The following is a 288358-nucleotide window of genomic DNA, read 5'->3' on the forward strand; positions in this document are numbered from 1 at the left end:
TGGTAGCTGGCTCTTTCATTAGTAATTTGTCTTATTTTACTTGAACTTCAGGATTCATAAGAGATCCTATGAAAATAGGTATCATGCATCAAGTCTCTGCTATATGACAGTTGCTGCCAGAGGTGATTTATCTATACATCTCTAATATTCACATCAACTCATAAATCAAAGATTATTGTACCCCTTTTAAAGATAAAGACACTGAGGTGAAGACGATTTGCTCTAGTTCACAAAAGGATAAGGGCAGAATTTTAAACCAGAATCTTTATTTTTTCCACTATCCCAAACTAATTATTTTTAATATCTTTTTCACTCAAAGAAACAAGATATACCATATAAAATTTCAACCTATAGTTTTACAATCCTACATACATATTTATTAGTCAGACATTGTTTTAGGGAAAATTTTCCTATCTTTTGCAAATACAATAAGTATATAATATAGGGTATAATACAACACAGTTCTTTTGAGTCTGAATTAACATGAAAAGGATTTTAACAAAATATACAAGTAATGTTCATGGAAATCCTCCATTTAAGCATAAATTTGGCATATATTATCTCCCCTTTCATTTTACTCTGGACCATGACTTAATTAAATTGCTTTAGTAGAAACCAAAATTGAAAGTAGAAAATTCATTGGAACTAAATTTATCACAGCATATTTACTGTCAAAACCACAAAACACTGACTCATCATCAGACACTAAGCACTGTCACACAGTAAAATTATGGAAAGGTGTACCTTGAGTCATGCTAAGCCATTCTAAGAAGGTAGTCATTGAGATAGGAATAGCAAATCTATCACAGAATTCTACCCCTTTCCTCACTATACATCCACACTTTCTACACCCACAACACAATTAATTGATTTATTATAAAGAAACAATTCATTTGGATGCCAGGCAATCTAAAACCAGAAATGCTTCAAAAAAGAAAAAAAAAATCAGATTTGAATCACCCACAATTCCTTTTCTAGGTAACCAAATATACCCTAAATGGTAAACAATGAATATTGGTTAGCTTAGGTTCAAGTAAGATATTTGATACCTTGAGAAAAATAAGCAGGAGAGTGAATAAAGCAGTAGTCACACTGCTGAAGAATGAAATCAGTAGATTGCAAGTGACAGGTTCAATTACTGGTCCACGGACCACTGACACATCTGCCTTAAACTCTGAGAAATGGGCAGTGGGAAAAGGTTGAATAACTCTTAAGATTTAGAGAAAATATGTAACCACTCAGGCAGAAAATTAGCAATTACATTTTGCGCCATCAGTAATAACTATTTCAACAAAGATCTTAGGTTAACGTCAGACTCTGTGACAGTGTATCAACCATTACACCTGTGTTCAATCAGCAACCACATCCCTCAATGTGATTCTGAGCTGTTTAGTTCAAATGTGGATTGTTCAGTGATAAGCAAAATGGCTGACATCTGGTACAGAAGTATTCAAAAGTAATTTACTTCACAGTTTTGATGCTGCCTGTTGAAAAGAGAAACATTCTGTAAAATTTAGACAGTTGTGATTTGTCTATTCAGGTTTTCTTTTGATTTTTTCTCCTCAGTAATAAATAAAATTATAATTTTTATTGAAGATAGAACTCCCAATTATATCAGTCAGATCTTTTTTTTTATATTGGAATTCTTCAGCTTTACAGTTATATATATTATCTTTAATAAAAAATAAAATTCAAGATATTGTTTATGTGTTCCTAAGTAAAAGAGTAAAATGATCTATGACAAATTTAAAATAGGAACAAAAGAACATGAACCTATAATTGATATATTATCTTCTCTATGTTCTTAATTTAAATCTGACCTGACATGATAGACCTAACCATTAAGCTTTGTTTTTAATTTACATACTTATTGGAAAAATAAGATGAGGATAATTGATTTCTCTCACCAGTAGATAAATATAATTAATTCACTCATGAGGCCAATTATCTTCTACATTTACCTGGAGAATAAGCTGAATAAATAAAAATAATATAAAAAGTCAAAAACAAAATGTAAAGAGAAGTAAAGAACACTAATAATCAAACAATGGCTGTTTAGAAGATTATAACATAAAAAAATCTATAATATTGCTTAGCTAAGTTAATAAGTGACCATACTTTATCCAAAAATGTATTTAAAAATAGGCTTCAGAGGAGTAGTAGATTGGGGGTGGGTTATCACTTTGTGAGGGGTGTAAATGTCTAACTATTATGTTGTTTTGTACACATGAAACTAAAAAAAATAAAAAATACATATAACAAGACTGAGATAAGATCTTACTCATGAGAATTCAAGTACACACGCCAGATATTGTATATTGCCATCCTAATAGTCACACTAGTTATAAATTTTTAAAAGTGTTTGTGGGTGAAAATGAACAAAAAAATGGAATGTCCTCAGATTAAATTGATAGATGAGTTTTATAATGAACTTTATTATAATACCAAATTCATGTTATTGAAGCCTCAGACCTAAATAAATTTCTTAACAATAGATAAAACTGTTCTCATATAATGTGTACTCATTTTAATTAGTTATGAATGGTATCAACTCAGTAATGTATGTGTTCATAGGTAATATATGAGGTCTGACAATTAAGTTCACAAACTCGTTGCAATGACCTTGCTAACCTTTCTTGATAGCAGAGGGATTATTCATTATGAATTTGCACCTACTGGACAAACAGTTAACCAGGTTTACTATTTAGAAGTGCTGAAAAGGCTGTGTGAAAAAGTTAGACAACCTGAACTTTTCAACAACTATTCATGGCTCTTGCATCACGACAATGCACCAGCTCACACAGCACTGTCTGTGAGGGAGTTTTTAGCTAGTGAACAAATAACTTTATTGGGACACTCTCCCTACTCATCTCATCTGGTCCCCAATGACTTTCCTGTACCTGAAGACAGCTTTGATGGCCGTTCCAAAAAGAGTTCCAAAGTTGCTTTGAAAGGTGGACTACTTGCTGGCGTCAGTGCATAGTTGCACAAGGGGAGTACTTTGAAGGTGACTATAGTGATTTTCAGCAATGAGGTATGTAGCACTTTTTCTAGGATGAGCTCATGAACTTAATTGTCCTACTTCATATGTTATATAAATTCACATATAACATATGCAACGTATAATAGCGTGTTTCCCTGAAAATAAGACCTAGCCGGACAGTCAGCTCTAATGAATCTTTTGGAGCAAAAATTAATATAAGACTGGTCTTATTTTACTATAAGACTGGGTCTTTAATATAATATACTATAACATAACATAACATAACATAACATAACATAACATAACATAACATAACATAACATAACATAACGTAACATAATATAATAGCAGGTCTTATATTAATTTTTGCTCCAAAAAACGCATTAGAGCTGATTATCTGGCTAGGTCTTATTTTCGGGGAAACATGGTATGAACATACAATATATCTGATCAAAATATAATATAATCATTTTGGTATGCCTTTTGAGATTGTGTAAGAAAAATAACAGATTATCATGAAAGAGGAAAGCTGAGTCTTCTTAAAGGAACTTCATGGGGTGATATGTCAGCATCCTTCAGCAGGACTTTGACCTGCAGGCAAGAAAGAGGACAGAGAGAATCCAATTGTTTTTCCCTCCAATACAAGTACACCACTGAAAGGCTTTAAAACAGCAGTCTTTTCTTGAGTTTAGCACACTGCCTTCAATGATTGTTTGGCAACTGCAATTCAAACTCTTTGTAACATTGTAAATTGTGTTATTTGTTCAGCATTCTCTCATTTCCCTTTTATTTTTTCTTACTCCCTACCACTGGTTCCCAAAGTGCTTCTGTCTCATCTCCAGCCTATCGTATCAATGCTCAATTTAAAATAGATTACTGTAATATTGGAAGGGTTTGAGTGATTATGTCTCATTAAAGTATAAATGATTGATCAATTCTTGCACTGTCTTTTCCGGGGCATTTACATATTAATAGGGGATAATTCTTTCATTCATGGAGAATGAGTTCTATAATAGTATCATTTCAAACTATAGTAATAGGACAGTGTGAGGGAACTTGAATTTGGGAAATCTTCCTTGCTCATTTTTATCAAAGTCGTATCCAATTTCTCATTACTTTTAAAATTTTTTAAATTAAATTTATTGGAGTGACATTAGCTAGTAAAATCATGTAGGGTTCAAGTGTACCATTCTATAATTTAACATCTATTTATTGCATTGAGTGTTCACCACCCAGACTCAGTTCTCATTTTGACCCCTTTCTCCCTCTTCTTCCTCCCCCTCTTCCTCCTTACCAGCTGGTAAACACTAATCTGTGTCTGTGTCTGTGAGTTTTTGCTTGTTTGTCTAATTTATTTGTTGCTTTCAGTTTTATATCCCACATATGAGTTAAATCATTGGGTTCTGAACTCATTTATTTTGTTTAGCTTGATAATCTCAAGATCCATCCATGTTGTTGCAAATGGCAGTATTTCATCTTTTCTTATTGTCAAGTAATAGTCCATTGTATATATGTACCACATCTTTATTCAATCATCTATAGAAGGACACTTCAGTTGTTTCCCTGCACTGGCCACCGTGGAAAATACTGTAATGAACATAGGGATATATATAATCTTTATGGATAAATGTTTTCAGATTTTTTTTGGTAGGGACCCAGAAGAGAGATTGCTGAGTTGTAATTTTATTCTTAATTTTTTTCAGAATCTCCATACTTTTTTCCCTAGTGCCTGTACCAGTTTACATTCTCACCAGCAGTGTAGGAGAGTTCTTTTTTTCCCCACAACCTCTTTAACACTTATTATTACTAGTCTTGTTGATAACAGCCATTCTAACAGGTGTGAGGAGGTATCTCATTGCGACTTTCACTTGCATTCCTTAATAGCTAGCGAAGTTGAGCATTTTTGTGTTTGTCTGTTGGTTGTACATCTTTTTGGAAAGTGTCTGTCCAAGTCCTCTGCCCATTTTTTTTTTTTTCTTTGAGCTGTGTGAGTTCTTTATATATTTTGGACATTAGCCTCCTATTGGAGGTATTGTTTACAAATATCTTTTCCCATTTGGTTAGTTGCTTCTTTTTTTCTTGATGGTTTATTTTGTTTTGCAGAAGCTTTTTGGACTCATTTCTTTTTAAGAGTTCAAAAATTTACCGCATATCTTGGGTTCTAGTGCCTCCAAAGTTGGGTTTATGCTAATAAAGCTGAAGTTATTTTCTGGAAGTAATTTAAACATGGATACAATCATATTAACTCTTTCATATCACTAAAGTAACCTTGAGTGCACAGCAGTCGTAATATGGAAAGCCTCTGAAGTAGGTGGTATCAAAACCCAAAATAAGCAAACAAAAATTAGCAACAAACACAAATACATAAATGCAGAGACAGTGCAGTGAGACAACCTAATCAGCCATCCTAGCAGTAATATTTATATACCTCTAGCTCCGTAGTAAATAGTGTTTTATGCACATACACTATTCCTTCAGCTGCAAGGAGACATGAGATCTCTAAGTACCCTCTTGCTATATAACCTACTAAATAAAATGTACAGTACTCCTATAACTATCCCAGAGTCATGGAGATCACATTGCAGGCGTTCTTAGTCTCTCTTAAACATTTTTTATGAATTATAAATTACACATAATTCTGGGAAAGGGAAACACACATAAATTATTGACAACATTTTTTCTACATCACAAAGGACTAAATTTTAAATTATATTATCTCTTGTCACTATATCTTTATCATTTCATTTACTGTAAAACCACAATAGTCTCAGTAGTTTTTTAAAAAAATTGAATAAAATATTATAAGTTGGCTGAGTCTCTGTATATTATCGAATTGTATTGAGATAGAAAATGCTTGTCAGCCAAATAAGGCTCCCTAATATCTACCCAGACCTTCCAAAACTTAAGCAATTTCACCAAGTTTAAGGAAACATTGGTAAAAAAGTATTAGGTTGGTGCAAAAGCAATTGTGGTAAAAGGTAAAAAAAAAAATTGCAAACAACCGCAATTACTTTTGCACCATCCTAATAACACTAAGTAGAGTTGTTCATACAGCTCATGGTGCATGAAAAGCCAATTCACATAATTAAATTCAATGTAAATTAAATGAACTCACAAACATTTTGTAAGTATTCTATCTAAAACATAGTCTAAAATAGGTACAGTATTTCAGTTATCTGGCACCATTTAAAAAATATTGATATTCTAGACAACAGACATTTTAATGTTACATGATCTTTTATAAACATTTATTATTAATATTTAGTGTTGTAAATATAATTTAAAATTCTATGGTGGACTAGAGTTTAGGATTATAAACAACAATTTTTTAAGTCCTTCGAGTTCACTTTAGTGATTTGGAATTATTTACCTATAAATGAAGAATGCCAAATGTTTGTAATGGCTATACCATTTCACGTAAGTTTTCTAATGAAACCTGACAGTGAATTTGCTTCTCTGTGAGAGTTTGCTTGTATTTCTGGCTATTGTTTGAAAACAGAATGTCAAATATGATACTTAAAAAAACATATTTTCAAATATCTTGGTTACAAAAATCTGCCCCTTGAAAAATGGGTATATCACTTTACTAGATGGATACATATGCAGATGGATAGGTAGGTAGATAGATCGATCGATCGATTGATTTTTTTTTTAAATTTCAGTTGCAATAATTTATAGGCTCACTTAAATTATGACTTTTAGTTGAGATAAAATCTTCACTTTCAGAACAAATTAACTGCCTTAAGATTTCTTGGGAATACTATGTGTACATCTTTAGGAAAAACAGAAACATTATACTGCCAATTACTTCTTTGTGTCTTTATCCATATCCTATGGTTATAACAATTTCTAACCTAATGATAAAACACAATTTGTGCAATTCTCTTTAAAGAAATGTCACAAGAAACTCTCTGCAGCATGATTGTCTGAAGGATGAGTAAGGGAGAGAGGAAATTAAAACAAAACAAAAATTTCTCACTTTGGCTGAAGAAATGTTATTTAGAGAATATCAGAGAACGATTTTTCCCTAATGCACAACATATTTTCAGTAGCATATTGAATTCAAATGTCATTTGAATTAAAATTCCATTAATGAGAAAAATAGTTGACTTGTTAACTAAAAGAAACTGCCACACAGAGGTTAATCAAGGTATATCTGCCTCAATTCAGCATAACAATTGACAAAAATAAGTTTTCTCTTCCAAGTGTTCAATTCAATTATGTTTTTCAGAAAATGTAAGAATGTGATCATTGTACAAAGCTTCATGTAAATATAAGAAACAGGTTGTACTTAATATTCATCAAAGTTTTCATAATCTACTCAAGATATTATTCTGGTGAAGTTTTGAACTATAAACTTTTTCTTTGAAAATTAAGATTTTAAAAACAGTCTGCTGAACTTATTCTTATTTACAACAAGTTAGTGTCAAACCTTTATTATTCTAAACTGAAATTTATATTCTCTAATTAAAGAAAATAAATATAATTAAAGATCAAAATTTTTTTATTATATTGGTTTAATACAATTTTGCTTTAAATAATGACCTATTAAAAATATTTCCAGATCTCTTTTTCCTTAAATGATTGATTGCTAGAGAAAAACCAGAACTATAAAAGACTATATTTTTCAATTGGGTTGTTTGTTTTTTTGTTGTTGAGTTGCATGAGTTCCTTGTATATTCTGGATACTAGCCCCTTATCAGAGGCACTGTTTGCAAAAATCTTCTCCCATTCAGTTGGTGGCCTCTTTATTTTGTCAATGGTTTCTTTTGCTGTGCAGAAGCTTTTAAGTTTCATATAGTCCCATTCGTTTATTTTAGCTTTTACTTCCATTGCCTTTGGAGTCAAGTTCATAAAATGCTCTTTGAACCCAAGGTCCATAAGTTTAGTACCTATGTTTTCTTCTATACAGTTTATTGTGTCAGGTCTTATGCTTAAGTCTTTGATCCATTTTGAATTAACTTTGGTACATGGTGACAAATAGCAGTCCAGTTTCATTCTTTTGCACGAGGGTAAGGGGGATCGAATATATGGTGATGGAAGAACTGACTCTGGGTGATGAACACACAATGGGATTTATAGATAATGTAACACAGAATTGTACACCTGAAATCTATGTAATTTTACTAACAATTGTCACCCCAATAAATTTAATAAAATTAAAAAAAAAAAAAAAGACTATAGAAGTTAGGATTTCAAGACTCAGCACAATTATAAAACACACCAGTTTTGATTCAGGTGACCAGCCAGTATTATTTTATTGATTCTAAACATATGACTTATTTTGTTTTCCTTTCTTCTATGGTTTGACAAATTCTGAAAATAAAATTGAGACAATTATGTCTCTTTCATTACTTTTTTTCTTTGCCTTTGAAATTGCAACAGTTGGTCAACCAGAAGTTTTCTAAAGAAAAGAACTTCTGGCAGCATGAGATAGTGTTGGGCTCTGTACTCAGCCTATCCTCAGAATTATGATTCCTTTTTCTAACAGTTATCTCTGTGGCTTTAGGGTAATTACTTCAGCTTTCCAAACCTCAGTATTCTCATCTGCACAATGGTGATAATAATAGCATCTACCTAGACAAGATTCCAGTCTAGGGTTAAAAGACCAATTGCATGACATATGTTTAGAAAAGGGACTGGCATGTTTTATAGGCACTCAAAAAATTTTCATTTTATGTCTTTATTCAAGGTAATCAAGATTAATAATAAAGTTATAAATAATAGGGTTAGTTTTATTATAATCAGAAGTAGAGTCTTAATTCCTTCCTCTCTCTCATTTACTCTAACTTTTAAAATTATAATTATATAACTTCTTTACTCACCTGCATCATTGTCTCCACTACGGACAGATCTATTAGGCTACTAACAGAGGTTCTCTCAGAGAAATCCTGAGGTCTCTTTGCTCAAATATTACCTCATCACCAACGCCTTGCCTGCCTTTTCTCCTTCATCTCAACACTCTTACCCTGTTTAATTTTTCCTCTTATCACGTATCACCATCTACCATATTCCATGTTTTCTTTCTCCTCTTTTTAGAGTGTTTGCTACATGAAAACGAAGAATTATCTTCCTTGTTCATTGTGCCTAGAACACATAATACATGGTAAGCCCACAGCAGGTACTAGTTAAATGTCTGTTGAATGAATGAATGAATTTATATTTGGAAATCAATGACTAGAAAATGTTAGAAATCTATTATTATGCAAAATTTCAATATCTAAGTAGCATTTTATAGAATGGGTACATTTGAAAGCCTTTGGTAGTAAAGTTTACTTGGTACTTACCATCCCTTCCCTAATAACTACTGATAAGAGAGACATTCTTAAAATTGGAAGAGTGATTGTATCTGCTTAAAGCTCAACAATGTTTCATGTCTATTGTACATAAGATCCGCTAGGGTCTACAACTTGTCCTTTAATATGATTGATCAGAAGTAGTGCCTACATTCAATTTCATTCTGCTTCATATCTCCCTATCTTAGCTTGAGTTTCTTACAAAGCAGAACCTAAGGGCATGATTATATGATAGCAGATTATTAAGGAGTGCTTTCCCAGAGAAGGGGAGTATAGGAAAAGGAAAGTAATGAAGAGAAGAAGGGAGAACAAGTATAAGGAAGTATATTACCAAGCTAGCTAGAGCATCATGGCAGGCTGACTGCTAAGGTTTCAATGGAGACTTTTATGGAGGGTTTGTGAAACTACTATGGCATGTATAAAAAAAATCATCGCTGAGGAGAAGATAGGGAAAATAAGTTATCTATAGACTTTTATTTCCAATGGCTGAAGTTTGCCTCAAGGGTTTCATATCCTTCCACTTTCTTGGTTGTATATGCTTGGGTTCTGAGCAGGATCTTGCAGATTTTCAGAATTCAGTAGCAACTGGGAAGCATTAGATCAGAAGAGCATCCTGCCCACAGAACTCAAGCAAGGGATTGTTTTTAGGCTCATAGATGATGTAAAGGCTAGGAACTGTCACCACAGGTTACCCCTGTGTCTGTAACAGAATCAGCAGTAGGTAAGAGTGACCTGGCTCCATGACAACGATGGGGACATATGCATGTTGTTGTTAGTGAAGTCTCAGTTGGAAAGCCAGGCAAGAGTCCTGATCTGGGGTAATGAATACACTGAGTCCTACACACACCCTCATCTTTCAATGCATATGCTCTGGAAAAATGTTCTGGGCCTGTCCCACCAACCTTCCTAGATTCAAGGTGTTCAATCCCAAAAACTCTTAATGTAAATTAAAACATACATAGCTTTTAAAAGTTCCTGACTCTTCCATTAAATGAAATATAAAACTAAACTTAAATAACTTCTGTGTTAAAAAACTCATCTGAACTAGAACACTGTGCAGTGTAAGGTTAAAACCTGAATAAAAATGTAATTCATAATAATGTTGTAATTATAAACATTACGAATTATCTAGCTAACAATATAAATGCTTTGTATTAAATTTTAGTAAGAAATTATAACAGTAGAAATAGTCAATCACGCATGAACTAGGAGATAGCATTATATGCAGCTCTGCTTCTTAAACACACACACACACACACACACACACACACACACACACACACTCCTCTGATAAGAACCAATAATATTAGGCATAAAGAAGGCATAGAAAAAACTGATGTTTTTCTGGGGCCCAATTTTGCTCAAAGATTTTAAAAAATACCTTGAATCTTGATTTCCTGTGTGAGACAATCTAATGTGAGAAGAGACATATATTTTTGTTTGACGTATATTATTTAAAAGTGTCTTCCCTCCATGTAAACAGGAAAACCATTCATTATAGAGAATGGACTACTTGCTGAGGAAAAAGTTAATTATACTAATGCCACTGACCTGCATAGCTTTTGTAAGAAGCATTTAGATTCAGAAAATGAGAGGTAAACATTAACAATCAATCTAAAACTTGCATAGCATACATATACTTATTGTAAATATAAATGTTAGAGTTGTGGATATGTACCTAAGCCTAAAGATAGATTGTTGTTTGTTTCTTTTTTTCCTTTTTCTTAGAATAGCTTGGGAAATTAATACCCCTCTGGAAGTGACTAATGGACATTTTATATTTTATGCATCTTAACAGAGACAAGTCTTGGTTTAAAGAGAAAAATACAATTATATATATATATATAAAATTCATTTCTGTGTGTAATATATATATATATATATAATTGTATATATATATATATATGTATATATATATATATATATATATATAAATATTACACACAGAAATGAATTTTCAATTCCTTTTTAATTGTATCTAGGCTTTCTTTATATGGTGAAGATCTTGGAGATGGAGGTAATTTGATGGATTCTAACTCATGTGGCAGAATACATTTTGGTTCCAAGAGAGGCAAATAATTTTACCAAAAAATGTCCTCTTTCAGGCATCCTCAACTAAAGAATTTTAATATATTCAAAGGATACTCTGGAAAAAGTGAGAGAAAGACTTAGTCATAGACAATTGTTTAACTTAGAATTGGATAAAATCATGGACATATTTCCTTGACCATTTTCTTAATTCTTGTTTAATATTTGTACAATGAAGATAGTGCATGAAGACATAATAATTTGCAAATTGCTAACAGCCAAAATAAATGTTGAAGAAATTCTCAACCAGTATTTAAAAGTAAAATACCAAGTGTGGTTATATGCATGTCTTAGCCAACTCAAAGACAGTTAAAACTGCTTTGGAAAGACCATTTTGTACAATGAATATAACAGTAGCCAACAATTCCTTTATCAAGGACACTGCATTTAAAGTTTCGTTTGTCATTTTCTCAGTGTATTAAACTGGTAAAATATGAAGTTATATTTGAAAATATCATTTTGAATCTTTATCCAATGCAATGTGTATCAATTTTCTTAAAATATCATGGGCTTTGGCCAGGTATCTCTTTCTCTAGATATCTAAAGATGAGATAAAAACATATATATGGGGTATGGCATGAAATTTTCAAATATTGAAAATTCAGAAATAACTTACAAATATCATACTAGGAAAATTATACCTTAAAATAAAATACACCTATAAGGTGAAATAGCATAAGACTAAGTTATGTTTAACAGTATATTGCATGCCACGATGAGTTAGTCTGCTCAGGATGCCATAATAATATACAATAGGCTGTGTGGCTTCAACAAGAAAAATTGATTTTCATAGCTCTGAAGTCTGAGAAGTACAAAATCAAGGTGATGGCAAGATAGATTTGATTCTACAGCCTCTTCTCTTGGCTTATAGAGGCAGTCACCATATCGCTGTGTTCTCACATGCCCTCTTCTTTGTGCATTCTGGTGAGAGTGAAAGAGAGCCTCTGGTATCTCTTCTTATAAGAACACTATTCCTATCAGATCAGAGTTGCACCCTTATTTAACCTAACCTAAATTACTCATTTAACCTTAATTACTTCCTCAGAGGTCGAAGCTCCTAATATAGTCAAACTGGGGGTTGAGGCTTCAGTATATGAATTTGGGGAGGACACACACTTTTAGCCATAATATGTGAAAACACTTCCTATATAACATGATGGGAAAATTTATTATAACACTTTAAACACTATATTATCTTGATTTTATAAATATTAAATTATTCTTATGAGAAGGCAAATTTTAAGATGAAGGGAAATACATGACAAAAGAAAGACACAAAACAGCAAGTAAAAATATTCACTAGAAAACTGTTACTATAGATGAAAATTGTGCTATCATGCCAACTGCTTTTTAAAATCTTATTCAAGTAATTATTTCTACCAAGTGAAATCTAAAATACAATTGGAGATACAAGATCTCAGTAAAGAGATGGTAAGATAGGAGAGAAAATGTGAGCTGGCAAAGCTCAATTTAAAAAAAAAATGAAGAAAAAATACAAAATAATCACATAACATGATAACAAAATTTAAAGAAACACACAGGAACATCCACAGGAAAATAACTACAGAGCAATAAATGATAAAGTGAATTACATAAAACAGATACAAGAAAATAATTTTAAATAATCAAAGGTAAAATAGTAAATCTCTGGAAATAAAGTGGAATCCAAAGCATGGTATATTGTTGAAAGCAATATTATAGAAATTGACAAGTATTAGGTTATGTATGTTACTCTGAGAAATAAGTTAATTGTGTAATGTAGATTATAATATGTAAAGTTATGACCATTACATTCCATTTCTGATTGAATATGTTTTATTGACCCAATATTTATTAAATACTAAAACCACTGTCATGTGCTAGACTTTTGATGTAAGAGTTTCTTAAGAATTTCTAGTCGAAGGCAGTACAATCAGAAATTTATATAGAATTCCTACATTTTACTTTGGGGAAGTTATTAAGGTTTAAGATGAACATGTATTCAGATTTTGTGAAAGCTACGTGTGTATTTTAAAACAAAGAGAGTTCTTTATTTTAAAATTCACTATCAATCTATATGTATTATTTATGTAACATATTATTTAAATATGCTATATTTTCATTAGTACTCTATAACTTCATTTGTCATAATGAGATAATGAGAATAAATTAAAATCTACTACTAATATGTTTCTATTTACTTCACTATGTATATTTTTAATGAATGCTTTTGTTATGCTTTTAAAACTAAAGGGTATAATCCACATTGGATGCATAAAGAAACACATTCTCTAATTTTAAAAGCCCTATGTTTCTAAATTAATGTTTTGTCATGAATTACAGCTATGATTAACTAGAATTCAGCTAGCCCTCCTAAAATAAACAATAAAACTGAATAATATATATTAGGCAACTGATATCAGGATTTGACACCAAGCAATGCTATAACTGAGAAAAGGGTAACTCATAAAGTAAGCCCCATAATTGCCCAGTTCTCTTCCTGGGGACAATTTTCTAAGCAAAAAGAGGCATGCTGGAGCACAAGTAGAGAGCAGTGGTCACTAAAGAGAGCTGTGGAGAGGGAAGGATGGAAGGAGGGAGAAAGTGAGGGGGGGGAGAGAGAGAGAGAGAGAGAGAGAGAGAGAGAGAGAGAGAGAGAGAGAGAGAGAGAGAGAGGTGCCTAAATCAGAATTCGGTGTTTGAGTCCCACCAATAGAGCGGGTTTAGAAATCTCCTGAACTTATAAGCACTACTTTACAAAAGCATATAACGAAGCCTGAACATATTCAAACGTGATCAACCTGCAATCGAGTGCATTCTGGAATAAAAAATAACTCTTTAGAGAAATATAACAAAATCAAGATACTCTCCAATGTATTACTCATGATGTCCTATTATAAGACATGAAAATAAACAGGTAAATTTTGACACAAGGAAGGCCATGCAAAAGAAGCTGAACATACAATTATCCAAATTTTAGATTCAGCCAGCCAAAATTTGAAAGCGGATATTATATAAATATACCCCAAGATTTAAAAGAATACATGTAAAGGAAATTGTGATTGCAAATAATAGGAGAATTTTAGCAGAGAAATGGAAGCTATAAGGGAATAAACCACAATTTATAAAAAAGAAAAGTAAGATGTCTGCAATTTTAAATATTATTTGATAACCTTAAAAGCAATTTGGGGATAACAGAAACAAAATCAGTAATCTTTACAATAGACCATTAAAAAGCACTAACTTGAAGCAGCAAGTAAAAAGAATGAAGATAAAAATAATAGAGACTCAGGAGTCTAAGAAAAATTACATTATATGATCTAGGAAGAAAAATTAGACTTTTCAAATATGTCTTTTAAAAGATTATCACTATATAATACCCAGAACTCAAAGAAATCCAGGAAAGATAAATACAAAAAGTCACGTTATTATGCTAAGTAAAACAAGTCAGATAGAAAATGTAGAAAAACATATGACTTCACTGATACGTGGAATATAAAACTGAAGGCAACACAGGAACAAGACAAGCAAATTAAAAACTCATAGACAGACAACAATTTAGTGGTGACCAGAAGGTAAGGGGAGGGTGGTAGAAGAGTGTAAAGGGGGTCAAATATATGGTGACAGAAGAACTGACTCTGGGTGTTTAACACATAATGCAATACATAGATGATATATTATAGAATTGTACACTTAAAACCTATGTAATTTTGTTGGCCATTGTCATGCCAATAAATTTTAATAAAGAAAAGTCACATTTAGGTACACTGGAATTTAACTGCTAAAAACTGAAGACAAAAAAGTGAAAATTTTGAATTCAGTGAGAGATGAAACATGCTTTATATAAAGTGGTGTGGTAAAATACATTATGACTGACTTTTTGTAAGAAACACTACAGAACAAAAAACAATGGAATGGAATTTTTGAAGTGCAAATATTAACCTGTAATTCTACATACAGTGACAATTTTCTTCACAAATGAGAGGGAAATAAAGACATCTTAGGATAAAGTAAAGCTGCAGGAATTTGTCTTAGCAAATCTCCACAGGAAATATCAAAAGATTTCTTTCTGGCTGAATGGAAAAAAACATGAGATGAAAATGCTAATCTGTAGGAAAAAAGTACAAGCACAAGAAATGTCTTCTGTGTGTACGTGTGTGTGTAAAATATAACAATAGTTCAAAACATGTCAGGATACATGTAAGTGGAAGTTTTATATGTTTAATGGCTATTGCATTGTGACTAGACATAAAAATTTTGATGCTGGAATTTTGAAGAATGAACTGTAATGTGAAAATGGAATTTGTTGCTATGAAGTAAGAAGTATCAAGTGTGAGAGTAAATGTATGGGTGTCATTTGTGTATTGTAAAGTATGACATGTGAGGGGTACCATATTGAATCAAAATAGACTTAGATACATTAAGGATGTTGTGAGTTTCAGGGAAATAAATTATTGTAAAGAAACCAATAAACTGGTATGCTTTGTTGACAGACTACTAAGTTTGAAAAGTCAACCGAGACAATGTGGTAATATCTAGCAATAAACAAAAGTTTGTATGTTCTTTGATCCTCTGATATACTCACTAGATGTAAGATAGTTAGTATATAGATGTCAGATAGTTTGACACAGGGTCAAAACAAGTTGTGTTCAAAATTATTCATCAAATATTACTTTAATTAGTAAATGTTGGGAAATGATAAATGTTCATCAATAAAGAAGTGATGCAATATATTACAGTTCTGCATAAATTTGTTCAGCCATTGAAAATAATTAAGGTCGTGAATTAACTACTGATATAAACAACATTAAATATATATTATTAAGTGATAAAAGCAAGTTTCAGAATAGTGTTTATGACATGATACTACTTATATAAAAGGAAAACAGTGCATGCAAGCATGTGTGTGTGTACTTTACACAAACACTCATTTTGTAAGCATAATTAATGTCTTAAATAAAAATGTTTAAAAACATTAAGTTTTGATGAGGATGTAAACTGTCTTAGAAATTATAAAATATAATAGTAAGATATGAAACATTAAATCTTTTAGAAAATATGGCTGTCCTTTTATATTCATTTACTTAGAAGACCTAACACAAAATTTTAACGAAAGCTTACAAAGTGAGTAAAAATGCACACATTTTCTTTTGTGTGATTCTTTCTTTTTTGTTTTAGGTTGAAAAAAATAACTTCATTTAAAGATTTTATAGTATTATTAGACCATGTTAAACAATAAACGATTTACTTTATTTGAGTAAATCCTTTAGGCAATCACTGACATAGATGGAGCAACCAGATAAATAAGCATTTTAATGGCTAAAATGTCAAAGAGAAGAAACATAAGAAAAACACAAGTAACAAATAGTCCATAACTAAGAACCAAAATAAAATATTATTATAAAGATAGCAATTAATATACAAAATCTGAATCACTTCACAATCCAAGGAGCTTGACTCTAAATTAACTCCCATTTAGACAGAAAATGGATAATGAGTTAAAGAAATATAAAGGTCAAGGCACTGGAAGAAAATACCTGACTGACAACTATGCAAGGCTGATAGGGTGATAGAAAGAGGATGTTTAGCAAAATAATATATTAGACTCAGTTTTTAGTTGCCCATTACATTACATATATGGTATCTCTAAAGTAGAATATATAAACTAGAAAGTAAAAACTGAACTCACACAATGGCCTGTATAAACCATTCCAAAGTAACAGATGATTCAGGAAAGCAATTTCTCTTTTCAAATGTTTTTGAAAGAGGAAGTCAGAAAGTAACAACAGTAATAACAAAGAGTAAAATGAAAGTCACACACACACAAGTACACACATGTAGTAATATTTTAAACATATTAAATCCAATACACTACTTTCAAATAAATCCCAGTGGCCACCCAAGAATTTTAAGCATACTTTAAGTAAAACTGTACTATTAAAATAATGGTATTAGGCTGGAGAATTACAGAGCCCCTAGAGTAATTTCCAGCCATAGGGATAATTTGAGAGAAGAGGTTAGCAGTTACATCCAGTTTTATCCCTGGTTATATTGCTAGAGTATAGAATAGAATAAATGACTTCTTAATTAAACTTGAGCCACTAGTAGAAAGCTTGCATTTTTTTTAAAAAAATAGTTCTTTTTACTTTAATTAAAGTTTATTGGGGTGACAATTGTTAGTAAAGTCACATAGTCTTCTGGTGTACAATTCTGTAATACATCATCTACATATCATATTGTTTGTTCACCATCCAGAGCCTGTTCTCTTTCCATCACCATATATTTGATCCCTTCATCTACTACCCCTCTCCCCCCTTACCCTCTGGTAACTACTAAACTGTTTGTTTCCAAAAGTCATATTTGGTGAATATGGCTTCAGAAATTGTATATATTTAAAAAAAGAGACTCTTTAATATATAATATAATCCCATTACACACACACACACACACACACACACACACACACACACACACACACATATACATATATATATATATATATATATAGAGAGAGAGAGAGAGAGAGAGAGAGAGAGAGAGAGCGAGAGAGAGAGAGAGAGAGAGAGAGAATAGGACACATGACCTGGATTTATTTTTGAAAGGTCGAGGAAGTCATTAAACAAGAAGATAGTGTTTAAACTGAGACCTCCATGAAGCCAAAGAGGAGTCAGCCAGTGGAAGTTCTGTCCAAATCGAGGGGACAGAATATTCTATAATATAGGACTTAGCACTCCAAGAGTCTCTAAAATTGATGTTTTAGTAGGTGACTCATAATTTTCCCTTCAGCAGAGTGAAAAACAAAATATAGACTGTTAAATAAAATAAATTACTTCGCTATATTAGTATAATTCTGAACACTTTATTATGCTTAAGAAAATATATTCCAAAAGTATTATTTTGGGAGTCAGAAAATTCTGAAACAATGATCAGTTCTATCACATATTGGTATGTACATTTGGATGTATACTTAAGGAGATTTAGATTATCTAATAATCGTTTTCTCCTCTCTAAAATAAAGATAATAAATATCAGATGATTATGAAAAAAATGAAGAAGATAACTTGTAATAAAATTTAATTTAAATAAATTTAAGTATATCAAAGATCTATGTGAAAATATCAAATTTTGTGCCAAGATACTGATTTTAAATAACAGATCAGCTAATAATATTAATACTTTTAATTTTATTTTTGAAAAAAAAGGAAATGTATATATAGATTTTTTAAATTATTTCAGAAACACATTTGAAGCACAACATTAGAAGCACAGTGAGTGGATTAAATTTAGAACCACCATACATGAGGGATAACAAATATTTCTTTCCTTGGTTATTTCTTATTCAGTGTCTTTTTAAATCACTTGGTAAAAGAGCAGTGCTTACGTATCTGAGGTATACACAGAGACAGAAACATACATCATATGTTTGTTAGCAGAAAGCTGCCTTAAAATATGTTAAAATGTTATTGGAATGGACTTGAGTCAACAATGACATATTTCAATTTCAAAAAGGTAATTGTAAAGATCTAGTCCTTGCAGAGAGGAAAAAAAGCAAATTTAAAGCAAAACTTTAGTATATGATAACCTATGGAGCAAATGCAAAATAAATATTTAAAGATAGTCAATGATATTTCTTTTTATTTTTTGGCTTTCATAAAAATATCAGCATATATCAAGCTGTAATAACATAAGTATAGTTATTTAGAACTGCATAGCTCTTAGAATAGATTCATTTCAAAGAAAACGATGAGACAAGGACTTGGATGTCATTGTTGGCAGTTCATCCAAGAAATCAGTAGTAAGAAAATGGAGAAATTGAGAATGAGGTAGGGAAAACTCTCCAATCAAACTTTGATAATGAGCTTGTTACAGTAATGGGAAGCTAGAGGAACCTTATAATTTTTCCATCAGAGAAAGGGGAGGACAGAACATAGATCCATTATCAACTCTCCCTTCTCATTGTTTAACACCTCTGAACTGCTGGGTTGCACTTGCATGCAGCTGAGTGGCCTGGAGCCTCAGAGAAAGCAGAACAGAGAGCCCCCGTTATATTCAGTTAGTGTGGGATACTGAAAAGCGTAAATGATTTTCTACCACAGCTGTACTAAATCAAGTAGGCTGAGGAGGATATGACTGTTGCATCACAAGTGCCTACTACATTGCCCTGTACTAATTTTCCCACTGCCCTGCACGACTTGGTCAACACACGATTACCATCTTAAGGGACCACAGTTTATTAATAGGAATTCAGTCAAAGTAGAACTCATTCAATAAAAGTGACCTGGGTATGGAAGATCATGGACACAATTCTTAAATGAGATGGTTGAAGAAAGTGCAAACGTTATGCCTAGATATAAGAATACCCAGGGGAAATATGATAGATGTCTTCAAATATTTGAAAGTTCTCATGTGGAAGATAGAATGCATTTTTCGTTACAGCTGAAACCATAGAGTTGAGGCAAATATGTGGACATTAAATGGAGACAGATTAAGCTTGAAATAGAAAAGACTGCACTATGAAATCTGTATAATAATGGACTGGGCTACAGCCAAGGTTAATACATGCCCAATCACAGAAGACGTTCAAACAGAGACTAGTTGGATTGCATAGTTGTTAGAGATGTATTAGAGCAGAACTGACCATCATATAGGTGGTTAGCTAGACCTCTGATACAAATCCCTTGCAAACATAATATATAATTCTATAAATGTAAGGAAGAATTTAGGCCCATTTACCATTTTTTTTCATTCAAAAATATTTATTGAGGGTTATAATAGACATCAAATGTCCAAATGATAAAAACTTGTTGAATGGTAGTAAGGAGATATTCAATATATAATAAGTATACGTATTATAAGTTTTATGAAGGAAAATAACAGACAGCAGAGTGAAATAAAAACAAGACAGATGGCCTGGATTCATTGTTAAAGTATTGTGGAAGTCCTTAGATAAGATAGTATTTAAACTGAGGTCTCCAGAAAACCAAGAAAGAGTCAGCCATTAGAAGAGTTGTTCAATTTTAGAGGACAAAATATCCTATAATTTAGGGTTTAGCATTCCAGGTGTCTCTATAGTCATATTCATATATATACATACATACACACACACACACATACACACATATATATATATATATATATATATATATATATATATATATATATATGTGTGTATGTGTGTGTGTGTGTATGTATGTATATATATGGCATATACTTTACATTTCAGTGTGACACTGTACAGAGACTTTAAATTTAATAGTAATAGGACATGTTTTGCATAAAGTATAATGAATGGGTTAAAGCAGTAAAAATGTCCTGTGGAAGATTTAGACATTGTCAAGGAAAACTATGGATTAATTCACTATTGTGTATTTTTATTTGAATCAAGTATCTTCAAATAGCATTATATCCACATATTGTAAAGCATTTAATAACAGGTATCTTTAGAATTATAAAAACAACAACAGAAAAACAAACAAAATAACACCTTTAAAAATAAATTCTCCTGAGAAGTTATTTGCATCATTAGTGCAATTTATTTATTTCTTTACTCATTTCAATTTTCCATGTTGTTATTCAGTACTAACACATTAAAAAGACTTCATTTCTAAGGGGCTTGTACTGTTACTAGATTAACCTTTGGTCCTGGCAATAAGAATTTTGCCATATAATGGGCAAAATGGGTTGCATTTTGCAGTAAAAAATTAGTCCACAAAAGCTAATTTTGGAAACAATATTTTCAAAAGATACATATGATCTACCCAAGAATGTAATACATATTGTCTTAGGGAACAATCTTCCAGCATGATAAAACTGGTAATTTCTTGATAATATATAATATAAAAAGATACAGATCAGTCTCAGGAAATAAGTTCATTATTAGCATGTACTTTGTACCATATATTCACTTTCCTACTGCGTAACAAAATCCTCTTTTTGTCTTTCATACTTGAAAATGGAGTATGAACATTCTATGGAAAAGCAGAGTCACTGCTGAGTACTTCTTATGAAACTTTTATGGGTTTATTAAGAATTGATGTAACAGTATATTTTTCTCATTCTTACGGAAATCGGAAAAGCTGAATCAGTTACTCATTAGGCAAAGTGACTGTTATTTTCAACTGCATAACAAACATACAAATAAATATTAAAAATTCACAAATAAATTTTGGTTTTCTTTGGACAATGTTTGTTCCGCGCTATGAATCACTTTTCTTTCAATTTTTATTAACTCCTGATAATTACTAATGTATGAGCTCTGTAGTATTTCATAGAAACATTTTACTTTGAAATACATTATATTATAGAAAAATATAATTATAGAGTATTGTGAGAAGTTTTCAGATTTAGTATTAACTAACAAGTTAGACGCAGAATTTTATTTATGAAACTGACATTTTAAGAAATAATTGTGAAAATAGCATAAATCAAGTTCTAAGAAGTATTTTTAGAAAAGGTTATTTATGTTTTCTGGAATACCTTCGCAATGTTCTATTAATTTAAATCCGTTGAATCTCCTTTTTGACAGGGAAGTCGATACCATCAACAAACAGTCTTTAGTCTGATTTCTAAAACACTATGCTCATTTTTCAATTATCTCCTGGAATGTTTCTATTACTATGCTATTTACACTCCACACAAAATACATTTAAAGCAAATTTCAAATTTCTCTTTCCATCTTATAGGAACTAACCAACTCAGAATTATAATTGTCAAATATTTATTCACATGTTCCTCTATCCTTTACTTTCATTACTAATGTATCTCATTTTAAACTTCCAGAGAGATAATTTTTGACTTGTACGCTATCGTCAATTTATTGCCTAACCTTAGGCAGATCACTGAAATCTGCTATAGTTTTCCCATGTGTAAAATGGAAAAGTTTCTAGACTATATTTGAATACACTAAAACATATGTTTAAAACACTCTGCTCATGTTATGCTTACTTTTCTATTATAAAGATAAATGGCAATCCTTGTCTTGATAAAACATAATTATGTAATTTATCCCAATTTTTAGAAGCTAAAACCACACTAAAAATTTATTTCAAACTAACAGAAGGTATCACAAATGCCAACCAACCTTGTGAACGCCCTAAAGTGGCATAATTCCATGCTAGCACGTAAGAATAGAACTTAAATCCTCCTTGAAAATGTATAAAAGGGGTGAATGTTAAACTCAGAGCTAAGATTATGTTTTGAAAGGAAATCAAGGTAAACAGATTTATACAATTTACATAGCTTTTTTTTTTTTTTTTTTTTTTTTAACATTTGTAACTTCAGCATCTATAGGCACCGTTAAATGTTTCCTTAATGTTTCCGGTGTATATTTATTATTTTAAAGATATACTAAAGTTAGCATCCCTTAAGACTTTGAAAACAAATTATTGCTAATTTTGACAAGGTGGGTTTTTGCAAAGCTGAATCATTAGCTTTTTAAATTAGCAGTCAAGTATGCTATTGGCAAAATACAAGATTACATTTATATTTAATTTTACACAGGTTTATCTAAAATTAAACCAAATTATATCTTTAAAAAACACTGACATTAACCTCATCTTAAAAACCTTCATAGATCTGGAATATCCATGTAATACCATTAGAAAAGCTTTATTTGTACACATTTTTAATGTTTTCATAATTATATTTCAATTGTCCTGAGATAGGTTTGTTCTTGTGTCATGATTTTTTTAAATTATGAGAGTCCAAATGCTACTCTATCTACTCCTTTTTCTCAGTTTCCTAAGAAATTAAAGAACAATAAATCAAATTTTCAGGTTTGGTTTCACTGGGGAATTGGAAACATATAATATACTAGCACTTTTCTGTTGGGACTATTTGGCTTTTTATGATTCATTGTAAGACCAAGCTTAAAAGCCTTTTGACACAGGCATGGTAAAAATATGAAGTTAAAAATACCATCTGCAGAAAGCCACTCACGGTTTTCCAGCTATAAAGAAAGTTGATAATTTCACAGATTTTTGTTTCCAACATCATTATTGTCTGGTTTTACAAAAGGTGGGTAGATATTTATTTGACTTAGATATAATATGGCAAGAGCAATTCAGCCTTTTCCCCATGCAAATGCAATATTGGAACTAGAACTCAATCATAACAGTGAATATAAAGGCCTAATTGTCTACAGAGATAAATTTACCAACGACTATTCACAGTTTCAGGTTCTTAATAAAAATTCAGTAATATTTTGCAGCAAGATGAAAGAAAGAAAACACATGCATCACACACACACACGCACACACACACACTCCTCCCTTGCCCTGCATAGGAATACACTAAGATTTAATATCATTTGCACTAATTCACCTTTCAGTTTAATTCTTTCTATTTCTTTTGAATTTATTTGTTTCTAAAAACATACCTTAAGGATCTGTATTCCTTTAGCAAACCTATCTCTTACATTCCTATCAATTTTTCACTTACTCATCTGCATGCAGTACATATTTGTTTTATTCAATGTAGAATCTAATTGATGTCAATTTGTATTGTGTAGATTTTCAAATTTAAAATTTACATATCTACATATTTGCATTTAATGTGGATTTAAATGGCATCTTCAAATTGTATTTTAAAATTAATATAAGCTTCAATTTCATTTTTGTTTAGACATAGCTTAAGGACCTCAATTGAGTATGTACATAAAAAAAAGAATCATGGACTTTACATACCATACTTACGCTAGTTTTGTTTTACATTTGATATTTAAAAAATACAGAAATTTTGAAGAATAAAATAACAATGAGAAATATTCCAAATGCTAGAAATTGATTGCTGTATTTATTTCAGTTTTTAACAAGTATATAATTTCAAAAAACTACACACAGTACTAATTGATGTCCTTTAAGTATAACTTTGAAAATAAAATTACAGTCTCCTTTAATCATTCTATCTCACTCTTTAGAAATAAAGAACATAATTTTCTAATGTATAATTTTCCAGTATACCATATTTTTTTGTACAAATATGTTTTACAGTGACTTTTTTGTTGTTGTAATTTTCAAATGTATTTAATTGGCATCATACAGAAAAAAGGAATTCTATAGCATTTTTATCAAAATCATGTTATTTTCTCATGGATTGTACATAATAATATAGATGTATCTAATTTATCCCCAATTATTTTCTCAATGTTTGATATTTTTCTTACTTCCTTTTAAAATGATTTTAAAATAAGAGAAAAATCATTGTTTTATTTCCTTGTAAGTTATAAAATCTTTCAATGTGTCATTTTCTTGTATTAAACAGAAGCAATTGTGTTATTCACTGTAACAGGAAACTGCTCAGGAATATTCTACATTCACATCCTAAATAACCACATCATATATTTATAACGAAAATGTATAGTACTTCTCCCTTTTGTTCATTAATATGGGATTTTAAAAATATGTAGTATATTATGCTAATGGCCATTGTGAAAGGGGTTACTAGGAAAAATATTGACGAAAATTAACACTTAGTAAACAAAGCCAAATATTTATACTATTTGGGACTTTTTTTTCTCCATGAGGAAAGGAGAGGCAAAAAGATACATGCATTTCTCTAAATTACAGATTTGCAAACAGTTATCAATAAGATAATGAAAGTGAGTCCACCTCAAAAAGTTAATATATTTTAAAAGAACAGCAAAACACAAGGCCATTTTTTTAGCTCAAAAAAAATGTTAAAAAGGGAACATTTAAGGAATATGACAACAGAGATTTGGAGGCTTTCAAAAATGATCATACAAAGTATAAAAATACCCTGAAACCATGGAAAGAACTCCATATATGAACTAGATTTAATTAGACAAACGAAAAAATAATTTATTTATAAAGACTATGCTTTTGACCAACCCTAAAAGAAAGAATGAGAGCTGCAAACCAACTGATCATATTATTAATGTTATTTAATCAAAGTATCTATGAATAACTTCAGATATGGCATAAAAACAAACAAAAACCCTGCTGTGGTAGAATTAAAGAAAGGTCCTTAATGTGAACAGTTAAAATCCGGTTGATAATGAGGCCTGAGAGAAAAGAGTACAGGACACTAATGAAAGCAGCTCTCAAAAAGCCAGCAAACATCAAAAATAGATCAGAGGAAACAATGAACTGTAATACTAGGCAGCATATTACTTTAAGTGTATTTATTGAGGTTATTGCTAAAAATAAAATAATAAAAATAAAAACAAAATATTCAGTTGGAAACTTGGTCAGTTCCTTAATATAATTCCATTTTTTTCCATATGGGATGGGTGGAATTAAAAAAAATAAAACCATCATAAAACTATGGTACAAAATGTTTTAATTAATTATTATATGACATTATCATAAGAATACATAAAGAATGCAGTGCATACTGGTATTTTTAAAAGAGAGAGCTGCCCAAATAACATGGCAAGGACTACAGCCCTGCCATTACTTATGCCCCACCCTCTGTCCATTCACCCTGGGGAAGGTGTGGTGGTTAGGAAGTGAAAGAGGTGATTAGCAGTAATATTGTTGGATATCGAATTAATTGAAGAGGACTTTAGGATATAATGCACAATAGGGAAGAATCTAGAGTCTCCTTTACAGTAATAAAGACAAGAAATTTAGGGCCACGCGGGGGTGGTCTGGGTAAGGATCAATCTCATGTATACAACATATGGGAATCCTTGGTAATTTGGCCAGAAATGTCTCAAAATTTCATGACACCAAAGAGCATAGTCAACTAAATGAGGGGAAATAAAGCTTACTGGCTATGAGCGTGGGTCTTTGTGTGAGAGTCTATGTGTCTTCCTTTCAACTTTTCTTCTTCCATATAATCTAGATACGGTGATCAAAAACTGAAGAGCTTCTTTTTAGGTTTTCATGTATGCTTCGTATGCAGGAAATAATAGTCAAGCAGGAACCAGAAGAGGGAAAAGTAGAATTTCTTTTGATCAAAGGCAGATTTGAGTGTGGGAAACAGGTAACATGTTGAGGTTATCAAAATACAGTGATATTAAGATTGATTTGCCTCACATTTTAACACCCCTCTATCACCATCTACCCAGAGGAGAGATACCACATAAAGGAGCCAAACTGCTCAAATTACAGACACAATAACATCTTTGCTAGTTAGTGGAAAGATGGTATGTATGTTAGATGATACTTTATCTTCATTACATATATTAATTTTCTGGGATTATCAAAGAAATTTGAATTTGTGTAGTTGTAAGCAATCTGGATCATTAATAAAACACACATTTTCTGATAGAGTGCAATATAGAATGTGGATGTTATGTCAAAGGACTTCAGATAGTAAGCTATGAACAGGATAATGTTTTTTTCTGTATCAAGGTCCCACGCAATCCATGTCAATGACATGCAAAGACATCAACTATAGTGTGTTTTTATAATTTAAGGCACTCAAAATCACTGCTCATAAGTAAGAACAGATTTCTAGGATAGGATAAAGGATATGCAAATGCATACAATTCAAATAATAGTACACAGAGAAAATTTAAGAAACTGACATTAAAAAAAAAATCTGCTAGTGATTCTCTGATTTACTGGAATTTAAGTACCCAAGTTCTTCTGGGAAAATTCTACATATTTTGGTAGTTCTTTAATCAAATTCTATTTTTTTTTTTAGAGTAGTGATGGCAAAGGAGCTCCAAAATAACGAAGTGAGATGCTAGGTTATGATGTAGTGTATCATTTTAGGAAACTGAGGAAATCTTTCCAAATGTGTATAAAATCATGCCAATGTGACATAATTCCAATCTTGATAATCCTGCCCTAGTTGTTTTTTTTAAAACTCCACTTCAGGAATTTTCTTCAGAACTTTCCAAATATTTTGGCTTGTTTTAAATTGGGAAACCCTTTTAGATTTTATGTATAGATTCTTGAAATAGCCATATCGTATTTGGAACAATGTTTAGTGAATAAATATATCAAACTATGTAATACCTTTTGAGGTAAAAATAAGACAAGTTGATCAAGTACTGAAAAGAGTTTCCTCAATATAGTCATAACTTGGTTCTGAAAAAAGAAACAAACAAAAAGCAAAACAAAAAACAGAACAAAAAAAAGCATTACTGAACTGTTTAGAATATATTGTGAAAATGGTATTAATGGAAAGAGTAAATATCCTTTCACTTAACTTCTTCAAAGGAAAATATTCATTATTATTGTTATTTTAATCACATTAATGTTTCTTTCCTTAGGGACTAAGGAATGCAGGTACCTCATGAATGGGCACCCCTGTTTTTTTTTTTTAATTATTTTTTTCCTTATTCCTTTTTAGTAAATAGGCTTTAAGGATCATTAGGCATTTGAAGCAGCTATAAATTTTAAAACAGATCTATTTTTTTAATCCTATATCTATATTAGACCCTATGCTATTTATTCTTAAATAACTCCTTCCCTATAATGGTTGCTCCATCTAATCCAGGCAGATTTATTACATCTTCTTTGGTCATCTCTCTAAATATGGTAAACACACCAGTTGAAGGACATAACATGATTTTATAATGTTTTACATATCTCCTCTCCTTATAAATTACATTATGTGCATAAATTATAATTTATTCAACTTTGTATTTCTAGATCTTACTTTACGTTGGGTACATAGTCAACTTTGTATTCTAATGTCTTAATGATGGGTACATAGTAGGTAGTTTTACTTTTGAGGGGTTCAATTTACATGAATTATAATATAATAGAACAGACAAAAGTGAGGTAATTTCCTTCATAGAAATCTAGAACTAATAGGTTTAAAACACGAGGTCTTTGCAGCTTAAGATTTAGAAGTGATGATAGAGAAAATATGAAAATGTATAAAATGTTTGAAAATGAAGAAAACAGGAAATATAAAAGAAAAAAATACTCTGGAATCCAACATTAGGAATAAAAAATAAATAAACAAAACTGTTAAATTACTCTGGCTCTTATAAGCAACATAGCACAGTGTGAACGGAGAGAGGCAAACTATGTACAAATGTATACCAATGTATAAGGAAAATACCAGTGAGTTGAAACTAAGATGTTTATTTCAAAGAAGTGAGTCATATAGCAAGTATACTTTAGGTAGTGGACTCAACTGCCACCTTACCAAATAGGCTGAAAGAACTTCCACTATTTGCAAATGGAAAAGCGTTTCCTTTAAACTGGGTATCAATTCTATGCCAATAAGCATGGTTGAATGATTTGAAATTTTTTGATTGGGGAAAAAATGAGAGAAAATATGGAAAGCAGCTTGAACTTTATTACTGTGGTTTGCAGGTAGTTAAAAAAAAAGTAAAAAAATGTGAAGTATTATTAAAATAGGTTTATTCTAAAGGATTTTAAAATCCATGCTGGCATGAACAAAATCTATAATAGATGTGAAGACTGGATGAGTTCAGTTCAGGACTCTGCTTGGTCTCTTCAACTGTATTTGGGGGAAATGATTGGTTCATCACAATCAGGATACACAGTACCTCATTGCTATGATAAATATCAAGGGACTCTGTACATATTCATAGGGCATACTAAAATTTAATAAATGAGTGGGAGTTGAATATGATCTATTATCATTCACAAAAAATGTTATAATATTTTTAATTGCATGAAGAATAAATTCTTGAGAAGGGAATAAAAAATGAAAACCAACAAAAAGGGAATATAATAAAGGAAAACTGAAGAATTATAAAACACAAATGTGGAAAACACCTTTTCCATAAATAAAAGAAAACACCTTTAATGCATCTGGTTCATTTTCACATTCAAGTCCTGAGATACCTTTCCTGAGCCAATCAGTTTCTGGGTCAAACAGACAAGTGTGAACTCAGACTCTCCTGGAAAATTGAAGAAGAAAGCTAGTGCAGTATTAATTTCCTCTGTCAGATGTGAATCAGTGATCCCATGGCTGACAGTCCTATGTTGAGGATCACAACAAGGTGGATTTTGGGGTCAGATTTGTGGACTCCTGGGGAGAAGGGCATAATGAAGATTCCTAAACACATTCAGTTGAAATGGAATCAGACATTGGTTGAATTCTTTCCAAATTTGCAGTTAGAAAAATATAGAGAGACTGAAAACAGAAGACTTTTTCTCTGACAGAAAACTGCCATCCCACCAAATATAAGAATGGACTGTTCTTTTGAGATGTCTGCATCACCAATGCTCTTAACAACACAGAGGATGATGACATCATGTGGGAAAACGTAAAGAATCCATGGTTTAAAATCATTACAGCAATTGACTTAGAAAATGAAGTACCTTATTAAACTATGCATGTACAATATTTGGTATAAAAAAGTGACATATTATAATATCTTTATCCAAATTGTCCTAAAAAATGTTATTTTAGTGTTTATAAATTAAAACAAATCTAGGGGAGACGTCATCAAAATGGAGGCATGAGGTGAGCCTCTGGAAATCTCCCCTAGAATTTACAACAAACCAAACAACAATAACTCCACAAAGGACTCCCTGCACAGCAGACAGGCAAGACAAAGAAGCTCACTACTGAATTCACCTAAAGGTGGAAAAATTGCTCAAGCAGAGAGGAGGAAAGGGAGAAGTGCGGAGACTGAGACGCACAGGCGAAGGACGTAGACCTAGCTCAGTGCTCCAAGCTCCCTGCATCCCACAACTACCGCAGCTGCGGGACAGGGAAGAACTAGGACTGATAGGGCTCCGTTTATGGCCCACAGGGCTGAGGGGACAGCATATAACACAGCTGAACCCAACGCTCACAGCAGAGACCTCGGAGCAAAAACTGAGGGAAGAAGGCTGAAAACAGTGGTTTAAACCCTCAAACAGTGGTTTGAGCAGAGAATGGAAGCTGTAGGCATTGAGACTAGCTGCACCCTCCCTACCTACCCAGAGCTCACCCCGCCCCCACCTGCCTAGTGCTAGAAGCAGAACAGTAGCAGTGTCAGATCAAAAGAACAGAATACTTGCAGTTCTGAGAACTATGGTCCACAGACACAGATTTGCAGCCCAACTAGTTCTGGCAAAGGGGAGGTAGCTGTGGAAGCAGGACTGGCTGTGTTGATGGTTGCTACCATTGCTCTGGGCCACCTCTCACAACTGACCCCAGCCATGTCCCCACCTATCTGGGCGGATGGATGCAGGAGTAAACAGAACTGCTGAAACACACGGACTCTGTATATGGTGCAGGAAGAGCTTTGGAACTTCAAAAGTTCTCTGCATCCCCACAGGGACATGGTGCCCTATGACCCAGGTGAACTGTTAACAAGGAGAAGCCTGCCTTTCAGGGAATACCCCCATTATGTGAGAAGTTGGAATAGTGCAGAGAAAACATAACACTACAGTGTGAAAGAGGAAAAAGGGCTGCAGTCGGAGAGAAAATAAAACATTCTACCAACACGTATTGGAAAACAAAAGAAAGACCTCTTCCTATCAACCTGTTACAGAACCCATTCCTGTAGATGTCTAGGAAGAGAAATAATAAATCATTAACTGCCATGGCTAACCAAGGCAACATGACAGCTCAGAAAGAAAGTGAAAAGTCTCCAGAAAATGAAGTTAAATATATGGAAATATGTGACTTAAATGACAGAGAATTCAAGATTGCAGTTCTGAAAAAACTCAACGAGATGCAAGAATATACAGAAAGGCAGTTTAACGAACTCAGAAAAACAATCAAAGAACAACACGAGCATTTTACCAAAGAGATTAAAATGTCAAAAAGAACCAAATAGAATTTCTGGAGATTAGGAACTCAATAGAACAAATTAAGAATGAAATAGCCAGCTTAGGAAGTAGAGTTGACCTGATGGAGGAAAGAATCAGTGACATCGAAGATAGAAACCTAGAAATTATATGGATGGAAGAAGAAAGATACTTGAGACTTAAAAGAACTGAAACAACTCTACAAGAACTTTCTGACTCCATCAGAAGGAGCAATATAAGAATAATGGGCATACCAGAAGGAGAAGAAAGAGAGAAGGGAACAGAGTATATATTCAAATAAATAGTTGATAAGAACTTCCCAAACTTGTGGAAAGAACTGAATCCTCGATTCCCAGAAGGAAATAGAAAACCTAATTACCTCAACCCTAGCAGGCCTTCTCCAAGGCATATTGTATTGAAGCTGTCTAAAATCAACGACAAAAAAGAATCCTCAAGGCATCCACGGAAAAGAAGACGGTAACCTACAAAAGAAAGCCTGTTAGATTATCATCAGATTTCTCAGCAGAAACTCTACAAGCCAAGATGGTGTGGAACCAAATATTCAAACAATTGAAAGAGAGAAATTATGAGCCAGGAATAATATACCCAGCAAAGATATCCTTTAGATATAAAGGAGAAACAAAGACATTTCCAGATATACAGAAGCTGAGGGAATTTTCTAATACATGACCTGCACTACAAGAAATACTAAAGGAGGCTATTCGACCAACATCAACAGGGACAATTTGTAGCAATCTAAACAAAAAAAGGGGGAGAGTAAAGGCCTGAACCAGAATATGGGAATGGAGAAAGTAAGCATGCTGAAGAAAATGGAATACTCTAAATATCAATCTTTCTTTTACATAAAATGAATGGTAACCACTCAAAAAACATTCCAGAACTGAAATATATACTGTAATAAAAGAAGAAACAGAGGGAAACATCACAGAATACCACCACACAGAAATTATAGACAACAACAAAAAGGCAAAGAAATCTTGGAGACGCAATCTTACCAGAAAACTATAGATAGAATGATAGGAAACCCTCACATATCAATAATCACTGTAAATGTAAATGGACTGAACTCACCAATAAAAAGTCACAGAGTAGCAAACTGGATCAAAAAACTAAACCCAACCATATGCTGTCTTCAAGAGACATATCTCAGCTACAAGGACAAGCATAGACTCAAAGTAAAAGGGTGGAAATTGACACTCCAAGCAAATGGTACCCAGAGAAAATCAGGTGTAGCCATAATGATATCAGATGAAACAAACTTCAGGGTGAAAAAGGAAACAAGAGACAAAGATGGACATTTCATAATGGTAAAGGGGACTATACAACAAGAAGACATAACAGTCATCAATATTGATGTCCCCAATCAGGGAGCACCGAAATACACCAAGCAACTACTAACAGAACTAAAGGGAGAAATTTACCAAAACACAGTTATACTAGGGGACCTAAATACATCATTGACAGCTATGGATAGATCATGCAAACAGAAAATAAATAAGGAAATAGCAGCCCTAAATGATAAATTAGATGAAATGGACATAATTGACATTTATAGAGCACTTCATCCTAAAACATCAGACTATACATTTTTTTCTAGTGTACATGGAGAATTCTCAAGGATAGACCATATATTGAGACATAAAACTAACTTCAGCAAATTTAAAAAGATTGAATTCATAACAAGCATATTCTCTGATCACAAGGCTTTGAAATTGTTTATGAACTGCAAAAAGAAAGTAGGAAAAAACACAAATACATGGAGATTAAACAATATACTTTTAAAGAATGATTGAGTCAAAGAAGAAATTAGAGGAGAGATCAAAAGATACATAGAAACAAATGACAATGAAAATACAGCCTACCAAAATTTTTGGGATGCAGCAAAAGCAGTTTTAAGAGGGAAATTTATAACAAAACAGGCCTATTTCAAGAGACAAGAAAAATCCCAAATGAATAACCTCACGTTACACATTAAAGACCTAGAAAAAGACCAAATGAAACCCAATGTCAGCAGAAGAAAGAAAATTATAAAAATCAGAGCAGAACTAAATGAAATAGAGAACAAAAAGACTATAGAAAAAATTAATGTGACAAAGATCTGGTTGTTTGAAAAGATAATAAAATTGAAAAACCCGTGGCTAGACTCACTAAGATGAAAAGAGAGAAGACACTAATAAACAAAATCAGAAATGAAAAAGGGGAAGTTATAATGGATGCCACAGAAACACAAAGGATCATCCAAGTCGTGCTCAAACTCTTCCAAAAAATTGAAGAAGAAACAATACTCCCTAACTTATTTTATGAGGCCAACATTACCCTGATACCAAAACTTGGTAAGGACAACACAAAAAAAGAAAACTACAGACCAATATCTCTGATGAATACAGATGCAAAAATCCTAAACAAAATTCTAGCAGATGGAATGTAACAATGCATTAAAAAGATTATTCATCATGACCAAGTGGGGTTCATTCCGGGGGTACAAGGATGGTTCAATATACTCAAATCCATCAATGTGATACATCACAAAATAAAGGACAAAAATCATATGATTACATCAATTGATGCAGAAAAAACATTTGACAAGATGCAACATCCTTTTATGATTAACACACTTAATAAAATAGGTATAGCAGGAAAATACCTTAACATCATACAGGCCATATATGACAAGCGCTCAGCTAATCTCATAATTAATGGTGAAAAACTGAAGCCCTTTGCTCTATGTTCAAGAACACGACACGGCTGTCCCCTATCACCTCTGCTTTTCAACATATTGTTGGAAGTCCTCGCCAGAGCAATCATGCAAGAGAAAGAAATAAAAGGTATACAAATTGGGAATGAAGTAGTTAAATTGTCACTCTTTGCAGATGGCATGATACTGTATATAGAAAACCCTAAAGATTTCACCAAAAAGCTATTAGAAACAATCAACGAATACAGTAAAGTTGCCGGCTACAAAATCAACGTACAAAATTCCATTGCATTTCTATATACTAACAATGAATTCTCAGAAAAAGAATAAAAAAAAAAAGTATTTTTGCAATTGCAGCAAAAAGAATAAAATAACTAGGAATAAACTTAACCAAGGATGTGACAGACCTATATGCTGAAAACTATAAGACATTCTTAAAAGAAATTAAAGAAGACACACAAAGAAATGGAAAGACATTCTGTGCTCATGGATTGGAAGAATCAACATAGTTAAAATGGCCATATTACCTAAAGCAATATACAAATTTAATGCAATCCCCATCAAAATCCCAGTGGCATTTTTTAAAGAAATAGAACAAAATATCATTAGATTTGTTTGGAACCACAAAAGACCCCGAATAGCCAAAGCAATCCTAAGGAAAGAAAAAAAAAAATGCTGGAGGTATCACACTCCCTGACTTTAGCTTGTACTACAAGACAATAATAATCAAAACAGCATGGTATTGGCAGAAAAACAGACACACATAGACCAATGGAATAGAATTGAGAACCCAGAAATAAAACCACATAAATATGGACAGATAATTTTTGACAAAGAAGCAAAACATACAATGGAAAAAAGACAGCCTCTTCAATAAATGGTGTTGGCAGAATTGGAAAGCCACGTGCAAAAGAATTAAACTGGACTGTTATCTGTCACCATGTACCAAAATTAATTCAAAATGGATCAAAGACCTAAACATAAGACCTGAAACAGTAAACTGCATAGAAGGAAACATAGGTACTAAACTTATGGACTTTGGGTTCAAAGAACATTTCATGAATTTGACTCCAAATGCGAGGGAAGTAAAAGCTAAAATAAATGAATGGGACTATATGAAACTTAAAAGCTTTTGCACAGCAAAAGAAACCATTGACAAAATAAAGAGACAACCAACTGAATGGGAAAATATTTTTGCAAACAGTGCCTCTGATAAAGGGCTGATATCCAAAATATACAAGGAACTCATGCAACTCAACAACAAAAATACAAACAAACCAATTGAAAAATGGGCACAGGACCTGAAGAGTCATTTCTTCAAAGAGGACATACAAATGGCAAATAGACATATGAAAAAATGCTCAACATCACTAATCATCAGAGAAATGCAAATAAAAACCACAATGAAATATCACCTCACCCCAGTCAGAATGGTTATCATCAACAAGACAAATAGTAACAAATGTTGGAGAGGCTGTGGAGAAAAAGGAACCCTCATACACTGTTGGTGAGAATGCAGACTGGTGCAGCTGCTATGGAAGGCAGTGTGGAGGTTCCTCAAAACTTACGAATAGAATTACCACATGTCCCAGTAATCCCTCTCCTGGGTATCTACCCAAAAATCTAAAAACATTTATCCATCAAGACACGTGTGCTCCAATGTTCATTGTAGCTTTATTTACCGTGGTGAAGACATGGAAACAACCAAAATGTCCTTCGATAGATGAATGGATAAAGAAGTTGTGGTATATACACACAATGGAATACTTTCCGGTGTAAAAAAAGATGAAATAGGACCATTTGTGACAACATGGATGGATCTTGAGAGTATAATGCTAAGCGAAATAAGTCAGACATAAAGCAGAGGACCATATGATTTCACTGATACGTGGTATATAAACCAAAAAGAACAAAAGAACAAGACAAACAAATGAGAAACAAAAACTCATAGACACAGACAATATTTTAGCAGTTACCAGAGGGTAAAGGGGGTGGGGGGCGGGAGATGAGGGTAAAAGGAATCAAATATATGGTGATGGAAAGAGAACTGACTCTGGTTGGTGAACACACATGTGATTTATAGATGGTGTAATACAGGATTATACACCTGAAATCTATGTAACTTTACTAATGATTGTTACCTCAATAAACTGTAATTAAAAAAAATAAAATAAAACAAATCTAATGAATGAGAGCATTGTGCTATAATTTTATGAGAGGTGTTTTATTATTTTCTAGAGTACTTAAAATAAGTCTTACAATCGATAATACAACAATTGATAATACAACAAAATGTCATATGCCAATAGATAATGAGATAGCATGGTGATGTGTTACATAAGTATTTCATAAGTATATTGAAATAGAAGAGTAATGATATAAGGACAATTCTAATAATATTTTGGAAATAAAGTACTTATTTATATTAGTAAACACAAGAAATGGTATAGATGGAGGAAGAATAAGGGAAAAAATTTCCAAAAATTACATTTGCTGATGTGGGAGAAAAAAATAGTTGGAAATTTTAAGTATCCAAATGTCTCATTGTATTTGAGAGAGATAAGAAAACAGAAGTAGTTAGAGCAACTTGATTGAGACAAAATACTTCCCATTTTTGTACAATAAGAAATTTTGTTTTCTCAGGAGTCCTGAAACAGGGGAGACAATTAACTGAATGCATAAATGAAATAGGTAACTCAAGTTTAGGATTAAGATATCAAAATGACATTTTGTTCACACTAGCAAAATAAAAGAACAAAAAATGATGAAATAACACAGCAAAATAAATAATAAGCAATAATAAACATTGAAAGAATAAAGTCAATTATATTAGTTACTACAATTAAGAATAGTGCACATTCTTTAAAGATGGCAGGAGTAAGATTACGTTAAAAACATACATTCCCAGAAGTATGCAAAGGTCTCAATCCCCACTCTCCCATTCCACTAGAAATACCAATGTAATACATTACATGTTTGTCCTTCCAGAAATCATTTATGCACATACAAATATATGCATGGATATTTTTGAAGATGTGTTCTTATTATACAAATGGGATAGCAATCTAAATTATTTCCTGAATCCTGTTTCTTCTACCAAAATGTATGTTATTCTTTTATCCATAATGCATATAGATTTACCCAATTAAAACTCTTACTACTGATTGGTCCATTATATGGATTATAGATAATTTATTTAATCAATGCCCTGTTTTTTAATGTTTATTAAGAAGATGCCTTTCAGATTTATTACTGCATAAAGTATAATTGGCTGACGGCCAGAGAGACTGCACTCAGAAATCCTTCACTACATTTGTACCAAGACCATGCTCTCCATGAACTGTTCCCATCCAATGACCGAGTGTGGCAAGAACACTAGGGCAAGCCCACACTGGGGATAAGGAACCCTCCGATGTTCAACTTTGGCTTGAGTTCTCCCTGACAGTCTTGTTGAACATTTCTCAGATTTACACTAGGGTTTACAATGTTTCTACATAACCTCTCTTTCTTCCTCTCTTTCCTTCATTCTAGGTCATACTCGTACCTGAAAGCCCTCCTTGCCTCAACTGGCTCCTTCCAGTTTCTCTCATAAGCATGTCTCCTAATAAATTTCTTGAACATTTATTCTCATCTCACTGTCTGCTCCTCAGAGGACCCAGACAAACACATTTATTTTTTTCTATCAACTATTTAGTAATGTACAGAAAGCATTCTTGAATGAAAAACTCAGCATATTTTTAAAGAAATCATGTCTTAAGGTATACCAGTGTTTTCATGAATTATGCTCAGATCTCTTACATCCAGGTAGAGTGGGATGAGACGTGACAGAAAGATTTCATTGCCCTAATTCAATATGGCTCGTTAAAACTATGTTTGTTTTTAAGAGTTGTTTGTTTTCAATTTCCCAAAGCTATGCCAGTTAACATGATTTATTAATATAGAGGACAGAACCACTCATTATTAATTATATTCTGAACAATAACACTTCATCAGCAGTTTATTTAGTGCCAGTACCAGCTTAATGGGAGAAAATACTAGATCAAACTGTCTTATTTTCATTTCAACCATTTTCTCCCTCCTTAATCACAAATCACAATACTTTGTGATATTTTACATTGAATCTCAAATATTTTAACATTTTTCTCATGTGAATTTATAAAACAATTAAAGTTCCATTGGATTAGAAAAATATTATTTGAGTAGTTTAGTATATATTTTCTTATTCATTATAGTTGGAATAGAACAAAATGATAGTGTTACATAAAGAAGGTTGTTTGAGTAAATTAACCTTATGCAATAGTGTACAGCTCATACAAAAAAGTCTATAGAATGTCATTACAAGTCAGACTAGTTATTGTCACAGGTATTAAAAGAAAATCTCAAACACCGAAAGGGTAAATTGTCACACTTTTGTATTTGAAATTGCTATGGGAAGAAGAAATAAAATAAACAATTGTTGCCAGTTATACTTCATGTAATTGAACATTAGTCTTCATTTAACCCAATGGTCTCTGGGTTGAGCATTCACCTTGACTAGACAAGGTGCCAGTGTTTATTCAGCAATTATTTTTAATAACATTTTTAATATTTATTAAATATTTATTTAAATATTTAGTGAACGAGATATTTTAAAAGACACTATATAATTTGGCCTTAAGTAAACCAGTTTTTAGGAAGTATGTTTTCCTTTATTAATCAAAGTTAGCAAAATTCCTCAATAGTCAAATGATTAAGCTAAATAGATCACTGTGTAAACTGAGATTTAGTCTTGACTGCGAAAGAAGATTTGAGTGAGGTGATGTCATGTGGCCCTGGTGCATAGCAGGGATAAACAAATTGAGCTTACAAGCCACAACATGCCAAGTAAATACCACAGGAGCAAGCCAAATGAACTGGCAAAACAATCTGATAACGTAAGAAACATTAGAAATGTGTAGGAGCAAATACTCAATATTGATCATAACAGTCTCACCCACTTGCTATTCAACAATTTACTTAACAAACCCATGATTTGTATCTAGGAAAGGTCCCAGCTTTATTTGAGCTTCTAGACACATATTCTTTATATTAGCTGTTATATTTATAACATAAAGGCTCTCCTGGAATTAGTCTTTGTCTTAAATTGGTAACAAGAATCATAACAAACTTATTCTATTGCTACTATCACAATTCTAAAAAGTCAAAACTCTTATGTCTTAGCTTAGTAAAAACAGACAAAATTGGACTACATCAAAATTTTAAACTTCTGTGCATCAAGGGACACAATCAACAGAGTGAAAATTCAATCTATTGACTGAGAGAAATTGGCAAGTCATACAACTGATAAGGATAATATTAAAAATATATACAGAACTACTGTAATTAACAACAACAAATTAGCCTGACTAAAAAAATGGGCAAAGGACTTGAATATACATTTCTTCAAAGAAAATATAATAATAGTTAACAAACACATGAAAAGATGTTCAACATCATTAATTATTAGGGAAATCAAAATCAAAATTACAATGAGATGCCACCTCATCCCCATTAAGCTAGTTAATGTACAACATAAGCACACACACCACCACCACCACCACCACCACCACAAACAACAATACAATCTAGAAAATAACAAGGGTTGGTAAGAATATGGGGGAAATTAGAACTCTTATGCACTGTTGGCAAAGCATAAAATGGTACAGCCATTGTAGGAAGCAGTATGGTAGTTTCTCAAAAAGTTAAAAAGAAAATTACCATAAGATCCAGCAATTCCACTTCAGGGTAGATACCCAAAAGAATTGAAAGTAGGATCTTGAAGAGATGCTTGTACACCCTTGTTCATAGCTTTATTATTTACAACAGCCAAAAGATAGAAGCTACCCAAGTACCCAATGATGGATTAATGGATAAACAAAATAAAATGGAATGTTACTCAGCCTCAACAATGAAGGACATTTTTTAAAAATTATTAGCTCTAGTTGTACAAAACAATGTAATAGTTAGACATTTATATCCTTCACAAAGTGATAACCACCTCCCCCAAATCTACTACCCCTCTGACATTGCACTCAGCCATTACATTTCCACTGTCTCTATTCCTTATGCTGTACTACACTTCCTGTGACCATACATACATATATATATATATATATATATATATATATATATATATATATATTAAATTATAGTTCATATTCACTATTATTCACCTTCAGCAAAAATGAAGGAAATTTTGACACACATTTTCTGACGCATGCTACAACATAGATGAATCTTGAGGATATTATGCTAAGCGAAAATTAGCCAGTCACACACACATACACACACACACACACACACACACACACACATACACAAACACAAATATAAACACACATACGATACTGTATCATACCACTTGATATCTTAAATATAGGAACTCTTGATACCTAGATATAGGTACATAGAGCAGTCAAATTCATAGAGACAGAAAGTACAATGGTGATTACCAGTGACCGGAGGAAAAGGTGAATGAAGATTTGATGAATGGGTATAGATTTTCAGTTATGCAAGATGAAAAGAGGTCTTTATTAATTGTAGCAAGATAACTAATTGGTCGTACAACAATATGAATGTATTTTACACTGCTGAACTGTACTGAACAATAGATGTGGATTTTACCACAATTAAAATTTTTTAAATTTAATTGAAAATGTTCTATTATAGGCAATAAGAAAAGTGACAAACAAGTAGGGAAAGGTTCTTTTTTAAATTTTGTTATTTATATGAAAACATTCAATATTTTTCTTGGAACACAGAAAGGACTAAAATTGATAACCACCTTGATTTTTAAGCATATATATATTTTTTTCTTTTCTTTTCTTTATTTGTACCTTATGAGGAACAGGTGTTAATTTTTCAGCAGGAACTCAAAAATGCTTATTTTAATAGGGTTTTTATTTTACAATAGAATACAGTTTTACCTAGGATGGCACCTAGTAAAATGGATTTAAATCATAAGAGCTTCCTCAAAGCTCCATTATTCCTACTTTCTGACCCCTCAAACTCTGAGGTTTAAATCCTCCAATTCTATACATTACCTCAGGCAGTATCCTTCCTCATGAAATCTTATTATTTAAGTCCCTTCAACGGTACAAAATACATGAATGATGCAGCTAAAGAGAGGGGCAAATAAACCAAAATGAAGGGCAAACGAAATGCATGACAGAATTGAAATAATGCTTACTGAAAGATTTGGTAAAAAATCTCATTTTAAAGATTAGTAATCTGTGACCAAGGTGGAAATGTGATTTGCCACAAACTACAGAACTAATTGGAAGCAAATCAGGTAGAAGAGCCAGGAGTTCCAGTGTCTTTCTTTTATCATAATAAAGCTAATTTGCATGCATCCTGATTTAAGTAATTGTTCTCCAACTCATTACACATATGAACATGGAGATGCAAGAAAACTTTATCTTTTTTGTGGTGAATATTTTTACTTTTCCAATTTTACTTTAAGGCCATTTTACCTCCCACTAATAGTAAAAACATTGTAATCAGGATTTTCAATTTATTTACAAAACATTTTCTCAAGTTAGCCAAGTTAATTTTCTTTAATTTATAGACATTTATAAACAGCATGGTAAAAACATGTCTTTTTTTTCATGTTCCTATTTATATCACTATAATTTCTTAATAAGGATCATTTTTATTATAAATTTCACAATGAAGATCTCTATAATTGTTCAAATACTTGTCCACTTCAAATTTCAGTAATTAGAATTACTGCGAACAATCATGGTCATTATTTCTACCAATATTCCCGATTCTAATTTTGCAGTTTTCAAAAAGTTACCAACAAAATGCAATCCTTTGTATATAATTTTGGCAATTATTTTTATAAGTACCAGTATAAAAATCATGTGAACTAGGTAAAAGCATGAGTGTTAGCATTTATTTCTTATCTAATCTGTGGAAAAATGTGAGCAATTTCTTTCAGGTGTTCTAGACTTGCTCTAGTGATAAAAATACTTCCAAATACCCCACCACTAAGTAATAATAAAAGAAAATAACCTGTTCACACAAACCAGGTCAAAATCTTCTGCTTTCATCACAACTCAAGAATTCTCCTTCAAAGGATGTTTCACCAACATCTGAGTACCACCTGAGGCAAGATGTAGAGTAAGGATGTTGCCCTTTATTGGTTAAGATGAGCCTGTGAGGGGTGTTTGAAGCTCCTTTTATAAAGAGCCCATGCTGATCACATGACAGGGTTTTCTAGTCATTTTAGGGAAATTGCAAACACATGTAGAGCAGGAAGCCTGCAGAAGCAATGACTGAGAAAGAGGGTTTTAATAGGACGTACAGTTTCCTGATGGAGCTGCTTTGGCCTGAAACTGAGAAGTAGTACCTGCAACTTTCAAGTTGTGGAGGTGGAAAGTGACAAAGAAAAAGGATGTTGGGTCAGCCCTTAGTGTGAAAAATGACTTTCACTGGGGAAAACATTGTCATGAGTATCGGCAACAGAAAAACTTTTATTAAATCCACTAGTGTACTTATAAGCTCAGTAAAATGATTTCGAACATCTCTGTTTCTTGGAGAGGAAAAAAAAAAAGTATCTGTTCACTCTCTTTGAAGAAATTTGAAAGAAACAGTAACTACTCCATTATATTTCTAATTTCTAGGAAGGCAAGATTAAAGTCAACTAATATTTGATATTATTTGTAGCAAGATAACTAATAATTTCATGTAAAGATTTTGATTCAATAAAGTTGTACTTTAAATGCTGTGTGTGTAGCTTATTTCTGGTTGAATTTATTTCTGGTTGAATATATTAATTCTCCCTGCTTTTACCATTTAAAATATAAGCATAGTAATTGCTGTGGTCTGAATGTTAATGTTACCCCCAAAATCGTATGTTGAAATACTAACCCTCCAAATGATGGTATTAGGAGGGGGAGTCTTTGGGTGGCACCATCATTAATGGGATTTGTGCCCTTGTAAAAAACATCCCATAGAGCTCCCTGGCCCTTTCTGTCCTGTGAGTCCACAGTGAGATGGTGCCAGCTATATACCAGGAAGAGGACCCACACCAAACATTACCATCTTCGCTCCTCAGTCTTGAACTTCCCAGCCTCCAAAACTATAATCACTAAGTTTCTGTTTCTTATATGCTACATAGTCTGTGGTATCTTGTTACAGCAGCTCCAATAAACTAAGACAGTAATTAAATTAAGACACCTTTAAAGGCAGCAATCAATGAAGTAATGGAATGTGATTTTAATTTGAAATTTGAAAAAGGAAACAGAGAATTCAGCCTGGGTACACAATTAATTCTCAGAAGAGCTGTTTCAGATAACAAAATTTAATTCATAAAATTCTGTAAATTAAAACAAATATTCTAAACTATAAACACAGCATGTAGAACAGAAGACTTGGCAGGCCAATGATTCAAAAAATCTTTTGTAGTAGATGTTCCTACGACAGGATATGAGCATTTTAGCACAGGGAAGAAAAATCACTTTTTCATTTCTCATATAGTGAATTGAGCTGAATTTTTGAACTGCAATACCATAAGCATCCATAGGAAGATAATATAATCAATATGGCTGATTGAACAACACACATGATATTTGACACAATTTCAGAAGAGGAAAGCGGGAAGCACTAATAGTTTGCTAAGATTGCCAATACAAAGAACCACAGACTAGTGGCTTAAACAACAGACATTTTTCTCACAGTCAGGATGCTAGAGTTTGAGATCAAGGTTAGTTTCTTCTAAGGTCTGCCTGTTTGGCTAATAGATGGTCATCTTCTCCCTGTGTCTTCACATGGTCTTCCTCTCTATACAGAGATGGCACCAGTCATGTTGCATAAGGGTACACCCTAGTGAGTTCATTTTAACCTAATTTCCTCTTTAAGAACCCCATCTTCAAATACAGTATCATTCTGAGTTATGGGGATTAGGACTTTAACATTAAAATTCTGGGGTAGGGCATATAATTCAGCCCATAACATCACTATTCAATTCTGCAAGAAAGGACAACACAAAATACTTGATCATCATTTTTCTTCCTTTAGCCTTGTTTCTTCACAGCAGCATAATATACATAACACAATACCCCATACTCAAACTGTTGCTTAGAGAGTAAAGAATTCTCAGTTTACCTGGGAAGAATGTCACGTAGGATACATGACACCGTTAGGCATGAGATGGCAACTTATTTATCTATTACTTCTTCCTATCTCTTATTTCTTATTGGTCAAAGTCCACTCTATAGAACATTATCTCTCTTGACCAATCAAGTTGGCTCTTGACTCCACCAGAGAGCCCCTGGTAAAGCAAAATTATCTGTGGGTATAGTCCAGCAAGGGCCTGCTCTTGGTTTCTCCTATCAGTAGATGACAAGGATAGCATTCTTTGGTCTGTGATAGAAGAAATATCAGCAACACAGATTGGTACCTTAATACCATAAAATTGTTGCAAAATGCTGACCAGGAAGCAGGGCAAGCAGCCAGGCTAAGGGCAGGAATAGCAGGAAGATCCAATACAGCTGGAGTGGTACATATTTAGGCATGGTATGGTTCACTGTTTGTACCACTGAGAGCCACTCACATCATTTTACAATGTCCATATCTTATATGAGACGAAGATCCTCTCACTTCTCTGAAAAGGGAGATGCACATCCAGTCTTTCAAGATAAGGGGTAGTTGCGATCTCCAAAAAAAAGAGAGAGAGATTAGATAAGCACTGTTAGTGAACAAGTACTGTCATCTGCAGGTGATTCTGGGCCAAAATTGATATTTTTCATTTTCTATCTCCATCTCCCATTCTAGGTTTTCATCACACTTGGCCAGATTTTCAGATGTTCTGAGTTGCTTAACTGGTAAGTTGTTCCAGAGTTTCTTCCCTAAGTGTTCTAAAACTTTGATTGCTTTATCTCTGTTAATCCAGTTTTTGTAATTTCCCCTTTAGATCTATCACCGGCCATTTTCTAGTAAATCCACTGGATGCTACGCACATTCTTTTCTGATGGATTTGTCAGTGACAACCAGCTTTTCAAGATAATCAGGGTTGATTTCCCTAGGAAGTACCGGTATTCTGTCATTGTCTGATAATTCAATAGAATGACATATTCATAAGCGACCGATTAGCTATGAAAGTTTCCAATTACTGGAATGCTTACAGTGTGTGTTAGCAGGCATACACTCCTCCACCTGTGAACTAGGTCTTCCAATTCAGAAGAGCATATTTTTCAAGAAAGAGAAGCACCAAGTAAAGGGAATGATGATAAGAAGCAGCAATCCTATTTCTACTTCTTGATTCTCAAACTAGTGTATTTTAGCTCCTGAGGACACATCACCACGCACTTGCTATTGATTAGTGCATAAATCACAGCCTATAAGACCCTACTGTGCAAGGTATTGCCTAAGATTGGTACCTTTGCTTTACCATCAATATGCTATTTCACCATTTTATTTTAGTCCAGCACTTTCTGGGTTTTGGGGTAAAATTATAAAATCAGTAAATTCCATGATCATAAGTCAATTGCTATGCCCTTTTTGTCATGAACAATTCCTTTGATCTTAATCAGTGCTCTGTAAGATATAATATAGATGTGTCTGTCATTCTGTATGTCCTGACTGGTCGTGATGCTCAAGGTTTCAAAGTCAGGGAATGAAAGCCTAAATCTGAAGTATAAATTGATTCCGATAAAAATGCATTGGAATTAGAGTGGAAGGAATTCAAAGTAACTGCCATGACCTGAGATGGGTATCTACAGCTGTTTTTTCTGAGAAACCATCAAGGATGCAAAATCAGCTTCTGACACTAGAAATCTGAGTATTCATCAATGGAAGCAAGTAACTCCATCTTGCTAAAAGAGGGCTCTATTGGTGTCAATGCATACTCTTTTCCTTGTTTGGCCAAGGAGGGAGGATGTTTGATATTAATAGGATGGGCCATCTTGTCCATCTGTTTGTAGTAAATGATCTCTGGTGGTCACTAAAGTGACACAAATATATCTGTACATCTATTCCCCATTCCAAGTCCATTCACATGCATGGGCTCCAGAGAGCATTTCCTGATCTGTTAATGTTGTTTTCCTAGGTTTTGTCCAAATTGTGTAGCACAGCTGAGGACTCAGTCCTTATCTCTACCTCAGGTCACTTCTCTCTCCCTATTAAATGGACAATTGAGTGTACCACTAAGTGTCTGCAATCTGAACAATTTCCTCTCATTACTACCCCTCATGGCAATCCATAAGCAGAGCTATAACACAGCAGCAGTCTACTTTCTGGCTAGTGCTGACTTCACATCTATTTACTTGTGAGCCTGAGCTAAATCCTTTCCTCCTCTGTTTGATCATAGACAGCATTCTAGGAGGACTATGTGTGTTCAGGGAGCAATATAAGTAAGTGACAAAAGAATCCAGACCAATAATTTATCTTATTTTTTTTCATGCCTTCTGAAAACACTTGAGCTTGATCCCTCATCTAACATTTCTACTTTCCAATGCATTATTGCAGTTTTTACTCCTGCATAATAGGTGACTCGATTGAACAACCAGGTCATCTTTGGCTGCTCTTCCCCAAAGCCACTTGATATCTCATGTTCAGTTACTCAGACTCTGTTAGGGCCCAGTTGCCCAAGAGCAAAGTCAGCTCTGAGACTGAAGGAAAATGTGAGTCTCCTTTAAAATTGCCATAGGAGCCCTCATGCTTTCACTATCTGCCTTTAAGTTGATAATCAACTGCCATTCATCTGTCAGTCTTTTCCAGACTTTTACTGCCGTCAGAAACAGTCAAGCCACACTAATATCTTTGAGGTTATAACAGCACTAGACCAGTTAGTCATGTGTAGCAGCCACTTGATATCCCATTACATGTTTTTGAACTCTACACCATCATGATGTCACCGCATATTATTACCACCCCTTCACCAACAGCAATGTGGTTTCTATTGCCTTCAGATTGGAAGTAATTCAACTCCCAAATACAGCCCCAAGGGTCTGCTTTGTAGTGTCATTCATGGTACCAATCGTACCAGTTTCCAATTCCGTAGAAAACAAAGATGAGAAAAAAGTATAGGTGCTAACACTTAAAGGATGCAATTTCAGAGAAGTAGGCACGAGAGAAACAGGGAAGTAAGGCAATGAAAGAGAAACAGTGATTACTAGGTGCTCCGTTATTGAACTTGGCAAAGTTTCACAAATGTTTTTTTGGCCTCACTGGCCACCTCCAGACTATGCAAATTTCCCGTATCTTGAAATGGTCTTTGATGGAAGAAAGACAGGGAGGAAAGACAAATTACCATTTGCTTCTTCCCTCATTATCAAATGTTCCTGTGTCTCATTATCAAAGTGAATCCAATGAACCTTAACTCTACCTAATTGCCAGGTTGTATCACCTAACCACCAGGCAGCATACAATCAGTGTCTATGTGGTCCAATTTGGCTAGGGAGCAGGTGTAGTGGCCCCCGATCCCTTAAGTCTACGGTGACATCAGTGTCCATGATCATTTGCTGAAGCAGGTCACAAAACATGACAAAAAGCTGAAGCCTAAGAAAGAGGAGATGAAAAGTTCTGGGATGTTCTATAACCTGGGTCTTGTACAGATATGCAACTTGCTTTCAAATGGCTCAGAAAAAAATAACAGGTGGATAAAGCAAAATGGCAAAATAGTAACAATTGTAGAAGCTAGAGGATGCATACATATATGAACATACACATTCAGATTTTCTATGTTTGAAAATTTTCATAAATCAAAATTGAAAAATTAGTAAAGCATGATTACTGAGAAAGAAAAATGATGAAAGTGACATTTAAAGAAATTTCACAAAAGAAAGAACTGAAAAAAATTAAATATTCTTGGATGTCTTTTTAGTGTGTTTATTAAAATTCAAAGATGCTACAATTTTTAATAAAAATTATTTTCCTTTAATTCTATCTATATATATGAATAAATTGACATAACACAGAATTTTCCTACCTAATTTCAGTTGAATCATGGAAGCAATAGATACTACTACATTCCAGAATGAATGCTGAAACTGTCCAAGTGACAACTTTCAGGTGGTCATAAATTTGTTAAAGGCTCACGAACATGAAGAGAATATAGGGATAGGATTTTTGAGAGACTGGGGAGCTTTTGGGTTTTGAGGAGAATTTGTTTGGAAAGTCTTGTGGATTACTTTGGGGGAAGAAGGGAGTCACCTACCCTTCACCTCAAGTCAGCTGAGTGGGGCTTCTATAGGAACGTGTTATATGTTCTCTGCAGTAAGTGGACACACTATTCTAGGGTGTGACTACATTTAAGCAAACTAAAAGAGGAGAGACTAGCTAAAACATCAGGGCAGCAAAAAGGAGAGGCTCATCCAGGAAACAGCTGCACACCTCTCTGATGATGTGCAAGTATGGATGGCTTGTGGAATAAGATATGGAACCCACAAAAGGACTTTGGCCTGGGGTCATTTAAAAGTGAAATTATTCTGATCAGAAAGCTTCTGCAAGAGAGATTTCAGCCAACATTTAGCCTATCTGAGAAAGACAAGTTGTTTTAACATTAAACTAGTTTAAAATTTTGATTATTCTATGACATTACGCATTTTTATTGAATTGGGATGATTTTGTTTCTTAAAGTGTCCATAGGAATTTATATTATGTTAGAATGAGAAGAGCCTAGGGTCTTAGATATGTTATTATTTAAGATAAAGGATGCATTTAACATGTAGCATTTTAAAGGGTAATGTGTAACTAAGATATTATTTTACTATTATATCTTATGATTCTTATTTTGTTCAACAAATCTTTTCCATAAACATAGATAAAGATGGCAATTTTCATTCCAATATTTTTGCTGATTTCTCTTAATTCTGTGTACTGAATTTTCAAGTAATTGCATATATAGGACAATTTAAAAAAATAAATAAATAAATAAATAAACGTTTTCAAGTATTTAATTTTATTTTGGGTCGTTAAAGTAAATGTGACTATATGCATATTTTTCTGAACTTGACTCATTAACATTTAAAATTATTATGGACCTTTAGTTTCCTTTATGATATTGTATTAAAATCTTATGATTTGTATCAAAATCTCAAGGAAAATGATTTTAACTGTAACAGCCTTCCTTTGGAAAACTATAATCCACCTTTGAGACTTTATAATTCTAGTAATGAGATGAAGGGGCTGCCTGCTGCCTGTGTTTCTATAGAAGCTAAAGGAATTGACAAAGCTCAGAAGGAAGCAATGGGAAGAGAGGAAGTTTTGGTGGCAAGGCAGGGACAGTCTGATACTCAAGCACTTTTTTTTTTTTTTTTTTTAAGGAGTTACACAAATCTTTGCAATTAAACAGAGATGGAAACTCCTGGCTTATCTCTGCGCCTTGAGAAACACCACAATTGGGAAGAATCAGCTCCAGTTACAGGGCTACTTAACAGATAGGCTTGTTTTTTTTCTTTACAAAAAATTCTGACCAGGTCTTTCCCTTCAGATGAGAGACAGATTTTCCATTTGTTTTCTCATTTCCCCCAAAGTGCCACTGATTTCTATCTGGATAGAAATGTTCACAGGCAAATATCAGAGACTGAATTCAAGTCTTAAGGCAGTTTTCTCTGGTCTCTTCTTATAAACACACACACACACACACACACACACACACACACACACGGTTACTAATCATGTTGTATAATAGTGGGCAAGGTATTTAATTTTGTTAACTGCAATTTCTTTATGCAATAGGAATAACTACATTGGCTCTAAAATCTGTAAAATGTTTTTTGGGGGTAATTTTGCCAGTTATGTGATTTTACTGTCATAATAAGATTAATACCACCTTTAAAATCTCTTACACAAGCAGGTAGAAATTTAAAAATTATATATATTTATATATATATAATTTTTAAATTATTATAAATATATGTATAATTTTTAAATTATATATACATATATATTCAACATTAAACAAGGTTTTAGGCATCATTACAATTTAATATTGATAATATTTTAATGACATAAATATGATGTATTATACATCTCTATTTTTGGTCATCTTTATTTAGAAATTTGTAGTTTATTAATTTATGAGCCTTATTTAATATAAATATATTTCACTATATTTTAATGACTGTCATAACTGAAAAGTGTATCATGAAAGATATATAGATCTACAAGGCCATCAGTTGGTGCAGTGACTTTATGCTGATCAGCATATTTCACCCAAACTAAAATCTGTAAAATATATATAGCTTGGAAACAACCAAAATGTCCTTCGATAGATGAATGGATAAAGAAGTTGTGGTATATATACACAATGGAATACTATTCAGCGGTAAGAAAAGATAATATAGGAACATTTGAGACAACATAGATGGATCTTGATAGTGTAATGCTGAGCAAAATAAGTCAGACAGAAATAGCAGAGAACCATATGATTTCACTGATATGTGGTATATAAACCAAAAACAACAAAAGAACAAGACAAACAAATGAGAAACAGAAACTCATAGACACAGACAATAGTTTAGTGGTTACCAGAGGGTTAGGGGGGTGCGGGGGTGGGAGATGAGGGTAAGGGAGATGAAACATATGGTGATGGAAGGAGAACTGACTCTGGGTGGTGAACACACAATGGGATTTATAGATGGTATAATACAGAATTGTACACCTGAAATTTATGTAATGTTATTAACAATTGTCACCCCAATAACTTTAAAAAATAAATTAAAAATATATATATATAGCAAATGAGATTGTAGATAATAGTGCTCTCAAACAATAAGATTTGTACATGATTTTACTAGTAGTAATACCGCAAATATTAAAAGTGAGCAGCTTATCACTAGAACTTTAAATTACATTAATTTAGAAAATTATCTTAAGCCAAGAGTAACTTTTAATTTTTTTAAATGGTGGTTGAATCTAGTTCAGTGCACATAGGAGATTCTATAGGATATTGTTTTAAATTTTCTGCAGTAAAAAGGATATAACAAATTATGATGCTAAAAGCACTACAATGAAATCCTTTTAGTGAATTCTGTGGGTATAAAGAGACAGAAAAAATGTTATTTAAAACTAAGTAGCATCTACCCATTTGTAGTTATAATGACTTCACAGCATTGAACTATCATGTTATAGCCCTTCTCAGCAAAGGACTGATGAGTCTGTCGTATACACTAAACATTCAGAGAAAATTGACTGATTTTTATCTCAACTTTTATGAATTTTGACCTCAGAAAACTTGTGATAAAATGCTACTGTACCTCAAGATTTTTGGCTCTTCATTTTTGAAATGTAATTAAGCTTCAGCCCTATTATTCCCCGACAATGGAAACGCCATTGATTTTGCTGCTTTTGAAATCCTGTATCACACTAGGCACTTTCTAATAATGATGCCCTTGGCTTAAGAAGAAAAAAATTGACTCGACCTAATTAAAAACTCTCAAGATCCTCTCTATTATTTTTTCACAAAACTTATTTGGACCATATGCCAATCAAAGAATGAACATTTAAAAAAATCTTCTGTCAAGAGGAGTGAAAATAAAATGATATATGTTAAAGTAAATCAGATTATAAGAAGTAAGATTTGTCAGACTCTATAAAATTTCTAAGCAGAGTGCACATCGTTGAATTTTCAAAATGGGAGCACAGTCATCGCTGTTAGGCTCAAGTGCCTTAGATCCAAGAAAGGGACAGAGCTTTGCCAAGAAAGGTGATTCTGTAGTATAAAAGCATTTCTCTTCAAAAATAATTACTATAAAATTCAGTGAATAATGAAGAATCTCTTATTATCTCGGTGCCATCTTTCTATCTTCTTCAATTTTCTCTTACAATGAGATCGCCCCCATTATTATTTCTGAGTGAATCCAGAGCCGGGAAACTGTAGACAGCTTGGAAATTTTTCAACTTACAGTTTTCATTCTAATTCCAAACTACTTGAATTCAGACAATGAACAAGTCAAAATATGAAATGAAGTTCAGTCTCCTGGTACACCTTCAAAAACTTAAGTAGACTCACTATTGTTTAACATGTCAAAATCTATTTTTATAAAATCTCTGACATCTATCTTTTGCTCTTTTTGTCTGTTACATATTTAGAACTGTCTGTTTCTCCTCTGTACTCTGTTGTTCCCAACCACATTGTATAAATGGTCAGACAGCTGATGTTTTCTTGGTTTTGTGCGTAATATTTTATGACAATGCATTTTTTTCTTCTGTTATTAGTTATTGGCCATGCACATACATTATTTCTGGTATTTGTTTTGACTCAGAACATTGCCTCATGTTTATTTAGGTATGACTTCATACAAGCAATTATATATAAATACTTGACATTTTATGTCATCATACAAAATCGTATTTTAATATAAACTTACTAAATACATAAAATTGTACAATATTTTATAAATATAATTCAAAATTTTCATTGGCTTCCAAATGACCAGATAAAAATTAAAATGTTGCCAGCCTTACATAAAACATTTTCTGCAATATGCCCCAAACTAACCTTCTAGCTAGTTTCCAATGGAAATTTTGGTCTTACTCTAAACTTTGACCTAAATGAATTTTCCCTATGTCTGGGACCTCAACTCTGCAGGTCTGCCTTAAATATCTTTGTAGTATTCTCTTTTATCTGGTCTTTGCGGCTCTTGAAATACCAAATAGTCAACCTTCAAAATCAATTGTTAATGGAGCTTTTATAGTTTAACTTTTCCTATCTGCTCCTACTAGGGACAAATTATAATTTTTTGTATTCCTCCAAAACCCCCAAACAGTTTATTGGTACCCCTTTCACGATACAGCCCTAGTCTCCATAATTCTTTGCATGTATTAGATCTTTGAGTGTTAGCTGTCCATTGGATTTATACATTTTAATTGAAATAGCATCATTGTTTCATATGAACCATCCATATGTTATAGTTGTGATCTGCACATCTGTGAAAGGAAACTTGGCTTCTGTAAAGGAAAATATGGCTGAGTAGTCTACTAGATTCAAGAGGGCTAGATATATGGAGAAAAACTTCTACAGCAAGGTTAGTTAGCTTACTAAAATTAAATCACCAAGTCACTGGGAAAGAAAGGAGATTGGGAAGGGTATTATTATGAAGAGATGACTGGCTTAAATAGATGAATAAATAAATAATGATGATGATGATGATGATGATGATAGAAAAAAGGGTCATATCTTATACATAAGAAACAAAAGAAACTTCCCAAACATAATAGTTGATGGGGTATTTCTGGAAAAGATTATACAATTGTTGGTACATACACATAGAATTATATATACACGATACTGAAAAAACAGTGCGACAGATAAAATTTTGAAGTATAACTTTAATGTGATAGTTCACCTAGCGTGTGTAGCTACATAAGTACAAGTGCCCAATATGGCAATAAGCAGATGTATATCTGATTATGATATAATTTTGCATTTAATAAATTCATTTATGCGTCTCTTTTTCATTAGTTTGTACATGCCCAGTGTCCAGCTACGAATGCCCAGTGTCCAGAACCCAGGTAACAGTTGCTCTTTAAAAGTTTGATAAATCAGTGAGTACATGAATGAATCAATCACTTGAAAGTTGTACGGTATATAACATATTCAAGATAGAACAAAAAATAGGAGTAATACTCTTGAAACAAACGTGAATGGAAATACTATTTTTTTTTTTTTTTGGAAAAATTTTTTAATGAGAATGTTAGTCTTCAGGAACAGTAGGTTTACAATCACTATAGCATACGAATTTGACAATCTAAACTGAGGCTGACTATAAACAACTCAACAAACAGAATGACTGTGTATCAGCAGATTATCAGTTCACTCGAAATCAGGAAGGAAATGCACTCTCAGTGTGTGCCAAGAATCAAAATGATCTTTTCACATAATTGTTAGTTACATGGCTTAGTATACTTGGAGCCTTGGCTAATAATTCCAAAGCACATGGTTAGACTCCAAGGTAGTTAACTGAGTTATCTTAAGCTCCATGATAACAGACTAAGTATCTCTACAACCTTGTTCAGTATTCTAAAAATACTCACTTTTCACCACAGTGGTTAACAAGTAGAAGTGAGTAGGTGGTTGCCAGAGGGTAAGGGGGGTGGGGGGTGGGGGGTGGGAGATGAGGGTAAGGGGGATCGAATATATGGTGATGGAAGGAGAACTGACTCTGGGTGATGAACACACAATGGGATTTATAGATGATGTAATACAGAATTGTACACCTGAAATCTATGTAATTTTACTAACAATTGTCACCCCAATAAATTTAATAAAATTAAAAAAAATAATAAAATAAAATAAAATAAAAAGAAGTGAGTAGACCAATCACTTTAAATCTATTAAAAATCTGAATTAAAAAAAATGAACCCCCATTCAAAGTTACTTGTCTCATAATTACTTGTAAAGTAGAAGAATTTTTAAGTTGCTTTAAAGTTCTATAATTCAAAATATATTACATAATCATTATGATTTTTCAGAAAATACTGACAAGTGGGAAAACTATATTTTGTAAAACCTTATTTGTGTACAAAACACAAATGAAGAATAATACTCATATATGAATGTGGCAATATTGCTTAAGCAAATTTTTCACTGCTCTGGGTAAAATTTATACAAGCATGTCACAGGTTATATATTTTAGGTTACATAAACAAAATCCAGTAAACCAATAAAAAGCACTTCAAAGTTTAGTTTTGTTTAAATATCGAGAACCATGGACATATACAAATGTATACACATATCAAGTTGCTGTATTATAACGAAAAGAAACAGGTGTAATTTTTTTTAGATTATCATGAATTATTTGTCAAGATATGCTAAAGGACAAAATATATATAATCTTAGAGTGAATTCAGTTGTTCTACTTACAATTTGAGAAGTTTAGTTCATAAAAAAATATAAATGTATATGTGGTATATCTGTTTTTAGATTGTTCTATTCTAGTATGTCATATTAAATAATTGTATCATATTACATATGACAGCTAAACTATACATGTTTTTCTAACCTATGCAAACCAACTCTATGTTGGTTGTTGTGTTTTATTTTGTTTTTCATTTTCTCACATATGTGTTTATGTACAAATGAACTAGAATTTCTAGTATATAGGATATATATATAGAATTTCATTGAATCTCCTTACATTTCCATTCATGGTTCAGGTTTCTCATTTGAGGCACAGGGTAGTGATTCAATGATACAAATCCTTAATAAAATAATTAAGCCCCAATTGGGGGAGTTAAAAACTTTAAAAGTGACTTCAAAATACAGTAAGTCATAATTTGAAACATATTAAACAGATTCAACCCCACAATTTTACTTAACATGCACTTTCAGAGACCAGAATCACAGGAAAAATTTCATAATGCAGATGAGCACTTGTGAATAACTCATAAAATAAATGCTATTTAGTCTTAAAAGCCTTGCAATTTGGGAGCCAATCTACTAGATAGATGCCAAATTAACTGATAATTGTCCTAGGCTGAAACTAGCCCTACTGTCTGGTACTGATAAGGACTTGGAAAACATTTTCATAATTTCATGAATCTCTATTAAGTGAAAAAAAAAACCATAAAAATCCTAGAAACATCAAAAACCAAACATAAACATATTGCTAATGCAAATTACTCTTTTGTTAGAGAATAATCTCTTTTTTTAACATTGCTTAAAGCAATTCAATTGAAAAGCTAAATCCACAATTATAGTGCATGCTATACTTGGATAATGTCTCCATCCACATCACCCATACTTTGCACTCTCATGGATACTAAATTCTGGCAGTGTGAGTGGGTAAAGGAGTTTACAAGATATATCATTGTTAATTCTTGGCATCCAGAAAAATGATTGGTTTTGCCAAGCATCAGAGTAAAATAATTTGCAGTGGTTTCTGCCCTTCCTACTACTGAAGATCATGACTTCCTCAGAATACTTGTACAGTCAAATCCCATACAGCCTTTCTATCATATACTTGGTTCTTATAACTATGAAAAAGTTTGTAGACATAATTCTATTGCCTTCAGTGCCTGGGAGATTTCTCAGAAATATTAACTTGTCACTTTAGTCAATTATTAGTCACCTATAGAAAATATTACAGGTATATACTTGCAAATTCAAGGAGCAAAAATGAAACATAGGCTTTTACAGTTTAGAAAAATGTTTATTCATAATTTTTACTACCATATTGCTGTATTTTTCTTAGTCAGCTTCATTGTTCAATGCCAGTACCTAACCGTTTGTATAACTTTCTCTTGTCAAATAATTTATTTTAAATTGAAAAGAATAAATACAAGTTAACTTGTTTAAATGTAACACAAGTTAGCTATATGCATGTAGATGAAACTTGTTTATAGGAGGTACTATTTTACATGTCCAAGAGCATATGATTGGGGCAGGGGTAATGCAGAAATTTCCCTTGTTTGGACAGAGCCAAAGATACTTAAACTGAGTGTTTTATTAACATAAGAAATCAAATTAGTTTGAAACTTTGATAACAAAAATAATATTAAGGTACATTATCTCTATGGCAGTAAAATAAATACTTTGTATGATGCAACAATAATGGAATTGTACACACTCTAACAGTGAATTTCAGATTTGAGTTCAGTTATTATCAGAGTAAAGAGAAACAGTGACATTCCCTGATGAGTTCTTTATGGTTATTTGAGCCTAAAGAACCTAAACCACAATTTTCAATGTCTTCAACTCGGTAAGAGTCATAGTATTAGAAAATACTTCTTGTTCTCCATTTCACCACTTTTACTTTTCCATGAGATAAGTCTACTATCCCACATCTAATAACCTAATATATGACATTGACTCACGCATTTCAGTAAGTCTTCAAAAATGAAAGACATCCATTGAATAACAGAATATATTTAGAATTATAACCCAGTTCAGTTTCCACATTATCCAAGCAGTTAGAAGTTAACCTCTTATAGTTTTTTTTAATGCTCTTACCTACTGATATCTATGAAAAGTTATTGACAGAAAGATGGGGAGTATGAAAAAGATGGGGTGGGACCGAAGGTTTTCAACTTTCTGTGAGTCTAAGAGACTTAGTTATTTTGTTATCATTGAATAGTTAGTAAGCATTTCTATTCCAATGATTCCTCCACAGAGGTAATTCACTGGGAAGTATTAAAAAGGGAAGGGACACAAAGAGAATCACCTGTCAACCTTTTAATATATTTATATCTATGTGTCTGCCCAATTACTAAAACAAGATCCTCTGAATGTGAGAGCATGTACTCATATCTCCTTTCATGATTACGCATTAAGTCTTTATAATCTCTATTTAGTTCTGTGAAAATTTGCTTTTTGTACTTTGAAGATATGTTATTAAACACATACAAACACACGCACACACACACGTTTTAAATAATCCTAGATGATTGCCCATTTATCATTGTGTATATCCCTCTTTATTTTTTGCTTTAAATTTTATCTTCTCCGATTTGACTGTATTTACACCAGCTTTCTTTTGGTTTGAAGTTTGTATGATGCTGTGTTTCCCCAAAAATAAAACCTAGCCAGACAATCAGCTCTAATGCATCTTTTGGAGCAAAAAGTAATGTAAGACCCTGTCTTATTTTACTATAAGACCCGGTCTTACATAATAGTAAAATAAGACTGGGTCTTATATAATATAATGCAATATAACATAACATAACATAACATAACATAACATAACATAACATAACATAACATAACATAACATAACATAATATCGGGTGTTATATTAATTTTTCCTTAATATATTAAGCAAAAGACTCATTAGAGCTAATTGTCTGGCTAGGTCTTATTTTCGGGAAAATGCGGTCGATCTATTTCCAAATTTCCAACTTTTTATTTTTAACAATTCTTCATCTGCCAATACCATGCTGTTTGATTATTGTTGCCCTGTAGTACAAGGTAAAGTCAGGGAGTGTGATACCTCCAGCAATGCTCTTTTTTCTTAATATTGCTATGACTATTCAGGGGTCTTTTGTGGTTCCAAACAAATCTGATGATTTTTGGTTCTATTTATTAAAAAAATAAAATGCCATTGGGATTTTGATGGGGATTGCATTAAATCTGTATATTGTTTTGGATAATGTGACCATTTTAACTATGTTGATTCTTCCAATCCATGAACACAGAATGTCTTTCCATTTCTTTTTGTCTTCTTCAATTTCTTTTTAAAATGTCTTGTAGTTTTCAGCATATAGGTCTTTCACATCCTTGGTTAAGTTTATTCTTAGTTATTTTATTCTTTTTGCTGCAATTGCAAAAGAAATTTTTTTATTTTATTTATTTTTCTGAGATTTCGTTGTTAGTGTATAGGAATGCAATGGACTTTTGCACGTTGATTTTGTAACCGGCAACTTTACTGTATTTGTTGATTGTTTCTAATAGTTTTTTGGTGGAGTCTTTAGGGTTTTCTATCTAAAGCATCGTGTCATCTGCAAAGAATGATAATTTAACTTCTTCATTCCAAACATAACATTGTGTGTGTGTGTGAATGCAGGTGTGTTGCATGTGTGTGTGTGTTGCGTGTGTGTGTTTGTGTGTGTGTGTATGTGTGTGTGTGTGTGAAGGTGTGTGTGTATATCCCTCTCATTATCTCACATACCATGTCTCACATACTGAGGTTTTCCCATGTGTAAGAAATTATGCTAACAACTGCAGATACATCAAACCATGGTAAAACAAAAGGTCAGAAAGAAGAAGGCCTTTTTTCAGAGTCTTGATATCCAACCATAATTTCAGCATTAAAACTGTTGAAATAAGTGCTTTACTTAAACGTTGTAATATCATCATTGAGTAACACAAATGATACACTTGAATTGCTCTTTAAAAGGATTTGCAGAAGAAAAGATTCCAAATTTTAAAGTGTTAATTTTACTTTTCAAAACTCAGTTTCTTTGTTGCAGATTAAAACATCTAACATTTTTACTTTAAAAACTATACTAGTTTAGTTTAAAGCCAACATAAACTCTTACTGTCTCTCTGATATTTTTAGCTTCTTGTCGGTGTTATCTTCCGTTATTCAGATTGATCAACTGAAAAAGTATAAATATTCCTCCAATTAAAACAGATGAAATGCTAAATATGGAAAGCATGTGATCCTATCCTGTTTGGGTTATTTTAAAAGCAATATATAGAAATATAAATATTGAAGTAAAGAACTGAAAAATTACTGTAATTTCTTTGATTTGGAGGACTCCGATTGATATTCATCAGAGACATTGCTCTGGGTTTTTCTTTTCTTTTTTTTTTTTTTTTTTTGGTTGTCTTTGCCAGGCTTTGGTATCAAGGTAATGTTGGCCTCATAAAATGCATTAGAAAGTACTGCCTCTTTTTCAATTTTTGGAAAAGTTTGAGGACAGGTATTAAATCTTTGAATGTTTGGTGGAATTTACTGGTGAAGCCATCTGGTCCTGGACTTTTACTTTTGGGGAGGTTTTTGATGACTATTTCAATTTACTTATCGTTACTTGGTCTATTTAGATTTTCCAGTTCTTCAAGATTCAGCCTAGGAAGCTTATATATTTCTAAGAACTTGTTCATTTCTTCCACATTATTGAATTTGGTTGTATATAGCCTTTCATAGTATTCTTATATAGTCCTTTACATTTCTGTGGTGTTCATTGTAACTTCTCTTTTATTTCTGATTTTGTTTATTTGAATCTTTCTCATTTTTCCTTAATGAGTCTAGCCAGAAGTTTGTCAATTGTATTAATCTTTTCAAAGAACCAGCTCTTTGTTGCTTTAGTTTTTCTATTGTCTTTTTGTTCTCTATTTCATATAATTCTGCTCTAATTATTTCCTTCCATCTGTTGACTGTGGGCTTCATTTTTTCTTCCTTTTCTAGTTCTTTAAGATGCAACGTTAGGTTTTTTTTATTTAAGATTGTTTCTGGTTTCTTGAGGTAGGTCTGTAATGATAGAAATTTCCCTCTTATTACTACTTTTGCTATATCCACAAAATGTTTATATATTGTATTGTCATTCTCATTTGTCTCGATGTATCTTCTGACCTCTACTTTTATTTCTTTTTTGACCCACTTGTTGTTTAGTGGTATGTTGTTTAATCTCCATTTATGATAAAAACACTCAATAAAATGGGTATAGAAGGAAAGTACCTCAACATAATAAAGGCCATAATATGACAAACCGTCAATTAATACACTCAATGTTGAAACTCTGAAAGCTTTTCCATTAAGATCAGGAATGAGACACTATCAACACTGTTATGCAACACAGTAGTGGGAGTCTTAGCTACTAAAAAAAAAACTGTTAGAAACAATAAATACAATCAAGTCAAAGTATACAAAAATCAATGTATAAAAATCTTTTGCATTCCTATATACTAAAAATGAAATTTCAGGAAAATAAATTTAAAAATTCCATTTGCAATTACAAAAAAAAAAAAAGAAAAAATACAATACCCAGGAATAAACTTAACAAAGGATGTGAAGGACCTACACACTGAAAAATACAAACTTATACACTTAAAAAAATCATTAAAAGAAATTGAAGAAGACACAAAGAAATGAAAAGATAGTCCGTGTTCATGTACTGGAAGAATCAACATATGTAAAATGGCCACAATACCTAAAGTGATATATAGATTTAAAGTAATCCCCATCAAACTCCCAGTGCAATTTTTCACAGAACTAGAATAAAAAAATCTTCAGATTTGTATGGAACCACAAAAGACCCCAAATAACCAAAGCAATCCTGAGAAAAAAGAACAAAGCTGGAGATATCACACTCCCTGACTTCAATTTATACTACAAAGCAACAATCATCAAAATGGCATGGTATTGGGAGAAAAACATATGTGCAGACAAATGAAACAGAATTAAGAGGCTAGAAATAAACCCCCATATCTATGGGTAAATATTTTTTGACAAAAGAGGCAAAACTAAACAATGGAGAAAAGAAAGCCTATTTAATAAAAGGATGCTGGTAAAATCAGAAAGTCACTTGTGAAACAATGAAATTAGACTGCTATCTGTTACTGTGTACCAAAATTAACTCAAAATGGATCACAGACCTGAAACAATAAACTGCATAGAATAAAACATAGGTACTAAACTTATGGACTTTGATCTTAGTATTTTATGAATTTGACCCTAAAGGCAAGGGAAATACAAGCAAAAACAAATGAATGGGACTATATCAAACTAAAAACTTCTGCACAGCAAAATAAACCATCAACAAAACAAAAAAGCAACCAACTGAATGGAAGATGATATTTGCAAACAATACCTCCTACAAGGGGATGATATCGAAAATATATTAAAAAACTCATATAACTCAACAACAAAAAACAAATAATCCAATTAAAAATGGGCACAGGATCTGCACAGGCATTTTTCCCAAGAAGACATACAAATGGCCAACAGATACATGAAAAGATGCTCAACTTCACTAGGTATTAGGGAAATGCAAATCAAAACTACAATACAATACCACCTCACACCTGTTAGAATGGCTATCATCAACAAACCATTGGAGAGGCTATGGAGAAAAAGGAACCCTCATATATTGCTGGTGGGAATGTAAATTAGTACAGCCACTATGAAAAACAGTGTGGCGATCACTCAAAAGATTGAGAATAGAGTTACCATGTGACCCAGCAATCCATTTTCTGGGTATCAACCCCCAAAATTAAAAATACTTATTCATAAAGATATATGTACCCCATGTTTATTGCAGAACTATTCATTGTAGTCAAGACATGGAAATGACTGAAGTGTACTTTGATAGATGATTGGATAGAGAAAATGTGGTACATATGTACAGTGGACTACTACTCAGCCGTAAGAAAGATGAAATATTACCATTTGCAACAACATGGATGGATCTTGAGAATATCATGCTAAGCAAAATAAGTCAGATGGAAAATATCAAGAACCATAATATTTCCCTGATATGTGAGATATAAACCGGAAAACAAAAATGAGCAACAAGACAAACAAACAAAAGCTCATAGACACAGACAAAAATTTAGTGGTTAGCAGAAGGTAAGGGTGAACGGAGGGAGGTAGAAGAATATAAAGGGCGTCAACTATATGTTGATGGTAGGAGACTTGACTTTGGGTGTTGAACACACAATGCAATATACAGATGATGTATTCTAGAATTGTACACTTGAAACTTAACACATTAGATATTTATATTAACCAATGTCATCCCAATAAATTTAATATTATTGTTTTTTTTTTAAATGCTCCTCTCTTAAATATTATTTGTGTACTGGAGGATTATATTTGAAAAATAATTCCCTTATGTTTAAATCTTTATTGATTTTGTCTTTCATTCAGTAACTCAGTGACATAATGTTAATGGAGGTAAAGACTGATCATCTGAATTTGCACAAGAGTACATACATATACACATATTTATTACTGCATATTTATAGTCATTCATTTCTTAATCTATTTTGCATCTCTGAATATATGAGTGGATACTTGGATGGTTTTAATATTTAATTCTATTTTTTAATTCAATTACTCAGAAACGCCGACAGCAATTTTAGAAAATACAAATGCTGTGCTAAAGCTTCCAGTACTTTCCTATGAAAGCAAATGGGAAGCCCTAGATCATGAATTTTTTTCTCTGTTATTCACAACTTCAGGACAGCTTCTTCAGTCCTCACACAAGAGTTTTTTCTGTTTATATACATATCTTACTATGTCAAGTACTAATTGAGAATGCTAACCTGGGAGAAAGTCTAGGTGAAATCCAGATATAACCAGATTTCTTTCTCATCTTCATCCAAGAAACAAACATCTTAAAATTGGAAAAAATTAATTATTTGTCACTTCAATTGATTCCAATTACTGACATGGCTTAGAATTTCATGGATTTATTATTTCCAATACAAAAAACAACAAAGATAGATTGAATTTTAATCCAAATTAAAATTAATTCTGCCATATGTCTAAATCTCAATCTCATAGATTTAGTAAAGACAATGATTCTGAGTTTAAAGTGTACATACAACATATTATTTTATCATTAACTCAATACAAAAATACGTGGTGCAATATTATTAATTTTTTTCTGGGAATAAAAATATTGAGGCTCAAAATGAATATCCCAGATTCACATCACTGGTCAGAGGAACAGTCTGAATTCTAACCCAAGTTTCTTTTAAGACCAACTTTATGCTCTCAGTGATGCACTACATAACATCCATAAAAAGAATACATATTTGGGTAGAAAAAAAAAATCTTAATTAAATACATGCATAGTAGGCATTTTAAACTGGTTTCGTTTTCACAACTTTTCTTGAACTGTTCTTATTACCACCTTCTAGGTGGGAATTATGAATCTGGGAGAGGTTAAAGAATTTGTCCAGCAAAATTTCATAGAACTATGTAATGAACACAGACATTGAACACAGGCTTCTAGCTACAAGGTCTTTACGTTTTCCAATATGCTGTGCTTCATTTCATCTGTCCTATTTATAACATGGAGAATCTATGTCAAGTACTAATTGAGTACTAAATTAGAGAGAAACCAGGTAAGTGGCACTTTCAAAGAAGATTTCATATACTTTTTTTAAATCGACATTCTACCCTCTCCCCCAATAATATTGGTATCATAGCATGTGAGGGAAAGGTCTTTGGAGTGGAAGAGATAAGACTTAGTAGATGTGTCAGATTGTTTAATCATTCATTTATTGTAAGATATTTTGTCTCCAGTTTAGTGCTATTATAAATAAATCTGCTATCCTGAATGATTGGGCACAGGTTTTTGAGTGTACAGAAGCTTTCATTTCTATGAGGTAAAAGCCCAGGAGAGAGCTATCTGTGGCATATGGTTAGCATACATTTAGTTGTTAAGAAATGGTCAAACCATTTTCCAGTGACTGTACCAGTTTACAACCCCACTAGCAATGTATGAGTCTACTTTCCCTGAATTCTCACTAACTTTTGATGTTGTCACTATTTTTATTTTAAGCTGTTCTAATAGATGTGTAATGGTATCTCATAGCCTTAATTTGCATTTTCCTCATGGCTAGTGATGTTGAATATCTTTTGTATGTGTATTTGCCATCATATATCCTAGTTAGTGAAATGTCTGTTTATGCTTTTTGCTCATTTTCTAATTGAATTTTTTAGGAATTTTTACTGTTGAATTTTAAGAAATTCTTATATATTCTAGATAATAGTCATATATGTGGTTTGCAAATATTTTCTCCAAGTCTGTATTTTGTCTATATCCTCATAACAGAGTCTTTCACAGAGCAATTAAAAAAAATAATGAAGTCCAAATTATTGATTTTTTTTTTCTTAAATGAATTTTGCCTTATTTCATGACTAAAAATATCTCACCAAGCCCTAGGCACTAAAGATCATCTATATTTTCTTCTATGAGTTATATAGTTGTATATTTTACATTAGCTCTATACGCTACTTTGGGTTACTTTTTGTAGATGGTATGAGATTTAGGTGAAGGTCCGTGAATGCCCAGATGCTTTTTCTATATATTATTTTGTCTTTTTTCTCTATATGTTTAGTTTTAAATAATTTTTATTAGTTTGTCTTTAAGTTCACTAATCTTTGCACCTGTAATATGTATTCTATCAGTAAACCCATCTATTGTATCAGTAAACCCATCTAGCTTTGTAATTTTCATCTCTAGAAGTTTGATTTGTATCATTTTCACATCTTTTATGTCACTACTTAACATGTTCAATCTTTCTTCTAGCTTCTTGAACATATGGGATATTAGAATAACTTTTAATGTGCTTGTCTAATAATTATATAATCTGTTTGAAGTCTAGACTTTTTAGATTGATTGATTTTGCTTCTCATTATCAGTGGGGATTTTCTGCCTCTTTGTATGACTGGTACATTACTATAGTTTATTCTAGGAGACCTGGAAACAATCTTCTAAGCTGTTCAAAGAGATGTATTGCCCTGATAGTAATTCCTGAATGAAGCTTGAAATGTACTAATGATGTTGTTTTATAACTCAGAAATGGACTTCAGTTGCAGATGTGTTTTATGTTTATTTATTTGTATGTCTTTTAACCAGCTTAGCAGCATTGTTTGCTGATAAAATTATCGCTGATGGTTTGTACGTGCTTTTGGCAAGATCTTCAGAGTTTTAAAGCTGGTCACATCAGAAGCATTTGGCCAGCAGGGTATATGAAGTCTGGGCTAATACTCTATTTTGGACTCCTTGGATCTGAGGTGTCCAGGTGTTTGTTCCTACTGAGACAGAAAACACATCCTATATGTCCCTGTAGAGGGACAACAAATGGATCCTCCTTCTGCAAAACCCTGCTGGGAACCAGTTTTAGCTGTGATGCACATTCTTGCTTTAACACTATTGTATTCAAAATGTTTCTTGCAACATACTTAAAATGTGTAACCATTGTTATTTTGGGTCCTATGAATCTCCGTTCATAATTGAAGTCTGATTTACCACCACCACAGTTAGTGCACCTGGTAATTTATTATCAGATGCCAGACATTAAAATTTTACCTTGCTGGGTGCTGAATATTTTTGTGCTCCTATAAATAGAGTTTTGTTCAAGAATGCAGACATGTTACCAAAAACAATTTTATTCTTTGGTTCATGCTGTAAGCTTTTTTTTTCTTTTTTTTTTTCTTTTTATAAATTAAAGTTTATTGGGGTGACAATTGTTAGTAAATTTACACAGATTTCAGGTGTACAATTCTGTAATACATCATCTATATCTCACATTGTGTGTTCAGCACCCAGAGTCAGTTCTCTTTCCATCACCATATATTAGACCCCGTTTACCCTCTTCTAGAGTCCCTGTCCCCTCTTACCCTCCAGTAACCCCTAAACTATTGTCTATATCTATGAGTTTTTGTTTCTTTATTTGTTTGTCTTGTTTTTTGTTGTTTTCAGTTTTACATACCACATATCAGCGAAATTATATGGTTCTCTACTTCTTCTGTCTGACTTATTTTGCTTAGCATTATAATCTGAAGATTCATCCATGTTGTCACAAATGGTCCTATTTCATTTTTTCATACCACCAATGGACGTAAGCTTTTTTAAGTCAGGACCAAAGCAGTGTTTACTCTAGGGCTAAGTTTGATCACTATTGAAGGAAATCTATTCAGAATACTCTATCTGATGGTTTATGAGGTGTGATAAAAAATACAGTGAATGTTTAAACTAAAAAAAAAAATACAGTAAAAGACATATTGTCATTAATCCCACTCAAAAAACTCCCCCTCACTTCAAACATACTTAATTCATTGTTCTAGCCACTTTCTGAAACAGTTCTGGAAATCCTCTTTCATGAGTATCTTTAGTTGCACTGTCCAGACTGCCTTGATGCCCTGAGTTGATTCAAAATGTTTACCAGATGTGATGTGTGACACAGAGCCATTCACATTGTGATCAAAGAATAAGGTGAATGTTGCTGCCAAGTGCCATCCAATGGAAAAGGAGGGATCTTCAATATGGGAAGCGGTGCACTGAACCTTAGTAACAGTATGTGACAAGTTTCAACTTGTTCAGTGCAGTCAGTTGGGTGTGAGCTACGGTTGAGAGAAGGTGTGGTTTAAAGTGTGTCACAAATCATCCTCCATCGTGACAATACTCCATGTCACACATCACTTCTGGCATGGCAATTTGTGTCAAATAAAAACATTATAGTGTGTCCTCATCCACCTTATTCACCAGATCTGTCTCCATGCAACTTTTGCCTCTTCCCCAATGTCAAATGATTCAGAACATTGAGGCAGCCACGACAGCATAATTAAAGGCCCTCATGAAAGAGAACTTCCAGAACTGCTTCAGAAATTGGCAAGAATGATGGGACAAGTATGTTCAAATTGAGTGGGAGTATTTTGAGGGGGATTAATGGCAATGTGTCTTTTACTGTAATTTTTTTTATTTAAACATTCACCATATTGTTTCATCACACCTCATAGAAATTATGAGTAGTTTTTCATTTCAGCTGTTCCAAAGACACACTCTACCTTGATTTTTATGAGATTGAAGATTGTTCTCTCTAATTCTTTCAGGTGATTGTTTCTCCAGTCTCAGGTATTTTCCTCATATGTATGTCCTGATCAGTAGTTGTTAATCCAAAGGCCTGAAGGCTTGAGAGAAGAGACCATCCTCAGACTTTGAATATCTCCTCCTCCCTTTTTTCTTCTCTTCCTCCCTCCCTTCTTTCCTCCCCCTGCCCCAGCTCTCTCTGTCTCTCTCTCCTCCCAGCTCTTTTCTCTCCAATATTGTGTCCTGACTATTATAGACATCTTGGCCTCCCCATATTTCTAGATCTATCCCCTCAATTCAAGCATATCTTGTCTGAATTCCCTCTCTATATACCATAGGCTAGAAATTCTCCACAGACAGTAAGATGGGACAATTATAAGGATTCTCTTCATCTGTTTCACATCTTTCAGAGATCACTGTATTTTTGTTGCCTGGTGTCTGATAAAATATGCTGTTTTTGCATGATTCTTTTTTTATAGGTTTTTTCGTCCCCCCACCCCTGACAAAAAAGTAAATCTGGTTCTGTTACTCGATCTTGGCTGGAAGCAAAAGTCTCTAAAGAATATTTCATGTAATTTAATGAAACAATCATTAAGCATAAATTAAATCCTTCATATATATTAAGGTTCTTTACTAAAGGGTTATATGATAAATTTCTTTCAGAATTCCATAATAGAAAAATATTATTATGATAAACAATTTCGCCTTCTTTTTTTAATTCCTTAACAATAATTTGGGAAGCCATTCTTTTTCTCCCATTTTAGCTTGGACTGCAAAGAATCACAACGTGAATTTTATGATGAAATGCCAAGGCTACAACTTGAGTTCTGTTTTAACTGTAACTATCTCTGGTTGTTCCCTATTTGTTATTAGTGCCAGGTATATATTAAGTTTGCTTCAATAGCTCTGTTGTATCTATCCTTTTTGTTAAGGCACTTAATTTATTTTTAAATGTAGTATTTGTATAGAATTCAACCAATATCTTACCTCTGTTTATTGCACTCTATATACCAGCTCCTATGTGTCATCTGAGTTATCTGTGTATCTAAGTAGCTCTTACTATGAACTACCTTCCTGGAGAAAACCTCTCATTACAATTTCTAATTTTTGGCAAATACTTACATACAATAGCTGTTGAATAAATATCTGTTGGATTAGTGAATTCATTAATCGATTCAATTAGAAATTATAGCCCCATATAAAAATCACAGGATGGCACATCTTATTATATAAAAGTTAGTATGGCAAATTCTATTCTTGTTATGGATTTTAGAAATCAAGAAATACCCATAAAGAACAATTTGTCACTGATTTTCCTCAAAAAGAGAAAGGAACTGTAGAGAGTTGACCTATGGATTTACATACCACAAAATTCTCCAGTTTTATTTATATAACAAAGTTTTTAAGTTTTGTTAGTAATACCAAGGATCTCACAATCCTTCCTTGTGTGTGTGTGTGTGTGTGTGTGTGTGTGTGTAGGAAAGAGAAAGGCCAGAGAGACAATGAGACAGAGAGCTCGAGGTAGAAAGGAATAATAGAAGTAGATATTATACCTGGTCAGGAGGTTGGTAAATTCCTTAGAGCTCTTTATCAGGGGGGAAAAAAAAACTACCAGTGGGCCTCTCAGCATGTCAGACCATTGGGTTGCTTCCAAAGCAATTAATTCTTAGTGGGGTGCAAGTGAATTCATTAAAATAGAGAACTGTATTGCCTCTGAGGGTTTGTGGGAAGGTTCAGATCTTTTTAAAAGAGTAACAGCTGAATGAGCAAGTAAAGCCAATTGTAAATTTTCCAGTTTTTCAGTTATAATTCAGGTTGATTCAGGGTGAGATATAATTATGGTAAAGGGTATCTTTACACCTGAGTATAATCACTATAGCTTATATGTATATTTGTACCAACCTTTCATTGGATTGAATTCATAGATTAAATCTAAAAGACAAATGAAATAGATCAATTTTTTTTAATAAGGAAAGTCTGAAGCAGGAAATTAGTTTATCATAAGTTGCCTCTGAACCCTAGTAGTTTTGTGATTCACTCTAAATAGGAGTCTGTGTGTGTACCTCAGGAACTGCGGGCATGTGTACTAGGGGGTGGATGGGTTAAAATGGCACAGTCAGCTTCTAGAAAAGTTGAACATGTTTCTGTCACTTATGCTTTCCAGCACCAGTCTTAATCTTCAGTGACAAAGATGAACATAAAAACGTATGTGTCATTGGAGGATCTGATTCTAATGACGTATTGACCTCTCCTTTCAGACCATTAAAACATTACCAGAAAAAAGTTAAGAACCATATGACTTCACTCTTATGTGGGATATAAAACTGAAAGCAACAAAGAAACAAGACAAACAAAGAAACAAAAACTCACAGACACAGACAATAGTTTAGTGGTTATCAGAGGGTAAGTGGGGAGGGGGATGGTATATGACGGTAAATGGGATCAAACATATGGTGGATAGAAGGAGAACTGACCCTGGGTGGTGAACACACAATCTGATATATAGATGATGTATTATAGAAATGTACACTTGAAACCTATGTAATTTTGCTAACCATTGTCACCCCAATAAATTTGATAAACATAAAACACATTACCAGAAAATGTCCTCATTCATTCATATGTGTTATTTGACTTAATTTTTAATTTAAATATAATTAGTTTTATTCTATAAGTAAAATTTTAATGGTTATGTGATAGCAAAATTACATTTAATCCAGAAATTACTTATATTTTATCACTGTTAACATCATAGGTACTATGAAATATTTAATACTTTATCTTACATGTTTACATTATATACCTGCACAGATACACTCAAAATTATAAAGAGAAACACATCTTACTTAGGATTTCAAAGAGTTAAATAGTTTCATGATAAAAGTGGATACATGTGAGCACTGAATTTCTCCATTTTCTATAGTAATATAGGACTAAGGTACTGTGTGTGTGTGTGTGTGTGTGTGTGTGTTCCAAGAAACACAAATGTGGTTCTAGATAAAATTACTATAGCCCTACTGATGATATTGTAGTTACAATTAAAAAAAAAAAAATCAGATAAACGCATATTGAAGAGGTCTTGCCTCAGTATTCCAGGTAGAGATTGGTTAACCTTTTTGTCACTTTCACTAAAATAATCATCTGGTCCTAAAGGGCCTGCTAGTCCAGCTAGCTGTCTCATGGCGAAATGGCTGTGTGAGTGCAGAATTTATTTTCAGTCTTCACTTATCCTTTCTCCTCCATTCAGTTATCTCCTGCAGGCACTCAGTGATTCAGTGATCTTTTGCTGCTGTCCGCACCTGTCACTCTGGAGGAAAATGACAACTCACTTTTCTTAAGGAAAGGCCTCAGGGATGTAGTGCACTTAAATGTGTGACTCCTCCCAGATATATTTGCCTTCCAAAGAAGAATTGCCAGAGGTCTTTTGCTTCATTCATTCAAAGATTTCAATAGAAGTCTTCCTTAAATAATGGCATGCCTTTTTAAAAAGCCAATCCAATTTCTAACTGCAAGCTTTTATAGTTCCAGTAGGCTTTGGAAAAAGACCAACACATTACTTAAAACATGGCTTTTTTATTTTGAAATTCACTGTTGAATTGCTGCCCATTCCACCTAACTTTTTCATGGACACATGCCTCATTCCCACCACTGTGTGGATAGACATTTTCTCCTCTGTTTACGTAGTCATTTTCCCAGTATCTAGCACAGTAGGGATGTGACAAAAAGTTGATGAGGCTACACTATATCACAATATCTGACCTAAGATGTCACTTATGGTTCTCCAGACACTGCTGTTTAATTGCTTTCAATTATTTTAGTAGGTGTCTACCCAAGCAAAATGAAGGGGTGAGTCAAGCAATTGTCTTGTGAATGTGATCAATATAGAAATTCAATAGGGATAATTGAGGCACCCCCTCACCAACACACTTTTACCTTAGTAACAAGCTTTCTTTTTGCCAGAAGTGTTCATATAATTGCCTCAACTATCCATTTTACTTCGCATTAAAGCCACAGGTCTGTAACTAGCCTAATGGACCATAGAAAAACTGGTTATTGCAGTTAAAAGATAGATTACTGCCTAGTTCACTCATTGGTGGTGCTTCTGGATAAAGCAGGCTGGCAGGCCTTAGATCACTGCATTGATTAGCTCCACCTTTTCATGGAAGATATAGGCTAGGTAGGGCACAGAGATATGGTCCTGGCTTCCTTTTTTCTGAAGGTCCAGCAATTGGTAACATATACCAAAGGAAAGGTATGACAAGTAACTGGTTCATTTGGATTGAGCAAGTAGCCAACAGAAACATTTTGAATCTCAAATGGGTACTGTTTGTAATATGGTAACAAAAGTAAAAGACAAACTTGTTTAATGTCATCAGACTGCTAAAGAAACAAGTTCAGTTTCATAAGGGAAATAATATTCTTTTCCAGAAAACATTTCACCTTAATTATTGAAGTAAACTTGTGCACATAGCATAAATTTACAAAAATATACATAGAGTGCTTTAACCCCAACTGTTTGATAAATGCCCCCAAATTTGACTGTATCTATATCTTCTTTCTAAAATTATGAGCTAAATATATAGCAAGTTCTGTGGGCCATGTGATTGTAGTTTTATTTTTATTTAGAGCTTTCTGTTGCTCCTAACCAAATTAGTTACATGGCATATTGTTTTAGAAAGGAAAGAAAAGAGGCATTTAAAAAAAAAAAAAAAAAAAACAATTTAAGAAGAGGTACTTAAAGAATAGAGAAAATGAAAAACAGCTGGAAAGAATAAAATAAAATATATAATAAAATGTCTGAGCAGATTGAATGAAGCTTTTTTTTTATTTTTGAAACTATCCAAATATTTTGGAATTACATTTGTTTACACTTGGCCACTGAAACCTTTTTGTTTCTACGGAAAAAGTTTACACACTTTTTGGCTATCTACTGGCCTTTGCAATAGCATACTTTGAGGGCATGTTTATAGAAGAATTAGAAACACATGCAAAAATTTCCCTCTTACAATACTGATGGGCTTAGATTTCAGGGAAAACACCCTTCGAAAAGCAGATTAATTTTAAATGAATTCAGACACATTAAACTTAGTTTTAGAGAATCATTGTACTTTCTCAAAACCTGGCAGTTTCTTCTTACATAACCAAGGCAAAGATTTGTGAAAGAAGGAAAGGGGGAGTAAGTTTATCACAGTAAATGCCAACCTTTGGACTTTTAAAATATCATTTCCCATCTTAAATTTTTGAGCTTTTAAATAATTCCTCTCCTCATCTCAGTTCACTCCAAAAGTCCTAAGTTTACATTTTGCTTCCATACAGACAAATGAACAGTGTTAAAAAATTTCCATTCAATGAAAAAAAATAATAATAATTCCTCATAATTCAGCCCTAAAGTGATTTGTTTTTCACTTGCCAATTAATTTGCCTGCAAATTCCCAGAGAATTGCTTCAACATGTACTTTATTTTGCTTATGTATGCCCAGACAGAATTGGATTTCCTGTGAAGTTGATGATTATCGAAGTACATTTAATACAAGGCAAGGACCATCCTGGCATAAGCCAGATCATTTCTGTCATAAATAGAAATGCCTTCCTTATTGACTGCTTTAAATAGAAGTCACTTTGTCTGTAAACAAACCTTTGCCAAAATGAAATCATTAAACAAAAGAGCATTTTATTATTGCATTATTCTGGCTCCTTACAACTGTCAGACAATTTGGTACTCCAAATCATTACTGAACTGTTGAACAACAATGTATAAGATAGTAAACCTTACATAGTATGCTGAAAATTAAAAAGAAGTGCTAATGCTTATTTATATATAACAAAGTTTCATTTATCATAAACCTATAAATCCACTAATATTGGCCTAACTCTGTTTGGTTTGCTGTGTTTAGTAACCAACTGTGTTTTTGAAGCAAGCAGCCCATTAAAAACAATTATGGGCCTAAACAACCTACACACCCTGAATATCAAAGCATGCTTATTATGTCATTCTAGGAAAACCACAGAGACCAGCTGGGTAGGATTACAACCTTTAGCAAAACTCAGTCAGTGGTATGTTAAAGATTGAAAAATGCAGAAGAATAAGCTAATTAGAATTTTCATCAGCGAACTAAGGTAACACTTCAAATGTTGTCAAGTCCATGAAAAAAGTCTGAAATAGTCAAGTAGGATTTTAAAGATGGGATTTTGATGATCTTATAGATAGCCTAACTTTTGCATTCTATCTGTAAGGTAGAAATATTTGTTCAGTGATGTCCCAATGGCATCTTGAAATCGGCCACATTGAGTGGATTTTATGATGGGAATAAGCAAATGCTACAATCAGGGTTTCATTTATTGTTTTTTGAATATCCATGAAAAGATGGAGAAAATGTTAATTCTGATTGCACATGAAAATCTGCCAATTAAATAGCTATTACATTGTAACTGGAATAATAAATTGAGGTAATATTCTTCCAGTACTCAAAAATCATTCTCTGATTCAGCAAAAATGTCTCATGTCATTGAAAACTAAATGAAGTTGGAACAGATAACATAATTGTTGAATTTTCTTCTTACATATTATTGGAAACAAAATATCAACCGTTATTCATGTTAGAACTACACCCATTAATCACTGTAATCATGTTTCATATGTTTACAAAAATTGGAAAAAATCAGTGAATGCATTATTTGAGAATCAACTGGCTATATGGAATTTACAACAAAGAATATATTTTACAATTATATCTTAATTATGTGTTACATATACAATACATAAGTAGAAGTCCCAATAAACTTTGTTGCACACTTTCATGCATATATTTTGGGAAAGTCCATTGTTTCCCAAACATTTGCTAGCATACCACTAAGTAAACAATCAAACAAACAAAAAAGTATGAATCTTGAGTTTGATACTCAGAAGCATGAGACCCTGTCCTGGAATCATTAGAATGGTAGAGAAATTCATTGCCAACACTAACTCCCCATTCAGACCTTGGCCCTATTTTCAAAAAGGGGGATAGACATAATGGAATTTGAAGAATGAGGCCATACATGTCTGCATGTTTTAAAATATTAATGGCTTTCAAATACAACTGACTGCATTATTTTTCAAACTAAAGCATGATATCATTAAATGATATAATTTAACTAAAACTTTTTTTCTTTGGGATCTGAATTGATGGCGGGTACAAATGCTGGGGTTGTAAGTAATTACTCCTGGGGTTACTCAAAGGCAATGATTGCAACAACCATTGCAGGGGAACCAGCTCTTGCTCAGACATGGGTAGGCAGTGGGAAGTTAAATGGGTAAAGCACTGCTCAAAAGTCCATTTTTGCAAACTGCTAACATAACTGCAAGACCAAATCTTTTACATTTACTCTGACTTTACTGTGTAAAAGTCTGTCTATATATAAATTTCAGAAGGTGTTGAAGTAGATTTATGGAATTATTTTGATGAAATAATTTTAAAAAAATTAATATTCTTTTATAATATTGTGTATAGAGATGGACACATTGAATGCATTCAAAATACTTTTTTAATTGCTTTGATGCTTGATATATAAACATATATTTGTTTTTTTATTAACAACAATCTGAAAATGGCCATTGAATCCCATGTAGAAATATTAGTATTAATATTTACCTCAATAGGTAGAAAATTAAATTTTCTTATAGAATGAGTCAAATGTTAAATCATACAAGATAATTTATATAATTTTTGAATCATAAAAAGTCTATATTTCTAAAATAATTGGAGATTGTTAGTTAAAAACTATTATTGTTGTTTCCAATTATTTAATCTCTGTTTTAAATTTAAATGCCCCGGCTATTCACATTCAAAGCTTAAACACATGATAAAATTTGTCCCTGGAGTTATTGCCAAATATTGATGACACCATCTAATTGAAATAAATTGTAGAATAAAATTTCAGATGATACCCATATACTATTTAAATTCGTCATGAATAAATAGTTATCTATAAAAATAATTTATAACTACCAGAGCAATTCATAAGAGCAAAAAAGAAAAATAAATGAAATGGTTGTAAAAGTTTACTCCCTTTTAGATTATTGTTCTCATTCTTGCAGATACACTAATAAGGAGTGAAGCAGACAAAAAGCAAGGAATTGAACAGTAACAGCAAATTCAAGTAATTGGCAATTACTTGGTATGGATAAGCTGGCCTAGAAGAAAACTGAAATGATTATGGTCTATGAAGTTTACCTAGAAAATGAGAGCAGATGTATTCTTTAAAGAATATCCAGATAGATCAAATATGAATATAGGTTAGGAGTAACAGAATTGAATTTATTTATTCAACACTGAACAAATATTTATTAACTACCTTCTATAAGTCTTACACTACCCATGGTACTTGTAATATATCAAAAAGTTAAACAACAGTGCTTTCTATCTTGGGTGAAACTTACATTCCAGTGAGTGGAAGCAGACAGTGAATAATAAACGAGCAAACATAGTAAGAAAACAAATTACATAATATTTTAAAATATGTTAGGTACTACACAAAATGTATAGTAGGTTAATGGTGAGTAGAAGTCTGAATGTGTATAACATTTCAAGTAGTGGGATGCAGGTAACTCCTTGAGAAGATGAGATTTAAGCAAAGATTATGAGGTGGAGAGGGAATTAATCATAGCTAAAGAGCATAAGGTAATAGTTTTATAGAGAGGCCAGCATAACTGGAACAAAATAAGTGAGGGACAGAATAGTAGGTGAGATCATCAAAGAGGTTATTGGGTGGGAAAGGTAACACATGGCCATGTAGGCCAAGGTAAGGTCTTTGGTACATTTCTCTAAGTGAAAGTGGGAGCCTTCAGAAAGGGATGCAAAAGAGTGACTTGATATTACTTAATATTTTTTCTTTTTTTTTTTATTGTAGTAAAATACATGTAACATAAAATTCACCATTTTAAACATTTTTAAGTATACAGTTCTTAAACTGTATACATTCACATTATTGTGCAACAGTTACTACCATGCATCTCCAGACCTTTTTTTATCTTCCCTAACTGAAACTCTGTTTGCATTAAACAATAAGCCCCCATTCTCTTCTCCTTCAAGCCCCTAGCAATCACCATTTTACTTTCCATCTCTATGAATTTGACTATTGTATGTACTTCATGTAAGTGGAATCATAGAGTATTTGAGTTTTTGTTACTGGCTAACTTCACTTAGCATAATGTCTTCAAGATTCATCCATGTTGCAGCATGTGTCATAATTCCCTTTTTTGTTCTTTAGGCTGAATAACAGTGTTGTCTATCATTTTAAAAGAATCTCTCAGGCTAGTGTGTTCAGAATAAACTCTTGGGGTGCCAATAAGAAGCAAGGAGACTTACTTATAATGAATATATTACCATAATTCAGGAAAGAGATGATGTTGGGTTGGATGTTAGCAGTAAAGGTAGAGAGAATGGCCAGATATTGGTATATTTTGTAGAGAAGGAAAACAACAACTTGCTGATAGATTGGATGTGAGTTTGAAAAAGTATGGATGGGAACATGGTGGGGACACGGATGGTGTGGGCATGTGTCATTTCTTGGCTCAAACATTTAATAGCTCTTTTTCTAAATAGAAAAAAAGTTGCTCTATCAGCCATGGTTACTAAGAAAGGGCTTAGCGGAGAGGAGACTCCAGGCAACCTGGCATGGATTTGTAGAATGAATGAAAGACATGGATGATTTTTAATGCGATGTCTGACAATCTGACAATTAGATTTATGAATTCATCCTAGAAAAAGTGCTACATACCTCCTTGTTGAATATCACTATGGTCACCTTCAAAATACTACCCTAGGGAAGCTACACACTAATGTCAGTGCCTAGTCCACCCTATGAGAAATTTTGGAACTCTTTTTCTGGAATGGCCATCAGAGCTGTCGTCGTATTACCCTTGATGTCCTGAATGTCATCAAAATGTTTTACTTTCGATGTTTTCTTTATCTCCAGGTAAAGAAAGACGTCATGGGGGGCCAGATCAGAGGGGAGGGTGTTCCAATACAGTTATTTGTTACTGGCTAAAAACTCCCTCACAGTCAGTGCCATGTAAGCTGGTGCATTGTCATGATGCAAGAGCCATGAATGGTTGGCAAAAAGCTCAGGTCATCCAACTTTTTCATGCAGCCTTTACAGCACTTCCAAATAGTAAACTTGGTTAACTGTTTGTCCAGTTGGTACAAATTCATAATGAAGAATTCCTCTGACATCAAAAAAGGTTACCAACATCATTTTGACTCTTAATATGGACTGATGGAAATTTTTTTGTGGTGGACAATTGGCTGACTTCCATTGTGAACTTTGTCACTTTGTTCAGGGTCATATTGGTTCACCCATGTTTCATCACCATTGATAATATGGCCCAAAACATCATCTTACCTCTCCAAAATTTCTTGGCAAACTTTGACTCTCCTTTGCTTTTGTTCATCAGGACCATTTTTGCACACACCTTTCTCATGCCAAGATTTTCCTAACTGTTTCTCTATCGGTGTTTACATGGTCTACTATGCTTCTCACAATCAGCAGATGATGTTGACACACAATTCGATGAATTTTTGCAATGTTTTCATCAGTCCTGCTCATTACTGACCACCTGACCTCTCTTTATCAGTGGCATGTTCGCTCCCCTCAGAAAAATGTTTAATCCATTTGTACAGTGCCGTTTTCTTCATGGCATTATCCCCATAAACTTGGACTAACATGTCCCTGAGTTCACTTCCACTATTGCCAAATTGAATGAGAAATTCAATGTTTGTTCGCTGCTCTAGTTCAATCTCAGACATTCTCATGATGGCACACAAAATCATGCAACAATAATGAATGCCACTCAGCAATACACTGCCACATATCGACAGGAACACAGCTGTGAGACCCTGATATACCAAGGTTATGGAACCTTACTTAGCTGTTTGTATAGTGCTGCCAATGTAAATGCAAGGTGGCAAGTTCTCAAACTTAATTGTCAGACCATGTACAGTAAGGCTTGGGGATTGGTTTTTACTTTTGCATCCCCCAGCCTATTCTGATTGATAAATACATTAAGGAGACAGAAGTAACCTACTGTATAAAAATCTGCTGATGGTTTCAGAAAGATAAAAATTGTATAATGGCTAAAGGATTTAGCAATGTGGCAGTGTTTGGTGATGTCGATATGAGTGGCATGTTTTGGAGAAGGCTCTTTGGAATAAATATATATTTGTTGTTAAGAGAGAATGGGAAGAAAATAATTGAAACTACTGGAATAAACAACTCTCTGAGGAAATATGTTGCAAATAAAAGCAAAGAAATAGAGCGTTAACTGGAAGGGGAAATGGGATCAATGCAAAGTTTTGATTTTGCATAGAAAGCAATAATGGCATGATGCACTAAAGAGGAATCATCATGCACTACATGATTCAGTAGAGAGGAAATAATTAAATGATATATGATGGAGAGGGTAGAATTATGTAGTGATTGCTTTGTGCTATCAAAAATGGTAAGTACTCAAATATATGGTGATGGAAGGAAAACTGACTCTGGGTGGTGAACACACAATGGGATTTATAGATGATGTATTACAGAACTGTACACCTGAAATCTATGTAATTTTACTAGCAATTGTCACCCCAATAAATTTAAACAATAAATTTTTTAAAAAGTGGTAAGTACCAACACAACTGAAAGTGTTGTCTCTGGGCACACGAGTGGGTAGGAATGTGTACCTGCAGATGCTTGTAGAACATTAGATGGGGGGGGGACTCTTGATTGTTCTAATTGTCTCAATAAAGTGGAAAGCAAGATCATCAGCTGAAAGTGAGGAGAGTAGGGTGATATTGGGAGATTGAGGAGATAGCAAAATATATGAATCATGCAGTCTACTAAGACACCATGAGTTCAGGAGTTGGGCCTTACATGAATCCTGAAACCTCTATTTTCCAGCACTATTGCTTAAGAGGTCAAGGCATTGCTGACAACTACTTTGAAAGAAATGGAGGAAGCTTCAATTCACTTTTTGATTGGGACACAACTACTGTTTGATCATATATGTTAACTACTAATGGTGTTATAAAGAAGCAGATTTAGGAGCCAGAGAACTTATAGTCAAGAAGAGTCTAAACTCCTCATAGGCTTCTGAAAATGGACAAATCAACTCTTGAGACCTTTTTTTCATAGTCTTGAACATTCAGAGGTTTCAACTAGTTTGGTATTTTTTTATTTATATAATTTCTGGAAACAAAATCCCTGGAATTAGATGATACTAAAGATCAATTCACATTAGTATTAATAACTATAAAAACATATAAGTAGTGATTCTCTTCTTTTAAGTACCATTTATATTTATTTTAAGACTATGAAGATTATATGTACACAACGATCACTTTTTTTTTTTTTAATTCCAAGGCTTTCTGTCTATTGTTTCTCTCACTCCTAGTCATTTTTAGATTATCAGATTTGCACTTTGGGTTTTCTAAATAGATGTCATAGTGTTAAGTTTTGGTAACTCCTTTTTATTTCAGCCAGTAACTTCTCAGAATTTGCAGCTGCAGTTTAGTTCACGATTAAAGTCAACTATATCATAAAAGACCACTGGAAACATTCCTGGGTGGACACAGAAAGAGCTGTGTTACAGCTATAGTTTTGCTAGTAATTCATTTTACAGTATAAGAACAACATCTTATATCTTTTGTTAATAACTCCATTTTCTACAGAGGAAACAACACCTACTCTATCTGAAACTCAAAAGTTGACTGGAACAAAATCCATTTGTCCCTAATTTCCTCTGAGGAAGTTTGTGTAGCAAAAGACATCATTATACGGTTGATTTTACAATGGCCCTAAATTAAGGGTGCTTTTTTATTTTGGGTTAAAACATTATTTTAATTCCAATTTAAGGCAAATTTCAGGACACCAAAAGACAAGGCTATCATAGGGTTCACTTTCACTTTAAAGTCTTATTAAAAGAAATATTTGCAATATGCTTAGCTAGTACGTGCCTAAAGGTCAAAAATATTGAGTGTCCAATGGGTTCTAAATGCCAGCTGACTTTGCTCATTCATGTAGGAGGCTTATGAAAAGATGAGTGTCTGTAATTTCTAGGCAAATTGTCCATTTCACCCAGCAATGGGGGATTTACTGATTTGGACAAATAACATTTTTGGGATCTGAAAGGGCAGGGTTGTGACATGATGAAAAAAATTGCTTTTATTTCTCTTCAGTAAATACTTAAGAGTCAAAAGGTTGGTTTATATAGTATGTGTACATTTAACGTCATTATAAACAGCCAAACTGATATCCAAAAGGACTGAACAATTTTACATTCCCATTTGCCATGTCCTAAGCATTTCTGTTGCTCCAGACTCATAGTAACACTTTAGCTATTTTGAAATAGAGTATGATTTTGACCACTTTTTCCCACAGTTACAATTTACCAATTCCGGAAAATTGGGGTTAGAAGGCAGCAAGCTAGCCCATGAGAAAAAAAAAAAAAAAAGAAAAAAAAAGAACTACTCTATGTTTCTAACATGACATGTTGCAAGATCCAACATAATCAGGGAGATCTGAAAGATAATAGCAGAAAGAAGTGGAACATTTAAGAAAAAGAGCAATCTAGTCAAATAGACATAAAATTGAGATTCTTCCATTAATAATTGCATTACTATGGTAAATTATAAGACGAGTTTTGCTGGAATAAATAATTTCATGCAACTGAAAGAATAAGTTGGGTAAATAGATACATAGAAATATTTTTGGGAATAAGACAGAGCAAGTGGTAACCAAAAACATTCAGGTCTGGGGGAAGCTCTGAGGAGTGGAAGACCTTGGTGAGCCAGGAGACCGGACAACATGATACAAAGAACCAAAGACAGATTTTAGTCTCTGGAGAAATACAGAGCTCAATCCTTTAGTTTCTTAGTAGAAGAAAAATTCTGTCTAAAAAGGCAGATTAGTTTTGAAGTTTACAGTAACGAGACTAGCAGTTCAAATTCAACAAATTTAGAAATTTAAGGTTTTGTTGCAACTGTGTCACTAAAATTGAGTCAGGATTAGTTTGAGGCTCCCTAATCCTATACTCAGGATACTGAGTGAAAACGCTGGGAACAAATGTTTCCTTTTGGCTTTTACTTAAAATAATCTAAATTGGCCAAGAAAAAACAAAACAAAAACAAAAAAACAAAAATTGTTTTGAATACCTAAGTGGCAAAAAGAACACCTAGAAGGTAACCAATGCTGAGCAAAAACTGGGCTCAGTGGGGTGTAGACTGCTCTTTATGCTCTTATTCATTTATTTTTCCAGCTACCAGATAGAAAGGGGGAACTCAGTGACACAGCAACAAGAGGTCATTTTCTGCCCAGAGAACGTCCTCATTAAGTTTCAATTATTTTGCTAGTTTGTAGAGCTGCATGGTTTTTCTGTGTTTCTTACATTCCTGCCACACATAGGTGGTTAATGTCTCTTCACATGTGTTTCCCAGCAAGATCTGAACTATTAGAATGCTTTCAGCTAAAGTTCTCTTTCAATAGAGCATGTAAAAGTAATAACCCCTGATGGTCCTGTTTCTTCAGACATGATAATTATCACTGATTCAACCACTGCACCAAGCAAGGAGAACAGTAGTAGTAGTGCAAGAATTCTTCATTAAGGTTTCATTGGCAGTGGATACCAAATAAACCGCACATAATACTCCTGATATGTGCTGTGTTTACTTGACTAACCCAGACAGGGAGAGGGGGAGAGTGAGGGGGAGGGGAAAGGAAGAGAGAGAGGAAGAGGGAGAGGGAGAGGAAGAGGGATCACGCAATTGCCTTTTAGATGTTTAGTGCCGTAAAACAATCAGTGAGCAGCCCTAAATAGTATCTAGATCACTTCTATAATATTTACTCATGGGAATGAGCTGGACATGTGTTTAGTGAAATTAGCCTCAGTAAACTTTCTAGTTTATTGGATTTCCTCTTTAACTGACTTGCACTAACACACCTGAAACTTCATTCATCCTAATTTTTAATAGGAAAAACACACAAAACTATATATGTGTAAGGGGAATCGAACCAATAAAAGTTTGTAAATCTTATTTGTATACATTTTAGTATAATTGGGCCAAAGTCACATAAAACAGGATACTCCCAAATATTTAACAAAAACTGTATTTTTACATTTTATATTTCTATGTATCCTTACTTATGGTCTCATTTGATTCTCTCAAGAATACTGCTGAAGGTAAAGAAAGATAGTCAAATGCTTATTTTGCAAATAGGGAAATTGAGGTTTAGGTTACCAACAAGATTATACAGTCAGGAAATAGTTCAGTCTTGCATTTTATCCACTATAACTTTGACACAATGATATATCATGCCATAAAGTTTGTTCACAGAATGGTGGAGAGGATACTTTTACTACTTTCCTCCTGAAAACTGCCCTTCCAATAACCAGGCAAATTCTAACTTACCCAAGAGTTCAGACACACATTTCACACCTCCTGCTAAACGTTAATTGTTTAATGAAAAAGGAAAATTTTTGAGGACTGTGATTTTACCAGTTAGTATCCCCACAGGAAACGGATGGCAAACTTAATGCAGTATAATTACAATTCTAGGAGGCTTTTTTTTTTTTTTTTTTTTTTTTACAATGAACTGTAAAGATGTGGGATAAGGAGAAACGAGGGGTGGTGCAGTGACCAGGAGTTTACCACCCTAGTGCCCTAAGGATGCGGGTGAGGGATGTGTAACCAGAACCTCGGATCAGAAAAAAATAGGATACGTTCCCCTGTCTTGAGAGAAAAGTGACCTTTGGCAAACCAAGGGAATCTTGCAGGGAGGGTATGGGGATGAGTACCCTGAATTCACTATCTTCTTTATGATCTCCTGCCAGGGCCACCCTATTGTCTGCACTGGATATATTACAGTGGGCAGGACAGGGTGGCCTCCGGTAACAGAGAGAAACACAGAGAAGGATGGAGAGCAGATTTAGAAGAGGGAAAGAAATAACAGAAAATACTTCAATTTAAGCCTTATTAGGATAAATAGACCACTTAGAATACTCTAATGGTAGGAAATTCTGTCCCTTCTCTCCCTCCCTCCTCTTGGTAGTGTTTTAGCTCATAGTATTTCTAAAACTGAGCATAACTTGTACCTGTGCACATACATAGCATCTGATTCCAAGATTGTAGGAAGAGGAAGGTTCTAGGCAATTAGTCCATGACTTTACCTGTCATGCAAATGTAAGTAACTTTATATGTGACTGTACATGGTAGACATTCCATGATAGTTCCCAGGTATACGTATAATAAAAAAGTTCAGAGACTGTAAGATCCAGGCAAATATCATGAATGAGTGAATTATGCCAGGCTTAAGGAAACATACATTTTACTCACCATTTATTCAAAATGGTGACTTTTACTTTTTCTCTGTTATTTGATAGAGATACGGCTATAATTGTATTTCCTTCTTTCATTACTATCTGAAAAGAAGAAAATAAAAACAACAACAAAAACAAACTAACAAATAAAACCTCAGCAATCCAGTCATAATCAGTTCATATTCAAGGGAACTGTAGTACCTCTTGGCCACCTGCAATTTTCAGGAGGACCTTTTTCCCTCCTCAGATTAGAGAAACACTTCTGTTAGTGAGTCTTAGGGTTCTAGCAGATTTGTGTAGGCAGAAAGATCTAGTTTTTGCTTAATCAAACTACTCTGAGGACGTGACTAAAGGGTACATCCTTTTGAAGCTGTAAAAAGTTTATCTCGTTGGCCACAGTGTGAGTACATCAGTTAGTTACTGACTGAGTAATATTGTCTTACATACCACCCACCACCCAGAGGCATACAGCAATGAAGATTTAAGTCTGTCATGTCCTATGGCTTTTGCTGATCTGGACATGGCTTGGCTGTGACTATTCAAGTTTCTGTGCAGTAGTTTGCTCTTTATAAAGTATCTGCCAATTGACTCTCCTAATCTTGACATGACTTGCTCACATACCTGGGGCTTGACTAGTTATCTGCTCGTCTAAAAGGGTCTCAGCTGCTTTAACTGGGGCAGGTCAGCTCTGCTTCACATCTCTTATATTCTAACAGATTGCTATGGGCAGGTTCTCCTGGTAAAGGCAAGGGCAAGAGTTAAGAGCCAGCCTTTCTTTTCATGTTTCTACTTATGTCACATTCTCTATCATCTTGTGGGCTAAAACAGCACTAAGGTTTTTTTTTGTTTTGTTTTTTTTCTTTTTCCTTTCTTTTCTTTAATCTTTTTGGATTCGGTAGCAATCTTTTTGCACAAAGCAATCTAGTTAATGAAATTTTCTGGATTCCGGAGGGAAGTGGGGAGAAAGAATGAAATAATATAAAGCACTTGAAAAAATTCAAGAGCCATTTGTGGAAGGAAGAAGAAATTTAAGGGAATAGAAAGAAATGTGTTTTTTTCTCTTTTCAACCAAGAAAATACTTTTAAGTTGGTCAACTTCCCATCTATTTCAGAAAGATGATAGAAAACCAGCCCACAAAGCCTTACAGCCAGCCTGAAGCAGCAGTTATGTATTCTCAACATTTACTTTAGAAAGAAACATTGGGTCTGTCAGAGTTGATAGTCTGGGATTTATCTGACTGACTTCATGATCTGACTCTGGGGAATGACTGCACCTTTGAATCCCCTCTGTTTTCTTAAATCCTAATCATTCTTACTGTTCACTCAGTTCATTTCCTCCCCTCACTCACTCATGTTGTTATTGCACACTGCTCCACCTCTTTTCCCCATTTCTGAAATCACAATGTATATTTAAAAATTCAAACCATAAATTTATTTTTCAAAAACTACTGTTTGTAAAACAAAAAGACAACCTACTGAATGGGAGAAGGTATTTGCTAATGATACAGCAGATAAGGGGTTAACATCCAAAATATATAAGAAACTCATATGACTTAACATCAAAAAACAAATAATCCAATTAAAAAATAGGCAGAGAACCTGAATAAACATTTCCCCAAAGAAGACATATGGTTGACCAGCAGACATATGAAAAGATGCTCAACATCACTAATCATTAGGGAAATGCAAATTAAAATCACAATGAATTATCACCTCAAAACTGTCAGAAAGCTATTATCAACAAGTCAACAAACAACGAACGTTGGTAAGGATGTGGAGAGAAGGAAACTCTTGTGCATCACTGGTGAAATTTAAGTTGGTACAGCCACTATGAAATGCAATATGGAGATTCCTCAAATAATTAAAAATAGAACTGCCATATGACCCAGCAATTTCACTTCTGGGTATTTATCCAAAGAAATCCAAAACACTAATTCAAAAAGATATGTGCACCCATATGTTCATCGCAGCATTATTTACAATAGCCAAGACATGGAAGCAACCTAAGTGTCCATCTATAATAAATGGATAAAGAAGTGGTGTATATATATACCATGGAATATTACTCAGCCATAAAATGTTGCCATTCACGACAACAGGGATGAGGGTATTGTTATGCTAAGTGAAATAAGTCAGATGGAGAAAGACAAATGCCATATGATTTCACTTATATGTGGATTCTAAAAATCAAATGAATGAACAACAACAACAAAGAAACAATTGCATAGATAGATGCAGAGAACAAATTAATGACTGACAGATGAAAGGGGTGGGGTGGGGCAATGAGTGAAAAAAGTGAAGGGATTAATAAGTACAAATTGCTAGTTACAAAATAGTCATGGGGATGTAAAGCACAGCGTAGGGAATATAGTCAATAATATTGTAATAACTATCGTGTTTCCCCCAAAATAAGACCTAGCCTGACCATCATCTCTAATGAGTCTTTTGGAGCAAAATTTAATATAAGACCCGTTCTTATATTGTATAAGACCCGGTCTTGTATTATATTAAAATAAGACCAGGTATTATATTATATTACATTACATTATATGATATTATACTACATTATATTAATTATATAATAAAAACCTAGTCTTATATTAAAATAAGACCGGGTCTTATATTAATTTTTGCTCCAAAAGACGCATTAGAGCTGATGGTCTGGCTAGGTCTTATTTTCGGGGCAACACGGTATGTATGATGTCAGATGGGTACTAGACTTACCGAGGTGATCACTTTATAAGGTATATAAATGCCTAATCATTATGTTGTACACCTGAAACTAATATAATATTGTATGTCAATTGTTATTGACAAATTAAAAAATTTTTAAAAATAGATGTGCAATTATATTTAGTTTTTTTCTCTAGATTTAGTTGTTGTGTGTGTGTGTGTGTGTGTTTATTGCAAAAGAAGTGCAAAATGTATGTAGTTTCTGTACACAGCCCTAAAACTTGCAGTTCTGAAAAATCATCTGCAGGAATTTGTCTAAGAATTAAAAGGACGGGAGCTGTCTAAAAAAGGAGGTTCCTATTCAAGTAATAGAGATAATAAAGCTACTTTTTTCTATATGATATTTATTCTTTCTAAAGACACAATAAAGTTTGATTTCTTAAATTTGGGAATCTCCTTTGGATAAGTGCAATATTGTAGTGCACTTGAGAGTGGGTAGGACTTTGGAGGACGATGTTTCCTTGTAGATCTATGACATATAAAAGATATTACATATAAAAGATTTTTGTTAAATTAAATAGGTCCTGTGCTACCTCAGTAAACTGTCTAATATTATTTTCTTGTTTAAAGGGTATAGCGTACATGATACTAATTATTTTGAATTTTGGCATCATTTGATAGTTCAGACTTTATTATACAGGCAATGAGAGTTTAACTTCCCACCTGTGTGAATATCTAAAACAAATAGGGCTTACATTACCCTGCATCTTAAAAAAAACACGAAGATATACAAATTTACATTAGGATTCAATACAATACAAAGCATTTTGAAAAACGTAATTTTAATTGCACAAATTTAAGACACCTAATGTCCAAATTATAGCTCTATAGAGAAATGGATAGGTAGACATTTTTAATTTTTAAAAATAATTATTTATTTAAAAAATAATAAGCTCATGAAACATAGAATATTATCTTCCACTGCTTTTCTGCTACCCATGGTGCTTCATATGTGGCCAGACACAGAAAAATTTAGGATTTATACGGAGAGTAGTTGAGTATAATTGGATCAAAGATGGATCTGATTGTCCAATTTCATCATTTCTTTTGTTCCCCTTTAAATGTAGAGATGAATTTTCTCTCACTTCTTTTAAACTCTCTACTTAAAGCAGGACAATTCAGAGATACAGATCAAATCTACAAATATATAAAGCAATTGATTTTCTTTTCATTCATTCAAATACTTTTCTGTAGTGCCTTCAGTGCACCAAGACACATGATAAGTATTGAAGATATAAAGATGAATTACCTCTGCCTCCTGGGACCACAATGTTGTTTAAATTTCATGAATCATGGCAATGAGGATTATAGAAAATTTTCATTTAAATTTTCTTTTAATTCTCTGAATTTTTGCAAAAAGCTATGAGATTCAGCACCACTATTCCATGACATAAAGTGTGATTCAAACTAGAAAATCTCTATTTTAAAAAAAATAAATAACAGAAAAATTTTTTATCTTTCATTGTGAGACTTAAGAGTTGCTAAAAAGTTTAGAGATCATTAAAATTCAACTTCTTGGAGCTATAAAATAAAATTACAGCTTTTTCACTATGTGAAAGGGTGCGTATACTGAGAATGCCAAAAAAATGTATACAAGTGGACACTGGTCAACGTTGCTCAAGCAGTAGTTCGCCATAATCAGAAGTGTCTGGACACTGAGAGTAACCACTTTGAGCAGAAGTTCTCTTATAATTGCAGAAGTCAAACGTGATTGTATATATATTTTGATATCAGTATATATTGAGTATTACAATTTTAATTCAGTATTTTTCTTTCTTAAAATGTGTAAACATTTTTCTGCCACCCTCTGTATTATTTAAACTACTGCTAATTGTGCACCACATTGAAATAAATGCTTTGGAGTCCATAAGAGCATTTGTTGAGGAATCAAGGTATCTTTGCTTAAATAGGTTTAAATTTAATCTTAAAAATTAACCTGATTTTTTTCATTTGATTAGATGCTTGTTTAAATTATAACCAGATAATGCAAATAATATTTTCATATATTTACTGATAGACTAGAATTCTAAATTATTATAACATTGAAACAGGCTTCTTTAGAGTATATATTTTCACCTACTTCTAATCACTATACCCGTTATAAACATAAAACAGAGCAAGTAGAGTTAAAATATGAGAGAATGGAAGAGTGAAATAGTGAATTTAAAAATAATATTCCAAATAAATGACATTACTTCATCACAAACTATGCAAGCAGAGAATATTATTATTTCAAGATAACATTATAATACACACTTTATTGAAAAATACCTCGTTATTGAAGTATAGTTAAGTAAAAGATAATGAATTAGAAAATATAATGAACTTTGTGGTAATGAATTAATGTCACACATGGAAATTAAATAACCAACTGTATTATATTAAGATAACAGGAGAACGGACACTGCGTGGTGAACACACAATCTGATATATAGATGATGTATTAAAGAATTGTGCACTTGAAACCTATGTAATCTTACTGATCATTGCCACGCCTATAAATTTCAATTAAAAAAAGATAATTGGAATTTTCTGAAGTACATACTAAAAACATATTAAAATTAAAAATTGACCTGCAATTTGACAAAAATTGCTTATATCTCTGTCATATTATCTATGTATATAAAATTTATATTATTTTAGATTAGTCAATAATAAATGGTTTTATAAAAATCAATGATACACAGGCGTTTTCCTCTCGATATAGGAATATACGGCAGTAATTTGATAACTACAGAGCTTTTATACGTTAAAAACTGTTAGGAAGCAAATTTTTTTTTCTACTCTCCACTGTGTGTACTGTATTGCTAAGAATAGAGAAAGATTCAAGATTTACCTGGAATGTATATAAATATCCCAATAGATAGATCTGATGTCCCAATGACAAACTATTAATGATAATAATACCTTACTTTATACCAATCACTTGTTCTAAACACTTTATTATGTTAACTTGTTTAATATTTACAGCAACCTTATTAGATACATACTATTATTATATTGATTTTATAGTTGGAAAAACTGAATCCCAGATATAGGTGAAGTTTCTTTTGACCACATGTTCCAGTCATATTTCATGTACCCTTATGTCAAAAGCAACCCCTAACGTGAGTTTGATGTATATTCATCTAGTCCATTTTTAATTCTTATACTCAAATGTCTATCCGTAAACAATATGTAATATTGTGTTGTGTGTTTTAAATGTATATAGATGGGGACAGACTATATGTGCTGTTTTGAAAATTATACTTTCAAATTTAGACATGTTTAAATGTTTTGTTTATTATTTTTAATTGTTGCATTTTAGTCCATCCATTTTAATTTTACAACTACAGAAATGAAAGGTGAGCTAAGTTATTTTATTACATAAGGCTAATTTAGTGAATTAACATAGTTTCTTTTTCTGTCAGGCCAGTACCTCTTCCACAACATAGCAGCCACCACTATTTACATCCTGTGGGATCTTGCATAATACACAATTCTGGATTTCAGCTTTCTCATTAGTAGACATGGTAAATGATGATACAGCTAATTAAACAATCTCTACTCAAAAGTTTAGACTCAAAAGTCTAAAACCCATGATTTTGAAAACTGGTTTCATAAGGATTATTTTATTTCCTCATGACTGTATTGACTTCCTGGTATTACCTTTTCTGTGCTCTCCTGACATCTCTCATAGTTCTGGGCACATAAATAGTTTGGGAAGAATCAAGATTTGTGAAACTTATCTGACTACTTCCATGCACTGACCTATCCATAATGTCCGCTGAATAGCCTTCCCAGAAAAGTGCCTCTTCTGTGTACTCTGCTTATTCTCTTTATTTTGCCTTAGGGATTAATTTAGTGAAATCAAAAGAAATAATAGGATTAAAACCTTTTAAATCATCTTTCCTTTTGCCATAGCTATTAATGCTGATCTTTACACTTAATCTTTGTGTGTGTGTGTGTGTGTGTGTGTGTATGTGTGTGTGCAAGCAGTTTCTTGAGCTTTAAAAACATTTAAGAGAAATCTACTAAATGATAGTTTCTACAATCTGTTTATTATAAATGACTGAAGGCTCACATTTCCACTTTAATTCCAAATATATGCTTTCCAAATGACTTTGTGTAACATGAAAAAATCTTTGAGTTCAAGAAGTACAAGGATTTTCTTTATTCTCTGAGTATATTTCTAGTCTTCAATGTCCTTACAGTCTCTAGTCTCTGATAAATAGCCAGAGGATTAATGTTTTAGTGAAAGCTAGCTTGTCACCTTCAAAAGGAAACCTCTTCAAATCAAAGTCTCTTATATGCCTTGACTACAAAGTGAATTTTAAATAAACACTGTGAAAAGAAAAAGAAATAATCTTTCTGACCATTTTTTTGTTTGTACCAATTTGTACCTATGCTATACACACACATAAATAAATGTAACTGTATATAGTTGCTTGCCTAGATCTTTATATATACCAACATTCTTATACTCATAAAATAAGTATCTCTTAAGTAACACTACCAATGAAAGTATTAATAAATGATACACATTGTTCTTTTCCAGTAGTTTAACAATCAATTATAGTTCATATGTCTTAAGCGAATGAGTCCAAAAACATACTGTGAACAGATCAAAAAATCATTCTCCAATTCTTTTTTAAGGCTGATAAATCCTAATGTTAAAATTTGATTTATCTAGTGCAATAAATCGGTATATCCAAAACTTGATTAGGTCTCCTGGATGCTAGAAACAGAGCAATCTAAATATCAAGCAAACATGATGAAACTGTTTCATGTTAATAAAGCACTGAAATAATTTGGAAATATGTTACCAAATCTATTATTATTATTATTATTATTATTATTTTCCTCTTTTCCCCCAGTTGCTGATTCATTACCTTCCTACCAAGGTCCAATGTGACAAGTAAAATGATACAGTAAACAGATGCTGAAAGACAGGATTTCTAAAACAATAAATAAATCAAAACATTTTTAAAAGCCTATCCTGAATCTACTCATCTGAACTGATTTATTGGGGAAAATATGGTGATTTTATAACCTTATAGTTTTAATTATTTACCATTTATTGCATTATGGTGAGGCCCTCTTGGTTTCCTCTTTTCCTAAGTTTTATGGTAGTTAATGGTGATTCAGTTTCCTTTATTTTAGAAATCCTGATTTAGAAATTATCAATTCTCCACAGCTTTAATAGCTTAGAAACTGTTGCATTTGTCATTATAAAATCATGCTACGTAATGTGTTATTTAATAACATATCATATATATATATATATATATATATATATATATATATATATATATATATATATATATTTAATACTGGTTCATTTTAACTACTTTTCATAGCATCCAGGGAGGTAACTTGAATGTTTACAAATCCATTTTAGGCAAGCTTCTTCTGGGAAGTGTTCATGCTGTTTGCTAATCTCATCCCTAGTGATTTAATTATTACTTAACTGTAAAAAGTATTATTTTCCTGATATTTGCCTGTTTCACCTCTTTCTCTAATTCTCAGTGCCAATCCTTACAATGAACCTACTGGGAGATATAAAGCCTTCCGTAGAGTGAACTCAAGTAGAACATGGGGTACTATAGCATGTTTGAGTTTAAAAAGAAATCATGACCAATTTATGCAACAGATAAATCGTTTTCAATTCCATTTTACCACTTCTTTTATATGCCTGATTTAAATCCTTCACAGCGTAGAGTGCTCACTTAAGGATTTTCTAAAATATAATGAAAATATTATTTTAAAATGTATTTGTAGTCTCATATTTCAAGAACTGTTCTTGTACTAATAATATGTTATAATTTTAGCTTCATGACTTAACAAAAGTATTAGGCATAATGAATAAGGACACACTAAAAAGTACATTTGACCTAAAGAACTGTCTTAAAAAATGAGTTCCACAAAAATGTATATGAAAAGAATAGTATATGACAGGATAATATGGGAAGTATTTAACAGATGCCAATTCTGTTCATTTCCTTCCTAATTTCTATATTAACTGTGTTATTTCCTTATTTTGGCTTATGAGATATGAATCTGGCATTGCCTGACAGTGGGGAGGGGTCCCAGGGTAACTACTGAACCAAAATGCCAAATTCACAACTTTATGTTGGAAAAATATACTTTCCCAAAAAGATATAGCTCAAGTAAAATAAAAATGAAATTTGCAGGAGAAGACAAGTTCTGCCATAGACAGTCACCCCACAACTTCTTACCACCACCACTACTCTTTAAAGAAGAGATTTTAAAATGATGCAACAACAGTGTTAGATGGGCCTGTACTGTTCTTGGTCCTCTGTTCCGAATCTGAAGTTGAGACTATATATGGAATCTCCGAATAAAGTTAAGACTTTAGCAGAAAAGACTTGGATTCACTTTTTGTGTGGAATTCTGGGAGCTGACAATGTTAAAATGATCCCTCTCTCACAACAGAGTGAGAACAATAGAGTAGAAATGGTTGTGTGGGGGTGATAGAAACAGATTGAACCTGGTGATAGACTTAGATAAGCAAAGAAAGCAGCTGAACCTCCTCAGACACAAGAAGGCTGTAAAACTGTGCTGCAGCTTCAGGACAGCCTGTGACCTGTAGGGTTTTTGCTGCTGTAACGAGAGACTGGGGCCATGGTTCAGAAGGTCATAAATGTATATCTGGAAGTGAATATATTACATTTTCTGACAGTGATGAAATATTACTTGCTACAGCATTGCAGAAATGTTACTCATAGTGAGGAGAAAATTGATCTATAATTAAAGCAAACAATATCAATAATCACAAACAAAAAGGATTTCTCCTGACAATGGCATTATAAAATACATCATCGAGAAGAACATTAAATATCTACATATATGAGTTTTCCATATAGCTAATGCATAAAATCATTACTGAAAATGTCCATGTTTTAGTGGCTAATACCCGTTTTTTAATTAACCGGGGATAATAATTGTTTTGGCAAAATATTATAGTCAATTTCAAACTGTTAAAGTAGTAAAAGTTTGGATGATTAAATTCAATCACTAATCTGATTTCTGTTCCTATGATTTGCTTTCTGTAGAAAGTCATGTAGCTATACAGTGTGTACACTTTTGTGTCTAACTTATTTCACTTAGTTTGTTTTTGATATTTAGCTTTGTTGTTGCTTGTGTCGGAGATTTGTTATTGTATTTTATTTCTGACTTGTAATAGGTATGAGTGGACTGCAAAATTTTATAACCAATACAAAATTGTTGAACATTTGAGTTGTTTTCAGTCTAGGATTTTCACATACATTCGTTGTATGAACATGTTTTCCTTTCTCTTGGGTAAATGACTAGAAGTAGGACTTCAGGATCTTATAGTATTTACAAATTAATAAGAACCTACTATGTTCTTTTCCAGAATGGTTGTACAACTTGGGTTCCCAACAGCAATGTATAACATTTCTAGCTGCTCTGTATTCTTGCCAGCTTTCTAAACTTTGGGTTTGTTTTTTTGCATATTAGCCATTCTAGTAGGTATATCTACATATCTCACAGTGGTTTTAGTATGCATTTCCCAAATAATCAATGATGTGAACAGCTTTTCATATTCTTATTTGCCAATTGTCTCTTCTTTGATGTGATGTTTATTCAAATCTACTACTTCACTTTTAATTGGATTTATTTTAATTAAATTATAAATGTTCTACATACATTCTAAATAAAAGTTCTTTATCAAAAATGTGTCTGACTATTATTTTCTCCCAGTCTATGACTTGCCTTTTCATTTTCTTAATGATGTTTTTAGAAGAGCAGAAGTTTTAAATATTGACACAGTCTAATTAACTAGTTTATTTCTTTTATTTTTCATGCTTTTTTCTCATATGGAAGAAAGCATATTTTAATCCAATGTGACAAAGATTTTCTCTCATGTTTTCTTAAAAAACTTTTATAGTTTTAATTTTATGGTTAGGCATATTATCCATCTAAAATTAAATTTTATATATGGTACAAGATATAAAACAAGGTTCATCTTCTACATGAATATTTCATTGATCCAGCACTATGTGTTTTAAAAACGACTTTTTCCCAGTAAATTACCCTAGCACCTTTCTCTTTGTAAAAATCAATTGAGTATATATGTGTGGATCTATTCCTGGACACTGTAGTCTGTTTTATTGATCTATATATCTATCTCTTTGCCAATTCTGTACTTTCATGATTATTGTACTTTATAATAAGTTCAAGTTGTTTGATTAATGTAGGTCCCCTATATTTCCATATAAAATTTCAAATTAGCTTATCAATGTCGACAAAACCCTGCTGATATTTTAATTGTGATTGCATTTAATCTTTATATCAATTGCCCACTTAACAATATTGAATTCTCTAGTTCATAAACTCAATACATATCTCGCTATTCATTTGGGTCTACTTTAATTAATTTCATAAATATTTTGTAGTTTTAAGCACGCATTTCTTTCACATATTTTCTTTAGACTTATGGCTAAGTATATTTTATTAGTGCTATTATGAATGATATTGCTTTTCTACTATTTTTTATTATTATTGCTAATATCTAGATATGCATTTGACTTTTTGTATTGACCCTTTATCCTGCAACCTGCATAAACTCACTTATTAGTATAAGTATTAGTATTAGTATAAGTGAGTTGGGATATTTACTGCCCCTACTCCCAACATGACCTGCATAACAAGGCATCTAAACTATGTATCCTCTTTCTGGCAGTTTTTAGGCAGAAGAGGATTTCTTGCTCTGCTCCTAACTGTAGAAGACCTGTTTTCCTGTAGTATATTTAGTAGGAGAAGGTTCACTGTCCCACCACTAGGGACAGTGACCGTCTACTCTTCCTCCAGAAGCATTGAATCTGAGTTTGTGTCCTGAAGGCAGAAACAGGCTTTCTTACCCACCTATCCCAGAGGATACAGATTTTGCTTCTACCTCTCCCTTAGCTGTTCTGAGGGCAAGCGGCTTAGTTGTCCCTCCCATCGTGGCTTAAAGCTTTTCCTTCATCTGAGAGGTGAGTCTGGCAATAGTGAACAGTATTTCCTACCTGTCAACAGTGGCCATCGATTACCTCCTGTAGACTTTGGCACAACTGTGGGGGGCTTTATCTGGTTTCCTGCCCTGTGCTTCCAATCTAACATATGAATAACCAGTGACTGCCCTTGGGAAAAAAAACTTGTGAGTGAGTGCAAAGTCCCCTTATCTCTGGGGTTTTCATTTATTCAAAAATCAATGGTTCTCAATATGGGACAACTGTCCCCTTATTCCAGGTAAATTTGGCAAGGTCTGCAGACATTTTTATTTGTCACAACTTGGGGGTTGCTATTAGTACCTAATAGATAGAGGGCAAAGAAGTTGATAAACACATTACAATTTATAGGACAGCCCCCGCCCCCGCCCCCAATAGAATTATCCAGTGTAAAATGTCAATAGTACTTAGGTTGAAAAGCCCTATTCTAAACTCAGATGCTATTCAACATCTGGCCTACAGTCATTCATTTAAATTTTAGCTGATTTCTTGTGATTAGCTTTTAGAGCAGCCACCTCTTCTTGCCATACTGTGCTAAAGACGAAACCATCCATATACACCATCTCTCTTCAGAGAAGCTTATCACTCTTTGGATATCAGATTCCTTGGTTGCTTTGCAATGTCAGCTCTGACAGGAAAATTTATGATTTTGTAGGTGATTTAATTTTTCTCATTATTAGAATCTGAGAGACATTCTCCCCCAAGTTTGTACATCCTAAGTGGAGAAAGAATCCTATTCATTTATTTATTTTTCCCCTTCCTTGGTGCTTTGAATTTTTCTGGGAGTAAAATATCTATAAGTAAATACAACGAAAATTTCTCCAATGTAAAAGCTTTTTGCCCTCTATTTTAAATATAAATATTCCCTTTTATATGAAGGCATGTTTCACAAAGGTATAAAATATGGATTTGCATTTCTCATCTATGTATAATCCTCAACCCTTAAAACGTTAAAAATCATGGAATGCCCCTCTGCTTAAATATTGCAATGTGCTTATCCACCTTCTGCTGTCCATAATTCATTGAGGAAAACATGCTGTGTGCAACAGAGGCATAGAATTTGAATTGGGAATATAAGGAAGCTGAAATTCCCATTGCTAGTGCAGTGGTACAATGTCCTGGATATTAACTGGAGGCATGTGTTTGCTTATGTGCGTGTGAGGATGACAGTGTATGTTTGGAGCACAGAGAAAAATGAAAGGATGTGCTGAATTTAATAGCTCACTAGCTTAGTCATTAACTAACTATATGTGCTAACCAAGTTAAACTATTTGAAACTCTATTTCTTTACCTTAAAAATTTTTAAATTAAGAGATTACACTAGAGCAGTGGTTTTCAAATTGGTTATTTGTTAAATTATCAGACTTGTGGCTCTAACCTCAAATATGTTCATTCACTAGCTCAATGGTTGAGCCAAAGTATCTTCATTTTTATTGAACTACTTTGATAATACTAATGCAGGTGCTTGAAGATTATATTGTGAAAAATTATGATTCCTCACTGGACTATAGCCTCTGGGGAATAGAACTTTACTGAAATTTAACTTTGCTGCCTAGCAGCTAGAAATATACACACACACATATATATATATATATTTATATATATATAGTACATCCATGTATATATAGTAAAACCATAATACATAAACGTTGAGTTGATCCAAAATGCTATACAAGGTCTCCGTCAGATCTAACGGTCTCCAAGTTGGGTGTTAACATAGCAAATGAGAGAACAGGATTTCTGGACTTCCTGAGTTAATACTGAGACTTTATTCTTATGATTATCATATCTGTTTTGTGATCATTAATATGTCAATTATCTACTGCATGGGACAAAAGTGGAAAGAGATGAGAAAGCAAGAGAGATACATATTACACTATGGACTCTGTATAGAGAACTATGTATTTTTGTGAATTAGACACTTAATTTGTTTTATTCACTAAAAACTACTTTACTTTTTCAGAGTACATTTAGGTAAAAACTGAGCTATCATGGCTATTTCTATATTATAAATTATAGATAAGAAAGGATTTAATAATTTTAATAACTATTCAAGAAAGCTGTAGACATACGGACACCACCAGGTTTGTAGGAGTTAAGATAGCTTGTAAACTTATTTGAATAATTGCACTGAAAGTAATCATTTTATTTTACAAATATCAAAATCATATTAAAGTTACAATCCTCATCCTAATTGGATTAAGAAAATATATGATTTAAGGATGGTACAAGTACATCATTTGAAATACATAAGGCTTAAAAATATTTTATAAAAAACAACAACAACAAAAAAAACCAGCACCGTTGTGTCTTTGAACTGCAAATGGCCAATCTCAATGATCACCCACTGTGCCAGAAGAAAATTAAATTGAATTTAGTTTTGCTTCAATTTATTTGCTACTGAGAGGACAAACCCTGTGCACACTCATAACATTTTATCTTTGAACCAATAACTAAAAAGTCTAAGTTGTTAAGGCATCTTGTAAAAGTTGAAAGGTCAGTGAGGGTTTGAACCTGAATAACACAGCACTCTTTCAATCTTTTAGTTCAAAACAAACATAGAAGACACAGTAAGCTCACTGATAGAAAAGCTGTTTTATTTCTCTGGAGTAGATAATTCACATGACCTGTTTGGTTCACCTCTCTCTTTTTATATAAATAGCGTACTCCCTTCACCTTTAGATCCTTCTGTGCAGATGACCTATAAGATTGTCTTTTCTCTTTTTGCCCTATCACACTGCTTGTAGTTTGGGAGTTTCTTCTACTGTAATTCCCAATGATTTCTTTATTACTGCTATTCTACATGTACCCTTGTAGAGGAGACAAAAACACATTTGTCTACAGTGTGCCTTGACAAACCCATGATTATAATACAATTATTAAATGAATTTATTGAGAACCTACCATGTATCAGTCAATATTCTAGGCAATGGGTATACGGTGGGACACACACACACAACCCATGAGAGATCTAACAACATCAGAAGAAAAGATCTTAGCGGCTTCCAACAAAATTTATCCATTACAAACTGAGTTTAATGTTTGGAGTTAGCAAAGTTATATGTGTATGTGAGTGAGTATGTGTGCACACTTACAGTCACTTAGCTTTTGGAAAGTGAAATGACATTATAAATATTACATTTTCTACTGCTTAACATTAGAAAATGTAGCATGTATTCATTTTTCCTACTTCAAATGTCATTCAAATTGAACTATAGGAAAGGTACCATACTCCATTATACTGCATCACTATATTTCATTCACCCCATAGAATTATTTTAAAAACATATTTACCTTCTGAACTTTATAAATAATTTTCTGTTCCCTTAGGATACAAAGATGCTGTGGTTTTTGATCATACTAAAAGTTGATGAATGGGAAATCTTTGGGATAACACAATTTAAAATGCAAGTGCCTGATACAGTCTCAATCAAGTATGATCTTATGGCAAGTCATTAAATTAGTTTTGGGGAATAACTTCTTTTAATCTTAATATTAAAATGTAAAACTCTACATTGGTCCAAGATGGAGTATTAGGTAAACACTATACCTACTACATCCCAGGATCACACCAAAATTACAAGTAAATTATAGAACAATCAACCTCAAGAATCATCTGAAGACTAGCTGAATAGAGCCTCTATAATGAAGGCTATAAAGAAGAGGCCACATTGAGACTGGTAGGAGGGGCAGAGATGTGAAATGGGCTGACCCCAAACTCACAGATAGTGGTTGAACAATGGGAGGGACACTAAGGTGGCAGAGGTCTCCCTAGAAGAGGGAAAGATCCCAGTCCCACACAGGGCTTCCCTGCCAAAGGGTCCTGTGCCAGGAAGAGTTACTCTGACAACGTCTAGCAGTGAAAATCAGTGAGAACTCTGTCTGTCCATCATGGTAAGACAGAAGGCAGCTAAAAACCCAGAAACCCTCTTAAAGGGCCCCACACAGACTTATTTGCTTACAAACACTCATTTGGTCTCCAGTGGCAGGGAAACAACTCGAGAGGCACCAGAGACATATGGGGAAAGACTGATTTGTGTGGCCTCAAGGTGAGGGTAGGAGGGACAGCCTGCCTCATGGGTATCCTACAGGAGGGCTCCATCTTTTCTATGTCGAATCCTCTCACAAAGAGTCAAATCTGAGACGATATTGATCTGGTAAAATCCATGAATATGCACCACCTTGGTGACATCCTGGGTGTCTACTGTGCACTGCTAGTGCTGCTGTTGAGTGATCGGTCCCGCCAAACAAGCTGTGGAAGACTTTACAGCAGTGGAAGGCCTGCACCAGCCTGAAGTTTTGGTGGTGGACAGTGAGCCACAACCTTGGGGGCTCTCAGGAACCTATGGGCCTAAGGCGAGGAGTGGCTGACTGTGAGTTCTCAGAGTGTTTCTGTGAAGTTGTCATGTGCCCAGCACTGGTGCAAGAACCAAAACTGCATTAACTTTTTAAAAATCACTGCCCACAACCTGTGACTTCCTAGAACCCCACTCATCTACCTAGAACTGCATTGCCAGAGACATTCTTGGCACCTGGGCCACCAGCCCCACCGCACAAGCTGCGAAAACCTTTTACAGCAGCAGTTTCCCTGTGGCTGCCTAGAGAACTTTTGGTGGTAGGCTGTGAGCCACAACCTGTGCCACAGCCTCTCTTGGGTAGTTCTAGAGAATCTATGAGTCCAAGGCAAGCAGTGGCTGGCTGTGGTGTTCTCAGGGTATTTTGCAAAATGGTCACAGGCCAGGCACAGTTGCAAGAACTGACTCTACATTAACCTTGTAAAACCACCAGCAATGCCTCATGATTCCCTGTGACCCTTCCCTGCCCAGCTAGGGCTGCATTGCTGAGGTCACATTCGACACCAGGACAGCCAGCTCAGCCCCTGCACCTATGGAGTCTCTTTCAACTCCTGAGCCTTACAGGCAGCCAGCAAGTGACAACCTGGACCTTTTGTTAAGCTGCCCCATACCCTGTACTGGTGGCAATGCCACCCTGGCACTCCTCTAGGTCAAGTTCAGTCACCTGTCAACCACATAGAACTTTGTAGCTACTACTGTTCCGCCATAGGCCAGTCACAGGCAAGGTTAAGACTGGCCTACACAGGAGCTCCTCCCAAGAGACACCAGATACAATACAACCTGAGGCCCACTTCAGACCACAGAAGAGTACTACCCTGTTAGCCCCCAATGTGGCACACCCAAAGGGTGGTATCAACAAGCACAAGACCCTCCAGGGGCGAATCTCCCTCTGAGGGGTCAGCCTCCACACAGCAGGTCATATGCTGTGGATGTAGCCAATCCTCAGAGTCAATCAGCCTGGGAGTCAATCCCACCTACTACGTGCCAAAAACAATTGAGGCTGAACTACAACAGGAGAACACACACAAAATATTTAAAGAACACTCCTGGGACACATGCAGAGGAAATCAGGGAGACTATGCCATCGGAGCACAAAGGACACTACTACCTAAGGCCACTCAACAAAGACTGAGAGACATAGGAGATCTACCTAATACATAGAAGAAAATACAGAGAGGCAGCCAGATACAGAAACAAGAACATGTCCTAAATAAAACAAGAGGAGAAACCTCCAGATGTAGAACTGAAATGAAATGGAAGCAACTAACCTACTGGAGACAGTGTAAATCACTGGTTATAAGAACATTTAAGCAATTTACTGGGAATTTCAATAGAGATAATAAGCATAGAGAGGGACATAGAAACTGTAAAAAAGAACCAGTCAAAAATAAAGAATACTATAAGTGAAATGAACAATACCTAGAAGGAATCAATAGCAGATTAGATGAAGCAGTGGACTGAATCAGTGATTAGAAGACAAGACAGCAGAAAACACCCAGTCATAACAAAAAAAAAGAATTTAAAAGAATTAAAAACAAAACAAAACAACAACAACAACAAAACAAAACATGAAGATAGTTTAAGGGACCTGTGAGAAAACATCAAGTGTTACAACATCATAGGAGTACCAGAAGGAGAAGAGAGGTAGCAAGAGATTGAGAACCTATTTGAAGAAATAATGACTAAAAACCTCCCTATCCTGGTGAAGGAAATAGACATACAAGCCCAGCAAGCACAGAAAGTACCAAACAAGACGAACCCAAACAAGTCCACACCAAGACACATCATAATTACAATGGCAAATAAAGACAAAGAGAGAATCCTAAAAGCAGCAGTAGAAAGACAACTTGTTTCTTACAAAGGAGCTCCCATAAGATTATCAGTATATTTCTCAACAGAAACTTTGCAGGCCAGACGGGAATAGCAAGAAATGTTCAAAGTATTGAAAAACAAAGGCCTCCAACCAAAAGTACTCTACCCAGCAAGGCTATCATTTAAGGTTGAAAGAAAGACAAAGAACTCAAACAAGAAAAATCTAAAGGAATTCATTACCACCAAGCCAGTATTACAAGAAATGTTAAAAGGACTGTTTTAAGCAGAAGAAAGGGAAAAAAAACAAATGAACAAAGATAGAAAGTATGAATTATAAAATGGCAATAATTGTGTACATATCAATAATCACTCCAAATGGAAATGCATTAAATGCTCCAATCAAAAGACATAGGGGAGGTGAATGGATAAGAAAACAAGACCCATGCATATGTTCTCTACAAGAGGTCCAACTCAGATTGGAAAACACACATAGACTGAAACTAAAGGGATGGAAGTATATTTCACACAAATGGAAATAAGAAAAAGCTGGGGTAGCAATGCTTATGTTGAACAAAATAAACTTTAAAACAAAAACTATGCAAAGAGACAAAGAAGGACATTACATAATGATAAATAATCAGTCCAACAAGAGGACATCACCCTAGTAAACAATTACGCACCCAACATAGGAGCACCTAAATATATAAAACAAAAATTGACTGACATAAAGCCAGAGATTGACAGTAACACAGTCATATTAGGGGATTTTAAAATCTCATTGACACCAAGGAACAGATCTTCCGGACAGAAAATCAACAAGGAAACAGCGGCCTTAAGTGACACACTAGAACAATGGATTTAATTGGTATTTTTAGAACATTTTACCCCAAAGTTGCAGAATATACACTCTTTTCAAGTGCACATGGAACATTTTCCAAGATTGACTACGTGTTAGGCCACAAAACAAGACTCAATAAATTTAAGAAGAATTATATCGAGCATCTTCTCTGACCACAATGATATGAAACTAGAAATCAATTACAAGAAAAACAAAAACAAAAACAAAACAAAACAAACAAACAAACACAAAACCCTGAAAAACACAAAAACACATGGAAGCTAAATAAAATGCTACAAATAATGAATGGGTCAATAATGAGATCAAGGAAGAAATCAAAAGATACCTTGAGACAAACGAAAATGAAAACACAACCCAAAATCTATAGGACATAATGACAGCAGTCCTATGAGCAAAATGCATAGTAATGGAGACCTACTCAAGAAACAAGAAAAAATTCAAATAAACAGTATAACCTTATACCTAAGGGAAATGGAAAAAGAAGAGAGAAGAAAGCCCAAAGCAAGTAAAAGAAAGGAAATAATAAAGATCAGAGCAGAAATAAATGAAATAGAGACCAGAAAAACAAACAAAAAAAAGATCAATGAAACCACGAGCTGGCTCTTTGAAAAGATAGACAAAATTGACAAACCTGTAACCAAACTCATCAAGAAAAAAAAAGAAACCAAATAAATAAAATCACAAATGAAGGAGGAGCGGTGACAAGAGACCCCAAAGAAATATAAAAAAATAAATCAAAAAAGTATTACTAGCAACTATATGCGAACATATTGGACAATCTGGAAGAAATGGATACATTCGTAGAAGCACACAATCTTCCAAGGCTGAATCAAGAACAAAGAGAAAATCTGAGCAGACTGATTACTACAAATGAAATTGAATCAGTAATCAACAAGCTCCCAACAATAGAAAGTCCTGGACCAAATGGATTCACAGGTAATTTTACCAAATACTCAAAAAAGAATTAACACCTATTCTCCTCGAACTATTCCAAAAAATTCAAGAAAAAGGAATGTCCCCAAACTCATTTTATGAGGACACCATTACCCTGATTCCAAAACCAGACAAGACATTACAAAAATGAACAAACAAATAAACAAACAAACAAAAACTATAAGCCGAGATCCCTGATGAATAGAGATGCAGAAATCCTCAACAAAATATTAGTAAACTGAATTCAATGATACATTAAAAAGAGCATACACCACAATCAAGTGGGATTCATTCGTCGATATGTAAGGTTGGTTCAATATCTGAAAAGCAATTAATGTGACACAGCACATAAACACAATGAAAGATAAAAATCATATAGTCATATCAATAGATGCAGAAAAAGTATTTAACAAAATCCATCATCCATTTATGATAAAAAACTCTCAGCAAAGGGGGAATAGAGGGACATATATCTATACAATAAAAGCCTATATGAAAAAACAAAAAAACAACTAATATCATACTCGATGGGGACAAGTGAAAAGCACTCTCCTTAAAATCAGGAACTAGGCAAGGATGTTAACTTTCACCACTTTTATTCAACATAGTACTGGAAGTCCAAGCCACAACAATCAGACAAGAAAATAAAATAAAGGAATCCAAATGGGAAATGAAGAAATAAAACTGTCATTATTTACAGATGACATGATACTACATAAAAGCAACAACAACAACAACAACAAAAAATAAATAAATTAGAATTCATAAATGAATTTAGTAAAATAGCAGGATATAAAATGAATATTCAGAAATTGGTTGCATATTTATACACCAACAACGAACTACCAGAAAGAGAAATTAAGAAAACAATTTCATTTACAACTGGAAAAAATAATGAACACACACACACACACACAAAGCTTAGAAATATATTTATCCAAGGAAGTATAAGACCTGTACACAGAAAATTATAAGACACTAAAGAGAGAAATTAAAGAAGATACAAATACCATGCTCATGGATAAGAACAATTAATATCATTCAAATATCCATACTACCCAAAGCAATCTATAGATTCAATGAAATCCCTATCTTAATACCAATGACATTTTTCACAGACTATAATAAATAATCCTAAAATTTATATGAAACCATAAAAGACCCCAAATAACCATGATGATCCTGAGAAAGAATAACGCTGGAGGTACCTGATATCAAATTTTACTACAAGGCTATAGTAATCAAAACAGCATGGTATTTGCATTAAAAAAAAACAGACACAAAGATCAAAAGAACAGAATAGAGAGCCTGGAAATAAATAAATCCATGTCTATAGGATTATTTAATCTATGATAAAGGAAGCAAGAATTTGCATTGGGCTAAAGACAGTCTATTCAGTAAATGGTGCTGGAAAACCTGGAGATAAATGCAAAAATAAAATAAAATAAAATAATAAAATAAAATAAAATAAAATAAAATAAAATTAAAATAAAATAAAATAAAATGGACCACCTTCTTACACCATACATGAGAATAAATTCAAAATGGATTAAAGACTTAAATGTAAGACCAGATACCATAAAACTCCTAGAAGAAAATATGGGAAGTAAACTCTCAGACATTAACCTTGATGTTATTTTTAATATTAAGTCTTTGAGCACGGGAAACAAAAGAAAAAGTAAACTAATGGAACTACATCAAACTAAAATAAAATTTCACAACAAAGGAAACCATCAACAAAACAAAAAGACATCCTATTGAATGGGAGAAGATATTTGACAATGATACATCTGATGAGGGTTTAATATCCAAAATCTATAAAAAACTCATATACTCAACACACACACACACACACACACACACACACAAATCCAATTAAAAATGGGCAGAGGACATGAATAGACATTCTCCAAAAGACATAGAGATGACCAACAGACATGAAAAGATGTTCAACATCACTAATCATCAGAGAAATGCAAACAAGAACCACAATGAAATACCAACTTACTCCCATCAGAATGGTTTTATCAATAAATCAACAAACAGCATGTGTTGGTGAGAATGTGGAGAAAAGGGAACACTTGTGCGCTGTTGGTGGGATTGCAAATTGGTGCAGCCACTATGGAAAACAGTATGGAGTTTCCTCAAGAAATTAAAAATAGACCTATCTTATAACCCAGCAATTCTACTCCTGGTATTTATCCAAAGAAATCCAAAACACTCATTCGAAAAAATATATGCACCCCTATGTTTACTGGAGTGCTATTCGCAATAGCCAAGACATGGAAACAACTGAAACACCCCTCAATAGACAATAGGATAAAATAATTGTGGTACATTTATACAATGGAGTATTACTCAGCCATATAAAAGAATGAAATCTTATCATTTGCAACAACATGTATGTACCTAGAGGATATTACTCGCATGCTGAGTGAAATAAGTCAAACTGAGAAAGACAATGATCCCACTTATATGTGGAATCTAAAGAACAGAATAAACAAACAAACAAAACAGAAATAGACTCACAGAAACAGAGAACAAACTGATGGATGCTAGATGGGAAGGGGTTTGGGAATGTGTGAGAAAGGTGAAAGTATTAGGAAGTACAAATTGGTAGTCACAAAATATTCACAGGAATATAAATACAATATAGGGAATATAGTCGATAATTTGTAAAAACTGTATATGGTGTTAGATGGGTACTAGACTTATCAAGGGGATCACTTCATAAATTACTTAAATGCATGACCAATGTGCTATATATCTGAAACTAATACAAAATAATGTTGAATGTCAAATGTAATTGAAATACATATATAGAAGTTCTCAAAAAATGTATACACGTTTTAAGAAATGAAAACAAAAACTTTATTAAAATTGTAATACTCAATATATACCAATAACAAAATATGAATACAAGTCATGTGCATACATTTATTGGCACCTCCGGTATATGTATTCACAGGATGTAAAGTACGGCAGAGAGAATATAGTGAGTGGTACTGTAATAGCCATCAGAGGAGTAGTAGACTTGTTGGGGTTATCAATTTGTCATGTGTGTAAATGACTAATCATTATGTTGCTTTGTATACTTGAAAATAATAATAATTATAATAATAATGATATATATTGCAAGGTGAAAAAATATAATATTCCAAAAAATTAATGTAAGCACCAATTAAAGTCAGTGCTAAAATATTTCCATTAATTATCCCATTATGTATTACTGGATTAAAAAAATCATTCTTGTAGTTAACAGTGTAAACGAACAGAAGATATTATAGTTTATGGGGAAAATATGGCCAGCAGATTTGTTTTGGTTGAATCACATAATTTAAATTATTTGCCCACATTTAAACATCAGACATTGCATATAAAAATTTAGATTTATGGATTCCTCAGAAAACTGCAGACCTGCAACACAGGTTCCCTTTTTTCCTTTTTTTTTAAATTCAAGTTTATTGGTGTGACAACTGTTCACTTTCTTAAATGGCAAAATTCAATTGATTTAGTAATAGCTGCTTATTTTTGATGAAGCACGCTTTCTGTAGCTCAACAAAGCCCATTACACCCTTATTGTTTCACACTCTTTTTATCCAACTCATTTATAGTATGTTTCTGTTCACTGTAGACTTTATAATTTGCTAGATGATCTCTTAACCTACTGCCACTATTCACTAAAATAAAACTACTGACATAATCATTAGTTTTACTTTTGTAATTTAGTTGCTTGTATTTTTAAGTTGTAGAATAACTTAAGATTTCTAACAGATAATTTAAAAACTTAAAAATGTAACAATAATTCATTGTTTAGAATTTCACAATTTGAACTTGGTGTGAACCTGTAGCTCAGAGAAATTAATGACTCAACAACTTGCATAATCACTTACTAGCATCACTGAGACTAAAATCACTTACTAACGTCACTGAGACTAAAATAGCTTAGAAAATATTTGTGAAATATTTTTGATCCTCAGGCAATAACTTGCAAATCAAATGTAAATATTTATATGAGCATTATATTCCCTATAGAACAAAATAATCCATACGCACTCTTTAAATTCTCCAGTAGTCTGAGACTTTTTATAATATAGTACCATTTCAGATTTTAAAATCTTACTTAAAATATATTCCACAATTTTATACTATTAAAATTGTTAATGAAAACTAAAATTTTCCTACCTCTCAAAAATACAAGTAGGCTTATATTGCATAAAAATGCTGACTATAGCATACTGACATCCTATTAATAACACTAAAATAATATGTGGTTAATTTTAATTGCTTAAAATATATGGTTCACATTTGTTCTGTTTAAAAAACAACATTTCTGATACTAAATATTACCAATGAGTGAATAATAAAAATGTATAAGATTATTAGTATTTGAGTACATCAAATTGTTTTTCTTGAATGACTAACATTTTTAGTTAAATTTAGATATAGAAATAGTCTTCACCTTGACTCCAAATATGTTATTTTAAATTATCTTTCAATCCTGAATGACTTTCTAACAGAATGCAGAGTGGGATTTCATTCAGTTAGTAAACAATTCACTAAGTTTGCACTTCAGTTGTTTTGTTCCTAATAACTATGGTACTTTGTGAACTATTTTACTATATTTGAAATATTATATGTGAACTATTTGACTGTATTTGAAAGACTCCCAATTGTCAGGCTATTTTTGTAGCAATATATTATTTGAATATAGTTTGAAATGGTCATATGTTTTATACTTTTAATTAGTCTTGGTGAAACATTGTAACAGGTTAGGGACTGTCTTAGTAACAACTTTAAGTCTGAGCTAGTAATTAAACATTTTTTTAATGGATAACTCATAACCTAACCTAAATTATTAATATATAAACACGATTTACAAAATAAAAGAATATAAGGGAAAAGTAATTTGCCCATTCCCCAGCTCTATCTTATTGACAGTACTTTTTATTTTCTTGTTGGCTAACTCTGTATCTCTAAATATTACACTATGCTTTCCTCGCCCCTTAATTTATGAAGTTTAAACATTACCTGTTAAAGGCAGACTATAGCAAAAGAGAATCTGTCCCAATTACACATGTGAACAGTCCTTTATCTTCATATAGTTTTATCATTCTATTTAGTTCCATAGATCAAATTTGTAACTTGAAATAATATTTTTTTTTAATTTCCTTTCCTATCAACTATAGACAATGCTTCTTGACTCCTCTCTGTGTAAAATGAGAATATTTGTACATCTGTTGTTCCCCTAAGTTAGTTCTGTCAAATAAACTTTTACATTTTAACAGCTGATACACTTTACATTCTGTGCTTTAATTATAATCAAATTTGTTGTACAAACTTAATATATCCAGACACATACTAGCTTAACATATTATTGAACAAAATTTATATGGATTCATTCTAAATGTGAAAAAAATCAATACATTTATTGTTTTAGTTATTATGATTCTAACTTTTTTTTCATAGCACAGCCTGGTCATTCACAATGATTAAAATTTCTTCTTTAAGATACTATTAGCTCAATCACACCTGTGCTATGTAAAACAAATTTTTATGTTCATTAATTAAGTTGTAAAAATATCTAAATTACTTTCTGAGTTTACAGTTTCAACTTTGATGTTACTGCTTAAATTAACCAATCCAGGTATGTGATGATTATACTTCAAACTTTTTTACCCTAGATCAAATATCTCCCACTTCATTTCCTGCCTACTCATGATATAAAAAAAGAGGTGAACAAAAAAGAAAGTTTGATTTTATTTATAGTGATCACAGTGTTTTTGTTTTGTTTTGTTTTTTTAATTACTTGGATTTATTTTCTACAAACACAATATGGCATGTTTCTAAGTTGTATTAAATTTATCTGCTTAGACTATTTAGAGTTTGTTTTGGTTTTCTCTATTTGTTTTTCATCAAAGTTGATTCATGCAGCTTATGGTTTTGAAATTAACTCCTCAAAGTTCCTGTGTAAACAAGGATAAGGTAAACATCTTTCACAAAATGCACCTTTTAAGCTGTGTCATATTTGGCTTGTGGAATCAATGTACTCTTGTGATCAAGTGATTAAGCTATTTACTGCTCTTGCACAGAAGCTATTAAAAAGATCGTAAGTGCAACATTATGGAGTCGGTGTCAGGATCTCTAAATTCTCACCTGTTAGTTGGGTGACCTTGAACAAGTCACTTAATCTTTTTGACCTAAACATCTTTACATACATATCAAGGGCAGCAATTATATCTGCTTGCAAAGCTCTATCATTTTACCCTACAATTATCTTTGGAATGGATTTAGCATGAGGAAGGAACGCTTCATTGCAATGATTATGCAAATAATCTCATATGAATTATGGAGTTAATTTAATAAGCTTCTTAGCTTTGGGGGGTAATTTTCTGAAAAAGTAAATATTCATTTAAGAAGACATATACTAAAGATTACTTCTTAGCAGAAAAACTGTAATATGTTTCCGCTTATAACTAAGTATTTCTGGTATCTGCTTATCAGTCATGAGTTTCAAACAGTTTGTAACTGTGACTCAGAAAGTTCCACTTCACTGGTACTAATAGTTTAAAATTTTAGTAATAAAACCTATAGCAGTATAAATTTGTTCTAATCTCTCAAATTTTCTTTATGTAATTTCTTACTAATAAATTAATATATATGAAATGTATTTCTAAGAAAAAAGTACATTGTTGATATGTAAATATTTTTGTACAATGTGGGAAAAAAAGGCAGTCACAATACATAAGGTTTTATCCTTATTTGGCTGCTTTGAGTTGCTGGGTGGCCCTAAGGCAAGCAGATCAAGTTACTATTTTGCAAAGCTTGCCAAATATTGTCAAGGCTTTGGAGAAGGTAATGAAACCATAAGTGTAAAATACTCTACAAATAGAAAGGTCAAAGATCAGCATATGTGAAACACATTTTCATTCTTAATGAGCAGTTGGACACTTAGTAAGGAATGCTAAAACATCTAATTTTTAAGCACCACTTGATTTTGTAGCAATTCATTGAGAAGTGGCAACATTTATTAAGTAAGCTTGTTACATCATTATTTCAAAACATCAGCATTTACAAGCATACTATAGCAGTAATGTTCAGAGTATTACCGATGCTAATAATAATAATAAATACTATTAATGATGTATTAGACAAAGCAGAAACTGACATTTTGGATATAGGTATGGTCAAATTACAAAGTTATTACTTATTGACTGTGGGTCAAGCTTTTCTGCCCTTCTTACCTTTTGACAGCATTTGATGGAATTGTTTTAAAATAATTTTCTAAGAGGAAGCATGGCCTTGCTGGCACCTCAGTTCAGGGCAAACTGAGAAGGAGTTCTCGTCAAGCACAAGTTATCATTAGCCTATGAACCTCCCTCAAAAAATCTTTACTATTCTCCCACTGTGGTTGTAACACATCTTTTTTTGTGAGAATCTTCTCAATTGGCAATGTTAGACATTGGCAAATGAGGTATTTGACAGAGTAAAACCCCATGCTTGATATAGTTCAAGAGTTACCTAAAATCTAGCTGAATGGATTTTGTTTATTCTAAAATATCCCTATATGTAACAACATTGCATTCTACTATACTCCCTTCTCTCACCCTCAAGTTTTCTCTAAAATTTTTGTACTTGTCATGAATTACAGTTGTACATAAATTATCCATCTTATATTGAATGACTATTGATATATATATATATATATAGATAGATAGATAGATAGATAGATAGATAGATATTCATTTATAAACAAACAAAACAAAGCATCATAAAAAAACACAAAAAGAAAACCCTAACAAAAGCCCTATAAAACTCATATAAAGTGATTTGTTAAACATGTTATCAAATGTTAAAAAGATTTTTTCTCTTTAATTTTTATTATATTTATTGGGGTGACATTGGTTACTAAAATTATATAGGTTTCAAGTGTACAATTCTCTAATACATGCTCTGCATATTGTATTGTGTGTTCACCACACAGAGTCAGTTCTCCTTCCATCACCATAATGAAGACCTTAGGGAGAAAATTTCTATTGACTTGCCCTATGAGCAGTTGAATTTCTGGGAGCAATATTCTTCCCATTTAGACACAATGAATTGCAGTGGGTAAATTTTTCTTCTTTATAATTTTTAAGGCAAATTTGTGACTCCCCCTAATTATATAGGTGAAGCTCATCATGATATGAATTTTATCTTAATTCCAAGTCACATCACTTTTCCCTCACTCTATTTTTTATATTTTCTTTCAGATAACTTTGTTTTTATTGTATAATTTTGTAATTTTTTTAAATGTTTAAATAAGTAACCTGATAATCCTCCTGGAAAAAAAAAGTAGGGTATAAATCAATCAATCAATTAATTAATTATATGATATTGGGGGAGTCAATATATTTTTTATTCATATAATGCCACCAATTTGGGCTAAACTAACACTCTAAAACCTATAAACATAAGGAAGTAGCCTATTGTTACTGGTAGTGCTAATTGTTTCTTTCTTAGCTCTCGCCAGCTTTTGATGAGAGCAAACTAAATACAGAGGGCAAACAAACTTTTGAAGAATTTAATACAGGTAAGACTTAGGGGACAAAGAGTAAAGTGTGAAAAGTAGATCTGGAAGTTTAATTATAAGGTATGAGGACAGAGGAAGTTTTAGAAAAAAGGTCATTATTCACTCTTCCTTTTTAAAGAAATGATTTAACATAGCACATCACAGAGCCTCTTCAAAATGTATCAGTGTTATTTACAATCCAATTTTAGCTGCATATAGTATATTGAAAGACATGTCATCTAATTAACAAATATTTTAATTGTAGATCAGTTTATTAATCATCTACCATCTGCAACATACTGAATGATAAATTGAACTGGATGGATTTGACTCAGTCACTTCCTAAATGCAAACATAATTGAAGTCAGTCACTGTTCTCAAACACCATTTCTAATAGAAGAGGTATACAAACTAGTAATGTCAGAAGAACATGATATTATAATTCATATATTTAGTTGTCAGTCTCCTCAACAAACCATAAGCTCTTCAATATTAGGTATGTCAAAGTATTGTTTTCAAAAATGTTTAAAAATATGAATTGCATATGTACATAGAATTAACATGTAACAAAGTTTTATTTACTACATTAATAAGAGAAAAGTCAGGATGATAAAGTTAGTTCAAAGGAGATCTTGAGAAAGTGAGGGTATATGGGCTCTGTAAGATGGAATGCTGTTACAAGATGACTAGGTCAACTATCAAACTAGTTACTCTCCTGTAGGAGAATTATGACATAGAAATTTTTATAAGACAGAAATTATTTTCATTTCTACAAGGAAACATCTGCAAGTTAATATAACACTTCATTGGGTCTGGGTTTTCTTCAAGTGTAAGTAGAAAGTCAAATGAAGGCACTTTCCTGTAGATAATTAAATAACCCTTGGTTGTTCCCATTAAATAATATTACAGTATGGCATGGAAAGGATAGTCAATCATACTTTTATTTATAAGTGTTAGATGATTTTTCTTCAATGTGGGACATACTGTTTTTCTGTAAGTGAAAATATGTGTGGGTGGGTATGGATGTACGTTTTGTGCATCTGCATGACATGTGCATAAGCATAAATCTGGCCCCTGGTTGACATACAAGCAGATATACACAGAGAATCAAATTGTCAAATAAGACTTATGAATTGAAGATATCACCCATAAAAAAAAAGAAGATAAGAGCTAAATGCCTGCAACCTCCCAATTATTTCTCCAGATCAGTGTTGCCAGTTAAAATATGGCACACTCAGTTAAATTTAAATTGCAGAGATATGACACATTTATTTTTAGTATAAGTAAACCCCACATATTGCATGGGCTATACTTACACACACATTTCATTGTTGCTCTCCAATTCAAATTTAACTGGGCATCTCTACTTTTACTGGCTAAATATGGCAACCCCATTAGATTCTTCCTTTGAATATCAGCCACATACTCTCTCACCCATAATAATAGAGGAGGCTTCCAAATGAGGGTTTGTGGTTTTACCTAACACAGCAGGAAGCATTTAAGTTATATAACATCTCTATTTTTATACCCACAGAGTTGTATGGCTTACATGACATTCTCCAGGCAGCCATGCCTCATAAATCCAGCAATGGCAATTTCATTTACTGTAAATAATCCTTTAGCCAGGGACACCCTGCTAAGGGGTTCTACAGATAAGGTCTCCTCCTAGAAAATATCATTAGTTTATTTATTCAGAGGTCCAGTTGACAAGAAGATAAGGCCAGGCCACTGGCCCTCTTTTCTGAGATTATATCCTTGTAAAGGAAATGAATGGAACATCAGTCAAATAACTTAACTCCTACTTTGCCAAATACACTCATGACTTTAACATTCCATTTATACCAGAAATAAAATTGAAGGTAGATTTAAAATATGTAAATATTCCATATTTATGTTAGATACTTAATATCCTTCAACTGGGGAAAAGTTTTTTGTTTTTGTTTTTTAAATCACAAACTTGACCCTTTATAAAAATTCTGCTGTATCCCATATCTAAAACTTTGAGTACCAAGTGAAGAAGTTAGAGTAGTTATTTGAGAGGAAATATTTAATGAGGCTCTCTTAGTTCCATCAAATGGATCTTCTATTTCTCCAAATTCATGTTTAATCAATTATATGACATCTAGTACATATCTCAGAGGAGTATGCAAGAATAAAAAAAATAATTTAATGACTAGCAGGTTATGGAGACCAAGGTATTATCCTCAAACCAATGAATATAGATGTAATAGGTTCTAAAAACTCTGACAGTTTGAAAATCTGAGATTTGACTTGGGCTACATAATTTTTGTATGAAAGAAAAAAAATAGAAGACTCCTACATGTGCACAATTAGAAATATAGCAATTCAATCAGAGATGCAAAGTCTTTTACAATAGTACAGAACTGGAAAACTTACATTAGAAGTCCTAAATCTCTTCTTGTAAAAGTTCCTTTTCATTTCCCATTCACATGTTCAATGAGTGGGTAAAGAAGTAGTCTGTAGAGTCCTTGAAGGGAAAACTATGCAACTATAATCATTACTATGGAGGATCCTAGAAATCTTAGTAAATGGGGAGAGAGAAATTGATGGCAAGAGAGAGAAAACGGGTGTCACAAGGAGACTGATATATAGATAGGTACAAAACATGTGGTTCAAGCACAGATCTTTGAAAAATGTAAAATGATAATATTTTTATAAATTAGTAAGGAGAGAATGGTGAAATTTTTAAGAAACGGTAGAGGAACAACATGTGTACCCTTCTCTGTGTTGATATAAAACAAAACATCAAAAGTTTGGAAATAATGAAACCTCTCCTTTTTCACTCATCCCAAACCTGTTTTCTTTGTCCAAGATTAAAGGGGAACGGGCAAATAATCTGAAATTTGTGAGAGAGGAAGAAAAGTTTTCTTTATTTGGGGGTGGGGGAGAGCCTCTTATTAATATATGAGAAAGAATTTATTATGCTGATAAACAAATGTCTCCAAGACAAAATTTGAAAAGCACTTTGTTAATAAAATGAAAAAAGTATGATGCCTTGATCAGGAAATACTGAATGATAATTGAAAGATATAGCTAAATATCCAGACATTTCTAGTGGATGTTGTCAATATTCACTTTGTATGAGTCACCTTTACCAAAAGCACTTGTTTCATTTTATCTAAAATGTTTTACAATTTATTCACATTAAAAGTCTGGTAGAGAACCATATGATTTCACTGGTATGTGGTATATAAACCAAAAACAACAAAAGAGCAAGACAAGCAAATGAGAAACAAAAACTCATAGACACAGACAATAGTTTAGTGGTTACTAGAGGGTAAGGGAGGATGGGGGTGGTAAATGAGGATAAAGGGGATCAAATATATGGTGATAGAAGGAGAACTGACTCTGGGTGGTGAACACAATGTGATTTATAGATGTAATACAGAATTGTATACCTGAAATTTATGTAACTTTACTAACAATTGTCACCCCAATAAACTTTAATTAAAAAAAAGGGCTGGTAAATTGAGTAAGCCATTTTAAGAGTTAAGCAAACTATAATATAGTTGTTGTTTTTGTTTGTTTTTCCAAAAAGCATGCGCTTAGCTTGGACAATTGTTAGGTAGAATATCAAAATAATAGTACCCTTTCTATTCTAGTAAAACAGTATAATAACACAATTCATTACATTTCTCAACTATTTTAGATAGATAAATGATAGACATAGACACACACAACACACACACACACACACACACACACACACACACACACACACAAAACAGATGTCAGGAGACAGGAGTACTCCACAAGTTCCAGAAAGAGAAAAAGTTTCTGAAACCAGAGAGGTACCGACCAATTCAAGAGTGTCACCTATCAACATATTCATAGTCCAGAGTGCACAGGACTTCAATAGAGAGAAAATACAATATTACTTGCGATTATTTGTCTTGTTGATGATAGCCATTTTAATTCGGGTGAGGTGATATCTCATTTGTGGTTTTTATTTGCATTTCTCTGATGATTAGTGATGTTAAGCATCTTTTCATATGCCTATTGGCCATCTGTATGTCCTCTTTGAAGAAATGTCTATTCAGGTCTTCTGCTTAGTTTTTAATTGGATTTTTTGTTTTTTTGTTGTTGTTGAGTTGTGTGAGTTCCTTATATGGTTTGGATATTAGCCCCTTATCAGAGGCTTTATTTGCAAAAATCTTCTCCCATTCAGTTGGTTGTCTCTTTATTTTGTCAATGGTTTCTTTTGCTGTGTTTAAGCTTTTTAGTTTCATATAGTCCCATTAATTTATTTTAGCTTTTACTTCCCTTGCCTTTGAGGTCAAATTCATAAAATGTTCTTTGAACCCAAGGTCCGTGAGTTTAGTACCTATGTTATGTTCTATGCAGTTTATTTCAGGTCTTATATTTTGGTCTTTGATTCATTTGAGTTAATTTTGGTACATAGTGACAGATAGCAGTCTAGATTCATTCTTTTGCATTTGGCTTTCCAATTCTCCCAGCACCATTTACTGAAGAGGCTGTCTTTTCTCCATTGTATGTTTTTGGCTCCTTTGTCAAAAATTATCTGTCCATATTTATGTGGGTTTATTTCTGGGTTCTCAATGGTATTCCATTGGTCTGTGTGTCTGTTTTTCTGCCAATACCATACTCTTTTGATTATTGTTGCTCTGTAATACAAGCTCAACTCAGGAGAGGCTGTGGAAAAAATGGAACCCTCATACACTGTTGGTGAGAATGCAGATTGGTGGTGCAGCCACTATGGAAGGCTGTGTGGAGCGTTCTCAAAAAAATTAAGAACAGAATTACCCTATGACTCAGCAAACCCTCTCCTGAGTATATACCCTAAAAATATGAAAACATTTATCCACAAAGATATATGTGCTCTGATGCTCATTGCAGCTTTATTTACGGTAGCCAAGACATAGAAACCAAAGTGCCCTTCGATAGATGATTGAATAAAGAAGATGTGGTATATATACACAATGGAATACTACTCTGTCATAAGAAAAGATGAAATAGTGCCATTTGTGACAACATAAATGGACTGGATATAAAACTGAAAACAACAAAGGAACAAGACAAACAAACACAGAAACAAAAAATCACAGACATAGACAATAGTTTAGTGGTTACCAGAGGGTAAGGGGGAAGGGGTTTTAGACGAGAGTAAACGGGATCACATATATGGTGATGGAAGGAGAACTGACTCTGGGTGGGTTATATAACACACAATGTGATATATAGATGATGTATTACAGAATTGTACATTTTAAACTTTTGTAACTTTACTAACCATTGTTGCCCCAATAAACTTTAATTTAAAGGAAGGAAGGAAGGAAGGAAGGAAGGAAGGAAGGAAGGAAGGAAGGAAGGAAGGAAGAAAAGAAATATTGGAAATCCAAGAAGAGTGTTACTTTGAGGGAAAGTCAACAGATGTAGCAAAATGGCTCACTGACACTATTTAAAAAATAGATTTTGAAAATATATATATTTTAATTACTTAAGGCATAAAATCAGGAAGATCAACCATATTGAAGCAACAGAGCTGTATAAATAAACCAACAAGCATGTTGGATAAAAAAGAGCCAATTGAATTTCTACCAAAATTTTTTAAAAAAGGCAAGAACATAGATCTACATGTAATTTTGTGCTCTTTGAGAATTTCTTTTACATATAAAACTTGATTTGATAATATGTTTGTACCTATGTACATACCAGTATTTTGAATTTAACTTTTGTTTTTTTTGTGATGTTCTTTATGCGTATGAAATCAAGATTATTCAGGCCTTAAAAAGCAAAATGGAAAATGTTCCGTTCTTTTATATTGAAAAGAGTTTAGGATGGGGGTTATTATTATTACATTTTAGGAAGCTTTCATCTAGAATGTTATTGTGTCTAGTTTTCTTTATAGAAATATTTCTTTTTTATTTTAGTAATAAATGCAGTTTCTTTAACAGATTTAGAACTATCCAGCTTTTCAATTTCTGCTTTTCACAGCTTCCGTTTGTTGTATTTTTCAAAAAAAATTGTCAGTTTTATATAAAATCTATTTTAAACAGAATGATAAGCAAATAAATACAGATGTGTATATGCATGTGTATATTTATTTGTGTGTGCATGTACTTAATGGATCTGTCCACTGAGATGTAATGATATCAGTGGCCTACAAAAAAAAAAAAAAAAAAAAAAGAAAAGAAAAAATAAAGAATATCTAAATATCTAGCATCTAGATCTTAGTTCTAAATATATTTCTTCACTAAAAGTAACTAAGTCTCCTTAATCATTCTCTCATTAATCATGAGAGAATAGTAGGTCAACCCAATTAGAGGAATAGTCTACAAAATAAGGTACTCCTCACAAATGTCAAGTTGAGGGGGAAAATAATACAGATTGTAGACACCTCTAGCTTAAAGAAAATGGAAGAAATGGAACAACTCAATACACCATGTAATACTGGGCTAGAAAAAAAAAAGTTTTGATTTAAATGACATTTTGTTACAAGTAAAAATTTTGAATAAATCTTTATTTTGATAATTGTACTAAGGTTATTATGTTTTTAGAAAATATATGTTGAATTATATAGGGGTACATGGTATCCTTTTATCAATTTATTCTCAAAGGGTTTAGAATAAATATATAGAGAAAAAAAGGTAAAACTAGTATCACTTAGTAAAATGTTTATATTTGGGGAATCTGGGTGAAGGTAAATAGGAATTATTTTTATTATTTTTGTAACTTTTCTGTAAGTTAAAAATTATTTTAAAACAAATTTAAAAAGAATCTTTACCACACAATCCCATATTTCTTCCTTTAGAGGCAGCAGAACTATTTTTACTTTCTCTGTACCTATAAGAGTATATGAATTATGGGTAGGTTTGAAAGCAGCTTTCTGAAATGAGCACTTAAATCAGTAAGTATTTTGAAATCTCATGGACATTACATATTTGCTACATTTATTGTAAATTGCATGCAGGAATTGGGAGTATATACTTTCTGGACTGCCAAGACATTCAGGCAGAAGCATCAAGAAGCTTAGAAGCAAGATAAAAAGAGAAAAACAGATATATATGTTCCTCCATCTTCAAATATACATTTTAAGTATTTTGGTTTCAAAAGTAAAATGAGCAAAGGGGATTTGAACTAACAAAAGTAAAAGACTTAAGGAGTCAGGGAAGTGATTAGAACTCTTCCATGAAGATTAGAAGTTAAATCAATTGAGATAATGAAATACAGTGCGTGTACTTTAATGTGTGTAGAAAAAGAATTGTGTTTATGTAAGTTGAAAGAACCCATGAATTGTAAAAATCAATCAAAATGCCTATAGGACATGGAAATAAGCTATCAGTTGAAGCCAATTTAGTACAGTTATTATTCAAAATAGAGCTATATCTTGCAAATACACACACATCTATTCAATTCAGCAAAATAAAATAAACCAGTCCAGTAAAGAAACAAACAAATAAAAAAACAATTCCTTGCTACATTGTCATCTAGACAAAACAACTAATTGAGTAACAATGTAAAGGTATACAGTCAACATTCTCTTACTGAGTGATTCCTAATGCATCCTACCTGGTGCTAAATTAAAACCCAAAACAAACATGTTGCTGCCTTTACATACATGCTTTCTTACTTGAGAAGGTAGGCATAGAGATATGTTAAAGTATAGTGGTAATACACAAGAGGGAGTGGTCAACAATGCATAAGTGATAGGAAAGGCCTCTGAAAGTACCGTTTCCCCAAAAATAAAACCTAGCCGCACCATCAGCTCTAATGCGTCTTTTGGAGCAAAAATTAATTTAAGATCCAGTATATTATATTATATTATATTATATTATATTATATTATATTATATTATATTATATTATATTATATTATATTATATTATATTATATTATATTATATTATAATATTATAAAAACCTGGTCTCGTTTTACTATAAGACCGGGTCTTATATTAATTTTTGCTCCTAAAGACACATTAGAGCTGATTATCTGGCTAGGTCTTATTTTGAGGGAAATACAGTGGTACATACATTAGAGCTGATTCTCGGGTTTCACTCATTTATGGAACTAATTAGAGATAAATAGAATCTCTACTATCCAACAATTTTTTTTTTCAGTTTCAAATTTTATTTCATTAACTTAAAGATGAACAAAATGTGTATTTCAAATCATATTAAACTAATTTATCTGAAACATGTTTACATAGAGGACAGATATAGGATTTCACATAACTAGTGGTATAGTCCCTTGTCCTGTATAATGGACTGAGATAGTTCTCAAACACTATGCATCATGCTGGCTGATGAAACTACAGATATCTCGAAAACTGCTTCACAGAGCACAGAAAATACTGAAGCCAAAGACCTTCATGTCTAAATTTGAGGGAAAAGAATTTCAAAAAGATCTAAATTTTAAATATATCAAGCAGTGTAACTTTAATTCATTTTGTTCTATAATTACTAATAATGTGCTTGTCATTCTTGGCTGATCAAAATATAGCCAAGTCAAATATCCACTATTTTGTAAGCCATCCTAAAAAGTTTAAATTAATGATTATCTATGATTTTCAAGATTCCCATGTTAATTATTTTCTATATTTTTTGTCAGTTAAATTCATAAGTCTTCTGGGATCTACTGAAGTTATGTTTTCAAGTTTATGTTTAAAATAATATTATTTGTAACTTTAAACATTTACATCAGGTTTCTCCAACTTTACATTAAGCTCCAGGGAGTAGAAATAGTAGTTTGAATTTCTTTCTTTCCCACATAATCCTAGAAATTATGATTTTTGGTTGCTATTGAATCAATGCTTACTTATTGGTTAGTTTAAATGAAATGTCCGAGTGAAAGTGGCAAAGGGGTATACTAACTCAATGGCCATGAAAAAATAAAGTAGGGGTTCTACTTAAGAGGAATGTAGAAAGGAGAATTGGTCAGCCTTGATGGTGGATTACTTCCTGGAAGACTTAGAGACAAGATATGGCTGACAAGAATTCAGTATTTGCAGCTTGAAAAACTGAATAGAGATGGCTATATTTAACATAGATAGGAAACACAAAAGGAGAATGCCTTGTTTGGGGGAGGAGATACATGTTTTCTCAGTGCATATTAAAAGCCAGGCATAGTCAAGCAATTTGCAATCTCATGATAAACATGATATCATTATTTACTCTTGAAAGTTGGCAAAAATGAGACTCGGGATCCAAAATAACTGAGTTAAGTGACTAAGATTCCAATCCTGATGATTTGACTTCAGAGCCCCTACTCTTCATTGTTACTTTCCCTCAGTTGCTTCTTTAATACTTTGCAAATTAAATACAAGTACAACACTTCAATATGATCTCCTCTAAATATTTTCTAAACATTACATTTTGTAATGGTTGTGAACAACTGAGATTAAAAAAAAAAAATTAGAAACTCTTGAACTACTTAATGCACTATAGTACTGTGGACCTGTTTCACTTTATCACTTTCATCTTCTTTCCTCTTCAAGACATACATCTGCATGATACAGACTTAAATGCCCAATGCTTAGCATAATGGTTGGCACATAGTAAACACTCTAATCATTTTTAACAAATGATGAACGAATGAATGAATGAATGAATGCATAAAAGTGACATAGAAGGAGTGCATAGAAAGGGCTATCACTTAACTACCTTATGTTTCAGTCCCCCTCTCCCAAATAAATGGAAATAGCACTTATAACAGATATTTGTTAAAGTAATTAAATAAAATGGTTATATATAATTAGTGATCTGCTTATAATAATTCACACGTATGGATTAGTATTGTTATTATAAAAATGGGGGTTAAGCTAGTGCGCTGCTTTTAATGAATATATTAGATTATAAACTTGAAGATATAAAAACACATTGGATTAAGGATGATAGATTTCCCCATGAAATGGTTTCTTTTTACTCTTATGATTTCATCATTAACTATAGGAGAGCTATGAATCCTAAGATATAATACAATTATTATATGCTAATTTAAACCAGAGCACTTGTGACTGTATGCATGTGTATTTGTCTAAATGCAAGATTTTACAATAAATTGCTTTTTTATAGTGTATATTCCCCAAAGAAAATTCCAACTTTAATTATACTAAATTTAAAATTTGTATTTCAATTTTTGGAGAAGAATATATAACAAAAATAAATTTTATTTCTTATCAAGTAGTACATGATTGCTATGGTCTCCAAAGACAAAATAATAAAAAAAAAGGAAAATCCACAGTAACTTTCAAATGAAATCGATACACAATGATAAATTTAATGTATTACTAATTACGAGATGCATCACGGCGACGGGGGTGTTTTGGATCTGTTGCCCCCACTAAATCCTCTATTATGTATTTTTGAAAAGAGTATCAGCAAAGGTCACTTAAAGATAATGAAGACGAAAGGGAGGCCTAATACATAATCACTTTTAACAAGTGTATGTTCTTTACTGTGGGTATGGTTAGAAAATTACCACCACAACAAAGGAGAGTAAAATGGTAAAGGTTTATTTTACATTCAAAACTGGCATTTACTTGATGATACTGGAAGTCTTGAAGGGCAATCATTTTAGCGTTAACTTTTTTTCTTTTTTCTTTTTTTTTTTTTGTTCCAACTGGAATACACCAAAAATCAGTCCAATGCTTAAAAAAATAAACTAATTTTAAAAACTCATGCATTTCCACATTCAACTTTTTGTATCCCTCTTTAAAGTTAGCAGTTTAACTTTTATAACTGACAATTCAACTTTTTTGCCACACCATAGAGCAGGTTTTTTGTATACTTATGCCATTAAAAGTCTAATGAGTAATTGTCTTCATTTTTTTAAGGCGGAGCCTCTAGAACTATATGGTGAATGGTACCATCTGAGCTCTGACATAACAGAAATAAATATATCTGGGTCACTCACAGGAGATGAAGGTGGTAGGTCATGTGTGTTACATTTGACGCTTTCTTCCAATTGTTAAGCCTATGCCTAACTTTGATCAAAAGAAGGCATAATGGAGACTTTTGAAAAAGGAATTCTTGCTTGCTTGATTTGCAATGTACGATATAAAACCCATTTTCAAATAGGAATAAGTTGTGTCACAGTTCCAACACCTTTTGAATAATAAACTTACTTCAGGTTAGACCTGAGAAATTTTCAAAACTGTTTTGTGGTTAGGTGTGAAAACTAAATGAATCTCTGTGGTTTGGGTTAGAATCACAATAAAACTAAATTATTGCTATAGATAGATGTCTGGATTTTATTTGGCTCCAAGCTTGAAGAAAATTTTGTTATATAAATCAACAGACATATAAAAAATTTAAATTATCTTTTATTGTAATGTATAATATTATAGCTAAGAAACTTAATTTCATGTTAAGTTTTACTCCTTTTTATAATTAAAATATATGCATTTTTTGACATTTCAATAGATTAGCCTATGGCAATCAACTTACTTTTAATGTGTCTAGAACTAAGCTTTTTTTGGTTGTAATGAGGAAAGACTGAAACTGCAGTAAGATTTATTAGCTTCCAGGAAGATATTTAAGATGATTTTTTTAAATTGAGGTATATTTGGCATACGATACTATATTAGTGTCAGGTGTATATTATACTGATTCCATATTTGTATGTATTATGAAATAATCACGACAATAAGTCTACTTACTATTTGTCTCTATACAAAGTTAATACAATATTATTGATTGTTCAGGTATTCCTGCTATCTGAAAGTTTGAGTTAGGCCACTTCGTTTTTAAAAAAGACCTACATTAGTATGGCAATGGCTTTTTTTGGTAAAAATAAAAATCCTCTTCAGGTTTCTTTTGATTTAGATTTTAAATTGTAAGCACTCTATACAAGCTGCATAAAATTACTCATTTACTTTACTTTAACCTGACGCCAAAACAGTTATAATTTCCAAATGTCTAAAATAGGAATTATTTTCACATTTTTTCCTCAAGTATATTGTTTGGCCTCCTCTGCTACTATACCGAGAATTTTACTTGAAAAGTTTCAAATTATTTTCAATCATGTAATAAGGACACTAAATCATTCATAATTTACTCTCTGTTTTTTCTAATTACTTTTGCACATCAGTATGCAAATAATAATTACAAAATATATGAATACCATTGACTGATGTTCTGAATTGATTCATGACAGTGTGGTTGTCAGTAAATTATTTTGAATTTCACATATTGTATTATTTTATGGTATGTTCAATATTTTGTATATTGACATATAAAGATTGTATGATTTCAGTTTAATAAGCAGTGCTTTAAATTAATTAAATGAATAAGTAAATTTAATTTTATTTTATATTTGAATAAAAATCTGGAATTAGATTTAACCATATATAGCTGACCACCCACAAACTATATATATATATATATATATATATATATATATATATATATATACATACACATATATATAGTGATATAAATGAATAATGAATAATCCCTCTGATATCAAAAAAGGTTAGCAACATCTGTGCAACAAATTTGTGAACTTAATTATCAGACCTCATATCCATATTATTTTGATGTCAATAAATGTAAACAAAAAATATGCATATCATATTATGTCCATATATGCTAAACCTTCAAAAACAATTTAATAGCCATTTGGATAATAGGATAGAAATTAAGTGGTAATTTTTTACTATGAATATATAAATACAAGTATAAATATATTATGTAAATATATTTGTTATATATATGAAATTTATACATACACACATATTTAATCTCCCAAGGTGTAATAGGAAATAGGAGATATGTCTACTAAGGTCAAGGAAACAATGAAAGATTGTACACTAATATTGTACTAGAGCTATTGGCAAATCTAATTCAATAAGGGGAATCAATTTAAGGCCTACAAATTGGTACCATAGAAGTAAATCTATCTGCATTTACACACGATATATGTACCTAGAAATATATAGAATACCAGTAAATTAACAGAATTAACTCAATCAATAAAATAATTCAGTAAAGTAGCAAGATATAAAGTCAATATATAAAACCAAATAGCTTTATTAAACTATAAAGTTTTTATAAAGTATTAATCAGTCAGAGTATATAGATATATACAAATACCAAAATAATACTAAACAAAATAAATTCTTAACTTTTAAAAGAAATGTGTAAAACCTATGTGGGGAAACTTTAAAATACTCTTAAATGTAAGAGCAAAAACAAAACAAAAACAGAACAAAAGCCTTGGACAAATAAAAGACATTTTGTGTTTTTACAAAGGATAAGTCAACATTATAAATATGCCAGTTCTTCTTAAGTTAATATAAATTTAGTGCCATCTAATAAAGATACCACCAACCTTTCTTATGGAGTTTGATATACTGATTATAAAATTCGTATAGTAGACAAATGTGTAAGAACGCGCAAGGAATTACTGGGGGTAAAATGAGGGGTGGGGGAACCAAACAACTAAAGAAAGACTAGCCCTGCCAGATTTTGAAACATACGAAGCTTCTGTCATTAAAACAGTGTCATATTGGCACATGAATTGTCAAAAGAAGAGTCGGAATAAAATAGATAGTTCAGAAATAGATCCAAGTACATATTGTCAGAAAATATGCAAACCAGAAGATAATGGAGAAACTTACTTAAAACAAATATTAAAATATCTGTTACCTGAAAAGTACTTGAAAAGTAAAAATACAGAATAAAAATATATAATACAAATACTAATCCAAAAAATGTTGGAGTAACTTTTAATAAAAGACAATATAAAAGTCAAAAAAATAAATAAATATCACCAGGATAAAGAATGAATTTCATAAGAACAATTATTTCAATTAGAGAACATAGCAATCTTAAATATTTTGGGGAATAAAACAATATCAACATGCATGAAGCACAATGTGACAGAAATAAGAGAGACAAATCTATAGTTATACTTGGATCTTGCTGCACTGCAATCTCAGTAATTATTAAAACAAATAGAAAATGAGTAAGGATATAGAAGACTGGAAGAACATTATCAAATAACTTGATCAAACTGATAGTTATGGAACACTAATATGAAAATAATATATAATAAAAACAATGTGCATTCTTTTAAATGTCACTTAGATCATTCTCTAAAACAAACAATACCTTACACCATAAAAAAGGCTCAATTAATTCAAAGATTTGGTAAATCCCTTCTATTACGTAGTCACAATAGAATTAAACTGAAAATCAATTACAAAAAGATACCTGAAAATTGTCCATATATTTGGAAATAAGCTATACATTTAAAAAAAAAAACAAAAACAAACTATGAGTCAAAGAGATATCACAAGAAAAAATTAAATGAACTGAAAAATGAAAATACAATTATGTCAAAATTTGGGAAATGCCATTAAAGTAATGCTTAAAGTAAAATAAAATGTTCATGTTAGAAAGAAATAAAAGAATTCAAATAAACACTAAACATTCCATTTAAAGAAACTAGAAATGAAGACTAATATTAAACTTTACAAAGTAAAAAAAAAATAAAATAAATAAAAAGGGGGGGGGACATTAAAATAGAATAATCTCAAGAAAATAAAAATAGAGAAAAACAATAAACCCAACAGAGTTTCTTTAAGAGGACAAATAAAATTAATAAATTCTATTAGGACAATTGATAAAGAAAACAGAGAAAGAAAAAACCTATCAATTTCAAAAAAGAATGAAAGGAATTTATAAAATCCACAGACATTGTAACAATAAGTCAATATTATGAACAATATATGTAAATGTATTTGACATCTTAGAAGAAAAACATAAACTGCCAAAGCTCGTTAAAGAAGTAATTGACAATCAGAATAGGCCTGTATCTATCTACAAAAGGAAACTGAAACTTCGATGTCATTGATTCTTTCCTCCATCTGGTCAACCAAAATGTCCTTTGATAGATGAATGGATAAAGAAGTTGTGGTATACATACACAATGGAATACTATTCGGCGGTAAGAAAAGATTGTATAGGAACATTTGTGACAACATGGATGGATCTTGAGAGTGCAATGCTGAGCGAAATAAGTCAGACAGAAAAAGCAGAGAACCATGTGATTTCACTGATATGTGGTAGATAAACCAAAAACAACAAAAGAACAAGACAAACAAATGAGAATATTTGAATATTACTCAGCCATAAATTTATGGCTGAATATTACTCAGCCATAAAAAAGAATGAAATCTTACCATTTGTCATAACAAGAATGGATCTAGAGGGTATTATGCTATGTGAAATAAGTCAGATTGAGAAAGACAAATACCATATGATCTCACTATATGTGGAATATAAAGAACAAAACAAACAAGAGAGAAACAGATTCATACAGAGAACAAACTGATGGTTGCCAGAGGGGAGAGTGGTTAGGGAGTTGGGTGCAAAAGTTGAAGGGATTAAGAAATGCAAATTGGTAGTTACAAAATAGTCATGGGGATGTAAAGCATGCATAGAATATATAGTCAATAACATTGCAACAACTGTATAGAGTTCCAGGTGGGTACTAGACTAATCGGGGGATCACTGCATAAATTATATACATGTCTAACCACTATGCTGTACACTTGAAACTAATCTAAAATAATACTGAATGTCAACTGTAACTGAAAAAAGTAAATATATAACTAAAAAAACCAAAACGCTGTGTGTCAATTTATCTTGATAGAAGTTTATCAAACATTTAAGAAAGAAATTATGGCAATTTTATGCAAACTCCACCGTTGAATAAAAGAGGAGAGATCACTAAAAAATACTTCGATGTCGTCAGCATTATCCTGACAACAAAACTTTTCAAGGACAGTATAAGAAAATATAACCATAGACTAATATACCTCAGAGACACAGATGCAAATGTTCTTGCCAAAATTTTAACAAATGCAAGTCTGAAATACATTAAAGAGATAATATCCTATGACCAAGTAGGGTTCATCCTAGGAATGAAAAGTTGTCTGGGCCATTGTGGTGACTGGAGTAGTCAGCCGAGCTGGTCACTGTACCAGAGTTAGTAAGAGTATGGTTTAGATGAAATGTAAAAAAAAAATGAAAAAAAAAGTAAGTGAATAAATAACACTTCAGTAAATGACACTGAATTTTTGCTTTTTCAAGGAAAGGAAACCACATACACAAAAACTTACCCTCTAGATTTAGGGATGCCTGGCCACAACTAGACATGTTAGTATATAGTAGAGAGAGTATTGGGGATACTCAATTGGCAGTGTATTCATATATCAATATGTTACTATGCTTACTATGATAGATACACATATATACCTTATCCTTTGCTATGTTTATTTAAATCAAGCATTTGAAGAAAGAAATGAAGGAATAGATGGCTTTCCAAATATAGCATCATTGTGATAATTCTCCCTTGCTTCTTTATTTTCTGTATACTCATTCATCCTGTGGTTAGGCATATGAATATGTGTCATTTCTAGTTAATTAAAATTACTGGATTTGTGTACTCTGTATTGAATTTATTAAAATTTTTTTCTAGTTTGTGGCCATTTCATTTTCTTTTTCATAATTCCTCCATTGTGCTTCCATTTTGTCAACTTCTTTGTGTATAAAAATTGAATAGATATTAAGGCTTATATATTTAATTATTTTTCTTTTTTGCTTTGAGAGTGAGATAAGGTTAATAAACATACAAACACATGCATAAAGACAAAATTATTTAGATCAGCTCTGAGGGGTTTAGAAATTTTAGAGGACAGGACTTTGGAATTCATTTAGAATTGTTTCTCCTCTCATCTTAATACAATTATTTTCTTTTGTGGATTAAGCAAAGATGGGAAGAAAACTTAATAGTTCTAAATCTATTCTCATCTCCCCAACCAATTTGTAAGATGATTTTAAGCCTGGTCTTGTATGCATTGTGTTTCTGTGTGTTGGCAATTACACTCTTTAGCTGATACTGCTTTGAAGAATGTGTTAGTTTAAAATATATTTATATTCAAAACTCCAACACTTCCACTCAGAAATCAGAAAAGGCTAGAAGATTTGTTTGAAAATCCACAGGGATGATAATCAAGACTTGAAGTAATTTTGGAATGGACAAGTGGGAAAAAAACAAAACAAAACAAAAATCATTCTAAGGTTAATCTAAACCAATCAAATAACATTTAAGGAAGATTATGGTCCTGATGGTGTTTCAACAAAAATAATTCTGATGCTGTTTACAGTAAACATAAATGCATTCAGTAATTACACACAAAATGAAGCCCGTTAGGGAAATAAATCTGCTTTATTTTTGGTGCAATTGGATGGGGAAATTTTTATAACAGTAAGTTGCTGTTTACAAAAACAAAACAACTCAATTCATCCACTTGCAGAGGAAAACATTATCTATCCAAAAGTGGCAAGAGGGTTTTGCTGACCTACCTGCGTATTCTTGCCTGATTGTGAAGTTGGTAGCTTTAACATGTATGTGTGTTCCCAAAGGGGGTGAGGGGGAACCAGAAGAACACCCCCCACAAAAAAACAAACAAACAGACAAACACAGTCTAGTTATTATTAAAAGTTCAATAGGGTAAAAAACATTTGGGAATCTGTGAAGGAAAATCTACTTTTCTAAATACTTCTGAAGTACAATTAATTAAACAAAGAATTTGAAACTTGAAGAGAGTGAATTCCTATAACAGAATTATAATGCTTGAATAAAACTAAAGTATTAAACCAGGGACAAGGCAAAAATAGGACACACTTGTAAAATCAAAATGTCAAAACACAGTATAGTAGTCCACCCTTATCCACCAGGATAAGTTCCAAGACCACCAGTGGATGCTTGAAACCACAATTAGTACCCAACCCTATATACTCATATACCACGTTTTTTTACTATAGACACATTTTTTTTTTCTGTTTATTAAGTGGAGACTTTCACCTTTTCACTTAAAGGAAGTACTTTATAGCTTCTCTCTGGCATATCCAAATTGCCAGCATCACTACTCTTGAGCTTTGGCTCCATTACCGTGTTTCCTTGAAAATAAGACCTAGCTGGACAATCAGTTCTAATGTTACTATAAGACTCGGTAGTATAGTATAGTATAGTATAGTATAGTATAGTATAGTATAGTATAGTATAGTATAGTATAGTATAGTATAGTAAAGACCGAGCCTTGTAAAATAAGACCAGGTCTTATATAAATTTTTGCTCCAAAAGAGGCATTAGAGCTGATTGTCCAGCTAGGTCTTATTTTCGGGGAAATATAGTATTAAAAAAAATAAGTGTTACTTGAACACAAGCACTGTGATACTATGACAGTTGATCTGATAACAGGGAAAGCTATTAAGTGACTACTAATGGGCAGGTAGTGTCTACTGTGTGGAGACCTTAGACAAAGGGATGATTTTGTTCCCAGCCTGATGGAGTAGGAAAGTGCAAAATTTCATCATGCTACTCAGAACAGCCCATTCAACATGAACATGAATATACAAAGTAAATTTGTTTGTAATATCAAAAAAAACAAACAAACAAAAACTGTAGATAATGAAATGTATATTGATAATGGACTAATGGACAAGTAGATAATATGCAGAAATAAAAATGAAGGCCCTACAACATGATCATCTCAGAAACATGATTGAGCTAAAATAGTTTTCAGAAGAATGATGTAATATTATTTAAGTATGTTTTTAAAATGTAAAAACTACCTTACCATTGAAGGATAGGAAAACAAGTAGAACAATACCAGGTGTGATCAAAAGATATGGTGAATGTTTAAATTAAAAAAAAAAATTACAGTAAAAGGCACATTGCCATTAATCCCCTTCAAAATACTACCCCTCTCTTTGAACACACTTATCCCACCATTCTTGCCACTTTCTGCAGCAGTTCTGGAAGTCCTCTTTCATGAGTGTCTTTACTTCATCCTCCATCATGACAATGATCCGTGTCACACATCGCTTCTGGTACAGCAATTTCTGTCAAATAAAAACATTACGGTGTGTCCTCATCCACCTTATTCACTAGATCTGGCACCATGTGACTTCTGGCTCTTCCCCAAAGTCAAAATGATTCAGGACATGGAGGCAGGCAGCCACGGCAGTTCAACTAAAGACACAAAGAGGGCTTCCAGAACTGCTTCACAAAGTGGCAAGAATGATGGGATAAGTGTGTTAGAAGCAAGGGGGAGTATTTTGAGGGGGATTAATGGCAATGCGTTTTTTACTGTAATTTTTTAAAATTTAAACATTCATCGTATTTTTTGATCATATCTTGTATATACATAATAAAATTATATATACTACTTCAGACTATGCTGACTGTACATATGCATTTGTACTAGTATACATGTGTATATCTATCCATAAAACTATAAAACAATGCATTTGGACAAAGATTATCAAATTGTAATTAGTTAAACGCCAGTTCAAAGGGAGGAGAATGAAATCAGGTAAGTGCTCTCCTACAGACTGATTTTTTGTGTCCCCTTCAATATCCGTATATTGAAACCAAATCTCCAATGTGATGGTACTGGGAGGAGGGGTCCTTTGGGAGGTGACTGGTCATAAGGTCTGAGCTCTCAATGAATGGGATTGGTTACCTTATGAAAGAGACCCCCGAGAGGGCCCTTGCCCCTTCCACCATGTGAAAAAACAGGAGAAAGACCTCCCTCTTATGAACCTAGAAGCACACGCTTATCAGATACTGAATCTTGATATTGTACTTCCCAGGACCAGAAGTGTGAGAAGTAAATGTGTGTCATTTATAAGCCACCCGTCTATGGTGTTTTGTTATAGCTGCCTGAAAGGACGAAGACAAGCTCCTATATTCTTCAGCTGTATTAACTTTTTGTTTTTCAGAGACCAGAAAGATACAGGTGTTTGTTGTATCATTCACTATATGTTCTTCAATAGAGGAAAGCAAGGGTTGAGGAATGTTTAAGTGGGGTAAAAAGACAGACTAGCATCAAAGTGAGAATTTTTCATTCAAGTATCGTAAGGAATTATTAAATAGGGACCAACTTTCTCAGTATGTGATTTACTGTTATCAACTGCTGTTGCCATGTAACAGCTAAAATCATCTTGAGGATTGTAACCATTCAATATCCCCTTAATTTTGGAAACAATAGTGTAGATACAAGACTCAAAAGACCTAGATCATCTGCTCAATTCCATAATTTACTAGATTTGTGATATTGAGGCAAATCCTTTCTTTACTCTGTCTCATTTTTTTTTTTCCATCTATAACATGAACTCTTTATGGGCCCTTAACACTCTATAATAATAGAACTTTCTGGTGTTGAATTAACACTATTTTTAGCTTTCAGAAATTACCCTTTAAAAAAACTCTTTTTAATGGAAAAAATATATATACAGGTTTTGTGGAAAGGTGTGGACATGGGGCTTGACTTCTCATCTTTGACTCCTCTTGTAGGGCTTACTCTGCTCCTCTTGTCCAGAATGAGAGAAAGAGAGAGGAGAGATAAACTGAGGCCTTAAGGAAGAGAGGCAGTGAAGAGCAACAAAGAGAAGCCCAGCAGGTCAGGTATAGGTAGTGGGGTGGTACTAGTGGAGTACAGGTTCTGGTATCAGCAAAGCTGAGTTTGAATCCTGGTTCTCTATACACATAATTGCATGGTCTTGTGCAAGCTACTTAGTCCTCAAAGCACCAATTTTCTCATTCAGTCAGATGACATTTTAAAACTTAGTACATAAAATTGTTTGAAGATTAAGTGAATGATAACATAAACCAGGTTGGAGAAGGCACATTTGATTCCTGTAGGGGGAATATATATTGGGATGCCCCAAATCAAGGATTTTGACCTCTTTTGTACTACCAGCCTCAGTAACTTAATTCTTCCATCTCATTTCTTGTGATGACCAGCCTTAGAATGGGCATTGTAGAAGACATTGATCTTATCAATATTGTTATTTTTAAGAACAGAGAAACATAAGAGTGATACCAATTAATGAGGTGTGAACAGAAAAATAAAGTCTAGAATATAGTGAGTTCTGTGGAGTAAAGCAAATATTGAAAGAAAAAAATCAGGCTTTTAAATATCAAAAGAAAGAAGATTTTAAAAAGAGGAGTAGATTGGACTGGTGCATTAAACCAATGTTATAATATTAAATGATATGAATTTAATATTATTAAATGGTATAAAATAATCAGCTGTAAAACAGCATATTATCTAAATCATGTGTTTCTTTAGATGTTTAAATGAGATAATATATAATAAAGTTTTAAAAAGAGTTTTAACATTCATGTTAACTTCATTGATAAAAGATAATCTAAAAATTCTCCATGAATCCCAAGAATCACAAGTGATTTCATTGTAAAAGTTAGGATAACTGTAGTTATCCTAATCATGAGGTTGTCTTGAGAATGAGTGATATATGACAATTACTGGGACTAGCAGTGACACAAGAAGAACGTATTTGGTGTTATTTATTGGTGCTTTCACATTTGCTTTATGAATTATTATGCATAATTTCTGAGGAATCATGAAATAGGTGAGGTATTTCATGTTAGAATGTGGGTTAACATGATTTTTTAAGACAAAAAAATAAATTTATTCAAAATACACCAATGAATCTGATGTTGATATCCAGGACATATTATAAAAATGTTCATGTAAATAACGATTTGTCAACTTTATATAATTGATGTAAACCATCAATTTTCACTAGGTTTTCATTAGCCCATGGAAAGCATGACACAGTTGTTTATTTCAGTACAGAGTTCATGTAAAACTTCTGAAGTCAGACTATGTAGATCAAATCCTTGCTCCCCACTTTCTAAAAGAATTACCTCCAGTAAACAATGAAACTCTTAGTGCCTCAGTTTTATCATCTGTAATGTGAAATATTAAAGGTACTTAGTACTTTTTTGGTGAGTTTTAGAATAGTGCCTAGCATATAATAAGTACCTAGTATTAGCTTTTATTATTACTTTTCAGAACTATTATAAAATATTTTAATCCAGTTTCTCTAGATTTCAGTGGATGGATTGGGTGTGGTGCTCACTTATTTCATTTTAATATTCTTAATTCCAATCTTTTGCTTCTAATTAATTGTACATTACTCTGAGGTAGAGCTGTTATTTTCCTTCCTGTCCAATTAAATACATAATGTGTATATATACATAATGTGTGTGTGTGTGTATATATATATATATATATATATATATATATACACACATATATATATATGAGTATATATATATATATATATATATACTGAGTATATATATACTCAGTATATCTGAGTGTATATATATGTGTGTATATATGTGTATATATATATACTGAGTATATATATATATACTGAGTATATATATGTGTATATATATATATAATCTGAGTGTATATATATATATATATATATATATATATACACATACATATATATACTCAGATCTTTGAACACCTAGTTTTAAACAGGCATGATCATGTAGTTAGGAAAAGTAATCAGACAGTTCATGTCGAAGACAAATTGTATTTCATTTATTATCCACTTAAATTTACACTTAGATCAAAACTTTAATTATTCTACTAGAGTCACAGAACTTCAGAGTCCTAAATACAATTTGGAAAACCGTCTTTATCAAATCCAAGTTTAAATCATATTTTATATGATTTAAATTTGATGATATTTGATCCCAGTATACCACTGGAAAAACTTATCTTGAATTAAGAGACACCAGCCCAGCTGCAAGTTGTGGAAGCTATTAACTGAGTTGCTGCTAAGAACAGTTTCTAGTAGGTAAGATGACGATATAAATTATCACCCAAACTGGATAACTTGGAGACTGGGAACATTACACTCAGATAACATATGTAAACTGGGGCTATCTCAAAAAAAGTAGGAGATGTGCTAACCCTAATGCGATGTATTAAACAATAACAATGACACCTACCACGTTTCCCCGAAAATGAGACCTAGCTGAACAATCAGCTCTAATGCACCTTGTGGAGCAAAAATTAATATAAGAACAGGTATTATATATTATATTATAGTATATCATACCATACCATACCATATCATATCATATCATATCATATCATATCATATCATATCATATCATATCATATCATCATACCTGGTTTGATATTATAGTAAAATAAGACTGAGTCTTATATTAATTTTTGCTCCAAAAGACACATTAGAGCTGATTGTCTGGTGAGGTCTTATTTTCAGGGAAACACGGTAATAGTCTATGATAGAATTGTTTAAGAAGCCCAGAGGTAGTGTCTGCTTTCAGATTTATCCATACAATTATGATAACCTCCAAAATAAAATACTTTTATATTTTCCCAACTTTATATTTATTTATTGGCAGGCGGTTGGGTGTCTAAATCAAGAACCTTGTCTCAGAAACAAATAAAAATTGTTATGTGTATTTTTAATTTTCCAAAGTCAAAGCTTAGAAGAACCAATAAAAATACAATCAATTTTAATTTAAATTGAAACCCACTGTTGTATTTACTGTAGATGGCCTTGCAGGGAATTGAATGTAATATAATTTCTTCACTTACCTAATCATATTAAAGGGATGTTACAAGGAGGATTGTAATGAAATAGGAAGAGATGATGTTCTGTTTTATGATGTTTCTTATTGTTCTGTTATTCTTTGATTGTGAGAAGCAGGGATTCATTTGGATTAAACATGTCAGCATATGTAATGACCGCTGTTCATAGTACAAGAAAATCCTGACTTAGTGGCTATGAATGAATCCACAGAAAATTCAGGAAGAGCTATTACATAGGCATATACATGTAGTATATTGTCCAACTCTTGGGGACATCATCACATAAAACATAATGTGAAGTCCCACCCCAGTATGCTACTCAGTGTCTCTATGCCCAGGCTTTAACAAACTATTTCAGAAGGAAACCAGAAAAAATTATGTATTCTTTTTTTGCCTGTTTGATTTCAGTTTGTCCTAGAGCCTTTCAGGAATAAAGTGCTATAGCTGGGGATAAAAGAGGGAATTGATCCCCAAACTTCTAAATCTTTGAAACTTTTCTAATGGAATGAATGTGTAACCTACTGTTTAGAAAAAAAAAATGATAGAAATGATAGATAGATAGATAGATAGATAGATAGATAGATAGATAGATAGATAGATAGATAGATGATAGACAGACAGACAGACAGACAGATAGATAGATAATCTAGGGTAAGTGATGATGGTTTTCAGTGCCTACCATCAGTGCTCACTAGACATACAGCAGGATTGAAAGTGCACACCTAAATGACTAAATATAAAATCAGTCATAATTCTGTTTCCTTCCGTGATTTGCTATGTAATTGTCCACAGATCACTTAACTTGTAAATTTGATCATTTTCTCACTCAGACTGACCAATGATATGTATAAAATGGTTTTCTAAAAAAAAGTTATATTCATAAAATGTTTCAAACATTTATTTGAACATTTATTCTATCTGTGCACTTTGCACTTTTATACAAGAGCTAAATTCTATGGACACTTTAACTTCTTTGAAAAATAAACTTTCTTTAATTTTATATATAGGGATATTGAGTTTCAATTTGCAACAGGCAGACAACTCAAGCTGCCTATTGATCTAGGCTAACTTGTCTTACTCCTTAAAAAAATAATCTGGACCACTAAACACAAGTTTGATTCAGAATTGTGTGAAGAGCCATCTCAGGGGATTCTACTCTGTCTCTGAAACTCACCAGACATTTTCTGGTATTTCCACTTAACTTTGCCACAGTTTTAATATTCTTTATTAGAGTTCTGTCTCAGAACTAAGGAATTCCTTAGTTGGCGGTTGAGTGTATGGAGGTTGAGTTCTGCAGCCGGGAGGCCAGACCTAGAGAGGACACTAAGGAAAAAGAGGGTTTGGGAAGGGAAAAAGTCAGGGAAGGCTGGGGTGGATGAGGACTTGTGTTCTGAATAGTTTCCCTAGAAGTTTATTGTATTGCAGGTGCACTTTATCTTCTATTTGATATATTCCTCTGAATGTTTTACTTTCTGGCAGGGATGGATTTAAGAACAGTATTTCAGGAAATCTCTTTCACGCTATTCCCTTCTCCAAGTCCCATTAGGAAACTGGTTTCTAGGTGGGGTAGAGTTGAGAAGTGGAAACTGGGGATTTTTTGTTGTTTTTTTTTGCCAGAGAATATGTGAGGTGAGAAAAAATAGACATTGTGATTCTTCTTCTGTTATGCTATGTACTTTTGTAGATAATCATGAAAAATGGCTTTGTAGCAGACACACTACTTCCTTTTTCCCCCTCTGTGCTGTAAGATGATGGGGAGGTTGTGAGAATAGGAAGGTATTCTAAAAGAGTTTCTGAATACATGTTACAACATGGGTAAATCTCCAAATAATTAAATTGCATTTATTTAAAAGGTAAAAAAAAAAAAAAGTTTACGTACTGTGTGATTCCATTTACATAACGTTAGAGCAGATACCATCTAACATACAGTGTCAGAAAGCAGATCTGTGGTTTCCTGGGGATAGGGAGGAGTGTTAGGGAAGGCAAGAGGAAAGGATTACCAAGCGGCAGGTTAAACTTCAGGGGATGATGAATATGGTCATTATAGTGACTGTTTTGCCAATTTCACAGGCACATATATGTATCAAAACTAATTGAATTGTATACTTTAATACATAGTTTATTGTATGTAATTTTAACTCAATCAATCTATTACAATAATAGATATTAATAACAAGGGATTAAAATAAATTAAATTGATAGTAGAATAATTATAACATACACTAGGTATGTCTGAGATTTGAGATCTATGAAGCAACTCAAACCAGAAAACAAAATGGTTTCTCCTCTATTATTCAAACATTGTTTCAAGAACTTGCAGCCATTTCCCCAATGCCTCCCAAATTTTACTTCACAAATTATCATCAAAATACAGGTTGTTTAATACCAAAATAATATTTAAGTTAATATTATGAACATCATGATTATGTTTTTAAAACAGTTTCTATTTTTCATCTGAACAGTTTAATAGCTGGTTTTAACTAGTTTAAATTTCTTAGATATAATGAATAACTGTGGATCTCTTATTATTCCAGGAGTTTGCCTTTACTTTTCTAACTTGTTAGCCTCCAACATATACTCATTTTACTTTACTCTTTTACCTTAGAATGTTTTCTGTCTGACTTTCGCCAATCAGATCTAAAAACTATTTATAACTGGATTATCAGTCAAATTCTGATAACTCGAAAAATAAAAGTGACTTTAACTAGAAAATCAAACTTGCCTTGGTATCATTTCAAGTTAGGCTATTAGTTTAAATTTACCTTCCATTGTTGTGCATTTGCTTTCTTTTGTATAGTTTTGAAGTAATGTTTTGGAATGTTACAGATAAATCTTCCTTTATTTCAACCTATGTTATATCAGAAATACATTATAAGTCAAATCAAAACTCATCCTAATATATAAACTTTTCATAGATGAAGAGTGTGTGTGTGTTTGCGTGTGTGTGCGTGTGTGTGTGTGTGTGTGTGTGTGTGTGTGTAACTTAAAATTTTGGACTCTTGGATTTTGAATTTGTGAGTAATTGATAGGTGGTATTGTCTGTCCCATGGTTGCCATCGTGCCTCAAGGAGCATTCAAATAATATTCTAAAAAATACGACAGATATTGACTTAGAAATGTAGGACTCGTTAATGTCAAATTCTCATTGTTTAGAGCAGTTCAATCCCTCGACCAGTAACTCTAGCATTACCTGGAAACTTAGAAATGCAAATTCTTGGGCTGTACCCCAGACCCTGCTGATACAAAATCTCTGTGTTTTAACCAGCCAGCCAAGTGATTCTGATTTGCAATTTGAGACATTCATCTATTCTAGAGGAACACCTTCACTGTCAAAATAATTTCTTTTTTTACAAAAAATCAGACAAGAAAATTGTAGCAATCTGTTGCAATAATTAAGACTAATCTAAATGGAGGATGCATGCACATGCATGTGTGCACACACCCACATAGGTCTTCACAGTTACTGAATACAAAGTAAGGATCCTTTCATGTTTGTTGCCAAGTGAAGGGTCAATTAGTTTCTCATTCAGGATTTGAACTTAATCATTTTCTGCCTTTGACATTTTTATAGATTAAACTTGAATCAGAATCTCTAGGCAGCCATTCCAAGAGCTCAAATTAACAGAATTAATCTCACTGGGAATATATCTAAGCAACAGAAAGTTTGTCTCAGGTGAAATATGCAAAAAAGCAAACTTCTACCCCTTCAAATTTGGACAGTTCCTTTTCAACAAAGCATGGTAAAAATGCAGAACACGGAGGTGAAACAATTGAAACTTATATCAGAAGAGATCAGCATGTTGCAGAGACTGAGAAAATGCTACAAGCTCCCAGCTGGGAAAACTTGTAATTGCAACCAGCCAGAACATTGATATAGAGATAGCAAAATTACTAACAAGGGAAAAAGAAAATTTAGGAGACAAACAGAGGAAGTGTTTTGCTATGTATGACAAGAACCCTAGTAAATATGACAAAGTGCTCATCAAGAGCAGACTGTTGAACTGGCGTGAAGAAAATATAAAATTGATTACTACAATGACAAGCCACATAAAATGCCATAATAACAGCACAGGCACTCATTTCAAATAAAAGTGAAATAAAAACATTCTCCCAAATTAAGGGGGAAAATGTGAACAAAACTAAACTTCTTGCTTTGGGCAATTCTGCAACTATCCTCAAAAGCAATCAAGACTAATGGTAACATTATCATAACAGAAGAATACATATGGCTCTAGGGATTTCTTCAAATATATACAGCTATAGCCCCAGCTCCTGTGACATCAGGAAAGCAGCAATCTAGGAGCTAATGCCCCATTACAGTAGAATTTGAACAAAGCTATACCATATATTCATTTCTAAGCCAAGAATTATCTCTTCCTAGACTTGGGCATACCAAAAATACAGGGAGGCAGAAATATACTTCAGTTAAGGTATTCAGGAATTGCAACTATATATAGTTGCAAAAATTTATTATTACAGCTGGTTATCATTAATGAAGTTTGTTCTAAAGTCAGAGAATTAAAGGGATCAGAAAGCCTCAAAATCTCATTTGCAATGATTATCGCAGAAAAGTTGTTCAGCTGCAAAAAATGGCAAGTGTTCTAAGTATAATAACTGCTAACTAAATAAATGTCTGGTGAGTAAGAAGACTAACGTTGTCCGTAGAACTGCTTACTCTTAACCAGTCAGATTCCATTGGATAAGAAGATCTATGTTAGACGTCAACCATAGTACAGTTTATCCACAATCGATATATAAGGCACTTTCAAAGTTACTAAAAGAGATGCATAGAATAATACTCACCTGTATCAGGTGAGATTTCCCTGCTTGTTGTAGGGAATTCTGGGTTCTCCTGGGTTTCAAAATTCTCCATGACGTAGAACCAACAAGTTGAGCAGTAGCTCAGAAAGGAGTAAACAAAGCTGGGTGGGATCCAGGCAGCTCTGTAGAGAGAAAGCCTCTGTGAATTAAATGATACTCTCTGCTCCCTTACCTTTTACACAGTTATTCATGCTGCCCTTCACCCAATGTCTCTCACACATGTAGTGCTTGGCTTCTTTTGCTTTGTTTTATTGTGATTATTTTGTCCACCTTCCACAAGCAAAAAAAAATAAAAATAAAAAATTCCACCACAAATGGCTAGGCTTTAAAGATACAAAATTCTAAATACAGGCTTCTCCACAGGCAGTTGGATATTGTGAGGGTGAAAAAAATCATCCTGTTATTGCTCATTATGTATCATTTTATATCAAGGCAAAAGTCATTTATAAAAAAGGGAAGGGGAATAATTACATGAATAGAAGGAAGGTATTTCTACTACTACAGGTGTCAGCAAACTAAGGAATTTCTATAGATGCAGATAAGCTAACATACTGATACTGATTCTAAAGAATGTCTTTTAATTTTCAGCCCGGTAGTCATCATATTTCCTTTCCTGTTAGCTTGGCAAGCAGTTGTTTGGAATACAATGCTGCTTTAGGTCCAGTCCAGAGGTTATTTTGCCCAATTTTAACATTTCAAAGGTTTGAGAAGTAAGACTTACAAGGCGTTCCTCTGGGATGGCAGCTCTGACTCTATTTTGAAGTGGCTCTGTTTACATTATTTTTTACATGATCCAAAAATCTCTTTGATAAAGAAAACTCAAAAAATATTTTTTGATAAAAAGCTTACAATAAAAACAAAACAAATATACAGTAAAATATGTTTTCAAAATAATTTTATTAAAACTATATATGTTTATATATATACATATATATATATATATATATATATATATATATATATTTGCAATAATGTGTTCTGTATGATTAAATACATTTTCATTCCTCACTAATACTTTTGACTCTCCATCTTTACCTCAAAAATGAAGATATTTAGATATTTTAGAAGATAATACAAATGCCATAGACTTTTTCCCCCAGTGCTGAGGACACTTTTGTTTTTCTGGATTGTCATCTATTCTTTCCATATATCATCATTTTCCTAAACAGAAAAAGTAAGCTCTATATGAATAGCATGGCTGTATTCCATTTCTCTCCCTTATAATTTCATGCCTTCAGAAAAGCTCAGTTCTTTCCCTCTTGACATACATATGGATAGAGTACCAGTGTTTTGGAATACATTTCTTTAGTGTCTTCATGTATCCTGATATTGTATGGCAATGATCTATTGCTCCCTCTTCTATCCAGTTTAACTGCTTTGTGTATTTTCCAAAGTGAGGCCCTGTAAAGTGGTAATGATAGCAGATCTTTTGAGTCAGGCATGGGACCTAATCCCAATTATGGCAAATATAACCAGTGTTCACTACAGAAAGTTCAAAATATGTGAGTCCCAGTTACCCATCCAGATACAATAGTTAATAATACCACTTTGTGAGTATTAGAGATGTTTCCTTCCACACAGAGAAAATAAAGAAATGCATTATTTAAAAATGTTTGTGGAATGTTACAAAAACTTACAGCATTTAAGTTCAATGATGCTTCAATATTTAAAAAAGGAATACTACAAATAGACATTATCTGACTACAATGCAATTATGTTAGTATTAATATAAAGGGATAAACAAACCAAGGATGTCTTTGAAAACGTCCCATTTAATTGCTTGGGTCAAGGAAGAATGAAATGGTATTTAAAAAACTATTTAGAAAATGGTGAAAATAAGAATATTACCTATGAAGCTAATAAAATAGGGGGAATTTTAATTGTCGGGAAATTTTATAACTAAAGTATTTTCATTGAATTAGCAAAGTTAAAAAGATAAAGTAATACATTGGAGAAAAAGCTATAAAATTGATAAAATAAATTTAAAATGAATAAAATACAAGAAATAATTACAATGAATTTAGGATATGCTCTATCAGAAAACAAAGAGTGTGTTTACAGATGACTATAGATGTTTACAGATGACTATAGAGAAAAGTATAGAATAACTCTCCAAAGATTCACTGAGACTCCCAACAGGCATAATCTATTAAACACTAACGCCTCGGGATACTACATCCTCTTTCACGGATGAACAATATTCTGAATCTTCAGTTTCAGTCTCTTGGGGGAAAGTACAGCCTGATTCAAGAACAGTCCTGAGGTACCTCTGTGAAATCAGAACAGCAATTAGCTTCTGTCATATCTCTAAGAGAATGTCAACTGGCAAGCCACCAGCAAGCTACAGAGTTTATCTGTATAAACTCTAAATCTATAGAGTATATTTATATAGAGTTTAATCTAAGTCCACCAGCTAGCTGTAGAGTTTATCCCATAAAATACTCATATATAGCTGGTATATTGAAAAAATATTTACGCAAATAAGGAGAGAAAACACACAAATCCACAAGAGTAAGGAAAAGAAAACAAAAAATAAATCCAAAAATACAGAGAAAACAACTTTGTTCAAACTGCGCTCAAAAAATTATAAAGGCATACTTAATAAAATCATAAATTCAAACAATAAAATATATAGAAGAAAAAACAATGCATACATTCCCCTTCACCCAGCCACATCCCCACTCCAAATCTAGAAATTCATTCCAATGAAATAATTATGAGGATGTTCAAAAATAAATCAAAAGAACCATAGTACCATATACAATAGAGAGCATACATACACAATTTTACTACATATCTTTATTATAACCATATATAAAATGTATATAAGCCACATATATAAAACTATATATACAACTATATACATAACTATGTATATGTATGTGTATATAAAGGTAGAACTGTACGAAGATCAGTTTGCAAAGCCAGAGACTCAATGGCATTGTCCTCCATGTAGAAATGAAAACTTCCTTGTCCTTCAAAGTTGCTAGAGATGTCCTGCTGCATCTGACACCTTCATTCAGATTCTTTCAAAAAGCACTGATGGTGGATGGGGTCTAGGGGAGTAGTGGGAAATGGTTCATATTCATCACAATATTCTGGAGTCTCTGAATATGTTTTTGCAAGCCCATTGCCTTAAGTAAGTAGTTACAAAACCAATACATTCCTGAGTGCTTATCTGAGGATAAAGGACAGTTTCTTAGGGGAAGTCTCCCTGGTGCTCCAGCTGATAAGAACTCTGAAGTACAGTATATTCCTGCGCTTGCTAATTGTCTAATATCTAGGGATTTATAATAACTGATGAAGATTTCATACAATGAAATTCCACACAGATACAAACATTATATTACAAAGTAATCTATAAGTCAAACAAAATACAAAAATATAGAAATTACAACACAGTTTTTGAAAATCAAGAAGGATCATATAATTTCCTCTAAATCATAAAAAATATCATTTTTACTCACCTTTATGTATGTTGTACTTATCATCTCTAATTCCAGCCAGTATCCAAATTTAGTTCTCAGCTATGCTAAAAATTTATTAGTGAGTCCCAGAATTTGTAATCCAATCATATTTTGGATTAGTGGTATTTTTATCCATATTATTTCACTTTTCACTTTATTTCCAGGAAGTGTGATAAAAATTCAACGCTAATCTTTGTGATTAAATTTATACAATGATATTTTTCTTGCATCAGTGAAGGAGGTACATTTTACCAAAAGGGAATTGCACTATTTAGGTGTGTGTATATATGTGTGTGTGTGTGTGTGTGTGTGTGTGTGTATAAATTGTATATACTTTTATTATACTAAAAATATATACTTTTATTTATCTGACCACACAGACATTTGAGGAAAAAGTTCTGCAATTTAAGTCAGTTTCTACGTATGCTTCAGCCATTAATTAAAACTTCTCTAAATTTTGTGAGTGTCTGAAAAAAAGATTTCTTAAATATGTATAACTAAACTGGAGCAATGATTTTTTATGTGGTTTTCAATGTATCATTAACCTTCACATTAAGCATCCATGAAGTGTAAGATACTGTGTTTCATGTCATGAGTGATATAATGTGCTCTTTATCCCCAAGGAGCTTAGAGTGTAGTAGAATTGAGGAAAGGTACAAACATGTCTATAATACAAAACAGAATGAGCTAAGTATTCGGAGAGCTTTACAAATTGCTATTACAGCATAGACTGTGCCCTTTGCCAATTACTTCCAGCTGGGAGGATTAGGGAATGCTTTAAGGAAAAAAAAAAAAAAAAAGTACCGGAACTTGAAAGTGGAGAATGCTTTGGGCAAGTGATAATAAGTAAAGGAAGTCTTCTCTTGGGCAGAGGAAAGACACCAAATCAAGATGTTTAAAATATGGTGTAGGAGCAGAAATTACTTACATGTATCTGCCTTTAAAAAGTAAGGGATTGAAGAAGGAATTCTGGGAAACCGTGTTGAAAATGAAGTTGAGATATGATTGAAAAGACGCTCTCTTAGTCTTGAAAGATTGTTTCAGAAAACACTTCGTATCTCAGTCTTTTGTTATTTGAAGTGTATTAAATTTATACAATGATATTTTTGTATCAAAAAACATTTCTGGGTTTAGGTTTCATTTATATCAACAGGGTTGCATTGTCTTAGTTATGTACTGAGGAATATATTCTAGATAAGGAATATTAAAATAAGATTCTCAACTCTAAACTGAAGAATTATGGTTAGATTGATTAGTCAGACCTTCCAGCTAATTTTAAAATTATTCTCTATTTGCCAGCTTTTTTCAGACTAGTTCTGATAAAAATGTTCCTTGTGTGGACTTCTGAACTTAATGTCACCCAGTATTTTATTTACTAATTCCTTTTATGAAAACACAGTTTCAGAACTGAACTACTAATCTAGTTGATGCATCAATACTATCATGGGAGGTGTTTCACATTATTTTGTTAATGTGGTACAGTATCATTGAAGATGCTAACAGGCCAGGTAAATAACGTGTATTCATAGCATTATGTAGTATAATCTATCAATACATTTACCAGTTTCAAATTATTTGTGTCACTTTCAATTCTGCAGTACACCAAAGTACTTTAGAATTTCGGAAAAACCATGAATGCTGTGGTACTTCTTCTTTAAAGTGAGGCTTAAAACATATCAATAATAAATCTCATGTTATTTAATGCTTTTATTTATAATATATTTTTTTATCTTGGTAGACATATTAAGCATTGTTATGGTCTGTTTTCAAATATCTTCTTAAGGTCTTATTTATACATTTAAAAGAAAAAAATTAAAATAGAAACCAGATGGTTTTGTTATTGTCCTGCCCTCCAAAACAAAATCAAACAAAACTATTGAGACAAACAAAATTAAAGAAAAAGCGTATAATATCAACCTTCCCAACCCATACATTCTAGATAGCCTAGTTTTGCCAGAGGTTTCTAACAACGTAGCAGACCCTGAGAAAGTGCTTTCGGGGGGAGGCCAACAATACCCACCCACCATCCCCTGTCAGTGGCTCTAACACATACACACAAGCCCTTTCGTGTATTCTTCACATATGCTTTCTGGTTTGTTCAGTGCACAAGCACCAAATCACTGGAGATTTTATGCCCAGTGACTTCGCACCAGGCAGATTCTAATTTGGCAATGCTTCTAGGGTTCGCCTGGTGAGAAAGCTGCTTCTGGCAGAAGCCCCCTCACTAATGGAGGGAGGCGTTTCCGCCCAGGGCTCTGTTCTCCTTAGACCAGGCCTGAGATCACATCTGTTCCTAGGGCTCCAGGCCCAAGGGACCTCTGTGCAAAGAATTGCCACAGAGAACTCTGCATTTTCTGGTTAAATGCAATCCTTTCCCCTACGTCAGAATGAATGCTCCTCATTGCCTAATGACCCTGACATTTTATTTTTCCTGGCGTGAAATTTTACCTGAGAGGTATAAAATGACATTGTATATAGGAGAAAGCAGTATAAGTTAGACTGTGGCATTTCATGCCATGTGGAATACGATGTAGGCATAGTTTTCCTGGGGTAATGTAACTACAAAATCACCGACAAGATGAGGTGTTTTAGAAACAAAGACAATATCAACAACAACAACAAAAAATGAAGAGTGAATAAAAAAGTTTGCATTGTCTTTTAAAAAGTTGTTCTCTGTATGAAAAATTGTTTTAATCGTGAAAATATTCTTAAGTAAACTATGAAAATTGGAATGTGAGAAATGATTTCTTATGAGTGTTGACAATTCTGCTGATACTAACCCTGCCAAAGTACCCTCTATTTATACCTGTACACGTTGAGAACTCAGTAGAAAGTTATGACTTCATTTGAACAAAAATATTTGGAAAGTAACATCTTTGTTACAAGTTAAATCAACCTATAATTTTTAGAAATGTGCCAACAAAAATGGAAAAGTAAAAAGACAAGGCACATTTTTCTTTCTTTCTTTTTTTTTTGCAAACTGTTAGGATAAATAGTTGATATCACATACTATTCCTAATCAAATTATTGCAAATATTTCCATATTCTATTCACCGTTGTATGTTAGATTAGTAAATATTCCTTTCATTTTACTCCATTAAAAATACTTTGAATTTTCACAATACCAGTTACTGAGAACTAAGCCTTTCCTTTGAGACCTTGACATAAATTAGTAACCACTTGAAACATACGCTTTTCAAAGACAGAGACAATAGTGTATGTCATCTCTTTGCATGCTTCATTTAAATAGTTTTGTATGAGTGTGAAAGAAAGATAGAAATATTTCTAAGAGAAATGGTAAAGACTCTTCTGTGTAGTATGTGTGCTGCCGGTGGCTATTTTACAAGGAAATCTACCAGCTCTCAACAACGTGAAAATCTTCTTGAGAGGCGCTGTGGCACAGCAAGTCACTGAACCAGAGAAATTCAATTTGCCTACTGAAAAGTATGTTTTGTCTATCTCAGAAAGCTCTAACTCAATCCAAAATTACTTTCTAGAAGCAGTGACTCTGGCCAAGGAAGGGTGTTCAGGGTCTGGATTAGGACAGAATACACTGGGCTAAAATAGTCAAAAAGTATACAATGCTTTTTCTCACTCTTGGGATGTGAACCACCAGATCACTGATCTCTCTATGTTTTAGATCTAGGTATTTTTGTGATTGAATAACCCTTAGGTAACTTTTTTGTGTGATTGCATAACCCTTAGGTAACTTTTTTTTGTGATTGAATAACCCTTAGGTAACTTTTTTTTGTGATTGAATAACCCTTAGGTAACTTCTGATCTTCATTTACTCTAATAGTTCCAAGAGAGAAATTAGAAAGAGAGAAGATAGTTAGGTTAATAATATGTGGATGTGTAAGGAAATATATTTCTGCTTGAATTCTATGAATCATACATTATATACTGTTGGCTTTGAACATGCCTGGAGTGTTTTGAAACAGTACTTGAACACATGTCTTTGTGGTGTATCATTGGGTAAATAAATTAATGGTTCATATAAACTAACTCAAAACTTAACTTTTCCCCTAAATTACATAGTTAAATTCATGTCATCAAAACTTGGAAGATTTTGTCAAATATCATATCTTACCCCTGCTTTATCTAGAAATCAGGATACTAACTCAGATATGGCAATTTTATTAATTTAATCGTACTCTCTAATAGGAATTATGGGACCTTCACAACTTTTGATTTATTAATATTAAGCAAATATGTCACACTTCCTGAAAAAAGAGTTTAATATGATTGTTGGGTCCCATATACAAACTCTTAAGTAACAAGGAATCTAAAAATTATCTAAGGACTATATATAAGAATATAGAGATAAGGGGTTGGCAAATATCTTTAATACTTTGGTAATTTTCGTTTTGAAACTAAGGTTGCTTTCACATTTCCATATTTGTAGTCAAACGTGAGAAATAGTTCAATAATTATTTTAAATATTTACTAATAAAATGTAACAATATTGTAGTTTTCATTGTGGTTTACAAACTTTAGTATGTAAAAGAATTCCCTGGACATCTTGTTTAAAAAATGCAAGTATGGGACCCACCCTCGAAGATTCTAGTTCACTGGATTGGAAGCAGACCTTGGCACCACCAGTTTAACAAGCAAGCAAGTAGTTATGATTCAGGAGATTATTTGAGTATATTTGGAGGGGAAACAAAATCCTATCATACAGACATATAAAAACTATCCACAAACTACTTTTTTTAATGCCTAAAATAGATGCACTATGAGAATATTCTAGTTATGTTGATATATTTTAAAGTGATGTGAAATATTTTATAATTTGCTTTTGGGAAGATGAGAATAGTCAAAGAAGACAAAGGCTACAGCTTAAAAAAAAGAAAACCTATATCCTTAAAACAAAGAATTTATTCTTTTCCAACAGAGGTTAATTCCTTTGCCTTTTTAATAGGGAAATAGTAGTATAGACAATTCTTGTTATAGAGACCCAACTGCACAATTTATTTATCTGCAACCAAAATCTCAACATAATCAATAACTTTGATCCATCATTAGTGAATAATATGTTTCAGCACTCAGAGGAAAATTCTTGATTCTAATAGTTTCAGAATTGAGCAGCATGAAACTGTCAAGTATTCTTTTTAAAGTAGGTAGCCTTTATTTTGCTCAGCTATCAATTGTGAAATGAGCCAACGTATCTAAGGAGAAAAATATTTTTTTAAGTTTTTACTTATTCTAAAAATGAAAAGAAAGTATATGTACTAGAAAATTATTAGCATAACTGTGTATACTTTCCTGACAAAAATCAGACAAGATGAGTTCATTGGTATTTGCTCATTCTTTTGTTCAAAGTAATTACTGCTTTAAACACTTTATAATGTTGAAAACATGTGAGAGCTAAAAAAGCAATTTAGGCTCTCTGGTATCTAATAGGGCATTACAAAATGAGTAAGTTTGAGAATACCAATACCTTTAATATTTTAAAAAGAATACTTCCATTAAGGGGTTAAGGACTATGAAACAATATGGTAAAATATACTCATTATTCATTGTTTTTGTTTGTTTGTTTGTTTGTTTGTTTGTTTTTTGCCAAGGGACAAAATAATCAGCTAAATAAAGGTGGATTTACTGGGAAATCCATGAAAATTAAATTGTTTGCACTATTCCTTTTATGAACACTCTCTAAGGCTCCCATTTCACATTATAAATAAATATTCTCAGTATGCAATTACATACTCTTAATTTTGTCTACTTTTTCTAAAACAGGGTTGCCAAATTGCATGACTTTCAGAATCTGAAACTTAGATTTGTCCTTGCCTTTAGAGATATATTTTTATAATTTAAAGAAACAAAGTAAATACATACCTCTTCTGTTTGCATTTTGATAGCTCTTATTCTATAGAAGCCATTAAAACTTAACATTTTTCAAAATGAAATACAAAGTATGCATATACATAGTATGTGTATACATATGCATACAAGGTGTGATTAAAAAAATAAAGTGGATGCTGCTGCTGAGTGCCATCCAACGGAAAGGCAGGTATCTTCAATATGGGAAATGGTGCATTGAAATTTACTAACAGTGTGTGACAAGTTTCAGCTTGTTTAGTGCAGTCAGTTGGGTGTGAGCTATGGGTGAGAGATGGTGTGTTTTAAAGTGTGCCGTAAATCATCTTCCATCATGACAATACTCCGTGTCACACATCGCTTCTGGTATACAGTAACTTTGTCAAATAAAAACATTACGGTGTATCCTCATCCACCTTACTTACTGGATCTGACACCATGTGACTTCTGGCTCTTCCCCAAAGTCAAAATGACTATGAAAGGTAAATATTTTGAGTAGATTCAGGACATTGAGGCAGCCATTAAAGCGCAACTAAAGACACTCATGAAAGAGGACTTCCAGAACTGCTTCAGAAAGTGTCAAGAACGATGGGATAAGTGTATTTGAAATGAGGGGAAATATTTTGAGGGGGATTAATGGCAATGTGTCTTTTACTGTAATGATTTTTTTTTTAATTTAAACATTCACCATATAGTTTGATCACACCTTGTACATGCCAGAAGAAGATGGAGAAGAAGAGGGAGAAATTCTCTTTAAAAAAGTGATCAATTTGTTGTTATTTTCATCATATACCATTTTTTCAGCATGCAAAGTTGAGAATATAGAAGCTGATATTACTGAGAGTTAAAGTAGAGAGTTCAGCTGGCTGAGGTGCCATGAGATGCTCACCTATGTGGGATACCTGTTGTGCTTCTTCAAGTTCTACTAGAGCCATTCGGAGATAACACATCATATGCATTTTTTCAACCTATTTCTAAAGGATGGTTAGCAACTGTGCAAAGATATTACTTGCTTTCAGGGTCTCTATGGTAACAATAGGATTTGGGAATGGAGAAGGTATCAGTTATACACTTATTAAGTCACACTGAAACCCATTCTGGCAAATTTCTCTTTAGCTCCGGTCCTGATCACTGATCATATTTTCAATCTTAGAAAAAGATTGAAAACACCAAAATTGAAGCACAGTAAAAAAATCTACCTATGAGAAAAAAGAGAAAAAAAACAAAAACAAACAAACAAACAAAAACTAGCTAACATCAAAGTGATCTACTTAGCAGTAACAAACAAACAAACATGCAAACAAAAAACTGCTGAAAATAAAAATAGGTAAAATGCTTTTAATTTAGTTTTTTTGTTTGTTTGTTTTTTAAACAGGAAAATAGCCACTATAAAAATTTCTCTAGAAGGAAGGTATGAAGGAAAAAGTTTAGTTTTTGGATTAGAAGATTTTTGTATTTTATTTTAAATTAAAGTTTATTAGGGTGACAATTGTTTGTAAAGTTACATAGGTTTCAGGTGTACAATTCTGTAGCACATCATCTATATACCACATTGTGTGTTCACCACTCAGAGTCATCACCATATATTTGATCCCTTTTACCCTCATCTACCACTCCCCTGGATTATATTTTTAAAGTTGTCTAAAACATAAAGTTGATCAAGTTCAGAAAATATCTTCATCCCAATCTGTATTTATAATATATGTGATTATTGAAAGTGAACTGCTTGAAGCTTAAAGAGAAACAAAATTTGCCTGATCATATAAATATTTTGCTTCTATAATTAGTGGGAGTTCAGAATGAGCTCCAACCCCACCCCAAGATGTGACTCAGAGTCATGGGGATATTTTAAGCTAATGGCAACAGAGACCCTTCAGGCTCAAGAGAAACTTCTGCTCCCACCTTAAATATCGAGAAGAATTTAAATTAGGAGACTCGGCCACTGTAAGATTTATCACCAGAAATGATTTTTTACCTATCTATACGGCAGGGCGAACTAATAATTACTGAACATGTGCTCTTCCTGCAATGACCTTGAGAAGCCCCAAAGTGCATTACTTCATCCCTAGCTCAGAATGTCTCATATGCCTCCCTTTGTCTCTGACTCTCATGTATGTGGGGTTCCTATACATATGTATTATATTTGGTTATTTTCTCTTGTTAATTTGTCTCATGTCTATTTGATTATTAGATCAGCCAAAGGAACCTTGAGGGTAGAGGAAAGTTTCTTCCTCCCCCATAATTCCAAAAGGTTTAAAATGTGATTTCAATTACATAGATATTTGATTTTTTTTATGTGTAGCCACATAAACAAATGCTAGAATATTTAAATACACGGTTAGTTAGCAGAATTTGTTATTCAAATAGCCTATTATAGACTTAACCAATTATTATTTGCTTCTTCATAAAGAGACTTGACTTTTAGAGGTGAATCTTTGAGGCACTAGGACTTAGTTTAAGACTGAGAAAATCACTTATATCTTTGGAGCCTCTCTTTTCTCATCTATAAAATGAAGGACTTTGTTATTTTCTAATACTCCTTCCAGTTTTAAAAATATATATTTTTGTGAGTTTTTGAAATACCAGTGGGGGGAAATCTTTGAAGTCTAGAGAGCATAGAAAAGCAACTATTTAGTACTAGGGGAAAAAATGATCTCTACAGTGGCAATTTTTGGTCATCGACCTTTTCCTAGTGAATTTACTCTTCAATTTTTCATCACTTCATACGTCCCTTCTCTGTATACTTTGCCTCTCTGCGTGGAAAAGAAGGAGGAAAATAAGGAGATAAGGAAGGAGAATGAATAGGAAAAAAATAAACATGAAGAGTAAATGGAGGAAAAAGGGAGACAAAAATTCTAGCCATTTAAATAATTAATAGCTTAAAAATACAATTTATTATTGTTCAATTCAACCTGAGTGTAAGTCTAGAATTAGAAAAAAGACTCTAGGTTGAGAAATCAAACAACACAATTTTGATGTGGAACTTATGAAATCATTGAAAAAATATAAAATCATCCAATGGCAATGATGTTTTGATTTATGGAGAAGTAGTTCCTAGAATTGATTTTAATAATAGAGAACACATTTTCACTTTTCTCCTACTGGTCTTGCTGAAACTCCAGTTTAGATGAGAAAATTAGCATTCAATCAAATTGATTTAAAGTAATCCTTTTCATATTATAAGTAACATTCCAAGAGGAATGCAGATAGTTATCAGTGTTTATTCTCCTATGTTCCCTCTTTCTTATAAATACATGACTATAGTTACCATAGTAATTGTCAACTAGAAATAAAAGTTTTCTGTCTTTCCCGATGGATGACAGATTTTGAAAATAAGAGAACATATTTTCCAGTGTTGTGGCTAGTAAGCAGAATTTGTTTTTAATGATTATTAAATAACTGAATAATAGACTAATACCCATTTTGATATACCGATACAAATTGCTAGAATTCAATTCAGATTATTAGGTAAGTGAGATTAACAAAGGTGTATGTTTGGTAAATATACCCTTCTCCATTTGAAATTATTTTACTCTTCCACAAACTAGTTGGTGGAAGTGAAATATGTTTGGAGTGTTACATAATTTGTTAGAGTCATTTATAAAAGGAAATTAGTATACTTAATTATTACAATTCTTATGAAAAAATGTTAAGATGGTATCCCCAACTCTGTAGAGAAAGCTAAAGATCTGAGAAAATGTATACAAGTAGAACATGATTTCCTTATAGTTTTGTAATCAATTCTTAAATAAAAAGTACAGAAAAGCATCTTTTGAAAAGACTCTTATCCCCAGAATAGGAGAAAATTAGTTTACAATGTGTGCATGAATTTAGGATTGTATAAAATCAGAATTTACATACTCATAGGTCACCACACAAGATCCTTTGTTCTTTATTGTGTCAATACCCCTTATTGTTTCAGAGTGTACCAAAGGCAACTTTTTTACATGACAGAGAGTGAGAGATGTTGAGAAAACAGCAAATCTAATAGCTAAAATGGAAATTAAATTACTAAGAAGCTTTGTTCCATTACATCTCTTGTTCCTTCAAGTGAATACAGCCAATGATTATAGTAAAGAAATGCTCTTTACTCTGTGAAATGGAGTGTTATTTATGAGACCTTGATTCAGCACTGACTAGAAACTGCAGTGTCTTATTTTTAATAGACTAAGGGACGTTTCTTTTTTATTTCTCCAGTCATTTAAATTCATCTTATTTTTACTTTTTTTTATCATTCACTAATTTTCCTTTTTAAATTCTGTAACCAGATAATAAAATCTCTGCCTATAGTTTCTTTTGAAATAAAATTATGACCTCAGATTCTAAATGTGTGTTGTCTACTAACTTTTATTATGCCTTCAGTAGAATCTGTTCTAGATTTCTAAGACAGCTGGTCATACATTTGCATTAACTAAGTTAGAGTCCAACATACTCATTTTCTTATTGAACCATTCATTATAAGAAAGTAAACCGGTAAAATTTTATTACAGCTTTCAACTTAAGTAGATCTCACTCTTTTATTCTCTTCTACTACTTCTCTCCCTAGCAATTAAAATATATATATATATATATATATATATATATATATATATATATATATATATATTTAAAAAGGCATCACACCTTCAAAGACAAACAAAAAATATAATACTAATGATCTGAAGCCTTCATTTAAAGCCTTCATTCATGGTATGTTACTTTTCTTCCGGTGGTTAATAGAGGCCTACTGAAATGCCAAACTATATGATCTTCGTTTTCTCAAAAAGCAAACGATCACGATACTTTGTCATGTAGGTTTGAAAAAAAAAGTTCAGGAGCTTTTTTAGACATTTTAGTATTTTTTTATTTTTTTTTATAGTACAAGAAAGCATAGAATTCATATTCTAGCTGTAACTGGTACCTCAAAGAAGGTTAATTAACATTATGATTGAATGAATAAAACATCAAATAAATTCCCCACTATGCTTATGCCTGCTATTTAAAATACTGTACAATATAAAGTCCTCAAAAGATGGACTCTTTAAAAATATTCCTTTCACTGTACTTGAGACTGTTGGTTTTAATCTATTTCCTTTCCAGAGAAAATACTCTGAATTTGGAGCCCTTCATAACAAGTGAGGTGATTTGCAATGCATCATTCCTATTGCTTATTTGGCTCCTTCAAGTAGTAGGTATGTGAAAAGCAGTAAAAAGGGGGAAAAGTCCCCTTGATATCCTGTCTGTAAAAACTAGGGCTATTCTTATGTCTCTACAGGAAAGACTCTAGAGGAGAGGTGTCTAATTATCAATCAGGTCAATACAGTACGTACACAATTTTCATCATTATACTGAGAAGAAATGATATTTTTTCTGGCAAGTGTGACATACACTCTTTTGCTTGTAAACTCATACTAGTTTATACGTATCCATTCAATAGGAAACGATAGTAAGAAAAGATTTAAAAGAAAAGATACAAAGTAAGAATACTTACTTGCTTGAAATATTGAGGCACTTCACTAAAGATGGAATTCCATTTATTAGTATCAATGATGTAATTTTTGGTGGTTTCTCCATATTGCTATACACTGATTTGAATGACAATGGAAGTCCTCCTCTCTGAGATGATCTCTCACCTGCCCCACAGTTTCTCAGGTAGATTTACATTGCCCTTGTTTTATGTAAGGACCAAGCTTAAGCAGTTATTCCTCACAAAGTACTTCCTACTTGTTAGAACATGGTTTGTTGCTGCATTGTCACTGGAAGCCTAGATATTATGTTATATTTTCCTAAGTAAATATTCCAATCTAAGGTCAAGGCCAGAAGCATTCTTCACAGAAAGAAACATTTGGACCTTCAGAAAAATTTAGACATGTTATCTAACACTATTATCCCCTCTCTTTCAATGATCCTCAAGACGTTATTTTCTAACATCTTTATTCCTGGGGTTGCACTCAATAATCTCATCAAGACATTTTTTCTTTTTAAAATTTGTTTGTTAGGCACTTGACAGGTCATTTTAATCTAAAAATAATAATAATAACAATGTCCTTTATTGGGGTATTTCCTCTTTACCATTTTCTTTTGTTAGATTTTCTCCCCTATTCTCTCATTCTAGAAATACTGTAGTGAATATTGAATTTTGTAAATTGACTATCATTATATTTATTTTCTACGTTGTGAAAATTTTATTTCATTGTACTTTCCAAATTTTGATTGATATTTATCAAACTCAACTATATTATTTTAAATTTCCATGAGCTTCTTATTTCTTTCAAGTTGTCAATTGTTAAAAATAACACACATCTATACTGTCATGGATATAGAATTTTTTTTTTAATCTCTATGAGGGTATAATTGTAGTTTTTAAATTATCTTTATTTCATCTGATTTCCTTTCTTAATGTCTGTCTTGCATTAAGTTTTTATTCAAATGACTAAAGATTCTTGGAGGCCTATTTATTTTTTAATTAATACACTATTTTTAGAATGGTTTTAGATTCATAGCAAAACTGAATAGAATGTAGAGTTCCCATATGCTCCCTGTCCTCATACATGCCAAACCTCCCTTACTATCAGCAACCTGCACCAGAATGATACATTTGTTAAAACATGCGTCTATTTTTTAAGTAAAGTTCTAAAATGTTAGAAGGAATGTGTATGTATACAGACTGGTGGTTTTAATGTATAATAATCCGTTGAATAGCTGGGTATTTCACCAGAGACACCAAAATGGTATTTATATATGTCTTCTCTATAGAGTTCAGTTTCTTCAGAAAAGTATCCTTTCTGGGTACAAGCTTAAGCAGTTGTGTTTTATAATCGTGTTGGGAAAGAGTCTCTGCCTGGGGGTTCTCGTCATTTGTTATGTAGACAAACGGAGCATACTTGGAAGTAATAAATCCAGTGTCTGCCTAACCCAGACAAACCCAGATGGAATTAGCTGAAACATAGTAGCTGAGATTTTAGTTTTGTTGTGCAGCATAACTGATGAATCAGTTATTGCAATAACTGATGAATATAATTGTACATGATAGATGGAATAATGGCTTCCAAAGATATCAGATACTGATCACTAAAGATCTGCAAAAATTGTCCAGTAGTGTCCTGATCAGTTCGTGTATGTGAAGAAACTAAGGCTTGGGGAAGACCATCAAATGGGTTAGACAGATTATACCTGATGGTATTCTATAGCCAGAATAGAAAATTCATAATTTAAGATGGATTACTCAGAAGCATTTTGCAGCAGTAGGGAGAATGCTACCTTGTCTCCACTAAACAAAGATAAAATAAAAAACCAAGAGTATCACTGCTTCAAAGTAACTTTACTGTGTACCTTAAGAAAGCTGAAGAGTTTTTGTAAGAATACAAATATATCTAAGGGCCAGCAAGGTAAAATTCATAATGCTTTTCTGTCAACAAAATATTACTAGGCATATGATGAATCAGGAAAATCTGACCTATTACCAGGAGAAAAATCAATAAATTGCAGTGGATCTGAAATTAGAACAGATGTTAGAATTAGAAATTAAGTACATTATAAATGTAATGAATATGTTTGCACAATTAAGGAGAGATAAGGAAAATATAGAAAAGATCCAAACTGAACTTTTAAAAACAAAAATTAAATGTTTGATGTGAAACATATATTGAATAGCACTAATAGCAGATTAGATATGGCATAAGAAAGAAACTTGAACACATAGTAGTATAAACTACCTAATATAAAACAGGCGGGAGAAAGGATAAAAGAATAAAACAGGAAAAGAGCATCAGTGAACAGTCCAATATACTTGTAACTGGAGTTCCCAAAGGTGAAGAGAAAAAGATGTGAGAAAGAAAAATATTAAAAAAGTAATGGTCAAAATCTGTCAAATTTTCTGGGGGGAAAAAAAAGAACAGATTTGAGAAGGTCAATAAACCCAGCACAAGAAACATAACAACACTAAGCGCTAAACCAAAGCATACCAAAATTAGAACTAAGGACTCAAAAATATGCAGAAGGAGGGAAAAGTTGTACATACTATCAAAGATAATGATGACAGAAGATTTTTCAGATAACAAAAAACTATCAACTTAGAATTCTGTACCAAACTTAAATAGTATTCAAAAAAGAAGGAAGCCAGATTTTGGGGATATATACCTAGATGAGGGATTGCTGGGTCATATAGTAATTCTATTCTTAAATTTTGGAATGACCACACTGCCTTCCATAGCAGCTGCACCAGTCTGCGTTCCCACCAAAAAATGTATGAGGGTTCTTTTTCGCCACAGCCTCTCCAACAGTTGTTACCATTTGTCTTCTTGATGATAGCCATTCTAACTTGTGTGAAGTGATATCTCATTGTGATTTTTGTTTGCATTTATCTGATGATTAGTGAAGTTGAGCATCTTTTCATATGTTTACTGGCCAGCTGTATGTTCTCTTTGGAGAAATGTCTTTTCAGGTTTTTTGCCCAACTTTAATTGTATTGTCTTTTTGTTGATTGCTGAGTTGTATCAGTTCCTTATATATTTTGGATATTAGCCTCTTATTGGAGGTGTTATTTGCAAATATTTTCTCCCATTCATTTGGTTGCCTCTATTTTTGTCAATGGTTTCTTTTGCTGTGCAGAAGCTTTTTAGTGTGAAAACATTTATCTGTAAAGATATATGTTCTCTGATCATTGCAGATTTATTTACGGTGGCCAAGACATGGAAATACCAAAGTGTCCTTCGACAGATGATTGGATAAAGAACATATGGTATATATACACAATGGGATACTACTCTGTCATAAGAAAAGGTGTAGTAGTGCCATTTGTGACAACATGGATGGATCTTGAGATTATTATGCTAAGCGAAATAAGTTAGACAGAAAATGTTGAGAACCATGTGACCTCACTGATATGCAGGATATAAAAGTGAAAGCAACAAAGGAACAAGAGAAACAAATAAAGCAACAAAAAGTCATAGACACAGACAATAGTTTAGTGGTTACCAGAAGTTAAGGAAGAAGGGGGATGGTAGAAGAGGATAAATGCGGTCAAATATATGGTGATGGAAGGAGAATTGACTCTGGGTGGTGAACACACAATGCGATATACAGATGATTTATCACAGAATTATACATTTGAAATCTATGTAATTTTACTAACCCCAATATTAATTTTAATTAAAAAAAAATAATATATAAAAGAAAGCCAGATAAAAATAGTAGAATACAAGAAAACTTCAGGCTGTATCTCCCATGAACTTAGATATAATAAAAATCTCAACAGAATATTAGTGAATGAAATCCAAGAATTTATAAAAATAATTTCATAACAATGGCAAGTGAAATTTACTCCACATATGCAAGACTGGTTCAACATTTGGAAATTAATATACAATATCAATGTAATCCACAATAGCCATAAGCTAAAAAGAAAATTATCAATTGATATAATATCAACTGACACAAAAGTATTTGACAAAATTTAATACCGTTTAAGATAAAAATCTCTTAGCACACTGGGAATAGATAATCTCTCCAATCTAATAAGAACATTTCCAAAAAATCTCTATAACTAGCATGCTACTTAATGGTAAAAGTCTGAATGTTTTCTCTGATGATTGGGAATAAGGCTAAGGTGTCCCCTATTACCTCTCTTTTTCCAACATAGTACTGAAATTTCTAATTTGAACATAAGGCAAGAAAAATAAAAGGCACCTGGGCATCCATACAGGACAGGAAAATGACATAATTTGCATTTGTCTGTATAGAAAATCCCTGGGGGGGGGAGTATATATACATACATAGATATATATATATATACATATATATATATATATATATGTATATATATATATACACACACACACACACACACACATATATATACATACACACACATATATACATATCTATATATATGTGTGTGTTTCAGAATAAAGAATATTATAATACAAGTGATAAAGAAGTTCACATCATAGAGACAAGGGTATCGATTTATCAATATGGTGTACATTTGCATAATTATGTATATAACATTAGGGTTTCAAAATACATTAAACAAAAACTGATAGAGTTACAAGAAGAATAGACAAATCTGTAATTATACCTGGATAATTCAAAGCCTCTATCTTACCAATTGACAGAAAATGTATCCAGAAACCATTAAGGATATAGAAGACTTGAGCAATGCTATGAATCAACTAGACCTAACTGATATTTATAAAACACCCCACACAACAATAGCAGAATAGACATTCTTTCAAGCGCACATGGAACATTTATGAATGTAGACCATATTCCACAGCATATCATATTTGGATTTACCGCTAGATTAGTAGTTAGGAGGACTACTATATCAACAAATGCCTTTATTAGAAATCAACTCAGCTCTTATATTAAGAAGCTATTAATAGAAAAGTAACAAGAAAATTAAATTAAAAATAATTGAGGAAAGAAAACATGAAAGATCAAAGTCAATATTAGTAGAGTAGAAGAGAGAGAAATGACTGAGAAAAATCAATGAACTAAAAAGTTGGTGCTTTGAAAAAATCAACCGATTGATAAAAGTTGAAACTCCCAGTTGGCAAATATTGTCTAAGTACCAAATTTGGGCTGTGGCCTGTCTTTGTATGGCCTATGCATATGTACTATGAATTTTCAAAAAAAGGTTGTTAAAAAACAACAACAACAGCATTTCTTTCTTTTTAAAGGCTAAATAATATTCCATGTGGTATATGTGCCACAATTTAACAATGTATCCCTTGATAGACGTTTAGGTTGCTCCAACCTCTTAGATATTGTGAACAGCTACAATGATCATAGGCCTGCCAATATCTCTTAGAGACACTGCTTTCAATTTTTTGGATAAAGACCAAAATGTGGGATTGCTGAATCACGTGGTAGTTTTATTTTCTAAAGAAACCTCTGTACCATTGTCCATAATGACTTCAATTTCTCCACATCCTGGCCCGCATTTGTTATTTTCTAGTTTTTTGAAAATGGCAATCTTAACAAGAGTAAGGTGCTATCTCATTGTGGATTTGATTTGCATTTCCCTGATAATTAGTGATGTTGAGCTTCTTTTCTTATACCTTTTGGGCATTTGTAGTTCTTCTTTGCAGAAATGTCTATTCAAGTCCCTTTCCTATTTTTTCCCCCATTGGGTTTCTTTTTCTTATTAATAATTTCCCAATATTAAAATAAACTATTTACAGAAAGGGTCCTACTGCATGATTCCACTTATATGAAGTATCTAACATAGTCAAACTCATACTAGAAGCAAAAAATGAAATGATGGTTTGCAGGAGCAAGAAGTAGGAGAAATGGAGACTTGCTATTCAAGGGGCATAGTGTTTTAGTCACAAAAAATGGGGGGAAAAGTACTAGATATCTGCTGAACAACAATGTGCATATATAATAAAACTGTACCATCAGTTTAAAAGTTTTTAAGAGGGCATGTTTTATATTAGGTGTTATTTTCACCACAATTAAAAAAGAGGAAGAACATGCAATAGAGACCTGATATGGGCCTAAAATATTTACTATGTGCATCCCCACAGAAAAACATTTGCCAAACATTGCTCTAGTCAGATTTATCAGCAAAAAGTGAGAGAGGAGAAATACTAACAAAATCAGGAATGGAAGTGTTGACATTCCTATACAAATACAGATTAAATGAATAATAACGGAATATTATGAACAACTTTAGTATCACAAATTTGATAACTTAGATGAAAACGGGCAAAAATCCTTGAAATAAACTATTGAAACTCACTCAGCAATATACAGATAACCTGAACAGCACTGTTTAATTTAAATAAGTTAAACTTGTAGTTAGAAACTATCCCATAAAAAGAACCATAGGCTCAAATAGATACACCGACCATTTCTAACAAACGGTTAAAAATATATATAATACCAATTGTGTGTAAGCTCTTTCTGAAAATTGAAGAATACTCTGAAGCCAACATCATACTGATATTAAAATCATGCAAAGACATATGGAAGCAGCAAATAAATAACAACAACTAAACTAGTAGAAATCAGTATTCCTCATGAACTTTGATGAAAACATCCTAAACAAATGTTAGGATCTCAAATCAAACAATATATAACAAGGATAAAGAATCACGACCTAGTGGAATTTATTACAGGATTTTAAGGTTGGTTTAACATTAGAAAAATAATGTAATTCAACATATTGATAAACAAAAACATAAAATACAAAAAAAATTATGAGCTCCTCAATAGACACAGAAAAATCATTTGACAAATCCAGTAATATTTCCTGATAAAATTCTCAGCAAACTAGGAATAGACAAAAACTTTGTTAACCAGATAAAGTACTCTACAAAAACTTAACAGCTAATATTTTATTTAATCATGGAACACTGAATGCTTTTCCTTTAAAATCAGGAATAAGACATAAGCACCCACTTTCAGCACTTCTAATTTAACATTATCCAAGGAGTTCGAGACAGCAAAAATTTAAAAGGAAAATAAATAAAAGGCATGCATATTGGAAAGGAAAAAGTGAAACTGTCTTTATAAACAGATGGTATGAATATCTGCAAGTATGCAGAAAATCTGATAGATTCTACAAAATAGCTACCAGAACTGAATTTAGTGAGGTTTCAGGATATAAAATTTTATTTCCATATACTAGTAAAGTAAAATTAGATATATCTTTTTAAAAAATCAATACTGTTTGTAATAACAAAAGTATGAAACACTTAGCAACAGATCTGACAAAAGCTGTATAAAACCTGTTTACAGAAAACTATAAAACATTGCTGAGGAATCAAAGAACTAAATAAAAGGAAACACATACCTGGTTGATGAGTCTGAAGACTCAATACTTTTAAGATATCAAGTAAAAATTCACACAGTAATGCAAAAGACCAACAAAAGATAAAGCACTTTAAAAATGAGAATTGGGAGGACTAATAAAATCCGACTTTAAGTATAAGCATGAAGCTACATTATAAAGCTTCATTTATTATATAGTTTATTCTAAATTATTATATTGGTATAAAAATAGTCAAATTATATGCATGTACTTCAATGTAGACTCCCGCAATAAACCCATGCATATATGACACATATTGACAATTGTCAGAATATGATTTTTGAGAAATCATTGCAAATATAATTCAGTGGAGAATGAATAATCTTTCAACAAATTGTACTGGAACAATTAAATATCCACATGCAAATAATGAATTTAAATAGATTCTGTCACCATATACAATACAAGCATTTACTCAAAATGAACCAAAGACATACATATAACCCTAAATCTATACTATTCTAGAAGTTTGGGTTAGGAAAATTCTTCTTAGTTATGATTCTAAAGCCAATATCCATAAAAAATGATAAATTGTCATGATTCAAAATATAAAAAATTCTTTAAAAGACCCTGTTAGATGAATGAAAAGCCAAGTCATAAACTGAGAGAAACATATTTGATAAGCATGTATTTGATAATGGCTTTACATCTAGAATATGTAATGTTAAAACCTAATAAGAACATTAGCAATCTAATAAGAAATGGGCAGAAGATTGGAACAGACTCTTCAGGAAAGAAGATATTCAGATGTTGCACTTCACTAGACCCTAGGGAAATGTACATTAATACCACGACGGAATACCATTACATATGTTAGAATGACAATAATGAAATAGCTGACAGTACAATTGTTGGCAAGGATGTGGAGAAACCGGAATTCTCATACTTTTCTGGTGAGAATGTAAAATACTATAACCACTTTGGAAAACAGTTTAACAATTTCTAAAATAGTTAAGCATATGTCTACTATATAACCCAGAAACTTTAATCCTAAATACCGTGTTTCCCCGAAAATAACTCTGGGTCTTGTATTTCAGGTTTGCTCCAAAAGATGCATTAGGGCTTATCTTCAGGGGATCTCATCCTGAAAAATCATGCTAGCGCTTATTTTCTGGTTAGGGCTTATTTTTGGGGAAACACGGTATTTAATCAACATTTTTTTTTTTTTTTAGTCTGTTTTGGAGAAGCTTGAACAAGAATGACCTTTCGCTGTAATATAGCTAAAAACCTGAAACAACCCAAATGTTTATCAGCAGGGAAAGAGATAAAGTAATTGGGGCATAATCACCCAATGGAATCCTATTCAGCAATAAAAAGGAATAAACAATCCACAACATAATATGATTTTTTTAAAAAAATAATTATACTTAGTGAAAGAAGGAAGAGGGCTCCACAATATGTATATTTGTATCTTTTGTATGTCGTTTTTATTTGTTTAATTTCACTTATAAAAATTTTCAGGAAATACAAACTAATCTATGGTAAGAGAAAGCAGATCGACGGTTGCCTGGGACAATGGGAATGAGGCAGAGGAGGGCAGAGGAAGTGAATTACAAAGCAACATAGGGAAACTTTTGGGTGTCATGAATACGTTCACTGAGTTGTTTGTGATAGATTAATAGGTGTCTAAACATGTCAAAGTTTGAGAAACTACACACTAAACATGAGCAGTTATTTTGTCAATTATATATCAATACAAACATTAAATTAGGGCTCAACAGTTGCTCCTCCCCCAAGTCCCACAAGGGTAAACAAAAATAAAGGATATCACAATTGTGTATTGTAACTCTTAATTTTTTAACCACTGGATTATGTCACTATACTAGACTACAGTCATGGAAAAAAAAAAATCTAATAAGTACTTTTTGGCCATCCTTTAAGCCATGATTTCCTAGCAAATCACTCTTGAAAGGCAGAAACCTCAAATCTGAAGAGAACACTTGCTTCTCACAGCCCTTTTCATTTATCACTGTCCACTCACACAAGGCAGTGCAGGGGATGGGGACAGCAATATGTTGATGGCTACAAGTATTTTCTCCTCAAAACACATCCCTATAGTTCTGTGACTGGAACAAAGATGAAAAGGCAATTGCTGTGACACTTATTTTTCTCTCTCAGGATAGCCAGACAAGAAAACAGGTTCTGTCCATCTTGGAGATTGTGTAGACATACTTGTACTGCAGTTCACTCTAAAGGTAAAAAATATATAGAGAGAAGTTTCATGTTTGTCATTGTTTCTACTGCTTCCAAGATTTCAGTAAGTCAATTGGTCAGCCTGCAAGCTTGTGCGATTTATTTAAGTAAGGAGTACATGGCATTATCTGTCCTTTGAACCTCTAATGAGGAGATTTTAGCAGATGGGATCTAATTTATAACAAGGACCTACCCTTGATAATGAAAAACAGCCTATTAAGAACTTACATAAACAAGGGCTATAATGCAATGCCAAAACAAATCATTTTGACATGTTTTAAAAATACAAGGGGCTTCTTCAAATATTATCAGGAGTAAGTCATTTGGCGTTTCAGGTTCATACATCAAATGCAGTTGCTGTCACTATGAAAAATTGGACTTCTTGTTTACTTAAAATTTGAAATGCCATGATTTGGTACTTGAAAAATGAGGCGGGAAAAATGAATGTTCTCCTGTTTGTGAAAAATGGGGATTTTATTAGAGTAAAGTAGGGAGGAGGAGAGAGAGTGCTCATCTGCAGTGGTAGAACAGTGTTTACACAGGAAGAAATATAACAATGGGCAGGTCGCTAGGGACATGGGCAGCAGAATCACTTAGGGAGCTGATGACAACAGGAGCCAAGATTACAGACTGGGTCCAGAGCTGAACCTCTTGGTCCCAATACACATGTAATGAATACATGCATCTTGAAGTAAGACTCATATTTCATAGCAGCATGAGACTCCCCAGTTAGAATGCATCTGTTAATAATAAAAATTTCCCTTCTGGAATGAGAGTTTAATAGTTCTTGTTCATGCTTTAAATAGGAGATCACAGCAATAAGTCAGCATTATGATTTCAGTAAGTAGTAACATGTGAAATATAATATATTGTTTCTGGCATTTAATTTGGTCAAAATTAAGTTAAAATATTCACCCAAACGGACAGATTGATAAAGTAATAATTATAAGCATACAATCCTAAGAAATTTTGTACTTTGTGCATTCTGAATGTACCATTCAATTTAACATACATATTATCTTTATTGTCATAATGAGAACATGTTGAATTATTTTATTCAACTTTAGAAGCCAAGTGTTTGTTTCCAATAAAATAGATCGAAATAAGGTTTATACACGTACTGTATTTTACAATGTTTTCATTTATTCCTTTAATGAATTTCATTGGTTAAAAACATATGAGAATAATTATTCAGTGAAATTTTTAAAGATAAACACTTACATTTATGATTTTAGACAGGTCATTTTAATATTAGATTTGTATGTGAATTCAGTTAAATTATTTCCACTGCTTCTCCCAGCTACCTACCTACACACACACACACACACAATGACAAACATACATACATATGAATGAGTATTAAAAATATCACAGACAATTCACCTGGTAAAAACGCATATAAGTACAGATAATGTAGACATCAGTATGTATTTCTGAAACAAATATATAGGTAAGATAATTTTAAAAGCTGTTAGAAAGCAAGTTCTATATCTGACTTATCTTTTATCTGCACCCAGGCTTGATGGAATATATTGCAAAAAGGAGGTTTTCAATAAGTAGTCCATGAATTAATGAGAATAAATTAGGGAAAAAATTAATAACATAACTGGGCACTATTAGAGATAATGTTGACAGACAGCCTGATATGCCAGGTTTCTAACTCCTATTGACTTTTCCGGGTCAGCACATATAGAACACCTTCCTTTCAGAGAATAATACACAATTTATAACCCGAGACACAGATTATGTATACATAATTCCATGCTTCCTTGTTAACTTTAGGTTTCTGAGCAGAACATTCTAGTAGGCTGAGAAATTGTATTTATATTCTGATATTATAGTTTGTTTTTAACATTAATGGCTTTGGAATTTTACCAAATGCTTTGTAGAACATACAGTGATGCTTCATGGCATTTTCCACTAATCAGTTTAACTAGTGAATTACATTAACAGTTTATTTGCTGAGGAGCTATTACACCCTCTGATGTATACTCCTTGTTCATAGTAAACTATCTGCTCACTACATGTTTATTAGTTTACTAACTTGTTTTGTGGATTTGGATTTGATTACTTTATAAGGAGAATGCTTGCTCAATCAAAACACATATAGTTTTATAAAACTGTCCCTAGACAAATATTTAATACAGATAAAGTACCAAAGTAAGTATTTTCTCATTTGCTAAAATCAATATACATAAACTTTTAGGAAAAGGTGAGTCATATCATGGGTTTAATGGTCTGTGCCAGTCAAATTTACATGCTATTACTTATGAAATAGTAATATAGTTCATTGTGATTAAATAAATGCTACATTAGAAATTCCTATGGTTTTATTATATGTTTTACTATATGGTGGTGTAAGACCCCCAGCTTTGTCCTTTATCTTAAAGATTCCCTTGGCTATCTGGAGTCTTTGTATGGCTATGTGAACTCTAATATCTGATAAACAATTACTGTAAAATAAACAGAGATTACGTTTAAATCACATATTATTTATAGTATACTAATGCAAGGAGAACTGTCATCTTTATAATGTGGAGTGTGACAATTCATGAACATGATATAGACCTCCATTTATTCAGGTCTTCTTTAATTTCCCTCAGCAATGCTACTTTTGACTTTTGAGGTTTTCTTATTTTCTTATCCAGGCAAGAATTCATTTTAATTTATGTTTTTAATATTTTTAGAAGAGTTTTCTCAGTGTGTGTAACTGGCCATAATGACAGAAGAAAAAGTGGAACTTAATCATTTCAGCAAAATATGAATCTAAGTTGGAAGAGTCCGTGTCATATGCTCACATAATAACCACAAGGAAAACTGGAGAAGTGAGTTTCTGGATTTTCCTCATAAATTTGCCACTTATAAGGTGAAACGTTTCTGAGCAATAGGAAGGGTAAACAGATAATGTTCTTCTAAGCCATATATTTTAGATGGATTACAAATTGTCAAGTCATGAGAAAAATATGGTTTAATTTTAACATAAAATTTTGTTACTTTAGCTTTTAATACGTTCACATTATGAAGAAACTGGATTATACTTTGTCATTGAAAAAAGAAACTTGCTCCATCTGTAGGCCAAAATCCTGTATGTGGTCTTTCAGGCTTATCTACAGGCAATTACAAGGTTTTGCCTGGCAGGCGTCATGGAGGCAAGCTGCCCTCACCTCACCACTCTTGGTGTATGGCCAATGTATGCAGTTTTCCAGAGGGAACTGCAGTCAGTACTCCCCACTCCTAGGCCACACTCAGGTGCACATTGATTTCCTAGCACTCACACCTCCTATGGGAAGCCTCCCTATTGTATGAAACTTTGCAGAGACCTCTTTATTGGGGACTGGCCTTGAATGAAGCATCCCCCCACCCTCTCCACCATCCCCATCCCCAATCTGTACTGCATGCCATCTGATCATTGGCATGTACTTTTCCATGAGGGACAATGGAAAACCAGGAGACTGGCTGCTTTCTCTTCTGCCTCTTGCCTGCACTCTTACAGTAAGTAAATAACTCCTTGATTGTCATTGTCATTTAGTTGGGTTCATTGTGCTAATTGATCACCTATACAACAGGTAGCTCTACAGTTTTGTTTACACATATCTTTATTGAACTATTGTAAATGCATTTCTTATCATAATATGGTTTAATCATGCTTAATTTGTTTACAACCAATCAGTATTTAATATACATTCTTCAGCAGAATGTTACACAAAACATTAAATGTCTTATTTAAATGAGCCAATGATGTTGTATACCTAATATATCATATTCTACCTTTATCATGCAGAATGTTACTGAAAGAATGAATTTGGGCACAGGCATGAATAAAAATAATATTTATAAGCCAAACATGGTCTAAGTCAGGATCAGCAATTCTTAACATTGGTAATATATTGATGCATTACTCTTGAAACTGCTGAACAAGGTAACTGAGCAATTGTTAAGAAAAAAGGATAGAATAATTATTCATTTTTTCCCATTGTTGAGGAAGTGGCAGAGATACAATATAGAGTGTTTATACAGCTTTTTTATGCATTATTTACTATTCTAGTGCTGTATCTTTTAGTATTCAATAAAATTTTTAATTAATCAAATACAGTCTTTAGTAATATATGAAGTGCAAAATAGTGCATCATAATATTAGTGAGAATATAAATTTAAGCACATATTTAAGAAGGGCATCGCATTTTGAAAATAAATTCAAAAAGCCAGATTCCTAGCAAAGGATTAAATGTCTTTGACTCCAATACTGATTCAACAAGATTCATTTCCCAACTATGAGAAATGTGATTGTGTTAGAGATGGTAATTAAGGACAAATGCCCAATGGTTATATTTTGGGTGTGAGAAATCATAGCGCTAGTAGAAAATTCTCGATCTCTTTTTATTCAAATTGAAGAGCAGTTAAATCATTTAAATGTTGAACATCTTTGTTTTTCATCTACTATTATGACACGTGAAATGTGCCAAATATGCTGAAAACTTTTTGTGTGAGGTGACAGCATTACTGTAAATTATCATTTTATTTTAACTATACTTTTTGTGTAGTTGCAGAGTCCCTCTCTGGAAATATTATGTGGTATTCTTTTGTTCTAGCAAGTTGCATTACCCTAGGGCTTATGTCATTGGTTTCCTTGTTAACTTATTTTGTATTGCAAATATCAGGTTATCTGTGAATCCAGGTACATTTCCCCCCTGAAGCACTGTAAGCTTTTTAAAATGAGTTATAATTTAGATTGCTTAATATATTTTGAATGCTTTCAACTTTAGAGTTTCTACAGACCCAGAAATACATTTCATTTGTTTACACTCATTTTAAGAAAACAAATAAGCCTGTAGCCTTTATATAGCATTCTTAAATTTAGACAATTTGTCAACAGAACTTGTATTATTACTGTCAGTAAAATAGGGCTGTGTTTAGAAAAGATGTCTTTCTCAACTGTCAAATAATGCCCGAACTAAAGTATCCTCTCCGTTCCAGTTCTAAATAGCTATACTTTCAGATTAAAACAAGGTGTGATTCATTTGGGTTTTATCAGAGATTCTTGTTTATTCCTTTAGCACATTGGAAACTAAGCATTTGGGAACTTACTAATACAGCAGCATTCAACTGCTTGAATTTGGGGGGATTTTATTTTGCTTGCTTTTTCGAACAGAGGGAATTTGAAATCTTCAGTTTAAAATAAAGCTGTAACCAAATTGGAGACAAGAATCAAATAAGCAGTATCATTTCCTTTAATTGTTATTCTCTTTGGGAACTTGAGTTTGGAAGCTTTTGTTCTATAAAATATACAGATTGACGGTTGGTCTTTATCTTCATAGAGAATTTGTCTATTTCTTATAATATTTAATCAAAAGGACACTTCATGGCACGTTTGAAAAGTACATTAAACCATGTCACAGCTGAGGGGATCTTATATAAAATCAAAAACAATTTAATAAATAAATTTTATCAGTTTGATGAGTTATTACATTTTATTAATATTAAATGTTTTTAAGGTTATGTGAATGACCTGAAGTTGGAAAGATTCTTACAGAGCAAATTGATGGCCTGGCTTTAAGTAATCTAAAATAATCTGAAATAATATTTAGAAATTTAATATAGACAGACTATTAGATTTAGTATTTTTCCTAAAGTTCAAATAAACTTATTTGTATAGAGTTTACTTACACAAGTATTAAAATACATGTGAATACAGTTATGTTTTTTCTTTAAGATTTCATAAATCTAAATGAACTAGTGACATCAATTAACATCCAGAAAGCCATTAATTTGTGCTGTTTTATAGAGATTTGACCTAAATTTGACATCTTAGTTTTTCTAACCTGCTTATATTGAGAATTTTAAATTATCTAAATTATTTATTAATGTTGATATTTAACATGTTTAAATTCCTTTTTCTGATGTTTGGAAAATTTTTGCACGGTATTTTACCAAATAAGTGTTTTCCTTTAATATTGTGTTTGATCTGTTTGCTTGAGCTTTGACATTATTTAGCAGAAATCTGCATGGCCAGATATATTTCTTTTAAGAAAAATAAATTTGGTCATCAGTGAGATCTTAGAAAATGTGACGCTGGCTAGAAAAATTTAGTAAACAAGAAAAGGGTTTAAAATACTAGAAGACTGTCATGTAATTCTCTCATTTGTCTGATTTACTCTCTATGTTCTAAGTTCCAGTTTTCATCAAGAAAAGTAGGGAAGTCCAATTAGGATCCCTAAATATGCCCTTTCCAAATTTAAATATAAATATTATATACAAATACAAATAATATTACATAAAGTATACACATATAAATATGAATTAAACTATAAATAATCACTATTGAGAAATTTGCAGAAAATTTTAAGTTGTGGAGAAAGTCAAAATAAAATAGAAATATTATTTATTATTATGTCAATGATACGGCTATGCCAATTTGAAAATTTAGATAATTAGTTGGCATGTGAAATGAAAACTAAGAAGTAAATACACTTACTTAATTTACTTACTCTCTACTGTTTTTCACTCTCATTGTCTCCGGAAAAAAAAAAAAAAAAATTACCATATAAACTAAGCTTTATTTCAGATTTTATAAATAACTATTCCTTATCCATAGATTTAATTGTGCATCAATAGTATGAAGGTGTAAGTATCATTTTGAACAAAACTATCTTTTTTCCTAGAAAATAAAAAAAACTAACATTTTTAAAAAGTACAGTTGAAAGATTATCTTAAATTTCAAAGTGATTTCAAATATCTATAACATTAAGTTTCTTATGAAATCTAAGCTTACTCCAATCTTAAAGTGTCAAATAGCTCAGAAATATTTTATTAGTCAAGTACTATACAAGGAGTCTTCAAGGTAGATAAGTGTCTTCACTAGTTAAGTAAATATTAGCACCATAAAGAAAATAAAGAAACAATGTGGATAAATGTAAGGCGTTCACTCAGATATTTTTGCTACATGTATCCATACTGCCACACTTTTCATTAGATGTGCCTGTTAATTAATCGACCCTAAGTTGTAAATTTTAATTTAAGTATGAATAAAGACATCTGATTTTATTTCCACCTCTTTTATGCCATTTTGGTTTCTCTTGGCCTCATCTCCAACTTCGGCCACTTTTTCTGGTTAAGAAACTGCGGTAATGAGCAACTCTACATGGACTTCTAACTTCAGGTAGTCACAACATAATGAAGCGTTGCCTGGGTGCCAGGATGTGCCCCTCTATGGAGTCATGTCCCAAAGCTTACTTTTTGGCACAGAAGTTTGTGACTTTTCTGGACATGGCTGGAGCCCGTGTATGTGGGGGAAAAAAAACAACTCTATGAAGTTAATACCCTTTTGGGTCAAACATCCTCCTGTTTAGATCAGGGCAGTGGGTGGATGAATGCTTTTCCTTCCATCCTCCCGTGCCTCACCATGGACTTCCTTGGACTCAGGAATTCTGTATCCTTCAGAGGAGTCTCCTGAGAGCATACAATCATTTGCACTTGGTTTCAAGAGGTAGCAAATTAGTACTACATCCTCTTATTGACTTCCTTCTTTCTTGCTTTACTCCTCTCTTATTTCTGCTTTCCTGGTATTGCACTTCTTAACAAAGTAACAGAACCTAAATGTATGCCTCAGTTCTCATTTCTGGCAGCACCAGATAAATTAAGTTTTCAAAGTCCTTTTTCTGTTCTAACATTCTCTCTTTAGGAACAATATTCCCAGGGTAGAATATTTAAAGTTCAAAGGTTTGCCATGATGTTTCATCTTTTAAGTAACATCAGTGCTATATAACAGACATAACCACTATCTTAGAATTGATTATTGTTGAAAATTCAGAATTTAATTGTAAACAGGTCTCTCTATATAATTCTATATAATTCTGAGGAGTATTCACTTTGGTATCACTCTAATGCTAGACATTTAATTACATATTTGGAACAAAAATTCATTTTGGTCCACTTCATCAAACAGAAGAATTAAATATTTTCAAACAATAATTGTATGAAATCTTCAATAGAAAATAAAATTACTGAGAAATCAAAATTTTGAAATGAAATAAGTTTAAAGAGGCTTCTCAGAACTAAATTTTAAGTAGACTCAGCATTATAATACATAATGATATTTAATCTTTAAAATTGATACTTGGGGAAGCAAACTTAAAAAATAGTGTTAGCTATTATTGGTAAATTTTGTAATAAATTACTTGTATATAAGATATTCAGCATATGTTCGGCTGTGCAAACTGGCAACTGCTCAAAGTAAAAATTGCCAAATATTTTAGGGTTGTTTCCTTTAATTAATAGTTAAATTGATATTTGATGTTTGTGTATGCCTGAAAACTTGCAGAAATAAGTGCAAACTCATTTCATTTCAAAGAAATGTCCTGTTGTCTCTGTGGAATTTTTGAATTTAAATGCAAATTTCTGAGGTTAAACAACTATGTTTCCCATTATAGAGCTTTACCATGTCATGTGTGCGTGCACATTTAAAAAAAAAAAAAATCAATATAAAGCTCTTTGTTGTCAAATAAGAAACAGTAAATTAATTTTGCCTTTGAATTATGTGGACTTGAATTATACAAGAAAATCTTGGCAATGTTCCTTTTTTTAATTAATGTTTTGTCAGATCATCAATCTTACTTTCTCCCTGTGTGTTAATACTCAATTTGTTTAGTATTTACTTAAGCCCACATCTCTTTCCTAAAGAAGAATTCTTATCTAGTTAGTTAAGATGTCTCTAAGCAGCATAACAAAAGCCGTGGGGATAATTTCCCACCATATTAACAAGAAAATGAAGTGCCCAGTTCTCCATACTGAAGTCCAGAGTGCATTTTTAATGAAGTAGGTTAGAAGTCTACACACAAGTTTTGCAGGTAAATATAATCTGTAGCACAATAAAGCCAGTTGTTTGAAAGAATAATAATCTTAATATGATAAAAGTGTTAAATTGCAGCTTTATACCTCTGAGATGATATTATTTTTCCTTCAGAAATACAGAGAGATATGATTATTTCTCAATTTGATCACAAAAATTGAAAAGATCAAGGTGTTTTACCCTCTATTCATTGGCTTTGCCCATTTCAGAAGTTTTATGCTGAAGATATTAGAAGGTGCAATTACCTCATGGATCAGTGACTGCTAAGCTGATATGCCATTGATTTTCCACATCATGAGGTTAAGGCAAAACACAGCTGAAGTGGATCAAAATCTCTCAGCCCTGTTAGGTCTTTTTCCCATGTGTTTGCTTCATCTATTCAGGGAAGAATCAATTTGGTAGGAAAGATTTTGGTAATATTTGGTGTAGAATACCAAACAGAGATAAGAAATAATTTCATTTTTATGAGTGAATTTTTATATAACACTGAATTATAATTTGCTGTGTTCAGTTGTCTAGATCATTAGTAAATGATATTTACAAAGATTTAGTATGAGCTTGGCTGCAAATAATAATGAATGAAATCAGTAGAAAATATATTCTTAGTCTCTTAATTAAAAATCAGCAATTCAGTGATTCAAACATCATAAATTCCAACTGACTTAGTATTTGGATAGTCACATTTTATACACTACTCTTTAGAAGGGATCTAATCCATTAATTTTAAATGCTAACATTAACACACACACACACACACACACATACACACACACACACACAAAAAGAGAGCAAAATGCAGATAACTCAGAAGAGAAATAAATTTAAGTTGATCTTTAAATAGATCAGGATAAAAGTAAGAAATATGGCCAATGTTGTGGAAAGAATCACCAATATGGGCTCAATCCAGAACCTGACAAACTCTTCAGGTTTCATCTTTCAGACAAACTGAAATAATTTCCTTCTTTTCTGGCTTTGAGAGTTCATTGATAAATCACTCCGAATTTTACATCAGCTGCATACATAAAAACCCTTTGGAGGCATCCAGTGGTAATAAGTGTAACAAATGACTATATCATTGACACATTTTATTTTTTCCTATATTAATGTAATTTGTAGAATATCACAAAGATAGGTAAAAACCAAAATAAAGCAAAGCTTATCTGAAGAAGCAAAAAAAGGGAAAGAAAAAATAAAAGAGAAAGAAGGAAGGAAAGAAGGAAGGGAGGAAGATGGGTAAAAAGAAGGACTATCATAAATATATATATCCATATTGATCTCAAGAAAATAGTTCTTTGGGGAAATTTTTTCTCCCAAAGATTGTAATTATTGAAGAAATCCTTCACAATGTCAGCACAGTACATCTAACCTTTTTAGCACTTTTAATAAAAGCAACGGAATTAATTTAAGGTCGTCTCTCCTTAGGAGGAGAAAAGGGTAACATTTGATTAAATATTTGAAAAGCGGTGTCACATTGGGAAAAAGACTAGAGCTGGACCACGTGGGTTTGAATACCAGTTCAACCACTTGCTAACCACGTGACCTTTGCAACTTGCTCAGTCTTTCTGTGTATCTTTTTTTTCTCCATAGAATAGGGGAATATCATTATAATTATAGTATTATTTATCTATAGTTACATATAGGAATATATGGTTATATATAGGAATACAATTATCTATAGAATTGCTGTGAGAGTTGTAGTGTTCTTAGAACAATGTTTGGGTGTGGAACAGGGACTATATAAGTATTAGCAAATATCATTTTTATTTGTTTTAATGAAATAACACAATAACACAAATAGAAACTCTATGAACTAGATAGTGTTGATTTGAAAACATTCTTCTTTCTTAAGATTCTGAGACACAAGTAAATCTTCTTTTTTCTTATTATCATCCTGTGTTTGTCTTCATCCTCATATGACCATTTCCCCTTCCCCAGCCCTCCCCTAAACCTACCTGTAATCTGCCTCTTGGTTTTGGCCATTTCGGTGCTTACCTCCTCTCTGTCACAAACCCGTTACCTTCATAGGCCCTCAGTGCACCTTATGGCATGAGTGATGTCTGTCTAGTTTTTGTCCACCACTCTCTCTGGCATCATATGCTTCGGCTGATAGCCTCACATATGATGGCCTTTACTAAACTGAAGAGTTTACTGCTTGCTTGAACGCAGCCAGCAAAGGCATTTTCCTCCAGCTGTGCAAGCTTCTTGATAGACTGGTGTTGCTTCAAATCATCTTAGAACCATAAGTCTGGACTCTATACTTAGGGCTGGGAAAACTCCCTGCTTCACCTCCTATCCTTCCAGGGAAAGTGCCTGCCACATAGTAGGTACTAAATAAACACCTTTAAATAAATTAGGGGGTATAAGGTTGAGATTATGTTTTATATTCTATCTTGAATTAGTGAGATATTTAGGTAAGACTATTTTAGGATGATTTCAATTCAAAATTATAAACATTAAAATTTTAAGTAACAAAATATGTGATTAACTGTCTCAAAAATTTGGCTTTCTAAATAATAGATTCTTCAAGTATTTTAAGTAACCAAACATAATAGGTTATTATACCTTATGTTATAATTATTTCTGGTTTAGAAAAGTATTATTTCTGTATTTCTTGACACATGATTGCAACTGAAACTTAATTGACAAATTGAGTTTCTTAACATTTTTTCTTAAGCTTTTGAGACTATCAGGAACTATTTCTTTTTTATGGTATAGTTGAATGATCAGTGAATTATCTTCTATTGTTTCATTGGTTTTAAGAGATAAAATTGTCAATGCTGCTTAAAACATATTGCAGTACAAAAATAATAGAGCAAATTATTATCAGACAAAACAACAAAGTCATTATTTCTATATATAATTGGTCACTAATTCCTACTATCTCATCTTATGTTTGAGAATCTATACCTTTCTCCCACTACATTCATTTTATTGTTATTAGCCTTGTCTATGAGAGAACTGCAATTTCAACCAAATACAAATATGGCTGCAAACTAGATTTCCATGCTACTGCATTACAAGAAGGTAAAATAAATGTTTTATAAGGACACTGTGAGAATGGGAAATTTTCACAAATCTATGTGTGCTCGAAAAAAAAATGTCAATGACTGTTATTTTTAAGAAACTGATATAAAATTTAGCTTTCATAAGCAATATGAGAATTTTCAATAAAAGTTATCAGTATCTATCAAATTATTAGTATATAATACATAAACATATGCATCCACTTTATTTTTAATGTAATAATTCCATTTCCTTGCATTTTCATTTATTCTGTAAATGTGCAATACATTATTCACACACTTTATAAGATAGCCTTTATAATGTAATGGTAAGTCGCTGAAGTCATTCAATATGCAATTATAATAATGACAATAATTGTACATCTATACTGTCTTGTGCTTGAGAGTCTAAAGATATAGTCATTTGTCCAGAATTTTCCATGGAGTGAGAATAACAGTTCACTTAAATTCTTCAGGGATATCAGTTCTAGTTTGGTGGCTAAATCCGCATGCACAGAGGAATCACGCAATGAGGTAATCGAGGCCCATTTTCCTCTCTTTGCTGGAAAATGTATAGGGAAGAAATTGCACTTACATCAAAATGTTGGACATATAGAAATACAATTTGTTCTATTTGAAACTCTAGCCCTCAAAATAGAGTACATTATAGGAAAACAACAAAACAATAAAAAATTATTTTCCTCCACATTTAATGAGTGTTTTGTGATCGTTTTGAAGTCATAATAGCAAAAGTAAATTAACTGCACTCACCTGATAAAATATTTTATTAAGAGTGGTTTAAGAATGTGTACTTTTGTTTCTCATTGGAGTAAGGGTTAAAAGTCTGAAACTCTGTTAAGTATATACTGAGGTTGAATAAATAAGCAAGCATATCTTAGATCATGAGAGATTTCTTATGGTTAGAGAAAGAGTGACAAACGTGGAAAGGAGTAAGGCTAGAATGAATTCTGTAATGTTGCATTTAACAGAGGTATCAATGTGAACTTATAATTTTAAAATATATACACAGATGGGTTAGTATACATACATATACTTCCAAGTTCTATTCACTGAGAGGGCCTATATATAATGACACCACAGTAACAATGGGCACACCCAGAACAAAGATGGTTTCTTAATACCATCCTCAAATAAAGGGAACTGGGGTCATTGGAGAAATTATTCATACCAAGACTAGAATAAAGGAAATATATGATATGATAGAGAATCTTATCATACCAGAAAGCAGGAAAGTGCTCAACAAAGGATAGGTTCAGGTCAAAAGTGCACAGTAACTATTGTGAAAGAGCTCCTAATAACCAAAGTTGAAAAACTTAATCAACAAAATAACAACAGGTTATTAGTCAGGTTATACCTGACTATAACCCATAGGGAAAAAAAAAAAAAAATCCCTGAATCCATACTGATATAAATACATTCTTGAAAGAATGAAAAATTAAATGGGAAGAAAAATAGTTTTTTCTTACAAAGAAGTGCAATTAATAAATGTAGAAGAAATGAAGGAAATAGAAAATAATCATTAGAACACCATGATAATAATTGTTGCAGGGAAGAACCACTGCTGGATACTGACACTAGTGAATAAAATAGGATATTGGCATAGTCTCAAAGTATCCCCCCAGCACACTTCTTAATGACGGAGGGTGGACAGAGTAACTTTCCAGTGGAGTATCCAGCAGGTACCACCTTAACCAAATGATCAAGGTTACAATTATCAGTAATAAGATATAGTAACACCATATACTCCCAGAAATAATGCAATGAGAAAGGTATATCACTTCTACCATATTTCCCTGAAAATAAGACCGAACCAGAAAATAAACCCTAGCATGATTTTTCAGGATGCTCATAATATAAGCCCTGCCCCCAAAATAAGCCCCAGTTAAGATCGTCAGCCAGATGGACGCATTTATTACGTCCGTTGCACACAAGATAGACATATTGAATTATAAAATAATGTTGATATATAATTAAATACAAACAATATTATTGACATTAATACTTAAAATAAATGAAAATATAAATTATAATTAAGTATTTGTAAACACCTAAGCGGGCAATTTTGGACGAAAGGTAAATGCCTACGTAAACAGATGAACTTGAGACTTATTGCTGAATGACCAATCTGAGTACAGAAACAACGCATGAATAACATGCACACTTGATAAGGAACAGACTTGGTTGTGTCTAATATGAATCTTCATAAATGAATACATTATGTGTTGTGATGGATGTATTTAATGCAGTCGTGTGAAAAAAAGAAACATTTTCTGAATTTTAGTGCCTGCAATCTTTCATTGCTTTCGTGTGGATCATCATTCTTAACTGTCATCATTTTTGTTGCCACTTCTGTCTCGTAAGTCTTTAATTAACACTTAATTTAATGATAGATTTAGATGGAATCATATTTTGACCCCCAGACAAGATGAGTACAAAAAGAAAGAGCTATTCTGTCGAGTACAAGAAAGGAATTGTGGAGGACTCTCGGGGCAAGAGTCGTACAGCTTTCTGCAAAGAGAAGAAGTTGGACCTCCAGATGCTCTGAAAATGGCGAGCAGAGTACGATAACCTCAGTCAAAAGGTGGATGAGGGAAATGTGAAGAAGCGCAAGTGTGGATCAGGTCAGCAACCATTATTTCCTGAGCAGGAAAACATCTTCTGTGAGGGGATCGCTGACAGGAGAGCAAAGGCTTTGGTTGTGCACAAGGCGGATATTCAAGCATTTGCCCTTGCAATGGCACCGCCTTTAGAAATATCCCCGGAGGGCTTCCTTCAGTGATATGAACTGTCTCTAAGATCGACAACATTGTTCAATCTGGAAGATAGAGAAGTTATTAAATGTGCACTTGCATTCAAGTCCTTTGTTGATGGCATCGACTTTTCTAAATACCAACTCTCCAACATGATTGCTATGGATGAAACTGCAGTGTTGATGGGCCAAGGATCACAAATGACAGTTGATCAGAGGAGTGCCTCATCAATCTACATTCCCTCCACTGGTTACAAAAGTGCACATGTTACCTGTATTTTGGCAATTTGTCTGGATGGAAAGAAAACTCCACCTTTAATCATCACTAAAGGCAAAAAAGATAAGGTTGAACATGTTTCAGGCATTTATGTTCTTGAAAACGAAAAAGCCAGGTGCACACAAGTAGTTATGAGGAAGTTAGTCGATTTAATGCTGCCACTTGTTTTGTGAGGTGGCCAAAGAGGTCTGCTAGTCTGGGATTCAGCCAGCACTCACCGCACTAAAGATATGAAGAACTTCCTTGCAGAGAGAAGAATAGATCAAATGACGATTCATGCAGGAATGACTGCCTATCTCCAGATGCTTGATATTGCAATAAACAAGCCATTCAAGGACCATTTGCACATGGAAATCAATGACTACATTGAAAATAGAATGGAGAGAATCAGCGTGGAAACTTCGTGAAGCCTATCCTGAAAGAGGTCGAGATTTGGGTGAAGAATTCTTGGGATAAAATCACTGACAGCTGTATTGCTAATGGACTATGAGCAGGCTACATGGACAAGAAGTGCTCATTTAAGGAGAGCTCTGTTGATGGACATGAGCGAATGGGGCCAATGGTTCTATAGGAAATGTAGTTGCAAGAAATTCAAGCTGGAATTTAGTGTTTGGAGAGTTACGACAATGTTCCAGAACACAATGATATGACTGTATTTGAATAAATGCAGAGTTTTGTACATCAATAAATGAATAAATGTAGATTGTTGTACATGAATAAATATATATTGTTATACGTGAAAAAATAAGACATCCCCAGAAAATAAGCCCTAATGTGTCTCTTGGAGCAAAAATTAATATAAGACCCAGTCTTATTTTTGAGGAAATACAGTATGGCAGTCTTGCCAAATAATACATATTCTTAATCCAATCATTAGAAGAAATTAGACAACTCTACAACTCCCCCACTCCACCAACTCCTTGTCACCATCACTTTACTCTCTGTTTCTACAAATTTGGCTTTTTAGGATTCCATGTATAAATAATATCATACAGTATTTGTCTTTCTCTGTTAGATGAATAAATTATAAAGTTCTAATGCACAACATTTGGATTATTGTCAATAATATAGTGTTATATACCTCAAAGTCACGAAGAAACTAGATCTTAAATGTTCTCACCATACAAAAGTAATGATAGTGATGCCATAGATGTGTTTGCAAATTCTACATTGGTAATCATATTATAATATATAACTGCATTAAATAAACACTGTAAGCTTATATAATGCGGTATGTCAATTATATTTCAATAAAAAAGAAAATGTTAGACAAATCCAATTTACGGATATTCTAGAAAAGCATTGACCAATACTAATCCATAATGTCAAGGTCATTAAAGAGAAAAGGGAAAAGACTGAGAAACTGTCACAGATTGGAGGAGACTAAGGATAGCATCTAGGTGGACTGTGGGCTCATGGAATGAATCCTGAAACAACAACCAAAGGACATTTAACGATATATCTGGAGAAATCCTAATTAAGTCTTTAATTTAGATAATAGGATTGTATGAACTTTATTTTCCTTTTTTGGATAATTGTAGTATGGTTTTGTCACAAGCTAACATAAGAGGAATGTGGTTAAGTGAATATGGGAACACTAATATAGGTGCAAGTTTTTGGTAAGTATAAAATTATATTAAGATTAAAAATAGAGACAAAAATAGTGGAGGTTGATTTTAAGACCAATAAGTCTTCAACATTTATTACCTTATTAATATCAAACTTGACTATAATAACCTTAAAGGATAATCTGAGACCTCATTTGCAGAGATTCATTTTGATTTATGAAAGAGCCCAATTTTGGTGTTTCACAGGATAACTCTATAATAAAAGGTGAATGAGAAAGATCAAGGGAGGAGAGATTCAAAAAGGGAGGATTTGTTTTTCTTTTTACATCTTACCACTGAAGGAAGGGAACTCTGAATATATAATATATAATTATACATTATTTGTAGGGTTAAGGGTTTAAGCACTTAGACTATAACAAATAATTCAGGCTTTGTTGCTGTAAGAAACAATTTGAAAACTTGCTATCTCTCTTGAATAACATTTAATTTTTACTAAATAGATTTATTATGAATTGTGATTGAGATTTTTATAGCAAATTCAAGCATTCTTGATAACCTTATTGAAAGTAAATGAATATTACTTAGAATTTATGTATCATTCTTCACACAAAATCTTTCTAATCATGAAATTATTTATATATACATTACTAAAGAGCAAAAGTTACACTAAGGAAGAAATCTTAAATTATCTGTGCAAAGTCATAGAAAAGATTGTGCTCTAAGACAATAAAATTTCTAATTGCCCTTCAGCTCTTTCTACTTTCTCTCTACCATGTTATTTTTCAATAGAGGCTCATGTGATGACATATATTTCATCACTGTATTCCCATTATTTTGAAATATTGATAATTAACAATAATTATTTCCATAAAGTAGACAATTCTTTAATGACAGGTCTAATGCAATATGTCTACGAAATGTGGAATTACAACCAAATTATTTTCTTCAGGTATGCATTTTTATATATGAAGGCATGGAGATTTAATTATGAAAAAAATGAATGTAAAACATTTCATCTCCTTAACTTTCACATTAAATTACGGTAGTTCTCTACTAAAAGCCTTTTTTATTCATAATGAAAGTAAAAGTGGGCCAATATAATATTCAAATAAGATTAATGACTACGTGATTTTAAAGTACTTTGAAAATATAAATTGCTCTTGAAATATCAAATAATAACATATATTATACTTTTCTCCAGGTAAAATTTTATAACAAAAATGTGCTAATATTTATATAGATCAGGAAAAATTGTTTTAATGTCCAGGGGTCTAATAGTGAAAATGATGAGAGTGGGAGCTAGAAAAACAAAATAGTAATTTGCATACAAAGTAGTATTCATTTAACATTAGATTTACATAATGAAAAAAATAACCCAAGTTTAACATTAAATTTACATTGAAGTTCATTATGTTTAAGAAAATTCTGAAAATTATTTGGTTAAAGTTAGGAATTTTAGACCTATTTGCAAGTGTAATAAAATATCCAGATTTGCAGGAAAGTATATAGAAGTAGCATGGTGTGGCACATCCTTTGGGAAAATTCACTCAGTATCCATTCAACCCCATGTTCTGGATGTCTTCTACTACCTCCCAATCAGCATTTCAGTTAGAAATGCTCATGCAATGTAAACTATGGCATAAGTGGAAAAGAGCTGGTGTTCGAGTCTCCTTCCTTCTTCCTACCTTGGAAAGAGGTTATGATAACTAGATATTTAGCAGCTATCTTATGAACATGAGGGTGAAGACCATATCTAAAGAGAATACAACAGACTATAGGAGGAATTTGAGTCCTTAAAAGCATCATTAAGCTACCGCAAACCCTAGACCCCCATTACTGATGTAGGCGAGGGGGAAAACAAAAAACAAACAAAAAAACTCCTTTATTGTTTAAGTCAACAGAATATGTTTTCAACTCCTTGCACCTGATTGTCAATCTGGATATTCATGGCCTTGGGGGAGAGAGAGCCTGTGTCTGATTCATCTTTGCTTCACAGTTGCCGGCACAGAGAAGATGTGCAGGCATTGCTAAATGACTGGCAATGCAGGATGTTGGTAACAGAGAGCCAATGGGATTTCATAATGTAGAAGATCAATAGAAAAACAGGGTATGTGAGAAAACTGCTATTCAGGCAGCAGATATTAGGAAAGTTTACGAATAATTGAAAATGCACCAAATACTTCTCTGAGATTCCAAGGCAAGACACCAATCATTAATAGAACAGGATGTTATAGTATAGGGCCCTTCCAGAGGGAAACAGAGTACTAGGTATTTTATGCAGTTAGAATTTAAACACAGCACTAAATCAGGGATTCATTTATTCCTTCACTCACTCAACATTGATTTGGCGCTACATATTATTAGCATCATGCTACAGCAAGGGTCAGCAAAATAAAGTCAGCAAGCCTATTGTAGTAAGTAAAGTTTTACTGGAACACAGCCATGTTCATTCATTTTCTTCTTACCTATGACTTCTTTGATGTTACAACCACAGAGCTGAGTAACTGTGATAGAACTTGTGTGGTCCTCAAAGCCTGAAATGTGTATTATCTGTTCTTCTAGTAACACAGGTTGCCCATCAGTGAACTAGGTGATGGAAGAAGAAGGAGAAGGAGAAGGAGGAGGAGAAGGAAGAAAGAGGAGGAGGAGGAGGAGGAGGAGGAGGAGGAGGAGGAGGAGGAGGAGGAGGAGGAGGAGGAGGAGGAAGGAGAAAGAAAAGGAGGAGGAGAAAGAGGAGGACGAGGAGGAAGAGGAGGAAGAGAGTGTTGGGGAGGAAGAAATAAGGATTCCAGCTTTCAAGAAGCTTAAGTATAGAGTGGTAAGCAGAAACATGAATAGTCAATTTCTATATAGTTGTTACTTCTAAGATAGATAAATGCACATATGCTATGAGAGCACACACAAAACCCATACTGCCTGAATCTCACATTTAACAAAGGGTACCTGGAAGAGAAGTCTCTTCACCTGAGAGGACAATAATAACACTAAAAAAGATGGAAACTGAGTTTCTTGGGGAGAGAGAACATGAGCAGAGAGACAGAAAACATGACAAAGTGAAATTATGAGTATTTTGCGTTTTAGCATGGAAATTATTTTTCTATAAGTTTTTTTATCAATAAGCATAAAATATAAGTGAATGGAAATGGAGACATAAACAGGGGCTGTGCCCTCAAGAACACTATATATTCATGGCTAGAAACTTGGAATTTATCCTGAAAGTAATCTGAACCAGTCAAAAATTGACAACAATTTTGGCTGCAGAGTGGATTTTTTTGTTTGTGTGTTTGTTTTTTTTGAGGGGAGGGGATCAGAGTCAAGATAGGAAATAGGGAAAGGAACTGTGGAAGTGGAATAGTTTATGACTGAATTTTGTTTCTTGTTTAGCTTCTCATTCACCCTCTTACTCAACTTTGTATTCCAGACACTCAATGCTGCATTGCACATAGTAGAGACACAATAATTTTGTTTAATTGAATTAATAAAGAAACAAAGAAATAAAGTTACTATGTAAAATAGGAAGCATGGAGAAAAGCAGCTTTGTTAAAAAGAGAGTAATCTGAATTAAGAAAATAGTGTGGGACTCTAAGTGTCAGAAAGATATAAAGTTCAACTTTTAAGCATCATTCTTGGTAACAGTGGACATTAGACTACTCATAGGTGGTACTTTTCTACCAGAGTCTGAAAATGTAATGTGATAATTGCTGTGAAACCCCTGCAAAGAAATTTATTGTTCGCAAAGTATCAAAAGATATACTGATACAACATGAAGGGAGTTTTGTTTTTATTTTATTTTATTTTTCCAAGTAACATATTTAGAAGTGGGAACCAGGAATACAAACTCTATATTTGTTACTTTAAATATCTGAAATGTGTATTTATTATTTAGTGAAGCAATTCGGATTGTAAAGAAGAATCAGCTAAAATAATACATCCCTGGAAGATTTACACTTGGCATAAAACAGATATAATGAAAATGGAAAGAAAAAAGCAGCAGCTTTTCCCAGCATCACTTACTGAAGAGTCTGTCTTTTCCCCATTGTGTTTTCTCAGCAATTTTTTCAAATACCAATTGACCATAAATATGTGGATTTATTTCTGAGCTCACTATTCTGTCTCATTACTCTTTAAGTCCATTTTTATGCCAATTTTATTACTTTAGCTGTGTAGAATATTTTGAAATCAGGTAGTGTGGTGTCTCAAACTTCATTTTTATTTTCCTTCAAGATTGCTTTGACTGTTTGGGATCTTTTGTGGTTTCACAGAGATTAGAATTGTTTTTTTTCTATTTCTGTGAAAAATGTCATTGGATCTCTATCAAAATAAAAATGGCATTTTTCACAGAACAAGAATAAATAATTCTAAAATTTACAGGGAACCAAAAAGGACCCTTGAGAAATAAGAACAAAGTTGGAAGTATCATGCTACCTGATATCAAACTGTACTACCAAACTGTAGTAATCAAAACAGCATGGTACTGGCATAAAACAGACACAAAGATCAATGGAACAGAGAACTAGAAATAAAGGTCAATTAATCTGACAAGGAAAGCAAGAATATACAATGGGGTAAAGATAGTCTCTTCAGTAAACAGTGCTGGAAAAACTGGACAGACACTTCCAAAAAATGAAATTGGATCATTTTCTTACACCATAAACTCAAAATAGATCAAAGATTTAAATGTTAGACCCCAAATCATAAAACTCCTAGAAGAAAACATCGTCAAGTTTTTGACGTCACTCTTAGCAATATATTTTTGGATAATCTCCTTGGATGAGGAAAACAAAATAAAAAATAAGCAAAAGGGATTACATCAAACTAAAGAGTTTTTCCACAGTGAAGGAAACCATCAACAAAACGAAAAGACAACCTACCAAATGGGAGAAGATATTCACCAGTGATACAGCAGATAAGAGGTTAATGCCCAAAATAAATAAGGATCTCATATAACTTAATACCAAAAGAAACCCACAAACAATCTGATGAAAAACTGCACAGAGGACCTGAATAGTCATTTATCCAAGGAGGACATACAGATGGCCAACAGACACATTTAATGATGCTCAACATCACCAATTATCAGAGAAATGCAAATTTAACCATAGTGAGTCATCACCTCACACTAGGAAGAAAAATTATTGTCAACAAGTCAACAAATAAGGTGTTGGCAAGGATGTGGAGAAAAGAAAACCCTCATGCATTTTTAGTGGGATTGTAAATTAGTGCAGCCGCTATGGAAAACAGCCAAGCCATGTTGGAAAAGTGATCAGCATCACGAATCATAAGTGCAATGCAAATCAAAACCAAAATAAGACACCACATTACACATGATAAAATGGTTGTTTTCAAAAAGAGAAAAGATAACAAGATTTGGCTAAGATGTGGGGAACAGAGAACACTGTACACTGTTGGTGGCAATGTCAACTGGTGCAACCATTATGGAAAACACAACGGGAATTTCTTTAAAAAATCAGTAATAAAACTACCATATGATCCAGCAACGCCATTTCTGGGAATATATGAAAATAAAATGAAAACAGGATATCAAAGAGGTATCTGCACTCCCATGTTCACTACAGCATCATTCACAATAGCCAAGATACGGGAAAAATCTACGTCTGTGGATGACAAATGCATAAAGATGACCACACACACACCACATACACACACGCGGTCTGAAAATTAAGCTCGAGAACTCATTGCAACCATGTTGCTAATTGTTTTTGATATCAGAGGGATTATTCATTATGAATTTGTACCAACTGGACAAACCGTTAGCCAAGTTTACTATTTGGAAGTGCGGAAAAGGCTGTGTGAAAAAGTTAGATGACGTGAAATTTTCACCAACAATTCATGGTTCTTGCATCAGGACAATGCACCAGCTCACAGCACTGTCTGTGAGGGAGTTTTTAGCCAGTAAACAGATAACTGTATTAGAACACCCTCCCTACTCACCTGATCTGGCCCCCAATGACTTCTTTCTTTACCCAAAGATAAAGGAAATATTGAAAGGAAGACATTTTGATGACATTCGGGACATCAAGGGTAATATGATGACAGCTCTGGTGGCTATTCCAGAAAAAGAGTTCCAAAATTGCTTTGAAGGGTGGACTAGGTGCTGGCTTCAGTGCATAGCTTCCCACGAGGAGTACTTCGAATATGACCGCAGTGATGTTCAGCAATGAGGTATGTAGCTCTTTTTCTAGGATGAGTTTGTGAACTTAATTGTTTGAAGTTATATATATATATACATATACATATACACATGTATGTATGTATGTATATATATATATTCACTGGAATACTATTCAGCCATAAGAAATAAAAATAAAACCTTGCCTGTGACAACATGGATGAACCTAGAGGACATTATGCTAAATGAAATACTTAAGACAGAAATACTTAATACATATACTGTATGATCTCACATATATGTGGAATCTAAAAAAGTGAAGTTAATATAAGCAGACAAAACAATGATTATCTGGGACTTGGATCATGGAGAAAATGGATATATGTTGGTCAAAGGGGACAAATTTGCAGTTATAAAGAATGAATAAGTCTAGAGATGTAATGTACAGGCACGATTACTGTACTTAATAATACTATATTGAACATTGGAAATATTCTAAGAAAGTAATTTTCAGGTGCACTCAGCGCAAAAAAATGTGAGGAGATGATGTATTAATTAGCTTGACTGCAGTAATCATTTATAATAACTATACATGTATATTAAATCAATATTATATATATATATAAATTTTATTTAAAATGAATTAAAAAAACAAGGAGCTCTTCTAATTGAAAATGAACGCATTGCACTTGGAAATGTCCGATGTATTTGCCTTAAGTCCTGATTCCACCCTACTGAAGAAAATGAATGAGCAAATGATAAACCTGAAGTTGAAGATTTGTCATAAGCTAGCAAAACTGTTTTCAGATACTAAAGTTTTTCTATGCCATTGATTTTTAAATAAATGCACATTTTTTAAGCATAAAATACTGGAGTGATGAAGGAGGAGGTTCTAACAGGAAAGAGTGTGTTCTGTTTTTAGAGACAGCTTAGTATTATCTGCAATATGTAGGAGGAAAAAAATTAAACAATGAAAGAGTATTAAAGCAAAAGTTACAAGTGCAAATATATGTGTCAAGTTCTGAGGAAATTGACACTATAAAATCACTATCCAAATGTAAACTAAAAGAATGATCATTTATTCACATTTCCAAAAGTCGGTTTCCTAGGGTGGAAGAGCTATTGACAACATTTCTATTCTCCTACTCATTTATAAGTCCTTTGATCAAAACGGAATATTTATTTTGGTTACTGTATTAATACTGCCATACAGTAGCTAACGAAATGGAAAATTATGTTGAACTAGATAAATAATTGAGAATCTCTGCACAAAACATTATTTAATAATAATCTTAATAAAAGACTTGTGTAAAATTACTCAAATTTCAAAATTAGTTATTGGGATAGCATGAAAGTGATATATACAACTGATCCAAAAGGCACAATGTATTTGAGGTGTGGAATTAGAATTCTACATATGGATCTCTTCAAGTCTATGAGGCTTTGTTAATCTCGATAAAGATCGCAGGAGTCTGGGCATCAGAAAAATATACTTTTACAAATATGACTTCGCATCCTACTTTCATAAAACAGAGCCCAGTTGAGTTAATAGTGAGAATTAAATACAGACAAGAATCTAGGTAATGGATGTTTTATAGCTGCATTTGTGGACATTCAGTACAATTATTCTCATAATTTGTCAAGATATATATTCTCACTATATGTTGGGAAATAAGGAGTATTGTGTGGTGTCCTGAAACTGTCCTAGCACATTTACAACTCACACCCATTGAGATGAATATATTTTAATGATTATTATTATTTGCTCTTTTTATTTGCTTTTTTTTTTTGTAGTTTATCATATTACTTTTCTTTTTGTAGATGTACCTACACCCATCTTAAAAATACTAAAAGCCTGAAACTAAATGGCCAGAAAAAATTGGGAGACAAAATCCAGGTAGGGGAACAGGGGAGGAGAACCCAGACAAAATGTACATCTAGTTGTGTCTTACCCAGACCTCCATTTATATCCTAAGTCTGGGCCCTTGCTCCCTCCAATTCATGCTATATGCTTCTGCCATTCTACTGCTTGTTAAGCTCCTCTGTAATAAAAGGTATCTTGCCTAGTAATAATATTCCAAGAACTATGCAAAAATTGAGAACTATTATTCACTGGAGAATAATCCTTTTAAAATTATATGTAATACCGGGAAGGAAGGTGGAAGGAGGGAAATTGGAAGGAAACAAAGAAGGAAGGGAGGGAGGGAGGGAGGGAGGGAGGGAGGGAGGAAGGAAGGAAAGAAGGAAAGAAAGAAGGAGGAAAAGAAGGAAAAAATTATGTTATAGAGGAAATGAGGGAGAGAGGGAGATAGATGAAGGGAAGACTTTAAAAAGAATGGATAAAGAAGTTGTGGTATATATACACAATGGAATACTATTCGGCGGTAAGAAAAGATGATATAGGAACATTTGTGAGAACATGGATGGATCTTGAGAGCATAATGCTAAGTGAAATAAGTCAGACAGGAAAAGCAGAGAACCATATGATTTCACTGATATGTGGTATATAAACCAAAAACAGTAAAAGATCAAGACAAACAAATTAGAAACAAAAACTCATAGACACAGACAATAATTTAGTGGTTACCAGAGGGTAAGGGGGGTGGGTGGTGGGAGATGAGGGTAAGGGGGATCAAATATATGGTGATGGAAGGAGAACTGACTCTGGGTGGTGAACACACAATGGGATTTATAGATGATTTAATACAGAATTGTACACCTCAAATCTATGTAATTTTACTAACAATTGTCACCCCAATAAATTAATTAAATAAATAAATAAATAAATAAATAAATAAATAAATATGTTGTTGCTTTGAGCCAGAAAAAAAAAAAAGAAAAGATATTTATCAAGTTGTTAACTCTGGGAAACTTAAACATTATATCAATGTTGGTATAATGTATGTACTGTATAGTATGGTGCTATCAGGCAACTCACAACTGTTTTCGAAAGAAAACTAATCATTTCAAAAATATTTAGTTACATATGAACATTTTCACAACATAAATCACACACAAAATGTGATCCCAAATTTATAAATAGATAAAAAATAAAATGCTATTAGGAAGTAATACCTATTAATGTGAACATGGCTATTTATTTCTGTGAATGGCTATTTATTTCTGATGTGACTAAGAATAATTTTCATATTACTATTTACATTTTCTATAATTTCATACAATTAATATGCATATTAGTTATTTTCACAATAAAATTCAAATGCAAATAAAAGGCCTTTTTAAAATCTGACACTCTTCCACAGATCTTCCAGTCCCTCCAGACTTCTACCCTTTCTACAACGTAATTCATACTAAAAGTTATCTGGCAACACACCATGATTATTCCTTCATCTACATCTTTGAAGAAGTGGAATCCACAGAATTCCACTTCTGAAAAAAATATTACCCACTTATGTGTTTCATCCGTCGTTATGGTGATTTCATTGACTACTACAGCCTTTCTTCATTTCTCTGCCCTCTGCTGTCAATATTGATATTAGACTCCATAAAATTTCTAAATTCTTTCCAACTACTTTAAGCCAAGATAAAGATTAGAATATTTATTTCAGTTTTCCTCTAGTGCTAGAAAAATATATAAATACATAGTAGACACTAAACATTTTATTAATTTGCTATTTAATTTCCCTCTTTCTTTCTTGAGAACTGAATGATTCTCCATTACCGGTCCTCATGACATTCAATGATTTAAGTACCAATAATCACCTATTGAGGGCTTAGGTTTGTAATTATTAAACAAAACAAAACAAAACAAACAAACAAACAAAAAAACCTGCCATCTTGTGTTTTCTTCATTCTTCATGCTTCTTTTTATGCAAGTAATTTTCTCTTACAATCAGGTACAATTAGTCATTTAAGACCAAGATCTTAAATAGAACACTGATGCAGTCATATAATACCCAAGGCAAATTTGTACTTTTGGAAATTAAAAGAAGTAAACCTTATGTTTATAAATCTCACTAAAGTCTGTATTTTTCACACCACTTATTGTTGATTGGCCTATCACATGATTGTTTCACAAGTTAGAAGACCACTATTTTGTTTGAATATCTTACTGCTGGGTCTTAAATACTCAAAGATAAAACTGCCAGTCCAAGTGCTTTACTTTTACTTATGACTTCACAGTAGACTCCCAAAGGTGTCTGAAATAATTAGCTCATCTATATGCAAATATATGGCCCATCTTCCTAGTCTATTACAATACAGAAAGCAACTGAAATGACACAAACTGATTTTACTCATTCAAAACTTGGGTTTACAAGAAAAAGGCATTGATTTTTTTTTTTAATATAAAAATCTTAATACTTTTTGAGTCTGAGTCTAATGAAGATTTATAAACACCAAGGGTGAATTAGCAGTCAGTTTATGTAAAATGAATAACATATAAGTACATTATATCATTCAATAACCAAATATGTTTTTTTTTTTTTCATCAAGATCAACTTCATTTGCTATTAGCTCTAAAGATTTATTATATCTTTAATACTTTTGTTCTTGCTGTGGCACTGAAGTCTCACTAAAAATTATCAACACACAAAGAGCCAACAAATACTGGTTGCAAATGTATTCAGGTACCACTGTGTTATGTTCTGTTTGAAAGAGAGATTAAGTTAAAGATGAGTCTGATACTAAACTAAGTAGTCTCTGCAATATAGGTAGCCACTCTTTAATAATAATGTTTTCATGTTCTGACTTCTATATAGAGTTGCTAGTCAGAAGATGCTGTTCATCCAAGGACTGTGTTTTCCAGACCTACCTCATTCCCATTTCCTTTAAATGCAGGTAGTTCTCTTGAAAAGCATGAGAGGGGAAGTGATAATGCAGTAGCACTAAAGCATGCTGTCAGTTAAAAGGAGTTCCTAATGAATGATACAAGCATTTGGTGCAAGGATACTGGATACCTAATTCACCATGTGGAGAAAAACTGCCTACTGAACAAGGAAAATCATATTGGACTACTGCAAGAGTAAAAGATAAACCTCTATTGTATACATCAACTGAAACATTGGGGTTCATTTTATGTAAGCGTTACCACATTAAAAACAAAAATTCACATACACATTTATACCACTGCACTTTCCATAAAGTTCAAAAAAACACAAAAATTAATTTAAAATATTTTGAAATCACATTAAATAAATTCCTGCACAGAGTACTAATAAACTGAGAAAACAAGTATGTCCATTTTAAATTAACAACTAAATAAGGAACCATTGAGGCATTCAAATAATCACCAAGCAGTGTAATTAATATTATCTCAACATTTTATAACATTATTTTGAAAATACAGACAAGTTAGTAATAAGGAAATAGAATTATGACATTCAATAATTATAAGGAGACAGGCATATAATTTTATGTTGGTGATGCAATTGAAGAATAATTAAAATGATTGAATTACAAAGATAACAAGCTACATTGAATGTTCAACAGATTGACCATAAGCAACAAATATTAAAAAGTTAATAATATTAATATTCAAAAATAATAAATACCAACAATAAAACAATATTGGTTTATGGAATATTATTAATAATGAATATAGACAACCTATGTGAAAATAATCATAAAATTACACCTAATGTTTTGAAAAGTATCCTGAAAGTCACAAGCTCACATTAGAGACACAAGATTTGAGACAAATGAATAAAAATGTCCAATAGTGTTTAATCATAATTTATATATTTGTTGTATTTTAATTTATAGATTTAATATATTCATTTAATTTATGAGTTAATACTTTTTCTTATATAAATATAGCAATCACTATGTAAATTATCGGGTAGTATATACTTTTGAAATATTTTTTTGCATCTGTCTGTATGTCAGATTTGCTTATATTTATTTTCTATGTTAGAAGTCTATATCAAATTTAATATCAGTATTAAATGTCTTTCATAAAATAGTGTACCTAATTACACATAATTTAAAATAATATAATAATAAAATATCATTTAAGGTTTAAAATAATTCACTAATTTATATGTATCTGAATGTTCTTTGAGATCACTTTTCTTGTTTTATTTATTTTTTCTTAAATAATTGGCTAATGACAAGTTAGAACTGAGTAAATTTTTTTCATTTATGTTTTGAAGATATTTCACGATCTATAAGACTGTATAAGTATAAAATTCTCTTGTATTAACCTGTACATTATTGTTATTTCTCTATATAACTGGTGTTTTGAGGCATACTGAGTTCAAAACTGTGATGACTATGTGCACTTCTTGCTATATTAATTATTTTTTACCCAAATTCTATTTTATCTGATGTATTACCAATAAAACTTTTTTATATATTACACAAAATGTTAATATCGTCTTCATTTATAACTTGTTCTAACATTTTGTTTGGAATTAATGTTATTTTCATCAGTAATTTTTGTTATTGAAGTGAAATTTACAAAACATACAATTAACTATTTAAAAGTGTGAAATCCAGTGGCATTTATTGTATTCAAAATGTTGTGGAACAACTATCTCTCTCTAGTTTCAAAACTTTTCATCACTCCAGAGAAACACCCTGTACCCATTAAAAAATCACTTTTCATTTATCTTTCTGCCCATCCCCAGTAATCTCTAACCTACTTTCAATCACTACAGATTTGCGTTTTCTGGCTTTATCACATAAAAGAATAATACAGCTTCCTGGATTTCTGATAAAGATGAAGGAGTAGGTAAATGCTGCATTTGCCTCCTCTAATGACCATAACAAAATTACAACTAAACTATAGAATGACCATTATTGAGAATTGCCTGAAGTCTAGCTGAACCAAAGTCTTACTATTAAGGACACACACAAGAAGCCACCTCGAGATTGGTGGCGGGGGGAGAGAATCAGAATGGGGTGACCTCATACCCATGTCGTACTGTTAAAAATCAGGAGGGATATGTTGGCTGTGAAGGTCACCCCCTGAGGAGCGAGGGGTCACAATCCCACACAAGGATCCTCAGTTCAGGATCCCAGTGATGGGGAGTGAAGTCCCTACAACATCTTGTTGTAAAAACCAGTGGAGATTGTGGCTGAGTGAGACCAGGGCCACTGCAGTCACAGGCACACCTGTTAAATGGACCATGCATTGGCCCACTGGCTGAGGGACTCACTGGCACTGAGTTCCACTGTTGGCACAGCAGCTTGAAAAGCACCAGGTACACACAGAGGAGAACTTCAGACTTGTCTGACTTCAGAATGAGGGCTGGAGGGGCAGCTTTCTAACAGACAGTACTGAAGGTAGAATCCATTATTTCTTTTTATCATCCCTCTCCCCTCCTGGCTTGTAAACATAGGTAGACACCATATCTGAGTCTCCATTAATCTGGCTGAAACTATTCACCCCACCCTCGTGATTCCCTGAGACCCCACTTCACCTAACTTTTGAGCACAACCAAGCCACTTCTAGTGGCTTTTCCATATAAACAATATGTATTGGCTTATATTGTGGACTTTCCTAAAATTTCTAAAAGGGACACAAAACCCAAATAACCAGAATGTCCTGTAACTCTTGCTGAATGGCCCTGGGCCTGGCACAGGTGGCAGTTGGCCTTGGTACATGGCTTGACATTTCAGAGCACCTCTGGGCCAGTACAGGTGGGGCCATCTACAGATTGCTCTGTGGTTCCTGAAGGGTGACCCAAGTTTGGCACAGGATGCAGCTGAACTTGGCCTGTGGTAGGGACTTTCTGAGGAGGCCCCCAGAGCCTGCATGACTGGTGTCCAGCTTTGGACTGTGCCAGAGTACCACCAGGCAACCTCCACAGATGACAGACTCAAAGGGCAGACTGGTAAGGGACCAGAGCCCCGCTAAAGTGAATCCTGTTCCATAGGATTGGCCCCTGCACAACAGCTCTTCCACGGGAATCATGGCTAGTCCTTATAACCAATCAGTTTGAGGGTCAATCCCTCCTACTGACATGCAAACAACAACCAAAGGGCTCAACTACAACATGAGGGTACACACAACCCACACTTCTGGATTGCGAGGCTCAGGTGACCAGGGAGACTGTACCAATGGGCCCCACAGGAAACTTACTACATAAGGTCACTTTACTAAGACTGGGAGGCATAGCAGCCCTACCAAATACAGGTAACTCCTGTATAACATGGCACTTCTATAACATGATTTCGCTCTAATACAGTTCGAGAATTGGGGAAAACCATTGTACAACACAGCATCCTAGAACACGGTCTCACTCTAACATGGTTTGAGAATTAGAGAATTCCCCAAATGAAACAAAGCATAATTAGAGCTTTTAAGAGCAAAAAATATCTCACTTAAAATTAGGGAAATCCCTGAACAACATGGAATATAATAAAAGCTTAGTAGTGATGATGAAGTAAACATTGTTTATACATATTAATATGTTACACTTTTGGTTAAAATTGCCTTAATAAAGACATTTCTCTTAATTATAAAAATATAATAGTGTATTATTTTGTTTTGTTTTAATTTTTTGGAACATAACCCCCTTTTTGTACTAGTTCATTGTTTCATATAACATGGGATTTTTTAGGAAGCTAACAATGGTGTTATATGGGGTTTATCTGTACATAGAAACAAACACAGGGCAACAGCCAAAATGAGGAAACAAAGAAATATGTCCCAAATGAAAAAACAGAACAAAGCTCCAGAAAAAGAACTAAACAAAACGGAGACAAGCAATCTACCAGATTCAGACTTCCAAACATTGATTATAACCATGCTCAGTTATCTCAGAGGGAACTTCAACAAAGAGATAGGAAACATAAAAATGGAGAGGGAAAACAAAATAAAGAACCAGTCAGAAATGAAGAATACAATAACATAAATAAAGAATATACTAGAGGGCATCAACAGCAGATTAGATGAAGCAGAGGAATGAATCAATGATTTAAAAGATAAGGTAGCAGAAAACTCCCTATCAGAACAGCAAAAACAAAACAAAACAAAAAAAACGGTTCAAAAAAAAAAAAAAATGACGTCCTTTTAAAGGGCAGGCCTCTGAGACAATATTAAGCCCACTAATATATGCATCATGAGACACTCGAAGGAGAAGAGAGAGAGCAAGGAATTAGAAACCTATTTGAAGAAATAATGACAGAAAAGTTCCCTAAGCTGGTGAAGGAAATAGATATACAAGCCCAAGAAGCACAGAGAGTCTCAAACAGTTGATCCCAAAGACCACTCCCCACAAAAACAAAACAAAACATATAATTAAAATGCCAAAGGTTAAATGCCCCCCACAGAAACAAAATGAAACAAAACATATAATTAAAATGCCAAAGGTTAAATGCCTCCCACAAAATCAAAACAAAACAAAACATATAATTAAAATGCCAAAGGTTAAAGACAAATAGAAAAATCTTAAAAGTGGCAAGACAAAACCAGTTAGTTACCTACAAGGGAGATCCCATAAGACTACCAGCTGATTTTTCTGACTTCTTTAAGAAGAAAAAATATCAAAAATATTAATAAAATGGCAATAATTACTATGAACAATTACTGTAATTGTAAATGGATTAAATGCTCCAATCAAATGGCATGGTGGCTGAATGGATAGAAAAACAAGATGCTTACATACGCTGCCTATAAAAGACCCACTTCAGATCGAAAGACACACATAGACTGAAAGTAAAGGAATGGAAAAAAGACATTTCATAAAAATGGAAACAAAACAAAGAAAACTGAAGTAGCAATACTTATACCAGCCAAAATAGACTGTATAACAAGAGACACAGAAGAACCCAGTAATACCAGTTCTGAGTATTAATCCCGAGAAACCATAGGCACTATTTCCCGGGGACATGTACATTCATATGTTCATCGTAGCACTGTTTACAACTGTCAAGATGTGGAGGCAGCCAGGTGCCCATTGATGAAACAATGGATAAAGAGTAGGCAGTACATATTTAAGAGTATGCAGTACATATTTACAATGCAACATTGCTCAGACAGAGAAGGAAATGGGTTCTTGCCATCTGGGCATGGATCTACCTGGAGTGTATTGTGTTTAGTGGGGTATGTCAGAGAAAGACAGATGTAATGAGATCTTGCTTATATGTGGAATCTAAAGAACAAAATAAACAGATAAATGAAATGGAAACAAATTCTTAGATACAGAGAACCTTTTGATGGTTGCCAGATGGGAGTGGGGTTTGGATGATGGGGGAAAAGGGGGAAGGGATTAAGAGGTACCAGTTGGTAATTACAAAGTAGTCATGGGGATGTAAAGTGAAGCATAGGGAATATAGACAATAATATGGTAATAAATATGCATAGTGCGAGGTGAGTACTACGCTAGTCAGGGGGGTCCCTTCTTAAATTATATAAATGTCTAACCATTATGTTGTACACCTGAATTTAATATAAAATAAGATTGAATGTCAACTTTAATTGAAAAAATTAATAAAGGAAGGAAAAGGTGAAGGGGCATAAGAGGTTCAAATTTTTAGGTTTAAAACAAGTAAATTGGGAATGTAATGTATAGCATAGGGAACACAGTCAATAATATTGCGATAGCATGGTATTGTGTCAGATGGTTGCTGGACTTATGGTGATCACCTTTTTGGGTATGTAAGTGTTGAATAACTATTGGGGACACCTGAAACTAATAAAATACTATATTTAGCTACATTTTAATAAAAAAATATCTAAAACACAGTACATGTGCTTTATGTGTCTGGATTCTTCCACTTAACAAAACGTTATGTTTCATTTTTGTAGCATGTATCAACACTTTGTTCCTTGTTATGACTGAATAATATTCTATTGTCTTAATATCACAAATGCATACCACAATTTGTTTATCCAGTCACCAATTGATGGACACTATTTTCCACCTTTTGGGTATTGTGAATAATTCTGCTATAAGCATAATTATGCAAACTTCAGTGTGGATATGTTTTCATTTCTTTTGGGTATAAATCTTGGAGTGGAACTGCTGTGTTGAATGGTATTTCTATGTTTAACTTTCTGAGAAACCACCAAAATGTTTTTCACAGCGTCTGCTCCATTTTACATTCCCACCAAAAAATGTACTGGGATTGCTCTTTTCTCACATCCCTGCCAATGCTTGTTATTTTCCACTTATATTATAATTATATAATAATAATGTTATATATATATATATATATATATATATATATATATATATATATAGAGAGAGAGAGAGAGAGAGAGAGAGAGAGAGAGAGAGAGAGAGAGAGCTATATACGAAGTCAGACAGATAAGTTTGCGAAATCATCCTAGAAAAAGAGCCACATACCTCATTGCTGAATATCACTATAGTCACCTTCAAAGTACTCCCTTTGGGAAGCTTTGCACCAATGCCAGCACCTAGTCTACCCTTCAGAGCAATTTTGGAACTCTTTTACTGGAATGGCCATCAGAACTGTTGTATTACCCTTGATGTACTGAATGTCATCAACACGTCTACCTTTCAATATTTCCTTTATCTTTGTGTAAAGAAGTCACTGGGGGCCAGATCAGGTGAGTAGGGGGGTGTTCTAATTCAGTTATTTGTTTATTGGCTGAAAACTCCCTCACAGACAGTGCCATGTGAGCTGGTGCATTGTCGTGATGCAAGAGCCATGAATTAATTGTTGGCAAAAAATTCAGGTCGTCTAACTTTTTCACTGAGCCTTTTCAGCACTTCCAAATAATAAAGTTGGTTAACTGTTTGTCAAGTTGATACAAACTCATGATGAATAATCCCTCTGATATCAAAACAGGTCAGCAACATTTCTGCAATAAGTTCGTGAATGTAGTTGTCAGACCTCATATATTACATATAATGAAAGTGTTGGATATGGTCAAATCCTTTTTCTCCATCTGTTTGGATGATCATATAATTTTTTCCTGTGTTATATTAACATGGTATGTTAAATTGATTGGGTTTCTTATGTTGAACTATACTTTCTTTCCAGGAATAAATTATACTTGTTCAGGATGAATCATTCTTTCAATGTACTGTTGATTTTGACTTGCTGTTATTTTTCTGAGGACTATTGTATTTGTATTAATAGGAATATTAATTGTAGTTTTCTTTTCCTGTGGTATATTTTTTGTCAGTAATTCTGGCCTCAAAGAATGTGTTAGGTGTGTTCCCTCCTCCTTTTTTTTTTTTTTTTTTTTTTGGTGGGGGAGAGTTTGAGTAGGAGTGATGTTAATTCTTATGTTTAATTTGAACCATTCAGTGAAGCCAAATAGTCCTGAACATTTCTTTGATGAAAACAAATTTATTACTTAATCTCTTCACTTGTTATAGATGTGTTTAGATTTTTCTATTTGAGTCAGTTGTGGTAATTTTTTAGTTTTTTGAAATTTTTCTATTTCATCTGGATTAGCTAATTTTTTTGACATAAAATTTATGATAGTATTATTCTCATATAATCTAGTTTTTGTAAGGTCAGTAGTAATGCCCCTGCATTCATTTCTGACTTTTGTTATTGTGTATCCTCTCTTTTTTTCCTTCTCAGGTTAGCAAAAGGCTTATCAATTTTATTTTTTCAAAGAATCAATACTTCTTTCTATTGTTTTCTATTCTCTTTTTTATTTATCTGTAATCTTTATTGTCTCCTTCCTCCTGCTTATTTGAGTTTAGTTTGCTGTTCTTTAATCTAGTTCCTTAAGGCGTAAAATTAAGTTGTTGATTTGAGATATTTCTTATTTTTTTCACGTAGGCATTTGCAGCTATACATTTCTCTCTGAGTACTGCTTTTGTTACATTTCATAAGTCTTAGTATGTTGTGATTTTGTTCTCATTCATCTCAAAGTATTTTCTAACTTTTCTAGTGATTCCTTCTTTGGCCTATTGTTTTTAAGACTATGTTTAAACAACAAGCTTGGCGAGGATGTAGAGAAAAGGGAACACTTGTGCACTGTTGCCGGGATTGTAAATTGGTGCAGCCACTATGGACAAGAGTATAGAGGGTACTCAAAAAATTTAAAAAAAAATAGAACTACCTATGACTCAGCAATTCCATTCCTGGGTATTTATCCAAAGAAATCCAAAACACTAATTCAAAAAAAAAAATATATGCACACCTATGTTTACTGCAGAGCTATTCACAACAGCCAAGATATTGAAACAACCAAAATGCCCATCAATAGGTGATTGGATAAAAAAAAAACCAAAAAAAAAACAAACAAAAAAAAAACTTGTGATACATTTATACAGTAGAGTATTACTCTGCCATAAAAAAAGAATGAAATCTTACCATTTCTAACAACACGGATGGACTTAGAGGACATTACGCTAGTGAAATAAGTCAGACTGAGAAAGACAAATACCATATGATCTCACTCATGTGGAATGTAAAGCACAGAATAAACAAACAAAACAGAAATGGACTCAAGATACAGAAAACAAACTGTGGTTTGCTAGATTGGAGGGGGTTGGGAGATGGGTGAGAAATGTGAAGGGAGTAGGAAGTACAAATTTTACTCACAAAATAGTCCTGGGGATATGAAATACAATATGGGAAATATAGTAAAAAATGTTGTAAAAATTATGCATGGTGTTAGACAGGTACTAGACTTATTAAGGCATCACTTCACAAATTGTATAAATGCCTAACCACTGTGCTGTACACCTGAAAGTAATATAAAATAATATTTAATGTAAACTATAATATATATATATATATATATATATATATATATATATATATATATATATGGTCACAGGATGTAAAGTATTGGGAATATAGTCAATAGTACTGTAATAGCTATGCACATTGTCAGATGGGTAGTAAACTTGTTGAACTTATCACATTGTGAGGGGTGTAAATGTGTAATCATTATATTATTTTGTACACCTGCCTGAAATTAATTTTAAAAAGACGATGTTGTTTAATTTTCACATATTTTCCAGTTTTCCTTATGCTGCTGATTTACACTTCCATTCCATTGTGATCATAAAACATGCTCTGTATGATTTTATTATTTTAAAATATATTGAGAATTGTTTTATGGCTGAACTTATGTTCTATCTTGGAAAATGTTGCATGTGTATGGCAATGGATATATATTTTTCTGTTTTTGTGTGGAGTGTTTGTATGTTTGTTAGTTATGCTTGGTTTATAGTGTTGATCAAGTCCCCTATTTCCTTTTCTTATTTTCTCTAGACATTTTATCCATTATTGAAAGTGCAGTACTAAAATGTGCAACTATCATTGTGAGATGGCTTATTTTTCTCGTCAATTCTGTCAATGGTTGTTTCAGTTTCCATAATAAAGTTTTATTGGAACATACCCATACTTACCTATTATACTGTCTATGACTGCTTCTGTACTGCAACAGCCAACTTGAGTAGCTGAAATAGTGATCATATGGCCCTCAAAGTTTAAAACACCATGTTTCCCTGAAAATAAGACCTAGCCGGACCATTAGCTCTAATGTGTCTTCTGGAGCAAAAATTAATATAAGACCCGGTATTATATTATATTTGTATTATATTAGACCTGATATTATATTGTATTATTATATTATATTATATTATATTATATTATATTATATTATATTATATTATATTATATTATATTATATTATATTATATTAATTTATATTATATTATACCCAGTCTTATATTATATTAAAATAAGACTGGATCTTATATTAATTTTTGCTCCAAAAGACGCATTAGAGCTGATGGTCCAGCTAGGTCTTATTTTGGGGGAAACATGGTATTCACTGTCTAGGCCTTTACTGAACAAGTTTCCTAAAAAGCAGTGGCAGAGACAAGAATCAACAGGATTTTTTAAACAATTACTCTTTGTGACACATATTTGGAGTTGATATTGAAAAAGTCCAGACACTTAACATAACAAAGTACTCTTTGGGTTTATGGGAGATCATTTGAAGAGCAAAAATATAGTCATGTTACCTGGTCACGTTAGCATCATTGAGAGAAATATGGGGTGGGGGGGAGGAGTGGAAGGAAAAGGAGATCTATCATGACCAAGTAGAATTGATCCCATAATTGAATAAATGGCTTAAAATGGAAATATCTGAATTTGTGAGCAATGATGTTAACCAATTAGTTTTAAAAAATCTTTAAAAAGATACAACAATTGTTAAATTCAAATAACCTTTCATGACAATATATATTAATACACTAAAACTACAAGATAATTTCCTTAAACACATAATGATTATTTAAAAAAATCTATCCAAGCATCATATTTAATAGTGAAATGCATAGTATTAAAGAAATTAACAGAACAGAAATTCAAATTTACTGATACTGCAATTCAATATTTATAAGAATTCTGGATAATAAAATAATACAGGATAAGCAAAAATATTTAAAAGTTGGAAGAAAAAGATCAAATTCTTATGATTTAGTGATCAAATAACTAAACCAAAAATAAATTTAAAAAAAATTCCGGCAAACTGAAGAATATGTTTTCTGCACAGAATTCAACATGATTACATATACTAGAAACATAAAGTAACAAAAGTAATTTTTAATATCCCATTTAAAATAGCAAGATAAATTAAAAGATATCTAGGATACATATGTGTATAACATTTGAGAAAATTATAAAGCTTTCATTAAGGACATAATGATGGCATTGAAAAATGGAGACATATGCCATATTAAATTAGTTTGTGGATTATACCCAAATCCTATCAAACATGATTTTAATGTAACTTGTTTTGGAAAAACTGAAATTCACAGAATGACTGAAATTGACATAACCCTAGGGAATAGACAAGTATGCAGGAATGACACAGAAGCCATTTAAATGCCACGCAGGAAAATTTCCTTTGGCCAAAGAAAAAATAAAACACGATTCTCTAAAACAACCCACATTTCTCTGATATGAGAGCTTTTTTCCTAGGTAATAAAATGTCAAACTGTACTTTGACACATTTGCAGTATAAATATTAGTATCAAAGAGGAAGTTGTATGAGTGATATCACTTGTGCCCGAGGAAATTCAAAGGACGGGTACATGACAGGGTTGCTCAACTATTCTGAAACACCCTGAAAATGCCTGTCCCCAGGCCCCCAAAGAACAACAGGGCCCTGATAGCTAGATTAATTCCAAACTAATGGGTAAATTGCATTTCAGATTACTAGAAAATTATAAATCCAAAATTTCTTTAAGCACTACTTCAATTTTTAAAGTGCCAAACAGTAGACGAGGTGAAGAAGACAAAAGAGTTTTTGCTAGTGAAATTTGCAGACTTATACACATTTCCTTATTGGGTCTGATTCTATTGCCTCCTAAATTTTTATGTCACATTTCCACTGATATAGCTTGTCATGATTAAGATTAGGCCCAAGTGTCCTCCATTCTTTTCCTTTTGTTTCCATCTGAAGTTCTCCCTATGCTGACAATCATATAGATAATCAAAATTAACTATACAGATTCTCCAGATTATCAAAGGGATACAGATTGTTATAAATAGAAATGTATGAGTGGACATCTGGCTATTAGTTACAGACAATACTAGTTTTTTTGCCTGGGGATTTATATACTCCTTTGTAAGCAGTAGTCATTGTTAATTCTACATATGTTTCGTTTTCAATTGTTTCTCACTTTTCTCAGCTTGGGGAGGGAAAGAAGATAAAAATATATTTTCCAAGCAATTTGTGCTTTGATAAAAGAGATGAGTAAACTTTAGGATTTGTCCTTAGCCATTATTCATTTGCCCACCCATCTCTTCATTGTAAAATACAATAAAATCTCCTATTGAAAAGAAACATAAGCAAGAGACAAGATCAATAAGGGAGGTCTTTAAAGGGATAAGAATTTCACGCCTAGGTTTATTATATTCTTTATGTTCACTCAGGGAACAGGAGCACATAATGCTTGACATGATTTTCATACCAAAAACTAATATTGGTCATTTCAATTACAAGCAATCACTATAAGGATGAACTACAACATTTAAATTCATAGTGGAATAAAGCACATTTGTAACATCTGAATAAAATCGTTTTTGCAATATAATTTAAGAAGAAAATTACATTAATTGAGCTACAGATAAAAAATAGGTTTTTTGAGTGATATGATAATCTTATCTAATTGTTTGAATATGATGACTTTATCTTTAATTATACTTCTTATCTGTGTCAATAAGAAAAGCAAGAATATAATTCTCCAAACCATTATTTTATGGTTTCTCTAACGTATATTTTTAGATCAGATATTTTTCTCAGTAATATATAAGCCAACCTCTGTCTTTCTTCTTACCTACTTTCATTTCAGCTTCTTAAAGTGTTAATTACTTGGAATGAAATAAAATAAATGATCTTTCCTTTTTTCCTTCCAGAGTTTCATCGGATAAAGAGATTTCTGAGTTACATTGATGTGTTTTTTTAATGATTTGTAAGTTTAATTTTCAACAGACTAAAATGTTATAAATCAACATAAATTAAATAAATCCATGTTTTATTCAACTGTTTTAACATTCTTATAATGTCGAGTAACTAGCTTAATAGAAATATTCATGTTTCATATGTTGCTTTCTATCCTCAAGAATAAAATATTTATGTACTTTTAATTCAATATGATAGCAATCTAAGCATACATGGTATACCATCCTCAACCTTCCCATTAAAATAACCATAAAATATTTTTTACAAAAAAAATACTGTCACCTACATTTCAAAGGTAAAAGGAAGTGCAAACCATAGTCCATGTGTGGAGACTTCTCACTAATTGCATCATCAAGGCAGATGCCCTTTCTTAAGCAGTCTGTCACATTATCCTATCCTGAAACAAAACTGAACAAACTATCTTAAAGGAAGAAATATTTTATATCATACTCACTGTCAGTATTTAAATACAAGATATAATATTTTAAAGACCATCTACCAGTTATGGGGACCATGACTTATGTGATGAAAATCATTCCTATTCCTCTCTCTCACACATTATCAGCTCCCGTCTCACTCCAACCATCCAGAGGGTATAATACTAGGCACCATATGTGAAAATGAGGAGAGAGGTCAATACTTTGAATTTATTTTATACTGACACCTCATAGGGGAGAGGGGTCTTTCAAACACTATGTTGTTCAGAAAAGAATTTCAACCTCCATAAGATTCTCTAGCGAAGTATTTGTAGCAGGAGAAAATACTCTTGCTGGGAACAAGCCCGTTAGAAGACTTATTGACTATTACATATTTATCAACTAGATGTATAAGCTTGAGTTCAGAAGAAGCAAGTTTGAGTGCTCGGATTTGCATGTAGGTGGTGGAGGGGGTTAAAGGGTTGGCAATAGGACACTTAGATCAAAACACACAATTCCATCCTATTTTGTCCCTATTGCCCACCCTAGCACTGGCGAACCTCACTAGAAATGAAAAAGGCCAATCCTTAAATTCACATAGAACCACAAGGGGCTTGGATAGCCGAAAGGATATTAAAAGAAAGAAAACAATTGGAGGACTCAAAGGCTCCATTTCAAGACTTAACTATTAAACTGTAGTATTCAAAATAGTATGGTGCTAGTATAAGCATACACTGGAATAGACTGAGAGTCCAGAAAGAAATCTAAACATATACGGTTAATTGATTTAAATTTCATATAATTTTTACATGGGACAAAATATTCTTCTTTTAATTCATTTATAAATAAAAATATTCTTAACTTACAGACTTTACAGAAATAGGTGATTGGGCTATAGTTTTTCCACCCCAAAGGAAATATTTTTCTTTGAATAGACCTTATTATCTGATTTGATAAACTTCAAAAAAATTACTCAGGTGGTTTTCTGTATTTCTCTATCAAATAGTTGATTCAGCCTAGTGATGATGTACAGTTAATCCTGAAATTACTACTTTACCTGTAAATCATTTATGAACTCCGACAGTATTTTCTTTCCATGTTTTGCCTACCACTCTATCACTTCAATTCCTCTATATCTCACTCAATATTTCAAGTTATAATCCTATAGATTTTATACTTCTTTAATCTGTTTAATGTTTTCAAGGAATTTCTAATCCAGAAATTCTTATACCATTGCTTGCAACAGTATAGAGACACTAGGGAAATAGAAGTTATAGACATGATTACTTTATATAATATATGATTACTTTATATAATATATATATATAATAACTTCATAAAAAGATTGCATTACCAATAGATTGTTTTCTATTCTAATCACTGAAGAAAGGAGAACATCACTGGGGATTGATATAAATAGTCCATATTCAAACACTCCATTTTCTAAGAACAGACACTTAAAATTTTTGATTATACATGGAACATCTGCACTGAGAGACTTGACATAAAAGCAAGTAATCAAAATGTTGAAGGTCATGATTAATTTGATGCTGATTTTCTTTTTGTGATGACACCTCCTAATTTCCAGAATAGGTGAAAAGAGACATATTACATAATAAAAATTTATTGTAGTTTCTAAAAAAGACAGTGCTTATTAATTTAAGGGTTGTTAAGGAAACACTACCTGAAGAGTACCTAGTTGTCTTTTGAGACTCTGGTGGAAAGAGAATTAAAGGCTGTTAATGAAAATTATAACTTTTTCAGATAATTAAGGGATGACTGGGTTTGTTTAGCTTAAAGTGTGTTTGATCTAGACTAAAATAAGGACTTTTTATGAAGCAGTCACTCATAAAAAAAAAAAAAAACAATTTAAGAGATCACAATAACTAATACATACTTAGTGTCTAAGAAAGTATTATTTACATTACAAAAGGTAAGTAGACTTCTTTACAGAAAATGAGTGGTCATAAATTCAATGATTAATTAATTTCACTTATTTCCTTCATTTCAACAGAAACTTCACAGTGCTCCCAGAGGAACTATTTTTATGGTTGTGCTACCTCCTTTATTAAATAAATTATGAAGTCCCCAAATGAAGACATACAATGTAACAGTTACAAAATATTTGAATGTTAAACCATTATTGTTCTCAAAGCTATATTTTTAAAAGATAGGACATTCACATATTAATATCACTGTAAAGCATGATTAATTACAGAATTGTGGTTAAATCACTAACATGGAAAACCACACGTATCTGACCTTCTCCACAGAGACACTTGCCCATCGTCAATTAATACCTTTATAACAAATAGATCCTCAAAAACATATAAAAAGCATAGCTAATGAATGACCAGAATGAGTGTACACATCTAGCTGTCTGGAGATTTCAATGTCAGGTGTCAATTGCCAAAAGCATTATATTTGATTTCATGCTACTTTTGGATTTTACTTCATGAAACTGTATATGCGAATGCTTTACATGGAAGGTAGTAAAAAAATGCTGGAAAACTCACCGTAGAAAATAAATACAAGTCAGGAATACCAAAAAGTGAGTAAGGATTTTACCACTCTGTGATTAATTTTAAGTCACATGTAAATCAAATGTAAATTCTGAGAATAAAAAAGTTAATATCAATTTGAATTATATATCTATATCTATATATAAAGAAATATGTATGATGTTATAAATGAGAGTGACAAGAAGAGGAAATGCAAGTGTACAAAGAGTTCAGGCAATCTGTATACTGTTGTGGTTTATGTGAGGAATAAAGAATAATCAGGAAAAGGTCAAAGCTGATGAAATATAAATCAGCTGAGTTAGTGTTTCTCAAAACAGGATACTACACTATAGAATTGGGGAATGTACAAATATAATTTTTTAGAACTACCCAATTGAGCATGAAAGAAGAAATAAACAAGTCAATAAAACAAATAACAGCATAAATTTCTTAAATATGTCATCAGTTAGAGACCAAGAATGCATTCCCTTTAAGAAATAATGAAGAAAATGCATCAATAAAACAGATGAATAGTGATAGGAAACATAGCAAGTTGGAGAGAGAGAACACATAAAAAAGACTATCTTGTAAGTGTGAGATAAATTATTAAAATTCCAGATTACAATTGAGATAAGTTAGTGCAACATATTTTTTTTTTTTATAAAAAAGCAGTTTCAAGAATCTAGTTTATTAAAGAAAAGCCTCCGTGTTAAATCAACAGTAAAGAATGTATAATCAATTAAGTATATAAGATGGAAAGAAGATGAAACTAAGACAGCAATCTCTGGACTTTCTCAGTAATGAGAGAGATTCATTGATTACTAAGAAAATAGAGAAGTCTTGAGATGAAACTAAAAAATGAAAGAAAATTGGCAAGAATATAAAAAGTCAAAGATGTTTTACCCCTATTTGTCCTGGACTGGCTGGCTCAGCTGAAGGTTTACTGACGATCTGAGACGGGTGAGAAATTTAGTTCCTTGATCACCTTAGTAATTTTCTTTTATATAAATAGGGAGAGATTGCTCATAGGAAAAAAAAAAAAATGTAGACTGCCCTCCTCAGCTTTCTAGGAGGACATCCAAAAACACTGAAGGAAGCATCAGTCCCAAGTAGGTAGGAATCAGATGCCAGAGTTTGATAACCTGTGTCAATCAAGTTACCTTAAATTCCATCCAGCTACATCTTTCTTGTGTCTTAATCCCAGAATAATAGTTTTCTGCACAGAATCTAATTTGTTGTAGTGAATCCACATCATAGTAACTAGAATGATGCTATTCTTTCAACTCTGAATAATTCACAAGCTCATTGTATTGAGAGTTATCCAATTAAGGAAAATATTTTATAATCGTAATGAAAAAATAGCAATGGCATTTCTAGTCATAAGAGAAAAGGATCTAGATGACAAGATGTGTTTTCCAAGATACATAACTCTGTTTTCCTCTCCCGCCCCTTGGCCCCAATTCTTCCAAAACGGGGGAAAAGGAGGGAACAAAAACCAGAGTCCCAGTGTTATCCAATTTATTCCCATAACAAGTCAATTAGATCAATCCTATCATCTCCATTTCACACAAACAGAAACTGGGCATTTGCTAGTAAATGACAGAACTGGGGTTGAAACATAGGTGGTTGTGCTCCTGCTTGATTGGACTAGGCTGCTATTAAAGCCTAGTGGTTACAATCAACAACTTTGAAGCCAGCCTGCATGGTTTGTAACCGCATCAGCCACTCCAGGTGTAACTTGGCACATTTCTAAACCTCTGTCTGCATCTTATTTTCTCATGTGTAAAATGGGCATAATAATCGTGCTAAATTAAGCAGTTTTTTTTATAAGATTATATGAGTTATTTATAAAAATAGAGAAAGATGCCTGGCAAGTTCTATATGTGTTAAGTAACTTGCCCTCTTTTTAGCTGTGGGCGGGATATTTACATATGCTGAAAAGCAATACTGAGAATGCTTGCTCTAAATACTTCACAAGGCTGTGCTGTGCACTAAATTCTCTCTTTGTCTCTTTTTTTCCTTCTCTTTTTTTGACCAGCTACCATATAGTTCCAAATGCAAATACCTAGGAGGACTTTTGAAATTTGACACGAGAGTTTCAAGCACAATTTAAAGCAGGCACCATTTCCCTGGAAACTTTGAACAGTATAAATAAGCAGCAGTAACTAAAGAAGCGTTGCATAGCGTGATAACATTGGTTATCCTCTTTTGGCTATTCCCATTGTTTTAAGTTCTGTAGTTGATGGATTGAGCATGGATAATAGAAGACAATAATAATAAAAGGGATATCCATAGTCCAGGTGTCTTTGATGTTGAAATATTTCCTGGGAGTCTTAAGAAAAGTTTGTGAATCATATTTAAGATTCAAATAGTGTCTCATTCATCAGATGTCCTGATATCCCTTCCTGTTCCATATTTCTCAGAGACTTCTTTATCATTCTGGATTATTCTACCCTTCTACTTTCTTCTTTGTATAGAACAGCATCCCCTATGATATTACTTTCACTGGATTATTGTATGTACTTGAGATAATAAAAGATTGAACAAAAGCTGTTGAATGTATAGTGACATTACATAAATAATATTGTCAAGCTGTATTCCTGGATATAATTATGATACTTCCCAATGATAAAAAATAGTCTGCTTCTGAAATTGGGTAATTCCTTGCTGTCTCCTAGTTATAATCCATTAACTCCCTACTACCATGGTCTTTCAAACACCTTTAATGAAAATAAAAGATGAGAGACTCCAGGTAAGCTTTCACCAGGATCATTATTTAAAATATAACTGCTGTCATCAAGGCTCATGTCTATTCCAGAGGAGTGGTTACCTTACAATACTGAGACTACAAAACATCCTAGTTCATTAGTTCTGGCCAAGAGAAAGTCTTGGTTCATTAGTCAGAGGAATTAACTCATCCATCATACATAGTAACACCAAAACTGAACATCAACTGCCAGTCTTTCTTTTACAAATGGTCATTTCCCCTCTAATGTTCTCTATTCTATATTGATAAGCATTTTTTGAACCATCTTGCAGTTGATTCATGAAGAGATTTTATCTTGTTACAACAAAATTGATTTTAAAAAATGACTTATGGAAATATAAAAAAGGTTATGTCTTTATTAATAGTTTACATAAAATTTACTCCACTTTTTGTTATATGCCAAATACTTTGCATTGATTCACCCAAGTTTCTAAAAGGACAGGTATTATTCCATGTTTAAGGTTTTCCATTATTAAGGCAATTGATTGCCAAATATCTAAGAGGCTTGTTTTGGATTGTATTGATAGCAAATGAACAATTCATATAAAAGTTTTACCTGGTGACTCCTAGGACACTTCCTGATCTTGCTCCTGACAACATTCTCCAAGAAAATGTCCATGCTATTTTAAACGAATCTATCTATGTATATGGCCTTTCTTGTTTTCTGACATTAGCCTTAAATGAAATTATAAAAAAAAAAAGAAAGAAAGAAAGAAAGAAAGAAAGAAAGAAAGAAAGAAAGAAAGAAAGAAAGAAAGAAAGAAAGAAAGAAAGAAAGGGAGAGAGAGAAAACTTTTCAGGTGATACACTTTTCTACTTCTTCAGTCTCATGTAAAATTAACATTTTCTATTTCAAATGGGCATGGATTAGAGGTCGGCTTCCCAACCCCCTGAGAGAACTTGTTTCCAGGTAATAAATTGCTATGGAAATTTCCTCCCCTAACAATAAGTGTTATTATCGAGAAGTAGAGACTGTCCACTTATCATTACGGATTATGCCAATGGAAGCAAACAGACTATACTTTACTTATTGCATCGTTTTATAACTGTTATTTCACCTGTCTAATGAGCTTCAGGGTAATGGTTAATGGCATATCTGACTGTTTTCCCAGCAACCCCAGTTAAGCAGTGTGCCTTAAACACTGGGAAAAAACAATACATATTTGTTAAACGAAACTGAATTGATTGTTTTGAGGAGGATTCTACCAAATTTGAAGTAAAACTAAAGCACATTTTTTTTATTTCTTTTTATTTTCCAACTCAGTTTTTAAATGAGACTAAAATAAAAAAGCTGACAATAAAATTAAAAACAAAAGTAGTTTATACTGCCATTGTGTGCAAATTTTCATTTTGACTCCCCATTTAGTTTTAAAATATCCTTTTGCAGGGGTCAGAAATCAGAAAGATAAGCAAGGACATACTGTCGGTGCATTTGAAGACAACTTTTGACTTTAATGCTTAAAAAGATGGCATATTTTGATTATCCAAGCTTGTTAAAAATATGTCTCAAAAAAGAAAAATGAACCAACTTTCTAAAAAACAGACATATTAATTAACATAAAAAATTTTCAGGTATCATTATTTCTTTTTATTTATTTATTTATTGGGGTGACAATTGTTAGTAAAATTACATAGATTTCAGGTGTACAATTCTGTATTCCATCATCTATAAATCCCATTGTGTGTTCACCACCCAGAGTCAGTTCTCCTTCCATCAACATATATTTGATTCCCCTTACCCTCATCTCCCACCTCCCACCCCATTTACCCTCTGGTAACCACTAAACTATTGTCTGTGTCTATGAGTTTCTGTTTCTCATTTGTTTGTCTTGTTCTTTTGTTGTTTTTGGTTTATATACCACATATCAGTGAAATCATATGGTTCTCTGCTTTTTCTGTCTGACTTATTTTGCTTAACATTATACTCTCAAGATCCATCCATGTTGTCACAAATGTTCCTATATCATCTTTTCTTACCGCCGAATAGTATTCCATTGTGTATATGTACCACAACTTCTTTATCCATTCATCTATTGAAGGAAACTTTGGTTGTTTCCATGTCTTGGCCACCGTAAACAAAGCTGCAATGAACATTGGAGCACACATGTCTTTATGTACAAATGTTTTCAGACTTTTTGGGTAGATACCCAGAAGAGGGATTTCTGGGTCATATGGTAATTCTATTTGTAATTTTTTAGGAACCTCCACACTGCCATCCATAATGGCTGCACCAACCTGCATTCCCACCAACAGTGTATGAGGGTTCCTTTTTCTTCACAGCCTGTACAACACTTGTTACTACTTGTCTTGTTGATGATAGCCATTCTGACTAGAGTTAAAAAGATTATTCATCACAACCAAGTGGGATTCATCCCCAGGGCACAAGGATGGTGCAACATCTGCAAATCCATCAATGTGATACATCACATAAACAAAATAAAGGACAAAAATCATATGATTATACCAATTGATGCAGAAAAAGCATTTGACAAGATACAACATCCATTTATGATGAAAACACTTAATAAAATAGGTATAGAAGGAAAATGTCTTAACATAATAAAGGCCATATATGACAAGCCCTCAGCTAACTGAAGCCCTTTGCTCTACGTTCAGGAACACGACAGGGCTGTCCCCTATCACCTCTGCTTTTCAACATAGTGCTGGAAGTTCTTGCCAGAGCAATCAGGCAAGAGAAAGAAATAAAAGGCATCCAAATTGGGAATGAAGAAGTTAAATTATCACTCTTTGCAGATGACATGATGCTATATATAGAAAACCCTAATGACTCCACAAAAAGCTATTAGAAACAATCAATGAATACAGTAAAGTTGCTGGCTACAAAATCAATGTACAAAAGTCCCCTGCCTTCCTATATACTAACAATGAAATCTCAGAAAAAGAAATACAAAAAATAATTCATTTTGCAATTGTAGCAAAAAGAATAAAATACCTAGGAATAAACTTAACCAAGGATGTGAAGTACCTATATGCTGAAAACTATAAGACATTTTTGAAAGAAATTGGAGAAGACACAAAGAAATGGGAAGACATTCCATGCTCATGGATTGGAAGATTCAACATAGTTAAAATGGCCATATTACCCAAAGCAATATACAGATTTAATGCAATCCCCATCAAAATCCCAATGGCATTTTTTAAAGAAATAGAACAAAAATCATCAGATTTGTTTGGAACCACAAAAGACCCTGAATAGGCAAAGCAATCTTACGAAAAAAGAACAATACTGGAGGTATCACACTTCCTGACTTTGGCTTGTACTACAGGGCTACAATGATCAAAAGAGCATGGTATTGGCAGAAAAATAGACACATAGACCAATGGAATATAATTGAGAACCCAGAAATAAAACCACATAAATATGGACAGATAATTTTTGACAAGGAAGCTAAAAACATACAATGGAGGAAAGACAGCCTCTTCAATAAATGGTGCTGGGATAATTGGATAACCATGTGCAAAAGAATGAAACTGGACTGCTATTTGTCACCATGTACCAAAATTAATTCAAAATGGATCAAAGACATAAGCATAAGACCTGACACAATAAACTGCATAGAAGAAAACATAGGTACTAAACTTATGGACCTTGGGTTCAAAGAGCACTTTATGAATTTGACTCCAAAAGCAATGAAAGTAAAAGCTAAAATAAACAAATGGGACTATATGAAACTTAAAAGCTTCGCAACAGCAAAAGAAACCATCGGCAAAATAAAGAGGCAACCAACTGAATGGGAGAAGGTATTTGCAAACAGTGCCTCCAATAAGGGGCTAATATCCAAAATATACAAGGAACTCATGAAACTCAACAACAAAAAAACAAACAACCCAATTGAAAAATGGGCAGAGGATCTGAAGAGACATTTCTCCAAAGAGGACATACAAATGGCAAATAGACATATGAAAAAATGCTCAACATCCCTAATCATCAGAGAAATGCAAATAAAAACCACAATGAGATATCATTATTTCAATATATCCAATTCTTGGTTCTCCTTGACATTGGCTCTTCTCTAACTTTGATGCTTTAGGGGTTGTTTTCGTGCCTATCTTAATAATTTTACTGAGGGAAAAACTGAAATAAAATGTGAAAAGACATTTCATTTTAATCTATTCCGTGAAATAGTACTTTCATTTCCAATGGCAGTCAACATAGCTATTCTCTTCCTTTTTTCCTTTTGGATTATTACATAATTTATTATCTGTACTGCATTTTTACAGACCATAGGAGTAAAGATATATCATGATATCATGAATAGCCTTTGAGGAGAAAACAGTCATTACATTCCCCAATATATCACAAAAAGAATGGAATGTCTTGTCTTCAGCCACAGCTACTGCACGGAGTTAAATAACTTTCATATTAAAAATATTTATTTTTCAGAATGAATTAGTTCAGATTTTTAAAACACAGTAACTTCTTTTCTACTTTTATTTTTCTCTAGGCTGTGAATACATCCAGAATGTTTTAAATGATAAACCAAATGATACTATTTACCTCATATTTAAATATAATAAAATATACAGAGTTGGAAAATATAAATGCATTCTATTTATTTAATGTGGATAAAAATGACAGGTACATTTACAGAAAGCTGATAGCAATATTGGACATATTTATATAACTGATGTAGGGAATATAACCATTAAGGCTTAAAATAAACTGTGCTAATCCAAAATGGACTGTGGCTTAAAGCATCACAATTTTTCCTCTTTTAAAATTGATTGAAGGTAATCCAAGGCAATTTAATTTCTCTGAGAATTTAAGATTCTGGATGTGCCATTTGTCAAGAAGCTCAGAGCTTCTAGAGTTTTCTATCAAATCAGAAGGACACTGCTGCTATTCTTTGTTTAAGGAGAGCATACCTTTTTAGAGTTTTATTGTTTTCAAGGCTAAATTGTTGATTTTCTTGTCATAAAGCACTCTGATACATGGGCATGGCTGTCCATCAATTAATAAATAATAATGATTGTCTAACCACAGGCACCAAGGCATCATTTGTTTCCTAGAGTATGTTCAGCACCCTCCTTCCATTATTACAGATGCTGTTTTAATTAAGTGACAAATACTAAGAGTCAGGTGATATTCCAAGGTGATGGCAAGGCCCTCTATTTATCAGCATTTTATTCTAGAATTTCTAAGTAATTACCATTTGAACTTGCATAGTAAGAAAGAAAGAACTGATGTGATTACCAGAAAGCAGATGCTGACTGCTCTCAGCATTGCTGCAGTGACAGTAATAAGACAAACTAAATGAATTCCCTTTCAGAGCCATAACTTGATATGCAAACTTTAGCATTACATTCTATTTGAAAAATAAGAAGATAGCAGGCTCATGTTTAGGTATAAAATGTGACTATCAATCCAAAGTATTGATTGGTGTGGTTGGTAGCATAGTTATTGAAATAATGGTACTGAACTCCTTCAGCATTAGGCAGAATCTTTTTTTTTTTTTTTTCTCTTTCTTTTTTCCAGAATGCTGATAGGAGCAGGGATATCCCTGGGCATCAGCCATTTCTAATTTAGATTCTCATACAAATATACCTGGCTGATGTTGCCAAAAATACACTGAAAATTACCGGGCATCATTTCCAATCAAAATAAATCCCAAGTAAAACAAACATAGTATGTTATTAAAAATATGAACATAAAAATACAGTATTTCCATCATGAGATTACATGTAATGCAAGAGATGTGATTAATCTGTCCATAATCAAATATCAATCAGAACACAAGAAAATATTCATCTTATACAGATATGCCAAAGGAGAAAATGGTTATACTTTATTAGAATAAGTGATGTGATCAAGAATACATCTTCTGAATTTAGAAATATAATAGAGCTTATGTTTAAGTGTTAGGTGAAAATTGACATAGTGAAAATACCTTAGTTAATCAAGGCCGTAAAATACACATAGCTTCCCTTAACCTGAATCCTGTTTATATTAAGACATTAGCCCTTTTGTCTGTGATGAGTTATCAATGTTGTTTTCCTAATGTATCATCATCTTTCACTTGCTCATAATATTTTAATTAAGATTTTAATTTAGTAAACTTTATCAATCTTTAGCTTATGACTTCCAGGTTTTGTGTTGTATTTTAAAAATGTTTATAGTGTTTCAAATTTTGGGGGGTTTATTTCCAAAAAAAATATGTTCCCGTATTTACCTCTGGTACTTTTATTATTTCATATTTTTAATTTAAGTTTTGATCCATTTGGGGTTTATCCTGATGAACAATGTGGTGAAGTATGAAACAAATTTTATCTTTTCCATATGACAAACCAAATATATAAATATCATTTATAGGCATAGTTAGTTTTATTGTGCTTAGCTTTACTGTGCTTTGCAGATATTGTGTTTCTTAAAAGTTAAGATTTGTGGCAACCCTGCATCAAGTAAGTCTATCAGCTCCATTCTTTCATCAGCATTTGCTCACTTCATGTCTCTGTGTCACATTTTGGTAATTCTCTCAATTTTTCAAACTTTTTCACGATTATTGTATTTGTTATGAGGATCTGTGATCAGTAATCTTTGATGTTTCAATTGTAATTCTCTGGGAAAGCCATGAACCACACCTATATACCACAACAATCAATAAATGTGGTATTGTGTTCTGACTGCTCCCTCGACCAAACATTCCCTTATCTCTCTTCCTCCCTTCAGGCCTCCCTATTCCCTGAGACACAACAATATTGAAATTAGGTCAATTAATATCCCTCCAATAACCTCTAAGTGTTTAAATTGAAGGACAAGTTTTACATCTCTCACTTTAAATCAAAAGGTATAAATGATTAAGCTTACTGATGAAGGCATATTGAAAGCTGAGATAGGCCAAAAGCTAGGCCTCTTGCATCAAAAATTAGACAAGTTGTAAATGCAAAACAAAACAAAACAAAACAAAAAAGTTCTTGAAGGAAATTCAGAAAGGTACTCCAGTGAACACACAAATGTTAAGAAAACAAAACAGCTTTATTGCTGATGTGGAGAAAGTTTGAGTGGTCTGAATAGAAGGTCAAATGAGCCACAACATACAATTAAGACAAAGCCTGATCCAAACCAAGGTTCTAACTCTCTTTAATTCTGTGAAAGCTGAGACAGGTGAGGAAGCTGAAAAAAACAAAACAACAAACAAAACAAAACAAAACAAAAAACACCGGTAGCTAGCAGAAGTATAGTCATGAGATATAAAGAAAGAAGCCATCTCTATAACCTCAAAGTACAAAATGAGCAGCAAGTGCTGAGTAGAAACTGCAGCAGGTCATCCAGAAGATATAGCTAAGATAATTAACAAAGGTGGCTACACTAAACAACAGATTTTCAATGTAGACAAACAGCCTTCTATTGGAAGAAAATGCCATCCAGGACTTTCACAACTAGAAAAGAGAAATCAATGTTTGGTTTCAAATCTTAAGGACAGGCTGACTTTCTTGTTAGGGCATAATGCAACTGGTGAATTTAAGTTGAAGTTAATGATCATTTTCACATTCTGAGAATTCTAGGACCATTAAGAATTATCCTAAATCTACTCTGCCTGTGCACTACACAAGGAACAACAAAGCCTAGATGACAGCACATCTGTTTACAACATGATTTACTGACTATTTTAAGCCCCACATCGAAACCTACTGCTCAGAAAGAAAGATTGTTCTCAAACAAAATATTACTGCTTATTGACAATGCACCTGGTCACCAAGAGGTCTCATGGAGATGTACAGCAGGTTTAATGTTGTTTTCATACCTGCTAACATAACATCCATTCTGCAGCCCATGGATAGAGGAGTAATTTTGACTTTCAAGTCTTACTATTTAAGAAATATATTTCATAAGGGTATACTTCCATAGTTAGTGATTCCTCTTATGGATCTGGGCAGAATAAATTGAAAGCTTTCTGGAAAGGATTCACTACTCTAGATGTCATTAAGAACATTTCTGATTCATGACAAAGGTGAAAATATCAATATTAACAGAAATTTGGGAAAAGTTGGTTCCAATCCACATGGATGAATTTGAAGGGTTCAATACTTCTGTGGAGGAATAACTGTAGATGTGGTGGAAATAGCAACAGAACTAGAATTAGAAGTAGAGCCTGAAGATGTGACAGAATTGCTGCAATATCATGATCAAATGTTACTGAATGAGGAATTGTTTCTTATGGATTAAAAAAATAAAGTGGCTTTTTGAGGTGGAATCTACTCTGGTGACGATTGTTTAAATGACAGAAATGATTTAGAATATTACATAAACTCAGTAGATAAAGCAGTAGCAGGTTTTGAGATGATTGACTCCAATATTGAAAGAAGTTGCACTGGCAGTAAAATTCTATCAAACAAAATTGTACACTACAGAGAAATTGCTTGTAAAAGTCAATTATTTAAAAAACAAAAAACAAATAAAACAAAAAAACACACACAAAAAAACTTAAAAACTTAATTTGTAGCAGTTTTCCCATTTTAAGAAAATGTGACAGCCACCCAAACCTTCAGTAACCACAACTATGATCAGTCAGCAGCCATAAACATGAGGCAAGACCCTCCATCAGCAAAAAGATTGCTACTCACTGAAAGCTCAGATGATGGCTAGCATTTTGAGCAGTGTTTTTAAATTAAAGCATGTACATTGATTTTAGGTATAATGGTGTTGCACACTCAGTAGACTACAGTATAGTGTAAACATAACTTTTATGTACACTGGGAAAGCAACAAATTTATGTGGGTTGCTTTATTGCAATATTTGCTTTATTATGGTAGGCTGGAACTGAACTGGCAGTATCTCCAAGGTATGCCTGTAATCAAAAAGTCCAATTTTACCCTGTAGACTTGAGACAGCCCTTTACTATATCCTAAAACATTATGAATAATTGGGTCTGTTTCTGGATTTTCTAGTCAATTATTTTATCTGTTCATTTTTTTTTATCTGTTCATGTGCCAGATTCCAATTTTAATTATTGAAAATTTGTAATATGCTTAGGGAAGCCTACTCCACCCTCTTTACTCCTTTTTTAAAAAGCTTTTCTGAATATTCTTAATTCTTTATTACAATTCATATTTAGGAGCTGTCTACAAGGAAACAAAAAAAATGGGTTTATTTCTTTTTAGTTACATACTTAACATATTATTGTGGTTAAGAACACAGATTGTGGGTTAAATCTTCAATCCAGAATTTATATGAGTACTATCCAGCAAGTTATCTAATATCTTTGTCTCAGTTTGCATATCTATAAATAGTGATAACAATAATACTATCTCTTCGGGTTATTTGGAGAATTACACAAATTAATACATGTTATGATCATGTTAGTATGCTTAAAATATTAAAAGAGTATATACATTTAGTTATTGTTATAGATGTTATTATTAATTGCATTAATAGTAACAATATAAATTTATATATATATATATATATATATATATATAAATCTGACATCTTAGTTATGCTGTATCTTCTTATCCAAGAACTTGGTTTACGTTTCTATTTGTAGAATTCCATTTTTAACCAAAAGTTTTTTTTTAATGTTTTCTTCATCTGGACATATTATTTCTAGCCATTTTCTTTTTTTTGATGCTATCAAAATTTAAGATTATTTCAAGTTTTGCAGTAAGTGATAATATATGCATTCTTACTGCTCTATAACATTCTTTTGAATTGGTAGATTACATTTATCTAATGTGGTCTTGATTGGCATTTGCATTGTGTCCAGGGTTCTGTAATTATTAACTATACTGACGTGGAAATTATTGTATTTATCTTACATTGCACATATACAGGAATTTCTGTTTAGTGTATACCTACGAGTAAATTTTGTGGATTTGGTGGAATGCACATTTTCCAATGTATGATTTTCTAAATGGTTACATCAATGAAGAGTCTCACCACGGCAGCATGTACTAGATCTCATTGTTCCATGTTGTTGAAGTTGGCTAACCTGATACTTCACTTTTAAGTTTTTACATTTTAATGAAATTGTATTATATTGTGTTTTAATTTGCATTTATAAATTATTAAAATGACATTTAGATATCCCTTAATAGTTCATTGGCCATTCATGCATGTTTCCTATTCTTTGCAATGACTATCAATTTCCTTTGCCCATTTCATTATTAGGAAGATTGATTCTCTTACATAATTTTGAGTATTCTTTATAGAATCAAAATATTAATCCTTAGTTACATGTATTACAATTTTCTCAATGTTTTCTTGCCTTTTTACTTGCCTATGATCCATTTTTATGGCTATAACCTCTTAATTTTAATATGAAATAATTTACAATACTTTATTATGTTTTTTCATTTTTATGTTTTCAGAAATCTACCCATATTTGGACATCAGAAACATATTCATCATTCACATAAACAAACAAAGAGCTGACTAAATTATTTATTTCATGCTTGGCATGACTGAGAGCTTTACTTAAGTTAAATACCTCCTATTTAAAAAATTAAATAATTATTTGGGAATAAGTGATAAGTGTACTCCTTCAATAATACTAGCATTTTGTTTTATTAACTCTCTGTACTTAACCACTTGGCATACAGTCAACAGGAATATGGTCATCCAATTTGGGAGAGGAGATAAGCAACTTCTCAGGATACATGTTCCCACCTTCATGAGATCGCACCTCCATTATCAAGCAATATGTCTTTGGAATTTCTGGAAACAATGTTGGAAAACAATCAGTGTGCATTCAGAAGCTCTGAAATTAGCTAAGTAGTACTTTAGTTTCAAAGCCCCTCCATACTCAAGACTGACTAGTCACTCCTTATATTATTATCCTTTGCAAATATGTCCCACCAAATACTGTTTCCCCAAAAATAAGACATAGCTAGACAATCAGCTCTAATGCATCTTTTGGAGCAAAAATTAATATAAGACCTGGTCTTATTTTGGGAGAAACACGGTAGCCCTAGTTCTGCATTTATACATACGCATGTGTGTTTATATGCAATGCATGTATTAATAATACTAATAATACAATTTCCACCTAGAAATTCCAAGTTAGATATAAACACCTTTGGTTATTAAAAGCCTGGGTTGAAATAAGAGTTCAATAACTAAACCCCAATGCAAGTTACAATACACACACACACACACACACACACACACACAAACACACACACATCAAAAACATTTCATTTTGAAATAAAAATCTCTGTTTTTTTAAGTTAAAAGTTAAGCATAATTAAATTTATACCCAGATTCTTATTCTTCTTGCCTTAGCCAGCATAGTAAAGAATCCTAAACAGGACGGTGATTCTCTCTGCAGCTGCAGACTTTATCTGTCTTTGTGAAATTGAGCCTAATTATTTCAAGACTTTATAATGTGTATTATTTCAACCCCCTTGCTTTTATGTTCCTTATATTTTTGGGTAAAAAAAAATATATATCCAAATGTAACAGACATACAGAAAAACACATGCATACACAGTTTAATAAATTTGTATGACATTAACACCCCATGTAATCAATACCCACTCAGATTAAGAAAATGAGACATAACTAGTACCCAGAAACCTTCTTCATGTCTCTCCTGGTCACTGTATCTTCCCCTCTTGTTCCAAGAACTACTATCCTGATATTTAACATCATAAGTGTGTTTCCCTGAAAATAAGACCTAACCAGAAAATAAACCCTAGCATGATTTTTCAGGATGACATCCCCTGAACACAAGCCCAAATGCATTTTTAGAGCAAAAATTAATATAAGACCTGGTCTTATTTTCGGGGAAACATTGTAGTTTTTATTTCCCTATGTTTGAAATTCATAGAAATATAATCATTACAGTGTATATTCATTTGTGTTTAGCTTCATTCTCAAAGTATGCTCTTTCATCTGTATTGAAACATAGAGCGAAAGCTCATTGATTTTCATTGCCATAGAGAATTTCATTATGTGAGCATACTAGAATTTATTCATTCATTCTACAGTTGGTGGGCATTTCTCCTCTAGCTGGAAATATTGTTAATAAAAATAAATATACTTGTATATGTCTTTTGGTGATGATATAGTCACATTTCAGTTTAGTATATATATATATATATATATATATATATATATATATATATATATATGATTATAATTTCTTAATTACAGTGTATGTTTTATGTTCAGCTGTAGTAGATATTGTCAAAGACTTTTTGTAAGTGGCCACACCAAATTTCTCACTATAAGCAGTGAATGAGAGTTTCAATTGCTTCATTTTCTTGCCAAAACTTGCCATTGCCTGTATTTTTTTTTTTGTCATTCGTACTGATGTGTGTTAGCAGTATATCGTGGCTGTAATTGTTTAAATTGGTGAGTAGAGAAGTTGAGCATTTTTTCATACATAAGTGGGCTTTGGAAACCGCCTGTGTGAAGTGCAAGACTTCTGTCTCCTTTTTCATGGGTTGTCTGCCATTTTATTATTAATTTATAGGAGTTATTTGCATATACTGTACAATTCCATTTTTGGTGCACTGTAATTATGTTTTCTGAAATTTTGATTGCCTTCTCATTGTCTTAATTAAATACATACTTTCTTAACCTTAATGTACTCCAATGAATTTTTTTGTAGTTGGAATTTTTCTTCCTTTTAAGAAATCTTTGTCTACCCAAAGCTCTTGAAAGTATATATATATATATATATATATTTTTTTTTTTTTTTTTTTTTTTTTTTTTTTTTTTTTTTTTTTATTTAATGCTACATGTCCAGATTCTAACAGGACAACCATACCAGCCAAATGACTATAAAATACTACCAAAGCCTAGAATTTCAAGAGTAAAGCCATGTAATATCTACTCCTAGAGAATCTTTATATTTTGCATCTCCAAGTACATGTAGATACCCTTTTATAACATGGTTGCGATTTTAATTTATCCCCCAAAACATTCAGGAATAGTGTCTGCCCTTATAAACCTATTGGAAGACAGAGGACGGTATGCTATTTACGGTTGGTTTATTCAGAAGAGGAAGACAAAACAGATATAACATACCTTGATATACCCATTGCCTGCCCTCAAAACTTAACAATTAGGTATGTGACTTTAGATGTATTGAACTATAAATTTCTGGGTTCTATTTGGTTTCAAAGCTATTGTAATCTCATAAAAATAGTTTTATATTCTCTGGAAGATTTTTTGGAAGAATCAAATTATCTCTTGGTTGAAAGTTTGGTAGAAATTGTAAAATTATTTGGAATTAGTAATTCTGTATGTTTGTATAAAACTTACAAAAGGGATGATGCCTGAAAACTGAAAGTATTTTCTCCACATGAGCACAATGTTCTGTATGTTATTATGTTCATCTTCTCTTGCCTCAGTAACTTTCTTTTTATTTTAATTTTTATTGAGAGAGGCAAGTTAACTCCTTTTACTATGATTGTGATTATTGAATTTTCACTATATGTCTGATTTTTCATTTCTGCATTTTGATGCTACGCTACTGGGTATCTCTACATTTAAGAATTTTACATTTTCTTTCTAAGTTTAAGCACTTATATATTGACTATTTTTAATTCTAAGAAAGTGTTTTTCCTTTGATATCTATTGTCACAAATAGCAACATGTCTGAACATCTTTAATTTTGCTAGTATTACCTAATTACCTCTTATTCTATTATTTTAATACATAGGTTTCAGTGTTCTTGGATTATAGGTGTGCCTGTACCAAATAGCAAAAGATTTGATTTTTAAAACCCAGTCTCAAAAATAAAATACATATATATATATATATATATGGTTTACCAGATATTTTATTTAATTTAAAGTGATTGTAATTACTCACAAATTTAAATTTATTGTTTACATCTTATTTTGTCTCTTCATTTGTTTTCAATTTTCTGTTTCATTTATTTTTTATTCCTATTATATTTTGAGTTGACTGACCATATTTTGAATTTCATAATGTTCCACCAATCTGCAAGTCATATATTCTACTTCTTTTTTTTAATTATTTAAAATTTTAACACTTGTATTTATACTAATAAATGCAAAATAAATCGATACACTGAACAATTGAGTCATAAAAAAATGAAAATAAAAAAGACTGATTCCAGATTTGGTACAGAAAAGACAAAAGATAGCACTGAAATCTCGTGTCATATCTGAAATTAAGAAAACACTTCAAAAGTACTAAATTATATCAAAAAGACTCAGCAACCAAAGTGAGTTGACCCTTCTTTTTGAGCACAGATCAGATAATTTGATCAACAATACGAATAATAATTGCAATTAGTTTAAAACATCAAATATGTGTTAGTGCATGAATTTATAATGATGCACAAAGGAAAAAAAAAAGTCACCATAGCAGGATACTAAATGTCTACGTCTTTATTTTGAAAACTGATAATATTTTTTCTGTTTTATTTCTATAAAAAGAACATCTCACAGTAATCAAATAATTGGTGACACCAAATAACTTATTTTTATGAAGTAATTTAGTATATAAGAAAAATGAACTCTAGAATTAGAATATCATAATTTTGCAATTATTAGTTTAAAAATGGATCTAAACAATAATATTCACATAAAAACTGATCTAAACAATATTTGCTAATATTACAAAAACGAGACAACTAATTGAAATCAGAACAGCACTTTGAACTGAACTTGTCAAATTATAAAACTCTTGAGGTCTGTCTACCAATATACTGAAATTACACAAGACAGAGACCTATTAGATGTGTTAAATGGCAGCATTGGTATGTAATTAGCAAAATCTAACTCAGAAATTTCATTAAACACATGATCCCATTTATTCAACAAATAAATAGTGAGAGAGACAGAGAGAGAGAGAATCTATAGTTTTAATATATAATTTAAAAATATAAGAAATATCAACCAGTTGCAATGCATGAACCTCTGAATCTTTATTCAAGTAAATAAAGTGTTAAAAATATGACTTAATTGGGGAAAACTGGACACATAATAAACACAATGAGTATTTACTGATAACTATTAGTCAATCTTTAGATATTAAAATAATGGTTTATTTTAAAGAATGTTTATATTATAAAATATATTTGGATTAAATGACATAGATGCTAGGATTCACATCAAATTAATCTAATAGGCAATATCTATTGGGTGAGATAATTGATCAAACAAGGTAGCCATACTTTGATACTTGTTGAAAATGAATGATACATGAGAGTTTGTTACAATATTTTTTTTTCCATTTTAGAATCTGTATGAGGCTGTTCATAATAAAAAGCTTTTATATTTTAAAATTAACCTTTATGTTTACCTTTTTTTTTTTCATTTGTTCATATATTCAAAATTTCCTTAGTCACAGTTTATTGATAGTAAGTTCCCTCAGGTTTTGTTTGTCTACACTTTTTTTTTTTTTTTCAGTCTCAATCTAAAGATAATTTTTCTCTCTTTGGAAATAGCACATAGAAAGGAGAAATGAGAGGGAAATACAATACTGCCTACCTCTTTAGTATCTCCAATTTTCACTGAATAAAGTTCATTTCCCAGATTAACTACTCAAACCTCTTTAGGTTGCATTATCTGGCAGCCATTCAGGAAGCAAGTCCCCACCCTAAATTACACTATTTTGTTCAAGTCAGAGGCGTATTAGCTTATTGTTTATTGTTAATCTACTCCACTAGACTGTAATTTCAGAGAGAAGGGAATTTTTTTTTTTTGCCTGTTTCTAAAAAGTACCCCTGCCAATTAGAATAAATCTTTCCCATATTGTGAATTGAAAAACAAACAAACATCAAACAAAACAGTAGTGATGAATGAATAAACCTTTTTATAGAGGATAATTTCATCTAAAGCCATTATATAAATCTCTTTAGTAACAGCAATATCAAAATTTTGTTTTTATTATTTCCTGTATAAATTAATGCAGGGAAAAGCTATTTCTAATTAAATATTATTGTGAGATATATGATGTAGTTAATATTATTATTCAATATTTCCTAGTACTTGGGTTATTTTCTTTCAAAGAAATAAACTGTACAGTTATTTTTAAAAACTTCAAAATTAGAAAGAGTAATATGATCTATGCCAGACATTCTGCATGAAATACCATTGAAAATTCATGCCTGATTTAGTGAGTGAAGAATGCCATTTTCTCCAGCATCACTGTGATTCGTGGACCATGGAAAAATAACAAAAATAGCTTTGGAGAGGAACACAAAGGGATTTTATCTTTATCATAAGTTCGATAGGGATATTTAAGACCCAGACATATGGTAATGTTTAGGGGGAAAAACTCATATAAGGTTTTATGATTTCCATAAGCAGAAATGCTTGGAATATTTTTAGGGAAAATAAATTTCTACCAATCTATCAGAGTTTTAAACTCTGGTAACTAACATCGGTTTTCTTTACATTACTTGAAATACATTTCCTGAAAATTATTAGTATTTTGATAATAACACTATTGAAAAAGAGAGCAGGGAAAAAATGACAACTAGTGCTTGTCAAGAACTCTGAAACAGAGAAACCCAAGACAAGATATTTCTGAAATAATAGTACATTGTTTTCAAGAATATAAATTAACAGTTTCTTGAGACCATATCTATATAATTACTCACTATAAACAATTTTGATTATTTTGAAACTAGTCATTAAATAAGGGATATATGTACCACCAATTGTAAACAACCCAAAAACCCTATCATCCATGCTGCAGTCAATTAAACTGTTGTGGATAAATGCAATAAGAAAGATTTCAATGCTTCATTCTCAGACTATTCATGAGTGTAATAGACCGTGCTATTCCAATGCAAAATGCAGTCAGCTCTTGATTATCCTCACTAATGGTGCAGATAATCCAAAGTGTTAGATAATCCCCAAATCATTTATTGTGGCAGAGAAATAGACCTTTTAAGGTTAAAAAAATCCTTTTGAAAATTGGCGTTGATTTATCCACTGAGACAGTGAGACACAATGGAGACCCCTCTGCCCTTGCAACCAGCAGTCCGGAATGAAGGTTCTCCTAGCCCTCTATTAATACTCTAACTTTTAGTCCATATTTTTATTCAGTGAGGCACTATTTTGCAACACTTTCATAAGTTTCTTTATTTCAAATGAACAATTGTAGAATAAATAAATAAGTGAATGGCTCGTATAATTTATGTATAAAATCAAGGGAATGGATGCCTAAAAAGTACCCCACTCTAAGGCTAGTACATTATGAAGTTGTCAGTCTACTTCAGTGAATGATTTACCAAGGAACTGAGGGAAGGAAGGACCAATCATTACCACAGAAACTTAAGAATAGAACTTTGAAATGTAAAGATGTTGAAAAAGGTTTTGAATAGTTATGCTTAATATTTTATATTTGGTACCTTTGAACTCCAATCAAGTCTATAAAAACATGTAAAGAAAAAAAATGGCTTGTTTATACAAAATGATTTTTCTGCTGGTTGTGTAGGCAAAAGTACAGATGAGGTTTTTTTGTTGTTGTTTTTTTAAAGGACAGTAAATAAATTTTGAGTTGGATCAGCAGCAGTTAAACGTACTTAAAGACTTAGGTACATATTCATCAAACACACAGCCTCCAAATCTACATGTACTGATAGTACAGTTATAATTCAAACCAGCAAGAGTCAAGAAATTCAAATGCAAAGATAAACCATAATTTACACCACTGGGTTTTCTCTTCCTTTCCCTGACTCCATCTGAAATTTATCCTGAGAATCTTAAGTCAAAGCCCTGTCTGGAAGCAACTAAGCCTGAAGAAACCTAAGATCCTCCATCACCACTCAGGCAAAGGAGATGCCACAAAACCACAGAAGTGTAGACTAATCCTTCACAGCAACATAATGTGCAGAGCTATGTACTCCAGGGAAAAATCTATTTAAAAATTGTATTATGCAACTACAGTATATCTACTCAAAATGGAAGCTATTTTTGTTATGGTTTGCTCACTGGTGATGTTATTTCTTTAGTAATATAATTTGATATACATTTGTGATTATTAAAAATAAGTAAGAAATACATACGATCCTCACAATGAAATCATTGGGAAAAAAATGTTAAAGTAGTAAAGAGACAAAATTCAACCAAATAAATTTTAAAGATATTATTGGCTTTATTCATGGTTCATGAATCAGGCAGCATCCTATCTATCAGGTAGAAAGGAGCCTCCACGGAGCTCTACAAAATGAAAGACTTATGGCAGAAGGGAAGGAGAACGAGAAAGTTATACCAGCAACAAGTGGATTGGTTATGGCAAGGTCACTTGCCTTTAAAACATGGCAGGGGTCTATCAGGCCGATGACCTCACTAGTCTGATTGACTGGTGTAAGATTTCATTTCTGGCCTAGAACGAAAAGGTAATTAATTCTCAGTTTCGTGATGTAAAACTTAGCATAAATAACTCCATTTTGGGGCTGCTGTCTTGTTTTTAACAAACTATTCTTTATGGTAGAAATCACTGTGTATTTATTTAATAAAAAGTAATTATTCCAATAAGACAAAGTTTTAAGGACTTTATAGATGGACTTTATAGTTTTAAGGACTTTTTCCCCTTCACATAATTATATTAGCAATATAAGTGAAACCTTCTAATGCTTTCTGAAGTTATTGATTCCCCTTGTAAAAAAATCTATCTGAACTATATCATAGAGTCATTAGCAGGTAATGTTATGCCTCACAAATTATGTACTGACAAAATTTACTGGTGAGGTAAAAGAATCGGGACTCATTGCCTATTCACTCAACTAATTGTTGCTACTGTGTGTGTTTCAGAGCATGCAGTTTCTGCAAAACAGTTTTTAATGAGGCCATTAGTCTTGTTTTATATTATTCTCCTAATTCCCTCCTATATTCTTTAAAACCCTAATCAGCAAAACCATTTACAAAACCACTTTATAAAGTGAAACAGCGACAATGTAGTATCAATGGATTTAAGCGTTATACCTTTAGTATGTGTATATTGTACCACACAAAGGAAGTCAACTCTAGTATTTGTTCAGTAAATAATAATAATGGCTTAATAAGATATTATGTATATTTGATGAGTGTTTAATGTAAAGCATGTTTCCTAATATAGAAAATACACCAAAAGCCATCTTTCAATTCTAGTAATTATCTTCCCTAAAATTTGTTAAGAGCAGGAGCTTCCAAGTGAATACTAATGAATTATACATCAATGAATTCTTTCAGGAGAGTCCCACATATCCAAAAGAGTTAACACTAAATATGAAATAGGCATGCAAATTAACTGTGGTAAGTCGTTAAAAGTACATAAATGCTGGCCAAAATGGTTAAGTATCCCAATGAAAGGAGATAACTACAATTCAACAGATTTAAACTCTAGGCCCAAGGTAAAAAATTTATACCGTGTTTTGCCATGTGTAATGTGCTCCTATGTATAATGCACACCCACGTTTTTGACCCAAACTTTAAGGGAAAAGATTTTTTAATCTTTTAGTTCAAATTTTTATTTGTTTACATTTAGGTAGTTGAATTTTGTATTATAAAATAATTTTAGCATTTATTTTACAACATATTATGGTATTAGGTTGGTGCAAAAGTAATTGTGGTTTAAAAAGTTAAAAAATTACAAAAAACGCAATTACTTTTGCACCAACCTAATACAAGAAATTTTATGTAACACATAATTACAAAACACAAGAACAGATACAAGGTACAAGAAATTTTATGTTCTAGTAACAAATTTATGATATTTACGCATCATAGGAGGCCAAGAACTCTGTCATTGCAAGTTTGTTGTATGTTCAACAAAACCAATGATCATATTCCAGGGTATTATTTTGCATATGGATATTGTTATTGATTTCTACAGTTACACTTTTAACTCATAAGCATAAATAAAAGAATTAAAAAACATTTATATAGACATGCAATTAGTACTACCCATGTATAATGAGCACCCTTATTTTTCCCTCACATATTTGGGCAAAAAATAGACTCCTAACTCTATGTCTGGTTCAGTTCTTTCTTCTGAACTTTAATATTGCATGTTCTCCATCTAGAAGCCTCACCCATCTTTAACATAAATGGCCTCCTCACCGGACTCCTTTTTTCTATTTCATCCTTCTCCTTGTCCCATACAAAATTTTTCACACACATGTTAGAATGGATAGCAAATTATATATATATTTATATATATGCACACTATATATGTATATACGTATATATTGTATATATATATACGTACATATACATATATTCATTTAGCAACATTATATATATACATATATACGTATATATGTATACGTATATACATATATACGTATATATGTATATACATATATACATATATACGTATATATGTGTACATATGTATATATATGTATATATATACGTATATATACATATATTGATTTAGCAATATTTTTGCTAAACTTTGTGCAATAAAACTTGTATTCCCTATTTTAGATTGCAAGACCATACTGGATTTGTCCAATGGATGTTGTCTAGTCTCATTTCCTATAACTTAGACACAGACTGTTTTATGCCTCAGTTTTGTTTGTTTGTTTGATTGTTTGCAGATACTCTTCCTCCTTGTCTAGAATGTCAGCCCCTTTCCTGCTATTTCCCTGATAAATAATTATGCATTTTCAAGCTACATGAATGTCACCTTTTAAATAGTATCTTGACTGATAGTCCACTCTCAGGTAAAATATTATTCCTCACATAATATTGAATTAAATATTTGCACATCTAACTCTACTAGCCTGCCAGATATTGATATAGAGGACTTTTTCTGGAACATTATTGCACCATAACCATCTATTATCAAATAGATGGTAACTATTCAACAAATATTCTCTGGAAGCCATTTAATGGGCATTTTATCATCTCATTCACAAAAGCTTTACACTAAGACCTGTACAAACAACTCTAGATTTTGGGGATAGAAGGTTCTGGCTAATTCTTCAATTCACTCACCATTTGTGTCTAAGACACATTGTTTCTGATATTAGTAAACCTAAGCCAACCAACACAATACACTCTCTGGCTGCAGAAATAGGCTGAAGAATGGACATTGACCTAAAACAGGTCAAGAAGCATAGATCAAGAAACAAGAGGCATTTGTTTCACTGAAGCAGTCTAGATTTACATGTAGGTCATTACTTATGTTAATATGAACCAAAGTCAGCTGAAGAGTTAATAGGGCTGAGCTTACAATTTAAAATCAATTTCAAATACACGTCTTGTTTAATATTTTTATAAACAATCCAATGTTTTAACTTCAGTGATCTACTTTTTTGGTGCTATCTTTTCCCAAATTCGTTCCTTAACCATCTCCAAAAGGACCTCCATCCAGATCCCTTTCTGTTCCATCTTCATTGTTTTCATATAGCTGTTGTCGTTAGCATTAGAAGTTCCATCTCTAAGGCAACTGAGAATAGTGAAAAGACATCTGTCTTAACTGGGTTTCCTCTAATTTAATTGGTTAAATTCAGAGCATCACAAGAATGTTATAAAAATTATCATATGATTGTAAACAGTCTTCTGTGCTTTTCTTTCTGCTTTGTCTGTTCCACAATAGGATATTTTAGGCTTTCCTAAATTTCTCAAAATGGATGTAGATCTTTCAAATAAATTCACTAACCTAAACTTTCATTAAATTAAATCAATAGATCAATCTTAATCTGATCAATTTTGATCAAGGTGGCCATGATAGCACAACTAAAGACAAGAAAGAGGACTTCCAGAACCGCTTCAAAAAGTGGCAAGAACCATGGGATAAGTGTGTTTGAAGTGAGGGGGAGTAACTTGAGGGGGATTAAAGGCAATATGTCTTTTATCTAAACATTCACTGTATTTTTTATCACACATCAGGTAATAGTTGAGGATTTTTGCACCTATATTTCAGTGTATCTTTTATGAATGTTCAGAAACATTATTTTTTCTGTTTTTAAGACAATAAGATAGTGACAACATGTAGATATAAATATGAATAGAAAGTAAAGTTTTTGCTTACTTCGAGAATTTTTGCCTTAAATATACCATTGCTTTGTTTGATACACATTGGGTTTATAATATTCATGCATTTTATTTTCATAAATTAATATAATAATGTATATGATATATTACATATATGTTATCTATTATTTTGTATTGAATTATATAGTGAAAAATAATACACTATAGTATGTAATATGTAATATGATTATCATTGTAAAGTTAATCTGTTAACTATTTAATATATGTCAACTGTTATACTTTGAACTTTTTCATTTTTAGCAGATTAACTCATTTAATCCCCTCAAGTGGATAAGAAGGGGGCTATGATACTTTTTACATTAAAAAAAAAAAATGAGGCTAAAATGGGCTAGTAATTGGGCAAGAATACAGTATTATTTGTGCCAGTGATGGAGTTTAAACTATTAAACTACTATGACAAAATTTTGAAAGTTAAACTGAGTTTTATATTATTTTCAAATATCCCTGGTTTTATTTTTTTCTTCTGAAATTTTCTTTCATGTTAGAAAAATTAATGTTGCTATTTTGTCTCATATTATGTTTGTATTTAAGTTTAAAAAGTTAAAAATTTCAATGCCCATATTTTAAAGTTTTCTCTTTTTTTTGTAGGTGGATGGATTAGAGATGTAGTGCTTTGTTGTGGCTATATTTGGATATTTGGATAGGGAGTTAGTTGTACCATATTTACACATCTGTTTTAATAATTAATGTCTTATTTTGTTTTACAAATTCTATCGTATTTGTTTTACGCTCCTTAAATTTAAATGTAAGCCCTTATACATCGTTTTTAAATAAAATATATTCAACGAAATAAATGTATTTGATGATGGTGATGATAACGTAGTTTTCCCAAATAAGTAGAATTAAAATAGAGTACATTTTATGAAATATGGTATTAGCTAGAGGTAGGCATGACTGGTTATGGAATCTTAAAAAAAAAAAAAAATACCCAACACACCATTGCTTGGTTTCTTCATTCAGAAGACATGAGTAGTCATGATCTGCTCATAATTAATCACAATATTGCCCCATGAAATGTATTATCTCCAGATTAGTGTTTTACTTATTTCCTTTTATAATGGAATGTTCCATATACATGACTAGCAGCTATGCAAGAACTGATTATAACTGCTCTGGGGTATGGAAACAGATTTTTTAATCAAATAAATTTTGTTCATGTGAATGTTGAAGAACATGAGGTCTGATGGAAAAAGTGGTATTAAATACAGAGGGTGCCAAAAAAACATATACACATTTTAAGAAAGGAAAACTGTATTAAAATTGTAAAACTCAATATCTATAACAAAAGATGAGTACCAGTCATGTTTTACTTCTGCAATTACAAGAGGTGCTCAAAGTGGTTACCATCAGCGTCCAGACAGCGAACTACTGCTTGAGCAACCTTGACCAAAGTGTCCATTTGTATACATCACTCTCTCTATATATAGATAGATAGATAGATAGATAGATAGATAGATAGATAGATAGATAGATAGATAGAGATAGATATAGATAGACAGATAGATATAGATATACATGTATATAGCTATCTATCTATCTATCTATCTATCTATCTATCTATCTATCTATCTATATGTATATCTATCTATCTATCTATCTATCTATCTATCTATCTATCTATCTAATCTATCTATATTTGTGTGTGTGAAGTTTTCAAATTAGACTCCATGCTTTCCATGCTTCTTCTCTGACTCTAAAATTATTTTGCTCTATTTTTGTTATTTAGAGATTTTTAGTCTATTATCAATGCTTGTTTTAAAACTTTAATCAGATTATCATTCTTCCCCTCAAAACCCCTAATTTCCTATCATCTCAGATTACAACCTGAAGAGTTTATAATTTTATTTGACACCTTATTATTTCCTTTCAGCTCTTAAAATTGCTTTAAAGTATACTAAATATCTAAGGATAAATATAACAAATTTGTTATTAATGCAGAGCTAAAAAATGACCAAAGCAACAGCATACACAATCAAGAAACAAAATTGTACATACATACAAACTCAATCTGCAATGGAAATAGGTAACTTGTTGTCTTTTAAAACAACATGACAATTTTAGTAAAAGTAGTAACTCATGAGAAAAAATGTAAAATAAAATTGGATCACAAGAAAATACACATACGTGTGTGCGCATGTGCACATGCACACACACGCACACACACATACAAATTCTTGGTGGATTAACTGAAACTAAAGTTAATATTTTAAGTACATTACAATATAGTATCTTTATGAACTCCTACAATATTTCTAGAACAGGACAGAAAAAAATCACACCATGAAGAAAAAGTTTGCTATATTTATCTACATTAAAATTAAGATCATTTTTTCATTGAAAGACTGTAAAAGCTATATGACAAATCTGAAATTTTAGTTCTCTACCAATAGACACAAACCATTTTAAACTAAGTATTTAAATAAAAAGAATGTGCTACTTTTCATACTCTGGGTTAACTGGATTTAGCTGGCAAATTATTCTGCTCTACATAGTATAACTAAAGTCACTCAGGCAGGTTGATTCACTTGGAAGCCCAGCCTGGACTGGAACATCCTAAATGGCTGCTCATCCTCTAAAATTTTTCCCTGTTTGGCCTGTCATCATTTTGGGTCCAGATTTTTTACAGCATAGCAGCTGGTATCCAACAGGGAATGTTGCAAGAAGACAAATTCCAATGTCAAGTGTTTATCAAACATCTGCTTGAAAATATCCCATTGCCTAAAGCAAATCAGTTGGCTAAGCCAAAAGACAATACAGGAAGGCATTATTAAAAGGTGTGAATACTAGAGGCACATTATGTTGCAGACCACCATCTGATAATGTATTGCAATCCACTCTCTAACTCCTAATGATGCATACATCTTTCACATACAAACTGCACTCAATGCCCTACACATTCCCTAATGTCTCATTCCACTGTGACATCAGAAAGCATCATGAAATCTGAAATCATATCTAAATCAGGTCCAGATGCAGATGACTTTTTGGTGTGGAATTTCCTCAAATGCAGCTTTCTTGGTATTGTTTTGTAGCTAAGGGCTTTAGACTGAGAAACAGCAACAACAACAACAACAACCTGGACTTTTTATCCTCAAGAAAAAAATTGTGAATCCAAGATAATACAGCATGATGGCTGTCAACTAATACAGAAGTTTCCAAGAAGTCAAGGTGAAGGTGGTTCAATGGGGACTATCAATATAACAGTCTATCACATTTGGTAAAGATATATACTACACATATAACCTAAGAAAAGTATCCAGAATAAAGAATACCTACAAAACAACATGAAAGAATAATCAACCTGGTAGAAAAAAACAAAAGGGCAAATACATTAATAGGAATTTCAAAGAATATGTAACACAAACGGTCCATAAAGAAAGAAATGGTATTTAAAATAATCAATAGTAACTCAATTCAACCTAAACTTACAATTATATGTTACATGTACCAGACTGCCAAAAAATAAAAATAAAAAATAAGTCAAAGTAAATTATAGGCGAGGATATATAAGATATATGGTATGTGAGGAGATAGGAAGTAAACATATTTCTCACCCCCATCTGAGGAGAATAAAAAATTTAATGAACTGTTTTAAAAATTTGACATTACCCACTAAGGTGAACATGAGCACATCCTAGAATTCAGAAATTAATATAATATAAATATACTGCATTATACCTATGCTTAATAATTCATATACATGGCCCAGGTAACATATGTAAGTAGTTTATGGTAGCATTCTTCTAAAAAGTAAAATGTCTGAAAAAAATTGAAGTGTCCATCCAGAGTTAAACACATTTAAATAATATGTGAAGATTTACACAATGGGATACTATATAGCAGTTAAATTGAATAAAATGTATGGTGCACTTATCATCATATATTCACCTCAAAAATATAATTTTGAGTAAAATAAACAAGTTACAAATGAACATATATGGTATGAATTAATATATATTCATTTTGGTTCACTTCATATTTCTCTACAGCAGTATTAAAAGACTCTAGTATAAACTGCAAAGTGAAACCTACAATGTTTTGATAAACAATGTAAACCAATAATTTTATTTCCTAGAACTCCAACTTAAAAAACTATAGCACAAATACATAAGATACATATATAACTGGTTGAATGAATTGCTGGATAGATAGAGAGAAAACTTAACAATTAAATTTGGCCATTTAAGATATGATTAAAAACAAAGAGGAAAGAGGAAACCATACCAAAAGGATACCTGTGGTCATTGAATCAATTCAAATAACTAACATTAAATATTGGTGAGAATATTTCATTATATAAAATACATTTCATTCTTACTCACTCTAATGAAAAATAAAAAAAATAATGAGTAGAGAGAGTAATAATACTAAATGTAAATCTCCTAACTCATTATCTTTTATGTTGAGGTATACTTTGATACTGCTAAAAGATGTTTAAAACTATAAATTTTACAACTTTTTATAATTTTATATAACTTAAGATTTTCGCTATAACTTGTCTTGCTTTAGAGCAGTCATTCTCAACTCTGGCATCATATGAGAATCATATTAAGACTTCTGATAGAGGCTTCCAGTCAAAATGGTGGAGTAGGTAAATGCTGTGCTTGCCTCCTCCTATGACCACATCAAAATTGCAACTAAAGTGTAGAAAAAACATCATTGAGAATTGTTTGAAGTCTAGCTAAACAGAAGTCCTATAACTAAGCATATATAGAAAAAGCCAAGTGGAGACTGGTAGGAGGGGCGGAGATAGAGAAGGTAATGGTCCTACACCCATGTGTGGAAATTAAAAATCAGGAGGGATATCTTAGCTGTGGAGGTCCTCCTTGAGAGCAAGGGGTCCTAGCCCCACACTGGTTCCTCAGCCCATGGATCCAGGGCTGGGTACAGAAAACCAGTGTGAAAACCAGTGGAGGCTGAATGAAAACCAGTGGAGATTGTGGCTGAGTGAGACCAGAGTGGCTGTAGTCCTAGGCTTTCCTCTTAAAGGGGTTGGGCACTGACTCACTCATTGATGGACTCATTCACTCTGAGCTGTAGCACTGGGACAGCAGCCCAAAAGGTACCAGGGACATACAGGGATGGACTGAATTGTCTGGCTCCAGGGTAAGAGCTGGAGGTTCAGCTTCTCCCAGAAAGAATTGTGATAGAAGCCATTGTTTCTTTGTTGAGCCCAACACCCCACGTGCAGACAAAAGTGGCTGCCATATGTGAGTTGCCAACAACCTGGATGATACTGTTTGCTCTGCCCTAGTGATTCCCTGAGACCCCACCCCACCCAACTTGCAGGCCCATCCAAGCTACTTCCAGTGGATTTTCCAGCCTGTCTTGGCTCATGTTGCAGACTTTCGTAAAATCTTTCAAAGATTCACAAACCCCAAAGAAACACTATCTGACCTTGGCATGCTCCGTACCTCTTGCTAGACAGCCCCAAGCCCAGCATTAGTGGCAGCTGACCTCAGTTTGCAGCGTAGGCTCTCCCAGGTACCTGGAAGCCCAAAATAATTGTCAACTATCTGCAGGTCACATCGTACTTCATATCAAGTATTCCTGGTCAAGGCATAGGCAGCAGCTTACATTGGCCTGCAACAGAGCCCATCCAAAGGGACCCCAGAAACAGCACACCTTTGTGGCAAGCTTCAGACCATACCAGAACATTACTCAACCACCTCCACAATTAAAACACCCACAGGGAAAACTGGGCAGACACCAAAGCCCTGCTAAATCAAATCCTGCTCTCTAGGGTCAGCCCCTGAACAGCAGCTCCTCCACTGTAGTCATGGCCAGTCCTCACAACCAGTCAGCCTGAGGGTCAATCTCTTCCACTGATGTGCAAAAAGCAACCAAGGCTCCACTACAACAGGAGGGTACGTACAATCCATGCAAGAGACACACCTGGAACACCCGTCTCAGGTGACCAGGTAAACAGGATACCTATTATTTAGGGCCACATTGCTAAGACCTGTAGGCATAACAACCTTTCCTAATACATACAAACAAACATAGGGAGGCAGCTAAAATGAGGAAGCAAAGAAACATGTCCCAAATAAAAGAACAAATCAAAGCTCAAGAAAAAGAACTAAACAAAATTGAGATAAGCAATCTACAAGATGCAGAGTTCAAAACACTGGTTATAAAGGTGCTCAGTGATCTCAGGGAGAACTTCAGTGAAGAGATATGAAACCTAAAGAAGACAGATAGAAAACATGAAGAAAAAAAGCAGTCAGAAATGAAGAATACAATAACTGAAATGAAGAATATATTAGAAGAAATCAATAGTAGATTGATGAAGCAGAGGATCAAATCAACGATTTGAAAAATATGTAGCAGAAAAGACCCAAACAGTGCAGCAAACAGGAAATAAACACAACAAAATTAGGATAGTTTAAAGGGGCCTATAAGACAATATCAAGCATACCAACATTTGCATCAAGGGGCACCAGAAGAAGAAGCAAGTAAGCAAGGAATTAACAAACTATTTGAAGAAAAACGATGACAAATTTTCCTAACCTGGTAAAGAAAATAAACATACAAGCCCAAAAGAGATGAATTCAAAGAGGCCCACACTGACACACATCATTATTAAAATGCCAAAGATTAAGACAAAGAAAGAATCTTAAAAGTAGCAAGACAAATGAAGTTAGTTACCTTCAAGGGAGAGCCCATGAAACTGTCAGGTGATTTCTCAACAGAAACTTTGTAGGCCAGAAGAGATTTTCACCAAATATTCAAAGTGAAGAAAAGCAAAGACCTGCAACCAAGATTACTCTACCCAGATAAGCTATCATTTAGAATTGAAGGACAGATAAAAAGAGCTTCCCATACAAAGAAAAACGAAAGGAGTTCATCACCACCAAACCAGTATTACAACAAATGTTAAAGAGACTTATTTAAGAAGGAGAAGAAAGAAAATGAATAATAAAATGGCAATAACTACATATCTATTAACAATTACTTTAAATGTGAATGGATTAAGTGCTCCAATCAAAAGACATAGGGTGGCTGAATGGATAAGAAAACTATGCCCTCACATATGCTACCTATAAGAGATTCACTTCCGATTGAAAGACCCACAGACTGAAAGTAAAGGGATGGAAAAAGATAATTCATGGGAAAACAAACAAACAAAAAACAAAACAAACCACAAAACAACAACAACAAAACTTTGTAGAATACTTATACCAAACACAATAGATTTTAAAAATAAGGCTTTAATAAGAGACAAAGAAGGACAAGGAATCCCACTTCTTGGTATTTATCCAAAGACACCCAAAACACTACTTCAAGGGGACATGTGAATCCCTACATTTCTTGCAGCATTTACAATAGCCAAGATATGGAGGCAACCTGGATGATCACCAATGAATAAATGGATAAAGAAGAGGTGTTACATATGGTCAATGGAATATTACTCAGCCATGAAAAAGAATGAAATCTAACCATCTGCAACAACTTGGATGGATATAGAGGGTATTGTGCTGAGTGGAGTAAGTCAGATAGAGAAACACAAACGCCATATGATTTCACTTATATGTGAAATCTAAAGAACAAAATAAACAAACAAAATAGAAACAAACTCATAGATACAGAGAACATTTGGATGGTTGCCAGATGGGAGGGAGTGGGGATTGGTGAAAAAGGAGAAGGAATTAAGAATTACAAATTGGTTGTTACCAAGTAGTCATGGGAATAGAAGATAGAGCATAAGAAATATAGTCAATAATACTGTAATAATTATGTATGGTGTCAGATGGGTCCTAGATGTATGAGGGTGATCCTTTCGTAAGTTATATAAATGTATAATCATTATGGTTTACACCTGAAACTAATATAATATTGTATGTCAACTATAATTTTAAAAAATATGTATTTAAAAAAAAAAAAAACTTCCTGATAATCCATCCACACCCTCCTAGATAAATTAAATCAGAACCAATAGGACTGAGACTCAGGCATCCATACTTATAATGCTCTCTATGGTGATCCTGTGCACAGCCACACAGTTTTGGTCACATGTTTTCTAAATTTAATAGATCTTTATGGTAACTATATCTCTTGTGGTGAAACAAATTTTATCTGAAATTCATTAATTTCTCTACTTTTTCTTTAGCTTCATTTTCTAGGTTTAAATGCAATGACATTGTTTTTTCAGATCAATAAAATTTATTTTTTCCAGTGGTAGAGTTAAGTAGTAGAATAATTCAGAACTGCTTTATATCTTATTTAATTTTTGAATTAATTTTTAAACTCAAATATAAAAGTATAGATTGAGAAGTCCCACCTACTAGTATCTTCATCTAACCTGTTCTTTCACCTGGTTTCCTATGGTAATAACTTTTTAAAGTAAACATTTTATTGTAGTATGATTAACATGTGAAAAATTGTACACATTTAATATATACAACTTGATGAGTTTGTTTATAAGTATACACCCATGAAACCATCACAGTCATCAAGGCAATAGACATATTCATCACCTCCGAATGTTTCCTATTATTATAATCATTTTTTCTAAAGCAGTTATCTATGTATCCATCTATCCTCCTCTAACTATCTCTCTCTTTGTATTTCCTTATGTGCAGTAGAAAGATATTCTTTATGATGTAAATTAATTTTGTCAGAGACTGTCTTCAGTCTTAGAATTTTGGTGTGAATTCTTAACTTCATGTGCTTTTTTCTGTTGCTTGTCATTTTATAACACACTTGCTTAATTTTTACAAAAACAAACACATTTATTTTAAGTTTTATTTTTGAAGTTGTATTAACTGATTTTAGTTTCATATTGTTGTTAGATAATTTGTCATAGCTAAATTTATAGTTACTGCTATTCTTTGAAAGAGTAAATATTCACCTACTAATGATTAAAATATTGTTTTATTATAAGTATTTGACAATATAATATCTGTTTGTCTACAATTTGGTGCCTGCTTTTTATGTTCATTCAACTAGAAGAATACAGTGCACGTTTGCAGTTTAATCTTATTCACAGTTTACATTGGTGAAAATATATTTATCTATGATGTGATAGTTAAATGGGTATACATCAAAGCTAAAAGAAGGAAATAGATACCCATAATTAAATTTTTATATGTTATAGATTGTGGTGGTGAAATAAATATCTGTCAATGACATGAATGTTTAATGGTTATGTGTCCGCATCTGGAGTACAAAAATTAATACCCTCAATTAAATGTCTATATGTTATGTATGATTTTGACACAAGTTCCTTACAACTTGAAATTCTTTTAAGAGTTTTTCTATCTTTGAAAAGATAAGATCTGTATATTTGCCCTTTTTGAAAACATGGTGATAGTAGAGCACTGAGGGAATTTAATTTACCAAATATCTGCTATGTTTAAACATTAAATGACTCATAAGTCACTTCACATCTCTTTTATGATTTTAATTTCTTAGTACGGTAAAAGTTCAATCTCTTTTTTTTTCCTTTCATTTTTAGTCATTTTATTAATTATATATGACCATTTTCATTCCATTAAAGTTAATTGTTAAAAAAAATAACTACATATATTCATAAAATTATGAAGGATTTTATGCACCAAAACTAAGCAAATTATGAGAAAATACGATTTTAGTATTTGTTTATTACATACAAGTTTTTCTGTATCGTGTCAATGCTGTAAAAATAATTCAAAAATGTATAAAAAATATCTTGCTTAGAGAAATACTAAGGAAGAGTTTAAATATCTTTTAGAACTATAGAGAACTCCATCTCCCATAGACCTCTAACTAGTGGACATTTCAAACAGCATTGTCGTAGGGTCACAATGCTGAAATTTGTTTAGAGATAATCTTTAGTAAACCCTTTTTTGAAATTACTGTTTTGTCTGTTTTGGAAATGGTGTGGAAATATCAAATGGTAAATCCAGTGATCATAGGTTACGATTCGTGTGGAAATTATGTAAGGGTAATGTTTATTAACTATGAGAAATAAGTCAATTTTTACTATACAAACAAAATGATAAGACTAAGCAGTTACAACAAATTAATAGTGGAAATAATGTAATTTCATTATCTGCTGATTCTATACAGGAAATACAAACTCTTAGCACATTTCAATTATCATAAATGTTTCTCTTCACATGTGGCTTTCACAGTCAAAATATATCTATACAACCGTTTTTTCAGTATACAGATACACACATACACACATAGACATACATGCTACAAATTTTGTTTAGTTACGTTACAGGAAAATCAGCATTTGACATTTTAGTTGCCATTCACCAAATCACTTTTCTCTCAAGATTTCTCCATTTTGATGTCAAAACAAGCTGTTACATTGCACTTTTATTAGGCAGTGTCTGCACATGTTTCCTGGCAACCACATGCTGCAGTTATGTTGACTCCTTAAAGCACATGATGAGAAGGAGATTGTTAAGGTCAAGAAATAAGTTTTAAGAAAAACTGCCATAACTAGTAAAATATTTCTGAGTTGTTTTTGAGCCAGTATCGTTTCCACCAGCTGAGTCAATAAACTCTTGATTTTAAAGATATTTGTGTTTAAACCTAAATAAGATTGTCAGGTTACAAAAAAGAAGTGGGTTTTTGTTCTACGACAATGTAAGATAGATCCAGATCCCAAATACCAACACTTCAAAACCATTTACTAAATATTTATTTTACTCTAGCTTGGGGAACTTTCTCCATTTGCATAATTTCTATACCAAAACATATCTGAACACTTTGAAAACATGGTATAGTCTGAACACATTGGTTAAGTTTATATATGCTATGCATGCTGAAAATACGGTTCATATTGATCTTATTTATCCCCAGCATCCACTCTGGACAACTGTCCTCTCAATTACATGAATAATGATGAAAAGCTATCCAGTCCCAATTACCATAAAAGTCATACACCTCTTTGACTTGCTGCATACAAGTTGAGAGGGGTCACTAGGAGAGTTAAAAGCCTTCAAGCCATATTCTATCTTCTGATCTCTACTTAAAAGACTAAAACATGTTCCCCAGGATTCATCTAGACACTTTCTCTATGATATCATTCCAGCCTATGAACATGCAAACATACAGTGATCACATGAAAATCACAACGTTAACTGATACTTACACAACTTAACTTTCAATGTATAACAAAGCAAGAAAAAATTCAAACACCTGAAGAATCTGGGAAAAAAACACAGTGAAATCAAGGAAACCAGAGAAAATAAGGACGCAAATCAATAAAATAGAAAACAAAGTCAATAGCAAAGAATAAAAAAAAGAAACAAGAAAATGTAATATTAAAGAAGATTGTTCAAGTTTTTTGTGTTGTTTTGATGATACTGATGAAGGAAAAGTACAGGACAAAAAAAGATAAAATTGTTGATACACAGGAGGTTTAAAATACAATATTATGAAACTTACGTGTTAATAAATTTGATGCATGGAAATGCATATATTTCTTACAGAAAAAATAAATAACTAGAGAAAGAATAAACAGAAACTTACAACTCTCATGGACTTTCATGCCACTAAATTTTTTACTAATTAAAGATTTCTCCCCACAATCTACTGTGATTCTACATTGCTAACATGGACATATTTTCTTATCTCTTATACAATGGATCTTTATAATCTCTACGTTCTCAACAGACACTTTGAATTTCTAAAGTATATGAGATAATAACCATTTCATTTTATCTATTTTGAACTTTACTCAGTTCAAATACCCTTTTATTCGTATTCTGAATCCTATAATAGGTCATACCATGTTTCCCCCAACATAAGACCTAGCCACGAAACAATCAGCTCTAATGCGTCTTTTGGAGCAAACATATATATATATATATATACACACACACACACATATATAATAAGACCAGGTATTATGTTAATTTTTGCTCCAAAAGATGCCTTATAGCTGATTGTCCGGCTAGATCTTATTTTCGGGGAAACAGGGTAGATGATTGCTCTTTCAAGACTTCAGGCAGATCACTTAACTAAATATATATATATAGCATATATATGTGTGTATATATATATATATATACACATACACATGTATATATATTTAAATATATCTTTATGCATCTAATTATTAGTTTCTATGTATTTATGTATAGGATATCACATACATAGAAACAAATTATAAATATAGAAAAATAAATGAAAAATACATACATATTAAATTATATTAATAATTGTAAGGTAAGTATTAAGGTATTGTAATTGTAACAGCCTTGATAATGTGATTAATGGATGGCCCAGTTTTTCCACTTTGAATTCCATCGTTACATTTTTTCAAGCACACATGTGCAAAGGGCTGCTCTTACCCAAGAATCAGTGCAAGAGAGATACTATGGAGACCTACTTCTGGTATAAGCAAACTTCTCAGATGACCAACTTGTTTAGAAAACTTACAAATGGCTTTGCCAAACCTAACTTAAACTGCACAGCACTCTAGGATGTTTCCACCCAACTTTCTCTCCCTCTCTTGCACTCAGGGTCAGACTTGCTTTGCCCTCTCAGCCTGTTTCAGCTCCCTTCTTGTCTCTCTCATGTAGCCATTTCCTCTATTTTTTTTTTTTTATACATTTCATTATGTGTTGTTGATAGCTGCTCAAGGGAACTAGACTAAAACACACTGTACAATTTATATGTTCTACTAATTTATGTTAATCATTATCAAAGCACAATCAGGAGTACTTCCAATGAAATCCATAATAAAAGGATCAATAAATGTGTTTTAATATGTTTTTAATGCATTTCAAAAAAGTTACTTGTGAATATAAAGAAGGTGAAGCACTTAAGGAACTTTTGTAATAATTTCTAGCAAGTCTAAAGTTTATCCTTATAACTATTCTGATACCAATGAGTATCTATTCTTTTATAAGCATCCTTTAATAATTATATTCTTAACTTTAAAAACTGTAAATTAATTCAACATCCAATAAAAAATTAAAAACACCACAGTTTTCTAAATTTTAAGACTATTCTTATTATCATATAATGTTCCTTTGAATTTCTGGAGATTATAATTACTTTTGAAAATCTGTTGAAATTTACAGACATTCCCAGAATGATGCATATATGTGTGATTTTTTTCCAAACATATGTGTGTGTGTGTGTGTGTGTGTGTGTGTAGGGTTATATAACCCTTTGCCTTAAAAATATGAGAGCATACTGCTTTGTAAGATGATTTTATTTTTCATCAATTACATTGCAATAATTAGTACATTATTCTTAAATGGCATCATTAAATTACATAAAGCATGTAAACAATTTGTTTAACAAATCTTCTATTGTATTATTTTTAAATGTTTTGAAAATTATTGTTATTAAGTGATTGAGTATATAATTATTTATTTTTAATTAAATTTACTGGGATGACAATGGTTAATAAAATTATATACGTTTCAAGTGTACAATTCTATAATACATCATCTATATATTACATTGTGTGCTTACCACCCAGAGTCAGTTATTTTTGTAGGATACATTTCTAGCAGAATTCCTAAATAAAAATATATACTCACTAAAATATATAAATATATACAAATTTTCCTTTAAAAAGTTAAAATAAAATCCTTGTTTATTTGAGTCCTAAATGACATTGATTATAAATTATTTTAATCTTTAATAAACTGAAGGTGACAACTTATTTTGTTTAAATGTGTATTGCATTGATTTCTAGAAGGATCCACTTAATCTCTCTTCCCCCATAAATGTTTGCTGTTATTTTATTTTTGAATTGTCACTTTACTACATTTGCCCATTTTCTATATTAATAAATTGAATTACATTAATGGACTTAGAAAAAGTAATTTTTTTTGGCTTTCTCTGAAGAACTCATTGTCTATAATGTATTGCTGAATTATATTTGTTAATATTTTATGAAGTTGAACATCCATAAGTTAGATTTATTTTTAATTTCTCTAATATTTGTTTTTGTAAAATTTTGATATTAGTGATATGCTGGATGTATAAAAATAACTTTTACATTGAAAATATTAAATTTTAGTTTGAATTCACCCCTGCAATTTTCTCCGAATGGACTTTTATGGAAGGTGTCATGTTATTATTCATCCGTTTCATCCTTTCTTATCTGTTAAATTATCTATTTTTTTCAGGGGTTCTTAAAAAAAATCTAATTTTTAAAAGGTATTTGTTTGATCTAGATTTTAGTAGGTATTACCATAGATTTTTGAAGCAGTCTGTTATGGTTTTTATTCTAATCTCAGGTTAATTTGCAACTATGGGATCCAATTACATTAGTCAGAAAGTTCCTATACATTGACAAATATCTTCCAAGCAACAAAACACTATATAAATCTTAGACTACTAGGAGCAAATCAAAGAGGGTACATTTGAAAAAAAAACATGATATTTAACCTTATTGCTTTTAAACATTTGCTACTCAAAAGGATTACTTCATAATGTAGTGCAACATCTTGCTCACGTTTAAAATGAGTGACATAACAGAAGCATAAATTTCATTTGGTTCTGCTTCTCTTTTGTCACATTATATGTTATTTTATCATAATTTACTCTCTTATGAGAAAAGTTAAGCAAATTCTTTAATTTCTTAGAGAAAACAAATGATGTATGGCATTTTAGAGTTGTGTAATCTTCAAAGTTGAATATTCTTAATTTTGCAATAAGAAATAAAAGTAGAAGCATGTTCCAGATATAGAACATGTGTCATCTGTACTGATACAGTAGTTGAAGGCTTGGTGTACCATAAATTCTTTGGGGAAAGCATACAAAACAGAATGGAGGTAGACCTACTATTCAGTACTGTTCACACTTATGGAAAGGAAAAAATGGGGAAAAACTAGACAAGAGAAACATACATTTCATTTGATGTGTTGTTAATGGCACCATTGGTAAAGTTCACTGTAAAACATATTTTTTTAAAGATTAATTAATATTTTTTTTATTAAAGCCAGGAAATCAGGTAATAGAGATAATCGATTTATGATGTTTAAAATTTACAATAAAAATCCCACTGTATTTCTTAGATTCATTTAATAATCCATTAATCTTATTCTACACTATATTCAACCTAAATAAGAAATATGAATGCTGAGAGAAAATGGGAATAACTGAGGTATGTGAAAGTATATTTTTGCTTTCCCTCTAAATTATAGAAACAATAGAAGAAACAATGTTTTTCATTTGGAGTGCTTTTCCTCCTCCAAGCTTACCGTAAACACAAAGATAGATGTTTTATTTTAACTTATTCAATCAAGCTGAAAAATGTTGCAAAAATAAGAGCTATTCTGATAAATTCTAAATTATTGCATGTCAGTGGTTTATTGTTTTCTTCATCATATAACAAGCTCTGTAGTCTTTAAAAATTAGATATGTATGTTTTCATTGTTCTCAGGTGACTGAGGATAGGTATTCAACTACTATCTTGGTGTTCAGATGGTCTGTGTACTCTGTATATTTGGAGGCAAGGGAAGTTTGTAAGATGAAGTGTTGACCGAAGGGCTACTGACATTCGTCTTTAGAGCACCTCCAGTGTATTATTAATAGAAACATTTAACAGAGAACTGAGCTCTTATTAATCAAAATAGCATTCTTATCCAAAAGCTCTTTGGGAGAAGTTGTCAATAAAGAATTTTATTGAAACGTGAAATTGTGCCAGACCATTAATATAAAACAAATATAGATAGCACTTACAGATTAAAATTAGAAGTGGATGGGATGTCATTATGAGAAAAAGGATTGAAAAATGCTGAATCTCACTAATTCCAACTCTTGACAGGCCATAATTTTCAACGGTGACTCTACTTACAAGACTGCTGAATATTAAATTATAGATGGATGAAAAACCATAAATTCGAAATATTTTTGGATTGTCATATGTAATTTTCTGCTCTAGCCTTAGCCAGAAATGTCTGCCTTGGGTTTGCCTCCATAGATAATATCTTTCTTAATATGAAATACTACATAAAAACCATAACTACTTGATACTTTATAATTCATTGTTGCTTTATTCACTATAAGCTTTAATCCTAAATTACTTTTTAAATATTTATTCTACAAATATCACTCTTGTCTCACCTAATTTTATTTTACAAAATGAGGATTCTTCCTAGTACAAGTAACAGAGGTCCATTCAACCAACTTAAGTAGAAAATATTTTAGTGTGTCTCAAAGAACCTAAGGCGAAGATATAACTCATATTGGAATCTACTGGGAACCAGATATTCAAATGCTATTAAGACAATATTTCTTCTATTTTTCCTCTGTGTATTCCTGCTTCATTCTTCACTCTTGCTACAGGAAGTGTCCGCTATTTCTTAGGACACCTGGCAGAATGGTCACCGAGGAACATTATGCTGCACTGTTGGCACTAAAGACAGACTTCTTTTTTAAAACCCATCTCTCTGTGCATCTGGGTCGGTCTCTCTCTCTCTCTCTCTCTCTCTCTCTCTCTCTCTCTCTCTCCCTCCCTCCCTCTCTCTCCTCCTCTTCCTCTTCCTCCTCCTCTCTTCTCTCTCTTCCTTCTCTCTCATTCTTTCCTTCTCTTCACTCCATATTCCAAAACCCTTACAACTGGTAATAGGATTAGCCTAGATTGTGACAGTATCCACCCAGGAACAATTCCAGAAAGAAAATATCATTACATTTTAAATGGCTGCTTCTCTGGTTAGAAGGCCAGTCAGCAGTATTTCCCAAAAAAAGGTGAGAAATTCGGTGAAGGACTACTCTGGAGACAAAGCAGCTGGTTCATGATTTAAATATATACTTCTAGTGCTATGTGAAATTTCAATTTCCTTAATATCTTCCTTAGATTGTCCACTTCTTTTCTAAATTAATATACACAAGTATATTAATACAAAGTATGTTAATTACATTGTACAATAATAGACTAATTTCCATAGTTATTAAATTAATTATATGAATTTCCAGTTTTTATATTATATCAATTTTCAAAAAATATATCTCTATTGGTAAATATTAAATATTTTATTGTTTCATAGATATTTTTATTGTTTTAATTTTGTTTGCAAGTTCTCCAATTAAATCTGCCTTGTTTTCCAATTTTTATGTATGCTTTCTTCTTTGATGCCTGAATTGGTAACCTAGTGCTTCATTTAAAATCCCAAATGCACTGTACATCAACTTTGCTGAAGGTGCATTTTTAAGATGAGTCTTTGGGGTATTTTTGCTTTGATTTAAGGGGAAAAACTTAACAGGGTCATTCATGCAAAATTTGCACACCAAACTAAATATCTAATTATGCTTTCCAACAGCAGATTGTGCTGTGCTCCAGATGTGTGCTCTTAAATAGCTATGTAAAATGGCATCTTGAAACTTCCATTATTATTTCCCTTGGAAAATCAGTTTATCAACGTTATTCAAAGAATAAACATGTCTATATCATGACATAATTCACTAAGTCAATCATGTTTATGCTTGATTCTGGGAGAAAGTCAAGTTTGTGTCATTTTGAAGTTTAATTGGCATAGAAACTTGCATAGAATGTGAGATTAAAGGTTTCTGCCAACATAAAAATACAATATAGAATCATTTTCAGAACAATTGTTTACAGAGGTCATAAAACAAGATTTGAAAAAAGTCATACCAGGTTAAAAATGCCTGGTTTTAGAGGAATTCAAATCAGTCTCCAACAAAGGCTTTATTCTTCCTAAATAGGGCATTTTCACATGGTATGATTGTATGTGTACGAGGTGTGATAAAAGAATACATGAATGCTGCTGCCGAGTGCCATCCAACAGAAAGGCAGGGATCTTCAATAAGGGGAGCAATGCATTGAACCTTAGTAACAGTGTGTGACAAGTTTCAACTTATTCAGTGCAGTCAGTTGGGTGTGAGCTATAGTTGAGACAAGGTGTGTTTTAAAGTGTGCTGTAAATCATCCTTCATCATGACAATGAGTCATGTCCCACATCACTTTTGGTATACGGCCATTTCTGTCAAATAAAAATATTTCAGTGTGTCCTCATCCAACTCATTCACTGTATCTGGCACCCTGCGACCTCTGGCTCTTCCCCAAAGTCAAAATGATTCAGGACATCGAGACAGCCACAAGAGTGAAACTAAAGACACTCACCAAAGAGGACTTCCAGAACTGCTTCAGAAAGTTGCAAGAATAATGGGATAAGTGTTCGAAATGAGTGGGAGTATTTTGAGGGGCATTAATGGTAATGTGTTTTTTACTGTAATAAACCTCATTAAATTAAAACATTCACCATAGTTTTGATCACACCTCGTATGTGCATACTTGTGTGTATGTGTGTGTGTATGAATGTCTTTGTAATAGTTCATTTCTAGTATATTATTGGTTCTTTCCTGAGTTTTGCACTTTGCATGTTTCAGTATTAATCCACCATAAAGTACAAATGATTTATTTTTATTGAAGTACTCTCCTACACAAAGTTGTCTACTGTGGCAATTTTGGAAGTGCATATAAATACTCCAGATATAAAATCTTAGCAGTGAAATCAGTTAACCACAAATTGATCTTGTAATTACAAATGTTGCATGTAGAATCAATACATTTTTAATGCTCAAATTAAGACACACTAATTACACAGAAACTGCTAAATAAATGGCATATAATTTAGAGTTATGCCAAAGAGTGCTACTCACATTTAGGTGCTTCTAATCATGGGGAAACTTGCTCACCGCTGGTAAAATGCTAACTTTGATGAACAAACTGGTGATTATCCAAGAAAAGATCTACGAATAGAAATGTTGACTTCATATAATTTCAGGTGTCTGTTATTTTCATTGACCTATTTTGAAGATTGATTTTTAAAGCTTTTATTTCAGTTTCTTGTTAATTTATTCAGTATTTCATAAAAATGGAAAATTCCAACTTAGATCTTTATTTTTATTTTAAAGTCAAATAGATTACAGAAACAGTATTTTGAATACTGATTATGTTTCAGAATAAACAAATTTCAATTTTATTCCCTTGCTGTTTCTAAAACTTATGTGTTTTCAATGTAATTTAATGGAACCTATATAATCATAGTAACAGAAATAAAGAGAAAATTTGAATGGGAGTTTAAAAAGCTACTATGAACACTAATTCTAGTTGTTAAAGGATAAATAAAGAGTTTTCATTAAAGGAGAATAAAAATGTAGATGGAACTTTGTGGAGATTCATATGAAAAATTCTAAGCAATTTGAAAGTCTATCAAGTTTAATGTCACATCTTTTTCTTTAAGACTAAATTCACTTAAAAATATGACTTTCATTTTCTTTGATGTATGTTTACTATTAGCTTCCTTTATGTTTATTGTCCTTAAGTCATTCTTTGACTCACAAATGGAATAAAGATAAAAGGAAAAAAAAAAAAGGAAAAAGTCCACAAAGACCTTCTGGGAATAGCTAGAGAAGAGTTTAAAGGGAATGAAAACAAGAAGAGATAATGTACATCTAAATAAGAAAAGTTGCCTTAACTGAAATAAGCTGAAATGTGTGTAAATAAAACAAAACGAAAATAGAGTAAATTATCAGTGCAAACTTTCATTGAATAGAAATAAAGGAAGTAGTTAAGAATGACAAATTATTTAAACAGTAGACCAGTATTCACCACTAGAACTATTGAATTTCTCTCTAATCAGAGACGGGAATAGAAAAGGCCAACTATCCTCAAAGCCAGGACAGTGTGGGATTATCTATTAATGAAAACAGGTATAGATCATGTCATGTATACATTCATCACTGAGTGTAGAATTCAATATTACTAGTTTCTTTCTTATATTTCCCCCAGCAATTTATTGTGGAATTTCTGGGGAGTGTATAGAAGCCTTCAAGACATTTTGATATAGTTTTTTATTCAGCTGCAAAGTATAGAAATCCTCCCAAAATAATTCAAGAAATAAGTAATCATTTCTTAACCAAATGCAGAGAAATTCCAATGCACTCAGTATCAGAAGGTATAATTAGGTTACAGATTCTGGGATAATTTTCCAGGCAGTTATGGCCAAGGTGAGGTCATCTGGCATATTATAATTTACTTTTACAGAAAACATGAATGGGATAGTTTCACTAAAGATATACAAGGTCTGACAATTACATTCACAAACTCATTCTAGAAAAAGTGCTAATACTGCATTGGTGATATTACTATGGTTACCTTCGAGTTACTCCCCTTGGAAAGCCATGCACTGATGCTGGCACTTAGGCCACCGTTCAAAGCAATTGTGGATCTCTTTTTATGGAATGGCCATCAGAGCTATCATCGTATTAACCTTGATATCCTGAATGTCATCAAAATGTCTTCCTTTCAATATTTCCTTTATTTTCAGGTAAAGAAAGAAGTCATTGGGGGCCAGATCAGATGAGTCGGGAGGGTGTTCCAACACAGTTATTTGCTTACTGGCTAAAAACTCCCTCACTGACAGTCCTGTGAGAGCTGTTGCACTGTCGTGATGCAAGAGCCATGAATTGTTGGTGAAAAGTTCAGGTCATCTAACTTTTTTCACACAGCCTTTTCAGCATTCTAAATAGCAAGCTTGGTTAACTGTTTGTCCTGTGGGTACAAACCCATAATGAATAATCCCTCTGATATCAAAAAAGATTAGCAACATCATTGCAACAAGTTCGTGAACTTCATTGTCAGTCCTTCGTGTGTGTGTGTGTGTGTGTGTGTGTGTGTGTGTAATTAAAATCCAATTTTAGAAAGTAGTATCAAGAAAATTCAAAAATAAAGAAATAAGCTTTGCAACTGTCAAGAAGGACTTTATTGGAAAAAAATATCTGTAAGTGATTACTGATGGTTATCTTAATCAAATACAAGCCACATTGAAGAATATCAAAAGTACATTTAAAAAGCATATTGTCAAAATACATAAAGAAAACAAACAAAAAAAGAAGTTTAGAAGCAAGTCACTGCATTAGAATGGAGAATTTTCCTATTCCTTGTCAGGGCAAATTAAGAAAATAAATAACTCCATAGGATCTAATTAATATAAAATTGTTTCAATAAACCCAAGTCAAAGATGTGCCTTACAATGTAAAAAATCTTGTTTTCATTTGAATAACTTTGGACAATTTATACTTCTATTATAATTTAGGTTACAGAAAATCTCAACAGTTGGCGAAATTTAAATATTTAGGGAACACTCTCAAGCTTCAATGTGAAAATCTAGAATGTTTCCAAAATTTTCTAGAAAAACAAGAAAATCATAATCAAAGGCTTCACAATAACCACTAACTGTGAGACTATCTTGGGTCAAGATGGAGGAGTACATAAACACTGTGCTCACCTCTTCTCAGGACCATATCAATTACAACTAAACTACAGAAAAACCATCATTGATAATCGCCTGAAGTCTAGCTGAACAAAAACCCTACAACTAAGGACATACAGAAGAAGCCACCCCAAGACTGGTAGAAGGGGCATATATGTGGAATGGGCTGGTCCCACACCTGTGTGTGACCATTAAAAATTGGGAGGGATATCTTAGCTTTGTAGTTCCCCCTGAGGATTGAAGGGTTCCAGCCCCTCACTAGCCCAGTGCCAGGAAGAGAAGTCCCTATAAGTTCTGTCTGTGAAAACGAGATTGTAGCTCAGTGAGATGAACAGTGGTTGCAATCCCAAGTGTTCCTTTTAAAGGGCCCACAGACAAACTTTCTCACTGATGGACTCACTGGCTCTGAGCTCCAGTACTGGGGCAGCAGCTTGGAAGGCATCAGGGACATATGAGAGAGAACTGAATTGTCTAGCTTCAGGGTGGTGGCTGGAGGGGCAGCTTTCTCTCAGATGGAGTTGCTGGCAGAGGCTATTGGTACTTTGTTAAGCTCTCACCCCTCCCTGTGTGCAGACACAGGTAGAGGCCATATCTCAGTTTCCATCAAACTGGATAATGCCTTTTGTCTGCCCCACCACAGTGACTCCTGAGACCACATCCCACCCAATTTTGGAGCACACCCAAACCACTTCCAGTGTTTTTTCTATACAAACAGCCTGTCTTAGCTCATGTTGCCAACTTTCATAAAATCTCTCAAAGGTTCACAAAACCCAAAGGAGCAGCATCTGGCTTTTGTGCATTCCATAACTCTGGCTGAGCAGCCATAAGCTTGGAACTCTTGGCAGCCAGCCTTGGTTTGCAGATTGGTCTTTTGAAACACATCCAGACCCAGTGGGGGTGGTGCCGTGTGTGGATTGGTTTGTGGCTCATACCAGGTGGCCCTGGGCAGGGGACAGGCTGCAGCTAAACTTGGCCTGAAGCAGGTCTCCTCCTAGGAGACCCCAGGACCAGCACACCTGGTGGCTAGCTTTCGACTAAGCTGATTATCAACTGGCCACCTCCAAGGATGACACACCCAAAGGATAGAATGAACAGGTACCAGAGCTCCAATAAAGTGAACCCTGCTCTGTAGGGTCAGCCCCTGAACAACAGATCCTCCACTGTAGTCACAGCTAGTCCTCACAAGAAATCAGCCTGAGGGTCAATCGCTTCCACTGACATGCAAACAGCAACCAAAGCTCAACTACAATAGGAGAGCACACACAACTGACACAAGGGACACACCTGGAGCACTTGGCTCTGGTAACTAGGAAGACTGCACCACTGGGTCCCACAGGACACTCTACTAAGACCAGGATACATATCAGCTTACCTAATACATAGAAACAAACACAAGGAGGCAGATAAAATGGAGAGACAATGAAACATTTCCCAAATAGAAGAACAGAACAAAGCTCTAGAAAAAAGAACCAAACAAAATGGAGACAAACAATCTTCCAGATGCAGAGTCCAAACCACTGGTTATAAGGATGCTCAATGACCCCAGGGAGAACTTCAACAAAGAGATAGGAAACATACAAATGAAGATAGAGAACATAAAAAAAAAGTCAGATGAATATAATAACTGAAATGAAGAATGCATTAGAGGATATCAACAGATGAAATGAATCAGAGGATCATCAGCAATTTAGAAGATAAGGTAGCAGAAAACACTCAATCAGAGCAGCTAAAAGAAAAAAGAATCAATAAAATAAGGATCGTTTAAGAGGCTTCTGGGCAACATCAAGCACCATATGGGTAATATTGGTATCATAGGAGTACCAGAATGAGAAGAGAGAAAGCAGGGAACTGAAAACGTATCTGAAGAAATAATGACATAAAACTGCCCTACGCTGGTGAAGGAAATAGATATACAAGCCCAGGAAGTTCAGTCACAAACAAGATGAACCCAAAGAGGCTTGACATCATTAGACATCATAACTAAAATGCCAAAGGTTAAAGACAAAGAGACAATCTTAAAAGCAGCAAGACAAAAGCAGTTAGTCCCATAAGACAATCGGCTGAATTCTCAACAGAAATTTTGCAGGCCAGAAGGGATTGTCACAAAATATTCAAGGTGATGAAAAGCAAGGACCTACAATCAAGATTAGTATACCCAGCAAAGCTATCAGTTAGTATCAAAGGACACATAAAGAGCTCCCCAGACAAAAAAAAAAAAAAAAAAGCTAAAGGAGTTCATCACTATTCCAACCAGGTTTACAAGGAATCTTAAGAGGGACTTCTTTAAGACAAAAGAAAGAAAGAGAAAAAAGATCAAATATTTGAAAAATAAAATGGCAATAACTACATATCTATCAACAATTATTTTAAATGTAAATGAATCGAATGCTCCAATCAAAATATAGGGTTACTGAATGGATAAGGAAACAACACCAGGAGACTCCCTTTAGATAAAAATACACACATAGACTGAAAGTGGATGGGAAAAACATATTTTATGAAAATAGACCTCCCCCCCCAAAAAAAAAAAAAAGTTAAAATAGCAATACTTATATCAGACAAAACAAACTTTAAAATGAAAGCTATAACAAGAGATAAAGAAGGACCCAGTAATCCCATTTCTGAGTATTTATCTGAAGTAATGCAAAATGCTAATTCAAGTGGATGATTGCATCTATATGTTCATTGTTTGTCATGGCCAAGATGTGGAGGCAGCCTGGGTGTCCACTGGTGGATGAATGAATAAAGAGGAGGTTGTACATATATACAATGGAATGTTGCTCAGCTATGGAGGGGAATGGGTTCTTGCCATCTGCAGCAGTATGAATGGATCTGGAAGGTACTGAGCTGAGTGGAGTATGTCAAACAGAGAAAGACATATGCAATGTGATTTTGCTTATATGTGGAATCTAAAGAACAAAATAAACAAACAAAACAGAAACAAACTCATAAATAGAGAACATTGTGATGATTGCCAGATGGTAAGAGGGTTGGGGGTGATCAAAAAAAGAAAAGGGATTAAGAAGTAACTAAGGAATACAGTAGAAAAAGGAAAAGGAATTTGTTGTTCCACAGTAGTAATGGGAAGGTAGTGTTTAGCATAAGGATTGTAGTCAATAACATTGTAATAACTACGTATGGTGTCAGATGGGTATTAGATGTATTGAGGTGATAGATGGAGGGGGGGGTTGGGGGCCAGGATGAAAAAGGTGAAGAGATTAAGAAGTAAAAATTGGTAGTTACAAAAGAGTCATGGGATTGTAAACAAATGCCTAGGGAATATAGTCAATAATGTGGTAATAACTATATATAGTGCCAGGTGGGTTCTCGACTATTCAGGGGATCACTTCTTAAATTATATTAATGTCTATCCACTCTGCTACACACCTGAAATTAATATAAAATAATGTTGAATGCTAAAATAAACAAATAAATAAATAAATAAAATGAAAGAAAAAAGTACTCACTTTAAAATTAATAAGTAAAAACATGCATTTCTATAAATTTGCTTTGAGTGAGTTCCCATAGTTTGTATTTATTGCTTTAATTATAATTTTCAAAGTGTTGTGTTTGCAGAACTATGTCCTAGATACAAGAAGACCTTTGTAATTTTGTAAGATTCTGCACAACATAATGCAGAATTTTTTTTGTATTCTGCAGAAAAATGAAAGTTACAGAAAACATAAATATAGGTCTAGTTCAAGAATTTGCAACATAGAAGACTGGCGGAACTCAGAGGTGAATGAGACCATTCTTGTGTAATACTTAGTTCACTTATCCCTAGCCCTGTGACATAGGTTAATTACCTCTCTGAGCTCCAATTTTCCCTCCTGTAACATTGAGGACATTGATGATATTTGCCTTTTCAAAGTTATTTTGAATATTAAATGAGATACAATGTATAAAACACTTACAGTGCTTTTCTGCCCATATTGTATTTGGTTAATTGCTGTCAGATCAATTAACAGTAATAGTATTATGAATCTGTTCTTGATCTCCGCAATTGGAATTTCATTTGGAAATACAATATTCCAATTACTTTGAGACCATGTCACTCAGAGGATGACACATTAAATAAAGACAATAAGTTGCTAAGATAGCCTGAATTAGGTTGGTTCATTTTATATCTGAATCAGAATTTTTCTTCTTTTTCGTCAGTTTTAGGAGCTACCCAGTATACTTCCTATGGCATGATTCTTTTGTAGTTTTTAAATTATTGTCATACATTGAGAATCAGATTTTATTGACTGCAATCAAAGAATCCTAATTAGCACCAAAGTTAGTGCCAGTCTTGGGTTTGGCAGGATTGATTCAAGAAAAGTGGCGTATTCAGAGTTGATTATTGAGAAATAATAAAAGGCATGGAATGGAAAGTTTTCAGCCATTGACATATTATGGTAAAACAGTTCATCACATCATGTCAGCAAATTCAGAGTGAAACTCTCAAGTATTAGATACTTGTTCCTCTACTGATACTGTCCATTAAGTTGGATGATTTGGCTGCACCAGAACACTGGCTAACTTAATGTGACAAATTCAAATTCTTAGACATATCCTATACATTGTACCAATACATAACTACATTGAAAGAACAACTTAACGGCTGTGTGATAGGATTGAGAACACAAACATTCATATAGAACACCATAAGCCTATAGTGTGAAACTTCACCGTCATTCTATCACTAAATCACATATGACCACTTACCTTAATAATTCTAGACTAAGGACTACAGACACCCCAGGCTTTGTGAGAGTTTTGCACATTGGTTCTGAGCTAACTCACATATCTGAGGACCTGTAGCAATTATCATATTCTTCCTATAAAAGAAAGATGTTTAAACTAAGTTTGTAATTTGAAATTTGAATTGCACTTTATACTTGTTGGGACGATCTTGAAACATGTTTTAAAATAATACTGAACACATTTTATGTACAAGTTAACAAAATATATCTGAAGGTATCCATGTAAAAACTTTTCACTTATATGTCATTTCGTTTAAACTAACTGCAGTATAGAACATATAGGATAAAAAACTGCAAATTGAACATTTCTGTATTTATTCTGGAAGCAGAAAGGTAATGTGAGGTTAAAGGCAACAGTGTAACCAATAGCATCAAGAGCCACAATAAGTGGGTTAATGAGAAATTTTGGGTTAATTTATTCAACATACATTTACTGAGACATTGCTAAGTGCTAGACGTGTTCTAGGTCTTTAGAATATTTCTGGGAACAAAACAAGCAACAAAAAAGACCCTTGCATTCAAGAAAGAGCCAGTTTAGTGGAGAGACATGGGCAATAAGGCATATATTGTATTGCATTGGAAAGTATTAAATGCAATGAAGAAAAAATACAGTAAAAGAGGGAAGAGGTTCCCAATGATGGAAAATTTACAGTGCTAAATGGGAGATCATTGAGGATGTGTCATTTGAGAAAATACTTGAAGAATATGAGGGATCGTTCTCTGCAGATTTTTGGGGAAAGAACATTCCACATAGAGGCCATGATAACAGTAAATATCTTGGAGCAGGATACAGCAAGATGACCAGTAGAAACCAAAGGTACATTGATTGGAATGAGAAAAGAAAGGCAAGAAAAGATAAACACAAATGGAAGTAAACCTGTGATTTATTGTAAAGTAAGCCTTATACCAGGTTTCTTCCAATTAACCAAAGATAAATGTTTAATCATAGTTTATAAAACAAAGTGGCAATAGAAAACATAGCTAAATATAACCATATATATAGGTGTATATATGTGTGTATATCTATATCTATATCTATATCTATATCTATATCTATATCTATATCTATATCTATATCTATATCTATATCTATCTATATATATCTATATCTATCTATCTATCTATCTATCTATCTATCTATCTATCTATCTATCTATATATATGCTTCTAACTCCCATTACCACTCTGTCAGGAGAAAGATATATTTTAAACAACTTACTTGTTAAAAAAGTAGCATATATTCATCACTTCACAATGCCATGTTGAGTAGGAAAGACTGATAAACATATATAGAAGTACCAAAATTAAAAAAAAAACACAACAGCTTCTTTTCTGTCACAAGCTTATAACAAATTGGTGAGAATATCATTTTGTAGAAAATCACTGTTTCAAAGAACGAGGTACAAATGATATCTCTAGGTGATACTTTTTTTAACTTGTTTCACAGTGACATTGACCTTAAGCAATTGTCTTAAACACAGGGGAAAAAAAATATCTTCAATTGTTATAAATAATAAGTATAAATAAGCAGGTATAAGTCTCTTAAATTTGGTATAAATCTCCTATCTATTTCACAGTAAGCATAGTCAGAGGAGAAGGGCATTTCCTCTACTCATCCATTGTGTGTGGTAGAGAGCAAGCAATAAAGATTTGTTCTTGTCTCTGGGTGGCGAACACACAATGTGAGATATAAATAATGTATTACAGAATTGTACACCTGAAATCTATGTGACTTTGCTAACAATTACAGCCCCAATAAACTTTAATTTAAAGAAAAAAAAAAGATTTCCATTTCTCTTAGCACCTATGTTATCCATCCCATCAGGTCCTACTTAAAAATTGTGTCAAGATAATCAAAATGTCTTATCTCGAGGGTCAGTAGCTTAGAACCCAAATCTATGGTAAGTTGTGGTAGGCCCAAAAGTGTGCCCTCTCCTAACCAGAAGTTTATCTATGTTAAATCCCTGGAACCTATGAATGTTTTCTTATTTGAAAAAAGACAACATGGATGGATCTTGAGATTATTATGCTAAGCGAAATAAGTCAGACAGAAAAAGTCAAGAACCATATGATTTCACTGATATGTGGCATGTAAAATTGAAAGCAAAGAAGGAGCAAGACAAACAAATAAGGAAAAAAAAAACTCTTAGACATAGACAATAGTTCAGTGGTTACCAGAAGCTATGTGGGGGAGGGGTGGTAGATGAAAGTAAACAGGGTCAACTATATGGTGATGGAAGGAGAAATGACTATGGGTGGTGAACACACAATGTGATATACAGATGATGTATTACAGAATTGTCCATCTGAAACCTATGTAATTTTACTTACCATTGTCACCCCAAATAAACTTTAATTAAAAAATAAAAAGTAAAAAAAAAAAATAAGGAAAATAATCTTTTGCAGATGTGGTTTATTTGAGGATCTTGAGATGTGATAATTTTGGATTATGAGGCAGGCCCAAAATCTAATGGCAAGTGTCCATATAACAGAAAGACAGAGGGAGTTTTGAGACAGAGAGGAGAATACAAAAAAGGAGGCAAAGTGACCTTGGAGTCAGAGATTGGAGTGAAGCAGGCACAGGCTGACAAATGCCTAGAGAGACCAGAAGTTGGAAGAAACGAGGGATAAAATCTTCTCTTCAGTCACCAGAGAAGGGCTTCCCTTCTGACACCCTGATTTCTTACTTCTGACCGCCAGAATTGTGACATAACCAATTTATACTTTCTAATCTGCTAAATTTGTGGTAATCTTTTATAGCAGCCAAAGGATACTAATAAGGAAATCATAGGACAAACATTTCGTAGTTTTTTGGATAGTCAAATTTACTCGAAATTTTTTTGGAAAATATAACATGGGATATTAGGAGTCAAATATATATATTTTTCATAATTTTAGAATAAATGAAGAGACTTCAGAGAAAGTTTACACAAGAGTAAGTGCCCATATATCCCATAGATACAGTTTTCTTTTGTGTACTTTAAGAAATCTTTGGCAAAAACATTTGAGAAGAATTATATTAACAGATTAGAAATCCATGGTGAAAAGAATGGAAGTGTTTTACTTGGTTGTATTTATTTAACCAATATTTATAAGTAAAAATTAGTGAAGGAGAATTACTATTCCTCAGAATACTAAGAAAAATGGGTTAAAATAAGGTTTTATAGATAGCCACTGAATTCGAAGCACTCTGCTAAACTCACTCACACAGTACATATAATCTCATTTAACCATCATCATAATCCTAAATGTAAGCAAATGCTGGTATAAGATTAAAAATTAAATATATTATTGCTGTTATCTAAATTAGTAGTTTTGACTGAGTACTTCCAAGGATCAAAAGCTCACAATTATCACCACGTTTAAAGTTCTTCTTTTAAAGTTGTGTTCAAAACTGTGACATAAAGCAATAACATTTTAATTAAACTTAGTGGGTAGAAAAGTATCTGAAACATAGGATGAATGTAGAGGAATTCAATAAGCTAGGGAGGGACAAATAAGTGGACCAAAGCTGAAAAGAATTATGATAAAATAAAAAGCAAGGCTCCCCTAATTCAAGTTTCTGCACCCATCATCCTTGATTGCATTGGGGTAAGTAGCCTCTGATAATAGAAAAGAAGCAATAGTTTCTCTTCTTTAGCACCACTTCCTCGAAGGAATGTCATAGGTACATATATTTTTTTAATGTGTGCTGTGGGATGCATGATATATGCAAAGAGTGGTTACAGGATCAAAAATGTTTGTAAACAATGAACAGTCTATGAATATTCTACTTTCCTCCTGGAGAGTCACAGTGAAAATCAGCAATTTATAAGCACTGAAAACTCCAGAAGATAAAACAAAAATCTTGTTTAGTGTTATCAACTTGTCCCAAATGTATTTGTCCACAGCCTCCTTTTGTAACATAACATTTGTTTTCAAGAGGAACTCATCTTGAACAAAATTGACAGGTCAGCCTTTTGTGATATCATCCAATAAGAATCATTCTGAGGACAGTTCTGACCAAAACTTGTAAAGAGCCAAGAGTAAACATGATGTCTCTAGATTTCTGCAAATTAGGTTGCCATGTTAATGAACTGTTAAGTCACAGAAAAATTTACAGTACAGTGATTTTAAGACTTTTATGCTGTAGCCAGTTGATAGTAAAAATAAATAAATAAATAAAAATAAATGAGGACAACACAATTAATTATTTGTAAGAGGCTAAAAGAAGTAGATTTAATATAAAAATACCCAAAGCATGACATGCGTGTATTATTCTGCCCTCTGGAAATAGCATGAAAGCTGTCTTGTAAAATTATAAACAAACAAACACACAAACAAAAAAACTGTCCAACCACCCAATACATAAAGTTCACCCTTTTTCCTTTTTTCGTCCTTCCTTCCTTCCTTCCTTCCTTCCTGCCTGCCTGCCTGCCTGCCTGCCTTCCTTCCTTCTTTCCTTCCTTCCTTCTTTCCTTCTTTCCTTCCTTCTTTCCTTCTTTCTTTCCTTCCTTCCTTCTTTCCTTCCTTCCTTCTTTCCTTTTTTTTTTTTTTTTTTAATTAACTTCAATGAACACATCATAGGCTTAAAATCTGGCAAAAATTGACAGTGGCTTTTATTTTTCTAACAAAAGAAAAAGACAGTCAAAATGCATGTTTTCAAATTATCTTAGGTGCATTTACTAAACGTTTTTTGTTGTTGTTTCATCTGGCATTCCAGTAACGACTCTTTTTGTTAAAACATTGAACTTCGTAAGCAACAACCTAATTAAATGCCCTATGTCCTTTTCAGCCCCAAACAGTCATCACCATCTGCATTTTCTCCAAACTAGATAGTATACCCAATACAGTATATTGAGTAGGACAAAAAACAAAAAAACAAAATCTGAAACAGAACCTAAGAGACAATTTTGCACATCTGTTCCTGCGGGTGTTCTTTCATTCTTCCTCATTTATAATTAATGAAAAATAATGGTGCTGACACAAGTTAATTACTATGAAAAATTACAGTTTATGCTATTCATTATAATAATGGCAAATTACTCGAGATTTTCAAACACTGTTCCTAAGCAATTAGAAGTGTTCATAAGGAGTTCACCTGTGAAATTTTTTCATCTGCGTTTGCATTCTGTAAAGTGAAAGAACACCCAATGTTTTTCATTAGCAGCAGAGATAACACAGCAAGAGATATTAATCATAGAGTCCTGTACCTGGGAAAACATTTAAAACAAATTGGGATTGTGTAGTTGAAACAGAGGTCAAAACAATACAGAGATATTTATTGTAACTAAACTTTTCATAACAAGTACAAAGGCACTATTAAATATGTTTCATTTAGCAACAATTTGGTATAACTAATTAGAAATAGTATCTTGTCCCAGTTTACCGAAAATATTAAATTACTGATTTTAAAATTAGAATTAATATATTTCTAATTAGCACATGCAAATTAGTGAATTGTCCCTTCTCAAACTTGCTTTTCTTATAAACCTATAAATTGCAACAATAATGCAATAGTCCTCAGGTTATTAAGAATAACTGATGACTGAAAAATACTAATTAGCCCTAATATGCCACTATAAAATAGCTAAGTGAAAAACATTGCTGTGAAATATTTGGTCTGCTGTAGTTTGAATAGTAACCTAAACAGAGAGAAGCTTGTTTTGACTTATTTGTCTTCTAGGTGTATATGCTGTAAATGTACACCTTTTTTATTTCATTTTTATTCATTTAAGGTAATATGGAAAAAATAATCAAGACAGTGACAGTGTTCCATATTAATTTTAATATTCAATTATTTTTTCAGGATACATCTACTTAAGAATAAGTTGCTAAGAGGAAAGACAAATAAATGTCAAGCTCTTTTGAAAAGTGAAGAAACACATAAAAAGTATACATTTAATTTATTGATATGTAGTTAGTAATTATTATCAAAATTGGTTTTGTTAAAATTGATTAAAATATTCAAAATTATTTTAAGGATTAATCTGTAATATTTCTCTCCATGTACCAGTACGTTTTCAGAAAAAGAAATCATAAATATAAAGTTACGTTGTGGATCTTGACTCAATATCAGCTAACACCTCTCTTACAAAATATTAACTGCCATACTTTAGGTGATATCACCTTATTTTCTAAACACAATTAAAAATATGCAATCAATGAATAGAACTGAACGTGTTTTTAGAAAATAAGCATACAAAAAAATAAAAGCCTTTACTTAGTAAATCTTGTAATATTACTATAACTGATTAGAACGTCAGAATTTGATTTTTTTAAGCCAAAAGGAAAGTTGATTAATTCATATAACTGTATTGAACACATTTTTTGCTACTTTCAGATATGCTTATTGCAGGTAGTGATGTTAAGGCATGAGCATTATCTCTTAGTCTGCTTCAGTTAGGCTGCTTATCTTTGGGTTGGTAACATCTAATTAAGATCCCTCCAGGTGGTTTCCATGATGAACACTAACTGTTGAAATGTCCATAAACCCTAAGATTTGCAGTGGTGGTGGGTTGGAAGAGCCAGAGGAAAAAGGAATAAAAACTTCTGCGATTTTAAAAAGTAATACTAAATTGAAATCAACTTGTAAATTGTGTTTGACACATAATTTTATAATTAGGTAAGACTAACTTTGAGTCTCTTTTTGTCAATTAGTTGAGCATAAATAGATAGTTCTTGGTATAATATCAATAAAACAACAAACTTTAAGTACCATTTTGCTTAATATGTTGGGGTATTATAATCAACATATTTTTTTTGTCCTTACATAGAACTAGGATGTAGAAAATATCCTCTTATCACTGATGACATAATGATAATTAGACATATTAAGCAAATTGCTCAGGATCAAAAAACTGGCAACCAACTAAACTAGGATTCAAACACAGATTTATTTTATTATAAATATATTTTACCATATTTCTTTCCAATCCCTCTTACAAATAAGATATATTTCAAGAGAAAAGCAAATTATTTTGCTAAGGAGGATAATTACACTGTCTTTATTAAGAGAAGCCTTAAATCTTTCTTTGGTAATAATTTAAGATTATATACAGATACCTGAAAATTTTGCATCATATATATGCACATCTGTCCCTGCGGGTGTTATATATATATATATATCATAGAATATAAAGGAGAAAATTTAATTAGCCAAAAAGTTAAAACTCACCAAGAAAATTTGTAAATTAAACCCTAGAAACTCAGATATATAAGAAATTTTGCAATAAATTAAATCCTAGTATCCATACTACTGTGTTGACAAAAAGTTTCATTTTAGTAATTTGAGAAGTTGTTCAAGGATCTGGCGGGAGGGGTGGTTATATGATTATTAAAATTTTGGAAAAGGACTTCACATCACTAATCTAGATAGTCAGGCTCATGTAATCATTGTCGAAGTCCACATGGTCTCTGAAAGTGGCACTACTAATTTTCTGAAAGATGTGGCCTGGGGAGTTTTGGGGAGGACCCCCTAAGCAACTCTCCATTTGGTAGGTAGCTTACATCCTGGAGGAACAGAGGCTATTAGCCCTGTACTTGACTACATCCTAGAAGGAAAGGTAACTTCTCTAATGTGGTTGAAGTTGCCATAAGTGTAGGCAGCAATCCTGGCACAACTTCCCTATGTGCTTTACATAGTTTCCCTTAGAGGTACCACCTCTGTCCAAATCGACACTGTGAATCATGATGCAGGGCTCCATTCCCTGGGGGACCTGACGGTGCCTGCTTCCATCCCAGTCTTGTGAGACATCTATATACTTTCTTCCAGAAGCTTCCATAGTGCCTCTTCCTCACACTGTATTCTCCTCAGAGGGGATTCTCACACACACACACACACACACACACACACACACGCACACACAATTACATACATAAATAAAAGAGGTTTGCCTTTAAGCTTTTCTACATAAATGTCAGCAGAGACAACTTACATACGCCTATAAATTTTCTTGCACTAAGTAAACATTTTCCTCATGACAACTACATACTACACACATTTTTTAAAGGTACTTGGTGAAGTAGAAAGTGGACTGCGGAGAACAGAGCTGATATGCATTGAATGTCTACTAGGTTTCAGGTGTTTAATTTTATGTTATCCCTTCTAATAACTTCACCATCCTAACAGTGTTATCATTTTTAATCATTATTTAAAATATTAGGAAACTAAAATTCAGTAAATTATATCACTAAATTAATTTATGCCTCATTGTTAGTGACTTATCTTCCATTTGAACATTGTTTTCTTTTACCCAAAGCTCCATAACATTTTCACTTTACCAGTTTTCCAAAATTTAGTTATTTGCTATGTACCAAACTTATAGATTTTTCCATGACACTGAACTACTTGAACATCTTATGTGTCTACCAATTAGTAGATACAAAATCACAACAGCCTCTTCTGGAATGCACTCTCATTCCATGGACAGATAATTCATTCATAACCCTCAACCAACAAATTATGTGGAAAAGTCTCCCATCTGACTCCTGGGCTCCAGAACTCCTGCAGCTTATGGAAATTAAACATCCCTGAAAAACAGCACGATCATAAAGAAAAGAGAAAAAACGTCAAGTCGCCCTTTCTCTAAATTCCTTTTTTTTTTTTTTTTTTTAATTCTTTAGCAGGATGAACTTTATACCATATTAGAGTTGAAAGGTTGTGTCTTCATTTGTTTTAGAGATTAGAAGTCCAGGTAGTAAGATTTGGGAACTCTTGAAAAGATTTTTCTCAATCATTCTATAAAAAAAAAAAGGAGAAGAAGGATCCAGATAGAAATGAAAAACAACACAATGGGGAATTGAAAAGATGGGATGAAAAGTAACAGACAAGTAGGAAGGGGGCAGAGCCTAGAGATAGGCACATGCTTTTACAGCTGGTGTTACAAAAGGTTGGTACAAAGAAGCAGGAGCTGGACATGGAAGGAACAGTGGGGCTTAGCAGAGGGGCCGGGATACCTTGTGAGATGTGGGTGTATGACTGTTTGTGGGATGATCTACTGAAAGCAGGTGAGGGTCTGGCAGAGACCCTGAGTAGAGAGACAAATGACATCTGAGGAGAAAGGGCAAAAATGGGAGGACTGAGAAAACTAAAAGTTGAAGAATGGCAAGTAGACCTAAAAGTTTGAAGGAGGGACTACTGAGGGAAGAGGTGCTGAGAACTGTGAGGCTATCATGATAGGAGAAGGAGAAAGCCAAAAATTCAGTTCCCGAGAAGTAGTATGGTCCAAGGATTTAGAGGAAGAGGAGGAATTGAGGTCGTGACATTTATAAGAGAACACAGGGCTTTAGCAATGGATCTTGGAAGATGCAATCTAGGACACAAAAGCTCTATGGTACTTACACAAAATCATCTGGGTGGAAAAGACATGCACTGTATTGGAACTACATCTCATGTACCTCTTCTGATTTAGTCATCCGTCTTGGGTTCTATTGTCTGAGGCTAACCAGTCACTATCCCTATTGCACAGCCAGCCTGAATAGCCACAGATCCAGGGGCTCTGGCTTCTAGTATTATTTCTGGACTTGTATGTAATATCAACTATAGGGCATAAAATCTGCCTTAACCAGAATCCTCTAAAATGGGTCACATGATTCCACCTGTAACTAAATGGGAGTAAACTGTGTATGAAGCAAAGTTTGACCGATGGGAACTAAGAGACAGAAGGATCCCAGAAGGGAAACTGACTTTCTTTCCTTGTTTCCATGGACTATGGAAGGCATGGCTCACCTTGATGAATGCCCAGAGGTGGTAAATGCACCAGCCTAGACACAACAAATGACTGTGTCTCTTTCTTCTCATAACAGTGGTAGCCAGCACAGTTATGCATGAATCTGCATTAGCTCACATACTTCTTTGCCTCACTGCTCTTTCTCTTCATCTAGGAAATGTTCCCCCAAATAATAATGTCATTTTAACCCTTGTTTTTGGTCCTGTTTCCAGATAAATCTAGCTAAGTCAAATACATAAAAACTATCTTCTATATACGAGAAATATTTCAGAAAACACTGCAGTATACCATGCTCGTTTCTATAGGAACAATAAAAAATAGTAATCCAATATGGATTCACATTCCATTATTTTTATTTGCCATGTGGCTTTCACAGTCTTTTGTGTTACTGGTTTTTAGCCTCTGATAGGGACAATGCCACCAGATGGTTTAACTACATCATAGAGTTGTTGATGATATATTAAAAAAATAAAGCTATTTCAGTCAAAAGTTGTCATAAGTAAATTAGTCTTATCAAATTAATTATACATTTGATATTTATTACATTAATATAATATACTCTATTACCATATAGAGCTAGACTTTGAAGTATTCATATAAAATTGGAACCATTATAGAGAAATGTCTAACATGTATGAAAATGTAGTTTGTCGTGATACAATTCAATATGTAACTGCAATTTTTTTCTAGTGTAAAAAAGTAAATAATGGCAGGAAGGAAGACAACAAATTAAGGTGGAATAAAAGGAGGGAAGGAGAAAAGGAAAGAGGGAGAAAGAAAGGAAGAAAGAAAATGTAGTAAATTTACATACAAAACGTAAGTACCAGGAGATGCTGCTTTAATTATTTGTAAGGAAAAAAAAATAGACTTAATTAACTGAATTTCAATTTTAAACTTAATTTTCAATTTTAAAGGGTCAGCAAGTAATCTGTATTACTTGTTGGCATGAATTGCATGGAAAAATATATTGTCTGTCTGTGAATTCCAATTTTAACTTTTCACAAATATACTATTCATTTTGGTTAAAAAAAATGAATGCTTAGGCAAACACATCAGGTTGTAATTAAGGTCTGTTTTCTGTTCTATACAAAAATGTCTTGATTAAAGCCATTTAACTCATTCACAAAATCTAACACACCTTCTTGACTATAATGGTTTTACTGCATTCTCCAAGTCCACTAAGATATGGTTACTGTGTAATTAAAATCAATCAAGGCTAAGGTATGCCATGTAGTAAATTTCCAATTATGTTTTGGCTGCAGAATAATTGATATGTAGAGTGTTCCTCATTCATAAAAGGAAAAAGCTAAAACTAAAATGTATGCACTTAAGAACAGAAGATGACTACAGAAGTCATTTATCTAAATTTTTGCTCTAACTAAACCTACACTATTTTAGGAAAACTTGGCCACTGTAATACTTATTAGGCTTCATTATTAAACTGTACTTATTATCTATTCTAATGTCTTACTGTAATAGGAGCCCATGTTTTATCTACTTTTTTTTTGCATATCTATTTCTTAAGGAAGTGTAAAAAGGTAGAAACACTAATTATACAATTATTTCTATATACTAGGAAATGTTCATTTTTAGGGTTGATACATGATGGCATTTACCTAAATCTCCCCTAGAGAATGTCAAATAAGGGCTATCAGATGATATAACAATACTATCCCTGATTATTTCTGGAGATTGCTCCAAAATTAATATTTTAAAATATGACAATGAATGTATAGTTTAAGCCAGAATAAAAGAGACCCAAGAGTTCACCATTACTTGCATTTAAACTTTAGAGAATAACATGACTGAACTCGAAAAATGCCTACTTGGCTGCTTCATCAGTGTGTTTTTTAGTGTTCTGAGAGTCTCAAATGCATAAGCTTAATCCTCTGGAGTTTATAATCAAGTGTGACTACAAAATACATGGCTTAATTTTCCACTGTATTTTAATGTTTTCCTTGGGCCTCCAACTCATGCCTTCTCAAACTGATTTTATCACTGTAATATAAAGCAATAGAATTAAATATGTAAATCTTTGGCAGCTTACAGGTTTGCTTTTCTTCTGAGCCAAATTAAAACAGTATTGAGTTTAAAATTTGCAAGCATTACTAGGGTTAGTTCAAATCTTCGAAAACTGAATTCCCATGCAATATATTTTATTTTGAATGTCTTATTTCAAAATTTAGAATATGACAGCCTCTAACATTTATATTAATCAATAATATATCCATTTTATAGAGCAAATTAGGAAATCTGAAAGAACAAAAGTAACTTTTTAAAAAGATTTTTGTAAAGATAAAGCTAACATACAATATTATATTAGTTTCAGGGGCATACCATAGTTATTCAACATTTATATACCTAAAGAAATGATCACCATGATAAGTCCAACAACCACCTGAAACTGTACCACACTATTAACAATATTATTGGCTATATTTCCTAGGCGGTATATTACATCCCCAAGACTTATTTGTTTTATACCTGGAAATTTGAATCTCTTATTCCCCTAATAGCTACTCCCTTTTTAAAAAAAATTCAATTACAGTTGACATTCAATATTATTTTATATTATTTTCAGGTGTACAGCACTGTGGTTAGACATTTATATATAATTTAAGAAGTGATCCCCCTGACTAGTCTAGTATCCACCTGGTACTGTGTGTAGTTATTACCACATCATTGACTATATTCCCTATGCTTTACTTTACATTCCCATGACTGTTTTGTAACCACCATTTTGTATTTTCAAATCCCTCCACCTTTTTCACCCTGCCCTCTGCCCCTCCTCCAATCTAACACCTCAATAAATCTAGTACCCATCTGACATCTTACATAGATATTACAATATTAGTGGTTATATACCCTACACTATCTCCTATATCCCGATGACTACTGTGTAACAACCAATTTGTTCTTCTTAATATCTTTCCCTTTTTCACCAATCCCCACCCCCTCCATTCTGGCAAACATCAAAATGTTCTCTGTATCTGTGAGTTTGTTTCTGTTTTGTTTGTTTGTTTATTTTGTTCTTTAGATTCCACTTATAAGTGAAATCATATGATATTTATCTTCCTCTATCTGGCTTACTACACTCTGCACAATACCCTCTAGGTCTATTCCTGTTGCTGATGGCAAGATTTCACGTGTTTTTTTTTTTTTTTTTTTTTTTTTTTTTTTTTTTTTATGGCTGAGTAATATTCCATTGTATATATATTCCATTGTATATATGTACCACTTCTTCTTTATTCATTCATCCATTCAGGGACACCCAAGTTGCCTTCATATCTTGGCTATTGTAATTAATACTGCAATGACCATATGGATGCACACATCCCTCAAAATAGCATTTTGGGTTTCCTTGGATAAATATCCAGAAGTGAGCTTACTGGATCCTTCTTTTTTCCTCTTGGTATAGCCTTGATTTTTTATTTTGTTTTAAATTTATTTTGCCTGGTTTAAGTATTCCTACCTCAGCCTTTTTGTTTGTTTCTCCATTTTCATGAAATGTCTTTTTCCATCACTTTACTTTCAATGTGTGTGATTTTCAATCTGAAGTAAGTCTCTTGTACGCAGCATATGTATGAGTCTTGTTTTATTATCCATTCAGCCACCTTATGTCTTTTGATTGGAGCATTTAATCCATTTACGTTTAAAGTAATTACTGATGGACTTGTAGATATTGCCATTTTAGTATTTATATTTTTGACCTTTTTTTTTTTCCATCTTAAAGAAGTCCCTCTAAGATGCCTTGTGATATTGGTTTTGTGGTGATGAACTCTTTAGCTTTTTCTTGTCTGGGAAGCTCTTTGCCTGTATTGATTTCTATACATTAATACTGAACAATCTGAAAAGTAAATTGAGACAGCAATTCCATTTACAATAGCCTGAAAAAGAATAAAATACCAAGGAATAAATGTAACTAAAGTTTTATAATGAAAACTACAAAATGTTGGGAAAAATATTTTGGCATTTTCTTATAAATTTTAATATATACCTCTTATAAATTCAGCAATCACACTGCTTTTAATTAACCCAAGGTAAATGATAATACTTATCTACCAAAAGACTTGTATTGAGATATTCTTAGCTGCTTACTCATAATAGTCCAAAACAGAAATAATACAAATGCCCATAAGATGAGAATAAGAAAAACAAATCTGGTGTTTCTGCAACATGGAATACTACTTTGCAATAAAAAAGACCTAGCTACAGATACACAGAACAACTTGAATGACTCTCAAAATCATTATGTTAATTCTAAGAAACATTAAAGTACAATACTATATACTTTTAAATTCTATGTATATAGCATTCTTGATACGGCAAAATTATAAAGCATAACAGGGTTTTCCAGAAGTTAATATTTGGGGAGGGAGATTGACTGAGAGGGATCATAAAGAAACTGACAGGCATGGTAGATATGTTCTATATCATGATTATAGTGGTAGTACTTATGTTGCTTTCAACAACTGCCTAAACTCACTGAATTGGTAAATTTTACTATAAGTAAATTGTGAAGAAAACTGATTAATTTACATATCCTACAAATGTGGACTAATTAGAAAGTCAAAGTAGGAATTACAACTTCCCCATTGCACTGTTTTGAGGCATAGACATTCTACTACATTATTATAATTTTTAATTGCTATTATACTTTTTATCTTTATAAATGACATTCATACAATTACACTGATGGTTATAGTTTTGTTCTATGGAGTAAAAATTTGAAAAAATACTGACAGAATTAAAAATGGAGAAAAAACTTAAGTGAAAAGAGGCTGAAATTGAAATAATGTGAAGGATTTTGTTTAAAAAAAGTCCTAAATATTTTAATATCAGATTATGAAAATTTCAACAAGAATGAAGATAAATAGCAATATAACAATATTAAAATGAGTCTTAAAAATGCCTACTTTATTGTAAAGTTTAAAGGACTGGAATTAAAGCATTGATTTTAGTAGTACTGTTTATCACTACAAAACACTAAAGTATTTCAATCATGTTATTAACAAAATCCAAACCAAGATCAAGAAATAATGACTTTTTTATGACCTTTTGGGTATTTCCCAATGCTCCCAGAACTACATATCATTAGTTGTAAAATATGGTATCATATATTTGAATAACTGGAATACATTTTGAAAAGAGGTATTTGATTTTGTGCTACAGTTTCTAAGGCAGTTGTAAAAGTTTTTGAAAAAGCTGCCTTTCCTAAGATCAAACATGTTGTGTGATGCTATCATGAGAATTTTAATATTCCCTGTCATAGATGTTTTATCATCTGAGCAAGGTCAGGGCATGGTAATAAGATCTCCGTATTTCAATAGCTTGAATATACCTAAAGTCACCAACCAGAAACCTGGCTGGTGTTGGCAAACTTTTTCATTAATTCCTAATATTTATTGTGTCTACTTTCTGAAGGAAGAATTCATTAGCATTTACATTGCTGTGATTTTTATCAACATTAAAAATGACTACCTACACTTGTTAGTAAGAAAACTATGGAAGACAAGCAGATTGGGTAACACATAAGCCATTAAAAAAAATGATTATACAGTAAAAGAAGACAAGGGGTGTAGCTAGAATTTCCATTACCTATGAGAAAGGGTGAATTTAGTTAGAAACTATAAAGTTTCAATTTTGCTTGTTTCCTCATTCTTTCTTAAATATCGTGAAGGAAAGAATGTGAACCCGCATACAAAGTGAGAATTATCTGAAATTTGGTAAGATACCAATTAATATTAATCAAATAGGAGGTATGGTAAAAACAAGACTTAGCCCATAACTGGAAGAAACATTGAGTCTCTTAAGGTAATAAGATAAGGAAACAAAAATATGCCACAAGGCAGCAGAATGTATTAACAAGTGTAAGAGAAAATTATGAGTAAAGCAGGAGCACAGAGGAAGAGAATAATGCTTCTGAATAAGGGTTAGACAGGGATGGGCAGAAAGAATTACAGAAAGCCTTATACATGTAAACTATTTGAGCTGGCCTTAAAGAAATTGCCACATACATGGAGAGATGAGGAAAAACATTAACTAGAATCCTGTCTATGCCAGAGAGAAGGACGCTTGTGGTGTGACTCAACAACTCAAGAAACTTTCTTCGTTGTTCACTTTTATTTTCCTTTTAGAAGCACTCAGTATTCTTAATAAGGCTCAGTTAAATGTATTTATTAATGTATTATTTATAACATTTTAACCATTTGCAGTTATCAGAAAAAAACATTAAAAAATATTAGTTAAGGCAAATTTAAAAATTTATAGAAAAGAGAAAGGAAAAAAAAAACATATCACCCGTAGTAACTCCAGTCAGCTACTGTTACAGCTGATATATTTTCTTTCTGACTTTTTTCTATGCATTTGTTTATACAGGTGTAATTTTTATGCTTTATGTTTTCTTTGATAGCATATCATATGTATTTTCCCATGAAGAACTCCAAATAACAGGAAATATTTGATCCAAATGAAATGACAATCCTTTCCACTTCCTTTTACCTTCAGAATTCAAGAACAAAAGCTTATTTTCTGTGGATGAAATGGTAGAAACAAGAAAAAAAAAGAGGTTTTTAGGTCTTGAATTTATCAGTTTCATGGTACCATATTTTTCCTGTGTGTGGAAAGAGCAATTTTGATATGGATACATATTTCAAATAATTATTATAATACTTTATTAACAAAAGTGTGATTTCACCCACAAGTATAATTTCCTTTCAGGAGAGCTGTGTAGGAGTAAAAACAACTCTGTTTCACCACAAACAGATTATCATATTAGCGAAGGCATTATCATGATCATTATAATATGTTTTAAATGACTACACATTGTTTTTATGAAAGCTGCATACTATTAAGCAATATAAAGTACAGCAGAGTATTAAAATCTCAAAAGTGGGACATTTGAAGCCTGATTTGTAAGGCCTCCCAGAAGCTATTGCCTCGCATTGAGTTGTGATATGTAGACTTAGATGGAAACTCAGTGATCATTAAATTGATAGTCTCTATTTCAAGGTGTGGAGGCTGAGGCCTAAAAAGCAGAATTAGTCCTTAAAATCTGATTTTCTTCATTCACTGTTCAGCTATGTTTCTACTCCCCTATGACAGTGGCAGAATCTTAGTGAATTCATTGTGGGAGCAACTGTTCCATGGAAGAGAGTGGGGATGCAGAGGAAATTGGGAAACATAGTTATAGAAAGTAATTCAGACTCAGTAACCTATATTAAGCAAAAGTTATTCATCCCCCAGTCCCACTGATCTCTATTATTTTTAGCAGGATGTCAAATTGTTCTTATTTCATCCCACATTTTGAACAATTAATATTGGCTGCTGGGAATGCTATGTTAAGAAGGATACTGAAAAAGTGTCATGAACACTTAGCTCTATTGGTACTAAGCAGAGGAGGGAATGATATAAATATTTCCTATATCTGGCTAGATGCAATTTTAAGAGGATAGAAACAAACATTTTTAATATCGGTACATGCAATAAATCAATGCATTGTTCTCCTGATGACTAATATCTTAGTCATCAACAAAAATAATGCAGTTATTTTGGTCACATCATATGTACTTTAGATGCCACTTCATGAGTACATCAATTAAAGTGTGGGTTTTAAATGCTCAGTCACATGAGTGAGGTGAATTAATCTGACCAATTTTTTGGAAGCAAAACAATTTGAGGAGAAAACAGAGCTGATGTCTGACTATAGACTTAGGAAAACATGGAAAATAGTCGGGGGTGGGGTGGGGGGGATACTTAGATTTACCAATTGGTCTTTAAGCTTGTCCTTTATGCTCAACTTCACTTATATTCAATTCACAAAAGTAAAGAATAGGAAGGAGAGCATATTCAAATGTTAACTGTCAGTTTCTCACAATTCTTTTTTTTTCAGATTTCAATAACTGGTTAGGTATCATTTGGACGTCATCTAAATAAATATCATGGGAAGAAGAGAACTTTATGGTAACTATTTGTCAGTTGGATACTACAAATAGAATATTTAGTTTGAAGAGGTTTAAAATATATAGCTAGCTAGCTACTTCCTGGGTATAGGTAATTTTTATATAAAATAGATGTAAAATAATGTTAGAATTAACAATAAGTTGTGAATTGGTTTGTATTTCCAATAATGCATTTTTCTTAGATTAGTCACATTAGTTACTTTTATCACCTTTTGTTTATTTCTCTCTTGATTTGTCTTTATTTTATGTCTAAAATAAAAATATTTTCTCTTAAATCATAACAATGAAAACTTACCATAAAACATCATTTTGAGAGAAAGAAGAAAAAGTCACCATGGTAGCTGAAGAGACTTCCAATAAGCCTTAGTACTAAGATATATTTCTAATCATTATGTAACTATTCTAATATCCATTCACATTTAAAGTTTAAAGCGTAGCTCTTGAAGAAGAATATACACACATTGAATCTTCCCACAATAGCCAGTTTCTTTAATATATTAATTTGATACAGATTCCAACAAGCTACCCCTTTCTTTACTTTTAGATACCACATCATAATAGGTGTCAACCACTGCAGTGTGCTGGTGGTTCTGATGGTGCCTCTAATCTATCCCATATTTTCCAAAGATTCCTAAAATGCTTACCATGTGAACATGAAGATTAGTATAATATTAGCATTTTTTGTTTTATTTTCTCAAGATGAAATGAAAGTTCTGGACCTTGCAGCTGGCTCAGCCCTCTAGATAAATGACTCGTTTCTTGCCTGCCAACCTGTACATACTCATTAAGCTAGAATGTGGAGCCAATTTAGTCCATAAAAAAGAAAAAAGGTAAGTGAAGAAGAAAAAAGGAGGAAAGTATGCCATGAATAGGGTACAAAAATGCTGTCTTTGGCAGGCAAAGGAGTAAATGGAGTTCAGCTGCTAGAACAAAAGATATCATTCAAAGTGAAATTACTGTATCTTAACCCTGGGAACTCAGTGATGAGAACTTTTGCTCCCCAAATTGAGAAAAGGGAAAACAAGTATGAGAAGCAGTTACTAATGCTAAGGCTAACCAATGAAATACATTAGCATGCACTTTACCATGAAGAAATATTTCTTTACAAAATTAATAAATATGGCAAAATAAAGAACTGGCATTAATTTCATAGAGTATTTAGAATATTTTGTTTTTAGTTTTGTTAATAAAAACATACCTCTGACAATATGAGAAGAAGGAAAAACACATAAAAATTGAAGCTAGTGTTTATTTTATTTAATGGTGTAGGTTTCTTTTTCCACACGTGTGTGTGAGAGTACACATATGAGATGACCAGGACCCTCCAGCAGCCCTTGCCAATTTTAAAATCCTTCATGCATAAGAAAACATCTAGAAGCACATTTTTCTTAGTGATTATATGTATAATTTTCCAATCTGGTAGAAAAGAACATAAAAGAAACGGGAGAGACATGGGGGGGAGAGAGATATATTGATTGTTATTTAAGGGAAATACGAACAAAAATATATCTAAAATAAGAAAATAAATCATTCTTCCCTTGGGTACTTATAGAGTCACAGATTATTGAATAATAATCAAATACATAGAAAAAAATGTAATTTGCTTTAATTCTAAAGTTGACAATAGCGGAGAACAAGAAGTGGTAAATTGTGTTTCTCGTGTTTTCTTACTCCAGCCACCTAAGCTCCCTGATAGTAAGTACTTGATCTACAGAAATGTTAGAAGTCACTTAGAATTTCTCTTCTGAGAGATACTTTAGGCTGGATAAGCTATTGTTTTATAAAGAAGGAGCTGGGTGGATCAAATAATGAGTGATGATTAGTTGAATGATTAGCTTTTACTTCAATAACCACTACCCAGTGTCCCCATACCTGGGAAGAAATTAACCTTAACACCCTTATAAACTGTACTTAGGCAATCAATTGTTTGTTTTACGAGGAGATGTCTTCCATGCCTAAGAGAGAGCACCTTTCTCCAAGGCATTTCAAAAATCGTGCTTTACTTTGGATACCCCACACATGTACACATGGAGAGTCAAAAGAATGTACAGAAAAGCAACACTTCATCATTTTATCTGGGTGGCAGCAAGTCAGGGAAACAAAATGTGAGGTGTAGGTTCTAGAATTATAAAATTTGTAATACTAACAAGACAACTGCACCAGGTACAAAACAAAAACAGAAACAAAAAAAACAAAAAAAAAACAAACAAACAAAAACAGCGGGTTTGTGTGATTTGTGGTTCACACTGACTGTGTTCAGTCACCACTTTTCATTCGGTTCTTACTGAAATTATAATGATATGTTTACGACCTAAAATTTCTCTCTCAATACTTATTGGTATACTTATTTTAGTGCTTCTGCTATTGTATATGGCACCTCATAGCATGGATTAACCACATTGTATCGACACATGTCCAGTGATGGATTTCAAGGTTATCTGCATATACTCACTAGCATAAAACAAATACCACAATGTGAATCTTTTTTACGTGTCAACTTAAAGTCCAAAAGTCCATTTGATTGTGTGTGTGTGTGTGTGTGTGTGTGTGTGTGTGTGTGTGAATTGACTCCCTTTCCGTTCACAATGTAAGGAAACCCACCAGTCCACAAGGTCAATCTCTCCCTACTCCACTCCTATCCCCACCAGAGCAACTAGTAGTTGGCTTCCCATTCCTGAGGGAAGCCTAATGGGAAACAAGCCAATTTGAAAAACAGCTGAGGAAATCTACACAAGCCACCTAGAAAAATCAATATAGTTCTTCATTCTGAACTCCTTTGGCAAGATCCCATATTCTTAATGATCCAACAAGAATCAGAGACTTTAGGGAGGGAAACACATATAATGTAGGAGAAAGACTGTGCAAATAAGAATAAAAAGCCCTTTGATGCTTGATGAAGCAAAAGACCTTTAAAAAGAGAACTTTAAAAGCATTATGATATATAACCTCAGTGTAATTCTGAGAGGATGAAAGGATACTAGGAGTAAAGTGTATTTTTAAAAAAATAAGATATAGACCTTGGAAATTAGAAGTATGATTATTGAAATAAGTTCATTTAAAATCTATGACACAATATTAAAGAAACTTTCAAGAATACAAATCAAATGGCTAAAGAAACAAAATATAAATACACACACGTGCCTATTTAATATGCATATGAGGAAAACAAAGATATATATGTAACATCTCAGCAGTTTTAATTTTCAACAAACAGAAGATGCAAAAACAGAATGTGGAATGTTATATATTTTTCAATAAAGAAGATATTGTCTTAGATTTAATAAAATACACATTTTATATTGAAAATGTCTACAACATACAAGATTAAGGAAAATGTCACATCCCCAGATATCTGGATTAATACTTCACACATTCAAAATAAAAAGGAATATTTCACAAGTATTTAAAATCTTGAAAGACTTTCCTATGAAGAGTTTAGTTTTCTTCTGCATGACCACATCAGGAAACAAGACACAGACCAATGTGACAAAAGTTCAGTGATGCAGACTTTGCTCCCCACGTTTCTCACTGCACATAGAAAGAAGAGGACAAAGAAGCTCAAGTCTGATGGCTGCTAAATGTGGTAAGATGGTTGAAACAAAAACAATGAATGGTAAGTAATTTTGAAAAGGTGGGCACAGAAAATGATGCCTTTAATACCCAATCCATTTAAGGATTGTCTGTACTTTTATTAATATTTGACAGTATGTTAATTATGAACATGCAGGCAGTTAAACAGTATGTAGTTTATGAAAAAGGATATATTATGGGAAGTTTAAGGAAGGACTAAAAGAAGACATACTTGGTATTTTGATCAATATTTACCAAATACTATAAATAACATAGAATAAATATCAACATAATAAATATTTCAATTTGGGGGTTCATATGAATTCTAGGTAAAAAAATAATGAAAATAGTCTGATTTCAGAGAACCCGTAAGCAACTTTTTCTTGCTTTTTTCATCTATCCTTTTATAGAATTCTATTTCAAGATGAAGAAGAAAACTAGTCTATGTTTTCTTTCAGCAGACTTCTTTTTTCATACTTTAGATTGTTTAATCTCTATTACAGAAGCAAGGGAAGATTTCAATAAAAAGTGCAATAGATGTAATTTCATCACAAGAAAATAAATATTTAAATTATAAGTTGTTATATATGTTAGGAAGGAAATATTATTTATTATAAGTTAAGCAAAACCCTATGAATATCACAAGAGTAAAAATGAAAGTATTTTACATTACCTATTGCCTAGAACTGTCTAAACAAATTGTTTAAAATCAAAATTGAAGGAGCAACAACAAACAGACAAATGTTATATTTTCCCCTTTACCAAATTACTGTCATAAATATAATATCAACAGAGAGGGAATTATGATTTCTCAAAGAAGCATTAAGCAACTATATATATGGCTCTAGGTCCATGAATATCTTTCATTAAACAGTCACTAAAAAGACTATTTTGTGAACAAAAGTTCTTATCAAATAGTAAAGTTTCAACTTTTAAAGGAAAAGCAACTCATCACCGTCACTTATTTCATTTTTGAATATTGGGAAAAAAGAATAAAGGAAGATTGACAGTGGTATTCTATAGATTGCTTTCTCTGTTTCAACTGTTTGGGTGGGTGGGCACTTTTACTAAATGTTTTGTTTGTTTGTTTGTTTGTTTGTTTGTTTTTAACTATGACAAACACAAAAGGCATATTTGCCCAATCCTGGACACTTCTATGGTCAGATTAAAATGAGGCAAGATCATAAAGTTTCTGGAGCTGTAGAATTGTTTGCTACTCTTTGATAATTAAATCCATCTGGTGTAAAAATATATCAATGAGAATTTGCACAGCGCATGAGTTTCCTGTTTTATATGTTATGCCAAAGCAAAGTTCAGCACGCTGGTCTTCCACGTGAAGAGGAATCGTCTTATCTGCCCACAACAAATACAATCTCACAGAGCATCTTTCAAGTAAACCAAACTAAGCAGATATGGAGCCTGGTATTTCTTTTGGATTCGAAGTCTCACTTTATTTGTTTTGAATTCAGGGAATCTGAGGAAGTTCTTGTTATCATGAACGACTAGAGTTAATGTATTTATGTTTTGTCTTATATGAACCGTCTTTGAAGCAATGTTGATTTAAACATCAGTTTTTTTTTTTCCTTTTAGTTTTCATCAACCATATTAATATTATCTATACTATGTAGTTTTGACTGTCCCTGAAAGAGGTATTCATAATTTTGTTTTTTGCTGAAATTGCTCTTTATATCATCAGGAATAATAAACATGAATACATTGTGTGCCATTCTTTGAGGATAAGAAATAACATCTGCCTGTAAAGACATGATGATTTAGTTGCAGCGATGGGACAGACACCTGATGAAAACATTATCAGGTAGCAAATTCTATAGGAAAAATAAATGGTTGAGTTGAAAATGGTCTATGAAGTCTATGAAAATTATCCCCAATGACTGAGGCATACAGGGAGGCTTCCTCTAGAGGACAGTATTTAAAGTAGTCTTTGAAACTGGACTGGGGCAGTCAGAATTGCTCAAAAATTATCTTTAAGATAAAATTTGCATGGTGTGCTGATGAGACCAAAACCAGAGGGTTTGTGAGTGATAACAGGGAACAAGACCTGAGTGTTAAATGTGACTGACTTCTAGGGAGTCTTGGAAAACTTTTGGGGGTGAAAAGACAAGAAATGTACTCATAAATATACTAGTATATATATTTCAGAATACATCTTTAGTCTTACTTGACTGTACATCAAATGATATATTTTATACAAGAAATAGGCAAGCCTTTTATGTCTTATGTACCTGATGTTTTTATATTGATTGAAAAATCTCCAAATTTGATAACGATACATTTTCTAATAGTAACATTTTGATATTTTTACATTTAATTTTAATAAAAGTATTTTATACTACTGGAAAAAATCATTCACAGTCATTATTATTATAAACCATAAAGCCATTCTGGTTTGTGTGAGACTGAAAGAAATACATTGATATACATTTCTTTTGTGTTTTTGTTTTGTTTTACTTTTCAGTTTAAAATAGAACACACATATTTTCATGTCATTTTCTTAAAAAATTGAAAAATGTCTAAATAGTTCAACTTAATTTTAAACATAATCATGGAAAATTATTTTTAAAGTATGAAATATTTCAAAACTTAAACATAATATAACAAGAAGTTAGAAATGTATGAGCAGCTTAAATTAAGAGACACTAGACAAATACCATATCTAGTTTTTCTTTACCTTTTTTTTAACTAATATTCTTCCTAAGTAATTTTTCCTAAATTCTACTTATTACAGATATAAACTCTCAACAATTTAATAGCTTTTTTGGTTAGGTATCTGGAAGTTCAAGAGAAGAGAACAATAATGACAAACCAACAAACAAACCAGTAATGACAAAGAGTAGCTACTAGAAAATTTGGAACCGAGAAGACTACAAAAGTTGCAGGGGAAAGAAAAATATCTAAAAAGCTATTTACAATTTATTATTTTATTTTAAAAGTTTCTCCCAGTCATGGTATATTGCTAAATGGGCAAACTGAAATATAGTACTGGGTTCTGCATTCAAATTTAATTCATTAATAATGATGAAAATTCTTATGGTGATAATGGTATTGAAGCTCATGAGGATGTATCACTGAAATATTTTCCATTCTCATGGAATTTTTGGAAACAGTATATCACTGATTCATAGAAGGAAATATTTTAAATATCCTATCCAGACTAGAAAAGAAAATCAGATACATAGGTGAGAGGAAGGAGTAACAGTTACTCAGTACGAGGTATGAGCCATACTCATTATATTTATTATTTATTTTAATTTAATTCACTTGACAACAGTATAAGTTCATTGAGACAACTTCAGGTCAGGGTATTTGCCCAAGTTCACATATCTGTGTAAGAGACAAAATAAAAAATCAAACTATTTGTCTGACCTTAATATCCATACCAAGTCTACTCTAATAAAACACTTGCATGCAGAAGCAACCATCCTCATCAGATGTTACTCTGACTCATGGGCAGATTGCACCCTGAAAATGATTTTAATACAGTAATATTGATGATAAAGTTATTCTGTAAACCTGTAGAACAGACTGAGACAAAGACTGTAATTTCCATATCCAAAATCCATTTTTCGCTTCTCACCAACAAAGATAATACTGATTTCATCATGAGGAATGAGTCCGCACTTTCCACTTTCCCTTACAGATCCGAGTGCCTATGTAACACAGTTCTAGTCAATATGATATAAGTGGAAGTCGTTGCTTGTAACTTTGATGAAAGCTCCTTAAAATGTACGAGTAAAGATATGGGGGTGGTAAACTCTCAGGTGTGTGAAAATTTTCCCTTGCCCTTATTCCTGCTGTCAGGAAAATGATGCAATGCCCACAAGTGGAAAACAATTTTGGAATTATAAATCAATCTCACAAGTTAAGAATAAGTGATTAAAATATCAAAGGATCCTAATTCCCTGACAGCACTGTGGAGTCACTTTATCAATCCCAGACTACCTGTTCCCAAATTTCTCATTACAACAACAAAATAAAAGGTAATACATTAATTGTTCAAGCTGATTTTTTTTTAGATTCTACAATTTATTCCCCCTAAAAGCCTAAATTATGTACCAATATGCATAAAAAATGTCTCTCAATCATTGTGACTATGTACTATAAAAGATCTAGACAGATGTTAAAAAATGTTATTCAATGTTTTTTTCCTCAATATCTAGAATTTTAATGTTATAAAAGATGGACATGTAAGATTGGTTCTCTATCATGTGAGTAACCCTTGCTTCAGATTTAAACTAACCATATTAAAAGAAAAAAGCCATATTTAAGAAATTTACTTATATTAGTTATAATGATCCGATTATTACAGGGATAAAAAATATTTGGGTCCAGAATGATCTAATTTATTCCACCATCCTACAATGTCAATGAATCAGATATAGTTGGTCACAGGCCCTGTGGAAATAAAATCTTACAGTATCTCAACCTTCTGCAATGAATGTTTATGGAGAATAAGAGTAAACATTCTATAAAACTCCATGCCAACATATTACTATATAAATGAGAATATAAATATTCTATAGCAAAAATTGTATAAAGGCATCATTATTTAGCATAATATTCTGAAAGTATTAATAGCATTTCTCATTTATGTACTATTCAATTATCAGTTACTAATTTTACAGGTATAGAATTTGGCCAATTCTTTTTATAAACATATTAGGTATACTCCTGTAGTTTTTAAATACTTTTTTTACACATAATTTAAATTAAATGTACATGCTATGCAATTTAAATGATTACAACATCACTAAACTTGAAACATAACTTTTAAAACAAGCTAAACATATATTTGACTAGTTGAAACTTGAATATGTAAACTTTATATGTAAAATTACACAAATTATCTCCATTTAGTTTTTATCGAGATACATGACAATATGTAGGATGTAATCATGGTATTTTGTTGTAAATTTTTAAAAATAAAACTTTCAAAATATTTTTTAAATAGCTCAATTCCTTAAAATAATTATTATTTGTATCCAATGGGAATGTGATCCCACAGAATTTTCAAAAACACAGTCAGAAAACACATACTTTGGTATTATATCTTCTCAATAGATGCTATTCAACAGAAAATAATACATAATATGTTATTCATCTTTAAAAGAAGACATTGAATATATAGTTTATTTCTGTTTGTTCAGAAAACTTGCATAAAGTTTTTAACTGGATGTTAATGTGAGCCGATTGAAAGGGCTAATTTATTACCAAGGTCAGCCAATCATTCTCTCCTAAAGGTTATATTAAAATACTTAAGGACCACTTTGAGAGAGAAAGCAAATAGTATGCCATGGAGTAAAGAACTGAAAGGAAGACACGTACTCTAACTTTCCTTAATTAATATATAGTATCAGACCATGCTATCTTTATCTAAAAATGGACAAACAGAATACTGTTCTTGTCATCATCTTTGTGAAGAAGCTTAACATGTTTTTCTTCCAGTTTTACACTGACTTTCTTGGTGAAGTACCATGTAGATAGCTGGATGCTACTGACTATCTACATTAAATGCTTTTATTTCTTCTCTTATTTATAAATGTTACTTTAAGTATTCCAGATGATTGAACTTAAATTATTCTTAAACAAAGTAAAATATTTTACGTAAGGTTAAATATTTTATTTAAGTCGCATATAATAAACACATAGGATTCAACATATGGTTTCCTTAATTTACTTATATAACTCTTGCCTATATGAGGCAGGAATATATATATATATATATATATATATATATATATATATATATATATGTGTGTGTGTGTGTGTGTGTGTGTGTGTGTGTGTGTGTGTGTGTTTAGTATGATTCAAACTGTCAAAGTCTCAAGTTTAGAAAAAATATAATGAATAGATTATTTGAAAAAAATTGACAATATCAATTTATAACAATTACCTGCCCATATATATGTGGGTTCAATTTTGGGTTGTCAATTCTATTGCATTGGTCTGTGGGTCTGTTTTCCTGCCAGTACCATACTGTTTTGATTATTGTTGCTTTGTAGTATAAGTTGAAGTCAGGAAGTGTGATATTTCAGGCCTTGTTTTTTGTTTTGTTTGTTTTCCCTCAGGATTGCTTTGGCTATCTAGGGTCATTTGTGATTCCATACAAATCTGATGGTTTGTTCTATTTTAAAAATGCCATTGGGATTTTGATGGGGATTGCATTAAATCTATATATTGCTTTGGGTACAAACTCTTAGGGAATTGCAAATTAAAACCACAAAGAGCTACCACCTCACACCTGTTAGAATGGCTACCATCAACAAGACAAGTAATAACAAATGTTTGAGAAGATGTGGAGAAAAAAGGAACCCTCATACACTCTTGGTGGGACTATAAATTGGTGCAGTTACTATGGAAAACAATATGAAGGTTCCTCAAAAACTTAAGAATAGAATTACCATATGACCCAGCAATTCCTCTTCTGGATACCTACCCCAAATCTGTAAAGATATATGTACCCCTATTTTAATTTCAGCATTATTCACAATAGCCAAGTCATAGAACCAACCAAAGTGTCCTTCGATAGATTAAGGGGTAATAAAGAGATGTTACCCGTATAAAATGGAATATTATTCAGCCATAAGAAAAAATGAAATACTGCCATTTGGGACAACATGAATGGATCTTGAGATTATCATGCTAAGTGAAATAAATAAGACAGAAGAAGTCAAGTACTATGTAATTTCACTCATATTAGGGCATAAAACTGAAAATTACAAACGAACAAGACAAACAAACAAAAACTGATAGATAGACACAGACAGCAGTTTAGTGGTTACTAAAGGGGAACGGGGAAAGGAAGGTGGTAGAAGAGGGTAGTTACAAATATGGTGATGGAAAAAGAACTGACTCTGGGTGGTAAATACACAATGCAATATATAGAATTATACGCTTGAAACCTATATAATTTTACTAATCAATGTCACTTCAAAAACTTTAATTAAAAAAAAAAACTAATTTTTCAAGTGTGTTTATATCACAACATAGATTTCTTCAATCATTGTAGAAAAGTAGAAATACCTCCCTTTAAATTTACATTTGTATTCTGTATGCTATTATTTTTAGCCAGGCATTTCATTAGGGTTGAGAATTTCAATACTCCAGGAGAAGTACTGGTATTCTTTCAGCATTGATGTTTATTATATTCTTTCTGAACGACAATTCCATAAGTTTGATATATCATATTAATTTGTTTTGTAGGAGTTGATCAATTAACTTGAGAAAACTCTATGTAGTGTTGATTCAATCATACAACAAGCATAATCTAATATAAATGGTGCAAAAGACATTGATTTTGCCCAACTGCTCTGTAGAATTAGTGTCACTAAAGAAAGCAGCCAAGCTAAACTAATAATATTAAGCATTTGTGCAATTTATCTCTTGCTGTAATGAAGAGTACATGATATAATCACCAACAAGATTAATGATAAAAGAAACATGCTAGTTAGATTCATGTTATAGAAGACCAATTCACAATGTTACTTGGTAATCAATAATTTGAAGATTAATATAACCAATAGAAGTCTAAAATCAAGCAGCAGGGGAAATGGAAACCTTTCTTGGAACATGTTCATTGCTATAGTCTTTTAGAAACATATTCAATATTAAATATGCTATAATTTAACTATTTAAACTTTGTGAAAAATTATTTTCAACAGTTTTAACCTAAAATTATATATAGTGCCAAGAAATGTATTTCTTTAAATGTCCCTAAACTGATGAAACCCCAGGTGACTAGGGGTGCCTCCTTCCTGATTCTATGAATGCAGAGAATATTTATCAATAGTAGTCATTCCAGTATATTTGCTTTTCTTCCAGTATCTTTGCTGAATGTAATCAACTAAAGGGAGAAAAGTGTGTCCAAGAACAAAAACACAGGAGGTACATAGAAGAAGGCTCTTATTTGAAAATATTAAAGGCAACCAAAAAAAAATCTGGTTTGTTGTCTTTTCTGGTCCTTCTCTCCAATTCATTAGCTCATGTGTATGCTCTCTCTCTCTCTCATAATTCTTTTAAACCTTTAAACTTTAATTATAGGTTATATGGCAACCATACTTTCAATAGTAAACTGGGAACTTTTAACTTTCAAGGTCTGTGTTTCCCCAGAAGAACATATTCTAGTACAGTTCAAAGCCTCAAAGTAAGTGGAAACGTTCCTTTTGACTCCATGTCTCCTATGGAGTGAAATGGCTGAATGTCAATATTCTCTAGTTTATTCAATGTGTTGGTTCATGACTTGAATGAAGTTACTTCTCCAAAAGAGAGTTGTAAGTATTATGCCCAGAGTCAACTCACTATAAAAACAAACAATTTGCATCTTGATTCTAACAACATTCAAATAAACCATACAAATAAATTTTATGTGAATAAATTCTTATAGAATCAAATATCCATTATTAGTGTCCATTTTATTATTATACAAGATCATTATTTTCTGACACAAAGAGATTAGGATAGTATTGTGGTCAAATGTACAGACAACAAGTATTATAAGCATGTGATGATGAGAACATAATGATAAATAAAAATAATATGCCCTGAGATCTTACTATGCCTCAGGTACTCCTCCAACAACATTAGATGTTGTAACATTTATTCACTGTATCAACTCTCTGAGACAGGTATGAATTTTGTACCTGTTTTGTAAATGTGTAAATGGATACAAGAGAAGTTAAGTCACTTGCTAAAGATCTCATGGCTATTACATGGAAAATTTGAAGTTGAACCAAAACTTGCTGTCTGCTATAATTTGAAAGAGGAATTGTGATATATAGATGATATATTACAGAATTGTACAATCGAAACCTATGCAATTTTACTAACCAGTGTCACCCCATTAAATTTTAATTTAAAAAAAAAAAAGAAAGAGGATTTTCCCCATTGCAATCCATTTTTCTAAAGACAATCAATTTTTTTGTTTCTTTGTTTTATTTTGTTTGCTTATTATATATATATATATATATATTTTTTAAAAATCTATACCATCACTTACCTAATTAAGTTCACATGCTTATAAAGAACAGAATTTCAGATGTATTGTAAGAAGAAGCCAAATATCCTACCCTTATAAAGGGCAGTACGAGGAGTAAAACTACAGGCTTTTCACTCTGACTACCATTAACATGCCACCACTAGTTTGCACACTTAGTTTGTTCCCTTGTACCACACTCCCTGTTTTCCTCTACTGTGTGAGGGCATGTGTTTAATTATAATTTCTGTTCCCTCATAGCTTTTGCCTCTTCATAATTCTAACTTACATTTTCTCAAAACTTTGGGTTTCTGTGAATACCTACGTCTTTCAACTAGAGCTCCTATTCCTAACTGCTTAATTTACATTTCTGAGAAAGGATGTCTGATTGGCTTAGCCAATTTTTGCAGACCAGACTGTGGGATATATTGGCGTTGGCTGATATATTGACTGGCTATTCTTGAGTCAGGTGCCCACCTCTGGTCCAGCTGCATCATTACAATGGGTGGTTATTTGCCAAAGAGTGAGGGCCAATGACAACAATGATGGATCTTGGGTGATAACCAGTTGGGTGTGGATCATTTAGAAGAGACTGTAGGCTGGCAGATTCCATGCTAGGGTAGCTAGACAAGATCCACCAATCTTGGACATCAGTATTTATGGACATTCATAATGTGCATGTGTGTCTCATGCCAAAACAAAGGATAAATAAATAAATAAATAAATAAATAAATAAATAAAAGTCCAAAAGTTATTTTCAGTTTTGTTTTGTTTTGTTTTCTAAAATCCACTGACTAAAAGTATTATATGAGAAGACACTGCATGGCAGAACAAGATAATTCAA

This window comes from Rhinolophus sinicus, chromosome 3 (genome assembly GCF_057876585.1).
Source record: "Rhinolophus sinicus isolate RSI-liver-muscle chromosome 3, RSI-T2T, whole genome shotgun sequence".
NCBI lineage: Eukaryota > Metazoa > Chordata > Mammalia > Chiroptera > Rhinolophidae > Rhinolophus > Rhinolophus sinicus.